The sequence below is a fragment of the Dermacentor andersoni genome, chromosome 4 (assembly GCF_023375885.2).
Source record: "Dermacentor andersoni chromosome 4, qqDerAnde1_hic_scaffold, whole genome shotgun sequence".
In the NCBI taxonomy this organism is placed as follows: Eukaryota; Metazoa; Arthropoda; class Arachnida; order Ixodida; family Ixodidae; genus Dermacentor; species Dermacentor andersoni.
Window position 1 is genome coordinate 176,365,193 of NC_092817.1, and position 243,793 is coordinate 176,608,985.

A 243,793-nucleotide genomic window follows, 5' to 3' on the forward strand; every position below is an offset into this window, starting at 1 on the left:
GAATGCGAACTTTTCTCTTTTTTGATTGTTACGTTTTCCTGTTTTTGGCTGTTTTAAGTCTGCTGAACGAGAAATTTTTCCTCTAGCCTGCCATTCGCAGTCTGCGCTGGTGGGAATCAAAACTGCTGCGCATTGTGAGAAGGCACGGCCGCGGCAAGGCAGCCCCCCCCAAAAAGACTTGCCAATCGCACGCTTCACAAGCTTCGAATGCGCCAAACTGTAAGATATGCTGCTCTTCTTGGAGCAGGGGGCATATTCCCAGCACACATGGTCAGATAAAAACAGCTTAAAAACCTTTGAAATAATTTCTGGTGCTTCACCTCACAAAACCATGATCTAATCATGAGGTAAGCCGTGATGGGTAACTCCGGAATAATTTTTACAATACACGGCCTGCGGCCGTTTTGCGCTTCGTTCCCAAAGAAGGGTGGGCGGGCGAGCTTGGATTCGATCTCGAGACCTCGTGCTCTGAAGTGCAACACCATAGCCGCTAGGGCGCCGCGTGGGGTGAGGTCATCAACCCAAGTTTGTTGTTAATAAGAAGCTCAGTAGTTCTAGTTTCTTCGCGCAGGAATGAAATACACCGAGAATTTGTCCAGCACAAAGCTGTGTGTTACAGTAGTTAGGCCAGTAAAAATTTGTCTTCTACTAAACTAAAAAGCCAAGCCAACAAAGGTTGACCAGGTGGTGCTTCTCAAGTTGGTAAGGAACACTTCAGGTCACGCGAATGTTGAAGACAGGTGCGCTCAAGAGGGTGTCGGCTGCATATTGTCAACGAAGCAAGTCTGTAGGTCTCGCTTGATATCAGTTATCGCGTCGCTACGTGCAGCGGAACTCAAGCTACCTCAAGCGGATGAACAAGGCGACTTTGTTCTTACACCCACTGTCGTCTACAACGAGAAGGCTGACGCTACCGTTGCAAACAATTTCCAAGTCACCAAGGTCAAGGTTCTAAAGGTCAAGGCTGCTGCTACCAAATTTGGGGAATAGGCCGAACTTGAAAAGCCAGCGTCTTCAGGGCGATCGACGAGGGGCTTAAACCTATTAGTCTTCTTTTCGGCAAAGACTCACAAAGCAGAGGGTCCCGTCCGACACATCGTTTCGGAAGACGGCACTTGGCAGCGCCTTGTGGGAAGGGTCCTACTGCGTTCCCTATCTGTTCTGGTGTGGAAAATCCGTGGGCGAACAGGAAGCCACAAGAAGCATCCCACTAACTTGAGCACTAGTGTCCGTCACAAGTGAGCTGTATTTCAGCCGACGTTGAAGACTTACATTATTTATTGCCACTGGACCAGGTCTGCGCTGAGGGCCTGACCCAACCCCCAGTTGGTTCAGGCCCTCGAGCACCGCTGCATGGTCGACATTGTCGGAAGCCTTCTTCAGGTCGAGGCCCAGGAGGCACCGGAACCGGCGAGCGTCCGCCGGACTTTCGGGTTGCATCACCTGCCTTTTTAACTGAAGGAGTACATCTTGGGCAGAGAGCTGTGGCCTGAAACCAAATATGGATTAGGGGAACTCGTCCCCGTCCTCTACGTGTTCATTGAGACGGTCCAGGACCACGTGTTCCATCAGTTTGCAGACACATGAATTGAGTGAAATCGGCCTGAGGTTGTTCGCATTGAATTGTTTGCCTGGTTTCGGTATAAACACGATCGTGGACGTTTTCCACTCTTACGATATGGCGACCGTCTTCCAGCATTCGTTCATGAACGCGGTGAGCTGCTCCATTGCGGCCTTGTCCAGGTTGGGCAGGATCTTGTTGGTCACGCGGTACGGACCTGGTGCCGAGTTCGTCCGCAGCTTGAAGGCGGCGGCCAATACCTCAGCGAACGTGAGGTCTGCGTCTAGTGCGCGTTCGGCCGGCCGCGGTAGGCCGCAGGTGGCGGTGTCTTGACTTGCGGGCCGAAGTACTTGTCCCGCATCTCGGCCAGGAACGCCCCCGGGTCCTGAGCATGCCTGTGGATTAACTTGGCCATGTTTCTTCTGCCTTCGGCCGTGGTGGTGTCCGGGTCAAGGAGGTGGCGTAGGAGGTGCCACGTACGGGCAGCACCGAAGCGTCCCCTAATACGATCACGTATTTGGTACATAGCTGCCGGGTGACCTCGGTCGCATGATCGGAGATCGCTGCGTTGAGTCGAGTGTTTCTTTCCTTGAGGGCTTGGTTACATTTCCCCTGCTGTTGCCAATGCCGGAGCACGCTCGATCTTGCCTGCCACATGTGGAGCAGCCTGCTGTCGACGTTAGAGGTTTCCGGGGTGTCCTCCTGGTCAAGATGTTCCGTATGCTCTTCCACGTCGCCCAGGAGTTGGATCGTCCAGGATGACATATTGGTGATGGATCCCTCACTGGCTCGCGTTCTTCTGGACCCGCGGAATTTGTCCCAGATTGTAACCGATAAGCGATGCTTCTGGCGACGCTTGCCGCGTGCACAGATTTCCCTGTGAAGGATGCGGTTATCACTTCCCAGAGTTTCGCGTTGTTCGTCAAGGCGTAGTCTTGCGAGTGCACGACGAACGTCAGGTCCGGGTTGGTGTTCACCTGACCTCGGCTGCCGATTCTGGTGCGGGCGGTGGTATCGTTGATTAGAATGAGGCCCAACTCTTGCACGGCTTTTGCTAGATGTCTGCCCTTGCGGGTGTGACTCAGGTATCCCCACAGAGTATGACCCGCCTTAAAGTCCTCAACGATGAGTAGGTGGCAGTCGTGGCTGCCTTTGAGGGCTGAGCGAAAAAGCGCATCGAGCTTCGGGTCATCTTCCGGAACGACGTATACGTTGAGGACGAATAGGCTGGGATCTGACGTGCGCGTCGGGATGATCTCCTCAAAAACTTGGGGGATGCCCGAGGGGGGAGAAGTTTCGATGTCGTGGATCGCCGTCACCTGTTCTCGGTGAACGAGCGTAGTGACTTTCTTGGAGTAGTTACGGCAGTGGAAAGGCCGGTAAAAGGAAAGGCCGGCTTTCATTTTGACTTCTCAGGTGATATCAGGTTTGTAGGATTCTCGCTGTGCCGTGTTGTTAAGAAACTGGTGAAGGTTGGCCTTCTTTTTGAATCCGCGGCAGTTTCACTGCCAACCGTGATAGGTGTTATTGGTTGTTACAGTCATGTTGATTCTTGGGGAGTCTGTGGACGGCCTGGTCCAGGCGGGAAGGGCAGAGGACCACGGTTACGCTGATGGGTGCCGCCTGAGGGACGACCGCGGGGTGAGGGAGAGTCGGCTACGGCTTGACGGGAGCTAATTTTGGGATGCATTGTGCGACCTCTGGGGCTAGCGTGTTGTGGTTCTGTTCGAGTGCCGTCATGCGGTTCTGTAACTGCTGGAAGCGTTCAAAAATTGCAGGGAGGATAGCGTCCATAGCCGCCTTGACCGGGCGTTCAACGTGTTGCTCTACGCGTTTCACAAGGTTTTCGTCCTCAATTGGGGCTGAAGTAGGAGTCCTGTGAATGAGGCTTCCTTTGCGTTTGTGCGATGGACACTGGGTGTCCATATCGGACTCTTCACTTTCTGTAGTTGTTGTTATGCTAATAAGCGCGAATGTCGGGGAGGGAACTGATAGGGCGCTGGTTGCCGTCTGTGGCGTCGGTGCCTGTCCATTGGTTGTGGGAAGCGACCGCTCTCGTAGACGCGGATCTTTGTATCCTGTTGTGTGATCTTTGCCTGCATGTTTTCGATGGTTTGCTGTAGACTCTAGCTGTGTGAAGTGCATCTATTTCGGGATGCATCTCGCTCCCCCTCCCTGCCACTATGCTGGTACAGTTTCTTTGGGGCGTCACCTGTGAGTTGGCTCCTTGTTGGTTTCGTTGCTGCTGCTGCTGCTGTTGGCCCCGGCCTCCACGGTTGCATTGGCCCCCCGGCTGCTGCCTCGGGGTGCTCCCCGATTTGGACCGGCCGCAGCGGCTCCGGCTTCGACCCCGAATCACTGACCGACAACTTTTGGCCGTGGCGCCGCCGCCGCCAGTCGACCCCCCGTCCGCGAAGGAGACTGACGACGAGCGCTTCTCCCTCGACCGGCTGCGGTGGCCGTCGCCCCGTGGCGGCGGCGATTGCAGCTGCTCCTCCTGCTCTCGCACCCGCCGCTCGCGACGCTGGTCGGCCCTGGCGGATGATGAAAGGAGTCGCAAACTTGTTCCGGCACTCCCGGCTTCCCGTGACATGGCTCTTGCCGCACAACAGGCAAAGTGGCGTGCACTCGTGCCCGTCAGTCGTTTTGGGTGTTCCGCATTCTCTACACTTCTTGGTCGTGCCTCGATTCGGACAGAAGTCTTCGCGATGCCCAGTCGGGTAGCAAATCAAGCAGGCTTGCCCTCTGCGCCGGAGTAAATTGCATCGGTGCCATGCCCCACCGTACATGACGTAATGGGGAACTTCCTGTCTCCTGAGGACTAGCAGGACGGTTTCGGACTCGCCTACACTGCGGAACCCCACTATGTGGGGATTCATACCGCTCTTGGATGGATTCTCCTGAATGTGCTGTTGGGTGTGGTGCAGAAGAGTTTGGTGGATAATGCCTTTCCCTTGATCTTTAGTTAGGAAGTAGGCTTTAATCAGATAATGTTGACTTCCGAACTTTAGCGTTGACAGCGTCGCGTAACTGTCGGCTCGGTCCCCATCCTCGGTACCCACGACAACGAAGTTGCCGACGGCGTCCAAACGTACCATGTCCTTGCCACAAGCTTGCTTTGACAGTGCGGTTGAAACACACAGTGCCTCCATGACGCTCGATGGGCGTTGTACGGACACATAAAAACCACCGCTGATTCGCAACACCACTTTGAAGTACTGCGGAGGGATAGGGGGCTCCCTCGCGTGCTTGAGGTGTCGCGCCGGGTTAGGCCTAACAACGACTCCGGCCGTGCTCGCCTTCTCGGGGGGCGAACTTATCGCTGACTTACACTGTGTACGTTTGACACGCTGCAGCGTGCGCCATCCCTTATCTACGAGGCCTTCGGGGGTGATGGACGTCCGCTCCACGACGACTTCCATGCTGGCGTGGCATCGCGGGCCTGTCCGGCCCCGACCACTTAAAGCAGGAGCTATGCCTATGGACGGCTTTCAGGCGAAAAAGCGGTCTAAATTCGACGTACTGAGGTGGGAGTAGAGTCATGCAGTTCATGCTGCTTGACTTGTTCAAAGTGAGGATAAAATCGGTTCCTTCCTAGGACCAAGCGGACCAGGCCAGAAAACACAAGATAGTGGAGGCCCTTCTGCATGCGTGCGCACAGAAGCGCCTTCGTCGTCTTCTTCCAAGTATGACTGAAGTTACTAATAACACACTAGGTTTCATTGACCTACAACTCTTTTTATCTGACCATGTGAGCTGGCTGCATGCCACCGCTCCAAGAAAAACCTCCTACCTTACATCTCGGCGCGTTCGAATCTTCTGAAGCGCGCTATTGCCGAATCTTGCTTAGGGATTGCCTTATTGTGGTCGTGCCTTCACACAATGCGCAGCGGTTTTGACTCCCAGGTGATCAAACTGCGAATAGCTGACTACCTATAGAATTTCGTACAATAATTATTAGACCAAACTCGCGCTGCAATCGTTCAGGCAGCAGGGGAATGATAGGATGCAGAAGTATTTGTCTGATCTTCGTGCTTATGGATTGAGGTGTTCTTGAGGATTTGTTGATAACGCTTTATATTCCTTTGTTGTATTAACTTTCAAAACAATATATGCTTTCCTAAGTGCAGAAGACGCCGCAAAGACGCGCAATCGCTAGTAATTGCTACGATTCAACTTGTCTAGGAGGCCAAATCGAAACGCATCAAAATCTCGAGGCACTATATTGACCGAGATAAATTCAAAAAGGCGTTTCATGTAGCTTGTTGGTGTACGCGTATATGGCGTCATGCTTTCAATATTGGGTCTCTGTGCTACAGGTCCTGTGTTTCAGTCCTGGCGTCGGGCAAATTTATTACAGTTTATATATTCATTTATTACGCATTAATTTGTTGCAAATGATGAGTTCACAAAGTCACGAAGCCGCCTGAAGCTAGAAGGACAAAGTTTAGGCAAATCTCGTGTACTTCGCATAACTCCCACGTTGTCTGAACCGGCACCACTGCAGTTCTTGCAGACACCAGCGCCAAAGTTTTCTCTAGCGATCATAAAGGGGATAGGGCCCCATGTCGCTGAAAATCCAGTGTCGGCGCCCGCGTGGGCCGTCGTTTCGGGAATTAACAATGCCAGAACATGACAAAGAGTAACAATCCAAAAGATAACACTTCACATTGAAAAACTGCGGTCATTCCTTATTTGGACCAAGTGTCTCATTGTACGAAAAAGCACATAACGCATGCATGATAGCTTGTTTTACTTACGGCTCTGCTGCGCTTTCAATGCGCCAGTGGCGTGTTCTCATGATGCCGCAACCATCACATAGCGTGAAGCCCTGTATCAAGCTGCCAAGGCAGAGGTTCATCATCATCATCACCATCATCATCATCATCTTCATCAAAAGTTGCCGCCGCGATGTCTGCTCTTCTCTAGAAAGGGGCGGCTAGAACGATAGATCACTACCCATGCTAACGCACCCGCTGACGTCAATTCACGCTATGAGAAAAAGCAACTTCACGCCGAAAGCGGGAGCGCCTAAGCGGCGAAGTGAATTTTCAATGCGGCGATAGAGGGAGTGCGCGGGGCGTGTTCGGAACAGACGGCTTGCCTGGCTCCGGGCGCCGTATTTAGAATTGCTAGTAAGTAGAGCGGGGCGTGGCACTTGCGGAGGCGCCGGACGTTTGCGCGTATGCGCGCGTAAGAGCGGATGCGAGAGAGAAAATGTGGGGGATTTCGCTCCTTGACACAGCGCCTTAGCAACCGCGGCTGAACGCGAGAGGCTGAGAGGGCGCCGGCGAGACTCGAAGACCTCGCCACCGCTATAAGAATACGCCGAGCCCCCTATGCCTTGTACGCTAACCTAACCTAACGATACCCTAACCTGACGTTTATCCAACCTAACGAGGCCGGGACAGGATGACAATGCTCGCGGCGTAACCGTTGTGAGAACACGCCGCGGCACGCCGGCTTTTACGCTAACCTAGCGTAACGCAACGTTAAGGTAACCCAACCTAAGGTAATGTTAACCTAACTTAACGTAACATAACGTGGCCGAGACGCAAAGACAATAATCCGCATGGCATAAACGCTGTGACGCTGCGGCACCATAACGTTTTTGACGCTAACCCAACGTAACACAAGCTAACGCAAAGCTAACCTAAACGTAAGCTAACCTAACCTGACGTGGACGAGACGCAAAGCCAGTAATCCTGGCTTTTCGTTTAGCCGTGGTTGCTAAGGTGTTGTGCGTTTATTTCATTCAAAGGAAACCGCTCAAAAATCCTCCTGAAAACCTAGGGAGAGCAGGCCCGGCCTCTACTACGACCCCTATTGCTCCCCCGGGGAAATCATTGTGTTATTTTTTTATTTTTTGAAGGTAGGTGAAGTTATAATCCGGCGTGACTGACTCAGCACCAGCGCCGCATGCGCGAGAGAGTTTCCCCGTCGTACCTTTAGACAGAGCGATCACGAAATGGGGTGTCAGTGCGCGCTGGTTCACCTGTTTCACCGCGCCGGCAGCCAGCTTCCGAGCGCAAAAAAACTCAATCCCCCTCCGCCATGTCAGCACGCCTAGGGACAAACGCACGCTACACGAACAAAGAAACTTTTCCACCGTAGTGCCAAGGCAGGGTCACGTATTCAAGGGTGCGTTCGCTGAGGTCACCGAACGCACTCGTCGCCGAGTGTTCTCTGCAGCGAGTGTCACTAAGCATTCCCGTGGGACAGCCTGCGAATCACGCTAACAACGAAGTGCACTCACTAAAATTTCTACTAAATTTGCCCGCGCGACAATCGTATGAGTCTTGCTTCAGACATCGCAGAGCTTTCGTGCATGGACGTCTCAGGGAGCTATAATAGCTGGTATTTGGCGACCATCGCACTCCAAAGCTCGATTTCGCGAGAGAACGCGCCTGTTGCATCGGCGCCAACCAGACATCAACAACCGATCAGCAACAAGCCGCGAAAACAGCGGTAAGAGCGAAAGAGAAATATTCTCTACGGATGACCTCAAGGGATGCGCCTGCGGTTTTTATATAGCAGACAGTGATCGCCAAGGGAATGAGGGCGAGTACCAGGAGAACGATGGTCGGCCACCACAGCCAATTAAGAGACCCGCATCTGCAAAGCAATAGGTTAAGTTCTGTAGATTTGAGATAGCATCTCTTGTTGCTCTAAATTAAAGGCAACCAAAATATGATTATTATATGGCACTCATAAATACGAAGGGTCAGGTAATATATGGGAAAGCATCCACACCCGACTTCTTAGGAAACCGTAAACACACACATGCCACAAAAGAATAATAACGGACAGAGGATACGTAATCGTTTTTCAACACTCCTGAAAAAACCAGGCAACTACTTGAAACGAGAAATACACGAAGAACTAACCTTGGTTGATATAAAAGAAGGCGTTTAGCCTGCTTTGAGAGGTGGGTATTTGTAAACATGTCTTACTCTATGTTATGTGTGCGCTCCCCTCACCATAGGACCTTACTCGCACGCGGAAGCCAACCTGCACTTTGAGTGCCACTTTCTCAAGAACGAATTGGGAACCCCGTGTAGGGTCTGCGAGGGCCTCTGATGGCAGACGCTGCGACCAGAAGCGCAGTGTCTCATACGACAACGTTTCCATCTTCCACCGGAGGCGCTGCATCTCAGCGAATGCACCTTAAAACGCTGTCACGAAGAAACGATCTCCTTACCACCTGTGCCACCACACGCTAGTACCCTACCATAGTGATTTATCTACCACTGTATTGGATAGGAAGTGTCTTCGGGATTCGCTTTTTTTTACAGGTACTGCTCCAGGAGGGCACACGTAACGGCTAACAGAGGCCTCTGCAGAGCACATGGCATTACAGGTGTTCCAGTTGCCGCTTTGGTGCCCTGGAGGCGCTGTCAATAATACGAAATAATGACACGTTGTTACAAGTGTAAGGAAGTTTATTGAGCGAGTCCAACAAACGGGCGGTAGCTCGGAACAGTGAGCGCGGAGAGCAAGATGGTGGTGTTCGAACGCCGGTCTCGTGCCCTCCGCTCTTGATGATGATCGGTATGCCATTCTCTTCCTTTCTTCATTACAATTGCCCCCTCGAGAAAGGTGGAGCCATCCTGGCGATCTAACAGGTGGGTACAAGAGGGTCGAAGTACGGCTTGAGGCGGTCTACGTGAACAACATCACGTCCACGTCGACGACGGTCGCCTTGCAGCGTAAGAGGCTCAATGACATAGTTTACGGGGGAAGTACGCTCGACGATGCGGTAGGGACCATGATAATTTGGGAGCAGTTTGGACGACAAGCCAGGGGCGCAGGGTGGTACAAGCAGCCACACAAGTGCTCCAGGAGCGAATGTTGCGGCCGGAGAGTGATCATCGTCGCGGGCGTTTTTCTGGCGTTGTTGGTCGGCTGTAGTAAAGCGCTTGGCTAGTTGTCTGCAATCTTCAGCGTAACGGGCCGCTGCTGACACGGGCGTGCACTCTGAGGTATCTGGTGCGTATGGCAGCAACGTGTCGATAGTGTGCGTCGGCTGGCGACCGTACAAAAGGAAGAAGGGGGAAAACCCGGTTGTGACTTGCGTAGCGGTGTTATACGCGTATGTCGAAAATGGGAGAACCAGGTCTCAGTTTGATTGATCAGATGCAACATGTGTCGCAAGCATGTCGCCCAGAGTCCGATTAAACCGCTCAGTGAGACCGTTCGTCTGAGGGTGGTAGGCAGTACACGTCCGATGTACAATGTTGCACTGGTGGAGAAGTGCTTGAATTGCATCGGAGAGAAATACGCGGCCACGGTCACTGAGGAGTTCGCGAGGAGGACCATGCCGAAGCACAAAACGCCTGAGGATGAAAGAGGCGACGTCCTGTGCTGTCGCCGTGGGAAGAGCAGCGGTTTCGGCGTATCGTGTAAGGTGGTCGACAGCAATGATAGCCCATCGGTTTCCGGCCGTGGTCAAAGGTAAAGGTCCATAAAGGTCAATTCCAACGCGGTCGAATGGGCGTTCTGGGCATGGAAGGGGCTGCAATGAACCTGCGGCAGGATGCGGTGGTTTTTTTCGTCGCTGACACTCGTGGCAGCCGCGAATGAACTTGCGGACAAAGCGAAACATTCCGCGCCAGTAGTACCTTTTCCGTAAGCGTTCATAGGTCTTGAAGACACCACCGTGAGCACACTGCGGGTCGGAGTGAAAGGAAGCGCAGATTGTAGAGCGAAGCGTTCGAGGGATAACTAGGAGCCACTTCCTACCATCTGGCGAGTAGTTGCGCCGGTACAAGAGGCCATCACGGATGCTGAAGTGCGAAGCTTGGCGTCGCAGAGTTCGAGTGGTCGAAAGAGTGGGTGCCCCGGATAAAACGTCAAGAAGCGAAGCGATCCAGGGATCGTGGCGCTGTGCAGAGGAGACGGTGGCGACGTCAAGAGCTGACAATGGAAGTGCTATAGTGGATATGGACGCAGTTTCGGTGGATAGTGGTGACCGCGACAGTGCATCAGCATCGGCATGCTTGCGTCCGGAACGATATATAATGCGGATGTCAAACTCTTGAAGTCGAAGAAACCAGCGGGCAAGGCGACCTGACGGATCCTTCAACGAAGACAACCAACATAATGCATGATGGTCCGTAACTACATCAAACGTGCGGCCATATAAGTAAGGGCGGAACTTGACAAGCGCCCAGACTATTGCCAAGCATTCTTTCTCGGTGACGCTATAGTTTGATTCAGCCTTGGTGAGCGTTCTGCTGGCGTATGCGACGACATACTCTGCGAACCCAGGCTTTCGTTGCGCGAGAACAGCACCGAGGCCGACACCGCTGGCGTCTGTGTGCACCTCAGTTTCGGCCGTAGGATCGTAGTGGCGCAGTATAGGTGGTGACGTCAGGAGACGGCGAAGGGTGGAGAAGGCTTGGTCACACTCAGAAGACCATGACGAGATATTGGAGGCGCTGCTTAGTAGTTGGGTCAAAGGCGCAATTATAGAGGCGAAGTTGCGCACAAACCGACGAAAGTAGGAACATAACCCTATGAAGCTTCGTAACTGCTTTAGAGTCGTCGGTTTGGGGAAGTCAGTCACGGCACGTAATTTAGCTGGGTCCGGAAGCACACCATCCTTTGATACAACGTGACCAAGAATTGTAAGTTTTCGCGCAGCAAAACGGCACTTCTTGAGATTTAGTTGCAGCTGAGCGGTTTTCAGACACGTCAGGACATGGTTGAGGCGTTCGAGATGGGTTGCGAAATCTGGCGCAAAGACAACAATGTCGTCGAGATAGCAGAGACACATGTGCCACTTCAAACCCCGCAGAACCGAGTCCATCATGCGTTCGAAGGTGGCAGGCGCATGGCAGAGGCCGAAGGGCATGACATTGAATTCATATAGACCGTCAGGCGTGACGAAGGCTGTCTTTGAACGGTCGGCCTCTGCTAAAGGTACCTGCCAATACCCGGAACGCAAATCTAACGACGAAAAAAACTCGGCACCTTGTAGGCAATCAAGGGCATCGTCAATTCTGGGTAAAGGGTACACGTCTTTTCGAGTGACCTTGTTTAGGCGCCGGTAATCCACGCAGAAGCGAATCGATCCATCCTTTTTTTTAACGAGAACCACAGGGGATGCCCACGGGCTTTGTGAAGGGCGAATAAAGTCGCGTTTAAGCATATCGTCAACCTGGTCGGTAATAACTTGACGTTCCGCGGTGGAGACGCGGTAAGGGCGTTGTCGCACTGGCGAGTTGGAGCCGGTGTCGATGTTGTGAACAATGGCAGAAGTTCGGCCAAGGGCACGTTGGGCAACATCGAAGGAGTCGCGGAACTGGTAGAGCAGCTGGAGAAGAGCAGAGCGTTCAAATGGGGACAGTCCGTCTGCGATGGACGAATCGAATAGGTCAGGAGCTGGAACATCAGAAGGGGTAAGAGCACTGATGACGTCGAGGTCGCGTCGAGCTGAATCTTGCTGCACGGAAAAAATTTGGCCGATATCAATGGGTTGCACGCATCCAAGGGATTCACCTTTAAGCAGTCTGATGGGATATGGAAGAGGATTTGTGAGGCAGAGAGCGTTTGTTCCATTCGAAATAGAGAGGGTCGAATAAGGCAAAAGAAGTGGCTTCCGATTTAGAAGAAGGCGTGATGATTCAAAGAATGCAGCTTCATCACATATGCTGTTGCAGAATACGGGGAGCAAAACAGCTGCTGTCGGCGGAATTTCTGTGTCTTCTGTGACGACTATTTTGTGTGCGGCTTGATGAGCGGGGTAGTAGGACTCGTCACACAAGGGGAAGAGCTCAAGTTCAGATCTGGCACAATCAATAACGGCGTGATTATACGATAGAAAGTCCCAGCCAAGTATAATGTCGTGCGAGCAAGAGGAAAGGACGATAAGCTCGACAATGTAGTGCTCTTTAGCTATAATAAGTCGAGCAGTGCAGGCAGCTATAGGCCGAACAGGGTCTCCATTCGCTGTACGTAAGGGCATCATCTCAAGAGGCGTGGTCACCTTCCGAAGCTTGCGGCAAAGTGTGGCGTCTATAGCAGAAACGGCAGCACCGGTATCGACAAGAGCAAATGCACGGATGCCTTCTACGAAAACTTCGACAATATTCGACGGCAAAGTTCGAGGACTTGAGCATTTCGACAGCGCAGTTCTTGCCTCACGAACTGCGGAGGCTAGTTTCCCTCATTTTCAGGGGCTGGTCGACGACGCATGGGCGACAAGGAGCGGCGACGGGGTGAAGGTGAGCGACGAGACGTGGGTTGCGGATAGTCACGTGAAGGCGTGCTTGTTTGGGGACCCGGATCTTCATAACGAGAGCGGGGACGATCTATGTAGTTCGGTGAACGGGCGTCTGAATATCCTGGCGCGCGACGGCGGCAGAATCGGGCGATATGACCAGGGCCACCGCATGCAAAACAGATCGGCCGATTGTCGCGCGTTCGCCAGGGATTTGCAGGGATGGGAGCAGACCATGTCACGGACGGCTGAATCGGGGCTGCAGCATACGACACGCCATGGGGTGGTGAGGGCTGTTGAAGCTGCTGCCGCTTTACTACCTCAGCGTAACTAAGAGGCGCGGCGACAGGTTGCTGCTGAATGGGCACCGGCATGGCCTCGGAAATCTGCTCTTGAATGACGTGTCGAAGCACGGGAGCCAACGGGAATGGTCGCTGCAGTTGCTGCTGTTGTGGGAGCTCCTGACGCTGAGCAAACGGCAGGAGAGACAACTGACGGGCCACCTCCTCACGCACAAATTCTTTCATTTGTGCGATAAGGTATGACTGGTCAGGCATGATGTCCAGTGCAGCGAGCGGTTGATTGTACGTCTGAGATGAACGTCGGGTGAGAGCCCGCTGCCTTCTCAACTCGTCATAGCTGTGGTAAAGAGTTACAACTTCAGACTCAGTGCCAGGAGACTTCGCGAGAAGCATCTGAAAGACATCGTCGTCGACGCCCTTCATGATGTGCTGTATTTTGGCACTTTCGCTCATTGAGGCATCGGCGCGCCTGCAAAGATCGAGTACGTCCTCAATATAGGCGGTAAATGTTTCATTCGGTTCCTGTGCCCGTGTGCGCAGCCGTTGCTCGGCGCGTAACTTCCGCACGGCAGGGCGACCGAAAACGGCAGATATTGCCTCCTTGAAAGCAGACCAGTTTTCAAATTCCGATTCGTGGTTCGTATACCACAGCTTCGCCACGCCAGCCAAGTAAAAGTTCGCGGTACTCAACTTAGCAGCGTCATCCCACTTGTTGGGTCCACTAACTTTTTCGTAGGACGACAGCCAGTCCTCGACATCCTGGTCTTCCGTACCCGAAAATACCGGGGGGTCTCGCTGGCGAACGGGGCCGGGACAAACGGCGGCCGGGAGAGGTGGCGGCTGTTGGGCTGCGTCAGCTTGCATGGTCGAGTGCAACGTGCGGGATCGGAGTTCCAGGGTGCCGACAATGTGCGTACCCAGCACGATCCACCAAATGTAAGGAAGTTTATTGAGCGAGTCCAACAAACGGGCGGTAGCTCGGAACAGTGAGCGCGGAGAGCAACATGGTGGTGTTCGAACGCCGGTCTCGTGCCCTCCGCTCTTGATGATGATCGGTATGCCATTCTCTTCCTTTCTTCATTACACAACTAGTAAATAAGATCCAGTAAAGAAATACAATCACGCGGAAGTGCCAACTTCTGGCTTAGTGCTAGCCAAAATTACAAAACGCCCACAAAGAATTTACCGGCTCACGTACAACTACGATCAAACGGCACGGTAAACATCCCCAGGCGACCTAAATAAGGTTATCCGGAGCCACCCACTACGACATACCTGACAGCTTTAGTCGCTTCTGGAAGTTAACAACGTTAATCACCACAAGCCAAATCAATACATGTGGGCCTGCATTCGAAGCTAAGCGACTGCATCCGTAAGTCATAGTGAGCCTTGCAAAAGCTTCGAGAATGTACAAACTTCTGGTGGAGCTCGAAACAGCATGAATAAAGTCGCTTTTACGTCACAGGCCAGCTGCGGATGCGTACACTTTCGCCGCAAGACGAAACTGCATGGAACAAAGAGAGCAAATCCGAAAAAAATTCAACTTAAACGCGCTAAAAGCACGTACAGCATGAACTTTTCGAAGCGGCAGGCGTGAATTAGGCTCAAAAGAAGAGGTTGTGAGGAACCGTGGCATCTCAGGAAGCCGTGCGTTTTTTTTTTTTTTTTTGCCACATTCTTGAAGTCAACCCGCCCGATCCTATGTATCCATGTATCGATCCTATGTATCGGTTGCGACAACCGACGGCGCAGCAGCACGGCCTCACAATTAAGTTCTCGTCCCTAACAGACTCGATTTGTTCCGCTAACGCACTCGATCGGCCCGTTTGCACGTACTTTTGTCGCGCAGGGCCAATAATGGCGGTCGGACCGTGCAGGAAAAAAAAATATATAAAAAAGCGCCGCGCCGGCTTCTACTTGACAGATTGGCCAATGGGGGAGCGGAGGAGGCTGGGCCGACAGGAGCCGTGGAGGAGGGCCCGTCGGGATAGCGGAGTGGCGGAATGATGTAAAAATGGCGCTATTTTTGAAAAATGGAGGGGTTTTAGAGCCCACGCCAAAGCAACGCCATCTAGAGGAAGGTCCAGGTGGGTCGACCTCCTGTAGCAGTTGCGACGGGTGCTGTGTGCGGAATAGGACGTACCGGGTTTGTTTCGTCAAAACATTGGCCCTGCGCGTCGTGCGCTGTATGGGCGAGTGAAAGCGTGCGCCGACAATGGCGGCTCAATCTCGCGCGCGCAAGGAAGGAAAGCGGGGAAGCGGCGACCGACATTTCCGACGCGCGGATCCGTCCATGCCAGAAGAAAAGAAGCTCAGGAACTTGATGCGCGGTGTCAAGCAAGAGTTGTTCGGTGCCCTAGTACGCAACCCACCATAGGCCGTTGCAGAGTTTCTCGCAGAAGCCATACCAATGGAAAAGGCACTGCAGTAGCGAACAATACAGTACAACTGCGACGTGTCAACCCTTTCGCGTGACTCTTTCGCTATACCCCTCGACAATACCGACGCCTTGTGGGAGCTCATCAGGCGTGTTGTTCCAGAAGAGCTCCAAAAGCTTCACGTGGCTCCAGCATCGGTACAGTGACTCGCTCTGGCTGAGGTCGTCCGGGAGGAAATCAGGCAGACAGTCCAAGTTCCAGAGTGAAGCGAGACACCACAGCACAATGTACGGCAGCCAAAACCTCGCATGTCGTTTGCGTAAGCTGCACGAAGTTCGTGGTCCCCGATTTTTGGCGATGTGAGCGACGTCCCGGACTTTCATGGTGTGAGCGCCGTTCAACAAACAACTGGCGACTTCAGGCCTCGCCGCACGCCATTCATGGCTAAAATACGACCACCTCGCAAAAGTGACGCATGGTGCACTGCAGACCGGAGGCCCTTGTGTTTTAATTAAGGTGAAGACGATCACCTCTATCAAGCGTGTCCTTACCGCCGAGCTGGCCTCCGTGAATTTTTACTGGATGCGCCAGTCCTGCGGAATGGTGAACGCCCCCTGGAGATTGAAGCATACCTCGCGGACGCCTAGACCTCGTTTGCCCCACGATTCTGTGAACCCCGGTCACCATCACCCGTCCGAAACAGGTCTTCCAGCCCCCTCTTCAGGCCGAGAGCAACAAGGCGTCACTCACCCAGCCCTGCCTCGCTGCAAAGCTGAGTACAGCGACCGGCGGAGGTAAGGTCGCTGACGTTGCGAACGCTGAAGATCCTCCACTACGACGACCGCGATATGACGTAATTGAGATGCTGAGAAAGCAGTGTAGTTCGGCGTCAGTGTCCTGCGATGTCAGCACTTGACGCCATGCTACCTCTGGCTGATAATTGTCCGACCAGCGAACACCTGGAAGAGTTCGTACAAAGAGCCGAAGAGGCACGCCAGCTTGCTCGGCATTGTATCCGGAGCCAACAGCATACCGACACCCTACGATACAACCAGGGTCAACGCGACGTCCATTAGGATACCGGCGCCTGCGTGTGGGTCTGGACGCCCATCCATCGCCGTGGCCTCTCGGAAAAGTTGATCCGTCGGTATTTTGGTCCCTACAAGGATACGCGCCGCCTCAGCGAATTGACCTACGAAGTCGTCCCCTGCAGTTCTGACCCCGGTTCGCTCCGTCATCGTCCTCGCGCTGAAGTTGTTCCTGTAGTGCGTATGAAACCATACTATGCGCGTACGTGAACGCCGAGATGCACCTGGAGAGCTCCATTTCTTGTCGCCGCAAGAACGATTTGACGCGACCGAGACGGTCGCGTTTCGCGTGGGGGGGCGATTGACGCCAAGATGTGGGGCTCCCGCACCTCAGGGCGGCGCGCGCAAAAGTCGGCGCCATGAACGACGATGAAGAACGTAAGCTGCGCGCTCTCTTTCTGGCCCGCCATTATTGAGAAGCGTCTATTTTGCAAGACTCTGTCTTCAATGTACGTTACAATGTGCACGTATTGTAGGGGCTAATGTAATTAAGCGTAGTAAAGCTCAACCATGGTGGGACTATTGCAAAAATAGCTAGCGCTTAACTGTATACTAATACCATATGTTGTCTTTTACTTTGAGTGATTATTATGGGTCCCTAAATTTCACACTACGATTTAACATGACGGCAGAAAACGTGCATTGATCCGTAAGCATGATAGGAAACAAATTAATATTTAGGTCGATTTTCGTCCGATTCTTGTTGCTTCAAGAATATACTATGTGCTTTGTTCGACCAGCAGTTATAGGTAACACACCCGTTTTTTTTTTTTTTGTGTACAATGAACGAAGTTTAGTAATGTTGCCACGAAGCTTGTTTGTTAGTTTGTTGATGTCATGGGGATAAGAAAATAGATTGTCGTCGTTCGCATGTTATAGGAAATTACTGGAAGTTAGTCGTATATGCAGTTTAAACATGTAAATAAAACACATAGGGCCAATAATTTAACATTCAGAAAGACCGAACTTAACGGTTTTAGTATCAGACATTACAAGAAATATGAGTACCCTTTCTTTCCTGTTGTGAAGATAAATGTCATGTAACCGCGCAAACAAACTAGAAAGAAGCAAACACACAGGACAGGCGCGGTTTCCTTCTTTGTCCTTTGTTGTTTGCGCGGTTACATGATGCATTCCAATATCCACCACCAACTAGCCCGCCTATCCCTGTTAAAGATAACCGTGCAATAATTCTGAAGAATGAACAGTAATTCCGAAAAGATTATGTCTATGCGTAAAAATGTCACGGTTAATTAAGAGAAATGAATTTTTTGCATTTAATAAAAATTGACAACACTAATTTCTCACCGCCAACATTATTCCTATTTCTATTAGTCAGAGCCATGCGGGTGGTGTTGAACGTCACCGCTTTCATCCCTTTTGCCACTCGAGGTTTAGCCGGGAACGTCAGTTCTCCTTGCACCCGGTCGCAAAATACTCAATTGCTGCGGGAGGATAACACCGCCCTCCACCTCCTTTCCTTTATCCACGAGGGCAATTCGCGCGACGGAAGACGGCGTGTTTGCTCTGCACTTTCCTTACTCGCGCGCGCCATATTGAGCCGTCGTCCTCGGCTCCCCCCGCGTGCTTACACTCGCAGATAGAGCATACGGCGCGCGGCGACCATGTTGTCGCCCATGGGCTTTACACGGAACATGACGCCGAAGGGAAAAAATGTACATCGCAATAATATATAAAGCTGCAAACATTCACAAACGCTATCGACATAACAAGCGGTAATTGCCGATCATGTCCTGGGAACATAGCAGCTTCCAAACAGGATGGCTTCACGGATGCATAGATTATTGGATGGATGGGTCAATGGATGGAAGGATGGATGGATGGAAGGATGGTTGCTATCAGCGTCCTCTTTGAAGCGCGGCGGTGTATTGCGCCACGAATCTCTTGGTAATATATTGTCCAACGTGGAAATTTTAATTAAAAAAAATATAAAAAAAATATGCGGATCGCACGCACTGTGGAAGTCGATGCAAATCAAGGAAATTGAAATTTCTGTGCTGTTTGCTCTGTTTGCCGAAAATTAGCGTTGATGTTGACTGCGGTTGTTTAATTCCTCAAAAGTATAGTGCAACACGAGAGTAGTGAGTTCATGTTATACGTTACCTTGCTTGCACCACTGCTGTTAGTCCGCGTAGTACACAGATCACAGAGGAACGGGTGCTTGCTTGAGGTATTTAGCGCCGTACTTCACCTCTGGAGGGTCGAGTACTTCATTGTCTCACATTGCACATCGCAACGTGGCAGAAGTATTAAACTATAATTTATTTATCGGGCTGTCCATGCCAAAACAACAGTTGATTTATGAGGCACGCCGTAATGGCGGACATCGTATTATTTGACACCGTGGTGTACTTTAAGACTTCGAAAAATGTAAGTGGACCACTCTTTTTTAATTTGGCCGCTGCCTAAACGCGGCTACCGCAGTTGACATTAAATTCATGATATCGAGAAATGCCATAGTCGCAAAGGTACCGCGTGCGGCCTACAAGTGTCCATTTGACACGTGACCGCTTCCGTAGCGTCGCGTAGACCCTAGGGTGCATTATGATGTGGCTCTGTTTCTGCACGTGCTGGGTAAATTTTTCGCTTAACAAATTTGCATGGTGTTTATTTTTCAGAAATGGCAGACACGTAGCGTACAGTACTTTGAAATTCAATTTACCCGTTCGCCCGCAACCTCTGTTGCGTCTATAGCAGTAGCGTTCCCTTGCCTTCTCACGTCATCTTACCGATCTCCCCGCCATCTTTATATTAGGGATGCGAGCTTGGATGACAAGATTGTTATTCACTCGTTTGATGAGTGGGTCCCTTCCCGCCACTGTGTGCCTCCTCACCACTTCCTCTTTAACATTCTATTTAGCTTCCCTCGTGATTTGCACGTTAGTAGAAAGCTAAGGGCTGCAATTTCTGCATTGCTTTTGCGAGAGTCACGCAAAATTACAGCTGTCAAGTGGATAGTGTGGCGACACCAAGGGAGCTCCAGTGAGCATTGTGCAGCTTCGACGTGGTGCGAAAGTCCAAACGAGTTTTTCCTGCTACTATCCATCTCTAGCACGCTCCGGGCACGTGTACATACGCACTGAACTACCCCCTGACACGGTGTCACAGACCAGAGGAGCAACAGCAGCCGCAGCAGTGGGAAAGTCGAAGGAATAGGCATCCGAAGCTTCGCTTTAAGTTACCCACGAAGAATTCCTATCACCAAAATTTCGGAAATCTATTTAAAACATTTTTGTACGCTTGTGTTGCTTGTCGTTTGCCTAGTTTTCTTGCAGTAATCGTCCAATCGCCTCTTACTAACCTTACTAAACATCGTCATCATCAAAAATACTTAGTGATCTCTGCAGGATCTTGTGTTGAAGTCCGTCATTGTCTTCTTGGAGGCTCTTGACTAGGTTTAGCATAGGTGGGGCCCTTAGTCCTGGGCTCCAATGGCCTCTGCTGCCCTGCGTGCTGGCTGCATGATACCAATTTGGCCCTCGCAGCGGTGGCTTGCCAGCAGTGTCTCCCATTGTACTGGACTTGGATTTCATTTTGGGTACGGCTGGTATAAGTTGGCATTCCCATTTAGTCTGATACAAGGTGGGCTTTTGACCCCACCTCGGGCATTTAGCTGGGTATGTGGTGGGGCAAATTTTACTCAGTAGGTCTAATTTGGGGAACATTCCTCTCTGGAGCTGCCTCCGATCAGTGGCCTTCGCCCTCGTGAGTGACCGATCTGGGGGAGGATATCGTATCCGGGTTCCACTGTGGCGTGCCAATAAAGTGATGTATTCATGTGGAACAGCCGGTAGACTTTCGGTGGCGGGTTCTTCGTGTGCTCCGACTGCAAACGCTCGAGCGACCTTGTCCGCCTCTTCATCCACCGCTTTTCCTGCAGGATACGGCACCCACATTATTTTCTGCTGGATCGGCGGTGGTTGTGTTGTGTGGTGTGTTACGCCGCCCGCCGTCGCGGTGGTATATTCTGCCGTTCCGGAGATGCCAGCAAGCGTCTTCAGAATCACCTAGAATTGTTACACTTTTGGCAGTTCTAAAGTCCTCCGCCGCTGCTAGAGCGACAGCTAGCTCCTCAGCTTCAGTCACGGGGCTTTGCCTTATTGAGGCGCTTGTGATTTCGCGATACATTGCGTTGATGACCGTGGCCACTCAGCATCCTCGTTTATAATCTTGGGTGGCTGCGCTCTACGTACACTACGCCGTTTTTGGCGCAGTACAAGCGTTGGATGTATCCTGCACGTATTGCCCACCTGCCTTCGTGCAAGTTCGCTTCCAAGTTCTTCGGTATCAGTTTCACTCTGAGCTGCCTACAGATTTCACCTGGTAATTTAGGTGTTCTTGATATTATCATATGTTCGGTATAGCCAAGGAGTTCGGGGAGTGCTCGGCCCGTTGGTGTTTGTAGGAGTCTTTCTTTTGGTGCCAGAAGCTGAGCTTCCTGATGTTCTTGGAATGTATTGTGCACCCCCAGGCAAGGAGCTTCTGTGGAGGCGTACTGACTGGGAGTTTCAGTGCCGTCTTGTACGCTTTACGAATGATTACTTCTGCTTCTTCTCTTTATCGAGATTCAGCCATTGATATGGTAGACTATACACTGATTATGACTGTGCGTTTTACTAGTTTCAAAGTTTCCTATTCCCACTGTCCTGTTCAACGAGTGGCGATTATTTTATTTATTCTGGTAGCTTGTTGCGTTCTATTTTTGAGGAGCGTCTGGGTGTGGTTGCTCTGTTTGTTAGATTAGATCCCAAAACAATGACTCGTATCATGGTCTTCTCTGTTATCTCCTGGCCCACGAGGTACACGTTGAGGCGGAGACTTCTGTCCCTGGGTACCATCCTGTTTAGTGTGTGTCTGCTGACTTTGAGTAACTCGAATTTCTCCGTTGAGCATAGCAGTAATTCTCCTTGTATAGTATACTGTTCGACGCAGTTGGCGGCTTCATGTAGTTTTGCTTCCTTTTCTCCCAGGGCGCTCTTGGTGATACAAATCGGAATGTGATCCGAGTAAATTGCATGTCTTATGTCCGGGATGCTTTCTGATTTTCTGGCAAGTCCGATCATGGCTATGTTAAAGAGCAACAGTGGGATTATTGATCTATGTGGTGTGCCTTTGTTGAAGACTTGGAGCCTATTTGTGCGGACAATCCTTTATGCCTACTGTAGCTCGTCTGTCTGAGAGGAATGCTTTTACATAGCCATGCATGCGTTTACCGCAGTTCAGGTTTAGTCCAGTGAGGATGGCTTAACGGCTGACATTGTCAAGCCCCCTTGATGTCTTGGGTGATAACAATGTGTTCCCCTCTTGTTGTGACGTTATTGAGGACTTCTTCCATAAGATGGAGGAGCACGCCCTGTTTTGTCCGGAAAGCAAACATAGTGTGCGGGTTCAAATCTCTCTTTTCCATGTTGTTTTGGAGTCTCTATGAGTTGACGTAAGCGATATCCGCCTAAGGTTCTCAAGCTGGAGCTTCTTGCGAGGTTTGGGATGAGTATTACTTAAGCGTGCTTCCATTCTGCTGGTACGGTCTCTGCTTCCCATTGGTCATTTATGAATTTTGTGAATTATTGAATGGTCTTTTTGCAAGGTAGCGAATCGCTGCGTTTCCTACGCGCTCATCTCCCGGAGCAGTATATTCGGTGCTCTTCCGTATGGCTGAGTAGACCGCTTCCTTTATTATGGGGCTGTCGAATGCGTAGTTTTCAGCGCATTTATACTGGCCGTAATAGCTAGGCGGTTGGTCGTTCCGAAGCATTCCTTTCGTGCTTATCAAGCAGCTCAGCTCCCGCACCTTCAAGAGTGTGAATAAATATCATAAGCGCCTTAATGGTTTCTCCGTTGGACTTTAAGGGATCAAAGAATGCTCGCAGAATATTCCAACTGCGTGCCACACCTAATGTGCCAGCCAAGAAGTCGCTCAGTTGCTGCCCATTGAGGCAAGCTGGCACAATGGCGTAGGTTTCAGCTTTGGCTGTATTTCAGCGATCTTACGCTTGAACTTCCTGTTATGCTGCTGGAACTTCCAGCGTTTCTCTAGACCACGTCTGGCATCCCACACGCGTATAAGATGCTCGTCTACCTTCGGTATGTCTGCTTTTCGTTCTATCTGTTTTCTGCAATAGTTTCGATCTCCGTTAGGATTTGACACCATTTTTGAGCGTGGTTATGTTGCCAAGTTGTTCCTCGCTAACTCCTCGAAACGTCATCCTGTTCGTTATCTTCGCTTGTCCAATTTATCTTCTCGCGACTCCTGGAGCTACTTTCGTATGCAGTATACAATGGTCACTTCCTAGTGTCCCTTCTAAATTTAGCCAAGACATGTCCTCTCCTCCTTTGATAAATGCTGTGTCAAAGCTCATGTACTTATTTACATTGTTTCGGATTCGCGCAGAGGTGGCTGGGTCTGTGAGCAATTGGAAGTCCAGGTCCCCTGCTGCCTTTATAATCATTTTCCCCCTTGTATCTGTGTGCGAATAGCCCGAGCTTGTGTCGCGGGCGTTGAATTCTCTTCTGATGATCAAACGTTTGCTACTGGATAGCTTGCATGCTCCGTGGAAGTGTTCTAAAAATTTTGGCCTTTTTTTTGTTTTGGGGGTAGTAGAGATTGACCACAACGATTCCGCTCTTAGCCTTACGTTTTGTTTTCCTTCGTTACAATTTCTACTATAACGTGATCTACATTTGTGTTCGGAATAACATCGTGGCCAATTGCTGTTGCAGTCGTGTTGACTAGAATAGCCACATTTCCCTCTGTTGGGCCCTTGTAAACCTCGTATCCTTGAAGGATGGGTCTTCGTCCGGTCTCCTGGAGGGGAACTACGGTAGGCGGCGTTATGTGTGCGTTTATGTATTGTTTGACAATTCCTTGCTTCCTGCCATATATACGGTAGTTCCACCGCCATATGTCGAATTGTTCGTGTTCTGCCTAGCGTGTACTTCCCAAGTTAGTAGAGGGAGAATTCGCCTGAGGTGTCTGAGGTGTTCGAGTCAATTGACTGGGCCGCTGGTCCTAGTATGTGCTAGATTTTCTCTACCTTGTCCCTTACATTGCTGGCTGTCATATGTTTTCCTGATTGAGCTTTTGACTCTAGTTATTGCCTAGGTAATCTGCTTCACCATTTGTTGCACCTTTTGTTGTAGAGTGGTCATGGTAAAGTACCCGCCATTTTCTACCCCTGGCAAGTTTGCTTAAGGTGTAGTCCCTTCGTCCTTTGTCTTTTTAAGGCCACGGATTAGGGCGCGGAGTTCGGCCATGAGGCGCTCTTGCTGTCCCTGCTTAATTCTGAGGAGCTCTAATTATCTTATGTGCTTGATTGTTTCTCCTGAAATTTGTGTTTGTCGTTTATATGCGCAGCAATGGTGGCGCTAACTGTGCTTGCCAGCTTACTTTGACACTGCTGTCGCCGCCTTGGAAGGGTGTGTGCTTTCTGTTTTTATTCCATTGGCTCTTTCTTGGTTGCTCTTGAGATTTGTCTTGGCGTAGTCCTCACGCTGGGTGTAGTTCCGGAAACGACTGGGAGCTGGAGCTTGAGCGGCTTATGGACGTGTCCCGGTCAGAGCGGCACCATCGTCACCAACCAAGTCCGAACTTCAATTGTATAGGCCCACCCGACGGTGGGCTAGGTGCACCACAGCATTAGATAAAGTTCCCATAGCCCTTTATACGAGGGACGGACAACAAATCCACAGAGTGGATACCATCAGGGTCCTCGGACTCTTGCTGGAATCTCGTGGGGGTAGATCACAGAATATAGCCCGCCTTACCTCCAAGACGGAGAATATGCTTTAGCTTATCCTCAGGATCTCGAACCGCAGAGGGGGTTTAAGCGAGAGCAATCTCCTCAGACTCTGCCACGCGTTTCTGATGAGCCACGTTAACAATGTAGCCTCCGCGTTACGCTGGTCTAAACGGGATGAGGCAAAAATCGACGCCCTCATGCGCAAAAGCATCAAGCGCGTGCTGGGTTTACCACTCTCTACCAGCACCGCGCGTCTCATGCAACTAGGCATGCACAACACCCTATCAGAGGTGATCGAGGCTCAACGTGTGGCCCAAATAATACGACTCTTATTATCGCGAGCGGGGAGACACATCCTCGAATCCGTTGGAAGCGGTCACCAGGAAATCACGGAGCGCAACGTGACCCTATCACCCGTGGTCCGAGATTCGTTCAAGGTAGATCCCATGCTACGTAACGTCCACCCTCCATACAATGTAGGGCGCCGGGTAGCCAGGGCTCGTTCCCTGTTAAAAGCGGCCGCGGCCACTCCGAATCTGGCATATTTTGTTGACGGCGCCCAGTACGAGCGCTCTGATTACTATGCCGTAGTTTCGGTTGACAGTAGCCGAGCCGCAACAGTAGCCGAGCAGGTTGCTATAGCTATAGCACTGAAGGACCATCTACGTCCTAATATCTTTACAGACTCCAGGTCTACAGCCCGAGCTTTCGCCTCCGGCTCGATCTCAACGGAGGCGGCGGCCATCCTCGACAGCGAGTGCGCTGTTGGTTTTCATAATATCAAATGGTTCCCGGCCCATATGGGAATCAGTGTGCACTCTGAGGTTGCTAACGCCAATGAGTTGGCCCATTACTGTGCGCAAAGTCTTACACACCGCGGTGGTTCAGGTGGACTCACGGGCGGCGACTTAGGACTGCACAGGGATTCACTTCTCACCTTCCATGAAATCTTGGCACATTATCAATTCGCTCGACGAGCCTCTCCACTACCACACCCTAAACTTAATAGACCACAATCGTCGGTATTTCGCATGCTACAAACGGGGTCGTTTCCCTCCAGGGGCCGATTCAGTCACTTTGCGCCTAATGTAAAACCCCACTGTCCAGACTGTGGGGAGGCGTACTGCTCCTTATCCCATATGCTCTGGCAATGCCCGGCGTTACGCAACTCATCGCTAACCACTCTAACCGACTGGGAGGCAGCCCTTAAAAGCTGCGACCTCTTAGAGCAACTACGGGCTGTTCAGAGGGCCTGCGACAGGGCGAAGGACCACGATCTTCCTACCCCGACGTGGGTGCGGCCCGCGACGGCAACGGGGACTCTCTGAAAATGGAGGTACCCTAACGGTGTTCCTCAGGACCATTAGTAAATTTCTTTGTCTGTCTGCTTATCCTCTGCTTTGTGATAGTTGTTGGTCTCGCTGCATGCTGCTGTTGCGGCATCTTGCGGGGTTGTTCTTGCCCTGGTCTCAGCGGGCTGGGCGTTGGCGGAGAGTTTTCTGCTGATAGGGGCGTTCTCGTGTGCCTGTGACGTGTTCACAGAGGCCGCCTTTCGGCGTGTAGGTATGGTTGTCCTGGGGGCCGATGGGGAGGCAATGTGCGCAGATTTGGACATCCAGTGTGGGACTGACATTGGACCGGTGTTCCTGCTGCCTGAAAACTGTTCACACTTGCCGGGTAGGTATGTATGTCTGACAAGCTACTTCGCCGCCATATTACAGTACGTACCTTGGCACGAGTCGTCCGTCGAAGGTTATCACTGCTGTTTTCGACTCTCCCACCATGCGTGCGTGCGAAATAGTGACACCTTGCGTGTGCACCCTTAGATGTCCGAGGAGTTCGTCTGAGGTCGTAATTATTTCGATGCCTTGGATAACGCCCCACAACCGGACCACTCGAGCCGGTCACCAGGACGTTAGCTGCTGTAGCAAGAATTGTCCACCTTTGCATCTTCTGGCTTCTTGTCAGAGCCAGTTTCCAATTGGCTTAGTCTGTTTCGTCTGCGGGCCGACCGGTCAGGTCAGTTCGCGTTTGAATGTCGTCACCGTTCTCGGAGCTGGGATCGTTTGACGCGGTTGTGGCTGGCAATTCTTCCTCCATATCGTATGCATCTTGAGTAGCAACAATCGGTCGCTGTTTCAGAGCCCATAGTGTTGCGGTACCAGCTTACGAGTGTTTTCCATGGTTATCGTGTTTTCCATGGTTATCGTGCCTTAGCGGCGCATAGGCTTTACAATCCGGTCACCGACTCGCATATTTCATGGGCGGCTGCGGAGACAAAAAAACGTCCTAAAGGTGGGAAGTTGCTCTCAGCATTGTGCAGTGCTTGAAATCTCGTTGATGCATTAAGGTCCGAGGGCGCCGAGGATGCTATCCGGTCCAAACGGGTCCCGATTGCGAGAGTCGAGGCGGCGCACGTCCGCTCAGCTCCATATTGTTCTTCATCCTAATCTTACTAATAAAGCCCATGCTGAAGGAACACCACCTGGCGGCTTTCACAAAATCAGCTTCAGTCACGGACCCTCCCTGAACACATTACCCCTCTGTAGTACGCCGCAGTTGAGCTATTCTATATGTCTCGAATTCAAGGCGCCTTACAGCCGTTCTTAGCGTTAGTTGCTTCGATATGCTAACATTCTTATGTGCGCGCACACGTTAGCCACGTGCGCATGCACCTGACAGAAAGTTGACCAAAAAGCCTCATTCTTGCAGGCCCTCCGCCTAGGGCAAGTGCGTTATAGAACTAATTCAATTTCTAAAAGGAAACTGCGCTGTAAAATTTGTAAAGTACGACTTTACAAATTACAGAACCGGTAGACATGATAGCATCACGTTGTATTTCATATATGCGGGAAAACGTAATTCTGTTATGCGGAAACTCAAACATAAGCGCCTTTCTGGCTGCCGCGGTGGCGTTACTCTTTTTTGTGTAAGCACAGAGCGAAAAATGCCGCCATAGTTAAGGCTAGCAGCTTCGCTGTAAAGTTGAAATCTTGATGGGGTGTTATATTCAGCGCTCACAATGGATGAACGAGGGGGTCATTTGGTAATGGTTAGTGTTTCTAATTTTAGGCGAAAGTTATTACTTGGTCAATCGCGATATTATTGGTTCGTCTCGCACATTGCAGAAAGGAAAAATGAGTGCTTAGAGGTGTATACATTGAAAGACTATGCTGCCGATGTATGCACATGCTTACGTCGAATTTCACGTTACGTTTAATGAACATCATAAGACGGGTCACTTTTGAAAGCATTAGAGATCTTATAAGGTAAATCCGCACATTTCTATTTTTTGTAGATAAACGTAACAGTCTTATGTTGAAGAGATTTCAAATTTTAAATGTGAATCTCAAGGACAGACACCAGGCTATGATTGCAAGGATGTCGAACCGAAAAATATAGCAATTGGGCCGGTGTTGAACGCGATTCAATTTTGTTCCGGTTGATTGCGGAGAAATTAGACTTTGTAACGGTTAAGAAATCAATTCGCAAAGATTAAGCGGTTTGTGAACTAGTTCGGCCCAGCCCACTTTATTCTCCCACATGACGACACCTTACGGTGCTATCAACTTGTTCGAATGGATATCTAAGGTGTGAATGAAATAAAAGCAATCTAAGGTGTGCTGAAAGCATTTTCCCGCACACGTCTGTACTAAACCTGAGTTGATGGTGTTCGACATGCGATTAATCATGGAATATTAGTGCGCTGGTCTTAGACGCCCGTTCCTCCGCTGAGCGTCGCTGTGCCTAGGCGCCACACCTCGTAACTGAGCAAATAAGCAACAGCAAAAGATGAAAGCAAAGACGGAGCGTAGCGGCACATGAAAGAAGAGAGCGCGAGGTGGAAAGTGAAAGATGCGGCTACAATGAAATATTCAAATTGAGGAAAAATCGCCAACTGTTGTCCTTCTTTTTAACTAGTACAACAGGGGATGTCCATGGGCTGCAAGAAGGTTCGATGATGTCTCGTGAAAGCATCTTGTCAACTTCGTGTTGGACGATATGTCGCTGAGTAGGCGAGACGCGGTAGGGTCGCCAATGGATCGGGCTCGCATTACCGGTGTTCATTCTATGTTTTACGACTGATGTTTGTCCTAGAGGGCGTTCTCCAAGGTCGAATACGTCCCAGTATGAGGCAAGGAGGCAACGTAGTTCTTGGGCACGCTGGGGAGGAAGGTCAGATCATTTTTGTTAGGGCATTCAAATTTGCAGGGACACGAGATGAAGCAAGCGTTGAACACGAGGAGCTGTCACAAGTTAAAGCCGTAATGTGGTAGTCTCTAGCTGGCATTATTTGTTCCAGAGATATTCCGCGCGGGAGTACTTGTGTACACAGTCGAAAGTTCACAAGCGGAAAGCAGGATGTGTTGTCCGAAATGGTAACGATGGTGTGAGGGAAAGGGACGTTATGTGAGAGCAGGACATCCGGCTTAGGAGATACGGTGCAGTCACCGTATGGGACAGGTGGAACGCGGGAGACACCTATGTAGCTCACGGCACAGTGAAGGAGGCGAATATGCTCTGTGGAACATAGCTGCATCGGAGCACTATCGGGAGGGTAAATAGCAGCAGGTAGAGCGAGTTGCACAACATCAGCAGAACAGTCAATCAAAGCATAATGTGTAGACCGAAAGTCAAAGCCCAGAATGAGGTCGTGGGGGCAGTTCTCTAGTACATAAAATAAAACAGAAGTATGATGTCCGACAACACTCACTCGAGCCGGACGCCTGCCAATAACGGTTGGTGTTCCACCGTCGGCGACTTGGACCACAGGCGAAGGGGCAGGAGTGAGGACATTCTTGAGACGATTCCGAAGCTGAGCGTTCATCACAGATATATGCGCGCCAGTGTCAATCAGAGCCGTAACAGGCACACCATCCACGTTCACGTTAATGAGATTCCGATGTGTGGGCAAGGTCAAAAGAGGATGTTTGCATCGGGTGGGTTTGGCAGCATCACCTCCAGGTGCTGCACCCGTTAGTTTTCCGGAAGAGTGCGCCGGAAGGAACTAGGGGACGGTGATTGGCGAGATGGGGGCGACAGGGAGAAGCGGCGACGTGGCATAGGAGAGCGGCTAGAGCGGGTGGGACGAGAAGTGTCGCCAGAATTTGCTGGCTGCGTTGGCGGGGCGAACCGGGGAGCAGCATGAGGGCCTTGGGATGGGTGGTAGGACCAGGTGGTCGAATTTCAGAAAGACCAGCAGTGACGTGAAATATGGCCGATACGGCCTCAAGTGAAGCATATAGGCCTGTCGTCTGGAGTACGCCATTCGGAAGGGTTGCGATACCGTGTTGGGGCATTCAGGCTGCGGGTGCGTATGACAGTGCTGGTAGGAGTGTAGTCAGGCCGATTCACTGAGCAGACGTTGGTCAAGCCAACGTTATCCAATTCTTGGCGCACGACAGACTGGATCAATGAGACGGTCGCCTGGCAATTGTCTGGGACATGGGTTGGGGTCGCGGCAGGAGATGCCGCTTCTATTTCACGTCGGATGACATGCAGGATGTCATCAGAGCAATTGGGTGTGGGCGGATTGCGGAGGTCTCCGCAGGTGGACGTACCAGCCGTGTTGGGATGGCGGGGAAAAGGCTGGGTAATGCGGCGACTCTTGGCTTCTTCAAACGCAAAATACGCTGGTACGAGCACCAGCGTTTACGCTAGAATCCTGAATGAGCCAAGCAAGAAAGCCGACGCGTCTGACCGATGTATCAAATTTCGACGATCGACGTGTGTGCTCACCGCTATTTCTCTACTGAGTGTTACTTCCTTTGCTAGGCACATGTTCACCCAAGAAACAGTTCAGTAACGTATGTTGGGTCACTATGGTTTTTCACCGTCACAACAAAGTGCCATCTGGTGGAGGTGTTCTAGCGTTCATTTAATGGACCCTCCCTTCAAGCCCACACCCAGAGGACAACACCAACATCGCTCTAAGCTATCGAGCTCGCCGCATGCCACTAAGCCTGCCACCAAAGAGCGGACATTACGTGAGGCGACCACGAAGATTGTGACCAAGCCGACTACCACACTGAGGGACCGAGTATCTTAAATTCAGGAGTTTTACATATGAAAACCATGACCTGCTTAAGAGACGCGGCATAGTGGGGTACCCCGGCAAAATTTTGACAACCTGGGGTTCTTTAGCGTTCCCACAGAGCAAGTTTTATAGGGCTTCTTGCATTTCGCGTTATCCCAATGTGGCCACCGCGGCCGGGATTCGATCCCACAATCTCCTGATTAGCAGTGGAACGTGATATCTTCTAAGCCACCATGGCGGGCGGACCGAGCATCCCATGCAACAGCTGCACCTGCAACAATTCAGGGAACCACCTACCTTCCACGCTGCTTTCTGCGCCAACGCAAAGCCTCGCTCGACACTATCGAAACGGTCTCAGTTTGCCGTACAGCAACTCTCGGGAGAAGCTGCGCCATGTTTACATCTCCCTGTAGGGTGGCGCGAGGACTTGCTTTCAGAAGCGTGACACAACTCTGACGACGTGGGATCTGTTTCGAAGGAATCTCTTGAAGAGCTTCAAGAGTATCACCCGAAGAGAAAGGCTGACGTTCTACTGGAAGCATGACTTCAGCTGCCTCAGCAGGACATTGGCGCCAGTACGGAACAGATGACAGCACATCCGCGGCGCCGACCTGAAATTTCCCAAGAAAGTTAGCCTAGTCTTGCGTGGTATGAAGCAAGAAGTTTTCGACGAAATGATGCATATTGCACCAAAACCATCGAATACTTTCTTTTTGCGACCAGCAACATCGAGAAGCCAGTCTAAACGTAGAATACGGAGTACAAGCACCGCACGCTCACGATAAACTGCGCCGAAGTTCAAGCAATAGGCACTGAAGATCGTCACAGTGGTCGCGGGGGAGAAACTTCAGAAGCTGTTCCCTCCATCACAGCCTCAAGTGACTTCGACTGCTGGCACCATCCGTGTGGAGATTAAACAGTCACAGGAAGTCCTTCAACTGCCGCAGCCTCACAGCTTTATGGGCTAGGCCACGGCCGCCTACCGTCGCCACACCCTCCGCACCCGCGTGAGGCGCCATCGTATTTTCATCACCTGCTGCCGTCGCAGCGAGCCCGCTCACCTGTTGCTGCGCGCAAAGCCACAAGGAAGTAATATGTACCGCGCAATTCAGACCACTGCCCGCCATACTGACTGCAGAGAAAGCGGCCACGTGTGCCGGCTTTGCAAATGCCACAAAAAGGGGTGACGAGTCTTTGCCGTCACTGCGCTGCGTCAACAACAAGGCCTACCAGACCCCGTTTCCCGTCACCAGGACTCTAACTGTTACCGCAGCGCCGATCATACACTACTTCAACCCGCGGCGGGTCAGTTCTCCCATATGAAGAAAACTAAAAGCAGCATCTAATATGGCGTTGGGGTTTCTTCTCATCGATATGCCGAAAATAATTCGCTGCCGGTGCTTCAAGATGCGACTCGACGACATAGAAACGACAGGTCGCCGTCCAGGCGAATCCTCAAAACCAGGACTACGCCGCCAATAAAAGGCCAGCGTTCCAGACGTAACAACGGTGGGATTATTACACGCAGCTGTGACCCAACACCTGAACTGAAGAAGAGGAAGACGACTGCGGAAGAGCCGGGCTTCTCATCGGCTCCTGCTATTATGCCAATTAACGCAGTGTTAATTTCCAGTTACCGCGATATAATTGGTACCAAAGTGTGCGCGAAGGTGCGGGGCATCGACCAGTACCAGTTTTGACCAAGCGGTACGTGATTCTCTTGATTTACGAGGACTTTTTCTGTTGCGGTGCGGACTTTTCGCCAAGCCTAACGTAGGCCCCCCACGAGTACAGCCACCGGCGGCGACGGGCCCGGCCGCTAGGGCTAACCCGGCGACGAGTGCGACCAAGATGGCGTCCGAAATGGAAGTGGCCACGTCAATGGGAGACAGCATGGCGTCAGCACCGAGCATCGGCAGGCTCGGCGGGCGCACGTGCATTGAAGTTCACGGAGAGGACATTACACCAGATGAAGCCGAAGGCTGGTCGGCCTCCGGCAAGCGCATCAAGCAGATCATGGCCGGCAAGGAAAACGGTGAGTCCGCCGCCATTACTCGCCAGTCTAGACCCAAGACTAGGGCCAGCTTTGCTAAGAGAGTTGCAGCCTCAGTAACGAAAGTGGCGAGGAGGCCGACAGACATGCCGAAAGAAGACACCAAGATAGTCATGAGGCCACGTGGAGGTCTCAACGTAGCGAGAACTTAGGTTTCAATAATTATGTCGGCCGTGATGACGGCGGCTCGAGTAACGAAGGAAGAAGGCAAAGCAGACACCATCTGCACGAACGCGCAGCAAAACATCATCGTGGTCAGCACCCCGGACGATAGGCGTGCCACGCTATACTCTAAGGTCAAAGCCCTTAACATAGGAGGCAGGACATACGAAGTCAGCGCTTACCGAACGGCGCCGGACGGCACGGTCAAGGGAATCATCTGAGGCATAGCCGTAGACGACTCACCGGAGGAGATAGCCGAAAACATCGTGAACGCGTGCAACCCCCTAGCGGTGGAGGCGCACAGAATCGGCAATACAACCACGGTGATAGTACTCTTTGCAGGACAGAAAGTACCTAACTACGTCAAGTATGGCTCGATATTTGTCAGGTGCGGGCTTTACAGCAAGCACTTTGACGTGTGCAGGCAATGCGGCAAGGTCGGCCATAGAAGAGACGTATGCCCGAATCCCAACACCAGAGTGTGCTTCGGCTGCGGAATCGTGAACCCCAGCGAGGATCACAAACACGAATGCAAGCCCAAGTGCAAGCTCTGCGGGGGACTGCATCCTACGGGCGGGAGGGAATGCAAAAACAAGTACAAGATGCCATACGTGGTCGAAAAACGGCAATGGGAACGCAAGATGGAAGCCATGCAGCAACAACCGGATTCGGAAAGCTTTTCGCCGCTGCGAGCGCCGTCTGCCGGGAGACCCCGCGGGGAATCGAGGCAGCGCGACAGCAGCCGCAAGAGGGACAACAGCAAGGGAGGCAGGAGCGCCAGCCGCCACACACCGTCGCAGTCGAGGGAGAGAGTCGCCTGGGCTGACGCAGTCAAGGCAAACATGGCAGAGAAGAGACAACCACCAGGGCAAAACGCCGCGAAGAAGATCCAAGAAGAGAAGGGGGTGGTAAAAGCCGTGAGAGACGAGAACGAGATGCTAAAGCGGAGAATCGCCGAACAGGACGCGAACAGCAGCAGCTACTGCCGAAGCCCGCACAAGAGAGGAAACAAGAAGAGATAACCGAGGACGAACCAGAGGTCGAGGCGGACCCGAGAGCCACGAAAGAGGCGGGACCGGCTCCCAAGAGGAGAGCCATAGAGGGCGCCAAGGAACGAAAGATAATGGAGAGAATCGAAAAACAGGACGACAGACTCGACCGTCTTGAGGCGACGAGCAAGGTAACTAACGAACGCCTCACTACGCTCGCGCAAACAGTTCAGCAGATGACAACGCACATACAGAGCACGATTCGGAACATGATGGTGCAGATGCAAGCACAGCTGCAGACGCAGATACAAGCACAAATACAAGGTATGGAAGCACAGATCATCGCCAAACTGCAGCAATCATGGACGGGGCAGTACGTACAGCAGCATCCACACCGCCAGTGAGAGACCTCTTGGTCTGGCATTGGAACTGCAACGGCTTTACCGGCAAGAGAGAGAGAGAGAGAGAGAAACAACTTCATTGAGCCGAGCTCGACATCTTCTTAGACGCCGTCGATGGAAGTGGTTCCCTCTTCACGGGACCCATATGCTTCCCTAGCCGCCTGGCCCCTGGAGATCAGGACGAGCTGGTCTTCCAGGGCGGTGCTGGTTAGCAAGGTCTCCCATCGCTCGGTAAGGGTGGATGAGGGGTGGGGTAAGGTAGCGGGGCAGTTAAGAGGTGGGGGGATCGCCTTGATGAAATCGCATACTCCAATGACGTGTTGGAGCGTGCCTAACTGAGTTTTACAGAAGTTACAATCCTTGTCGTACCTTTCCGGGTACATCTTGTTTTGAAGGTAAGGGTGCGGGAATGATCCTGCCTGTATTTGCCTGTAGATCGCTTGCTGTTCTCTGCTAAGCGATTTGTGAGGATCGGGGTAACGGCGCCTCTCCGTCTTATAATGGTTCGTAATGTCTCTGTAACTAAATATGGACTGTGGCTCACCTTCCTCAACCCGGTGTTCCATCTCTCGGGCGAACTGGTGGGCAAGTTCGTTGCCCTCCAGCCCAGAGTGAGCCGGTGTCCATATTAACTCAACTTTCCCTTCAGGTACGTCGCGTTTACGTTGGGGAATATCTAGTGCCGCAAGAGACACCCACCCCTTCCTGTAGTTGTTATACGCCTTTTGCGAGTCGGTGACAATTCTTCCCACCTTGGGCTGCGCGAGTGCTAGCGCTATCGCGGCCTCTTCTGCCACCTCTGGAAAAGACGTCTTGATGGAGGCGCAGGTTACGAGCACATCCCGCGTCGTAACTGCCAGCGTTGCTTTTGATGAAAACTTGGGTAACGAAGCGTCTGTGAAGAGAGTGACTCCCTCTTCCTCTTCTACTATTTGACCCAAAGTCTCCGTCAAGGCCGCTATACGAGCCGCTCTACGGCCGTCGTTACGACCCGACCTCATGTTTCTAGGCAGCGGCTTACTGTGGATTTTATGCGCCCACAACCTGGGTAACGGCCCCGTTTCCTTCCGCTCTGCCTCTTGCCAGCCCAACTTGGCAAGAACGCGACGTCCCGCCGGCGTCTGACTGAGCCGAACTCTTTGATTAGACAGATGAGCTTCTATTAACTCTTCGACGGCGTTGTGCTTGGCCATGCCGAGAAGCTTGTCGGTCGAAGAATGCTTCGGAATGCCCAGCGCCATCTTGGTTGCCTTTCGTATAATGACGTTCAAGTGGTCCCTGTCTTTTTTCAGTAATTTGAGGTACGGCGCCGCGTAAACGATGCGCGACGTCAAGAAGGCCTGGACGAGCGTCAGTACATCGTCCTCCTTCAATCCCCTTTGTCTGTTTGTGACTCTTCTGATCATATTCGAAATTTGTTCCGTTGAAACTTTGATTTTGTTGATCGACGCCCCCGCCTTGCCATTGTTCTGGAAGGTGACACCCAGGATACGTGCTTGCGTGGTTGGTGTTATGGTCGTCCCGTCGATGGTGATGCGTACGTTCTCTTGGTCTCCTTTCTTTCTTCTTGGCTTGATGACGAGTAACTCGGACTTCTGTGGCGAGCAACTGAGGCCGCACGATTTAGCGAACTCGTGCACGGTCTTTGCCACTGTCTGAAGGGTCTCCTCCATCCAACTCTCCGACCCTGCCCTCGACGTCCACACAGTGATATCGTCTGCATAGAGAGCGTGATCTATGCCCTCTATGTCTTGAAGCAAAGTCGGGAGAGGGAGGAGTGCCAGGTTGAAGAGAAGCGGCGAAAGAACCGATCCTTGCGGGGTGCCTCTGTCTCCCAGGGCTATCGGTGTCGACTTCTCCTCTCCAATTTTGATGGTTGCCGTTCTATTGCTTAAGAAATCTTGTACATATTTGAATGTTCGCTTTCCGCATCCCGTTTGGTGTAGGTTACGGAGAATACTTTCGTGTGTGACGTTATCGAAGGCCCCCTTGAGATCGAGTGCCAGGATAGCTCTTGGCGTAGGGGTCTTCGCTTGCTTGATAACCAGCTCGTGTATTTGCACCAAGACGTCTTGTGTGCTCAGGTGCCTCCGGAATCCGTACATGGTCGGTGGCATCTGATCAGTGATATCCAAATGTCTCTGTAGTCTCTTGAACACCATACGCTCGACCACCTTCCCTACACATGACGTGAGGGAGACGGGGCGTAGATTGTCGACGTGGGGTGGTTTCCCCGGCTTGGGAATGAAATGCACCTCGGCTTCTTTCCATTCTTTTGGTAACGAACCCTTCTCCCAGGACGCGTTGACGAGGTTTAGTAGTTCAGCTCGGCTTTTGTCGCGCATATTTTTTAGCATCTTGTATGTAACGCCGTCAATTCCCGGTGCGCTGCCTTGATTACTTTCATCGATCGCCGCGACCAGCTCCAGTTCGGTGAAGGCTTCGTCCATCTCGACGTTGCTATCGCCTTCATACTCGTGAGTCGGGTTACCGCTCTTCTCGGTCTTGAGGTATTTACTTGTGAGTTCACGAATGAGCTTCTCCCCGTCCCCGTCGTAACTGTTGATCGTTCTTGTGAGGTCTCGAGCGCACGCGCTCTTGCTTTTTAACGGATCTATGAGGTGTCGCAACAGCTTCCAAGTCTTCTTCGTAGACAGTGTGCCTTGCAGGTCATCACACATCTTCATCCAGTTTTCCCTGCATAGTTGTTCCGCATACTCGGTCACTTGCTTGTTGAGCGCGTGTATACGTCTGCGAAGCTTCTTGTTATGTCTTTGCCTCTTCCACCTTCGAGTAAGACCGTGCCTGGCCGCCCACATGTGACTAAGCCTGCTGTCTACGAAGGGAATTTGCGTGGTCGTAGTAATCTTCTGCGTAAATTTCTTTACAAGTTCGCGTTGCTTTTTGGCCCACGCCTCATACGTCTTGGTGTCTTGGTTTTCGTCCTCGCCTTCACTGTCTGCGCTTCTACGTAACCGGTCCCAGTCTGTAATGTTGGCTTGACCCAGTTTCGCCTTGATGTCAGTCCCCCCGAGGGTTACACAAATTATATCGTGATCCGAGCCAAGATTTTCCCCCGTGTTACGCCAAGTTACGTCGAGGTTCCCTCGAACTAGCGTCAGATCAGGTGTGGTGTCTCTGACCGTGCTAGTGCCTGTCCTGGTTGGTACGCCCGGTTCGTTAACCACCTCCATGTCGTGATCCTCTATAGCTTTAACCAATTGGTTTCCTCTTTTGGACGAATATTTATAACCCCACATCGTGTGGGCGGCGTTGAAATCTCCTAGCACTAAAATCGGTCTTGTTTTTGCTGCAGCAACAGTTGCAGCAACTGACGAGGAAACCAGACGTCATAATGATTCAAGAAGCACACAGCGAAGAGACGCCGAGACTACCTGGCTACCGGTCGCACGACAGCCCGCCGAACAAAAGGGACACCTCCAAGGGCAAGGGCAGAGGGGTCTGCACCTTCGTTAGGAAAGGGATCACCTTCATGGAACACGAAATGATCGGCAGAAGCGCCATCGAACACTGCACGGTGGAAGTAATCACGGGCAAGAGGAGGAAGGAGAGCACTTTCCTGGTGAACGTCTACAGCAATCCGTCCCACGGACAACAGAAATTCAAGGCACTCTTGCACAAAGCGATTTCATGCGCGGGAAGCAATACGCTCGTAGTGTGCGGATATTTTAACGCTCCGAGCCAAGACTGGGGCTACCACAGAACGACGGTCAAGGGGGGAGAGCTCATGCAAGACGCCACCGACGTGGGACTGAACCTAATCACGGATCCGGCCTTTCCCACCAGGATCGGCACATCGGTTACGAGAGACACCACTCCGGAGCTTACCTTCGTCAAAACCGATGGAGGATCGAGAGAAGCAAAATGGAGAAACACGGGCCAAGAGCTGGGCAGCGATCACTACATCGTGGTGGTCGTCGTACTGCTCGAAGGCCGAGGCAACAGCGGCATAAGGAAGCATCGCATTACGGGTTGGGACGCCTTTCGAAAGGCGTTACCCGCGGTGCAACTGGACATTACGGACATTGAGCAATGGGCGGCCAACGTCGTTGAGACGATGGAAGGAGCCACCAAAGAGCTGGAGACGGACGAACGGATAGACAAGATGGACAGTCGGCTGGCCCACCTGATAGAAGCCAAGCAGTCCATAAAGGCGAGGTGGCAGAAGCGACGAACCAACCGAAATCTAAGGAAGAAGATCGCTGAGCTCAACAGGCAGATCGAGGTCCACTGCAGGGTGCTATGCACCCAACAGTGGAACGAGGCCTGCAACGAAGCCGACGGACAGATGCACAAGGGCAAGACGTGGAACATGCTGCGGCACCTCCTCGACGAAACCACGACCAAGGGCCACCAACACAACAACCTGGCCAGAATCCTACACAAGGCAATCTGTGAACACGGGGAGGACGAGGTCAAGGGGCGCTTGGACGCCAAGTACCTACCGACCACCCCCACGGAAAGACACCCGGATTACCAAGGCAACGAGAACGAGACGCTAGATCGAGACATCCAGACATGGGAAGTCATAGTTGCCCTGCAGGATCTCAATGGCAGGTCCGCCGCTGGTCCCGATCGAGTGACCAACAGAGCGCTCGAGAACCTCAACGAAGCGGCCATCGAAATGCTCACGAACTTCTACAACAAGTGCTGGCAAGAAGGAAGGCTGCCCAAGCAATGGAAAGCAGCCAAGACGATCCTCAACCCCAAGCCTGGCAAGCCGCCCAACATAGAGAACCTCAGGCCGATCTCGCTCCCTTCGTGCGTGGGAAAGGTCCTCGAGCACGTTCTCATGAACAGGTGGCAGCGTTACCTGGAAGAATCGGAGCTTTACCCAAATTCCATCATCGGGTTTCGGAAGAAGCTTGGGACGCAAGACGCCATGATCTTACTGAAGAACGGGATCATCGACGATACGACCGGTACCAAGGACAACAGAGCTATACTCGGGCTGGACTTGCAGAGCGCCTTCGATAAAGTGAGGCACTCGGCTATCCTGGCTCAAGTATCCAGACTAAACATGGGCAGAAGGACATACCAGTACATCAAAGACTTCCTGACGGAACGGACCACCGAAATCTGCGCGGGAGACCTGCAGCTCGGAGAGAAGAAGCTGGGAAGCGTCGGAACTCCGCAGGGCTGGGTGATCTCCCCGCTTCTCTTCAACCTCGTGATGATCGGGGTGGCCAACCGGCTAGAAAGAATAGCGGGAGTCCGACACACCATCTACGCCGACGACGTTACGCTATGGGTACCGGGAGGAAGCGACGGACACATCGAGTCAACGCTGCAAGAAGCGGTCACCGCCATCGAGGAGCAGCTGCGCGGGTCTGGACTCGTTTGCTCTCCAGCCAAGTCAGAACTGCTGGTGATTCCACCGACAGGAGCGGGCAGGAAAAGAAAGAATATGGAAGTCAAGTACGAACGGCCCAAGATAACGGTCAAGACAGCGGGAGGACAAGTAATACCGTAGGTCGAGAAGATTCGAGTGCTCGGGCTGCTCATAAAGCGAAACCGAGTCAACGGTGAAACGGTAAACTTGCTCGCGGCAAAAGCGGCCGCGGCAATGAGACTCATCAAGAGGGTGTCCAACAGAAGAGCGGGGATGAAGGAGGAGAGCCTGACTAGGCTTGTTCCATCCTTCGCAGTTAGCCACATAACGTACGTGGCCGCTTTCCACAACTGGAGGCCGAGCGAACGTAACAAGATAGACGCCACCATACGCAAGGCGTATAAGGCGGCACTCGGCCTGCTCGGGAGCACGAGCACCGAAAAATTCATGGCGCTGGGAGTCCACAACATGCTGGACGAAATAGCTGAAGCACAGAGAACGGCGCAACTCGAGCGTCTCTCTAAAACGAGAACCGAAAGAAAGATACTGCGGGACCTTGGCCTCGAGCCGAGGGAAGGCGAGCAGCAGAAAGACGTACCTATACCGGATAGCATCAACAGAAAGCTCAGGGTCTGCCCGATTTCGAGGAACGTTAACCCCGAGCACAACAAGGAGCGGAGGTTGGCGAGGGCCAGGGCTCTCGTGGACCTCCACGCCAGAGAAGAAGGCGCCATCTACGTGGACGCGGCGGAGTACCGAGGGAGCAGCGACGCATACGCGGTGGTGGCTGTCGGGGCATCGACGGGTGCAACGAAGACCGCGGCGAGCGTCCGGACTGGAGCGGCGCACCGCGCGGAGGAGGTGGCCATCGCCTTGGCCGTCTCCGATCCCGGATGCACTACAGTGTTGTGTGACTCTAGAACGGCAGTGAAGAACTACGCCAAGGGTAGGGTATGTAGTGAGGCTGCGCGCATACTGCGCAAGGCCGAAGACATCGGACGTAAAAGCGCTGTGGTGATCAAGTGGTTTCCGGCCCACATGGGCAGTGACGTGTCGGAATGCGGGAACGTGAACCACAACGAGACGGCCAACTCGGCTGCGCGAGGACTAACCAACCGCGCAGCTGCAAGCACGGCCGACTCGGAGTGTTGGTCGCGGTGCAGTGCCAAGGACAAGATGACCACCTTAAACGAAATAGTGAAGTGGTACAGACTTAACAGACAGACTATGCCGCCACCTCACCCGGGGCTTACCCGGAAGGAGGCAGTGTTATACAGGCAGTTACAGACGGGGTCCATGCTCACCCCTGTGGTAGCTAAGCACGTGTGTCCGAGCGTGTACGCGAGCGACGTGTGTAGACTGTGCGCTAAGGAGAGAACCACCGCGGCTCACATCCTTTGGGACTGTAGTATAAATCCACGAGAAGCCAGCGAGAAAACTACGATCCCGCCGCAGCTAGAGGCTGCAACGAGGAGTTATGACCAAGATACACACCTCAAGGCCGTCCAGCAGGTCTCGGCAGCTCTAGATAGGCAGAGACCTCGCCAAACCGAGGAGAAGGGGGGCAGCACCCCGAGGAAGGGGGCAGCGGCCCTCTCGGATCCGCGGAAGTAGCGAGGAACCAAGACCTCGAGGAGCACAATGCACGAGACTGACGTAGTGGCCGCGTCGCGGTAAAAGCTTGTCCTCCCTGCGTGGAGCGAGCCTAACCGACTCTGCAGGCATTTTCACTAAAGTTGTTCTCTCTCTCTCTCACGCCTGAACCAAACTGCAATGCAAGGCAAAGATCCACTGATTTCGACGAACGTGTCCGCGGACCCCCAGTCTCAGCTTTTCTAGGCACATGAACCGACTATTCCTTGATTAGTTATTCATTCGCTGCCGAGATGGAGAACGTCAAGACTGCTTGCGACACCCCTGAATCCGGACACATGGAGGAAACCTAGTACTGCCGACGGAATTCTGCACGAAAAGAGTTAGATTTCATAACTAGACTTCGACTGCGACGTTTGCTATCATACGACGATTCTTTCGCGGAGTTCACCAACCAACACACCGACGTCATCGACTCAAGATTAAAGTTGATAACACTGACCTCAGACAAAGCAATACCTTCTCATAGCGATACTGCATTGAATGTGCTCGAAGAGCAAGTAGGCATCCCGTCTCACTACAGCGGCATCATTTTTGTCGGCAACGAAACCTACGCGGACGTAGAAGGCCGCTTAGAAGCTGCCCATTATCTACTACTCTACCGCAAAATATGCATTACAAACGGCACCGCTCTGCATGAAACGGCGATTCCAAGTCAGTTTGACTGGAAAACGACAAAGAAGCCGAAGTGGACCCATGGGCATCCTCCACTCATTTGATTCGGTAGCGCATCGATGGCAGTGTTCTCCTTTCCGCATATCACATGTTATTAATAAGAATGAGTTATATGTCCCATTACGCAAAAATATTGCGGTGTAGTCAGCATCGCTCAAATATAGTACTAAAAATGGCTGATGGCGCAAAGGTTAGAAACACATCTGAAAATGCTAGGATTGACGTCATACTTCTATAGAGAAGTTCATGTAGACAAGGTAAATAATTGGCATAAGCAAGAAAATTTTTTTAAATTTTGGTCCAGGTGCGAATAGAACCCGGGCCTCCGGGGTGCCAGAAAAGCACGCTTCGCGAACCGAACGGCGGCCGTTTTTTTCTTTAATGCATGTAATTATGAATGGGATAATACAAAAATTAGTTGCATTGCATATACACACAATTGAAAAGAACTGCACACATGCTACGCAGTCCAAATAAAGTTCAAAATTGGGCGAACAAACAGAAGCGTCCGAATGCGAAATCCACTGAGGAACGGGATCAAAGGTTTCAACAACGGTACGCAATTCAGCAGTTTCTTCTTGAAAGATAGACTTAGTCGAGAGAGCTATCTCTGCATGCCTGCCGCTCATGCAGTTTCTCCATAATGAATAGTGCCCTAACACCACAAACAAATTATAAGGTGTATTACTGATTGTATTTTTGAAAGGAAGGAACCGGATACCGCAAGATTCGAGAGGTAGTTGGGCTCAGCTCTTAGATGACCGTTCCTGCGTCGAGCGTCCCTCGTAAACGAGTGGACGAACACCCCGAAGGTGAAGGAGCGAACGCGCATTGAAGACGGCGATAGCGAAGAGAGCTAGAGGGGGACACCGAAGGAGGAGGGTGCAGTGAAAGCAAGGGCACCGCAAGAGTGCGAGAAGAAAAGTGCAGTGCCGCTGAAGAGTGCCTCTGCAGCGACGATGGCTACGAGATGGCGCCAGAGTAGTGCGCGTTGTCTGCTGACCGATGACCCCACCGATACCATATGTGGAAACAAAGCGCTGAATTAGCAGAGATGTGCCTGCGGAAGCTGTTGTTAACTGCGCCCACCCGTCACTCATGCGCTGCCTCTCGCAATCTCCCGATTAGCGGGGCAGTCGCGCAACACCTTGCTTAGTTTGCAACCTATCGTCCTCGACAGCCAATATATCGCGAACTGAACATTCGTATAGATTTCCGCTCTAATTTCACTAAAAAGTACCGTCATAATCAGTGAATGTTTCTTTAGTTATTTGTAAAATGTCGCATAAGTAAGATGCGTCACGAAAATGAATAAAGCAATGTTCTATTGTCTCGGTTTCATTGCAAAATCTAGAATTTGCATTCCAAGGCACATATAATCATTATTGATTATGTAAAGGTTCAGGTGGCAGTGTGTAAATGTGCAGCTTAAAGGAATATATTTTCGGTCCTGGCGTCATATATTTTCTAAGGACACAGCAAATAGAATCTTGAAGAAATACAGAAAGATCCGGCTTTCAATACATGGGCTCATCGAAAAGGGTATGCACAAGTGCCATATTTAAGGGGCGTTTGCTCAAAATTAAACAAATATTGTAGTGTGAATCTGGCTTTTAAAGATGAAATAGTCTCGACAAGTTCTTCTAGAGAGTCCCATAACCACAATTCTTGAGCGACGTGTCTCGTGAAAGAAAGAAAACGGAGACGTCAAGCAATGCTTGTTCTATTAACCGAAAGAAGGAATAGATGACGGAAGTTTTTCAGGTGAAATACTCATATGACCAATTGTCGCACGAACAAATGCACAAGATTGAGACATTTTCTTCCCTTTCTCAAGGGAAGAAAAAGGTTGTACATTCTCATGGCTTTCCATGATGAACGCCAAACAAAACATGCAGATATTGTATTAAATGACTGAATATACAAACGAGAGCAGTGGAACAAATTCTGAACGTAAAGAAACTTAGAACCATGAAATATATTGCATGTCTCAGCTTTTCTAAATATGGAGAAGTCACGTGCGTGCCAAGTTCCCACCTTTCCATGCATAGCGGTTATCGCGAACGTGCAGTGAAGTCCACTGTTAGAAAATATTTTGAGAGGCACACCAAGATATTGCAGCTGTAGCTCATTACAATGAATATTCGAGAACACCACGGCTTCTCCACGGTTGTGGTTCTCTAAAGGTGTGAATAGTGCGGTGTCACTGCGCCCGTCACGTCGGAGCCATTGACTCAAGGTGTGGCCTAGTGCCTGCGTCATTGGGCATGTGACGGCGCAGTCAGTTGGGAGGGGGTAGCACCATATTATTAAAATATAAAAAGAGTGTATAAATTAGGACACATTAATGTCCAGTTGAACGCCGCCAAGCGGTCCTTCATGTTGCGAACTCCTCGTGGGCAAGCGAACGCGTTACGACACTTGGCGCGTTTCGATTTGCCCTTACGGAGGCGCAGTTAGAACGCTGGCAAATGCTTGCGTGGAGAACGAACGCGCGAAAAGAAACATTGCACGAAAGGCAGTATTATGATTTCCCATTTCTACCCATAAGGAGCCTTGAGTCGATCTTTTTTATTCTTTTTATTTATAGATGCTGCGATCATTTACAAGATCTTAGCAGGGTGTGACAATACAAGTACATTCGTACAAATATGCAGTTCAAGCAATCATGCGCACGCTTGAATTAAACCTGGCAAAAGGACAGAATGCATGAAAAACGGAGCAAATACGCTATGTATGGTTGAGTCATGAGTGCAGTTGCCCCTGAAATCGGGATAAAGAATTTAGTGCAACGAATTTATGAGGAAGTTTATTCCAATCAACTATTGTTCTTGTGAAATAAGAGTATTTGAAGCAGTTGTTATGCGGTGTTAACGGGGTTACTGGTAGGGAGTGTTTATGACGAGTAGCATAACCAGTTAAATGTGTTAGGATGTGCGAGGTATCATTATGGTAGTGGCCATTCATTAGCTGACAAAAGAATTTTAATCGGGAAACACGATTTTTTTATGTAGTTGGAGAGAAGCCACTACGTTTAAGGAGATCCGTTATAGAAGTTCGACCGTAAGAATAGTAGATATATCGCACAGCTTTCTTTTGAATTCTTTCTAATTTAACATTTGTTTTTCTCTAGGGGTCCGAAATTATTATTGCATATTGTAAAGTAGGACGAACTATTGTATTATATGCCAGGAGGCTGAGAGCTGGTGTGGAGAATTTTAGCGGCCGTCTGAGTGTGAAGAACTTGCGAAGACAATTAGCCATTACAATGTCAATATGTCTTGACGAGGAAAGAGGTGAGATATGTGCATACCGACATATTTACAGTGAGTTACTTCGGAGATATAACTGTTCTGGGCAAAATAGACGAACAGAAGGGGCCTTTTCCTTAGTGTTATTCTCACAAAGGCGGTTTTTTCATGTGTAATAGCCATTTTCCATTGATGGCACAATGCAACTATTTTGCCACAGTAACTATTTAGCCGGATTTGATTTGGGGTGAGTCAATTTTGTCATGTAGTATACAGTCATCCACGTAAAGTTTAATTTTGGCAGATAGCTTATTGCCAGTGTCATTTATATAAAGCAAGAATCAAAGAGGACCCAGCACGGATCCCTGGGGAACGCCAAAAACAACAGGTAATGTGGTGGAGGAAGTGTGGTTTATCTTAACGAATTGGAAACGGTTGGTTAGGTACGCATGTACCCATTTTAATAGCTTATCGTTTCTAAGTTTAAAACTTAATTTGTAAAGTAATTTGCTGTGGGCCACTTTGTCGAATGCTTTACTGAAATCCATTATACGTCAGTTTGTTTTCTAATGTTTATTGTGTTGGCAAAATCGTAAATTGTTTTTACTAAGTGAGTGTTTGTAGAAAAGCCCTGCTGAAATCCAATACGCATTGCTCATCAAAGAAAACGATTACATGCTTACAGATTATGTATTCGAAAATTTTGCATGTTCTTGAAGTCAGAGAAATTGGTCGATAGTTCTTAATACAATTTTTGTTTCCCGATATATGTAAGGGTTTCATTATTGCTGTTTTCTAGTCATCCGGAAGCATGCCATCCTGAAGCAATTTACTAGACAAGTTTTTTAAGTACTTCGCACACCACTCCGCGTAGCGTTTTAAGAAGGCATTTGGTATGCCATTTGGACAGGGGGAATTTTTTTATTAATTTTTAACCGTAAGCGACATATACCATTCTCAGAAATAACAATATTGGGAATGGAAGGCAAATCCGTGTAAAAAGAAGGGAGACAACCATCATCCGTTGTGAATAAACTACAGAAATGATTGTTAAAAGCAGAACATACAACCCGCTCTTCGTGTACACTCTCACCGTCTATTATAAACATTTCGAAAAGGGAAGAAGAATGAGTCATCGTCCTGCAGAATCTCCCTGGACACGTTTTCATAAAACTAGGAAGCTGTATGCTAAAGTAATTTTCTTTGTCATTTATGATCATTTGTTTTAATTTATTTGACGCTTCCTCAGTGACCCCTACAGAATTTGAACAAGTTTTCTTTTTTGCGGAATTTTTAAGCCGATTAAACTTGCGTTGCTGGCACAATGTCTCCAGGAAAATCCAAGGATTCCGACGAGTAGCCTTCCTCGCAATCTTTGGAAGACACTGATGCATACAGTTGAATATAATCCCTTTAAATGAACGCCACTTAGCATTCACGCTAGCAATGTTATTTTTAATGCCGGCCAGACGAATCGTCTATCGGTGTAGCTCGAGGAATTATTTTTTTTAGTGTCTGAATAAACATAGAAAAGGTCGCTCATATGCGTATGAACACGTCATATGCTAAGCAACAAGTCTGACTTTGGTCCACCTTCTAACCGCTAATTTGGTCCCCCGTATTTCAGATATGAAAGTATTTCAAAGCAGGACTTTAAATTTTGTGGACACATTAGAAGCAACACACATTAGCATAGAGGAAAAGCTGCACTATGCTACTCAGATGGCGGGTGTGTACATGCCATTATGCCTCAATTGTCTATGCTGGCTGTTAAATTTTTCTCTTGATGGTTTACACCAGTATTACATGCCATGTTTATGAATGCATGATCTGCCATTGTCTCCTGCCGATTACAGTGCTCTGGCTGTGTTTTTGATGAAAGACAAAGACTCATTCTGACACTGTATAGTACATCAAATTTCCGATATCATCTGTTTTCTAAAAAAAAAACATATGTTCAAGCATGGAAACAAAATGTTAAGAGCCAAGAAGCTCAAACTTTACCTTTCATCCGTTGAAAACTGTGTGCCAGATGCAGGAAAAACGAGTTCCTTTAGGGTCTTGTTCCTTGAGAGTGCACGGCACAGTTCAGAAACTGCAGTGGAGGGCAAAATACCTGCCCAAACTCGAAGTAGCTCAACGTAGTGTTCTCCTTCAATGCTTGCGCCAGACGTCTCATACTGGATTCGACGTGCGAAAAGAAAAGCACGAGTTTGCACAGGGATTGATTCTTTCTCAGCAACCGAGACAATGCGCCTTCGGAGCGTGCATTATTTTTCTCGGGCAGCAATATGCAGTTTCTTCAACGTTGCACTGCCCTCAAGAATTTCAAACAATGGTTCAGGTGAGCAGCCTTCAAGCCGTACGTCTAGCCTTGCCAAACTTACATTTTTTGCCAGAACTTCAGCCAGTGGTGAAATTCACCTCTCCGTCAAGGCTGAAATAGTAAGCTCTTTTAGCACAGCCGAGTTAGTTATGAGTTGCATGGCGCATTCCTGGGTCGCTGAAAGCACTTGAACGTCTGCGAACGATTGCAGCGTTAGCGAGTGGCAGTTTGTAAGAGAAGGCAAGGCAGAGAGAACAATATCTGACGCTCCCAAGAACAATAATTGAAGTGTTGTAATACAGCTCGCATTACGCTTGAGCAGAACTTCCAGATCAGATTCCAGCATGGTTTGGCTGCCTAGCAAGGTAAGCCGCAGATATTCGAGGGAGCCAATGGTACCGGTGCATTCTAGCACGTGAAACTTGCCTGATACTTGTGCCTTAGCACGAGGGCACTGCGTGACTTCGAGGCGGTGAAGCGTTCGCGAAGACTTGAGCCCCGGTGAAGGTTGGAAGCGAATTGTGAACGGCCCTTGGTCGGTTGCGCCGCTATCGTCGGACGTGACGCACACGCTGATCTCTTGGATGCAGGCATGTTGTTCGATGAGCCAAGTTAGAATCAACGCCGGTGGTGCCGGCGTTGATTCACAAAAAGCTAGCGTCTCTGACCTGAGACTTCTAAGGCTGTTGAACGTAATAATATAAGTTTTAAGGTCTGCAACATCCAGTTTCGCAACACAGGTGCTGCACCACAGTTAAACTGCCAGAAATACCAACATAGAACTGTCAAGTTTATGTAACGTTCAAACTTGTAATACCTCTATTTCTTCAGTATTATGGATGGGCTTTGCTACTATGCTGATAGTCTTCGTAGTATGCTTACATGCATTTTATTATTAGTCTGTGAATAGCGAGCCATTCTTGCTATTCTGATAAGTAAATTGCCTGTATGAGCGCACCTCCTGCTTATTGGACTAGTTGTGCTGCGCATCACAGTCCTATCCCCCATGGGCGCCTCAGTACAGTCCAGCGGCCAGAGGTATCGTATCTTCGCGCAAACGATGATTACCTTTCGCTGTTTGTAATCTCAGTGCCTTTATTCTGGACCACGGCTACGCCTGCGAACCATCTTCTTCGCACGGCACAATAGATTGGCAGCGTTTTTCAAGAGCAAATGATTGGCACTTTTCAAGATTTCATTTTGCCTTTGACAGTCACATTCGTATCCGGTTGAGACGTCGTTTTTTCACTGGTCCAAAAAGCAAGTGCGACTGTCGCAAGACATTACAGACAGCGAAATCACATAACGGTAATATGGATATACCGGTTCCCGAAGGAAAAATTTTTACTTAATCCGGTACCCATCGAGTTTGGTCAAGGTGTTAGGACTAAGTATCATACGAATGTAGGTTCCTTGGAATCATTCATCAGTATCATGCGTTTCCTTAGAGCAAGTAGTGCTTTGATGCCACCCTCATTACACTTACCAGATTAAGTATGGAATATATTTTTCAGTATTGACGCGCAAGTGCAACTTGAACGCAAATATACACGCCGCGGTGGCCTGGTGGACATGGCGTTGTGCTAGTAAGCACGAGGTAGCCGGATAAAATCCCGGATTGAGTGGCCGTATTTTTATGGGGGTACATACTAGGGGCACGTTAAGGAATTCCAGATGATCAAAATAATCTGTAGTCCACTACTCAGGTGTACCTCATGATGAGATCGTTGTTTTGGCACGTCTAAGCTGAGAACATTTTTTCAACACATATACTATATAGTTTGACAATTGAGACATTTCTCTCGTTGCGTATTTGTACAGTGGATCGCACGTCTCCTCTCCACTGCTACATATATGCTTCTGGATTTTCCAAATCACACCTAAGATGCTGGAGCTTGGCGGAATATAGAATGGCTACTAAATGCACGGTAATCGTTATGTCTTTGGCTGATCTAATGTTGCAGCCCGGAAAACAGCAAATTGCGATATATCAAAGCTCTGCTTTAATTTTAGTATTGATTGTACTACTATCAGCGCTGTTATTATTATTATTATTATTATTATTATTATTATTATTATTGTGTTATCATGCTCATCACCACCATCATCATTTGCTTATTTTTGTTCCCACTGCAGAACGAAGGCCAATCCCAGCGATATGCAATTATTCCTGTATTGAGCTAGTTTTTTACAACTTGCGTCTGCAGATTTGCGAACTTTATCCTCTTACCTTATCTTATGCCATCATCGACCTCTTTCTTTCTTCATTGATTTAAGACAATATTGATATAGTCTTAAGGGACACGGCCAAAGGCAAACATTTAGCCAAACATTTGCCTTAATAGGCCATGCCACACGTACAATGGCGGCTGTATGGCAAAAATTGAAGGCATTGAAAAAGCACAGAATAAATGAAACGAGTAGCCAGTTTTAATCAGGTCAATACACAGTTCCGCAAAAAAATCTTCAGCTTGTAGAGCAAGCTAAGCACTTGAAACACAGGACAAATACGTATGGATTACGTTTTATACTTGTAGTTTCACATATTATTACTCTTATGTTAGTAACATATTTTTTACCGTCTTTTAAGAACTTTGCTTGGAAATTCGAGTATTAAAGTATCCGGAATACTAAAGGGTAGTCGTTTAGAAGGTAAGAGAGTTGCATTGCCACTTTTTGGTCGGCGTATTTTATTCGGCAACCTGGCTGAGCTATGAGACATTTTCTGAAGATATAGCTTGTCATGTTACCGAGGTGTATGCTATGAAAGGAACATTTGTCTGCCTGCAATTGTCACACAATGGTGCGAAATAATTTAGAGGTGTGTAACTTTGACGCTGTTACTATTTTTCATTTGTTTTAAAATGCTTTACTGATCTCAGTGTGTCCTAACCGTCCTATTGCACGCAGTGCACGGTTTTGAAGTGTTTGAAAGGATCTTCAAAAGTTAAGCGAAAGAAATCCGTTAACCCAGTTTGTATAAACACATTATAAATATTGAGCGTCACATTTATTGCTAGCAGGCGCGCACATAACATTCTTTTTTTTTTTGTAGGAGGGCAACCCTAGGTAACTTTTCTATGTAAATGAGGGGTGCGGATACCTTTACTAGCACCAGCGCGAATAATGCCCGCCGCTCTCCATGAAGTCGCGTGAACTGGCAAAAGAGAAATGAAATAAGATGCATCTTACAGCTACGCCTCTCAGGTGCACCTCTCCTTTTCCTGACAAACTAGGAAACACATAAAATATACTCGCGCAGGAACGATGTGCTGGAGAAACACTGGCACGAACAAGATAACAAGCGAAAGTGTAAAATAAAGATTTCAAGTCGTGTTTTTGAATTAGCTCTGGAAGACTTATAAAGGAATATATATATGCGAAACTCTCACAGCTCTTTTGGACCCTTCGTCTACTGGTCTACCAAGTGCCAAACCGACTCGTATTGTTATTTGCGAAGTACCCGCCGTGGTTGCTCAGTGGCTATGGTGTTGGGCTGCTGAGCACGAGGTCGCGGGATCGAATCCCGCCCACGGCGGCCACATTTCGATGGGGGCGAAATGCGAAAACACCCGTGTACTTAGATTTAGGTGCACGTTAAAGATCCCCAGGTGGTCCAAATTGCCGGAGTCCCCCACTACGGCGTGCCTCATAATGAGAAAGTGGTTTTGGCACGTAAAACCCCATAATTAAAAAAAAAAAATTGCGAAGTAGTGTAACGGTGCGTGGCCGCCAGTCCCGTAGAACTGCGTAGAGCGCTGGACGCTGCGATTCTAGAGGTACTGCGCCTACAGCGGAAGGTTAGAAAAATGCACACATAAGCGCAGCAGAGAAGTGGCTACGTCACGCGGCGTGGCTGATAACTGTAAATGCGTCATTCGAAATACACAAATCATTCTCCATTACGGGCGGCGTTTTCTCTATTTCCTTTTTAAATAAAAATATGTTGGTTGATATATATTTTCACAAAAAAACGATTAAATTTGCTAACTTTCGCATTTCCTGCATGTCTGGCTGTTACCTCTACTTCGGCTCTCTCCCTTAGTATATCGCTTTATTTCTCAACTCCTTGCGACTCATGTTCCCATTTGCCGATTTTGCACGAAAAGTGCCGTACAATTAGGGAAAAACCAGGCGAGGTAACGGGTGACATTTGCATTGCTAATGGGTCTAATGGTTGTTGCATGGTATTATGAGGGACGCTGTATCGCAGGATATTATTTCCACCTTATCTAAGCCGTATCGCCGGTATATGGCTGCCACGAGGTGCATGCGTCGCGGCGAGCCACCACTCAAGGAAATAATGAAGCAAAAGGAAAGTTAAACGCAAATGGCGTTTTCTCCGGCCGCAATTTGTTTCACGAGCATGCAGAACTGACTACAAACTGAATGACTATATGACTACGAACTGACTACGACTAGGACTACGACTATGACTACAAACGAATATGACTACGAACTGAATCCCTTTGCTGGTCTCTGGGTCAATCTAAATAAAGAACGCTGCTAAAGTAAACAAAGAAGGCTGGGCAATAGAGTTTCCTACAAAAATTACTAGAGGGAACTCTGGCGCTGCAGTGGTTGTCCTACTATGGGAATGAGGGGAAGTTCATGGATTTGTCTGATCTTCGTGCTTGTGGATCCAGACGTCCTTGTGGCTTTGTATATTACGCTATATAAATCTTATTGTCGTATATATTTTTTTTGTTCGGGGGGGGGGGGGGGATGCCCCACCTGGATACGTGCCTGAAATGTCGCAGCTGGTTTAGCGCACCTACAGCACGATCAATACTGCTCCTGAGAACCACCACATGCGGTGACCAAGAAAGACTCTCATGGAATGTTATTCCTACAAATTTCGCGGTTGGTGCTTGTTCCATGTTGACTTTTTGAAATTGAAGTTGTATATTAGGATGGCCTATTGTTCCTTTCCGTGTAAGTACTAGATACTTAGTTTGATTTATGTTTATTTGGAGTTTTTTGCATTCAGCCGCAAACTTACTGCCGTTTACTAGACGTTAGTTTCCCTAACAAGACTTTGTATTTCTCTTCCTCAGAGGAACACATTAGTATCGTTCGCGTATACTACTATATCGGAAGAGTGTTGAATATTTACAATGGCATTAATGCACACTAAAATTAACACAGATCCTATGATGCATCCTTGCTGCACTCCGTACTTATTATGCTGCATTTCCGAGCCATCTCCGTTCATTATTGTGTAATCTGTTCTAGAGGTGTTGGCTACGTGCTAGTAGATACGCTAGCACCAGCGATTGCAGTTGAATCTGCAGCGAGACTTGCTTTAAAAAATCACGACAGAAACAATCATCGACGATTATATGAGCCGATGGGAAGCGTTCCTCCCGTGCATGTAGCGGAAAGATTTAACGATCTCACCTCCTCAGAAGGAAACGCTTGCACAAGCAACGCCACATATGCGTGGGGTGCAACACTCTCACGACGTACTATCGGAAACAGAGGAGGTAGTAGCCGCTACACGCCACACCAAGTTCGTCTCGGACAAAGTGCTTTCAAAGTACGCGTCTGGACGCCTCGAGTGGCAGTCTTCTAATCGGCAGCGCTTGATCTCGGTGGCCTTTTCAGTGGTCGTTGGGTTGGCGTGCCGCTGTTCTGCGGCCGTGCGTTGCTTCTGTTCGTGCTCGCGCTAAATTGCCACGCGTATATCGTCGATCCGTCGCTTCGCTTTCTGATTTGCCTTTAGGAGCGCATCGCATACCTCTGTAGACGCTACAGTCTTTGGAATCTTCGTTGCAACCAACTGTACTCATAGCTATGGTGTTTTGAGTGCCATTCGCTTTTGTGGGCAACTGTTCGGCCAATAAAGATTTGGTTTTTCATTCGCGCTTCCTGCTTATGGGTTTTTCTCTATCGTAACAAATTGGTAATATAAGCATCATAATTAGTTACTTAATAACTTTCAAAATTTATGGATGCAATAAATGACGGGTTGCTTCAGGCACCATCGACTGCCCATCAATCTAGATTCGTGGAAAGACCGCGGCCGAGCATAACGAGGCTGCACCGAAGGCTGACTGGTCACGCGACGTTGTGCTCGTAGTGGTGCAGCTATGACGATTGCTTTTCATGTCGACACCAGGAATGTTCTCTGGGGGAATAGTTACGGGGTCGTCAAAGCAAGTCCGCAAGCTTGCGACCTGCGGGCCTCTGGTACCAAGGTTGATCGGTATTCAGAAGGGTCGTTTGCTGGTCGAGTTAGAGATGCACAGCTGTAAGAAAATTGCGTAATCGCATAGAGGTAATTGTTGGAAATCGCACAGTGGAAAATTTTTGCAAGGCTGGTTGAACTAGTCAAGCTTTCGCGATTTCCTGAGGACCACTTGCCCTTCGTGTCGAGAAAGGGTTCTACAAAAGCTAAAGGCGGAAGCGAGGCATTGGGAGCGAGACAGAATCCAAAGATGGAGCCGATTGCCATTGCCAGCATTCCATGTGTTCATGGTGTGTCCCTTCGTATAAAAAAGTTGGGTGCAAGGTGCGGGTGTAACTTGGTCTTTTCGGCTAACAAGCTTGGCAAGCAAGGCGCGGCTCATGATGGGCAAATCATTCATGGGTACATCATGAAGCACCGTGAAATATTTGTCTAGCGCTGCGCACGCGATGTATACATCAAGTCCCTTTATCGCGCAGGAAATGCAAACTTGTCTCTGGCTTAACAGATTATTGGACCGCAAAGCTTGTTTGTGATTAGAGCCGTGTCCAATTTAGATCTTGAAGAGCAATAAGATAACGTGCACAGAAGAATTGTTGGATCGTTAGGGGAGAAATTCGCACAGAACTTTTACGAGAGTAACAAATATGAGGAGTGGGGCCACTTTCCTAGTGTATGCATGCTTGTGCTGAAAAAAATCAATTGCCGAGTTGAGAGCTTTCTTGTTCATTCACATGCATATAAAATTTAATCTCCGCTGAATCTCCGTGGGCCGCAGAAGGTTCCTAAAAATGATATCAATGTAAGGAATCAGGGTGTCTAGAGAGTGCAAAATGTTGGGCCTTTAGCGTGCATCGGACTTCTGGACAACTGGCAGACGTGGGTTAGTAAAGTTTAATGAAAGAAATGTCTTGGGAGCTCGGTTTAGCGGAGGCAAGTAATACACGTTTTTACAGGTTGAGAGTGAAAGGTGGACTGGCTTTATTGCACAGTAAAACAGCTGCCACCTCAAATCTCAAGGAAGAGCAGGCCTCGCTGGCCTGCCCACGTGCAGACCATGTGAGGTAACTGAATTTCACAGAAGCGGGGGGCAAATCACAATGACAGACGGTCGCTACAAAGGCTCTCCCTCTAAAATGCAGGAGGCTTAGGTCTGAATGGCGGGATGAATAAAGCTTTAATGTTCAAGGTAGGCAGGTTTCACGCGGTCGCACGACACTGTCTCTTCCAGGCGTGAGAGTCGGTGTCCTGGCTTTGTAAATCTCGCAGAGGTGATAGGTAGCTGTGACGCCCACGAGGAGTCGCATATGCGGTCAGCGAATGCACCTAGCCGATTGAGACTCGTCTCATCTGAATCCGCGAGCACCATTTGTGCAGAGTGAGGGAGGCGCTGCAAGAACAGCTCGCGCAAAAATGGGGGCGGGCTCTCGTTTGAGGACCGGCCACCCAGCAGCTGACGCCACTGGTGCAGGTGTTATGATGGTCATGTTCGCCATGTTGCTATGAGAGGAGCTGTTGAAGACTACTCTGCTGCGATGACTGGAGGCGCTGCAGGACGGAGCGTTTTAGGTCATCGTATGCTGTGGCCGAAGGCATACCCGCTAGCGAGTTGTCTAAACACTTCTTGGGCGCTGGTTTTAGCAGAGCAAGTAAGTAATACACGTTTTGACAGGTTTGGAATGAAGAGTAGACTGGCTTTATTCCACAATAAAACAGGTCATTGGTGGAGCCTCTGTCGGGCAGCCACCTCAAAAGTAAAGAAATACGTCGTATAGGATCGAAGCGCTTTTTTTTTCCCGTCCGTCACATCAGCACTGCACCTGTAACTCCTTTGTGCATTGTAGTCTTACGTATAGGTTTTTTTTTGTTTGTCTTGTTAACGTTCTTGGTGGCAACGATGAGAGCTAGAACACCAGACTTCTAATCTTAATATCGTAAGTTCGAATTCTCGTTGGGTCCACTACATTTTCAAGCTTGAGGTGGCTTGTGACAGCGGAAAGAAAAGAAGAAAATAAAGTTAAATGAAAAGGATGGGCCGGAAGTTTTCCTTGTGGTCGCCTCAGGTGGCGGCTCGAAGTCAATGGGCTCTGGCGGCATCTCCTGCTGGCCGGAGGGCCCAGAACCGTCTTCCAGCTTGGAAATTTTGAGGGCAGCCTCACAGCGGCCGCGACGCCGACGGCGAGCCCCGGTGGCCCCCGCTGCCGGCGCGGCGTCGGGAAGGAGCGAGCTCGAAGCTTCCTGTATTTTGGTAAGATCCGCCGTTATGGATGCGTCCCGAACGGTAGCGATTTCAGTACCGTTGATGCCGGCGCATTCCCAGAGCACGTGTCACAGCGTTACTCTGTCCGCACGCCTTACACGCATCAGTCGGGTATAAGCCTGCGTAACAGTGGTGCAAGATGGCCGGGCTAGGGTAAGTGCGTGTTTGCAGTAAGCGTAAGGTTACGACTTCGTACCTATTTTATATAACGAGCGATGCCGGGAATTTGCGTCTTGCGAGTCTGTAGTGCTGTGTGAACGGCAAACAAAGAAATATTGCCGAGAGTCAGGAGGGCCTGGGTGCAGCAGAATTAGGAAGGCCAACCAAGCTTTAAAGATACATTCCCTCACCAGAATAGCAATTAGCCTCTCTTGTGCAGCATTCGGCCGCTGCCTCCCTCATGACTCCTGCTGTTAAGCTATGACCCTCTGTCCCCAACGGCTGCGGAGCACCTGACCAAGGCCGCGATCAGGCCTGCGACGTGCAGATGGATGGATGTATGGATACAACTTTCTTGTATGTCCGGCAAGGTTTAACGCGACCCGCGCTCAGGTCTCCCACGGAGGAACGTCAAGGCCCTGCCTCAACGCCGCTTCACGGGCTTGCTGGACTGCCCACATCTGAATTCCGAGGTCTGAGCTGCGCAGAGCGGTGGCCCACCTCGACGACAGGGTCTCCGGAGTAACTGCCATCCCTTCTATAACTACATTGCACTCCCACAGCATGTGTTTGAGTGTTGCTGGTCCTTCCTGGCACAATTTGCACGTGTCGTCCTGATGCTTATCTGGGAAGATACGTTTGAGACGGAATAGATTAGGGAACGTGTTTGTCTGTAGTTGTCGCCAGGCGACGGCCTGCCTCCTGTTCAATTTGGGACTCGGCGGTGGGTATATCCTTCTGGCGTTCAAATATGCACTGGTGATGTTGTATCTGGTGAGCCTGTCCCGTTCTGTTCGAGAAGCGTTCGCTATCGTGCGAGAGGCGTTGCCCTGTTCGGCGCGGCGGGTCATATCTCGCGCCGTCCGGTGCGCCGTCTCGTTTAGGTTCGGGAGCGCGTCGCCTTCCGTGGTGACGTGCGCGGGGAACCATATGATCCTCGAGCTCGCGGTTTTGGATCTGCCCGCTTTGGCCAGAATGGACAGGGCTTCCTTGGAAATTCGACCTTTGGCATAATTCTTTATTGCCGTTTGCGAGTCACTGAGTACAACTTCGTATTCCTGTTCTGTGAGGGCCAGCGCAATCGCTACTTCCTCCGCTATTTCCGAGTGTTTGGTGTATACACTGCATGCGGTTCTGATTTTTGACTCTGCGTCTATGACTACGGCGGCGTATGTTTGGCCGTTCGCATATTCGGCTGCGTCGACAAAGCGCGCGTTGCTCTCCCTGCCGAATGAACGGAGCAGAGCCTCGGCTCTTGCCTTTCTTCTACCTCGGTTGTAATCGGGGTGCACGTTTCTTGGGATGGTTGCCATCGTAATGGTCTCTCTGATTTTGTTGGGGATTTGCATTTTCTGGCCGTGCTGGTTGTGGTACGTTATGCCGAGCGTATTCATAATGTGTCTACCCGTCGTGGTGGTCGACAGGCGTTCGAGCTGCGAGATGCGTTGTGCTTCGGCTATTTCTTCTATGGTGTTGTATATGCCCAGCTTAGTCAGGAGCTCGGTACTTGTCGATTCCGGTAGGCCCAGGGCTATCTTGTACGTTTTCCTTATGAGCGTGTTAATCTTGTTCTTTGCCGCGACGTACCAGTTGTGGTAGGCGGCTACATAGGCGATGTGGCTGATAACGAATGAGTGGATCAGTCGAATGACGTGGTCTTCCTTCATGCCCGCGTGTCTATTGGTTATTCTCTTTATGAGTCTCGTGGCGCTGATGACTTTGCCGTTGATCTTCCTCACGGTTTCACCGTTAGCTCCGTTGGCCTCAATGACCATTCCGAGGATTTTAATCTTGTTTACTTTGGGGATTGCGTTTCCGTCTTGGGTGTACAGGCCGATTTCCTCGTACTCCCGGGGTCCTGTGTAGCTCTTTGGTGGCATGCCTCTGCGCGTGGGCTGGTAAAGGAGTAGTTCGGACTTGCTCGGGGAGCATTTGAGGCCCGTTCCTTCGAGGTACTCTTCCACTTTGTGAATGGCCGTTTGTAGTGCGTGCTCAATTTGCCCATCACTGCCGTGGTCTGCCCATATCGTTATATCATCTGCGTATATAGCGTGGTGGATTCCTTCGATTTCACGTAGTTTGCTGGGGAGACCCAGCATGACTAAGTTGAAAAGGAGCGGAGATATAACTGAGCCCTGGGGGGTACCTGCACTTCCCTGGGTTCGTTCTTCGGACTCGAGGTCGCCAACCGTGAGGGTGGCTTTGCGATCGTTCAGAAAGTCCCTCACGTAGTTGTAGGACCTTTCCCCCAGGTTCAGATTAGACACTTGTTTAAGGATGGACTCGTGAGCGACGTTGTCGAATGCTTTCTCCAGGTCTAGTCCTAGGATGGCTCTGGTGTTTCTTGTCTTGTCGTCAAGGATCTGGTTCTTTAGTTGTAACATGACGTCCTGCGTGGACAGGCGGGATCGGAAGCCTATCATGGTGTGGGGGTAGGCGACCGGACAGGCGACCTCTAGAAACTGAACCTGGCAATCTTTAGCACGTGAACCTACTCGAGCGAAGTTAGCGCAGCAAGGCTCAGCTAATTAATAGGCATTGGCTCGGGTAGATATTCATGCGGGCAGTAATACGGGTTATTATTGATTTCACTGTGGATTACTATACTTCCTAATGCAAAACCTTACCGCACCTCTGTAGTGTTTTTTTTTTTTTTCGCGATATCTTGGCTGGCGCGGTCAATCTGTTTTTTGCGTCATGTCGCGAACTGAGCGAATTGTGGCGCGACCACCTCGGTAATCGCGCCCCTGCAGAGGCGCGATTCACAGCAGCCCTGCAGACAGGCTTCCAATCATGTAGTGCTTTGTTTTTTTCATGTATGGTATCGGTGGAGGCACTCGCCGAATGTCTCATCGGTGGCGTCATCGGTCAACAGACGCGCGATACTCTGGCGCCTTATTGTAGCCGTTGTCGTCGGAGAGCCCCTTTACGTGGCACTGCGCTGTTCTTCTTATGTTTTCGATATACCCTCTCCTTCACTTCCCGCCTCATAGTGCGGCTGCCTCCTCCTGCACTATTCTGCTCGCGCACTCTTCAATAAAGCCACCTTTCCTCTCCACCTGCTCTCCGCGTTTGCCCCTTCATCCTTCGCTGTGCTTGATCGCTCGGCTACACCGATGAGGCGTAGGGTCGTCGACGCTCCACGCAGGAACGGGTGCCTAGGAGCTCTGCTCTAAAATGTATTTGCTATTTACAGGCTAGCTTGGGCACACCCAAAGTAGCCTAGTAGCACAGCGTGTTCTTATTTCTTCCACTTATTATCGTCGCATTCATGCGGCTTCCTGCTCGTAGCACAGGGACGTAACTGCACTTGGCGATAGCGCCGACGCGGCTCCGGCTAGAAAGTGGTCAAATGGTTCGGCTTGAAGCAGACAACGCGGATGACGTGAGATGAAAGGGACAATATGGCAACACGGAGTAGGAGTGACGTCGTTGACTTGCAGGAGGACGCGCAAGGGACTCGGGTTAGGGAAAGCAGCTTTTCTAATAGGCCCACATGCCATGAAAGAATTCTTAGAAGAACGCTATCGCACACACTGAAGTCGATGTCTCAATGGCGGTCGTCAAAAACTGACTTTTACTCTGCATGCGCCACAGAGGTGAAGGCGGGAAACCTGGCGCGCCCTTGCCGGCGTGGTAAGAGAACCACCAGCGTACTTAGACGAGAAATTGGCAAGGGTTGGAAAGAGCGTCTGACGAGGCTACGTTGGCCCTTGCGCACATAGGAGACAGAAAGGGTAGTAGCGAGCGGTGTAATGGCGCGAATAATTGTACCCGAACGTCAATAAATTGAGGGCAACGTCCAAGTAACGATGGCTGGAACAAACCTTAATGGAAAGCATGTCGGCAATCGTCCGACTAAGGCGCTCAATATTGACACGTGTGCATATTTATCTTTCTTGGTTGACCACGTTTCACCGCCTAACAAATGCTATCGCTCAGCACAGGATGCACCTACATTTATTGGAAATGTCTAGAAAGTTATCGATGCTTGAATCCGCTACCTGCTGTCGCCGAACCTTATCTAATGTCATTGCATGTATGCGAGACGCGAATGGTGTAGGACTTTGTGGAAAGCTTGGGGGTTCCAGCGATTATTCTGGAACATTCGACGACTGATCTATATAAGCCGACGCGCTTGACCCGCTGATCAGATATTGACTATCGCCGACTGTGTTCGCCATTGTCACCGTTCTTTAAGTGTAGCCTGTTTTCGTGGGCACAGGTTCGTCCAATAAAAGGTAGTTTCGTCTTTCACAGTATTACTACTGTGTTCTTTATACGTCACTACTACGTGAAATATGGTGGAGGTGCTTTATGTTCATGTACCGAACGCCCCCGACAAGCCGTGATGCAAGCCCGGACCGCACAGACAACACGAACGTGGTCCCGGAACATCGACCAAGCCGCCGACTATAGCAGCTGCCCCCCGAACACGGACTTTTACCAGAGACGACCAAGAAGATCGTGGCCAACACAGCCCCAAAAGCAGCCGCAGCGTCCTCGATAGTACTGCAGCAGCCCAGGTAGCCACCGGCGTTCTGCTGTTCCACATTCGAGGAGCCGGAAAGCTGTCTGGAGACGTATGAGAGGGTCGCAAGGATTAACAGCTGGAACAGTGACGACAAGCTTCGACATGTCTATTTCAGATTGGAAGATGCCGCCAACACGTGGTTCTATAATTGAGAAGCCACCTTAAGGTAGTGGCACCTGTCCAAAGCGGCTTCCTGCAAACGTTTAGAAGCGTCGTGCGTAAAGAGCGAGCCGAAACTCTACTAGAAACCAGAGTTCAACTTCCCAATGAGACCATAGCGATCTTCACGGATAAGATGGCCCGTCCTTTCCGGAACGCCGACACGGAAATGTCGGAGGAGAAAAAAGTCCGCTTCCTGATGCGGGGCCTTAAGCAAGAACTTTTCGCCGGACTGATTCGGAACCCACACAAGACCGTAGCTGACTTTTCCACAGAGGCATCGAAGATTGAGGAAGATTGAGAAAACTCTGGAAATGCGCACTCGGCAGTATAGCCGACAAGTGCTCACGCCGCAGTGCGCCATCCAATGACTGGGTTCTGACGACCTTCAAGAGACCATCAATGCAATTGTGCGCGAAGAACGGCGCAAGGTCTTCCCTTTGCCGCTACCACAAGTTGACTCGTTTGCCGACATCGTGAAAGACGAGGTTCAGCGATCGCTTTGAGTTCTTCAGGTGCAACTACAATTACCGCAGACCCACCCGGAAGCGATGACCTACGCCTCTCTCCCATCGTCAAGATCCCCCTCCGCGACCGCGCCAGGGCCCTGTGATGCCGCAATTCCGTCGTCCACAACCGCTGTCGCCAGCACGCCTACATGTCGCCCAGCGCAGCTACGCGGGGAAGACGGAAATTTGGCGCGCCCCCGAGGAGTGCCCGCTCTGTTTTCACTGCGGAGAAGCTGGACATATCTACCGCCGATGCCCATACCGTGAAATGGGACTACGAGGGTTCCCCGCCGACGGTTCGCGCCCGCAGCAAGGTGAACGCCTCTGCGGTATTGCCGACTACCTCGTCGCTACTCAATTGAGCTCTCGAAAACCGCCCCGTTCGCCATCACCAGGCCGCTACCTGTTGCAGCAGCGCCGTCCATACACTGGGCCAGCCGGAGGCCACTCTGAGAGCCCATATTCGGAAAACTAAAAGCAGCAACTGATGCAGGTGCGGTTACTGTTCGTGGAACTGAGGAAGATCCTCCGCCGCCGAAGAGGACGCCGAAGAGACTATCTCGACGACATAACAACGACACGCCGCCGACCCGACGAAGTCTAGAAGCAAAGAAGACGCCTACTAAAGACGACCTGACGACGCCACGTACCAGCCACAGGTCAACGCGACGCAACCGTGATCCGACGCCAAGACCCAACTGTAACGCAAGGGAAAGAACCACCGACCACGACATGCTTTACGACGGCCACGCAGTCACCGCCTTAGTGGACACAGGAGCCGATTACTCCGTCATGAGTGGACACATCGCCGCCTAGTTAAAGCAAGTTAGGTCTGCATGGGAAAGCCCTCGAATTCGGACCGCTGGAGGAACCTCATTACGCCGGCTAGAATCAGCACGGCAGGAATTATCCTTCATGAGAGGACTTAGCCTGCCACCCTCGTTATCCTCTAACAGTGTAGACTAGATGTCGTGTTCGGCATGGACTTCCTAAACCAACACGGCGCAGTCATCGACCTGAAGTCGAAATAGATAACGCTGTCGGAAGATAAAGCGGTACTGCCGGAGAGCTCTCGTAGTGGCCACGCCAGTGCTCGAAGATCAAGTGAGCATCCCACCGTGCTCCAACATTGCTATTTCCATCAGCACCGAAACACCCGCTGACGTAGAAAAGGCGTCATTGAGGGTAACCAATGGCTACTACTCCACCGTGAAATATGTGTCGAGTGAGGGATCGCTGGACTGCACGGAGGAAAAACGAAGCTGTTACTGACAAACTTCAGGCGGGAGTTCAAGCGCGTCAACAACGGCACGACATTCGCGTGCATCGAGGAAATTGTGGAAACCAGCAATGCGTTCGTCCTCTCGCATTCTGTCGCATCTACCCTGACGACCATAGTTTCCCAACGAGACTTCGACATAAATCCAAGCCTCCCCATGAGTAAGCAACAACAGCTCAGAAATCTTCTTCGACGACACAAAATAGTGTTTTTCGACGTCATTGAGGATTCGGCAAATACCAGACGCGAAGCATCGCATAATAACTGAAGAGTGCGCTTGACCACTCCGCCAGAGCTCTTACCCAGTTTCGACGCGAGAACGTGACGCTTTTCGGCAACAAGTAGACGAAATGCTGTGCGACGACATCATGCAGCCGTCGAAGAGCCAGCGGTCCTCTCCTGAAGCCTTGGTGAAGAAAAAGGACGGAACCCTACATTTCTGCGCCGATCATCGCCGAATCAACAAGATCACGAAGAAGGACGTATACCCCTACCACGGACAGAGGACGCATTGGATCGGCTCTGCAACGCTAAATACTTCGCATCGATGGACTTCAAGTCTGGCTACTGGCAAATAGAAGTCGAGAGAGATCGCGATAAGACCGCCTTCATCATGCTAGACGGCTTCTACGAGTTCAAGATCATGCCATGCAGATCGTGCTCGGCACGTGCAAAGTTCCACCGCGGCATAGACATGGTATTAGCAGGACTGAAGTCGCACACGTGTCTTGTTTACTTGGATGGCGTCAGTGTCAGCGCCGGAAATTACGAGATCACCTTAGCCGGCATGCGACAGTATGAGAGGCCATCATATCATCAGGGCTCACTCTGAAGCCGCAAAAGTGCCGCTTCACTTACAATGAGCTTCTGTTCCTAGGCAACGTCACCAGATATCTGGAGTCCGCCCCGACCTGCAGAAGACAGCTGCCAATGCAATGTTCCCATAGCCCATCGACAAGAAGGCATTGCGTAGATTCCTTAGCATGTGTCGACTATAGGCACTTCGTCAAGGACTTTTCACGCATTGCGGAGCCACTAACACATATAACCAAATGCGATATCAAGTTCAAGTGGGAAACCCAGCAGACCGATGCATTTCAAGAACTCAAACGACGCATGCAGTCACCTCCCGTACTTGCACATATCGACGAGGACGCCGATACCGAAATACACACTGACGCCAGTCGCCTAGGCATTGGTGCCGTCCTAGTCCAGAGAAAAGAAGGACTTGAACGAGTGATATCTTATGCTAACCGGTAGCTGTCAAAAAGCGGAAAGTAATTATTCTACGACTGAAAAGGAGTGCCTCGCCATCATTTGGGCTACAGCAAGATTCCACCCATACCTATATGGCAGGTCATTCAAAGTCGTCAGCGACCATCACGCGTTGTGTTGGCTAGCTAACTTAAAGGACCCTTCAGGACGGCAGGCGCGGTGGAGCCTCAGACTGCAAGAATATGACGTCACGGTAATCTACAAGTCCGGACTAAAAGACTATGACACCGACTGCCCATCACGAGCCCCCATCTATCCGCCGCCGAAAAACGACGAGGATGACGAAGCCTTCCTTGGAATAATAGGCGCGGAAGACTTCACTAAACAGCAACGAGCAGACCCGGAGCTAAAAGGCCTCGTCGAGTATTTGGAAGTTAAAGCGCGGATTGTCTTCGTTCACGCTACAAAACAACCTGCTCGTGAAGATCTTCTCACCAGTCCGTGCCGACTACCTTCTTGTTGTTACGTTAGCGCTGCGTCCAGAAGTATTGCACGCCCTACATAAGGATCCAACCACTGGGCACCTCGGATTCTCCCAGATGCTGTCGAGGATACAGGAAAGGTATTAATGACCGCGTCTGACCGCTGACGTCACCATTACGTCAAGACATGCCAAGACACCGCCGACAAGGCCAGCAGGATTACTACAACCGATCGAACCTCCTTGCCGATCGTTTCCGCAGATCGGGATAGATGTGTTGGAATCGTTCCCGTAATTAACATCCGGAAATAAGTGAATCGTCGTGGCGACGGGCTATCTCACCCGCTTCGCTGAAACTAAAACTCTACCGAAAGGCAGCGCAGCCGATGTGGTGAAATTTTTCGTCGAGAACATCCTGCTGCGACATGGTGCCCCAGAAGTCCTCATCACCGACAGAGGAACGGCCTTTACAGCAGAGCTCACCCAAGTCATTCTGCAATACAGCCAGACAAGCCACCGGAGGACAACTGCCTACCACCCGCAGACGAATGCTCTCACGGAGCGCCTGAACAAGACACTCGCCAACATGCTAGCAAGGTACGTCGACGTGTAGCACAAGACGTGGTACGCGGTCCCGCCGTATGTAACCTTTGCTCATAACACGCTGGTGCAAGAAACACAGATGAAAAGGTTCAAGCTGCTTTACGGAAGAAACCCGACCACGACGCTCGACGCCATGCTGCCGCACGTCACCAACGAAGAGAATCTTGACGTCGCTACCTATCTCCAGCGAGCCGAAGAATCCCGACAGCTCGCCCAACTACAGTTCAAGAACCAGCAGCGTACCGCCAGCCGACGCTGCAGCCTCCGACGACGCTACGTCCAGTACCAGCGTGGAGACCGTTTTTGGGTTTGGACGCCTATACGTTGACGAGGACTCAGTCAGAAAATCTTGCGACGCTTTTTCGGACCATACAAGATCACCCAACGTGTTGGGGAACTGGACTATGAGGTGGTGCCAGACGACATTTCGCATACACAGCGGCGCCGCGGTCGATTTTAAGTTGTCCACGTGGTGCGTCTGAAGCCCTTCTAAGCACGCTGACGAACTTCCTTAGTTTGTTCTTTCTTTGCTGCGGGTGTTCTTGTTTATTACTGTTGTTTGTTTGCAGCATCGTGTCGATGCTTTTTAGGAAGGGGGTATTCACACGTGTACATGTTTATCTTTATCGGGTGACCCCGTTTCACCGCCTAACAAATGTTATCGCTCAGCGCAGGACGCGCCTACATGTATCGGAAATTTCTAGAATGTTATCGATGCTTCTATCCGCTGTCTCTTGTCGCCGAACTTTGTGTTATCTGATTGCATGTATGCGCGATGCGAATGGTGTAGAACTTTGTGGAAGGCACGCGGGTCCCAGCGATTACTCTGGAGGAGCATTCGACGACTGATGTGTAAATGCCGACGCTCTTGAACCGCTGATGAGATTTTCACGATTGCAGACCGTGTTCGCCGTTGTCGCCGTTCTTTAAGTGTAGCCTGTTTTTGTGGGCACAGGTTCGCCCAATAAAAGTTAGTTTCGTCTTTCAGAGTAACGCTACTGTGACCTTTATACGTCACTACCACGTGGCAATATGCCTGTTCTTTTATGTACACGGTTTTAAGTTTGTGCTTAGTGTACAAGGACTAAGAAAATTTTCGGTAGCCCTAGATAAAAACTATGGAGCCCAGTCTGTGAAAAGTTCTCGACTAGATCCGTGAAGTAAATTAACGTGTTACAGCAGGGTGTTAGTGACGTCTGTAGCGCAACTGAACTGGATAGCTCGTGTAATGGCGCAACGGGTATAATAATTGGTAGCAGCACCAATCCACTTATTTACTGTACCTCAGGTGGAAAAAGGGCCGCGGAGGCCGAGGCCATCTCAATTAAATGGTTCGGCAGGTATTATCAACTGGCTTGAGGAATGCAGCAGGAATCAAAGCTGGTTTTTACGACGTTGGCTTGCCTTTCAGGCAGCGACATAACGTCATGCGGACCGGTAGAGCACAGGTCAGAAAAAACACCTTCGGACCGGATGTCAGCCGAATGGGCATTGCACTCCAGCGCTTCAGTCCCTATAATGACGAAATAGGGCTTCTTCGCTTGGCAAGTCGACTGCCGTTCTGCGACCTCCGGGAACTTCCAAGCACCGTATTTATTTTGCTTCTTGTTTCCGACATGCACAAAGTTGCTGGTGAATAAAGAAAGTCAACGACTTTTACACGCTTGCCTCAGTTTCCGTTTGGCTGAAATTAGAGAAAGCTTTTGGGTACTGAAAGCAATGCAGGTCGTAAACAAAGGAATTCGTGAATGCACAGTCTGCCGGGAATATTCCCACAACAATATTCGGAGGCCTTCCTGCCTCTGACAGCAGACAGTGTTCCGCTGTCTCCTCCTTTTGAAGTCGGTGGTCTCAATCTGGCCGGATTGCTTCACGAAGACAACAGTGAACCAAATAAGCGGTATTATTTACTCATCTTCACGTGTTGAGTCATGAGAGGGATTCATCTGGAGCTCAATTGTCGTCGGTCACGACAAATTGCTACTAACATTTAAACGACTTGTGACACGATGCAGAATGCGTAAGATTGTATATTTTTACTACTCCAATACATTCAAAAAGGCATAAAGGGAGATTCAGCATTTAATGAGTTAATAAAATCATACAAAGTACAATCGTGTTTCGGAAGTCGCATGATTATTTGGAAATATATCGCAATACATGTGGGAAGGATTTTTGGAACGACTCCTTAAATACGTAGCTTACATTGAGGAAAACATTGGGAAATCATTTATTTGCCTACGAAGAACTTTCGACCACGCTCATTCAAGTATAAGCAGTGATAAAATCACGACCGATACCATATGTCCGTAGAGAAAGCGCTGAACCAACTTCGCTTGCGCCAAGTCATTTCCTTATAGGTCAAACAAAGGTTGACTATGCTTCCTCCAGACTTATCAAACACAGCAGGAAAAGAGACAGCGTCGTCGCTCGAGACACTTCGACGAAGATATAAATACAGAGAACCTACGTTAAACAATCTATACAACGGGTGGCGACGACAGTACCAACAAGGGCTTCGTTCAGCTCACGGTAACAAACCAGGAACTCAGAATCAGAGAGGGTTGGCGACGTTGCACTGATAAAGGAATTAAACTTGCCAAGAGAAAGGCGGAACATGTGAGAACTGACAGAAGTATTTCCGGGCAGCGACGCGCAAAGTTCCCTCATTTAAAGTGCGCACTTCAAGTGGCCCCACGTCGTGAAGACCAGTACAGATGCTGTACCACCTAGAAGTAAATGGACAAGCTCCGATACTTAAGAAACAAAAAATCATCTTGAAGAGAAGAACAAACACGCAAATGGTTCTGCCGGGAACTGTTGAACATGCTAAGCAAAAGGACAGGAATTACAAGTTAGCCTGGACACGAGCACGTGCCCGCATTATTTTTACTTGTTTTAGAAAGCGTGAAATAAACAAGTACTGTACTTCGCCTCGGCTTCCTGGTTTTCAACAATATACCTTAATTACAGCAGTAAAAAAATATTTATCCAGATGCGTGTGCTTTATTGCATACATTTAAGATAGCTGTCATATATCTATATTTTAGCTTAGCTTTTCCGGAACATGAGACGGAAAGCTCTATTTGAATGAGTAGAGACAAAAATATTTCAAGCTGACAAGTCATTTTTTTTAATTTTCTGCCAGTCACTTGCTCAACTGAAATCCAGCCAGAGCATTTCTGGGCACCTTGCTGTGGGGCTTCTGCAAGGATTATTCCATTCAGAATAATCCTGGTGGACCTATAAAATTGTGTGCAACTGACTATATTGGGCAGCAATAAGCTTCGTCGAATTGCTTATCGAAAGCGGATTTCACCATAGAATGGCACATTAGTGGTTCAACAAGGAGTTTTTTTCCAGGGGTCTTGTGTTACTTAGTGACTTAGTTGCTCACTTGAGAAATGGTTTACTAGTCTGTCGTACATAATAAAAGGACTTAATTTTAGCAGATTTGTACATTTGGACAAAGATATTCAAATATACATTTACTTACTTGTCCATACCTTTTGGTCGGCCATTTTGTTTAGCCCTACACTATATAGTTGTGCTCAGTGATACCATGTACATATTGTCAGGTACGACTTTGTACCGCTGTAGGCAAAAGGACATTGGGGGTGAACCGGAGGCTGAAGTGTTTTGACGATCGGTAGATGGTGTTACCCTTACTACTGAGCTACAACCTTATAACTGTATATATTGCAAATATATATATTTTCTCCATGTAACAATATGTCCTCGAATTATGGATCTGTGTTGCAGACGGCGAAAATATCCAAATGCGCCAAACGAAGCAGCTCAATCGACATGCAAATGGTCATCTCTGTTCACGCGCACTTTCATTAAATGTATATACCTAATTGTAACCACGCAAAGCAGAACTACGTTCGTAGATTACTACGCTAAACAAAATGGATCGTTGAAGACCTAATCACGTGTCTCAGAATCAAGTCTATATTCAAGATAAATTCATTCAACTCAATAGTTAGACACATATGACTCAGAACATACCATTGTCGACAATAACCTTGGACCGAAGTGCGAAGAACTACAAGGTAAACATACACCAGACAAATATGACAAGAAGAATATTCCCTTAAAAAATAAGAGTACAAGAAACAATTTGCCTCATGTCCTCCGCGATATCTTTTTATTCAGATCTTGAAGCACCTTAGCTTCCTTCTGAGATCGGAGCTAGCCGTCACCAAGAAGATACATCAGCCGCTGACAAAAAAAAAAAAAAGAAAACGCACTATTTCATAAAGAAACCTACCCCTCCGAAAGTTCGCGCCACAACGGTTGAGTTTAACACAAATAAACAAACTTGTTTAGCCTCTCTGTCATCATCAATGACCACTGCCCAACTAATATTAGCCTTGGAGGGGCCCACGCATCGCATACGCGCACTTGCCAACAATGGCCGCCTGAAGTAGTCCTGCACCTGAAGCTTCTCGGCTTTGATTGGAAAGCAATTGTCATGCTTACTCAAATATGCGAAGACCAGCTTCGCGTCGCCATCAACGCAGGCGGCTCACGTAGCGGCTGCCGCTGATTAACTCTTCTGATAGGGATTCGACGGCACGTCAGCAACCTCGACAATCTGCAACGCTCATCCACATATTTCTTTTTTTACAGCGCATTTCTGTCTACACAGGTGAAAAACAGTCATAAAAACTTCCTGTTACCAAGCGGAACCGTACTTAAAATCGGCCTTAAGTGTACATTCGTAATTGTGCAAGTTTCGGATGTGTTAGGGCCAACCACAGGTACAACTAAAATAAAATCATGCACAAAAATGCTTTAGAACGAAGGTAATAGTCTAGTGCCGGTGCTTTGTTCCCATGATGGCTGCGATAATATCTCTGGAAACTTATTTAAGAGCGCTAGGAATTAGGAATGCTGGTATAGTTGGAGATTGCTCAACGCCGCACCAGTTCTGCTATACAGGAACCTGATAATTCTATCATTTTAAGCCCTCTAAACGAAAAGAGACAAAAAAATTAGGAAGCAGACAATATTTACTAAGGGAAAATTATATTCTTCATTCTTCATGTACCAATACGCAATTCAGTTTGTGCTAGTATATTGGTATTAATATCCACTTTGCGATTAAGTAGACTGCGTGTAGGATGCGTTTAGTAGAATACCTCCTGCAAAGAAAAAAGGAAGATAGATCAATATTTATTTCAACATAATCATCATCATGATTTTTATTTTCACCACTGCATACAAGGTGAAAAAGAGAGTCGCAAGAACAACGTTTACACGCTGTTTATACAGAGTTTGGCCCTATATCACAATGCAACCGTAGCAGCTTTGCAATAATTACTTAATATACGAAAAACACAAACCTTTCTATAAATGAGTACGTAGGTACACAGTTATACCCTCATACCATAGCTAATGATGAGCATTTCACGAACAATATCTTCTTCTCTTTCCAAGCTGACCATTTTATATGTCGCTATACGCTGACGTAAAAAATACACCAAAACCAAATAGCCGCATGTGAATGTTAAGTAGTTACAAGCAGTGCAGCTACGGTTGGAAGTAGGTCTTTATTGAGGAAGTACAACAGTATGCAATTTCGTTGTTGTCTTTCTTCACCTTGTTTAGCAAGAACGCCTATGTGCCACTTTGAAGTGCTTATCATACTGCGTCAGCATTGTCGAAACAGCAATATTTTTTGTACCTGCTTTGTCCTTTTTGGGCCTTGTCACGAATCCTGACCAGCAAGATATTTACAATTTCGTTAAATGTTGAGGATTATTTACATCGTAGCGGCAACGGGCGCCTGCATATCGAAAACACGGACAAAGAAAATCTGACACTTTGACCGAGGAACCGTACATTTGCACTAACAGGAGCAGCCTTCTTTTGCAGTAAGTACTTTCGGCGTCACTCATGTGTAGAAAGCGAGAACGGCGGCCGCCGGGCTGCTCCGGAGGCAGTTAGCGACGTCTAACGGTAGCTGCTGGGCTCGGGCGGCCGACGCATTTATTCTCGGGCCCAGCCGCTACCGTTTCACTTCGCTGGCTGGCTGCGGAGCACCCGGCAGCCGCCGTTCCCGCGCTCTGCACAAGGGTGACGCCGACTGTGCTCTTTAGACACATTAGACACTCTAGTAGTATACCGGAGTTTTATATGACTCAAACCTCCACAGTACAGGAGAGACATAAGTATTTCAGCCTTAAGCTGAGGTAAACATTCAGCACGCGAGGTGATGCACAGAGAAGGAATTTTACATATAATTCACTGCTCAAGCACATTACATCTCAAATATTCAAAGAAGACACCGAAACTTTTAACGGTACCAACACTTTCTATCGCTTGTATAACTAAAATAACATGTATACGCAATAAAATTTTACCTTAGCACTGCACACGGCTGCTTACTGCAAAGGGTGTACGTCCACCTATTTTTGTAGGTTATGTAGCGCCAAAGATATAATCTGTGTGATTTATGTTCAGACGCACCAGTAGCGACAGGTGTGGTGTCATCCGCATACGTGATTGTCACTCTATAGTTCATAGACATCAGACATCATAACTAACCCTAATGCTGTGCCCTGTAGGACACTAGTACGCGCTTCTAATGATGATATGTCATTGCAACCCTTAGAAACCTTATTCTCAGAGAGAGATAAGATAGATCACTGGATAGCAACGGGCTGGCCAGAATTCCCGAGCCCGCCTCGCGCGCTGGGCGCGGGGCTCGGGCCGGGTGAGCAATTGTTGACTTACACCCGGGCGGGCTCGTGCCTAGCGGCGTCCAACTCGGGCCGCCCCCCGATTATAGACCCAGGCATGCTATCTGCGACTCCACAATACTGAAGAAGATAAGAAGTGCAGCCCTATATAAACTTTAGTTGGGTGTTGTGGGTGTGTTGTGGGAGAGTCGAGGCGGGCAGGCCACGACACAGCAGCTCTATGCTGTAGACATTAGTTTACATTAGCGGCATTTTTCGGCCATGGAGAAAACGGTTCCAGTTATAAACTGCGCCAACTTTTTAATGCGATCAGCATTCGTTACCAAATTGGGGTGCTTTTATCTATCTCTCTATCTGCCTATCTATCGGTCTATTTATCTATTTTACGCCAGGTGACCGAATGGTTGTCTGCTAAATTGAGCAACTGCGTATGTGCTCGAGGTTATGCTAGTTCCATCGTTGTCATACAGTGGCGATCATGTAGTTAAAGTAATTTTGTTCTCATAACGCTGTCCTACCAATGTCATAATTTCAGAAACTTCATGAAATTGTCGTCCAGCCTTCATGGTCACCGCCTTAGCAATTACATCAACGTCATTCCACCGTAAACATGCTATTGTCATTCAATCGTGGTTATGTCGCGCTTGTTGTGCCACTGACGTCATTGTGTCGTTGATATACAGTCATCGTCATGCATTTACTGACATACCGTGGTCCTCATTGTTCCTTCGTCGTCATTCCTGCTTCATCCTCTCATTCTTGTCATACTGCCATCGTCCCACTGTTTTCGTCTTACAGTCGTCACGCATTCATTCTTATGCCATCATCGTCGTACGCTTGTCTTCCTGCCATGGTCGCTCGGCCATGCCGTCGCGCTGTTGTCGCACTATCGGCATCATTGAAAAAATTAGATGCAATTGTGGACAGCCATATCGTTGTCAAACCCGCTTCTTCGCTCCATCATCATAATTTCTCCTTCATTCTGTTATAATTGTGCTATCCTAAATTGTTTGTAATTATGCAGTTACCTTCATGGCTTTGTAATTCTGTCGTGTTTATTCATCGTAATCACTTCAGCACCATTCCTTCGTCGACACTGAATGTGCGGGCGGCATACGGTCCTCGTCCTAGCGTCGTGAGAACCATGTTGATCGATGATCATACGTAACAAATCGGGTCAATCATGGACACAGTGTATGTAGCATATTGCCCAAGCACTTGAAATCCCAGGAGGACCACTGCCGATTCTAAATAAAGGTGTCCAACTCAATACCGTCTGTCGCTACGTGGTCGCTACATTGCGTGAACGCTGACTGCATTAACTTCGATTGTCATCTCAAGATGATTTCTGGGGTGATCCTTTTATTTTCACGACACTAAAAAGCGTGTTGAGCATTGTTCTAAGGTTATTAATATGTCGGATTGCTGGAGGTGCTCGTGTTCAAAAGTCACATGTACGACCCAGCGTTCGATGAAGGTAGCGCTGTAAGGTCGACAGCGGCCCCGCCTATTAACAAGGCGAAGCGCATTGGCGAGAGTTTCTTGCTATCACAGAGTCGAATAAAAATGACAAAGGGTTAGAAATCAATTTGCATAGCGATCGCGCTAATGAGATTGAAAACTATTTGATTGTTGCGAGACAGGCCGCAAATACAAATTCTCTGGAAGCTCTTCAGGCACCTAAGGTATCCGTCATAAAGCAAGCACAAGACGAATAAATGAGACGACTTTCGATACAGCTGGGTATATCTTTCAAGAGAAGACGTGCCTAGAGGCGCAGTCGTCTGCAATATTTTCTTGCTGCGCAAGAATATAAAGATTTTGTTTATAGCCATCACTGATGTGCAGCCTTGCGTTGCCTGTGCGCGATCATTTCAATGGCTAGACAGAAGCTAATTTGTGGATAAGCGTTTAGCGTACTTAAATAAAATGGTAACGAAAAAATTTTGCAATGTTCATTACCAAATTTTGTTGTGTGTTAGCGCCTGGTGCCAATCCCTAGAGGTTTCCGTTATTTTTCGTTGTTACCGGTTCAAACGAGTTGAATATTCTGCCGTAGTTCTTAGCAAAATTAGTCCAACTAACTAAATTCCGACCTTCAACTGTGTATTGTTCCTAGCTAAATGCTTTCAGCCTACGATTATGCAGTAAAATGTCTGAACATTAATGAGAGGGATGTGAAAAATAAAACAGCATATGGAAAAGCTTACTGTATCTGTTAATTTTTATTTTAAATGCAATTTTTACATTTTTGGTGGCTCAACTCACGTGTTCGTAGGCTTTTATATGTTTTCTAGCACGAGGTGAGTTTCCTGCGAATTTATGTGAACGAACAAGCGATCATATCTCAATCTGACGAAAAACTACCTAACCTTAGTTCTAATGCCATGTACTGAAACACAACTACGCATAGTATAAACTTTTATATGTCGCGAAATGATGATCCTAAGTTGTCTATTCAAACACTGACAAAGTTATAGCGTAGCCAAAAACGCAATAAAAATAATATCCTCGATAGCAAGTCATGATTGCACTTGAGCTTTAGCCACGCGGATCATCAATTTCTATTTATTGACATATGCTTCTGTGTGCGTGCATTATGATGTTTCTGGAAGCCAATATGTCGATGTGTCTAAATTTGCGTTCGCGCCGAATGTATTGGCATGAGTTTTATCACTGCGCATCCCAATTGTTATATAAAATTCAAAAGTGAGATGAGATGGCTGGCGGTCGGTAAGGAGGTGTTCACCTATGCCTTTGCTATAGTATATTGCTGCGCTAGTCTCCGATAATTCTAACAGTCTTTCCAAGATCGTCTGGCAGTTAATCGAAATGAAATCGTTATATCTCTCACAATTAAAGCAGCCAGCAAGATCAGACGCCGGGGAAAATGCTGCTTTGATGCACCTTGAAGACCTAGCAGGGCTCGTTGATCACATGCCAGTCTCTCGACAATAACCGGAAACTCGAGCTAGCTTCGAATAGGCTCAAGGTATAATCCGTCGAAAAGAACCGGACCGGGTACCATTCAGGTTTAAAATCAGCACGCCCGGTTCGGGCGGGCCCATGCATTGTACTTTGGGGCTCGAGCTCGGGACGGGGCCTGACAAACCGGCCCGTGCAGCGATCTAAGATTAGCAAGCATGCGTGGAATCCTCAAGGCACCTTATTTTGCTGGTATATAAAGCACTATTTCATGGTTTATAAGGTGAATACTAGGTGCATACAAAGATTCGCAGTTTGAAAAACGAATCAAATGGACTTTTCTAATTGGTTTGTATTCATTATCAAAGTTCGCAATTCAAAATTATCAAATGTTTGTTTTTCTTAAATATGTAAGGAATACCATTTAATAGCTTCTCAGAGTAGAATAAATCGTAGCAGTGAAGACTCTTCTGAATGACTATTCGAGGAGCAGCGGTAGCTACTCAAGGGCAGCAGTTCCTGTGTGAAGATATAGAGCAGATAATTTCTTCAAAACACTCAATATATACAGGGTTCTTTTACTGCCATAACGAATATATGGACGCTCCGTGCGCATTTCTGCAAACGCAGAAGCCGTCACCCCGAGGATTCGTATAAAATCCAAAGGCGATAAAACCGTCGCACCGCGCCGGGTGCTCCTTGAGCAAGTGAAAGCCTTCGAGAGTGTGGCAGCGATCGCGGTTCAATCTTGAGCACGCAACCGGCGGAAGCGGAGGACGCGCGCAAGGTTCCGAGGTGTGCGCGTTCTACTTCGGGCGGCCGGGGCTGCCGCGGCCGTATTTTTACAATTGCTCGTAGGTACAACGGGGCGTGACGTTTCTCCAGGCGCTCGACGTTTCTACGCAGGCACAAGTAAGAGCGGGTTGGAGAGAGAGAAAATGTGAGTGCCTTTGTTTCATGAATATCTGACTCTGCCTAGGCACTACGGTGGAGAAGTGTTTATGCGCGTGTTGTGTGCATTTGTCCCTAGGCGTGCCGACGTTGCGGAGTAGGGTCGATTTTCGTTACGCTCGGACGCTCTCTGCCGGCATGGTGAAACAGTTGAATCAGTGATCACTGACGCCCCGTTTGGTTGTCGCTGTGTCTAAAGGTACATCGGACAGACTTTCTTGCGCGTGCGGAGCTTGTGCTGGACCAGTCATGCCGGATTATAACTTTGTCCCGCCTTACGGCACTCTACCTTCAAAAAAATTAAGGAAGAAAGCATCACTTATTTTACCAGGGGAGCAAGAGGTGCCGTAGTAGAGGCCTGGCCTGCTCTCCTCGACTTTTAAGTAGCATTTTTGTGTGGTTACCTTCGAGTGAAATAAACGCACAGCGCCTTATCAACCACGGTTGAACGTGACGGCCTGGTCTCACGCCGTGAGGATTATTGCAATTGCGCCTCGTCCACGTTAGGTTATATTAGCTTATGTTTAGGTTAGGTTTGCGTTATCTTAGGTTACATTAGGTTAGCGTAAAAGGCGTTAGGGGAGCGCGGCGTATTCCCACAGCGGTTACACCGTGCGGATTGTTGTCTTTGCGTCTAGGCCATGTCAGGCTAGGTTAACGATAAGTTAGGTTGCGTAAAACACGTTAGGAGGGCGCGGCGTATTCTTATAGCGGTTGCAGGGGCGTCGAGCATCACCAGCGCTCTTTCAGCCGCTCGCTTTCAACCACGGTTGCTAAGGCGGCTCTGCCTCCCAGATATTTATTATATGTGGCCCGCCGTCTTGTACCGTGCCTACTGCTCTCATGGAAACATCTGCGATATTATCACTTGTTTGACCATGCCGGCAGCCAGTGTCGGAGCGTAAACAAACTGGACCGCACTCCGCAATGCCAGCACGTCTAGGGACAGACGCATAGAATTCGCGCAAAGAAAGTCCACCGTAGTGCCTAGGCAGAGTCATATATTCAAGGAGAAAAAGCCCCCACATTTTCTTGCTCTTACCCACTCTTGCTCGCGCATGCGGGCAAACGTCCGACGCCTCCGCAAGTGCCACTCCCCACTGTACTTTCTAGCATTTGTAATTTGTTAAACACTTTTTATAACTTTTTTATAGTGCTCACCCTGTTCTCCGTTCCTTTCATTACGCCTTCCACATTCCTTTTTCTTTCGTTCTCAGCTGCGCTACAAGCCTAAAGAAGTCATGACATACCAACTCAGCCAAACTGCAACCCTTTTTGGGCATCTGTAATGTCGCGGCAGCGCACGCCCTGCCGGACCACTGTACTAGAGTGCACTAGATTCGAGAGCGGGTCCAACGAGGGATCCGCGCTGAGGCCTTTTTTACTGAAAATCCAGATAGCGCCATCATCGCCTTCTTCTGGACGCCACTGCCCCGCTCGCGGCAGAGGCCGCGGAGGCGCCAGTCGGCAGCGTGGCGCCGCGGTCGAGCGCAGCGTTGTAGTTGCGTTCGAGGATGACCGTGCCTGGATTAGCCGGAGCCACGCAGGCAGATGGATCGCGTTTGCAGTTCGTTTTTCTTTCTAAACCGTGTGTGCGTGTTTCGCTGCGTCAAGAGATAACGACATGCAGAGCTGTTATTCCGCAGAAATGAGGATCATGTGCAGTAATGGGATGAGGTACACGAATAAATGAACTATGTGGCATAATGAGGGGTCAAATAAAAATTGGTAGGCCTTTGTTTTCTTCCTTTCTCAAGGCGACATACAGAATGTTACCAAAATTTCCCCGATGCCCTAATAACGGCAGCAATTTGACATTTAGGGAGCATGTGGGTCACATCATTCATTATGTCCAGCAAATCTTTTTTGTAGTTTAATTAATTGTAGTTAATTATTTATGGAATAGCCGCTGCCTTTGCCATTTTTATGCGTCATGCGCCTGAGATGTAGTTGGTTTCCAGATCCCCTGGGTGAACAAAGCAAAACAGATTGTTTATATTTGCTTGGATTATGAAGCATGTTATCGGTTGTCTGTGTCGTCGAGCTCACGCAGGTTTGCATTGTCACATGCCTCCAATCTGAATGACGGTTGAACTGAGAGCGGGAGCGTTCTCTTTCATGACCGGCCTTCATCTGTTGCGAATGAGACCGTTCTCTTTTGCGTGGGCTGCTTGGGTATGGGCTGTTCGCAGTCATACTCCGGAAAATACGGCAAGAGATTGTGGGTACCGCATCAGATCGAAGCACAGGCTTTCCACGCTGTGTAGATACTTCCTGGCCTTCGATGATATGCACATAATGTATCAGTATGTACTTTGCATCAAAGTGCAGCTCGCAAATGGAGTCGGTGGCTTCCAAAGGGCCGATCGGTGGGGTGAAGATTGCGCTCCCACAACCGGCATCTTTCTTCATCTTTAGGGACGCTGGAGAGCGAGAGCTTGGCCAGACCTTTCGACCTACTGTATGCGGTTTCGCAAGCCACTATGCAACAGTAGTTCTTCGCCGAGATGTACTGGGTGTGGTCATGCTCTCACCTTTGTTTGTTCGTTTATTGATTTCTTTCTTTCTGTACATCAACAGAAATCGAAGCAAAAGCAAAAGGCTATACACCCTGACAGAGGTTTATGCTCCGAGATACAGTTCAGCACGCAGTCATAATAAAAGTAGAGAAACAGCAACAATATACAATAACTAACATAAGATAATCATTCAACAATCTAAATTGTCTCTATAGATATATAAAAAAACAACAAAAATACAGAAATATCAGAGAGTAAAAAAAAAACAAGCAGATCGACATACATATATTGTGACAAGCAGCAACAAAAGAAACAATGTGTGCTCAGAAATAAAACACACAGTGCACATTGACTAAGATAAAAAAAGTCAATAAACATGGAAGTTGTAATCAACACCTAAATAGTACTTAAACATATTAAATGCAGTTTTCTAGAAGAATTTGTTTATACCTATTTTTGGAAATGTGTTTATTTAGGTCTAAAATGTTGCCAAGTTTATTAAGCAGACTGGGTATTTGGTGCAGAATATGCTGCCGACCATAGGCAGTCCTAATTTCTGGTGGTCTTATCATTTGTGGACAGAGGCAGTATTGAACACATCTAGAAGAACTGTACGTGGGATATAGCTTATTATTTTGGATATGCAAAAAAAGCTTCAGATAGTACATTTGGTTAGCTTGCAATATGAAATGTTTTGTAAATAGCGGACGCGTGCTGCGGCCTTGCGGCTGACGATAATATCCCTAAAATATTCGTAGCACCTTTTTTGTAATTGGAATAGTGCGGTATAATTCTGTGCTGTCGTTCTGCCCCAGATCAACACGCAGAAACCAAGCCTGGAATAGAATAGCGTATAATATAGCGCTTTCTTGAGCCAAATTGGTAATAATCGACTTAATCTGTACACACATCCAACACTTTTATTTAATTCTAATGCTAATTTATTTACGTGTTCATTGCAAGACAGGTGTTCCTGAAACCATACGCCCAGAAATTTTTTAACCTTAACTTGCTGAAGCGTCTGGCCCTCAAAGGAAATATTGAAGCTTATATTCCGTGGCTTAATGATAGGTGCAAACAATATGTATTTAGTTTTACCAGGGTTTAGCCGTAACTTCTTGATTTTATGCCAACAAGACAGCTTACTTAGATATGTATTTACACTTCCTTCAAGGTTAGAAATTGAAGCACCAGTAAAAAAATGTTAGTGTCATCGGCGTACATAATTATTTTCGGAGAATCCGGAATGCGACACAGGTCATTTACATAAATTATAAATAACTGTTCACCGAGTATAGATCCTTGTGGGACATATTTGTTGACCTTAGCATGCGAGGATGTCTCGTGATTAATACCTACATATTGGTAACGGTCTGTCAAGTAATTTTGTAGTAACCTATTGGCAATACCAAGGACGCCATAATTATAAAGTTTTTGTAGAAGAACGCGATGACACACGGCATCGAATGATTTACGGAAATCTACAAACACTCCCAGCGTGTAAAGCTTTCCCTCGAAATTATTTAGTATCTCACTTTTAATACCGAGTAAAGCAAGCTAGAATATGAACCTGGCAACGTCTAACGCTAGAACGTTATCTAGTGAGGCGAGTCTAGCAGTGCTATTGGAGGAAGTAGAGGGCAGTAAATGGGATGTAATAGGGCTCAGAGAAGTTAGGAGGCCAAAAGAAGCATATACAGTGCTAAAAAGCTGGCACGTCCTGTGCTACCGGGGCTTAGCAGAGAGACGAGAACTAGGAGTCGGATTCCTGATTAATAAGAACATAGCTGGTAACATACAGGAATTCTATAGCATTAACGAGAGGGTGGCATGTCTTGTTGTGAAACTTAATAAGAGGTATAAAATGAAGGTTGTACAGGTCTACGCCCCTACATCTAGTCATGATGACCAGGAAGTCGAAAGCTTCTATGAAGACGTGGAATCGGCGATGGGTAAAGTCAAAACAAAATACAGTATACTGATGGGATATTTCAATGCCAGCGTAGGCAAGAAGCAGGCCGGAGACAAGTCAGTGGGGGAATATGGCATAGGCTCTAGGAATAGCAGAGGAGAGTTATTAGTAGAGTTTGCAGAACAGAATAATATGCGGATAATGAATACCTTTTTCCGCAAGCGGGTTAGACGAAAGTGGACGTGGAGGAGCCCGAATGGTGAGACTAGAAATGAAATCGACTTCATACTCTGCGCGAACCCTGGCATCATACAAGATGTAGACGTGCTCGGCAAGGTGCGCTGCAGTGACCATAGGATGGAAAGAACTCGAATTAGCCTAGACTTGAGGAGGGAACGGAAGAAACTGGTACATAAGAAACCAATCAATGAGTTAGCGGTAAGAGGGAAACTAGAGGAATTCCGGATCATGCTACGGAACAGGAGTTCGTTTTTAACCCAGGAAGAGGACCATAGTGTTGAAGCAATGAACGACAATCTTATGGGCATCATTAAGGAGTGCGCAATAGAAGTCGGTGGTAACGCCGTTAAACAGGAAACCAGTAAGCTATCGCAGGAGACGAAAGATCTGATCAAGAAACACCAATGTATGAAAGCCTCTAACCCTACAGCTAGAATAGAACTGGCAGAACTTTCTAAGTTAATCAACAAACGTAAGACAGCGGACATAAGGAACTATAATATGGATAGAACTAAACAGGCTCTCAGGAACGGAGGAAGCCTAAAAGCAGTAAAGAAGAAACTACGAATAGGCAAGAATCAGATGTGTGCGTTAAGAGACAAAGCCGGCAATATCGTTACTAATATGGATGAGATAGTTCAAGCGGCTGATGAGTTTTATAGATATTTATACAGTACCAGTAACACCCACGATGATAAGGCGAGAGAGAATAGTCTAGAGGAGCTTGAAATCCCACAAGTAACACCGGAAGAGGTAAAGAACGCCTTGGGAGCTATGCAAAGGGGGAAGGCAGCTGGGGATGATCAGGTAACAGCAGATTTGTTGAAGGATGGTGGGAACACTGTCCTAGAAAGATTGGCCGCCCTATATACACAATGCCTCATGACCTCGAACGTACCGGAATCTTGGAAGAACGCTAACATAATCCTAATCCATAAGAAAGGGGACGCCAAAGACTTGAAAAATTATAGACCGATCAGCTTACTGTCCGTTGCCTACAAAGTATCTGCTAAGGTAATCGCAAATAGAACCAGGAATACCTTAGACTTCTGTCAACCAAAGGACCAGGCAGGATTCCGTAAAGGCTACTCAACAATAGACCATATTCACACTATCAATCAGGTGATAGAGAAATGTGCGGAATATAACCAACCCTTATATATAGCCTTCATTGATAACGAAAAAGCATTTGATTCAGTCGAAACCTGAGCAGTCATGAAGGCACTACGGAATCAGGGTGTAGATGAGCCATATGTAAAAATACTGGAAGCTATCTATAGCGGTTCCACAGCCACCGTAATCCTCCACAAAGAAAGCAACAAAATCCCAATAAAGAAAGTCGTCAGACAGGGAGATACGATACCTCCAATGCTATTCACAGCATGTTTACAGGAGGTATTCAGAGACCTGGAGTGGGAAGAATTGGGGATAAAATTTGATGGAGAATACCTTAGCAACTTGCGATTCGCTGATGATATTGCCTTGATTAGTAACTCAGGAGATCAATTGCAATGCATGCTCACTGACCTGGAGAGGCAAAGCAGAAGGGTGGGTCTGAAAATAAATATACAGAAAACTAAAGTAATGTTTACCAGTCTCGGAAGAGAACAGCAGTTTACGATAGGTAGCGAGGCACTGGAAGTGGTAAGGGAATACATCTACTTAGGGCAGGTAGTGACCACGGATCCGGATCGTGAGACTGAAATAACCAGAAGAATAAGAATGGGCTGGGGTGCGTTTGGCAGGCATTTTCAAATCATGAACAGCAGGTTGCCACTATCCCTCAAGAGGAAAGCGTATAACAGCTGTGTCTTACCAGTACTCACCTACGGGGCAGAAACCTGGAGGCTTACGAAAAGGGTTCTGCTGAAATTGAGGACGACGCAACGAGCTATGGAAAGAAGAATGATAGGTGTAACGTTAAGTGGATAATAAGAAAAGAGGTGAGGGATAGGTGAGGGAACAAACGCGGGTAACTGACATCTTAGTTGAAATCAAGAAAAAGAAATGGGCATGGACCGGACATGTAATCAGGAGGGAAGATAACCGATGGTCATTAAGGGTTACAGACTGGATTCCAAGGGAAGGGAAGCGTAGTAGGGGGCGGCAGAAAGTTAGGTGGGCGGATGACATTAAGACATTTGCAGGGACAACATGGCCACAATTAGTACATGACCGGGGTAGTTGGAGAAGTATGGGAGAGGCCTTTGCCCTGCAGTGGGCGTAACTAGGCTGATGATGATGATGATTAAGCAAGCTCGGTGGATTTGCCTTTTTGAAAGCCAAACTGGGCCTCACTTTTGATATCATACTTATTAATAAATTTTGTGATCCGATATTAATAGCACTTTCAAACACTTTCGACAGTATCGGAAGTACCGATATTGGTCGATAATTTGCAATTTCTTTGTCGTTACCACATTTGAAGACCGGACACACACGAGCTATTTACAGTTGATCAGGAAAAACCACAGTAGAGAAAGTTAAGGTAATAATGTATGAGAGCGCGGGCGATATCACATCAGCAACGTATTTTATTAGCATATTTTTGATGTCATCATGTCCTGCCGCACAGTTGTTTTTAATCTTGGTTATTATTTCTTCAGCCTCCCGACATGAAATAGAATGCAAAACTACAGAGTTAGGTAAACCACAGTCATTTATCAATAATCTTGGATCATCGCCATCACATACATCATCGTAACCACAACTAACAACGAAGTAATCGTTTGTTTCAGTTGCAACCTCTCTCTAGCCAAGGCCGCTAGAGTTAGCTAGAATGCTAGGGACGTGGTTTTGTTTTATTCGACCGGAAATATTTCTAACCTCGTTCCAATTTCTCCTGGGATCATTACTTATTCTGCAAAATAAATTCTCGTAATATCTGAACTTTGCACACCTTAGTTCACCATTTAGCTGGTTTCTGTACTTTTTAAACTCAATAAATAAATCTATGTCGCCTGTCTTTACAAATTCATGTTACATGCTCTTCTTCTTTTTTTGTTATTTAAAGTCAGATATTAGTTATCCAGACTTTTCTAATTTTCTGCCGTTTTACGTACCTTACAGACACCGGGAAAGCATCCATATAACATTTTATCAGTTTAGACATGAATACGTTGTATGTCATGTTAGGATCCTTTTCCCGGAACACGTCATTCCACTCGGTTTGAATAACATGATGCCGGAATATTTCTAGTGTTTTAGCGTTGATCTGGCGTGACCGCACTTTTTCATTAGCTTCGCGACTATCATTGGAAGCAGGAAGGGTAAAAAAAACATAGGCTTAGGTCGCTTACATCTACAACCAACACTGCAGCAAAGCAATGCGACGGGTGTATGTTCGTCAAACAGATATAAACCAAAGTCGCAGTCTGTGCAGTGAGACGGGTTGCCTTAGAAATTACGTTTTTGCAAGCAAACGATTTCGCTAGTACTGTCAACTGGCGTGACGATGCATCCTGAGATAGCATATCGATATCCACGTCGCCCATTACCACTAATGGGAAGCCAGTGTGACACAAATACTCCAGCACGTGTTCCATGAACTTGGCAAATCCAGATTTAGTCACAGAAGGTGGTCGATAAGCGACCAGAGCAAATGCTTTTTCTAGGCGTACCATAAGGCACTCTACAACACTCTGCCGAGTCATCTGACAAACCATAGACATACGCGCGGGCCGTCTGCGCGAGTGTACATCGTGCAGACGGCGTCATTTGACGAAAGCGGCGAACCTCCATTCCTGGCAGAGGAGAAATTTTATTGTATTCTTTGTTTTGCACATACTAGGTGCAACATTAAATTAGAGGGAAAATGACGAAAAAAAGTAACCACGACGGTCTACCGAGCAGACGACCGCTCGGACACAGCGCTGTGTCCGCGTATTGCCTTTGTCTCTCGTCTCTTTTCGTGCGCTAAAAACCTCAAAGTTGTTTATTTAGGTAGTATGCCTATGTTTACAAGTTCATAGGGCCGATAAAACTTCGTATAACACGCTCGTCCACTAAGTCGCTGTGGCAATCGATGCTTTGGCTTTCAAGCGAAACTGTGACTTTATTTAGAGAATACAAGTTTTTTAATAAAATCATTACAAGCGCAGTAAAGGTGGCCTTTCAAAGACGAGATGTCAAGTAAAGTGTACATAATTTGGCGCTAATAACGTGAGCTTCAGATGTTTAATTAAAACATTACCAATTAACGTTTTAATAGCGCCTTAGGGGAAGTTGTTTTAATGACGTCTTCGAAGGCAGTCACATTTTCATGCACCTCATGTTTTTTTTTTTTTTCAATCTGGAAAATCGCACAGAATTCGAGATATTCATCATCTAGTTTCTATAGTACATCCAGGCAATATCGGCACCGAGCGCAGGGGGAGCGTATAAAAGGAGGCCCCGCTTTCATATCAGCCCGAAACACCCCGTGACGACAAGGGCGAGGAAGTTAGAAACCTAGCGTTTCGTCCAGTGGCGACAGCGTCTGATACGGCTCGCTTCACCTTCCAAGCATTTACGGTTTTTTGCCGAGGCAAGGTTTTCCGGTGGCGTGCTATCAATCAAACTTGACCCCACACTTACATACGGGGCGTTCGCGTCTGACACGCAACAGGCCTTGCTCAATCTGGACGTCGCCTCGACTTAGCTACGGAATTTTATAATGAATATCTCAAATGAGGCGCAATTTTCAAGATTGTTAAAAGGTAAGCGTGCATTAAAATCCCACTGCCTCCAAGTTTGACACTTTACAGGTGCCGCCGAGGCAATCATGAAACCTTTATTAATGAAAGATTGTTCATTAGTCTCCTGAAGCTCATTTTATTAGCTGCAAAGTGTGTCCGCCTTGCCAACGAACACGTCTGCAAAATTGCGCTTTCTCTGCGCTTATTACATCTTATCAAAAATGTGTGTTTCTAAAAGATACTTTATTTTTTTAAACTCGTTATATTAATATCATTTTCTACATTTCAATTTTAACCACAATTAATCACCCCGGTGCTTCCTTTGACTTCATTGTTTGTTGGCTTGATGTGGTAATGCTGAGCCAAATAGAGCCCCTAGGTACCCCTTCTCCTCTCGTTTATCAATCAATCAATCAAAGGAAATTTTGTTTCTCCCCGAGAAATATGGGGGTGGCGGAAAAAAAAAAACCTGCTAACCGCAACTTGACAAGGCTCCGGCATTGTCAAGCTGCCGAAACGCAAGGTATATATATATATATATATATATATATATATATATATATATATATATATATATATATATATATATATATATATATATAATAAATTTACGCTGTCATACGTCGTCTTAGGGCCATCTCAAACGTACCCATATGCCCGTGAATATGCGGTTTTGTTGGGTTTAATGGCGCATAAGTAACTGAGGCTATCATGCGCCAAAGATAAGGTAAAATTTCTTTTAAAAAGTAGGGTCAATTCAGCGACAGTCGTTGTCTAGACAAGGACTCCGAGGATCCCAACAAATTAAAGACCTGAGCCTTCTTCTCAAATCTCAGAAGATGGATAAGGTGTATCTTAATATTGTCATGGGGATGTTCGGAGTATTGACAGACTGTATTTAGGGTATACATAGAAGCAAAGTCAATGTGGTTAAGATGGATAACCAGCAACAACAGGTAGCAGCCAGCGGCTCGCGATCTTCTTTCTTTTTGTTCTTTTATCCTTCCGTAACAGGACCCCCAGGGTGCTGAAGCGCCGTCTCGGCGCATGTTAGGTGAACAACTACGAGGGAAGTACGGCTTCAGCCGCGAAATGTGTACGATGTCAGCAGGCATCGAACTTGAGGATGGATGAAACTGTAACAGCGAGATCTCGTAATTGGCGGGGTTAACTTGGCGTAGGACGTCATAAGGTACACAACGACGATGTACACAATACGTGTTCGATGTTTTTCTCGCACCCACAGGAGTCGCATATCGGATTCTCCGCCATTCCCAAACGATAGGAGTATGTGTCCGTGAACGTCACTCCCAGCCACAAGCGGCATAGGCCTCGCTAGGATCTACAACGCCTCTCTCTGCGGGCAACTTTACACCGACCGGACTTAATACCGTTTTCCGAGTCAAAGATACTCGAACCATGGCCACAGCAGTCACTGGCACGTAAACCGATTCGTGCACTAGTACAATACTTGAAGTACACCAGCTTAAGACACCGTTTATAGCGTCCCTCCCCCACGCACTCAATGGTTACTCTCTACCTTTTTCCTCCTTATGTTCCCCTTTCACCCACCCCCAGTGTAGGGTAGCAAACCGGGTGCGCCTCTCGTTGACTTACCTGCCTTTGCTCTCCTGCTTTCTCTCTCTTTCTGACGACCAGGCATATCGCTTATTATCGCTTATACGTGCAGTCACCTGACAGCTGCCGTGCCCTGACGTCATCCACTGGGCTACGTTCACTCGCCCTCAAAATATTGCGAGGTGCGCGAGCGCATGGCGAAACAACCCTCCTCCCCTTCTAGCGACGCCCCCCTGGTGTCGAGACCGATGCCTGCGCGCATGCGCGTCCCTCCGTGACTGCAAGTGGGCATGTTTCCGCGCTTCCTCCTTCCGTGCCGGCGATATCCGAATGTAGCCGCTAGATGCCGCTCTTGCGATTGGCACTGTGGCGGCTTCGACGGGCAAAACTATATGAAGCGTGTTTGGAAGCCTGAGCCTGCGCGCGCCGCTTCGGCTGCTTTTTGTCGAGTCACAAGCGCTGACGCAGAGTGCCCGGTGGCGAACGCAACAAGTAATTTTTTTTCCGCGCTGCACCCTTTCGTGGTCAATCTTCGTTGTTGATTTTCTTAACGAACTGGGCGTTCTCCCGCAGAAGAGCATAGCAGAAAACGTGCTCTAAGTAGGAGACAGGCAAGATGAAAATGAACTCTTGATTTCCGCTGTATCCGCGAAGTTTTGCCCGTGGAAGCCGCCACCGCGCCAATCGCAAGATGGGCACCTCGTGACTACGTTCAGATATCGCCAGAGCGCAAGGAGGAAGCGCGGATACATGCAAGCCTGCAGTCACGGCGTGACGCGCATGCGCGCCGGCGTCGGTCTCGACACCAGAGGTGCGCCCACCATATATCAGTTTTGTCCGCTTTAGATGTATTGTTAGACGTAATGCACATAACCACGATATCATTTTTCATTGCCGAGAAACAGAGTTGAAGCATGATGGTTTTCTTTTCTGAAAATTTGCGATATTTGCCAATTTTTCGTAAACAAATCATGACTTAAATCATAAATGTGATACCAACTTCCAATAGATTTTAGTCTTTTTTTCTTAAAGTGCAACGAACCTCGTCGGATTTTTTGCAGTGGTTGGTGCAGAAAAATGAATTCTCCTTTTACATGTATTTAGATAACAGCACCCGAGATGAAGCTTCCTCTTAAGGGCTACTTTCCCTACTATCGTGTACGCGTGTACAATAATATCCCGAAGATAGTACAATGCCGAGCGGAGCCACGGCGGAGGGGGCGCAGGCGTAAAGAAGGTAGGGCCGATACCGAAGGTAGTGGAATGCCTGGTCGATCCACGGTGAAGGTGCAGTTCGCCATTAAGCGACCCACATACACAGCTTCTTCTTCAAAGAATGTAACTTCTTCAAAGAGTGGAAGGAAACTGCGTTTTCTTCTTTTTTTGCGTTGATTGCGCTTTTAGAAAGAGAAAATGCTATGGAAGAAATGGCATTCGTTCTTATCTCGTAGATTGAAATATCGGTTTAAATATACTCCATATCACATTCATCAGCCAGAGTAGGTGTAAGCGGGGGAATGCTCGCTCGCTCGCACACACGCACACGCACACGTATGTTCGCGCACACTCACACAAGCGCACAGATACAGAGATACGTGACATGTTCGCCCGCATTCACATTTACATGCGCCCACGCATGCACACAGACCCAGAAATGCACGCATGTTCCCACACACTCACACAAACGCAGACACACACACAGAGATACGACACATGCTCACCCGCATTCACATTTACACGCGCCCAGACGTGCGCACACGCACAAAAATGTACGCACGCACTCACACGAAACTGCACGCACACACAAACACGCGTATGCTCCGCATACAAGCACTTGTGCGCACGTATATTCGAGTGGCAAGGCACTGGCATGTTGTCGAATTGTTCACACTTCCTCGGTCCTGCACAAAAGAATCCTAATGCTCTATTTGAAGTTGGATCGCGCAACAACTCGACTGCACGCAAAGAATAACACACACAGCACAGCACTCTGCTGAGTGTATTTCTGTGTCCCGTCGAATTGTTGTGCAGTTCAACTTGAATCTTCAATAGCAATACACCCAGTCTTCAGCCTCACCAATGCTCTAGATATAAGGCCACAATGGCGCACATCTTTGAAATATGCCAACACAAATTAGCTCTCCATAAAATCACCACAAGCGTTAAATTTTGCAGCACACGTGTATGCGCGTGCCATATTCTTTACAACTAAACTAACATGAATCAAAGGGGCAAGCATTAACCAGCTTCACTGCTGCCGTTACCATCACTATCATGACACCAATGGAAAGAAAGTGCCACGTTTCAGTAAAGGGAGTGTGGGAGGGAAAGGCGTGACAGCGAGGCTTAAATTAAAAATAGTAGTTACAAGACATGTTAAATGCCAAAATATGCTGCATGTCGCTCATCCTACTTTGGAATTGTGGCAAGCTTTTACAGGTTTTAGCAAATCACGTTTTGTGTAATCATTGCTCTAAAGCTGTACAAAAGGTCTACTCGCTCTGCAATTTTTATTTTTATCATGACGGGTTAAAGACCCACTTTTTATTGGGCGTCTGCTCCACACTTCTCCCGATATGTAATCTTGCCTTGGTGATTCATGACATCTTCACGCACACCGAGTTCTGCAGAGCATTGGATCTGCATTGTTCTACTGCTTAAGAATTACAGCCCCATTATGAGACTGATATATGTGATTTATCCATCCACAATAACGATGCTCCCCCCCCCAAAAAAAAAACAAATACAATGAACCTCTGGCACGTGCATCAACAGTGAACAGAGCAAACGCCCTGAAATATTTTCTTCATGCGAGGCAGCACACTAAGATTTTTAATGCATTTTCATTTCGCCACAAATGCATAGGCAGAATCGGCTTGGCGCAACATCCGCATATCGTGCTGCAACGAATTGTGCAACGCCTCGTTGTTTCATAGTGCGGCCGATAGATGACGCATGACCAAAATTCAGCATTATGCATACTAAGTAACTTCACCAATGAAGAACGCCAAGTTCTTTATGAGATTAGCATTCATAGGATACTTCACATAATTTGTGTTATCCATTTATCTATATTTACTTAATTAACCTCTTTCTCAAGAAAGTGAGCCATTTGAAAGGCACCCAACACACAAGCAGAACAATTGGCAAAAAGTCAGCAACCAGCGATAAAGTCAGTATCATAGGCAGCCGCATGTGAGATGTCGGTAACACAAAATTGAAGTCGGCTACACAGAAGTGACAAATTTGGCAATATGACGTGTCTAGACATTGCTTCAATGCTAATAAAGGTAACGCTGACATTGAAGGCGCCTTAATTCCTACCAACGCTCCGTCGACACACCCAAGTACGTTCGTAATGTTCCCGCGAAGTAGGAAGCGTTCTTCTATATATGCGCGTGAAGCCGAAGTCTTCCGGAAAGCCAGCCACCACTTACGCACTGCCGCATCGATAAGCGCGTCAGACACATCTCTGACACAGCGGCTGACAGTAGTTTGATGACGTCCAATGTAACGCTCGGCACCGACGCTTTTCTGAAAACTCCCAGTCCCGTAGAAACGGAAGGCGCAGAGGACTTACTCTTCGACGGTGAGCGAATGAAGCCCGCCACGCAGACGCGTCTTCGCCTAGCTCGTCACACAGCCAGCGCACTGATGCCTTCGACAGGGCAAAATGACGCTGAAACTCCACGTCAGTCATGTACGTGAACGGGTCCAGGTGGTCATACTGCCGATTGCTGCCGTTGGATGCAATGACACAGGCTGCTGCTGCCGCCGCCATGTTCCCGAGTTGAACTCGGAGGAGGTTTCGCGATGTACGAGTTTAGCACGAGTTCTCCTGTCAATCAAAACCAGATGTTACTCCCCGCGCGAGGCATGTAACTCTTGTGTGCGCATCCACCGCAGTTGGGCCACGCCAAACTTATTTTTTGGCAACAGCGACGCGGTGCCGAGCTGAGAGGCATCAACAATCTTCACCAACGACATAAAACATACACAACGCACTGTCATCGGTGATGTACTGAGCAACACTATCAAAAACAAAGCGCTGACTGTCACTGGCTTATGCATATATCTTCCGGGCGGAGATGGCCCCACAACACGGTTTCATTGCCTGCATTGTGGCGACCTAGCGCACAGTAAATAATTATCGGGACTTCACTGTAGCTGCTTGCAAGGCGTCGATGCGCCTAGGTAGACGACAATGCTGAGGAGTGCGTATCGCAGCAGTCGTTTGAGATGGCTGCTCTGGCATCAGTGATGTGTCGAAGCCACAGCGTCGCAAACACGATCAGCGTCCGAGAATTGCACGCTATTCTACACCCTGTGCAATGGCATTTCTTCATCACAAGCACTGCCCACTCAACATTTCCAACACCTTCCTCCGTTCGAAGTCTCATTTCATAACTGCACACAAGAGCCTTCACCTGCTAAAATACGATTGCTGCGGTGTCGTTACGATATCCACCTGCGATCGCTGCTGGCTCCAGCAGAGGTAATCCGCAAGCACCTTGGAGTGCCCAACACACTCAAGTACTGCGTAGATTCGCTTAGAGGCGCCTTCACTGGGCAAGCAATGACAAGCGATGAATTGTGTCGCTGGGAAGCGCGCACTTCTTCGCAGTGTATCGCATCGGCTTCGCGCACAAAGATAAACTGGTAGATTTTCACTGTACTGCGTCACTACGGACCGCAAAATAACGTACAGCCATTTTGCAGCGACAGCCGTTGTTGGCGTATCTATGACTAGTGCGTCGCTTTTAGTTGGTAAAGCGCGGCCCTTAATAACCTAGTGAAGCGCCTGCGATAAAGAGCCGTACCACGGCGCTGCGATTTTTTTTTTTATAGCTTTTGCGCATTCCACGCTATCTTCGTTCACTGGCTGCCGTCGAGCAAATTCGGGTAAAACACGTGTCAACGAGAAACTCGGTGTATCCTGCATAGCACCCCTGGTTGTACACCGGATGCGTCACCTGGTTGTACACCAGATGCGGCACCCGAGTTCACATTTCGTGGTACTCCGTTGGAGGCCGGCTTTTCGGAAGACTGCAAGAATTGCAGCGAGTCAGGTAAGGTGGCTGCCGAACCTGTGAGAAAAAAATTGGAGGACGCTTAAGCTTCGCCTTCAAGAGTGGAACGCGATAGCTTTATCGCACCCCGTTCTCACCGCCTACTCAAACGATCTACGCCACCCAAACGTCGCGATCGGCACAGATAACTGGGCCGCGGCGCGCCATGAAGGCGGACGCGATCATGGAACGAGTGGCGCGCCGCGTGTCGAGGCAGTGCCGTACATTGCGAGGAGGGGGTCTTCTGTGTTTGCCGCAAGATGGCTCTGCGTGTGCGCAGAGCGCAGAAGAAATGTAGCGGAAACGTACTTCGCTACTCGTGAAACTGCGACTTCTGTAAGTTACATGGTCATAATTACCGATATACACCGCAGTATAACTTTCTACGGCGCGTTTCTAAGGTAACACCGCATTCACTAGAGGCGATTTTGTCGCGCTTTCAAGGAACGAACTCGTAGCAATATATAAAATTTTCAAGGTTGAAATGGCTGAGGCTCTGCACCGCGTCATAACCAAGTGTTACGAACAAAATCCCGGCTATGGCGGCCGCATTTCGATGGGGGCGAAATGCGAAAACACCCGTGTGCTTAGATTTAGGTGCACGTTAAAGAACCCCAGGTGGTCGAAATTTCCGGAGTCTTCCACTTCGGCGTGCCTCATAATCAGAAAGTGGTTTTGGCACGTAAAACCCCACAATCTAATCTAATCTAATCTGTTACGAACAAAAATGGACGCCTCCTTCTTTCCGACAGACACACGTAGTACTGATACCTAAATCAACAGACCACATTAAACTTCAATCCGTAGAGGCCTACCGGCCAATAAGCTTAGCAAATATTGATTATAAAGTATTTATGAAGGTGCTCGCCCATCGCCTTCAAAGTGTAGTCAAATCCCTAGTAGGTACACATCAGACATGCGGTATAAAAGGCAGGACTATATTCACAAATATACATATAGCGCGAAGCATACTTGAATGTTGCGATACGATGGGAGATCATGTAGCTATGCTACAACTATGTTTGGCCAAAGCTTTTGACAGGGTGTCCCACGAAATCCTGTTTATGCTTCTTGATTATGTTAATGTCGGATCAGTCATTTTGGACGGGGTAAAAATGATGTATGATGGTTGTACCACAAACTTAATTATTAACAACAAACTGAGCAGGCGGATTGCAGTAATGTCTAGCATAAAGCAAGGCTGTCCGACCTCGGCCTTGCTCTTTGCACTTTATTTAGAACCTTTCTGTTTAAAGTTACTACATAGCCATAATATTCGCGGGTACACATTCCTTGGTAGAGAAATAAAAGTTTTAGCTTATGCTGACGACATAGCACTGTTCTGTCGCGATAAACAGAGCATTGCAGAAGCTGTGAGAGAAGCCCAAGCTTTTTGCAATGCTTCCGGTAGTGCCATAAGTTGGTCAAAATGTTTAGGGCTTTGGCACGGGCCAGATGCACCAGAAGTCTTTTGCAAAATGCAGTGGAGTGTATTACCCGGCACTTATCTTGGGGTTCCGCTCAGTGCCTACCGTGAGCCAATCGAATACTGGACGAGCGAGAGAGACGGAATGAAAGAGCAAACTAACAAATGGGGAGGCCACAACTTTTCGATGTTTGCTAGAGCCAAAGTATGTAATATCTTTTTAGTAACCAAAGTGTTCTACGTCCTGCAGGTGCTATGCATGAGCCGATCTTCAATTAAAAAAATACACAGAGTGTTCGCAGAGTTTATTTGGGGTTCGGTGTGGGAACGCACGAGCAGAAGTAATTTGTTTCACACAATGCGCAATGGGGGACTTGGTTTAACGCATTTGTTTTTCAAGCAACTTGTATCGAGATTTGTTTTCTTCCGCGACCAAAGCGATGGGTTTCTGCGGACGGTAATCCAAGTGAGATTGCGCGATGCTTTGCCCGATTTTGTTGTATCGTCGCACGCAATCAAACCGATGGCACTAAAGGGCTATCTGCGTGAAGTTTCCATGGCGATACGTCTTCTAAACGCTCGTTTTTTGAAAGACTACTTGTTTGCAGTCTCACGAAAACAATTGTATAAGGACCTTGTTGAAGTGTTTGTACCTACACCAGTGTATCGTTCTATGTATTACTTAGGGCCTGAACGAGATGTTTTCAAGCGAGTCAATAATATGCCTGTACGAGCTAACACAAAATCATTCTTTTTCAAACTGCATACCGGCACACTGCCTGTTAAGCCATGGCTAAGAAGCAAGGGCTTGTTTGTCCCATGGTCAGACAACTGCCTTATATGTAACAAGGAAGAAACTGTCGAACATATTTTTCTTGACTGCCACGATGCCCGCTTTCTTTGGGACATCCTGCAAAGAACATTAAAAAAGGAGCTTCCTATCACTGCGTTCGGAATAAGGTTTTTGCCATGTGCTGAACCTGACGGTGTGCCGGTGGACATGTTGATGCTATTGTGTATGCAAAGTGTGTGGCGAACTCGTATGGCTGTACGCAATGCTGATGTTGATGCAAGGTAAGCAATGTATTATTTTACTGAGAACGTTAATTATACAAGCGAAGTGTTGAAACTGCTGAGTGATCCGCCAAATTGGCTTTCAGTGTTGGACAGTTTGGCTTCGATGAAGCCATTTTAATATGACACGTCAGTCTTAGTAACGACTAGACGTTTTAACATTCGGTTTTATTTGACAATATTTGTATGTACTTGCCAAGCCGGTAATAAAGAAAAAAAAAAACTCGTGGCTGAGTGGTAGCGTCTCCGTCTCACACTCCCGAGACCCTGGTTCGATTCCCACCAGCCCATCTTGCAAGGTATTTTTTTTTATTTATGAAGTGCCTTCTGGGATTTATCGCTCACCCAATGTCGCTGACGCCGACGACACCGGCTTTTCTGCGACACGAGCTCCTGAACACTGTCGCGCCGTCTCACGTCAAGGTAACAAAGAGAGATGGTCTATTTGGTGCCTAGCAGAATCGAGTCAATCGTAGGTTCAAATGTCCCAGTAGCATTGCATAGGCCAAAGGACATGTATTTTAACTGATAAAAACCGTCAGGTGTGATGAAGGCCGTCTTCTTGCGGTCCATTTCATCAACTGAAATCTTCCAGTAGCGTGATCGAAGATTAATGGACGAGAAGTATTTAGCTCCGTGCAAGCAGTCTAAGGCGTCATCAATGCGTGGTAGTGGGTAGACATCTCTTCGCGGGATCTTGTTTAAATGGCAATAATCGACGCAAAAGCGCCAGGTACCATCTTATTTTTCACAAGCATGACAGGCAAAGCTAATGGGCTGGCTAATGGTTCGATTATCCCATTGCGGAGCATTTTTTCCGCTTCTGAGTGGGTCACTCTACGTTCAGCATGTGATACACGACAGGGACGCCGAATAATCGGATTCGTGTCTCCAGTGTTTATACGGTGGTCAAACACAGATGCTTGTCTTAAACGCCTGTCGCCAAAATCAAAGATGTCGCTGTACGATTCCAGCAGCAGACGCATGTCCGTGTCCTGTGCAGAGGTGAGGTCAGGTGTAATCATCTTCGCGAAGCCATCCGTTAAAGAACAAGAGCTCTGAGCTGCAATTGGCGCTAAGAAACAACTCTAGACATACAAACTCTCAATGTCAAATTCCGAAGAACTAGAAACGCCGGCCAAGAACATGGCGGCCGGAAGCACTTGAGGGCACAGGCTGAAATTAAGAAGCGGAAGAACGACGCCGTAATTAGTAACTGTGACCAGCCTATGAGGAAGAGCAACGTTCCGGTTCAAAGGCACGTCGACGATGGGGTGAAGCACATATTCACCGTCGGAAACCGCGGGCTGCGCGGTCAAAGCGACGTAAGTGACTGCCTCGGTCACTTCAGACGCACATCTTCAAGCTAGCACAAGTGCGGTGGGGCAGTGCTCAGAGCATCGGCGAGTTGAGGTGGTTCCAACTGAAGAACGCCGATTTCGTAGTGGATGAGAGCAGAATGATTGGATAAAAAGTCCAATCCAAGGATAACGTCGTTAGGGGAGTTGTCTATCACAGCAAAAAGAGCAGAAGTAGGGCAGCCGGCTATGCTTAAAGGCGCAGTACACATTCCAAGAGCAACCAGCACGCCGCTGTCTGCCACACAATGCACTAGTGCTGCTTCTGAGGAGAGGACCTTCTTTAAACGTCTACGCAGGCTAGCAGCACTCATCCCAAGTACGCGGGCTCCACTGTCGACGATTGCTTGGACAGGTTCGCCATCTATTTTAACATAAATGACACTTCTCTTTATGGGCACAGACAGAGGATTTGCGTCAGAAGTCGGCAATGCAGCACCACCTCCGAGGGCTGCATTTCTTAGATTTGCGAAAGGGTGCGGCTGAAAGTCACAGGGGACGAAAAGCGACGCGGCTGCGGCGAACTGGAGGATATTGCGGTGTACGAGACTGGTGTCCGCGCAGCGGTGGTGAGCGACTGTCACACGCGTTCCTAGCAGAGCTGTCGGCGCTGTTAGACTCGCGGTGGGCGAAAGCTTGCGGCTCTTTCCATCAAAACCGACCGCGGAAACGACGTTGGTCCCCCGTGCTCGCCATCATTCATGGTGAGCACGGTTATGCGACGTCCACTGCTCAGCTTCGTTTCCGGCAGTGGTACCGAGCAGCTCTCACAAATTCGTTACGGTGATGCTGGGAGTATATATAGGCAGACTGTATTTACAATATATATACAAACGGAGTCAATGTGGTTATGATAGCTGACAAGCAACAATGCGCAGCAGGCTGCGTCTCGCGATTGTCTTCTTCCTTTCTCTTCTGTTATCCATCAGTAACAATCTGACGCGGAGCGTTGGCTCAGAAGTTAAGGTTTTTCACGGATACCTGCTTTTATTTAGAAGCTAGTAAAAAGTGCATATTGGCCTAAAATCAATGCTGGGTAAAAAGAGTAATGTTCATTGTAAAATGAAGTAAAGCATTTTTTTTTCTCAGCGTTTCCAGTTTCACGCATGATAATAAATGTGGTTTATGGTAAGTTCATTTCCGCATTTTTCACAAACTGGCTTGTTTGCTTTGTACTAAGGAAGTTGTATGTAACGCGCGTTTGTCCAATGCGAAAGCGAAATAAAATGACTTCGATGAAGCGTTCTCGGGGTGAAAATTACTTCCATTCTTTCATGACAGGTTTTACTAGGTGAAGTTTATTGCTGGATTAATTTTTGCGCGTAGTCTGCGATTTATTTCTCAGCTCAGGGTGCACTAATTGCATGCAATCTTTATAAGGAATTCTCGCTTTGATGATTTTTGGCATGTCGAGCTTTCACTGCACATTCGTCTGCTTTCTCAGTTCCACAGATTACTGCGAGGCTCGGCGCCCATCAAAACTTTATGTTGTGTCCTTGTCTTGTGACTCTTGTTATGTGAAGTAGGATGGCGCCGATTAATGATGTAATTGCATTTCCAGGGTGAAGTTATGTTAGTACGCTTAGTGAGTCTCTGTTAATGATGCTGTTCTCAGTGTTCTCATTTATTATTTTTTCTACAGCCGAAGATACTGCACTCCGTAGAAAAAATGAATGCACACTGAGGTAGGCTTAGTGCATTTTCCCTAATGGTATTGTATCGCGGTACTTCTAACGTAGCCTGCTGATTTGGAGCCATCAGTATAAAACCCCATGTAGTTCGCGTATTTTTCGTTTAGTGCTAAATTTTATCGTAATATACCTTCCTGTGGTTTTTTTTCAGCAAAAATGTTAATGTGAAGATGCACACTGAAGGCTAGCAATACCATAGTGGAAGTGGATCCGGTTTCCGGGATCTCTGTGGCAATGTGTGCGTTATGTGTATTTTTTTGTATCTCTCTTGAAAGCTTCGGGATTGTTGGTTTCGTGACGGGCACCTTGTAACTATAGGTAACGACATGTTTACGCAGTGAACGAATTTTTAGGATGTATGAGCATGTGAGCATGGTTCTTCTGTCTGAAATTGGCGGTTAATTGGTTTCTGCATACCTACTGTTTATAGGCGCAGTCCTGTATGCACCAGTTGAAAGACTTAAAACATAAATTGCGTACAGAGTCCAGGCGGTTCAAGGATGACTTCCTTGCCGAGCCATAGACTACGCACCCATAGTACAGGCAGCAGCGTATAAAAGAACGATAAAATTGTAGAAGGCATACCTTTTCAGAAGCACAGGGTTTGTGTGAAAGGACTTTATGAATTTTCAGAGATCGAGATGCTTTCTTTTACAGGCCGTTTATGTGTGGAGGTAAGGTAAGTTTCTTGTCAAAAGTTATACCTAGCAATTTGTGCTTGTTCTGGGTGGGTAATTCGGTTTTGTTCTGGTGTCGGGTGGGGTCAGTCTGTACGCTTTGTTTGGGTGAGAAAGAAGCCAGCGGAAACCATTTCTGTCTGCGCATGTTGCTAGTTTATTTATTGTTAGCTTTAATTCTCTTTCACATGTTGATATGTTGGATAACGCGCAGGCTGCCTGAAGATCGTCGACATAGACTGAGTACATAATGGATTTAGGGGTTATTTTGCTAATTCAATTCATTTTTAGAACCAAGAGCGTTACGCTTAAAATGCACCCTTGTGGTTCTCCATTTTCCTGAACGAAACTCTTCTAGGCGTATATGGAACGAACGGTTAGACAAGAAGTTTTTATGCAGTTAAACATCCAGGCGTGCATGTTAAGCTTGACCAAGTCTTTAAGAAGCCCGAACCTCTAGGTTCTGTGTTATGCCTTCTCTATATCGATAATGACAGCAAGACAGGGTTGTTTTCGCATAAAAGCTTCTTGGACCGTATATTCATGATGAACATTATGATGGTCATTAGTGGAGGATGCCTTTTTATAACCACATTGATAAATATCAGGAAGCTCACGGGCTTCAAGCACAAAAGTTATCTAATATTCAAGACACTTTCAAAGGACTTTGCAAGACAGCTTGTGAGGGCTATAGGCCTATAGTTGCTGGGGGAGGTTGGCGGTTTTCCCGGTTTCAAAAATTGAACAATAATGGCTTTCTTCCAGGCTTCTGGTATTTTCCCCGATACCAAAACTTTGTGAAAAAATCTTAAAAGGCTTTTGCGGCAGGTTCACAGAGATGGCCTAGCATTTGATACTGTATTTTATCGGGGCCAGGTGCAGTCTGTCTACCAGCGGACAGTGCTCTGGATTTCTTGAAGTGCAATTAAGCTATTGTAAGGTTCATTTCTAGTGCCATTTATTGGTGGTCTCAGCTGTATTTTTCAATTTTAGAATTGATTCTTCATAGTGCGACGAACTGGAGGCTACTAAGAAATGTTCACGCAATATGTCGCCCGGTTCTTCTATACTTGTCTGTATACCGGGGGCTATGAGGAGGGGAAGTCGGAATGCGGGGCAGCTGTTATTTTGCTTTCGTACCGTCTTCCACATTTGTTTTGATGTTGTTGAGCTGTTTATAGAGGACACGTGGCTATTCTAGATGATTTCCCGGCACTGCGGCGGATATATCGGGATTTCGCTTTCTTTTTTTCAATTTACAAAATTTTCAGCTGCTGGGCACCTGCGAAAAGTTCCCAAGGCTTTCGAGTGTTCTTTTTTTCGTTTCTCTACAGTCTTGTGTATACCAACTTTGGTATATTGCGTTACTTCTCCAGAGGAGTGAATCAATGACCAAGTTACAGCGTCAATAATACATTTTGTGAAAGCTTCATTAAGTTAATTTATGCTGATATTATTTGAGACTTTTTTCGAAGTTGGCCTTTTCTTGAAAGAGTGCCTAGTGGGCTAAATTGAGCTTCCACCCTCGTGATTTTCCTGGGATTACTTCCGGCGACTATGTTAACCTAATCAGCACAGGTAGGTGGTTGTTTCGATATGGGTTGTCCAGGATAGCGTATTTTAGGTCTGTAAAAATAAAGTGTGAACTAATAGAAAAATCAATACATCTTATTTATCTTCAGCTAGGTGAACAATAGGTTGGTTTCCCGGTGCTTAGCAGACACAGGTTATTACTCTGTTTAAGATCCTCAATACCTTGGCCTCTTAATCGGTTTTGTTTGTCACTGCTCGAAACTGGAGAGTGCCTTAAAACCTCCGACTATAAAATATGACTCTGGTAAGTGTTCTATAAGATTTTCCAATCCATGTAGTTACTATAAGATGTGGCTACAGGTATACGCAGCATAGTGTAATTGTTTTAAATTTGCGCAGGATGGCTGCCACAGCTTCTAATTTAGTTTTAAGGTCAAATTCTTTAGCAGCGACCCCACTTTTAACTATTGTAGCAACACCACCTGATAGTTTGCTAGAGTGCTCTCGGTCGCGGCGGAAGACTTGCTATTTTTTTAGAATGTTTTCATGTTTATAACCTAAGTTTGTTTCTTGTAAACAAAGGGCCACAGGTGAGAGTGTGTCTAGTATGTTCCTTAAGTCATTTAGATTATGTAAAATTCCCCTGAAATTCCTGTGTATGAAAGCCATTTTGTACTATATGATTGGAGTCAGAGATATAGGTTCTGCTTTCAGGCCCCTGATCCGAGGCCTCTCTTCTTTGTGGCGATCCAACAAGCCCCATCCTTCATCCGACGTCGACGGCACAGGGCTGCCTTGACTTGTGTCTATCGTTTCCTCAGATACACTGGACGTCCGTGCTGGACACATGGGTGCCTTCAAGTTGGGCCTCCCCGATTGGGGAGAGGCCTTGGGGCGTGCTGACCTGGCGTCCGCACAGCCTGCTTTCGAGGGAATGGTGCAACGCTAGCTGCATCCACTGAGGGCACGGTAGGCTTTGGCCCAGCCACACTGTGTGTGACCTGAGAAGGCTCTGAAGGCCGATGTGTTGCCGCACCCTGTTGCAGTGCAACAGAATAGATTTTGTTTTGCACCAACGACAGGCGCTTCCACCCTTTCCTGAAATTTATATTCGTAAATTTTCTTCTGTCCATGTTGTGCAGGCAAGCGAGTAAGCAGGATGACTGCCCTCGCAGTTTATACAGTTGGAGATACTTTAACGTCTGCGGTGTAGACATTGCTTCTGTTCCTCGCTCTGGTCATGGGCTCCGGTCACTTTTTGTCAGGTGAGCCATCACGCTGTTCACAGCAGAACAACGATGAGCTGCCTCGGGAGATAGCTTCTTCCTTTCTTCGGTCACAGCAGGACTTCATAAGCATTTACGATGCGCTCTTTTATATAGGGAACGGCGACTGCGAATTATGTACAAGCGCGTTACGCTTCCAGGGGAGCAGATGGTGTTATACTCAGTGACGCAAGGGCTGTCGAAATGGTGGTAAAAATTTACCAATATTGTAAATAGTCGTTCAATATATTGGACTCATATATGACTTTCATTTGCCGTAGAAATTACTATGAAGCGACGTGATGTGTATATGTCTTTGCTGTGAATTTTAAGTATGTCATGTAGGACACAGATGCAGGCAAATGCAACTGTATTTCGGGTCAGTACAGCGATATTGAGTTTCTGGGTCTAATAAAGCTGCAAAAAGCGGTTTTTTGCGCAGAAATAGTCCTCTCTAAAAAAGTGTTTATTATGGATTGAAAAAAAAAACAACATTGAATAAATAGGCCACTTTCCTTCCCTCTATAACGAAGTCTATGGGATAGCGATGTTACAACCGCGCGCTCCTCCTTATCATTCTGATGGTCCCTAACGTCTTCTTCTTAATGTTGTCCTCTTTGAAAGTGGGCGACAATAAATAGTTCCCTGACCACTTTGATATAGTTACTTCTATTAAACCCCTTGCAGTCTAGATTTTTGACTATTTCTATACCGTAGCCTTGCACATGAATGCAACAATGTCTACTCCACCTCTTCGCAGTTTTTTTTATACGGACACTCTAATCGCGTTATCCAGACTGCAGACATGCTAGTGCTCCCATCAGCCTTAAAAAATTATGGGGTTTCACGTGGCACATCCATTTTCTGATTATGAGGCACGCCGTAGTATAGGACTCCAGAAATTTCCACCAGCTGGGGCTCTTTTACGTACACCTAAATCTAAGTACGCGGGTGTTCTCGCATTTCGCCCCCATTGAACTGCGGCCACACTGGCCGCAGTTCGATGTCGATGGGAGCGACGAGCGATGGGGGAATTCGATCCCGTGATCCTCTGCTCAGTAGCCTAACAACATAGCCACTTAGCAACCTCGGAGGGTCCATCAGCTTAAACATCAGCGCTTATGAATGATGGACATTCCCAGCCATTCTGTCTGGTTGAACATCTTAGTATTCCAACACAATCCGCTGTGTTCCATCCAGACTTTTTCTGCAGCAAACAGATGCTGGTGTGCTGAATATGTTCCTAAGCTTGTCGTTAGGCAGCCAGCTTGTCCATCAAATAGCAAGCCACCGTGTCACCGTGGAAAAGTTCCCTCCTGATTTCTTTCTTGCCCTAGTATATTCTCGGGGTCTTTTTGGAGCGAAGCTCTAGATGGCTAGTTTCCAGCAGATTGATGTCCGTACACCAATGACCTGTGGGCCGATCCCGAACATCATGCAATACCAGGCCGGCAAGCGTCAGAGGTGAAGCAGGCTTCAAGCGCTCCACCAACTTGCGAAAACAAGTGTAATATCTTGGGCACAAATACAACCCGCATCAAATATTAAGCTACAGATACAACACTTTGACCAGCGTTGGCCATGCCTATGTTCACACCGCCCTCTTTTTGTAGGAGTTCCAAGCGCTGCGGATCTCCTCTCCTTTCCTTCCGCTCTCCAGTGGAGGCGGTCCCATGTAAACGTCACACGCACCTAACTTTCTCCGGCTTCCCATGGCGACGGTGCCATCGTCCTCGTGAATGTATCTAAATATCACAGTAAACGAGTCCATACCTATGTTCAAAACTCTGCGTCACCTCTGTGTTGTATGATAAACAGTTTCGCTAGTCATTGACCTTCACAGAATGGAATGGCTCTTAATTTTTTCCCCTTTGCATCCAATTTACCGTCTCTATTTCTCTCACTTTTTTTACAGCAAAGCTGTACATGGCTAGGGTTCCATGTATTTTGTTCTTCGCGGACAAAAACTATCATCACCCATGGTTCATACCCCCGTAAGGAGGAGGAGGAATGAACGTTTATTGTGAGAAAGAGCGAGAAAGTGTTCTTTCTTTTTCCTAGGTGGGCGGCTCTCTTAGTCCAGAAAGCCGGTGGGTAATGCCGCAGCCCGGGTCCAGTCCACCAGACTTCGCTGATCTTCCAGGCTCTGTGCCTTTAACATTGCCTCCCACGTTTATTCGATCGCTTGTAGCTATTCTGAGGCATCATCTTGACTGTATTTCTCGCGATGTGGGCACACCAACACCATGTGTTGGACGGTGTCTGGTATATCACAATATCGGCATATGTATGAGAATATGGGGGGGGGGGGGTGCCTCCGGTGCATGATGATTCCATGGACATACGTATTCGTTTAGTCTACGGAGGACGCTGGCCTCTTCCTTGCTTAATTTTGGATGCGGTAGAGGATGTTGTCTTCCTTCCAGTCGTTAATGTTGCAATATTACGGCGTTGTTGGTGGGTATGTCCTGCTCCCTCGTCACTTTCTGGAGACCGTGCGGCAGGAAATCCCGGCTCGTATGCTCTCGGGTGACAGCATGTGGTGCTTCGTTTGCGGCCAGGTGTTCGTCGCCTGGGGTCCATGCGAAGTATGTTTCGGGTAGTCCTTGGCATCTTGTTATTTATTTTATAATCTTCACTCCTGCGGCAGAAATTCTGCCTTTTCGTAGGTTTCTACATGCCGTTTGCGGGCAGCTCAATATGGTTGCTGTGTCTTTCTATGCGGCGATGCCGAGTACGATGGCCACTTCCTCCACCGTTTCTGGATTTCTGGCCGGTATAGTGGCAGCGACAAGCTCTTTCCCTTGGTTGTTGGTCACGGTAATTGCGTATGCTTTCCTACATGGGTATTTTGCCGCATCCGTATATCTCGTGTTGGGGCTCTTTGAGTATTTCTTCTGAAAGCTCTAACTCTTCTTTGTCTTCTGTTTTTGTGGTATGTTGCATGCATGTTGCCAGGTATTGTGCGACTGCGATAGTGTCACGAAAAAGTGGCGCCAATGGGGCTTTCTTGTCTGAGTGTGCTGTGAATTTTGCCCTGTATGCGAGTTTGCGAAGTACTGCTGTGTCTGACTCAGGTTAAGGGGTTCCAGCTGGCTGGCTCTGTGCACTTCACTAATTAATTCCCAGTTGTTATGGAGGTCAAGTTTGAGGAGTGTCGTGGTGGAGGTGGTAGTGGGAAGTCCTAGTGCGCTCTCGATTGCTTTTCTGATGACCATGTTGAGTTTTTCAATTTCAGCTTTCTTGGGGAATAGATACGGGGTACCATATGTGATCCGTCTTCAAAGGAGTGCTTGGATTAAATGGACGGTTTCTTGCTCTGTAAGTCTTCTTTGGGTGGTTATACACCGAGTGAGATGGGTTACTTGTGTTAGGCTCTCCTGAAGCTTCGGAAGTGTAGCTGTAACAGAGCCATCTTTATGTATTGTGAGGCCAAGGACGCTGAGGGAGCCAGCTTGAGGGATATGAATTCCATTGAGTCTGACGTTCGGATCTGGGGCGACGTAGGCTGGTGGTCTTCCTGGGGTCCTTGCCTTGAGTATAAGCAGCTCTGATTTTTCGGGGGCGGTCTGGAAACCGCATCTTGAGAGATACTGTTCTACCTAATCGATTCCCTCTTGGAGAGTAGTTTGCTGTTGGCCGGTTGTGGGCGCTTTTGCCCATAACGTTATATCGTCGGCGTATATTGCACGGCTTAAACCTTAGATGTCATCGAGTTGCTGTGTGAGCTTAATCATGGCGAGTTAGAACAGAAAAGGTGAAATGACTGAACCTTGTGGAGTTCTTTAGTTGGGCATTTCGAACTTGTCACTTCGGATGTTGCCGATACCCACCGTAGCCGTGCAATCGTTGAGAAAATCGTGTACGTATTAATAGGTTCGGATTCCGCAGTTTGTGTCATGGAGATTGTGGATGATTGCTTAATCCTTCACGTTATCACATCACGCCCGTAAGCAAGCAATAAATGAAATGCTCATGATTCTCTAGTTGAACATTGGCACTTGCATCCGTATTCATTGACCGATTTGGCAGAGCCTTGTGGTTCAAATCGCAGTTTCGTTGTTACCAGTGTATTTGTGAAGGCGCTATGAATCGCCCAAAACCCAATTTTCGGTGTAAGGCATTTCGCCATTTTCTGGAACATGATCGCCGGCGTCTGTGTGGTGGTGACCTTAGCCTAGGCTTGCTCCACGGCTGCCGGGATTGAGCGTGATCCCGGCGCGAAAGCATACGACATGACGTCAGAGAGGGAGAGGGCCACGTCTCCGACGACGTCGAGTCCTTGCCACGGTCAGACGTGCGTCGTGGTGCAAGTGGAAGAGGTTTCCCCTGAGGAGTTCCACAATGGTATCGGCGGGTGGCAAGTGAGCCAGCGCATAACTGCCCCGGTGAGCGAGGGCTCCGCCACTCGCCAGTCAGGCCTAAACCGAGAGACCACTTCAACAGAAAAGTGATCGCATCGACAACAAGGGCAGCTAGGATGCCAGACGTGCTGCCAAGAGAAGACACGAAAGTGATTGTGAGACCACGGGGAGGCCTAAACATCGCAAGAACGCAGACAGGGATTGTTGAGTCGGCCATCATGGCAGCGGCGAGGGTTTCGAGGGAAGATGGTGCGGCGGATACCTTCTACCCCAACCTACGCCAGAATATCATTGTGGTGCGTACACCCGATAAGAGGCGTGCTTTGTCCCATGGCAAGATTAAAGTCATCCGCATCGCGGACAAGATACACGAAGTAGGCGCGTACCAAACCACACCATATGGTATGGTCTAGGGGATCATTTCAGGCATTCCCATCGAAGATAGTCCAGCGGTCATTGACCGCAGCGTTAACTCAAGAAATCTATTAGCCAGAGCGGCGTAAAGAATTGGTAATTTGCCTACGGTAATAATAGTTTTTGAAGGCCAAAAGGTTCCAAATTATGTATGTTACGGCAATGTGTTAAAAAGGTCCAGTCTCTACCGCAAGCATTTTGATGTCTGCAAACAGTGCGGCAAAGTAGGCCACACAAGAGATGTTTGTCCTAACTCGAACTTGAAAGTGTGCTTCGACTGTGGGGCCCAAAACGCTGTCGATGGCCACGAGTGTAACCCTAAATGCAAGCTCTGTAGGGGACAACACCTAACGGCCGATATAAAATGCACAACAAATACAAAGCTCCCTACTCAGTAACCAAAAGGCAGTGGGAGCGCAAGAATGCGGAGCAGCGCGTACAGCAACATCTTGCGCGCAGAGAGTTTCCACCATTGCTGACGTCAGATGAGCGAGCGGAACAGCTGGTCACCATGAGTCACGCTCGCGCTCGGAGAACTGCGAAAGCCGGAACAGAAGCATGAGCCGCCGCCGCCAATATCAATCCAAAGACAGAGTCGGCTGGGCAGACCCAGTAAAGTCGGGGGTAGACAAGAGAGAGCAGCAGCAACAGCAGCAGCGGCAGCAGAAGCAGTCACCGACATTGCAAAGTGGCAGAATGAAATTTAAAGACAAAAGTCAGGCAATGAAGGCGCTTGGAGAAGGAAATGAGGCGTTGCGGAAGAACTTTGAACTAAAGGGGACAGTCAATAAGGTCAGTAAAAAATTGGCAGAGATGAAGAGGATGCTGGCCATCTAGTTACAGCAGCAGCAAGCACAGCAGTTATCGCCACCACCACAGCAGATGCAATGACCGAGGATGAACCAGAAGTAGCGGTAAACCCGAGTACAGAGAACGCGGCCGCGGCGGGTCCGGCGCCCAAGAGAATGGCAATTGAAAATCTCAAAGAGCGTAGAGTCAGCGATAGGGTAGACAACCTTGCAAATAGGCTCAACCGCTTTGAAGAGTGTATTCGCGCGACGTTCACCAAGACAATCACTGACCGCGTAGTAGCAATTGAACAGACGTACCACCAATTGGCTACGACAGCACAGAACTTGGCGACGCAAATGGATAACTTTTAGCAAACATGGGTAGGGCATGAACCACCTCAACCACAACAACAGTGGAAGGCCTCCTTGTCTGGCATTGGAATAGCAACGGTTTTGCTGAGAAAAAGGCTGTACTTCAGCAACACTTAGAAGAAGTATCAAGAAAGCCAGATATCATCATGTTGCAAGAGCCCTCATTGCAGAGGTCAAGCTCTCAGGTTACCGGTCGCAAGCGTGCCCGCCAAGCCTCCGGGCGGCGGCCGGCAGTAACGGCAAGGAAGTTTACCCCTGGTGGGAAAAGAAATCACGTACGTCGCGTACGAGTTGTTGAACAAAAGCACAATTGAGCACACCATGGTAGAGGTGGTTACCGGGAAAAAGCAGAAGGAAAGCACTTTTCTGATAAGCGTGTACACTAGCCCGTCACAAGAAAAGCAGAAATTCAAAGCACTGTAACACAAAGAGTGCAACATCGCGGGGCCCGACAGCAGGCTGGTAATCTGCGGGGACCTTAAGGCGCCGAATCAAGCCTGCGGTTACCCCAAAACATTGGCAAAGAGCAGGGAATTGATGAAAGATGCTGCCGACCTGCGACTAAATCTAGTCACCAACCCAGCATACCCTACAAGAATCGGGAACTCGATCACCCGAGACGCATCGCACGATCTCACTTTCGTCTGGGGTAACGGCGGCGTTACGGCGGACTTTTAATGGCGATACACGGAGCACGAGTTGGGCAGCGATCATTACATTGTGGAAGTCGCTTTCCCGCTCGGTGGCACCGAAGAAGTCGGCTGAAATTTTCTGAAACATACTTTCGAATTGGAGCGCGTTTCGAGGGTTGTTACCCGAGGAGAAGAAGGTAATTACAGACATTGAGGAGTGGTCGACCGAGATTGTAAACAAGGTAGAAGATGCCACCAAGGAAAACGAGACGGACGAGTGAGTCCACAGGGTCGACGGCCGCCTGGCCCACCTCATCGTGGCCAAGCAGTCCATCCTGTCGATGTGGAAGATGCAGCGGAGAAACAGAAAGATACGCAAGCAGGTCGCCGAACTTAACCGCGAGATCGAATCCCAAAGCAGAGCGCTATGCACTCAGCAATTGAATTATGTTTGGAACCGCGTGAACGGCCAGGTGCACGCTGTCAAGTTACTTGGACATCTTTTGGATACGACCACGACCAAGTCTCACGAGCACCACAACCTTGCCAAGATCGTCCACAGGACGCTAACCGAGCACGGGGGAGACGAAGTGGAGAAACGCCTCGATGACAAGTACTACCAAGGCGAAGCAAACGAGTGGCTAGATCGAGACATTGAAGTATGCGAAGTAAGGGTTGCCCTGCGCATTCTCAACAGCATGTGCGCCGCTGGTCCCGACCGCGTTAGGAACAGAGCGCTGAAAAATCTTAGCGAAGGAGCCATTGGGAACTTCACGGCATGCTTCAACATTTGCTGGTGAGCCGGGTCGCTACCCCGGCAGTGGAAAACAGCCAAGACCATCTTGATTCCCAAGCCGGGCAAGCCACCAAACATTGAGAACCTCCAGCTGATCTCGCTTGCGTCCCGTGTGGGCAAAGCGTTGGAGCATATACTCCTATACAGGTGGCAGAGTTACCTGCAAGATTCGAGGCTTTACGCAAACAGCTTTATCGGGTTCCGAAACAAGCTGGGAACTCAGGACGCCATGTTCCAACTGGAAAATGAAGCCCTCGATGACACTACCACCACGAAAGACAAGCGAGCCATCTTGGGTTTGGACCAGCAGAGCGCTTTGGATAAAGAGGGACACACTGCGACCATGGCCCAGGTCTGACGGCTGAACATGGGCAAGAGAACATATGCGTGCATCAAGGATTTTGTGACGGAGTGGACCACCGAGATCATCGCCGGTGACCTGCGGCTCCAAAAGAAGCTCGGCAGTGTCGGGACCCCCCAGGGCTCGGTCATCTTGCCATTACTTTTCAACCTTGTAATGATAGGCACGGCCGAGCGGCTCTCGCGAGTCGCGGGGGCCCGACACACCATCTATATCGACGACATAACGTTCTGGGTCCCAGAGGGAAATTACGGACACATCGAGAGTACATTGCAAGAGGCGGTTGACGCTGTCGAGGAGCAGCTGGACGGGTGTAGGCTTGTTTGGTCCCCAAGCAAGTCTGAGCTGTTGGTGATTCCACCGAAATGAGCAGCTAGGAAGACGAAAGGCAACCAACCTGCGAGGGAGCAAGAGACAAAAAAGACCAATACGAGCGGCGGTCACACGATCCCAGATGTCGAGAAAATCCGAGTGCTGGGGACGCTGATTGAGCACAAACAAGTGAACGGTAAGACGGTCAACCATCTCGCGGCCAATGTCAGCACGGCCATTCACTTCATCAAGAGGGTGTCACGCAGAACAGCAGGCATGAAGGAAGAAAGCCTCACCGGGCTAGTGGAATACTTCGCTATAAGCCACATTGCATACGTTGCTGCTTTCCACAACTGGAGGTAGTGCAGGCTAAATAAGATCAATGCACTCATACGCAAGGCGTACAAGGCAGCACTCAGACTTCTTGACTGCACAAGCACCGACAAGTTCCTGGCCCTGGTAGTGCAAAGCGCCCTGGAAGAAGTCGCCGAGGCGCAGAGGACTACCCAGGTCGCGAGGCCATCGGGAACAAGAACCGGTAGACAAGTGCTACGTGACCTATGCCTGGGGCCAAAGGAAAGGGGACCGGAAGATATAGGAGCTCCTGCACCAGACGCAATTAGCAGACGGTTACAGATATGTTCGGTGCCAAGCAACATGAACCCTGCATTCCACAAAGAGCGGTGGGTAGCGAGGGCCAAGGCGCTCATCGATCTCCATGCCAAAGACAGCACTGCCGTGTTTGTGGGCGCGGCAGGGTATCCTGATCACAGAAAGGCGTTCGCTGCAGCAGTCGTTGGGGCATCGACCGGTGAAACGAGAACTGCGGCGAGTGTGCAGACTCGGGGCGCGCGTAGAACCGAGGAGGTGGGCATTGCCCTGGCCATCGCCCACTCCGAGTGCACCACTGTGCTCCGTGATTCCAGGAGGGCAGTGAGAAATTACGCCAGAGCAAGGGTGTGTGGTGAAGCCGCGCCTGTGTTGCGTGCGGTCAATCTCACGAGTGAAAATAGGTGCGTCGTGATGAAGTGGTTTCCGGCGCACATGGGCACCGATGTGTCGGATAGCGGCAACGAAAACCACAACGAGACGGCGAAGGCGGCGGCGCGAGGACTAGCCAACCATGCCGCTGCTACTGCGGACGACCCATCGTGGTGGTGGGAAACCAAGGAGACATTGACCTTCTACAACGAAATTGTGAAGTGGCACAGACTAGAGGACGCGTAAGGACCGGTGTTGGACCGTAAGGACCGCGTCCGTAAGGACGCGGTGTTATATCGACAACTTCATACGGTGGGGTTATTTACCCCGGTGCTGATGACCCACGTGTACCCGAGTGTATGTGACTGACCTCTGTTGTGTGTGCCGAAAGGAAAGAGCCACTGCAGCTCTCCTCCTTTGGGACTGTTGCAAGAATCCTCACGAATCTATAACGATGACAACCATCCTACCATGGATTGAGGCGGCAACGAGGTGCAACGATCATGAGGTCCAAGCCCAGGCCCTCCAGCAGATCTCGGCGGCCCTCAAAAGGTAACGACTGAGCGAAACTGGAGGGAGGCTGCCACCTCAAAAAAGGGACAGGTGCGGTCGACCAAAGGGCCACAGGCGGGGCAGAGGCGCCACACGCCGGGAAGACGTCGTGGCCGCGTGACGATGACGCCTCTCTTAGAAGGGAAGGCTAATTGCGTTGCAGGCATTCCTAATAAACTTACTACGTCCCTCTCTCGCTCATAGCCCAGTAAGCAAGCTGCTACAAGTCCCCAGCAAAGTGAAGCGAACAGTGCTTAAAATATTTTTCATCACGCATACAAAATACAGATCAGCAATCAGAATGAAAAATTCAGTGTGCGTACCTTTCGTCACGATGACCAGCCATGGAGACCAAAATTGAGTTCTTTCCTTTGTCGAAAATTATGTGTCACGTCCGTGTCGTGGGAAAAACAGCTTCGCTGGGCAGCCACCTTTGCAGTGGGGAATGGCTCACAATTTCTTTTCTTCAGGACTCCATGCTTCTATTTGTACTGAAAGCTTCACTCCACTTGGTTGATAACTTTCTTAATCTTTTCTCTTATTACGTGTCCGTGGCTCTGGCGCAGATATTTCGCCAGAGCAGTCACCCTTTCTATTTCATGTATTCTGTCTGTCTTTCTTTATAATTGCCTTGACAATGTGTTTATTTTACTTCCAAAGAGGACGAACCCACGTCACTCGGCGCTGCCTCATTTGTATAGTTACCGTGAGCCACCATTGCTAATCAGCCAATCCATGTTTTGTCAAGTTCCAAGTCAGATATGATCTGTTATTTAGGCGCGAAAATCACATTTGCCAACTCTAGCGGCGCTGATGCCTATAATTCTTTCCTATTACTCGCACCGCCTTACCGTTATTGTAGCTCTAATATGCTCTAAATAGTTTCACGACAAACACACGTTTCGGATTGCAATACTTTGTCAAATATGAACACTACAAAAAAGTTACGCAAATTGTATGGTCCTTTATAATACCTCAAATGGAGCTGGGAAACCGGACTGTTCTGGGTAATGTAAACTACCTATTATCAGAGCAGCTGCTGAAGTTGTCACTTTTAAAAACCAGCATTCAGGTCATATGAATACTCACCATATGAACTTGTCTTACGCTGAAGTTCTTCGAGAATCTAGGTGCGTATTGGTGGCCAGTCAACACAAGATCGTCGAAGGCTGCCACGACCGGCTCGGAACCGTAGTCGGGAAAAAATATGTAGGTGTCCAGTGTCTTCCTTATTGATATCCTTATGGTCACGCCAGAGTGATTGGGCCTTCCCATGTCTTGCACGGCGCCCACAGCCATGACTGTAACTCTGTAAAATAAGAATGACAGAAAGAAGGCCAGCCCTTTTGAGCAGGGAGAAAGTAAGAAATGCAGGGATATATGATAAAAAAGCACATTTACAATAAACTAGTTTATTTCATGCGACGGAAAAACATATCAAAAGACAGTTCTTACAGCACAAGAAGACACATTGTACAAACGTCGAGGCTTATACGGCTGCCTTACACGCTATTTGCATGTGCCTCCATGAGCTAATTGCATTTAAGGCTTGCATTTCTGTATCTACACCTCTATGAAAAATCGCTAAGGATAGCGCAGTCCGATATTAGCACGCCTGTGCAGTTCAGTATTATTTATTAGCCGATGCGATCGAAGCCCGGAAATGAAGTTCCCGCAAAAAGCTTCGGATCTCACCATGTCTACTGAACGTGAGATAATTAATGCAGCGGAGTTCCAAGAAAACGAAGGCCATTAGGAAAACTCGAGGACTGATCTCGTGGGCAGCGAAAGCCCAGGCATGTATCCGAAAACGCAGCATGTATCACGCATGTAAGCCTGTCGTTCCCACAAGGCCGTGTTCACAAGGCTATAATCCACCACATTGTAGTGCCCTCTGGCAAACAACGCCTTCTTTGCCTACTTCCGGCGTTTAAAATCTATCTATCTATCTATCTATCTATCTATCTATCTATCTATCTATCTATCTATCGATCTATCTATCTATCTATCTATCTATCTATCTATCTATCTATCTATCTATCTATCTATCTATCTATCTATCTATCTATCTATCTATCTATCTATCTATCTATCTATCTGTCTATCTACCTATCCATCTATCTATCTATCTATCTATCTATCTATCTATCTATCTATCTATCTATCTATCTATCTATCTATCTATCTATCTATCTATCTATCTATCTATCTGCCTGTCTATCTATCTATCTATCTATCTATCTATCTATCTATCTATCTATCTATCTATCTATCTATCTATCTATCTATCTATCTATCTATCCTCTTTCGCCGGCCCAGTGGCCCAAGTTGTGCGCCGGCTTGGTCCACAAGGTATGTGCTTCTGGTCGCGATGCAGTCGTGGTCGCTTAACTGTCGTCATTTCAGCTTCGTTATCTCACTTTCGCCAAGCTGTCGTCGTCCCGCCTTCTACTCTCACCCAGGGTTCCAATCGTTTAACAGCTTGGGCTATTGGATGGTGACGTGCTCTCTGCTTCGTCATCCGAATGCCATCATGACCCCGTCGTAATCACGCCATCTTCGTGACACAGCCGTTGTCATGCCCCGTCTTCACGCTGCTGTTTTATTATTGTCATCACTTCAGTAACGTCATCAAAATTTCACCGTGTCTTCACCGTCATACCGCCTTCGACGCTCGATAAAGGTCAATGTTTGCTCGTCATTGTATTGCACTCGTATGCTGTCGCCATTCCATTGCGATTATACTGGACTTGTCCTGCCGCCATCTCCAGGAAATCGCTACCATGGTTCCATTGTGAGAACATTGTCGTAATGCCGTCGCTGATGTACCACGCTCGTCAATCTAGCTTTGACCTACAACTCTCGTTATGCTGTCGTCGTCTCGACATCATCGCCATAAAGGTGTCGAGAGGCTGTAACCAAAACGCTATTGTCAATATACCCTCGTCGTCTTGCCATTGGCGTCATGCCGTTGTCATGCCATCGTCACTGCACCGTCGTCATGGAGCCGTCGTCATGTATTCGTTGCCATACCGTCAACGGAACGCAGTATTGGTCTTCGTCGTTTTAATTTCCACGTTCGACTTTAGACATGCTGTCGTCGTGATACCTTTGTCGTCGTGCCATCGTTGTCACGCTGTCATTTCATCGTCGTCATCATTTCAGTATCATCATCCAATTATCAACATGCCGTCATCATCATGCCACCTCTGTCGATGCCTCAACGTCATTCCTTGCTCGTCATTATGTCACAATCATGCTGTCGCCATTCAATCGCGATAATGCCACCGTTTTCATTCCATCGTCATCTTTAGTCGTCGTCACACAGACGCTATGACGCATCCATTGTCATGCCTTCGTCATCATGCCGTCTTGGTTGTGTCATCGTCGTCACTCCCGCTTCTTCTGGTTGTCATACAGTAAACATCACGTCATCGTTGTGATAGAGTCATCATCGTATAATTGTCCTCATGCCCTCATAGTCAAGTTTTCAGGGTTATACTGTTGTCGTATTTCCAAAATCGGCATCTCAATGTCATTTTATGCCTTTGTTGTTCCGTCGATATCATTCCTTCATCGTCATCTCATCGTCACAGTGTCAGCGTCCTTTAGGCGTCTTCAATCCCCCATGTTCATGTGCGACCTCGGCAAGTTACTGCCGAAACATAGTGGGACAATATCCAACTATGTGTCATATAGTCGAAGCAATAGATATCTCAGGATCACCACTACACGTGCCAAAGAAACGTGGCTTCAGGAATGTTGTCTGTCGCTACATTCCTCGACTACTATTCGCCTCACCGTCGACAGTCGTCGTGAGATGTGTTCTTTCATAATATATTTTAAGCCGCAGCTCTTTGGCGCCCGTTCCTGGGATGAGCGACGCTGTCCCTAGGCGTCCTTCGCGGTCACCGAGCAAAAGAAAACAGCGAATGATGAGAGAGCGAACACAGAGCGCATCCTGGGAGGAAAAACGACGATAACAAAGTGAGCGCAAGGAAGAAAGCGGAGACAGTGGGCATGGCGAAAGCGTGAGAAGAAAAGTGTAGTGCCACCCAAGACGTGTTGAGTGGTGACGATCTCTTCAATATGACGCCTGAGTAACGCGCCACGTCTGTTCAGCGATGACGCCAGCAGTAAGGCATGCGGCGAGTGCGTCTACTGATATATATAGATACAAAGCACTGCATAAGCAAAGGTATGTCTTCAGCGGCTGCTGGGAATCGCGCCCATGCGTCACCCATAATTTGCCTCTCGCGATCTTCCTACAAGCGAGGAAGTCGCTCAATAGTTCGCTTCGTTACAAAATTGCTGCACGATGGATATTGGCCGTGCCACTCAATATAGCGCAAAAAGAAAATACGAATAGAGCTGCGCTAAAATATCGCATTAGGGAGTATCATAGTCGTCGTTGAATTTGTTGCGGCAGCCTTGCCTTTTATCAGGGAAGGGGTTGCAGATTTTGCATAATTCTCCCACGTAGCTTTCATACGTTTTTACGGCCCCCGAGAAGTCTGAAAAGCTATGCCAAGCCGTGGCCATGGTGGCTCGTTTAACATTCTCTGAATGTTGGGAGTCGTATGGCAGGAAACTGTTGCATGAGCGCGTCTCGTGCTACTCGAAGTGTTTCTCTTCGAAGGTAAGGCCCATCGTGCCATAGTGACGATTGTTCTACAAGCCGTTTTAAATAAGTCGTGCCATCGCGTATAGAATAAAGTCCATTTACCAGATCACAGCGCTCAGCAGTGCTGACTACCCCAAAGGCCTGTTGTAGCTGTGGCTGAAGCGCTCCATAAGAATGCGAGACGCTGGAATAGCAGGCTTCAACAGGAAGTAGATGCTAGATAGACAACAAAGAAGGTTGCCATTGTGCCGTATGTAGAGTCGCGCGGAATATGAGCTGCGACATGGTGTCCGTAGTTCACGAGGTCCAAAGCAGCATACCCACGCCAACATACAAAAATTAATATTCTGATTACTGGTATTAATGGAATCAACTTTAGGTATGTCGGCGCCGCTGTGTAATCTTGGGGCGCTTTCAGCCTCGGGCACCATGCTGCCGCCCATACAGCATGCGACAGTACAAGCCTAACCGACAAAATAAAGAACATTGCCGGGAGAAAAGGCGTCACGGTACTGTTGTAAACATCAAACAAGGCGTGTTCAATGTATGCACTAGTTAGCGATGGCAGGGAAAATAGACAATGCACAAAAAACCGCAAGGAGTAAACTGCCTGACATTAGCCGCAATGGTTGCTTAGCTGTTATGATTATCGAATTTTGGCCGCTGCGGCTGCATTTCGATGTGGGCTAAATGCAAAAACGCCGCTATCTAGTGCGTTGGGAGCACGTTAAAGATATCCTTGTGGTCAAAATTAATCCAGAATCCCACACTATGACGTGCCTCAAAATCAAATTGTGGTTTTGCCATGTAAAACCCCAGCATTCAATGCACTACCAGAAAAAAGTGGCCACCTTTGATATGCCTTTACTCATGTGGCTGATGATGCATGTACCAAACAAGCTGATGTCTGCATGACGAGACACGAGCACAAGCAGAATCTCTGGAAAGCAGCTCCCGCCGGGCATCTTGCTTTTCATCATTACTATTGCGCAGGAAAATACGCGACATCAAGGTTTTAGAAAAGTGTAAAGAGGAATTGTCGCGCAAATTTAAATGTTATGACGATTGAGGAAGCCGCGCCATCATGACCATCTGTTGACCATCAGAACTACTAACAAAAAAAGGAGACAGGCTAAGTAGTAAGAACGGTCTATGCCCCTGAGTCAAGGAAGACAAGGAAAACAGCACCATTGGTTGCAAAATGGTATAAAAAATGTCAAAAAAGAATTTTGACATTCACTTGATAACCTAGCGACGTCCAGCAACAATGTAGCTCCTTGTGAATTTCTGAGTGCTTTCTACAGGAAATCGTTCTTGCTATGTGAAGCAAACAACTCAGGCAAACACTATTTTACAAAAAACAAAAGTGTTTCAACTGGCATGCGCTGCGGAACATTCCAATCCTACAGTTTGCTGCTCGCTCTCTACAGTTGACTAAGGAGTTTCAGCCGCATGAATGCCTTTTGAACTTCTTTGCTTTGGTGGAGCTATTCCATTTCTGGTGCTTCCTTTCTGTTCATGGTTTAAACTGCCACATTGGACGGAACTAGTATTACTTTTTATGTGCTCTCTTCTGTGATTAGCCAAGAACCACCCAAAAAGCGCGTTCCACGAGATCAAGGTCGCTTTGCCTTCCGGGTCTTGGTGCCTGTAGATTGTTACTCGACCATTAGATTACCTAACCATTGAATTAAGGAAATGATAATTTAATAGAAATGAAAGCGGGTGAGAAAAAACAACTCGCCGCAGGTGGGGAACGATCCCAGATCTTCGCATAACGCGTGAGATGCTGTAAACGATTGAGATACCTCGGCGTCGTTTACTCGTCCACTTTCTTGGGTATTTGCGTTTTACTACCACAAATAATCCTGAGATTGTTAGGAAGCGCCACCTCTCACAAACCTTGGCGGCGGATGTGGAACATCCTTTCTACCACAGGCGTCACAAGTACGTGATTTTGTTTAATGAAGGTAACTGACCAATAAGCACACACGTGCTACCTGAAAACACCTATGTTGCCAGATTCGAGACCCTCGAAAGAAACGAGAAGAAAGGGGGTTAACCGAGGGGCCCAATTTTTAATAATGATATCATGAGAAGCCAACAAAGACGCCAAGCTCAACGTAATGCGAAGATGAGGGATCGTTTCCCACCTAAGGCAAGTTGTTTTTACACCCAATTTTATTCCCATTAACCTATCAAGTCTATCATTCAATTGGTACGTAAGTACAATAATTTCTCCTGTGTTGTCCTTGGGGACTTTGTTCGTTGGCTTCTGATGATGTGATTAATAAAAATTGCACCCCTCAGTTAACCCCCTTTCTTCTAATTCCTTACATAACGAGGGTCTCGAATCCGAGAACATTGATGGCTTTAGGTAGCATGTGTGAGCTTATTGGCCATTTGCCTTCATTCAGAAAGATCACGTACTCGTGATGCCTGTGGCAGAAATGCTATTCCACATCCTCCGCCAAGGTTTGTGAGTGGTGGCGTTGGGCAACACTCCAAGAGTTAGTTGTTGCAGTAAAACATAAATACCCAAGAAAGTGGACGGGAAAACGGCGCCGCGATAGCTCAATTGGTTAGAGCATCGCGTGCATTACGCAAAGACGTGGGATCGATCTCCACCTGCGACAAATTGTTTTTTCATCCACTTTCATTGCCATTAATTTATAATTTCTTTAATTCAATAAGTAAGCACAAGTAATTTCCCCTGTGTTGTCCTTGGCGCCTTTGTTGGCTTCTCATGGTATGATTAATAAAAATGGGACCCCCTCAGTTAACCCCCTTTCTTCTCATTTACATAACGAGGGTGTAGGATCCGACAACATTGATGCCTTCAGGTGGCATGTGTGGGCTTATTGGCCAGTTGCCTTAATTCAAAAAGGTCACCTACTCGTGATGCCTGCGGCAGATAGGATGTTCCCAAATCCGCCGCTAAGGTTTGTGAGTGGTGACGCTGGGTAACACTCCAACGGTTAGTTGTGATAGAAAAAACTTATATACCCAAGAAAGTGGACGGGGAAACGGCGGCGGAGTAGGTCAGTTGTTTAGAGCGTCACAGGCGTAACGCGTTGGCGTGGGATCGTTCGCTACCTGCGGCAAGCTGTTTTTCCATGCACTTTCATTGTCACATATTAAAGATTTTATTAATATAATTAGTAGGTGGAATTTCACCTATGGTGCCCTTGCCGTCCTTGTTGGCATCTCATGACTTGTTATAATTTATAACAAGTCATGAGAATTTGTGCCAGCGTTCTTTTACCTTAATCCATCTTAGGTCACCTAAGTCCACTTTAATCTGTCTTAATCTACCTTAATCTATTTTCGGAGTGGGCCAGGTTATTTTTTTGGGTGTGGGCCACGGCGTCCGGCCGACGCCGTGGCTGTTCAACGTGGTATTTTGCAGTGCGAACCACAGCAGGTCCAGAGCCAGGGATGTGGCGTCATCACTTGGTCACGTACGAGTTTTCTCGCCATCCGAAGTTAACGCTGGAGGCCGCATCGTTCGCTTCATTGGGCGCATAAGGCTGTCGCCGTAATACCAGAAAAAGGGCAACGGCGTAGTGTCGACACCGTCGCTTGCACTAACTTTTTTCGAATTCGAAAGCCCGATATGCCCCATGATGAAAAAATCCGGTGTTTGGCGTCCGGGCTTTACCACCCGATAGTACCAAATACCACGTGACCAAGTGATGACGTCACGTTTCCGGCACTGCGCATTCTGCGGCTCGGACTGCCAATTCCCACGGTGCAGTGAATAAACGTGGATTAAGGTGGCTTAAAGTCGTAGAAGTTAGGGCAAGGTGGAATAAGTTGGATTACAGTGCATTAAGGGTGGTGCGAATCACAGCAAGGAGAGTGAAGGTGTATTAAAGTGGATTAAAGTAGGTTATGGTGGATTAGAGTGGCATAAGGTTGATTGAATTCATACAGGCAAGAGCAAGGTGGATTGAAGCGGATTAAGGGTGGTGCAAAATAGAGCAAAGAGGATGAAGCAGGATTAAAGTGGATTAAATATGTTTTGGTGGAATAAGTTGAATTAAGGAGGATTAAGGTTGGTACAAATAATAGCAAGGTTGATTAAGGTGCACCTTTTACTTAAGGTAATAACTTAAACAAGCAAGCGCTCATGCTTGCATTTTCAAATTGCGCAAGTAAACTTAAATGTTTGTCGACATTGTACTCCACGGCAGCTTGCTAGCCGAGCCAGTCGCTACGCTGGTCCACGACCCCTCCCCCCCCCCCCCCCCCGCCGCGCTTATTTCGCCCCCTTCTTTCTATCGCCGCTCGCGCACTTGCAAAGCTGCGCACGACGAGTTTATTGTGGCCTACAAGTCGGACTTCCTTTAAAGGGGCTGTGAGCAACTTTTTATGGAAGTGGACACAGGCATTTGAAGTGAAAATAGGCTATTTCCGAAACTCTTTTCCGCAAGAAGTACTTGAATGCGTTCAGCAGAAGCGAATTTACTCGCAATCAAACACAGCCTCCGCTGTGCTCCCGTTCCTACTTCAATGCGTTGCACTGCGAAGTCTACGGCGCAGTGAGGCGTGCCAACAATTCTCTGCCTCCTAAACGTCACGCTGGCGCACAGTTCAAATTTGATTTTGGAGATGCCACGACTTCCGCCTTTTGTGCCTACGACGCGATGACTATTAGCTCACCGATACGCACTGCTCCTAACCAGTGGACTCGGGGAAGCACCCTGCGGCTGCGGCTGTATGTACGCCATGTAGCCGACTGCAGCGCGATGTCAGCTATCGGCCGATAGCAACAGTCAAAGGTAATGAGGGATAAAAGCATCAAGAAGGAAGTGAGGACAGCGCTTTTTGTCAAAAAGAGGACGTTTGAGAGCAAGGTGACTTCGTCACCTGCTTGCGAGCACCACTCACTGCGTACGACACCAACACTTGCCTGAGATGTTCGCAGTGGCGCATGCTACCCGCGGACTATGTTATTTCACCAAGCTCGAGGGGTTGTTCAGGGCCACTTTAAGACAAAACCTATTATGCCCCATGAAACGGAATATCCGGCGTCCATCGTTAACTATGGATGGCAAGAAAACTAACGTGACCAAGTGATGAATTCACGTTCCCGGCGCTGGACTAGCTGCGGCTCGCACTGCGAAAGCCCACGATGAACAGCCACGTCGTCGGCCGTAATCAGCCAACGCGCTGCACCGAAAGAAGACAGCACACCTGCCCACGCGTTTCAGTGAGATCGCAGCTGCAACAGGGCGCTCACTTCGTGCTCATGCGACGGTGAGGTGTAAATGCCTCACGACTCGTGGGCTGCTGATAAAGGTATGACAATTGCGGTCTTCCGTAGTTTCGGTTGTCGAAGTTAAATTGTCCGGCATTCATTATGATGCAGAAAGTAGCAGTGTTAGGTATTTGGATGTCAAAGAACTGTTCTTCTTGGATATTTGGCTTCAAGTATTGCATTAGGGTCAATCATCTTGACGATGTGCCTAGCGTGCTGTATTCGCCCCGTAACAGTCTCTGGTGAAGATGCACGCCACAATGACCAAAAATATTGCTAGCTGTATTTGGGAAGGGTTCATGTTGTCTATGCCGACCAACGCGATTATACTTTCGTGATTTCGCGTATTCGAAACTCTGCTTATCTAAATGTTTTCCTGTTTTTACAGTTTTGTGTGAACGGGGGTTAACTGTATTGGCTTGAAGTTTTGTTATATGGAATATTATGGCTGTTCATCGCTAATGTAAACCAAGCCGCAGCAGCAGAAGAAGAGACCTAGCTTTCTGCAACAGTTCAAAGTGTCGCATGTCACTGACAGGGCATTACGGGATGGTTAGCTTTCACGAAATCTGATTCGCCTCTAGTTCACAGCGGCGCGCGTAAATATTCCAAAGTACTTCTTTCATTAATCCCTATAAGTTAGAAATAATGTACGCGGGAAGTTTGCATGTGCGCTGTGAGTAAATTGATCACTCAAGTGCAGGAAACCTATGCGAGGGGCGCATTCTTGCGAAGTTGGAAGCAAGGCTGTAGAAAACTACGCTTTGAGGCTAAAAAATAGGCAAGTAAATTTTGCAACGAGAGAGTACAAGTTACTTGAGAACATGGCTCAGAAGCTAGTGATGAGACAGGAAAATGTAAATTCAGGGTATTTTAGCGCCAGTTCTTATTGCTAAGCCCCATTGGCGCCAACAATCCGTCTATTATAGCGTAAATGACGATATTCACAAAACACCGGTGGTCGCAAATTAAAATATTTATGCACACATAAGCACTCACTCGCTCGTGCCGCTGTATACCCCGGTGTAGTGTGCTATTGTACCGACTTCCATCAAAACAAAGTGGTTCAAAAGCGGATCCTGTAAACATAGCACAAAGATTTCTTGTAAAGATGTGAATGGGGACAACACATTTAGAGAACGGGCTTAATAAAACCTTAATTAACTTTGAGCACTACGCCGGACCAACTGTTTCAATATTATGCGACAATAAAGGCTGCACTGCAGCATGCACTGAATTCACAAATAGGAACTTGAATCATCCATTGTGCTGCCTTTTAGGGCAAGTTGCCTACTAGAAAAAATAGTTGTTTAGGAAAAGCACAAGACTATTCTTAGTCATCTTATCCAGAACATCTTTGTAGGCAAATTGAAGTGTTATATATAACATTTAAATTTCTCAATATAACATCTTTAAAAATTCTTAACAGATGTGGTTGTGAGGCCGGCATTTACAACCCAAATTCCGCTCGCCCTCAAATGATTTTTGGCACTAACATATGAGTTACATGATCTGAGCAACGAACAGAAACTAACGAGATGCGAGGAGAGCTGAAAGAAAAATGCACAAAAAAAGATGTTTTTAGTTGTCAATCCTGGCAATAAAAATCAAGCCATATCAAAAATTTTTGGAGCTTCGTTGCCCAGCCAGGTATGTGTGAAGTAAGTATGAAAGCGTCTTTGAAAACTTTTTATAAGAAAAGTAGCTATGCTTATTCGCTTACGAAATAGATGCAGAAAATTGGTTTAGCGAAAATTTAAAGAATGTTATTTATTTATTTATTTATTTATTTATTTATTCAAAAGAACCATACAGGCCCTATGGCAGGGCATTAAGTAAGGGGGGCATATTGAACAGTAAAGGTATAAAAAGTACAAATTTCCAACAGGATCAGTGCTATAAAAAGATTACCGTATTACACAATATTGAAGGCACTAGGAATACAAAGCAATGTGTGAAGGCACACGAACACTTGTTACTGTTAACAGAGCAAAGGAATACCGTTTATGAAAATGATATACAACATAGCAAAAATGCACGATAACATACACTAGATTGGTCACTCGTGAACGGTATTAAATGGGAAAAGCATCAGTAACTGAGAGCGGAACATGTTGGCATTAGATATGGAGGCTACCTTATCAGGGAGGGCATTCCAGAGACGAATGGCACGTGGTAGTGCAGATGACTTGAATGCATTTGTTTTACCGTATATGCGCATGAAACTGAACTGGTTATGTAATCTGCGTGAAAAAGAGTGGGGTATTTGTAGTTGTAACCGGGTTCATTTATTAGTGTAAATATATTTGTATAATAAGCACAGAAGAGCGATGTTGCGCCGGATATCTAATGGCGGAAACAGTAGGTCTAGTTTAATGTTTGTAATGCTTGAGTTTATACTGTAGTTACGGGATATGAACCGGGCTGCTCTGTTTTGTATCATTTCTGTCATATTTATTAGGTAATCGTGATGAAGGGACCAAATTGGGGAGGCGAATTCTAACTGTGGCAAAATGAATGTTTGGAAAGCGAGTTTTCGAATGTTTGGCGGGGCATTTCGCAAGTTGCGTCGTAGATAGCGAAGAGAACGGGATGCCTTGGCGCATGTAGAAGTGATGTGTGGGGCCCATGAAAGATTCTCTGTAAGAACAACACCAAGGTACTTATATGATGAAGTGTGGGAAAGCATAGTGTTATTAAGATGATACGAATATTTAGAATTTACCCATTTTCGTCTCGAGCACATCACCTCGCACTTTGTAAAGTTTAGTGTCATGGCCCATTTGTTACACCAGTTAGCGATAAGGTTAAGATCTGCTTGAAGTTTCAAGTGATCGTCAATCGTGTGAATAGGACGGTAGATTATGCAGTCATCGGCAAAAAGGCGCATGCAGGAAGTAATCTGGGTGAGTAAGTCGTTAATGTAGATTAAGAAGAGTAAGGGGCCGAGGACGCTGCCTTGTGGCACACCAGAGCTAACAGAAGAAGGCGGGGAAGAGAAATTGTTAACAACAGTAAACTGTTTTCGAAAAGAAAGAAAATTACGAATCCAGGTTAATGTTAAAGAGTCAAGTCGTAGGGCAGATAATTTAGAAATTAGGCGACAGTGGGGCACGCGGTCAAAAGCTTTAGAAAAGTCAAGAAAGCGACAGTCAGTTTGAAGGTTGCAGTCCATGTTAAAGTGCAAGTCAGTCGTTAGTACAGACAATTGCGTGTCACAAGGAAATCCCTTCCTAAAACCATGCTGATTAGAAAAAAAGAAATTATGAGCTTCTAGGTGGCTGTACACGTGGGAAGTGATTATGTGCTCGAGCATTTTGCAACATATGCAGGTTAAAGATATGGGCCGATAGTTGTCAGGTGTATGAACATCTCCAGATTTGTGAATTGGTATTGTTATTCAGCTGCACCAATTCCAATAAATGCTGCACCGATTCCAGCTGCTGCACCAATTCTAATAAATATTCAGGAGAGGTAAAATTAATCAAATTCGTAGTTTATATACTTCTGGTTCTTGCCTTCTGCATGACTTAGGTAATGGTGCGGCTCATTATTTCTACAGCTTTTTTGAGCGACCGGTACTGTAGCGGGATTCCCTCACATTGAAGTGACCAGTAAAGCTGAAGACAAGTTTTTGTTGTGTAAAGGCCCTGTTCTATTCTGACTAGTTTCCACTTATCAAGTGTGTATTTCTTGACATTGTTGAAGTGACTGACAGCCTCAGATAGAGCAAACTCGAGAATCACAAGGTCCAAGTCGTACCCTTGAAACGCTCGTTAAGGGCAAGACATCGTTCAGCGCAGTCCCAAGATTTAAATTTGCTTCCTTCCATTGTACATTTTCACTCCGGAATACTGCACCCTCCTTGCACATCAATAACCAAACAGCAACGTATTTCTTGAACCACTGCTATCCCCTCGTTTCTCGTGCATGGTAACTATCGCGGATTGATTCCTGACAAACCTTCCTTTCCTTCGCCTTCGCACTCCCATCTTGGTGAAATTCTAGCTACTTCTGCAAATGAGCAAGCTACCGTGCATATACACGACACAAAAAGAAAATCTCGTAGTTATTTTAGCACATAAAAAGCCAAGACAGCGTAAAGAACATGTTTTAAGCGTAGGGTGTCGCCAATGAGAGAGCTTTTGCCGATCAAATCTGTGATAGGCATAAACTGTTATCAAAGATTTTTTGGCATACCCCTTCTTCGAACACTAAATTACCGAAAAAAAGAAAGAACAGACAAAAGGCCAAAAATAAACCTCTTAAAGAAAGGAGGTTGCGTCTTCAACTTGAAGCAGCAGAAGCTTGATGTGGGCGAGTTGGTTGAGCATACTTGATGAAAAAAAGAGAGCGCTACGAAGACGAGGACGAAAGAACAACAAGTACGACAGACAAGGCGCTTGTCTGTCGCCTTGTCTGTCGTACTTGTTCTTTCGTCCTCGTCTTCGTAGCGCTCCCTTTTTTTTCATGAAGTCTTCAACTTGGCGTGCAGCCTTAAAATGACAAGAAAAAAATGTGGAGGAACTACATCCTTTAGAGTGCTACAGGAGAACTGCTTCCCTTGCGTATTTCTTTGGCCTCAAAACAATCTTGTCTCATAGTCTGAATATCATGCGTGACCAACTATCGGACTCTTCATGTTACGCTTCAGAGGAGCAAATACGGAGAATAAGTGGTACCCTTTCGTTTCGCTACGCATGATTGCTTATTTTTTTGCGGTGTGTCTGTCCTCAGTAATGAGTATGCAATGTCTACTCAACATGGTTCATTGCTGAGCAGGAGATTGAGCGGCCACTGATTGCAACAGAAATGCTACATGCGCACGCCCCAGTAAACCGAGAGACATCCTGTAACGTAAACCACGTTGTTTATTTTTCTTATGTATCGTGTAAACTCGTGAGCGCAAATGTAAGGAGCCCAAGGCGCGTGGCCAACGCTATGCCTAACTGCATCAACGCGAAATCTTACGACGCGGCGCTTGCTGGCGGAAATGACACCAAGGAAGCGGTCTGCCTGCGCGTCCAATTTCGAATAGAAATTGTTTGCTTGAAATCAGGCGTGCAATCTGGACTAGATGGCAGCGAAAAGTCTCACCCTAGCCGCCAGTTGTACTATTGTTTCCGAGACGACGCAGACCGACTGAACTGTACGCCTTATTTAAAAAGTACGCTTCTCTTATGTGAGTGTGTTAGTTCAGTACGACGAGTTATGACAAGTTTTTATGAGTATCTTAGGTTAGGAAGAGTTGTGTGCATAAAAGCACGAACACAAGAGAAAATTAAATAGACGGAAAGAACGCAGTTACCTTGGTTCATCTTTCTATACGCGCAGCTCTTCCTAACATAGTCATGCACCAACCTGCCCACCAAGAAGCTTTAAAATTTTCTGAGTACATGACGATTAACAATACAGATCATTACCGCACGCTGCTATAAAGTTTCATTCTCGGTTGGCCGCTGGCGAGTAGATTAGGTTGCGTGAGTTAGCGAAGCCTAAGCATGCAAGTTGTTCACTTGGCGATTCTCGGAGAAATTAAAGCCGTGTTAGGAGAATATATTCTTGATTCCTTGTCTAACTCAGTTTGCTGAATAAAGGGCACCGATTGCAATACCGTGCTCGAATAAGCAACATTCAACGTTGGACGCCATTTCAATAAGATTACATCGCGGCAAACAGCAAGGGATTATGTGCGAATCTTCAAGAGGCACGAGAGAAGGCCGCAGGCTAAGCGGTAGTGGAAGAACTGTGATGCGTGACGGACGAGCTTGCAAACACTGCGGCAAACAAGCAGTGAAGCAGCGGCATAGATGCGGGGTGGCACAGGGAGCGGTAGCCCGGTGAACGCTTCGTTGAGGAGCAGCGTACCTCCTTGGGTAAAGTCGAAGGACACTTCACCACATGTGACGGGACGCGCGTATCTAACGCCCCTGCAGCGCCACTGTTGGTTCATTGTTGGTTCCTTGCTCGAATGAATACGCGAACGTCAAGAAAAAATACGATGGCAGGGGTAAAGGGCAAGTGTCACACAAAACACACACACAAACACGCACGCACACACACAGACTTAGGGACACACACAAAAATAAAACAAACAAATGCGCGCATTTGGCGTGCCAAAGTATTGATGTGATTATGAGCTTCAGAAAAGTGGCTAGCCAGGCTTGTTGGTACAAACGCGTACTGAGCAAACAGCTTAAATGACGGGACGCAGAATAAGAAAGGGCGGTACTGCGGAATAATATATTTAAATGTTGGGTTTTACATGCCAAAACCACTTTCTGATCATGAGGCACGCCGCAGTGGAGGACTCCCGAAATTTGGACCACCTGAGGTTTTTTAACGAGCACCTAAATTTAGGCACAAGTGTCGTTTCGCCCCCAACGAAATGCGGCCGCCGTAGCCGGGATTCGATCGCGCGACTCGTGCTCAGCATCGCACACCATAGCCACTGCGCAACCACGGCGGGAATGGATTAATTGGGACCACCCCGGTTTCCTTTACGTGCACCCGATAAAGGACACGGGGCGTTACTGAATTTCCTAGCTATCGAAACTCGGCCGCCGTGACCTGGATTCGATCCCATTCCCTTGACCTTAGAAGCGCAACGCCAAGTACATCCCGTCGGGTACACGCGCACATGCTCACCGACACTACTCGCCGCAGTCGTTTAGTGATTGTGGTGTCGGGCTGCTAAGTACTCCAGATGGCAGAATCGAATCCCGGCCACGGCAGTCGCATTTTTTGGGGGGGCAAAACGCGAGAACAAACGTGAACTTAGATTTAGGGGCGTGTTGAAGAACGCCGGGTGGTCCAAGTTTTTTTTGGAATCTCCCACTACAGCGTGCCTCACAATCAGAGCGTGGTTTTGGTATGCAAAATCCCGTAATTTAAAAATAAAACACACGCAATTCCAAGGCCAATGTGAGTGAACAGTTATATCTTTTTTTACTGTTCATGTATTAATTAATTTCGAGCCTTACTTCAGAAAGCATTCGTTCGATCGTATGAGTAGGCAGGTATCCTACGCGAAGTTATGTAAGACATCGGAGAAACTTAGCATACAATCAAAGAGTGCAGATTTGCAGGCTAGTTGGTTAGTTGCATCAATATAAGTCATAGCGCAGGATGGCACGCTCAAGAAAGTTTAGGTTTAGGCGAACGTCCTGTCGTCTTTCTTGTCCGTGCCACTCCAGAGCTATGTCTTCAATTGATGCGACCTAGCATAGCCGTTGATCCGGAGCTCTGCACGCCAGATGTGGAGCGTATATTTTCCTAAATCAGTTTTCTTACCACTCAGTGCGCGGAACACAATTACGATAGGCGTCTGAGGCCATTCTGTAGAAACTGCGGTGCTCGTATTGCCGTTCTATCAAAGCCTTGTCTTCTGAGGTTCATTGTGTCGCAAATGTTGAAATTTTACAAGATTTAAACCAGCAATAGAGGTGACTGCCCAGCACTGTTTACGCGCACCAGCAAAGAAGAACGTTTCATGGCTACACCCTATTCAACATACAAGGCATAATTCCTGCAAGAAAAATTTAAACCGAGCGGCTTCATTTTTCGCTACAAGAAATGTGGAACCACAAGACAACGAAAACAAGGAAAACACCGGGGAAATTTGCGGGATTTTAATAAAACACAATAAATACTATGACCACAGCAATGTGAGTGGGCGAAAAGATGCCCTGTCGCCAGTGACAGCTCAAGCCACACCTCCCACATTGTTTGGGCTTTACCGGTTTAGCTAAGGTTGCGGCCATCTTTCCGTCAAAGTAAGCAGACTGAGATTTATTTGCCCTTCCCGTTCATTCGTAACAAATACCTCGACTATGGCAGCATCAATGGCTTCAGGCAGCACGCGAGGTTTAACTGGCCAGTTGGCTACTCCTACAGCTCGTGCACCACGGCACGCCTATTGTTTAAAATAATCTGCCGCATGATCGACCACGATCACGAATGGCGTTGGCTAACACGGCCAGGGCCAGATCTATGCTGCATATACATAAATAAACAAGATCGTGGATGGAGTCGCCACTGAGCTACGGCCGCCACCATAGCCTAATTGGTAGAGTATCGCGCAGGTAGTGGGGAAGGTGCGAGTCTCGCTCCAACGTGCGGGAAGTAGCGTTTTGTGCTCTTGCATTTCGCTGTTCCTTAATATTGTACATTTCAATTGAGACAAAATGTCTAAATTCCTGATATTCTTTCTTTGTGCCTTCAATCACAGTTGGACCAGAGACTGCGCCTCAGTGCAAGTTATCTGTCGCCTGATATTTTCCGTTGGCCCTGGCATTCAGGCCAGTGACCTGCATGACAAATTGCTATAAACGGCATAAGCATCACCTTCACTGCCAATATCGACAAAGAGATTCTAGCTTATGCGTTATGACTCACGAGTCCAGTGCTTGTCGGAAATTTTGTTGTGCCTTCCTCATCTCCAACGTGTTTCGACAGGTGCACCATGCAGCCATCCTGCATGATCTCCCAGTGGCTAGCACCTGCGCAAAAGAATTCTTAATCGAGAATGGACAGGTGTAAATCGAGGTATACACAGTGAGTCCTAGCTGATATTGTCCACGCTACTAATGAGAAAAAAAATGTGGCGCAATAAAGGAACATGAGCCTCATGGCGTTCGGTCGTTTTTCGTCTCTCGCCACGAAGGCAACTTTAGTTTACTACTTGTGTGGTGATACAGAAAGTACTTATTTACCTTGTTTGTAATCTTTAAATTATGCGCACATCTTCAGATGGCATGATTGTCATTACCTCTTAACATAACATATTTAGTCGTCTACATTGTGATATGTTCTGCATAAATGGTTTTTCCGCTCTTATAGATTACTAAATGCAAACAGTGCAACGTGATTCTGCGCCAACGTGCTGCGACAGAAGCGGCACTTAAGTAAATTGAAGGAACCAAGTCCGCCTATTGTGTGAATCGTCAAACACCTAGTCACTGCATTAGGCTGCAACTATTACGAGTATCACGCAGCTCTCAATCTGCGGAAGCCAAGACCGACATCTGGCCACTTAGGGTCGGTTGCTGTGTGATGAGAGAAATTGTTTATTTCAGTTGTGAAGTGGTGTGAAGTCATGTCTGCAGCATTTAGATCGTGTTATCTGCAAATTAAAAAAAATAGCTACTGCGCCTACGCCCTTTGCTGCCCGGGCGCCTCTCTTTACAACCAAAAAAGTGTAATTTCCCATGTGATCTACTGGAATGTCTGGCTGGCAACAATTACGTCATCATATCAGACTCAGTGGAAACCATGACAGCTGACATGCATACGACACGGACGAACAAATGTAACCTGCCCGAATTTTTTGTATTCAACGCGATTTTTAGGTTTTTCCTGTATAATGGATAAATAAAGTCGAATTATTACACAAGCCTACAATAGACGGCGCCCCACTAGGGCCTCTGCGTCAGCAGGTGCTTTTTGGTTTACGATACCATGGACCCGAGCAACTGGGGTTTGTATCCTTTGCGTCTAACCGTCTGTGGTCGAGCTGTGTCCAGCAGAACGGATACGGCATATTGAGCCTGTGCTGAGTACTTAAACCTTTCAAAAGCCTCTTGGTGATGGCGGCACAGTCCTTTGGCATTTGGGCACGTAAAACTACAGCTCAATTTAGTGCAACAAACCTGTACATGCTGAAAGGTACAAGTAAGCTCGCACGATATTCCTTCGTCGTCTTTTTGTCTCAGTGGGAGAACCTTCCGGCGCTGAGAGAAATATGAAAGAACGTGAAAAAGGGTGTTCCAGCGAACCACAAAGGACGCGCGCACAAGGAAAACGCGTTAGACACGGACTGCTGCGTCCGTCCGAGTCTAACGCTGTTTCCTTGTGTGCGCGTCCTTTGTGTTTCGCTGGTACCCCCTCTTTGAAGTTCATCATGTGCCAAGTGATTGAAGAGCTTGCGCTATGCACCACATTTTAAAAGTTGCTTTTAAGTGCTATCTTGGAGCTTTAGCGTAGAGCTACCCAGCGACTCAACAGCCACGTTCGAGCGCAACAATAAAGGTAATGATGCCTGCAACGGAAAGCCAGCTCATCGGCTATAGTCACGCACCGCACAACGGCGCTTTCACAATACGACTTCAGTGAAATGCACCTGTCTCGATCATACTCGTTAACAGCAGACCGCCACAGCAGCTGCACTTCCGTCACGGGCGCCAACTACGAAGGGGCCCAGGACTGAATTGTTGACCTCATGCTGGGCTCGGTGCGGCACTACGTGGCGGGTTCATTTCCCCGCCGCGGTACTGGCACTAGAATATGTGATGGAGGCAGAAACGCTTGTGCGCCTTGCTTTGTTTCGCATGCTTTGCGCACAGAAAAACGTCACCAGGTGGCCAAAATAAATTTTGACTCCCTCAGTTGACGTGCACCATGCTCAGATGGTAGTTTTAGATGTAGAAGCGGCAGAAGCAAGGCAAGTGACCGTGATCGCAGCTTTCCCCTGCTGAAAGGATCATCAGCATTTTTTGCCGTGGAAAGAAGAAGAAGATCGGAACAAGAGTTAAGAGTTTCGGCTGACGTCCCTGCGTGTTCCACGTCGGGGACGTCCACCTCTTATACCATGGCTCCTAAAGCATCGAGGACTCCCTCGAAGGCCCACGTCTTCGATGTTGTGGTCCCTACGGAGAATGGTCCCGAGACCGTCGTCGACGCGATGGCCTCAATGGTTGTCCTCTGTGGGGACTACTGCGCTCAGCACATGGGAGGCCTCAACTTCCAAGTCACCGTCAAGAGCAGGCTTGGATGACTCTAATCGTCGATGCTGGCTGCCTAGTCATCGGTGGTGAGCGTTGTCCTGTCGTTCCCGTCAGCCTGCAGGTCACCAACGTAACCTGCCTGTTTTTGCCGTCCTTCGCTCCGAACGAAGTCCTCAAGCAGGCACTGTCACCATACGCCAAGGTTCTATCTGTCAACGCTGGTCTTATGAGCGGACGACGTGGCGTGCTCACGGGCACACGCTTCATTCGTAAGGAAGTGAGTACTACAACCGCGGTCCGCAATTATCGGCGAGTCTCTGGTCATCGTGAGACGTTTGACTACCATGGCTTGCAACGCGTGTGTCGTCGGCGCGGCTCTAGCGACCACTACTAGGCCAGAGGAGTTGTTCTTCCTTAGAGAAGAAGAGTTGCTTCGACGGTGGTCATGCTGTTTCCTGTCTGTGGCTCATGGACGCGTATGGCTTAATTTTCGACCAGCCTGGTTCTTGTAGCCAGGCCATCAGAAGTATTTATTTAATGCACATAGAATAAAGGTGCCCGTGGTTTCTGTGTGTGTGTGTGTGCTCTCGTATACATGACCATTTTTGTATACACACATCTCGTGCAAAATTGTGTAAAGTGTTCTGTCACATCATCATTGTACGTAACCATTGTGCACACTGTATATATGCAACATCTTTTTTACATGTGACATTAAGTTTATGTGCAACTGTGCTTTTCCGTGGGTATATGTGTTATGCTTTGGTGAGTGTGGACTTGGACATTACTTTGAAAACGTGCCGTGTTTCGTGTTTTATATGTTATCGTCCTGGCGGAATTGTGATGGGATTGCAACTCAGTGTTCATATCGTTTCTTCTCGAAACAAACTTATTCTAAACACAAAAGGGAAACGATGTTGGCGCGTGTTCGACTTCGCTATACGTATGTGCAAGGGTCAACCAAGGGTCGAAAAGAAGCCGAAGAACACGAATTGCGAAGGCAGCAAGGCCACGATGCAAAACGGCAACGTCAAGCGGAGGACAAAACTCGCACAGGACGGCTTTCTAAACGTTTACTTCAAACTGAGGCTTGTTATGTCTTACCTCAGGAAGAAGAATAAAACATAGATTTAGGAGGGAACGGCACTCCGTGTCTTTTCGTGACTTCAATGGCGCAGTCGGCGAATAGCCAAGTTTTAGACAAACCAGCGTTATGCAGAGGACTTGAGGAAAAATATTTCTATTCCGTCTACAGGACTTCAGTGCGGAACCGCAATCCCACGGATTCAAGAAGTGCACTTTGTCGTGACCGTATATACTTAGGCTGACGCTACCAACCCGCTCAGACATACCACTTCTTTGCCGTATTCACAAGTGGAAGAATGTATCACTACTTGCACCCACCACCGCAGCGACCGGCCACAGTGGCCACGCATACGTGCCAGGCCGCCACGGAGACTCACGATTTGAGCAACGCTGTTGACGTTACCCATGATATCTCTGAGCTGTCACAACAGCTGAAAGCTATGGCCAGCTGTTTACTTGCGACATTAGTCTTCTAACTAATACAACTTCTTCCGAGACAAGAGCTCTCGAATTCAATGGTTTCCAAGAAAACCATATGTTCCGGATACGAACCGTTGATTCCTTAGGCGAACATTATGCTTGGAACGAAAACGTCTGCAGATTGGTTGCTGAAAGAAACTACGGTATGCCTCCAAAGCCTGGCAAGGGTACTCCTGAAAGCACAAAACCATGTGGCCCAGTCGGCCAGCTGAGCTTCGCAGTGACGAAATCCCGCGAATGACGTGATGACGCGTGGCGAAATGCGTGTGTTCGCCAACAAATGCGAAAAATAAATTTTTGTACTGTTCGTTATCGACATAGAAATTGTGCTAATTATTTAACTACTTTCATTCTCAGAGAAAAAAAGCTGCGTAGTCGTGTCTATGGTAAAGTTGACATTAAGGGGCTTCAACCCCATGGCGGTTGCATGATTACCGACTTCCGTGAGATCGAAGTCGTCGTAATAGGCTAGAATCGACAGTGATTCCATGAGGCTGGTCATCATGAATAAAATAATCCGGACTGCGGGGTTTCAGTTTATTGTAGTAAGTGTGGGGGTTTGCTCGATTTAGAGCACATGCTGTGGCGCTGCTTGGCGTTGGCCGGTGATGGTTCTCGAGGTGAACAGTGTTGGCAGCGGATGCTGCACAGTGAAGTGCTGGCGGACCAACTCAGGGCTGTCCAGAGGGCCCGTGTGACGGCAGAGGGACTTGGCCTCTCTGTACCGACATGGGAGCGGCCCACATCAGTCCCAGACTGATCCCTCAGGACCTAAATAAAGTTCTTCATACCATACCATGTGAGGCTGGTGAGCGGGAAAAAAAAGCTAAAGCTTGCAGCAGGCCTCAGCAATATAAAAATACTTTTTGACTTGCATCATCAACAGGTGTGTTATAATTTCAACGTCAATAAAAATTTTTCAGTGTATGAACACAGGCCGGTAAAAAAGCTGCTATTTGGAGAAAGGTGAAATCGCTTGAAATCTTAGCAGAGTGTTAAATTTGTCAACTTAGTGACAAAGACCTATATCGTTGACAGGGCGGCCAACTTTTGGGACGAGTAAATTGACAGTGGAAGGAGTTCGGTTAAAACCCAGAGCAGCGAAATAAGGTGAGAATGCCGATAGAAATTGAACAGAGACGCAGTCAGCCCTGTGGCCGACGCCAGCGTTAGGCAACTGTCGGGCGATTGCCTATATAGGCGAGATACGTGGCTACCAGTCATAGCAGGGTGAGTCGGGGCTAAAATTTCGCACTCTAACTCTGGCACATTACATAAAATAATTCCATGGTGCCATTCTTCGACGACTGTATGGATAACAGTCTTCGCGCATTCACTATTGCGAACAATTTGCTTAGTGTGTCGCCTATCACATTCTCCAAGCGGCCAACATTCCTTAATGATGCCCTTGAAGGTCGCACAACTGTTGAACACAAATAAGTGGTAGGAGTTATTAGCGATGTCTTTCCGTATGTGGACAGCCTTTTTGGCCTTCCATATCTGCTATTGAAGAGTGCGGATATAGTATATAGGGTATAGGTATAGCATGACAAGGTACAGCATGAAAGACAATTAGGAGAACTGACAAATCCGGCATGTATATAGTCAAGCTCTTCGCACACGCGTAACACTACGGGGAACTATTTTGACAACTACAAGTAATCGGTACATCCTAGCCAAACGTATACCCGGCCTAGTGGCCAGTAGATGTGACGTAGTATGACGTACTAGCAGTGGACAGCCACGGAGCACGGAGCAACAGCGCGCTAGCCTTGCTTGGTTACGTAAAGCTAACGCCGCTTGGAAGGGCGCTGCCTAGTGCGTGTTGCAGCTTCCTATTTTCTGTTTCGTGTGCTCTGACAGCCGAAGTTCCTCATGCAACAGTTCCGCAGGTAATAATATTTGCCCACATCAAAAGTTGATATGTCTTGTGCGGAGAGTTTGCTTCAATTTGTCAATTGCGATAAGGCTGCTGAAACAAATGTTCAAAGATTAATGCATATATTTTTCCTAATTAGTGTATATTTGCCGCGTATCACCTTCACATCGTGGTCGCCACAACTGACAACATGTCCTTGAAGGCTGTGGCCTTTCATTTGAAAACGACCATTTTTATAGCGAAGCACTCTATGGCAAGGATCCAGGGATTTCTTCGTGGCGTAATATCGACCGCAAACTATCATCAATGGCTCATACGCGCAATGCAATGGCTCATACGTGCTTAACGCAGAGGCTACAAGCACTCAGGAAACTGAAGCGAACAGTGCATACATTTCTTTGAATTACGCATACAACAAACCGGGCAACATACATTTCAAGAAAGAACAATCTCAATACAAGCATCCAAACCACATAATTGGTGATAAGGCGCTCCTGCACCTACGTGCAATGCGCAGCACCTAGCCAACCCCACATCCGTTTCCCTGTAAATATTTACAACGACGTTACACCCGACGTTACAAGCTGCCGTCGCCACGGCAGCTTGTTTAACGTCGGGTGTGACGACCCTAGGCTTTCGTCCAAAATATAACTGACCTATCAGCTCATTGCAATGTTGTTGCAGCACTGCTATGGTTTGTAGCGGGCTGTCAGAATCACCATTACTCCTATTACTAGCATTATTCTAAGGTAGCATTAATGCTATTACTCTAAAGCCATAAACCATCGCACACCCATCAGCAGTTGTAGTTGTGGTTTTCAACAGGTTCAATGGACGTATGTTTTCGCAGAACCGCGATGGTGATTCAAATTTTTTGATAATAGTTTTCTCCGCAGAAACACACTGTATAAGATTTCGTAATCTAGGAATTAACGAAAATCAGTGTGAAATAATATTTTATAGCAATTTCTCACTCTTATAAACCAAGTATTTCCATATTTGCACGAGCTCCCTGGAAGAGTACTTACCTTTCCACAACAACGTTGTATGAGTCACCGCCTCTTCTTCCACAATGGCCTGAAGAAAAAAGGAACAAAATAATATAAGGGTGCAGTCGTTTAGATAACATATAATGTGATCAGTGTACGATCGATATGAACAAAACACTGACGGCGCAAAAAATGGCTGGCTGTGTTGCAAACGCCATTGCTTATGGAACATTCTTTTTTATAGGAGAGCGTGTGAAGATTAAAAAAATAAAATGTAAATGGACTGACAATAGAAAAACAGTAATGATGCAGAATAACTACTAAGGCTTTTGTTTAATGTACAAATGACTTTTCGTAAGGGTATTGCGTGGCTAATCATATTTGTGTAAAATTTTCACACAGTGATAAATTTCCCGCCGTATAGCTGCGTCTTCATAACACTTTCAGACTGTGAAAATGCTGTCACGTCGTAGCCACGGTGAAGAAAGAAACACTGCCAAAACTTAAACGTAATTATGTATCTCCTTATTTGGCGGACTTGTGAGACATCGGTAACGAAGAACTATACTGTAAAGAAATGTTCCGTGCGCGAAGCGTCGTCTATTTATACATAACTCACCGTGACGTCCTGTGTAATAATCTTGCTGGCGAACATTGGAGAATGTGAAACTACGACTAGAATTGCGAAGTGCCCACATTCTTAACTCAAAAGCCCTGGTTTACTTTAGAATTCCCGAAACATTCACCAACTTTCACCTTTTGTATGCAAGTCCTCCATCTGCTATCTAAGCCTGCGTGCGGTTCAGGTAATTATAGTGCGAGCGAGGAGGAAAGAAGGCTTCATCATCATCAGCCTAGTTACGCCCGCTGCAGGGCAAAGGCCTCTCCCATACTTCTCCAACTACCCCGGTCATGTACTAATTGTGGCCATGTTGTCCCTGCAAACGTCTTAATGTCATCCGCCCACCTAACTTTCTGCCGCCCCCTACTACGCTTCCCTTCCCTTGGAATCCAGTCCGTAACCCTTAATGACCATCGGTTATCTTCCCTCCTCATTACACGTCCAGCCCATGCCCATTTATTTTTCTTGATTTCAACTAAGATGTCATTTACCCGCGTTTGTTCCCTCACCCAATCTGCTTCTTTCTTATCCCTTAACGTTACACCTATCATTCTTCTTTCCATGGCTCGTTGTGTCGTACTCAATTTCAGCAGAACCCTTTTCGTAAGCCTCCAGGTTTCTGCCCCGTAGGTGAGTACTGGTAAGACACAGCTGTTATACACTTTCCTCTTGAGGGATAGTGGGAACCTGCTGTTCATGATTTGAGAATGCCTGCCAAACCCACCCCAGCCCATTCTTATTCTTCTGGTTATTTCAGTCTCATGATCCGGATCCGTGGTCACTACCTGTCCTAAGTAGATGTATTCCCTTACCACTTCTAGTGCCTCGCTACCTATCGTAAACTGCTGTTCTCTAACGAGACTGTTAAACATTACTTTAGGCTTACTTTCCTACAAAAAAAAAAAACACGACAGAAAGAAGGAACGCAAACTGACTTTTGTTTTCATGCTTCCGCCTGGGGGAGGGTGTCATCCGTGCTGGAATTCTGTCGGTTTGGATGCCTACTGGGCTCGGCACACCAGCTGTCAGTGGTTACACATGTCCGAGCAGGACTAGACGGCCACCCACTGTTCTATTGTGGGATGTACGATGGTGGGTGGTGTAGTTGCATGGGGAGAATCCCATGTGTTATGATAGGGCGATGCTTATCCCTCATAGTGTGGGTATTTATCGTTGAAATTTCGCGAAAATATGCCGAATTTGGTGTGACCTTTATAGGGACACTAAAGCGAAACAGTAAATCAGTTTAGACTAAGAAAGCATTGTTTGAGAACTCTGCAGGCAGTCATTTCAAAATAATAGTTTGATTATTAGATGAGAAAATGAAGGTCGAAGTATCAGTATTTGAATTTCGCGCCGAAGCCCCGACGCCGGTACGCCAGTGTGACGTCAGGGATTCCGAAGTATGGTTTCGAACTTGGGCTGGGTTGACTGAGTAAAGGCAACCGGAACTTGCCATGTTTAATATTTGGTTCCTTTAGAACACAATGTAGCCAATATGTGCCGCTATTTACTTAAAGAGGCCCTAGAAAGTGCGTCAAAATCTATGACGTTACAGCGACCAGGTGGGAGACCTTGAAGGAGGCATCGCCATCAGTCTTTTGTTCTTGCGCTTTTTCTCGATTAGCAAACGTCTTATCGTGGTAAGAGTGGTGTTTTCGTCATCGTAGAAATGTAGTTTACTGATGTAGAACAAATAATTTTTCCCTTTAATGTCCCTTGAACATAGGAAAGCTGAATGAGGGTGCCATACAAAATGCGCCTGCTACTTTCACACTCATTACTTACACCGGCTTTAAGGCAGTAATAAAAAGCTAATCATAAAATGTTTGTTAATTGGTTACAGTAATTCGTTAATTGTAACGTTAATGTGCTGATGTTGCTTTATTATTAACGTTAGTTTTCGTTAATTTGTTTTGTTAAAAAGGGAATAATGAGTGTTTGCCACTAAGTGGCCAGTCTCCGTGCATGTCCACCCTTTTGACTATTCGGGCTGATGTAATGGAGTTAGGCTATCCGCAACAAGTGCTTTTCAAAATTGTGCAAAATTTAGAATGATCACCCATTATGTGACAGAGTATAGTACCGATAGCAGGAACGCGGGCAAAAGAAGACGCCCTCACGGTAATACTTACGTCTAGTAGTGCTGCTTGGCCCCTCGAGTACCTTAGGACATTCCACCATTTCTGGTTAACATCCTGCCTTCCCTTTTTATTTTCTGCTCCGCCCCCCACCAAAAACGCCACTCTGCAATTCTCGTTCATTTACTTTGAGCCTCGAAACAGACGCAATAAAAATGAGTTACTACATTCACGATAGCTTTAACAACTGTTAACGTGGCTACGCTGTGAAAATACCTTGAGTGTTATTATTTCCTCTTTCATGAAGCCTTTTTTTATTATGTTCGCATGACCTCTCGCCGCTTCTCTGAAAGTCTAACACATATTAAGAAAAATGAATCTCTTCTCGAAGCTAAGAGAGAGCTTCGGTCCCCCAGCATAGCAGCCTGGTGCTCTGACCATCCGGCAATAATAGGACACATGCTTCCATCGCACCAACGGCAAACAACAATTTGACCTAATCGCCGGGGGTCCCGCAATGCGTAGCACCGGTGTAGTCGAGCGCATGCCCGCGCATGTTTGCTTGCAACGCCACGGGAACGAAATAGACGAATCGATATAAAAATTGAATAAGTTGTTCACCAGACTTCGCACCACACAGATCCGAGGATGTGCGTCGGATGTGTGCAAGCGTTTGTGGAGTATTACATTGATATCTTGTGGGCTTATGCAAAGAATGCACTAACCTGGAAAGATTCGCCATAGTAACTGTCCGTTATCGCACGGAGTGCGAAGGTATAGAATGTACCAGGTCCATAAACATGGTTGTTTTTGTCGCTGCTCCATTTGTTCTCGCCATCTGTCGCTCCGAGTGGCTTAAGCTGGGAAAATTTCATCAAGCAAAATGCCCTTCCATTACCGATCGCAATCTCGTATCTGAAAGAAAAGAAGCACACATTTGTGGCACATAGTAAAGATGAATTTTAGAAATGGTACGTATGTTAGACATAAGTATCACTTTATTAGTAGGCTTAAGTAGATACTAATGGGTTGGAACGCGCCTCCGAATAAACTGCCTGTTTCTGACAAAAACATTCTAGAAAATCACGTTTACATTTCATGACGGCTTGGTTGCAAAAAAGAGGCATATCTACACCATTATGCAAAAAAGAGGTGAGGCGTGCAGACAGGACACAAGAGTAGAGAAGTGGACAACACGAACGCAACTTCTCCGCTATTGCGTCGTGTCTGCACGTCTCACCTCTTGTTTGCATAATGAATCCCTACCAACTAGCGCAGCTTTCTGTCATATCTACACCACATTTCTTTATTGTTGAATGCGCCCCATTCTCTTCAAAAACGACGTAAATGAATTGGGAAGTGGGTCCTGTGAAGTGGGTTTAAAGGTGTGTGGAACAGCTGCTGGATTAGAAACAGTGGCGCGCTGAGGAATGGAAATGTAGTTCAATCAGGTCGAGTGTTTACGCGTTTGCGCTGGCCGCTTGCTGACGAACAAAACAAGCTCTCCCATTATTGCGCGTGCCAGGTTGAAGAATAGAATGCACATGATTTCGTTTTTCTTCTTGGTTTAAGACATGCTATCATCGGCGACCACTCGCTTTGTTAGCCCTTATTCTAAAAAAGCAACCAGGGGCCCTATAGCGTAAAACTATTCCAATATGTTTTTATCAAATTTGCGTAACCGCCGACGCAAGCATCGGGCGGTCAGCCGCAGGGTTGTCTGAACAGACCAATCAAACGCTCTCCTCTTTCATGGGAGGTCACTTTTATTTGCTGTAAAAACGAATAACATTGCCTGCACTGAGCGGGTTGTCTTATCTAATTGGCTGGCAAGAGGTAATGAGCACGCTCAAGGGGAGAAGGATTCGATGGGGCTGAGCCACTGCACTCGACAAACGGATGAATAGGATGGTGCCGGCGCCTGTGATTGGTCCACATTCTCTTACTTAGCTTGCGGTGGCTTGTCAGGAATCGCGCCTGCATTCAATGGCAGCTTAATAATGACGCTAAAACAGATGCTCAGCAAAGATGAGTTGGAAGAATGAGGTCGCAAATGTGCCGAAAGTTTTCGAAAACGTTATACGGCCACGCAAAAAGTTTTTTTATACGCAAACATATCCATGCTCTCCGGCAGGTGTGAGTAAGCAGTGCCTGAGCGATCGGCGGCAGCCATCTTTTATTTCCTTCGGAACGGGACAGCTTGCGGGTTTCAGAAGAAAATTCACTTTTGTTCTTCATATTCATGCATCTTTAACGCGTACACGTCACTTTGACGCGGTGAGTCCTCGCGCCTCTGCGGCGTCGCGTCACATGCAGGTGAAGAGGCTGCAGCTCGAAAACTTTTGACCAGTAGCAGAGGACGAATGGCGAAAAGGCGTCGAATCGGAAATAGCTATTTTTCTTTTGTTCTGTCCAAACATGCATAATCAGCGTGTACACGTCATATCAGATATGGAGCTATCGCAGTTTTGTGACCTTGCGTGACAGACAGGTGAAGTGGTGGTGGTCCAAAAAAGGCTTCTGACCAATCGCGGAGGGCTGATTGCACAATTATAATAGAAAAGTTTAGAATAGGGGCGCTATAACGTAAAACTATTCCAAACTTTTCTTTTCCGATTCTGCAATTAGGACACCGCGGTTGGTCAAAAACTTTTTTGGACCACCCCCACTTCACCTGCCTGTCACGCGACGTTACGAGAACCGCGATTGCTCCCCATCTGATATGACGTGTACACATTGATTATGCATAATTTGACCGAACAAAACAAAAATAGGTATTTCTGATTCAACCCCTTTTTGCATTTGCCCTCGGCTATTGGGCAAATGTTTTCGGGCTGCAGCCACTTCGCCTGACTCAGACGCGACGTCACAAAACCGCCAAAACTTATCGTGTCAAAGTGACGCGTACGCGTTAAAGATGCATTAATAAGCCGAACAAAACTGAATTTTCTTCTGAATAGCCGCAGGCTGCCCGTTCCGAAAGCAATAAAAGATGGCTGCCGCCGATCGCTCTGGCACTGGCTACTTGCCCCTGCCGGAGAGCATGGGTTTATTTGCGTGTAATAAAACTTTTTGCGCGGCGTGTAACGTTTTCGGTAACTTTCGGCACACTTACGCCCTCGTTCTGCCAACTCTTCTTTGGTAAGGATCCGTTTTAGCGTTATTCTTATGCTTCCATTGCATGCGGCCGCGATTGTGGACGAGCAACCGCAAGCTAAGTAAGAGAAAGCGGAATAATCGAAGATTCCCGCAGCACACTTTTCATCCGTTTATCAATATTCGGTGCACTTGCTCGGCCCCTTCGAATCCCTCTCCACTTGCATGCTCTTCGCCTCTTGTGAGCCAATTAGATAAGACAAGCCGCTCAGTGCAAGCGATGCTATTCGTTTTTCAAGCAAACAAAAGTGAGCTCCTATGGACGAGGGGAGCATTTGATTGGTTTGTTCAGACAACCCTGCGGATGACCGCCTGGTGCTTACGTCGGCGGCCACCCGAATTTGACGTCAGGAGATTGGAATAAAAACACATTGGAATAGTTTTACGTTAAACGGCTCTTGTTTTACGTTATAGCGCCCCAGGGCGACTGCAGTTTGCATGGCAACATGAAGTACTTTTCCAACAAAAGTTACGGGTCTTGGGTTCAACTCCTGGCTTTCTGTCGGCACTCCAATCACATCGACGTTGAAAACATCAGTATACTATCCTGCTTAATACGTCTGCTCCGACTCATTCGAAAAGGTGTGCGTGTTGGTCGCGCGAAAGACACTCGATCGGGCTAGTTTCTAAATAGTGGTGATGGCATTAACGAAGAACATTCATCCCAAGCCTTTCGAAATATTCAGCTATTATGTATTCTAGAGTCTTGGCCTACTGCCAGAAGTGTAGTTAAGCTCCTATAACAGTGAGCTAAACAAACTTGCATTGAATATATTTTTCGATTTCTGACGGTTAATGGCTTGTCAAGATCAAGGACGATGAAAGCAAAATGTTACAGATCGCTTATTCAGGGGCTATGCACGACTGGCTCGTATCGGAGCGCAACAAGATCAATGACCTAATCAGAAGAGTCTTCAAGCTTTCCTTCGGCCTTCCCATCCGAACGCACACAAAAGACCTCCTCAATTTGGGAATTCACAACACGTTCTAAGAAATTGTTGACGCCCAAGAATTTTCCCAGTTTGTCAGACTCTCCGGTACCCCAGCGGGCCGAGCCATACTAGGCAAGCGGGGACGTAACCCCACGGTCGTCAGTCTCGACGCTGTGAAGCTGCCCAGCGACGTAAGGTCCAAGATTTACATACACCGGATGGCGCGAAATATGCATCCCACCTACAACGAAGGACGAAGACGAGCCAGGGGTAAAGCTCTGCTCGCCAGTGCCCCCTTGAACAAGAACCGAACATGCTTCGTAGACGCTCCTTCGTACGTCCAAGAAGAGGCCTTCCCCTCAGTGGTCATCGACTGTGATTCTAAAATGCTTAACTGCGCTATCGTCCGCACTTCTGTTTCCTACGTTGCAGAGCAGGTTGCTATTGCTCTTGCATTGACGGACTGTGTACATGACACGATTTATTCGGATTCCAAGACCGCTGTCAGGGCCTTTCATATGGGAATGGTGGCTCCCCACGCCCTACGTATCATTTAAAGTGCCAAAGACATGAAACATCCCTTTTTGGCGTGGTTCCCTGCGCACCTTGCAACCATTGAGGGTGCCTCGATCAACCCCAACGGGGAGGCGCACTCGGCTGCACGAGGTTTGACTGACCGTGCGCTGGGCAACGCGTCCTCTCCTGGGCGACCCGAGCCTCTCTGCTCGTACAACGAAATCTGCAAATATAATAATCTGTCAAGAAGACTCCTACCTTCGCCGCACTCCTCGCTGTGTAGGGCCCTGGCAGTCACTCTCACACTTCTGCAAACAAGCACTTATCCGAGCCCCGCGGCGCTGCACACAATGTACCCCGAACGGTTCCCAAGCCCGGACTGCCCTCTCTGTGGTGGTTATGCGGACTTCGAACATGTCCTGTGGGGCTGCGCCTCTGCCGGTCCCCCTTTCACTCAAGAGGAAATGATGAAGCTAATTAGGGCCCAGGATCAGACCTCTCAAATCCTGGCAGTCCAGAGGGCTCGCGAGAGGGCCGTCAGCTTTCACCTGATGGTCCCTGAGTGGGCCTAGCCAGGTGACGTGGAGTTTGCTTACGTCTATAGTGAACCAAATAAAGTTGTTTCACTCACTCACTCACTCCAGGCACCGATTAGATTACCAGCGCTATGCTTAGAAAACAACGATAAAGTCATGAAGCTATGGCAAGGGAATTTAATGAAAAGTATGGGCTTAAGGGAGAGATCCCCGAAGAGTGAAAAACTGCAAAAATTATTACGTTTAGAAAACCCGGAAAGAAGCCATCCGTGCAGGCGCTCAGGCATATTTCACTGATGTCTTGCATGGGAAAGCTCTTCCAACGGGTGATAAACACTAGGCTTAAAAATTTCATTGAAGACTGGGGCTTGTTCCCGGCCACCATGTTGGGCTTCCGCAACGGCCTTTCGGCGCAAGACGTGTTCCTCCTGCTACAGAAAGTACTCAAAGGCGTACCCAAGGGTGGCGAGCACCTACTGCTAGCTCTTAACCTGAAGGGCGCCTTTGGAAACATACCACATAAAGCGATATTATCCGAGCTTCATATTGTTACGTGGAAAGACGCAGACGTAAAGCTATTGCAAGTATATTTAGAAGAAAATACGCCCTATTTGTCCTAGAGGCAAGAGCCCGCGCTAGCCTCTAATCGTCGTCGTCGTCTTCACACTGCTCGCCTCTTCGTCATCGCAAATACTGTTCCGTAGAACCGCCCCCAGCGGCAAAAGCGCCGTCCCGGAGTGACTAAAGGCCAGACTCGGAAGCAGTGTAGTAGGCCTTGAGCCTACTGACGTGCACGACATCGCTAGATGCCAGAGTAAAGGACGAGGTTGAACCCACAGGAGCGATTTTGCACGCCACAGGCGTCACCTGGCGCAGCACGTGGTAGGGCCCTGTGTATCGCGAAAGGAGCTTCCCTGAAAGTCCGACGTGACGAGAGGGCGACCACAGGAGCACGAGCGCAGCAGGCGAAAACTGTACGTCATGGTGGCGGGTGTCGAACTGACGCTGTTGAGTGGTTTGAGAGGCCGTCAGTCGAGTACGGGCAAGCTGGCGTGCGTGGTCGGCCAGGGCGATGGCGTCGCGCGCATACTCGCTTGTTGAGATCGCAGTAGGAGGAAGTGCGATGTCAAGGGGCAAGGTCGGTTCGCGACCGTACAGTAGATAAAAATGGAGAAAATCCAGCGGTGTCGTGCCGGGAAGAATTATACGCAAATGTGACTTAAGGAAGAACAATGTCCCAGTCGTGGTGTTCCTTGGAAACGTACTTCGACAGCATATCGGTAAGAGCACGGTTTAACCGCTCAGTCAGGCCATTGCTTTCAGGACGGCATGAGGTAGTCAGCTTGTGTTGAATGGATCAGGAACGCACAATGTCGGCGATAACATTCGAGAGGTAGCTACGACCACGGTCACTAAGCAGCTTTCGCGGGGCGCCATGCAGCAAGATAACGTCATGCAAGAGAAAGTCAGCTACGTCAGAGACGCAAGTGGTAGCGAGAGCGCGCGTGATAGCGCATGGGGTGCGGTAATCAGTTGCGACGGCTACCCATTTGTTCCCAGAGGATGACGTGGGAAAGGGGCCGAGGAGGTCTAATCCTACACGAAAGAACGGTTCCACAGGGACGGGTGATAGGCTGGAGATGACCGGCAGGTATCACGTGAGGTATTTTCCGACGCTGGCAGGGATCACAGGGAGCAACATATCGTCTGACGGAGCCAGCGAGACCAGGTCAGTAGAAGCGGCGGCGGACGCCGTCGTACGTGCGGGTTACCCCAAGATGTCCTGCAGTGGGGGCGTCATGCATCTCAAAGAGCGCAGTCTGTGGTAGATGTTTTGGCACGACAAGAAGATCAGATCCGTCAGGCAGGAAGTTCCTTCGGTAGAGAATGCCGCCCTGGAAGACATATCGGCGAACGAATGGGTCGGTAGGTGTAGAGCACAGACGCTCGATGAATGCTCGCAGCGATAGGTCTCGGTACTGCTCATCGGCGATGTTAGCGAAGGCAGACACAGAGAAAATGCCGTTGGCGGTACTACTGTCAGCGTGGTCAGGCTAGTCTAACCGGTAGCCAGACAGGCAGTCAGCGTCATTGGGTAGTCGGCAAATTTGTAGGTGACAGAATACGAATATTCTTGAAGGCCCAGCGACCAAGTCTTCCTGTGGTATCTTTCAGTGAGCATAACCAGTAAAGCGCGTGATGGTCTGTGACAAAGGAAAATGGTCGGCCATATAAGTATGCGCGGAACTGCGCAACCACTCAAACTAGGGCCAGACACTCACGCTCAGTGATGGAATAGTTCCGCTCCGAGGGTGAGAGGAGCCTGCAGGCGTAAGAGATAACACGGTCGTTGCCGCGCGGTGTTGTGCCAGTACTGCGCCAATTCCGCGACCGCTGGTGTCAGTACGGACTTCGGTAGGCACAGAAGGATAGAAATGGGCCAGAACGGGAGGCATTGTGAGGAGGTCGATTAGATGCGAGGGTGCAGAGTCCTCGTTCTCGCCCCACTGGAAAGGGACGTCTTTCTTCAAAAGCTTGGTTAGTGGTCATGCTATGGCCTCGAAATTTTTCACGAAACGGCGTAAATACGAAGAAATGCCGATGAACCTGCGCACATCCTTGACACACTTCGGAACAGGGAAGTGCGTAAGAGCATGAATCTTGCCTGGATCCGTTTGCACTCCGTTAGCGTCAACGAGATATCCAAGGACGATAATCTGGCGATGGTTGAATTGGCACTTCGATGGGTTGCGTTGCAGACAGGCTCGACGAAAAACGTCCAGGACTGTTGAGAGGCACTCGAGGTGTGTAGCGAACGTTGGGGAGAATACTACAACGTAGTCGAAGTAGCACAGGGACGTGGACCATTTGAAACCGTGATGAAGGGGGTCCATCATGCGTTGAAAAGTTGCAGGAGCGTTACATAGACAGAACCGCATTACTTTGAATTATTAAAGACCGTCGGGTGTTAAAAAAGCAGTCTTCTCGTGGTCGAGATTGTCCACGGCAATCTACCTGTAGCCGAAGAGAAGGTCAATAGATGAGAAATAGAGAGCACCGTGGAGGCAGTCAAGGGCGTCATCAATCCGAAGTAGGGATTCACGTCCTTTTTGGTAACCCTGATAAGGTGCCGATAATTCACGCAAAAGCGCAAAAGCCATTCTTCTTTTTTTACCAGTACAACAGGTGACACCCATGGACTACATGACGGTTCAATAATGTTCTTGGGAAGCATTTTGCGAACTTCTCCTTGAATTACTTGACGCTCAGCCGGCGACACGCGATATGGGCGGTGATGAATAAGAGGGGCTTCGCCGGTATTAATGCGATGTTTAGCAGCTGTAGTTTTGGCGAAAGGACGAACGTTAAAGTAAAAAATATCGTGGTAGGAAAATAGGGTGCGGTAGAGCTCACGAGCGTGCTCGCACAGCATGTCGGGCGCAATCATTTTCTGTGTGTCGGCGATGGTATAAGTTGACGACTGCGATTGTAGAGGATTTTCGGCTGCACTGTCGTCTACTGCAGAAGATGCTACTCAGTGATCCTCGAATGAGCAAAGCTGGGCCAGAGACATCCCGCGCGGCAGCACCTGTGTCGTCAAGCCAAAATTGACCTCTGGCAGGCAGACGCAATTCGTCGTAATAGATGAAACTGTATAAGGTACTATGATCCCGTGCGAGAGGACCTGGGATCGACACCCCGCACCTCCACCAGAGATGTTACGTAGGAAGACGCAGAATAAAAGCTATATACAAGTATATTTACAAGAAAATACGCCGCGCTTGGCAAAGAGGCTACAGCCCGCGCTATCCGCTAATCGTAGTCGTCGTCTTCACACTGCTCACGACTTCGTCATCGCAAATACTGTTCGGTAGCAATATAATCGGCTCTGGAGGAAATTTCTTTATTAAATTCGAGCATTCCTCACAGGAAGGGAGGCTACAATAGGAATACCGCATGTCAAATCCAATTCGTTTCCAATGCCAAACAAAGGTACGCCTCAGGGAGCGATCATCTTTCCTCTACTACTTAGCATCGCTATGTGTCGACTTGCACGGACCCTAGGCGGTGTCCCGCTACTGGGTTATACTATCTACGCGGACGACATCACCATTTGGGCCTCGCGCGGGTTCCTAGCAAAGAAGGAGCGAGCCCTCCAAGAGGCGCGGCCACTGCAGTTGAAGATTTTGCCAGGGTCAGCAGCCCCAGCTGTGCTCCCCAAAAAATCGGAGATAATTCGCATCCACGGGAAACGATATAGAAGTAATGGGAACATATAAATTGAAATCGAAAATCAGCAAATCAAAGAAGTCGCTGTTGCTCGAATCTTGGGATTCTGGGTTCAGAGCAACGGCAGGGCCGGCCCCACTATCAATTTCCTTAAGTCGGCAACAAAACAAGTGGCAAGGATGATTCAAATAATCACCTTGCACAACCGAGGCATGAAAGAAAGCTACACTTTCCTATTAGTATAGCATCGTAATCAGCAAACTAAGATACAGACTCCCTTTTCACATGTAATAAAACTGAGATACGTCAATATGACAAGGTAGCCATCCTTGTTTATTCTCACTTCTTCCTCTCCTCCTCTCACCTTTCCTCTTCTTCTCCCTTACACTCCCCATCTTTTAAGCCTCACCCCTGCTGAGGTGATATGGAGAGACGTTGCTTACAGCTGCAACCTCTCATTCTCCACTGTTCATATACCCAACAATCCTGAGTACGCCTTTCTGCGCACATATTTTCGCCACCTAGAACGGACCAAGAAGTTTTACGTCGGTTCCTGGTATTCCTTTTCGCACCAGCACAAAGTCGTTTAACTTCATATAAGTATATGTCCCCGATGCCTCTTCGCGTACTAGCGTTTCATCGCTTCGCGATACCGGCTGCGCTCCTCAGTGGTTTTGATTCGTTCAGTAGCTGAAGTTTGTCGGAAATTCAAAGCTCCTGGTCGGCGGTCAGTTTCGGCACTTCAGCATATGTGGCAAAATGGGGGCTACATCCCAGGCTTGTGGTATGTGTCCGGTTATGGTGTGCAACGACTGCTTCTAGGCAGCACTTTCATCCTCCTCGGAAATTTGGGTACATGGACATAAACTGCTTTATATCACGGATAACTCTCTCTGCCAATACACTTGCTTGGGGGTGAGCAGTGCCGAGGCACGGCCCCGCGACTATCTGCCCACTGCTGAAACTTCTTCCTATGAATGCGCACGCGTTGTCAGAGACTACGACTTTCAAATTCGAAAACATCGCTCGGTAACACTATTTGTATCTTCTTTTCGAGGGCGTGCAGCTTCCATTCTTGTGCACTGGTCAATTGTAACTAGAAATGACTGTGTTTAGCGCGCACCTACGCTCTTCTTTTTCAACTCAGCAAAGTCCACATGCACTACTTCAAGAGGTGCGTCTGAGTGACGCGGTAATACGAGCTCGTCGGGCCGGGGCCAGTACATTGGCTTATTGACCTCGCAGAAGTGATATGACCGAACATATTTGTCCGTGTCTCTCTTCATATTTTTCCATGTGCATCTTCGTAGAAGTTTATTATAGATTCGCCAGAAACCATCACGACCACTAGAGTCGGGAGTGTCATGCTACATGTGGAGCACGTTTGGAACGAGAGTCTCCGGCACCACGAAGCTTCCATTGGCAAACTGTAGACTTTCGGATCTTCCCCATAGTTTCGTCATGTTTAGCACTTCATGTATAATTTCGACCACCAGTCTAGATAACGCATCTGCATCCGTCAAGCCGCTGCCTACCCGGTGGATAATCTCAAAATTATACTGCTGCAGTTCGTTTATCCAGCGCGCCAGCTTTGCTTTTGGCTCCGACTGACTGAGGAGATAGGTCAGAGCCTGATGGTCCGTTTACAGTTTGAACTTTCTGTCGTCTACGCACGATCTAAAGTATCGCACTGCCATGAGGACAGAGAGGGCGTCCTTCGCCGTGGTAGAGTAGTTGAGCTGCGTAATGTTAAACCTGCAGGAACAGTACCCTACGACACGAAGTGGTCGATTTAGTGAACTGCAGGCCCTCTGATACAGCACTGCCCCTGTACCACAATTTGACGCGTCTGTGTTCATTTCAAACGGCAGGCTGAAGTCAGATAGAGTTAGTACTGGGTGAGACGAGATGCGGCGCACTAGTTCTTCATAGGCTACTTCACAATCACCCAACCATATAAAAGGAACATCCGTTTTTGTCAACTCGGTCAGGCACTTTGTCATCTTTGCAAAGTCCTTGCTGAAAGCCCTGAAGTGGCCTGCTAGTCCAAGGAAGACTCCCAGCGAATCAAGATCGTGCGGCTTCTTAAGTGCGGAAATCCGATGTACAGACTCTTGCTTGGTACTTTGGTAGCACCGTTGAACACACTACCGAGAAAAAGGACGATGGGCTGAAATAAATTACTCTTTTCTTCGTTTATCTTCAGATCGGCATTGCTGAGTGCTTGTAAGACCTTCGCCAGGTGTTCCGTGTGCTCCTGCTCAGACCTAGAATACACAATGATGTCATCAATGTAAACATTGCAAAAAATTACCATGTATGGCTTTAGCACATTGTGCATCATCTTCTGGAAACATGCGGGTGAGTTCTTTCAGCCAAAAGGTAGCCTGTTATCTTCGTATATGTCGAATGGTGTCATGAAGGCGGAAAACCTTTTAGTCTCCTCTTACAGTGCCAGTTGCCAGAAGCTTTTGCACAAGTCCAAGCGAGAAAATATCTTACAGCCCCTGGTTTCATTGATGATTTCGTCGATAAGTGGCATTGGAAAGGGAACTAAGTCAGTCTGTTGACTTGCCTGTAATCAGTACAGAGAAGAAATGTGCCATCTCCTTTAGGAGCAATAGCGATCGGAGAAACGAAGGCAGAGGTTGATGGGCGGATTACACCTGCGTCGAGCATCTTCTGTATTTCTTCCTGCAACCAATGTTTCTTCTCTCGCGACGTATTAAAAGTCTTGCGTTTAAGTACAGTCTAGTCGCGAAGTTCAAATGGTACTCCAAACTTTGACGTAGCCTTCGGATAGCCCCCGACGCATATTAGCTCTGAATGCAGCTTGATAACGCCCATCGCTGTAATGGGTTCCGTTGATGTTCAGCAAGTGAAACCGAAGACATTTGATGGCCATCTCGAGTAGTGACTTCTCGATCCCAGTAGAGGTTAAGTCGTAGCTGTTGCATGACTGGGCGAGACAAGAGCAGCGGAAATTTTACTCCATTGAGTACGACAGCCATAGTTAAGGTGCTCTCTTCCTTTATACGTGATCAACACTTCCGCCCACTCATTATACGTCTGTTCTTTGCCGTCGTAACTATAAACTATCAGAGAATAATGTTCCACGATGCTAAGGTCCGGAATTTCGCTCTTGTTTACAACTGTTATCCAAGCTCCACTATCTGCTAAAGCCTTGACGTCCCTCCCATTTGCTAGCACAGAAATCTACACAAGCTTGGCACAATCGGTAGGAAAGGTGGTCTCTTTAAGAGAGAGGGGGTCACCCCCGATATCAACTTGGTCCCATTTTTACACCCCAGTGTTTTATATTCATTGGATGAAGTACTGTAGCCGTTAGAAGCACTCACTTGATGCTACAAAGTGCATAAATATTTCATATTTGTAAGCAAGTCACCAACAGTATGTGGAGTTCGTCATTGTACCTCTTACTGCATGCTCTTCGCCAATCCTAATATAATCAGAGGTACGAGCGACGAGTCCGATAACGTGGAGTCAGCATTATGTAGCAGCCTTCTCTACTCAAAAAGTATTCAACCAGAGCGCCCGAATTATTATTGAAGCCTATAGCGCTGTCCCAGCTCTGGGGCTTATTCTCGGAGAAAGACATTAAAAAACTCTCGCCACTGAGCCCACGACCGGTGCACTCTTTGGGTGAGTCATGCCAGCTTTTTGCTATGCCTCCTAGGTACAGGCGCATATTCATTACCTTGTCAAGGTCATGTCGCCAACCATTTTGGTCGCACGCGTGCTCCTAGAATCTCAGCCAAGCTTGCGCGTTTGCAGGTGACGAACCGTCGTAAACATCCGGTTTTACCGGTTCCAACGACGGGCTCCAAGAATGCTGGAGGAAGTTTTTCGTCACGAGCTTTAGTATTTGTTGCTGGTTTTCACTGTTTCTCTGCTCCAGTTCCATTACATGATGAAAAATGTCTTGCGCTCTCTCATATATTCGGCCTTGTTCACTCATGCTGGTCGTACACGGTTACGTTGCACCACCACTCACCCTCAACAGCGAACCGTCCTCCGTGGAAAAGGCTTGCCACGCTCGTGTGTCTGTCGCCGTCCACGCAGATTTCTATAACGTCCAAGCAAATAGTCCTCAGTGAAACGAAGCGGATGAGGTGCACAACACAGGTTCGAGTCCTGTCGACTGCGCCAAATTCGTAATAAAACTGAGATTCGTGAATTAGAGGAGGTAGCCATCCTTGTTTATTCTCACTTCTTCTTCCTCCCCTCCCCACACTTTTCTTCTTCTTCTCCTTTACATCACACACTAAACAAAATGGAGGAGGAGCTGGTTGATTCTATTGTCAGAGGCGCCTACAAAGGCTCCTTGCGCTTACCGGGAGGCACCCTGACAGACAAGTTCCTTGGTCTTGGTATATAAAAACATCCGCCGAGCTCAAGGCGGCAACTTTAATTTCACAAAGCCAGACACAAAGCCAGACAAGATCGGGCAGAGACATAATGGTCCGGACAACCCCGAAAACTTTGACGAGTAGATATTCCCGGGGCAGTTCGAAGTAAGGTCTCAGTCGCTCCTGACCTGAGAAATATGCACAAAGACAGAAACTAAAAGAGAAGAGAAAAGAGGGCGAAATGGTTAGGCAAACTAGTCAGAAACAATAAAAATAATTGCGCCTCTCAGTACCACTGCAAGCGTGCGGTAGTCAAGATCATGGGCAATGACAAGTCTAACCTAATCTCAAGCGCCTCACTCATCACGTACTGTACTACGAAGGCAAAATGCTTCCCCATCGTCTTGGCAATCCAGGACCGGCAACGGACGGGGCAGTCGTACAACACCATCATCTCAGACCTTCCGGAGGCATGCCGCATCTTTATGAACGGCCGTCTCCCTTTCAAGGTTACCAACCTCCTTGGAAAGGAACTCAGAAATGTGTACAGAGTAGTCAGGGTCCCGGGACACACAGGACTGGAGGGGAGTGAGATGGCTGCGCTTTAGCTCGAGAGACGATGAACGGAGCGGAGCAACCATTGCCCTCCCCTTCACAACCCGCCACTTCCAAGGAAAGCCGTCGCAAGGAGCAGGATAACGATCCGGCACGTATGACAACGCGCGATATTCTTGCTCACCAGTACGGCACGCGGGAAAGATACGGCGCCTCCCACATATCTTGGCAAGGGAAAGACGCAATAGATCTCCGCAGGTTTCAAACGGGGGTCTAACCAAATTTATTAGGTTTGAGCAAAATTTTCCCACCGACGTATGCGCGTGCTTGTCAGTGTTGTAGCGACTCGTCACCGTTTAAATGCCCACTTAGTTAGGTATAATCTAAGGAACATACTGGAACAATGTGAGGCTCAACTCACCAGCTCAGAGCCGAAGGTGCAATAGGCTCTTCTGGGTCCCATTTGGCTAGCAGCAGAAGCCAGTGGCGTCCTGGACTTGGGGCGCCACGCACCAAGCTCGTAATCCCATATCCCCATTTCCCCAGTTCTATAAAGTTATTCTCTCTCTCTCTCCCTCTCACGAATCGCGGGAGGTATTTCCTCTCACGAGTGGTAGATGACCTCCTTCATGCCTGCTCAATTGAAGGTAAGCTCACCACCACTAATCATCCACAGACGATTGGACTAATTGAGTGGCTGAGAGAGAGAGAGAGAGAGAGAAAAAAACTTTATTTGGTTCCTTCAAGGATTTAGCGTCTCGAGGTCTCGGTCGTCTTGGGCGCCGGCGACTTGGAGCCTCTTCCGGCAAGGGTGGGCCCCTATTCCAGGGCTCCACTGAGCCTAGCTACCTAGCTGAACCGAACGCTCACTCAGATGCTGGCCATGTATGTTTCACCCGATAACATGGCTGGAACCACATGTTGCCATTTGTTACGTTCGTGTAGGATTCGTCACGGCGTGACAGCGTAGAATATTCCCCTTGTTATTTACTGTTTGGCCAACGTGCTGCACTTCCACTGGGTACCCTCCTTCCATCGGCTCCTAACACAGTTTTATTGCGAAAGCAATACTGCTCGCACTTTCGGCCCATTGGTGGTCGTGGCGCCTCCTTACACAGCTGCGCGTCACGTGACCTTGTGATGTCACGCCAGACCGAGAGACGGGGCCCCAGCTCGCGGCATCGATGGTGGAGGCGAAGCCTTGCGCGCCGCTGCTGCGGTGCTACCCAGAGAGGGCGCTCGCTGTTGTGACGTCATGCTAGGAGGATAAATGGGGCTGCAGCTCGGCTCCTCGCAGTGGTAGGCGCGTTGCCTTGCGCTATGTCGGATGATGTATAGCCATAAGTTTTCCAAGGGCAACCATGTCCACACCATCAGCCGAACCAAGGCGCAGCCATCGCAATCTTCCAGGCTTAACCAAGCTAAGCCTTCAGCAGTTTTTTACGATTGATATCGCGATCGTTACGCAAACAAAACGTCAATGGCAGACGAAGCTTAAGGGCACAGGGTAGGTACTATTCTTCCCATGCATTTTAGGCTGACCCTTTTTTCTCATGAACTGCTGGCGTTAGAACATTAACCTTGGTGGCATTGTAATCAGCAAACTTAGGTAGCGTTATTGAACTAGGATTATTTTTTTTAGGCTTAGTTTTTGTTTCCTTTTTTTTTACTGGACCCACCAAATTATTACAGCCAAGATCTGCAGTACATAGCCTGTAAGTAAAAACCCCCTACAATAATATTTATCATCCTAGTTCAGTAGACTGTATGTAATGTATGCTCAATATCTGGAAAATATCTCCCTAGCGCTTGTAGTTTCTGAAAAAAAGGGCCAAATGCAGCAAAATTTGGTGTTTTGAGATAATTGACTTTGAAGTGGAAGAAAAAGCTTTATTGCAATATAGGACTATACAAACAAATCCTGACGCATTTTTTCAATGGCCACCAGCCTGGTAGTCCCCTCCATCACCAACACTTTTCTGTGGTAGCTGCCTTGTTTTCCGGACCTCCTTAGTGACCAGTCGTGTAGCCCTCTCTGCAAAGTACAGTCGCCGCTGGTCAGCTTCGCGCAACCACTGGTCTGTGAACCGTCCTGGAGAAACTCCGAATGACCTCAAAATATTGGCTCGAGCAATGCTGCCGTCATTAAAAGTTAGCACAGCATCCATTGTCGCTATTTTCAGTGTCTTGACACCGCGAAAGACATTCTTCGGAGCGCGCTCCCATACAACGTTGTTCAACGCCTCATTCGCGTTTTGAGTTTTTTCATGGAGACATCTCCGGAGAAGCTCAGGCTTTGAGAGCTGCTGAAACACCGGCTTCACTCCCTCAAGGACCGGTGCCGGGAGAGAATCCTTGTGGATGTAAGGTTCGCCATTCATCTCGCTCTTGTTGAATAGGCACCTCGTGTCGGGAGCCTTTGGACACAGGCCATGCGAAGGATGGGCATCAGTGGACGCCATATGAAAATAGGTTGCCCATACGGTCTTCCGCATGTCGTCCAAGCTCCCAACATTGTCTCCTAATGGCCAAGCCATAATATGTCTGAAGTTTGTTGATCACTGTGTCAGTCAAGCGTCCCCGCCAGAAATAACTTTTCCGTCGGGCAGCTTGTTTCCTTTGTTTTCTTCTTTGAGTCTTTGAAACCGGGTCCCCATCCTTTTTTGGACGTGGCCAATATACTCTAGCTTTGAAACGTCAACATGATCTCCATATGGCTTTGCTGCTTGCACAGCAACGAAGCCTTTGCTGTCCCTATCTCCTAATAGCGTATCGAACCCCGTGTAGTTGTTTGCTCCTTTGAAATATATGCAAAGCTCCTTCGGTCTCCTTTCCTCCGCTTGAACCTTCATAGATCCGTTGGTAATGGAGCTTGTCTAGGTCGGCACGAGAGGTGGCTTTCGACACACACATTGCGATATGTTTCGTTATTACATCCACATCAATGACCTTGCCAGAGTCAACAGTGGTTGCAGACACTATGCCATTATTTGAGGCGTGCCCTCGCTTCTGCAAGCTTCCGTCAAGAGCAATAGCGATATCAATATCTCCGTCACTGTGGTCCGTTGCTTTAGCTGGGCATTCCATTGATCTTTCAGCGGCGGCGGTAACATGATTCAGTAGTTCATCATTGTACCACAAAAATTTTGTGGGTGGTTTTAGTAAGTTGAGCATCGCACACAACCTAGTCCCGGCAGCTGCTCCTTTTCCTACGCATCACAATGCATAAACAATCCTCACATTGATTCTGTAAAGGCCTGATGTTGTCCGTCTCGATGTGTCGAACCGGTGCGCTGAAACGCACTTTACACAGTGCAGCGAAAACGCGCAAGCAACTCCTTTTCGTGGACTGTCTTCAACAAGCTGCTTGTCGCCACCGCACGCTTTACACGCACAGCTTTCGGCAACGGCACACGAGAGAAGGTCAATGTCACTCAGGCCGTAACCGCGGTCACTATCACTTGCCTTTAGGTTCTGCAAGTGTTCCGCCGAGTGCGAAAGCTTCGATGCAGACGCAAACGTGGTGGCCGGGGCGCCCACTCCTGGATTGTGTTGCGGAGAATTGGCGTCATTGGAGATCCACTTATGCCGGTTTCCGTGGAAGAGACGCTTTTTAAAGCACTTCTTTGGCTTCGTCATTGCAGTACCGCTAAATAAACCGCACCAAAGTATAAACAAATTCCATTGTCCGCGAAAACATGCCGAAGCACGAGCAAAACGCCGCGCGTTGTGAGTAATCCAGCTGCGTGTTATGATTTGTTTGGCTAAGTGAAATATGCTAGCTAGGTTTTAATTGTTCCCAGAAGAGTGACAGCCATTCCGCTAAACGTCACAAAAATTAGGCGTTGAATTTTTTTTTTCAGTTTAGGAGAGGCACAGATACCGAGCATGTGTCAAAGGGGGCGTGGTTGGAGGCTGCCTATATTTCGAAAAATGTCGATTTTTGAGGTATATATTTCACGAGTGCGCAAATGAAACATTGGGCCATGTTAAGGAAAGACTGGATATTTTAAATTACACAAAAACAAAAAATCGATGTTTTTCGGAAATTTTGCCTACCCTGTTCTCTTAAGCGACAGGGTTAATCACTACGAGCCCGTGACAGACTCAACTCTTACAAACTTTCATAATAAAAAAAAATGCGAGCACGTGCGAACAAGCTAGTCAGCGCACACGTTTCGTCGTTACAGAGCTGAGACGTGAAGATGACATCGCCATACTAGCAGGCATCCGTTCACGTTTACATAAGCAGAAGTCTAACAAGTATCCCAAGTGTTTTGTTATTACGACAACATGCACGACACTGTTAGGCAAAAACAATACAAGCCGGAAATACACGTATGGTCATATTCAGAAATGCGACCAGCTATTACGAACAGCAAATTCTCAGATCGGAAGAAACGCGCCAACAAAAGTTCTGTTATTCCGAACCTATGTAGTTTTACGAAAACTTTGGCAATCGTGGTTACGCAAACAAAACGCCAACAACACATTTACCGAAATTGAAACGACACGGTTGTCACTACGAGCGCGTTAAACAAACAGTGAATTGAGAAAAAGTTTGGTTGTTATGTACTAGAAAATACCACCACGTGCGAACGAGCAATTAAGTCAGCGCAGACGTTTCGTTCCTGAAAGATAGCTGAAGAGTAAACTCCTCTTGATGTCTACCACGATACTAGTTCCGATTACTTGTAAGTAAGCAGAACTAAAGCAAGTCGCCCAAAACATTCATTATTAGAAGAAACATACAAGGCACTGTTTGGCAAGAGCAATATAGCAGCCCTAAAGACAGGCGTGTTAAAATTCAGCAGCGCGGCTGGCCATATATGCAATAAGTGCGCCAATCGCGATACAAATTTATGCGTACGAATTTCAGCTATTCCAACCTTACGATTGCTCTCGCATTCGCGGTTACATAACGAAAAATGAAACAAAGCTGAATCAAGGCGATTGCGGACAGTGCGGGTCTGGAATAGTTGTTTGATTCATATAATTTTGTTATTATTCACCACAGTCCAGGAAAGACACAAGCGATAACTCTCGCGACCCATCCAATGGGCTGCATGGAAGTTAGCGGTTCTAAAAGTAATCATTTAGAAATTTCTTTTTGGTGGACCCAAGCGCTGCGCAGAAACAATATAGGCCAGATTAAGCTCGAAAATTTGCAGAAAAGCAGTACGATGGAACTAAACGCAGCACAACTCATGGTCAATCGCCCATTGATGTTACCGTCACCGCAAAGCATGGGGATGTGCAATTCCCGTCATTCGAATGGGCCCAGACACGACGACACATTAGTCGAAAAGATTGCAGGGCTGCTAATAGAAAAACACAGACTTCATGAACTGTAACTTACATCTTGATAGACGTAAGGCGTACAGGTGCCGCGGAGATCGAGCTCCTAAGCGAACGACGAAAGCGTTCACCTGGAACTGACAAACGTTCAAGCTGGAACTCATGAGCACATGACACGACCACCACGTCCAGTGAAAACGCGTAGACTGAACGCTGGGCGCACCAACCTTAAGGCATTCCGAGCCTACAGATAAGGGCGAAGAGATCCAATAAAACTGCGGCCTTAGGTCATGTGACCGACTAGGCGCAAATGAGCACAAAGCGTGCAAATAAGAGAGATTGGCCTTTTGACTGGCTAAAGGCAGTTACTGCTCCGTTCTACAGCAGTACTTGCATCCGTTGCAGAAGTAGCAGTGCTCGGTTTTCTCGACATCTTCGGTAAGAGTGGGAGTGTGGGACACGATTGTTTTGCTTACGCCTTGCGGTAGTTCGCAATGCGCGGTAATGCCCAGCAGTTCCGGTGCTCTACCTACCTATTTGTGACGTTTCCTCCCGATATGCTCGCTCAGTTTCGGCCGTTCATAGCTGCTTCTCCATTTATCCTCTGCACTGGAAGTTTGACACAGAGCGCAGCAGCTTCAGAAAGACACTTAACATTCGGTGATATGATCACGTACTACGTGCTGGATTGTGTGTCTTGCTCCCACATATGTCCGGTATGGAAATCCTGTTGCAAACATCCTTCGGACATCCCTAGGGTGAAAGTTCTGGAATTTGTTTAGATTCCAGAAGTTCAAACGTTTGTATGTCCGACGGATGTTTTAAACAGGACATCCAAAAATTAATGTACTCATGTTATGCACTGGACGTCTAAACCAGGATTTGGACGTTTGGATCTAATTGCGAGTTCCAGAGTGTAGTCGTGGTTCAATGAGCTGCGCTCTAACGACCGGCAGAAAAGCCCGATCACATGTTTGCTGACTTCAGTGCATAGAAATTCCGCGGCAGCCACATACGGAGGAAGGTGAGCAGAATCGCTCTGCGGCGTTCCGATGGAAGCTCGGAAGCTTCGGATGCCACCATATTGACACGTGTACTTATCTTTATCGGGCGACCACGTTTCGCCACCTAAGAAATGTAATCGCACAGCGCGGGACGCGCCTGCATGTATCCGAAGTTTCTGGAAAGTTATCGATACTTCTACCCGGCTATCTGTTGTCGCCGAACGTTGTGTTATCTGATTTCATCGTGTAACGCGAATGGTGTAGAACTTTGTGGAAGGTACGCGGGTCCGAACGATTAGTCTGGAACATTGGACGACTGCTCTATAAAAGCCGACGCGCTTGACTCGCTCATCAGATTTCCGACGATCGCAGACCGTGTTCGCCGCTATCGTTGTGCTATACGTGTAGCCTGGTTTTGTGGGCACAGGTTCGCCCAATAAAAGCTAGTTTTGTATTCCACCGTATTGCTGCTTTCTTCCAGAATTTCCTCGATGTATGCGATCGTCGTGCCCTTGTTGATGTGCTTGAACTCCTGGCTGAAGTTTGTCAGCAACACTTTCGTGTGTCCTCCGTGCAGTCGAGCGATCCCTCTTGCGACGCAAATTTCACGGTCTAGCAGTAGACGTTGGTCGCCTTCGATGACGCCTTTTACGTCAGCGGGTGTTTCGGTGCCGACCGAAATAAAAATGCTGGAGCGAGGCGGGATGCTCACTTGATGTTCGAGCACACTCAAGGCGTGGTGACTACGAGGGCTCTCCGGCGGTATCGCATTATCTTCCGACAGCGTTATTGACTTCGACTTCAGGTCGATGACTGCGCCGTGTTGGTTGAGGAAGTCCATGCCGAGAATGACGTCTCGTGAACACTGTTGGAGGATAACGAAGGTCACAGGGTAAGTCCGGTCGTGGATGGTAATTCTTGCCGTGCACATTCCTGTCGGCGTAATCAGGTGTCCTCCAGCGGTCCGAATTTGAGGGCCTTCCCATGCAGTCTTAACCTTCTTCAACTGGACGGCGATGTGTCCACTCATGACTGAGTAATCGGCGCCTGTGTCGACTAAGGCGGTGACTGCGTGGCCATCTAGAAGCACGTCGAGGTCGGTGGTTCTTTGTCTTGCGTTGCAGTTGGGTCTTGGCGTCGGATCACGGCTGCGTCGTGTTGAACTCAAGCTGGTACGTCGCGTCGTCAAGTCGTCTTTCGTCGGTGTAGTCTTGGCTTCCTGACTTCCTCGGGACGGCGGCGTGTCGTTATTATGTCGTCGAGATGGTTTCTTCGGCGTCTTCGTCGGCGGCGAGGATCTTCGTCAGTTCGACGAACAGCAACCGCACCTCCATCGGTTGCTGCTTTTAGTTTTCCGGATATGGGCTCGCTGACCGGCCCCGGGCTGGGCCAGTGTATGGTCGGCGCTGCGGCGAGAGGTAGCGGCCTGGTGATGGCGAACGCGACGGTCGTCGAGAGCTCCACTGAGTAGCGGCGAGGTAGTCTGCGATATCGCGAGGGCGTTCACCTTGCTGCGGGCGCGGAGCGTTGACGGCGAAACCTCGCAGTCCCATCTCCTGGTATGGGCATCGGCGATAAACATGGCCGGCTTCTCCGCAGTGATAGCAGAGCGGGCGGTGGTCGGGGGCTCGCCAAATGTCCGTCTTCCTCGTGTAGGTGCGCTGGGCGATGGGTGGGCGTGCTGTCGGCGGCGGCGGCGGACGACGGAATTGCGTCGTTGCAGGGCCCTAGCGCGGTCGCGGAGGGGTGCCTTGACGGCGTGCGACGGCGGCGTATGTCATCGCGTCTGGCTGGGGCTGCGGTAATTGTGGTTGCAGCTCGGGAACTCCATGCGATCGGTGTACCTCTTCTTTCACGATGTCGGCGATCGAAGCCACTTGGGGCTGCGACGAAGGCAGGACCTCGCGCAGTTCTTCACGCACAATGGCCCTGATTGTCTCCTGAAGGTCGCCGGAATCCAGTCCTTGGATGGCGTACTGCGGCGTGAGCCCCTGGCGGTTATATTGCCGGGTGCGCATCTCCAGAGTTTTCTCGATCGTCGATGCTTCTGCAGAAAACTCAGCTACAGTCTTCGGCGGGTTACGAATAAGTCCTGCGAAAAGTTCTTGTTTGACGCCCCGCATCAGGAAGCGGACTTTTTTCTCCTCTGACATTTCCGGGTCGGCGTGCCGGAAAAGGCGGGCCATCTCCTCCGTGAAGATCGCGGTCGTCTCGTTTGGCAGCTGCACTCTGGTTTCTAGTAGTGCTTGGGCTCGCTCTTTTCGCACGACACTTGTAAATGTTTGCAAGAAGCCGCTTCGGAACAGGTCCCACGTTGTTAAGGTGGCTTCTCGATTCTCGAACCAGGTCCTTGCGGCGTCTTCCAGTGCGAAATAGACATGCCGTAGCTTGTCGTCGCTGTCCCAACCGTTAAACGTAGCGACCCTCTCATACGTCTCGAGCCAGGTTTCCGAGTCCTCGAATGTTGATCCGCGGAACGTCGGAGGTTCCCTGGGCTGCTGCAGCACGATGGGGGACGCTGGGGCTGCCATTGGGGTTGCCTTGTCCACGATCTTCTTGGTCTTCTCAGGTAGAAGTCCGTGCTCCGGGGGCAGCTGTTGAAGACGGCGGCTTGCTCGATACTCCGGGACTACGTTGGTGTTCTCTTTGCGGTCCGGACTTGGATCACGGCTTGTCGGGGGCGTCCGGTACATGAAAGAAAAGCACCTCCACCAGCGCGACGACATCATCCAGCCGTCGAAAAGCCCGTGGGCGTCTCCAGTCGTTTTAGTGAAAAAAAAGGACGGAACCCTGCGTTTCTGCGTCGATTATCGTCGTCTGAGCAAGATCACGAAGAAGGACGTATACCCCCTCCCACGGATAGACGACGCACTGGATCGGCTCTGCAACGCTAAATACTTCTCGTCAATGGACCTCAAGTCTGGCTATTGGCAAATAGAAGTCGACGAAAGAGATCGCGAAAAGACGGCCTTCGTCACCACAGACGGCCTCTACGAGTTCAAGGTTATGCCATTCGGACTGTGCTCGGCTCCTGCAACGTTCCAGCGCGTGATGGACACAGTTTTAGCAGGATTGAAGTGGCAGACCTGTCTCGTTTACTTGGATGACGTCGTCGTCTTCGCCGGAAATTTCGACGATCACCTGAGGCGGCTTGCGACAGTACTAGAGGCCATCAAGTCATCAGGGCTCACTCTGAAGCCGGAAAAGTGTCGATTCGCTTACGATGAGCTTTTGTTCCTAGGCCACGTCATCAGCAAATCAGGAGTACGCCCCGACCCACAGAAGACAGCTGCCGTCGCAAAGTTCCCGCAGCCAACCGACAAGAAGGCAGTGCGCAGATTCCTTGGCATGTGTGCCTACTATAGGCGCTTTGTCAAGGACTTTTCACGCCTCGCGGTGCCGCTAACACATCTAACCAAATGTGATGTCGAGTTCAAGTGGGAAACGCCGCAGGCGAAGGCATTTCAAGAACTCAAACGACGCATGCAGTCGCCGCCGGTACTTGCACACTTCGACGAGGACGCCGATACCGAAATCCACACTGACGCCAGTAGCCTAGGCCTCGGTGCCGTCCTAGTCCAGAGGAAAGAAGGACTTGAACGGGTGATATCGTATGCTAGCCGGTCGCTGTCAAAAGCGGAAAGCAATTATTCTACGACTGAAAAGGAAGGCCTCGCCATCATTTGGGCTACAGCTAAATTCCGCCCTTACCTCTATGGCAGGCCATTCAAAGTCGTCAGCGACCACCACGGGTTGTGTTGGCTAGCTAACTTAAAGGACCCTTCAGGACGGCTGGCGCGGTGGAGCCTCAGACTACAAGAGTACGACATCACTGTAACATACAAGTCCCGAAGAAAACACTCAGGTTCCGATTGCCTATCACGCGCCCGCATTGACCCACCGCCGCAAGATGACGAGGATGACGACGCCTTCCTTGGCATAATAAGCGCGGAAGACTTCGCCGAACAACAACGAGGGGACCCGGAGCTAAAAGGCCTAGTCGAGTATTCGGAAGGGCACACCGATGTTGTCCCTAGGGCATTTAAGCGTGGATTATCTTCGTTCGCGCTTCAAAACAACCTACTCGTGAAGAAGAACTTCTCACCAGTCCGCGCCAGCTACCTTCTTGTTGTACCGTCAGCGCTGCGTCCAGAGATACTGCACGCCCTACACGACGATCCAACCGCTGGGCACCTCGGATTCTCCCGGACGCTGTCGAGAATACACGAAAGGTATTACTGGCCGCGTCTGACCGCCAACGTCGCCCGTTACGTCAAGACATGCCGAGACTGTCAACGACGCAAGACACCACCGACAAGGCCAGCAGGATTACTACAGCCGATCGAACCTCCTCGCCGACCATTCCAGCAGATTGGGATGGATTTGTTGGGGCCGTTTCCGATGTCAACATCCGGGAATAAGTGGATCGTCGTGGCGACGGACTATCTCACCCGCTTTGCTGAAATTAAAGCTCTACCAAAAGGCAGCGCAGCCGAAGTGGCGAAATTTTTCGTCGAGAACATCCTGCTGCGACATGGTGCTCCAGAAGTCCTCATCACCGACAGGGGAACGGCTTTTACAGCAGAGCTCACCCAGGCCATTCTGCAGTACAGCCAGACAAGCCACAGGAGGACAACTGCCTACCATCCGCAGACGAATGGTCTCACAGAGCGCCTCAACAAGACCCTCGCCGACATGCTAGCAATGTACGTCGACGTCGAGCACAAGACGTGGGACGCGGTCCTGCCGTATGTAACCTTCGCTTACAACACGGCGGTGCAAGAAACAACAGAGATCACGCCGTTTAAGCTGGTTTACGGCAGGAACCCGACGACGACGCTCGACGCCATGCTGCCCCACGTCACTGACGAAGAGAATGTTGACGTCGCTAGCTATCTCCAGCGTGCCGAAGAAGCCCGACTGCTCGCCCGCCTGCGGATCAAGAACGAACAGAGGACCGACAGCCGACACTACAACCTCCGACGACACTTTGTCGAGTACCAGCCCGGTGACCGTGTTTGGGTTTGGACCCCTATACGCCGACGAGGACTGAGCGAGAAGCTTTTGCGTCGCTATTTCGGACCGTACAAGATCATCCGACGTATTGGCACACTGGACTATGAGGTCGTGCCAGACGGGATTTCGCTGTCACAGCGGCGCCGCTCACGACCTGAAATTGTCCACGTTGTGCGACTCAAGCCGTACCACCAGCGTTGACGAACTTTCGGACTTCGCGTAACTGACCTTTGGACTTGATTTCTTTTCGTTGTTTGGTTACTTATGTTTAATAAGGGTCCTTTTGTGTTTCGCTCTCTTATATTTGTAGCATCGGGACGATGCTTTTTAAGAGGGGGGTATTGACACGTGTACTTATCTTTATCGGGCGACCACGTTTTGCCACCTAAGAAATGTAATCGCACAGCGCGGGACGCGCCTGCATGTATCCGAAGTTTCTGGAAAGTTATCGATACTTCTACCCGGCTATCTGTTGTCGCCGAACGTTGTGTTATCTGATTTCATCGTGTAACGCGAATGGTGTAGAACTTTGTGGAAGGTACGCGGGTCCGAACGATTAGTCTGGAACATTCGACGACTGCTCTATAAAAGCCGACGCGCTTGACTCGCTCATCAGATTTCCGACGATCGCAGACCGTGTTCGCCGCTATCGTTGTGCTATACGTGTAGCCTGGTTTTGTGGGCACAGGTTCGCCCAATAAAAGCTAGTTTTGTATTCCACCGTATTGCTGCTTTCTTCACCGTCACTACCACGTGACAATATACATCTCCAAAGCCTGCTTCCACTGGTCCCATGGGACAGGATGACCAGTTCAAGGCAGGAGAGGTGGTGGATGTTGTAATCCTGGAGCGTACATTGTAGTGATCTAGCAGGCGAAATCACCTGGAAATTTGCCGTTGTATTAGTTTAATTCTCGCCACCACTATGTTGTATTTAGAACATAGAAAAGCGATGCAATCGATGCATGTACCTCATCTTTCTTTGTTTTCCCCACACGACTCCTTCCTTCTTCTTCCATGAACGAGAAAGTGAAGGCAGTATTTTGTCAAATAATGTATTCTGTTCGTTGCAACACAGATCGACAATATGTATGTTAATACTAGAAGATAAACTTGGTTGAGTTGGTGGTGATCCATGTTTCGGAAATTTACCGCACAGCACAGTTTATGTTGCAAGAAGTTACAAAATACACACGTTATATGTAGATATTCCTTTGTGTATAGGTTGCCCTTGTCATGCGGGAAGGTTTATGTGGGCCAAACCAGCCACTGCCTGAACATTAGAATAAATGAGCACTAGTCATATTAAAAGGTACGGGAGCTTTGCACTTGTCTTTGAAATTGAACAGAGTGCGGGTTACGACCATTAGCGAAAAAAACCGTTTGTTTGTTTGTGTTAGCATAAAGATCAACCCACAAGGAAGATTATGGGAGCTTTTCATATTGATAGGAAAGGGGAAAGGTGCGTCGGTAGACCGTTTGTCACTGTTAGTAAAAAATAGGTGAGATATTTGGAAGAAAGTGTTTAACGATTGATTGTTGTTAAGTTTGATAGAGACGTTTGTTACTGGGTTTTGGTTTTTTATATTTTGACGCAGTGCTTTTATCCGCGTAATGACGCACTGATGTTTTTGACGTGCGTTTCCACTACTCACCAGGGTATTTCCTAATTTGCATGTACTGTAGCTCAGTTGTTGACATGTGGTTCAGTGTTGGCAGGTGTGTATAAATGTGATTTTCGTCAATATGAACGTTAGTTGTGAGTCAGCGCCAGTGTCGTGTTCTTTCTTTTCTTCGTACTTCTCTGTTTTGCGCTGTTAATTTTCAAACATGCATGTGTTTACAGTAACTGCAGTAACTCTGCTTGTGAGTATAGTCCATCGATTTTCTCAGACGCTTGATACCTGAGCTAATATATCTGCTGTTTTTAGATATTTTATATTTCTTTTGATAAAGTGCTTCTTCAAGAGTTAGTATTCAAACCTGAAAGTATCCTGCTTTTGCCAGATATGATTGAGCGGATTAATTTATACACAGCGATCAGTCTTTTGAGGCCCGAGGTTGTCCTCAATTCTGAGTGCTACTTCAAGACTACCGCAAGGTTGTGTGATCGGCTTATTATTGTTTGTAATTGTGTTAACAATTTAGTTCAGGTCATACCTAAAACATTTTTATTGTAATATCTGCCGGCGACTGTGTTGTTCTGAAAGAAATGTGTTCATTGTATGAGCGTCTTTTACTTCAGGAAGCATCGATACTACATTATGAATTGTGTGAGAAAAAGGATCATTCAACATGGAGCATCGAACCCAGACACGGGGTTCGTGTAATTGGTGTATGATACGAAATACATCAAAACACCAGAAAAACTTCACGGGCAGGACAGCGAACTGTTGCCTAAGCACCGGTGCTGTACCGTGTCCTATACGTGGCTTTCTTGCAATCTCCTAATTTATTGCGTAACAAGTTTAATTTGCCAGAAATGGTTTTCATGAAACGACCAACGTGCAAAATGCCCACGTTTCCACAGGTACGTGTTAGTGGCTCAAAGCTCTGCATCGGTGGCTTCAAAACAGTCGTCATTTTATGAAAGTGGTCCGTTGTACAAGCGGCAGCATAAGACTCGACATATCGCCCTATGTTCCACCACTAGAACCCTCCGCACAGTCGATCATTATTTCTCAAGCGTAAAAAATGACCAGTGTCGATTGGCATCTCGAAGTGATGCCAGTATGTGTGAACGGAGGGCCCATGGAACCAGTCGAAGCCATGCAGAGGTGCTTTATCATGTTTATTTATCTGCCCATAGCAGGCATGTTTTTTTTTTAATTTTCCGACTGCCGCTAAGATGTATTTTTGCTGTTTCAGCAAAGGTAGTAGAGAGAGGATAAATATTTATAATTACCTTCCTTTAGCGAAACCTACAAGTACCTATATGACCACCTTCAAATGAATAGGCTACCTTTAAATTCAGTTTCAAGTGAATTAACAAAACATTATTTGACGATGTTAAGGAGACTGAATAACAACTAAAAACTTAACTGATTACATCGGCTTCTGAACAAATTTACTGTGACTGCAACCTCGGCTCTCAATTAAAACTGTTCTGTCGTTTTTTTCTTGTTTGTTTCTCAAGTAAGGGGGCCTAAACACGTACTGGGTGGGATTTTTTGTGCATGATAGTATGCAGAGTAATGTTGTAGCATTGTCGTGGCCACGTCAGCGCTTTCACTGCGCATGTCGATGCATTCTATGTTGTTATTAAGCAGCCGGCTGAATTTTATATGCGCACGTTTCTTGTTCACCACCGCTATTCGGCGCGCACCGGGTACATTCTCCGTATTATTTGGTACATGCGCGTGTGACAAAGTATGCAATTATGTTCTGAACCTATAAAGGGTGAATTGGCCAGCAACTATTATAGTAAATTGAACCTAGATGTAAAAATTGACATTTCTATGTTTCACATATTCGATTAGCTGCCTCTCGAGGAGTGGAAAACGTTAAATTGCATGCTCAAAAGAGAACCTTACCGGCTCACTGCGAAATGTGAAATCTTTATGGAGGGTACACGGCTAATAAAAATTGAGAATTAAGTAAGATGCCTGTCGAGTTAACAATACATTAGCGTTATACAAACATAATCTCATGACACATTTTGGTGAGTTGAGTCCATTGTCTGTATTTTTGTGAAGAATAACATTGAAATAGCAACTCACGGCAGTCCCGCGTCGCGAGTGTAGCCGAAGACGCGAACGGTTAGGCCTTCGTACGCATCGAATGTTCCTGTAAACGTGTTGGCGAAGTCGCGTCCAAGCTAGAAGAACATAGTACAAGCAAATGATTTACCGTACTTAGCATGTGAAACACACAAAAAAACTATTTTCGCCAGTAACATAATTATCGCATCAGACATGATGTTTGATGGGATAGCAATACACAAAAGTACACGAACAGGACAATGTGCAGAATTGTAGGTAGGATTCTTAGCACCAAATAAATTGCTGCGATGGCGATGAAAAGCAAACAATGGTGCGTAAAGTTCAAAATACACATTCTATTGTTATTAAACTCACAACTATCTTTTATGAAACTACACAGCCGATGGAAGAAGTTTACAAGAAAGTCATGCGGAGCGAGCAGCAAGTCATTGCCAGTATGCAAATGGGCTTTCAAAGAATTGCATTTAGTGGAACATGAAGGCAATATCAATGCCTATAAGTAACGGGTCTTCGGAACTACCTAAGTCTGTCCACAACTGTCGAAGTCATTGCCGGTTCTCAATACCCGCTGATGATTTTTACCATCTCGTCTATTTGCGTTCTGTATTATATCTATAAATATCTGGCCTATTTAGCAGGTGACGTAGGCAGGGTAAGCCCTATTGATCCCATTGATTCTGGCTGATCGTCAAGAACTTTGTCAAATGAGATGCGCGCTGTCGTCTTGAGCTCAATCTGGCAATTTTGCATGCAATCTCTGCCTTCTGACTTAAAAAAGTGCACTCATTCACGCAAAAAAAAAAAATAAGCGGAGAAACGCCTCGCGACAGAAAAAAAAAAAAATGTGGCAGTACCTATCTCTCAATGAAATTCGACGTTAATACGATAAGCATCAATGCACTGTAGGACACATATTGATGTGTGAAGCATGTATGTAGCGCAGCTCCTCTATCGCATTTCCCTCTGAACATGCAGCGCCACATGGCGGTGACACCGTGCAGTTTTTTCATAGAGCGTGTATCACTTTGTATTCAGACAAAGTTTTCTGAATACGCACAATGCGGGTTTGATTCCAGCCAGAATCAGGGATACCTTTTTGTTATTCCGGGAGTACCTCCTAGGCACGTGCTCCGATATTAACAGAGCGGCTACCAATGAATGCCTGCAGCTCTGTTTGGTCCAGGTACCGCAGTAGAGAATAAGCACGTTGTTGACCTTCATCGATCGGGCTGCGTCATATGCCACGTTCAACTTGGGTTTAGCTTCATTGAGCATCTTTTGCCCAATATGTTTATTACCACGGCGCAGTACAGCACAGGAACAGATATTCCGGACTGCACCAGATACACAAGTTGGTGACAAAGAGGTTCGTGGGAGAATAGATCGCTAGTGACACCAGGTAGTTATATTAAATTAAATTATGGAGTTTTACATGCCAGAACTACGACTTGATTAGGAGACGCGCACATCATAATTGGATTTCTCCACTCTTTCTGCGCATGCATGAGGAGCAGTGTTCGTGAGCGAAATATGTCGGGACTTTCGTTCCTTGAGATTTCTCTTCGACTAGGTACTACGGAGAAGAAAGTTGTTAGCTGCGTTCGTCCCTAGCCGAGCTGGCAACGCAATCGACAGAATGCGTGGCGTGTCCAAGGTGAGTTTGTTGCCATTTTGTTGTGACGGTAGCATATTAAATTTTTATAGTCGCAGGGGGATACGTTTGGACGTGAGGCGCTTTCTCGGATGACTTTAATGGCAAAGCATTAGGTCGCACCGATACATTGTTCTTTAGTGTCGTTGAGCATATACCACACACTTCAGGGGAATCGCGGGAACGGAAACAGTTTATGAATTCAACTACCGTGCCGATGCATTAGTTCTTAATGTAACTGAGCATACAACACACTTGGAGGTTCGTGGGAATGGAACATTTTGTACTCTGTATGTGAAAGTGCTAAAACTTGCGTCGTCATGCAATCTGAGCCATAGATCGTAGTGAGAGCTGTACAGCCACACTGGCAAAACAATGTGCCCTGTGGATGAATACGGAACAAATGTATGCTAAATAAAAATGGTCGTCATGCAATTTCATAGCAGTAGATCCTTGTGAAAGCTGTGCATGTAGTAACAATGATATTGGCTACGTGGTACGTTCAATCAGCCAGCTCTTCCAGATTCAGAAAAAACCTAATGCCGGAGGAAAATTTCTAAAACTGCAAGACGGCAACCTGATTTGATAAATCATAGTTTGGATGTCTCCAGTAGAAGCATCTGCATCAACTGAAACTAAGTTGCAGTAAAAGTTGGACTTCAGAAAGTAAGTGCGTCAAAATTACACCAACGATAAACGCAATTCCACTATATGGATGACATGCCTTGTATGAAAACATTGTTTTCACCTTTTGCTCTCCGGTTCGCCACATAAGCTAGGCGGATTAAGACGAAGTCTCACTGTTTAGAGCAATGCGTTTGTCACTGGCTGACCACAAAGCAATCAATGTCAATGTCGTATGATGAGCATTAAAAAGTTCTGATCCACTCCTACTTTGTGACTGATGAGCCGGCTATGCTTACATAGGTGCGGATCCACCTCCAGAGGGTCATCACTCAATTGCATATTTTTTTACAGGAGCGTAGACACCTGAATAAATAGAGTTTTTCGACTGACTGCACATGGGTTACCAGGCTTTTTATCAATCTTTTCAATCACTCACACAGGCGTACGTTATCCTCTTGATTTAGTAAAGAGGGGTAAACATCGACAAAATGAAGCAGCTCAAATAGCTTGAACGTGTATGCGTTTTCTATCCGCAGTGACGGACAAGTTGGCTCGAGCGTTGCACAATGCCGTTTGCCTAAAGTGAGCTTCGCCGTAAGGCACCAATGTCGCGCAATCAAGCATGCGCAGTGTATTGCGGCGAAAGCAGCCACTGTCAGAGGATAGAGTGTACATATACGTGCGTACCTGCCGTCACGTCTCCTGTCGCAGTACAAGCACGGCGTCGCCGACCAAGTGTGCTGGCAGCCCTTCAAAGCTATTTCGCACGTGGATGTAGCGATCTGAGCCCTTGTTTTGCCCACAAAGAGCTCCCCTTATATGAGCTAGTCATCATAACAGCCGGTATTAGTAATACGCGCTCCTTCATTAATTACCATTGCGCATAAGCACCTCAGCATCGCTACGAATCTGCACCACGTAGCCAATATCCGTGTTACTGTGCAGCTTTCGCAAGGGTCTACTGCCATGAAATTGCATGACGACCATTTTTCTTTAGCACACATTTGTTCCGCATTCATCAGCAGGATGTAGTGTTTTGCCAGTGTGGCTGTACAGCTTTGACAACGATTTACGGCTCACATTGCATGGCGACGCAAGTTTGAGTACTTTCACATACAGAGTACAAAATGTTCCATTCCCACGAATCTCCAAGTGTGTTGTATGCTCAGTTATATTAAGAACTAATTCATCGGCACGGCAGTTGAATTCATAAACTGTTTCCGCTACCGCGATTCCCCTGAAGTGTGTGTTATGCTCAACGACACTAATGAACAATGCCTCAGCACGACGTAATGCTTTGCCATTAAAGACATCCGAGAACACGCCTCACGTCCAAACGTATCCCACTGCGACTATCAGAATTTAATGTGAAACCGCCGCCAAAAAACAAAAAAAGCCGACGAACTCACATCGGCACGGCAGTCGAATTCATAAACTGTTTCCGTTCCCGCGAATCTCCTGAAGTGTGCGGTATGCCGAGCTTGCCAAACGACCCTAATGAACAATGCATCAGCACGATGTAATGCTTTGCCACTAAAGTCATCCGAGAAGACACCTCACTTCCAGACGTATCCCCCCGCGACTATAAAAATTTAATATGCTACCGTCGCAACAAAATAGCAACAAACTCACCTTGGACACGGCTTCTTCGCCTTGCCGGCCACGCATTCTGTCTCGAGCGTGTTGCCAGGTCGGCTAGGGACGAACGGAGCTAACAACTTTCTTCCCCGTAGTACCTAGGCAAAGAGAAATCTCAAGGACCAAAAGTTCCCATATTTCTCTCTCGCAACCAGTGCTCCTCGCGCATGCGCAGAAAGAGCGGAGAAATCCATTTATGTGTGCTCGGGATTATGACGAAATCTGTAGTGGGAGTCTCCGGAAATTTGGACCACCTCGGGTTCTTTAACGTGCACCTAAATCTAAGTACAAGGGTGTTTTCGCACTTCGATCCCATCGAAATGGGGCCGCCATTGCCGGGATTCGACCCCATGACCTCGTGCTTATCAGCCCAACACCACACCACCAAGCAACTACGGCGGCTGACACCAGCTGGTGTGCTTATTGATTACCTACCGGGTTTACAGAGCACAGAAGCCCAACACTCTAAGCCTACGACCAAGCACGACCCAGGGACGCGAGTTGGTGGGAAAATGGCTAGAGCATCAGCCCGATTGTAATATCGGCAGGAAGGTAGCACTTTAAAATCTGTAAAGTTGCCTCAAAACGCTTATCGTATTAAAAAGTGGCAGCTTCGCCCTGAAGATGATAGATTGATTGCCAAAGCAAAGTAGTAGACAGCTATACGAAATTAGGATAGTAGTTTTATGGGAAGCATAAATGTGTAAATCTTCGCTTACTATCCTAATCAACAAGCATTGTGTCACGTACGCACATGCAAGTACTGAAACGCCTCAATCACTCACCACAGAAACTGTGCTCTCAAAACTACAGTGGAAGGAAGTGCGGAAGCAGCAGCGAGCGCATTCCCCTCCGTGCTGCCTCTGGCTTCAGCGCAAGCTAAGCTGCGAAAACAATGCACAACCACGCAGATATCTTACAAGATAGGGCCCACGTGGCCGAGCCATACCCAGCTGCTCCCGGTATAAAATTATCGCGCCTTCTACCTCCCCCCTGAGTCTTGCGCGCGACGAAAGACACGTGCTTCTTCCTTGCTTTCCTCTCCTCGCGCGTGAGAACGAGCTGCCATCGTCGACTCGAGCCTTTTTCGCATGACAAATTTTTCATTCCACTGGAAGTGCGATTTCTGTCGCATGTGACGGCAGATCACAATAGCAGTGCCGATCTTCCTTATATTACTTCAACTAACCGGTTGGTTGCACGTCACAGCGATCGCTGTGACTTTTCGTCGGAATTGCGCCAAGAGCTATTTCGCAGTTTGTTTTAAGAAATGGCGTCTTGCTTAACAAACGCAATGCAACGAAGACGTACATTAACGGATCCGTTACGTAGCACTGAAACGGGAAGGGAGAATAAAATACTTGTGCGCAGATGTGATTGTGCCATTTCTAGGTGTGCGTTGAAACACAACATAGCAAATGAAGTGTATTTTCACGTTTGATTCGTATGCTGTAGAGAGAGAGAGAGAGAGAGAAAGACAAAAACGGAAGGAGATACACGGAAATCCGCCAGTGTAAATAACGGCTCGCTACCCTGTGCTGTGGAAAGGGGTAATGGAATAAAAGGAGAAAAAAGTTTTTAAAAAACGAGAAAAATTCATACAGTAACACCATGCTACGCGCAACAGCCAACGGTGGTCGTGCAATTCACAGGCCCTTAAAAACTTCAGCAAAGCTCTTAAGGCCTCGAGTGCCGAAACCCGTCTGGATCAGTGTCCTAGAACTTTCTCTTCTGTGAAGGGGGGATTGTCCAGTTTTTCTAGCCCCGTCACGAGCACTTTTCTTGGCATATTGTAAAGCGGACAGTCACAGAGGAGGTGCGCGATCGTCTCCTCGCAGCCGCAGGTGTCGAAGCAGGGCAGTAGGCCATAACGATGTGGAAGGAATAGAAATTCGTGAATGCCACGGCAAGCCATAGGTGGCACAGAAGTGTTGCTTCCGCTCGTGGTAACCCTGGCGGAAGACGGAGTTGGAAACGTGGGTCCAATTTGGGAAGACGTGCGTACGTGAATTCATTGGTGTTCCACAGAGTTTGCGTAAGCTCGCGTGCAAGGGAGCGAAGACTTGTGGCTGCATCTTTTCTTGACAGTTGTATGGGTATAATATGGGCACCATCGTGGGCCGACCGGGCAGCGTCGTCCGCACTGTGATTTCCGGCAATTCTGCAGTGACCCCGTATTCACTGGTAGATGACGTTGTACCCCTTGTTGATTGCGTGATGGTTTAGCAGTCGGATGTCTGCGACGAATTGCACATTAGGTCCTTGGTTTAAATGGGACAACAGACACTGCAGAGGTGCCTTTGAATCACAAAAAACAGACCATGAATGTGGTGATTTGCGACCATTAAACTCCAGAGCAGAACGAATAGCTGCGAGTTCTGAAGCCGTCGATGATGTAACGCGACACATCTTGAATTTGATGGTGACAGATTGAGCGGGAATCGCCACTGCTCCAGCTGAACTTTTAGAGGTGACAGAACTGTCCGTGTAAACGTGGGTGTGTTTGTTGTGCTTGTCATGTAGGAATGAATGCACGGTTTGTTTGAGGGCGAAATATGACATCTCCGTTTTATTTTTGATGTCTGCAATAACAAGAAGGGCCTGGAGTGGATGCAGGCACCACATCGCTAGAGATGGTCGTGCTGCAGGTGTAATGTGTGGCGGTAAAGTTCCATGGTTGGCGGCAATAATTCCACAAAACGCTGAACGAGCTCGAGCGGCAGAAAGGGAGGCGAGATGATGTGATGGAAGTCGGCCATAGTGGCTGACGTGCATCCTTAAAGACAACATGAATATACGTATTGATGGGGTGGTCATGCGCGATAAATATTGTTCTTGCCGTAGATGCACACATGGGAAGGCCAAGACAAATTCGCAGAACTTGAGCTTTCACAGACTGGAGGGTTCGGAGGTTGGCCTATCCGGTCCCACCAGTACAGGTAAGCTGTAGCGTAGGAGACCCAGAAACAGTGCGTTCTACAGTTGGAGCATCCCACTCACAGACGCACCTCATGACTTTCCTGCAAGAAATCTGAGCACGTGTGTTATCATGACTAGCTTCATTTTTAGGTAGGAGAGATGAAGACTCCAGGAGAGGTCTCGATCTATTATCACTTCTAGAAAGCGCTGCGTGTTCTTGTAGGCAATAGGCTGTCCATTAATTAACACCACGTACGTACAACTCTAACAGCGTACGGTCTCATTACTTTGCGCGTGAAAGCGACCATGGAGCACTTCTCAGGGGAGCATTCCAGACCTCGTACTCGAAGATAACTTGATGTTAGTGCGGCCGCTTTATGGAGTCTGGCGCGCACCTGTGGACGCGTCGCTCCTGATGACCAAATGCATATATCGCCTGCATATATCGACACATGGACGGATTGTGGAAGGGTATGAACCAGGTCTAGGAACGTCCAGGAACATCGCCGCTGACAGTCTCCTTAGGCTTTGTTGTGCTGAACAGACGAGACAAGATCTATGACGTTGTCTACAGAAGATCATCCGCGTCGCAAGCCTGCCATAGCATCATGGTATATCTTGTAGTGTCCTAGATACCATTCTAGGCACACCAGCACCATCCTCTTCATCACCTTTGCTATACAGCTTGCCAGAGCAGTGGGACGGTAAGACACCACGTCTAGGGGTGACTTACCTGGTTTGAGCAGAGGCACAAGGCGGCATCACTTCCATGCAGCAGGAAACACTCCTTCATGCAATGAATTGTTGTACACATCAACAAAAGCATACCGGGCTGTTTGACCGAGGCTGCCAAGAGCTGCGTATGTCACCCCGTCAGGCCCAGGTGATGAGGAACGACCGCACGCTGCCAACGCCGCTTGCAACTCCTCGATGGAAAACAGATTGCCCATACGAGAATCCCGCGAGATTGGGACATGAAGGGGGTCATGTACGGGGAACGAGGACGGTGGACGAGCAACCTTGAAAAAGAAACTCTCCGCTACGTAGATCTCTCGGCGACCATGACAAAGACCCAGGCATTTAAAGGTGTGTCGTTGTTGTGGTGATGTTCGAATACCGCGCACTGTTCTCCATATATGTGATAGGGGTTTATGTGGATCGAGGGAATCACAAAAAGTATTCTATTTGATAGACTGCAGGGAGTTGATCCGACGCTGGATCTTCTGTATGCGTCTCGCCTCCATTAGGCCATAGATGGACTTGGTGCGCTTGTACCTTCGTTCCGCGTGACGGCGAATTGCTCGAAGCCACTCCAATTCTGCTTTGAGTTCAGAAAATTTATGAATAGGCCTAAAAACTCGTTTGGCTTATCGAGCAGCGTCGTTAATGAGCTCCTCGATGTTGCCAGGTGGACAGTGCTGGATTTTTTGGCAATTCTTCTCCATGAGCAAGTGTATTTAGACCAGTCTATGCGTTGAATAACTGGTGGAGTGTGACTTGCGTATGCCTTAAATTTGAACATATGGTGGAACGTGGTCACTACCATGTGTTTCGTTGTCCGGAAATCATTTTAAGCTGGCACTGAGGCATCCTGAAAAAAAAAAGTTAAGTCCAGGCAGCTGCTGTATGACAATCCCTGCTGAAAGGTGGGACTGCCATGATTTAGGCAGCAGAGTTCATGGTCCGACGTGAAGGATAGTACACGTCTTCCTCGACGATCCATCTTCAAGCTTCCCCATAGCGGCTGGTGTGCATTGAAATCGCCGGTGAGAATCCATGGTCAAGGTGTCGCTGTTAAAATTGTATTTAGTCTTGCGTTGTCAAATCGATTCGAAGGTGAAATCTAGGCACCTACGAGTGTGAGTGAACCGTTCTTGCATTTTATAGTCAAACATACGTACTGATTGTCGTCATCTGGTGCCACTGGGTATAAAACATAGGTGAAATTGCATCTGACGTAAACGATGGCTTTCCTGTGGTCGCAACAGGTGGCAGACATGAAAGCTTCATGTCCTGATGGGTGAATGGAACGCTCAATGTTTGGCTCACAAATGACAATGATTGGAAATTTTTGCTTAAAAACAAACGGACGAAATCCCTAAATGCGGGATTTAAGACCTCTCGCATTCCACTGGAAGATGTACGGTTCCAGGAGTTGTGTTAAATATCATATTCCGGAAAAAATCAGAAGCCGAAGTTAGAAAGGAGCGTGTACCCAAGCACGTGCCTGCATTTTTTTAGTTTTTTTGCAAGCATCCAATAAACTCATCTTCACATGTGCAGTCGTCAGAGAGGTTCATCTCGAGCTTGTCAACAGTCTTACTCACGACAAATTTCTGCTAGCAATTAAACGATTTGTGCCACGACGAGGAATTTGTGAGATTGCGTATTCCGACAACGCAAGACATTTAGAAAGACCTCAAAGGAGATCCAGCGATTTTATGAATTAATGGAATCACAGGAAGTACAATCGTATTTCAGAAGTCACAGGATTGTTTCGAAATATACCACCGAACAAGCTCCCTAGTGAGGACGATTTTGGGAACGACTCATTATATTTGCGATGTCTACATTGAAAAAAACAAACACTGGGAAACAATTTCTTTAAGTATGAAGAACTTTCGACCACGCTCTATCAAGCTGAAGGGAGGATAAATTCACAACCGATTACATTTGTGTATGCATAAGCCTCTGAACCAATGGCGCCTAGGCAGGGTAATTTCCTCATAGGCCAAAGATTGACTATGCTTCCTCGAGAGTTGTCGAGCACAGCATCAAAAGAGACACCGTCGTCACACAAAATCACTTCCGCGAAGATGGAAACACAGAGAACATGTGTTAATATCTTGAACCGCTGGCGACGAGAGTACCTCCAAGAACGAAGTTCAGCTCATATTAATGAAACTAGACACTCAGAACCAGTGAAGCTTGGAGACATAGTACTGATAAAAGAATTAAACTCGCCAAGACAATTGTGGAAGGTGGGACAAGTGGCACAATTATTTCCGGGCTGCGACGGCAAAGATCGCTCATGCAAAGTACTCCCTTCTAGTTGCAACAAGTTGTGGAGACCGGTACGGATGCTGTACCACCTAGAATCTGCTTTACAAGCTCCGTCTTGAAAAGAAACAAGCACACGCAAATTGTTCGCCCTGAAGCTGTTAAATATTATGCTCCGAAAAAGAAGAGAATTAGAAGTTAGAAACGAGCGTGGACCCGAGCACGCGCCTTCATTTTTCTAGTTGTTTGCAAGCGTCGAATAAACAAGACGTTCTCTACTTCGACTGCGCTTCCTGGTTTTCAACAACTTGTTTAAGGAACGAGTGCTACTGAACGAGTGCTGAATGCTGCTTCTCAAGACCGGACAGTACCGGATTCAGGGTATTCAGTATATGAAGTGCACCTCGAGCCACCGGAGTGTGTATTGCAGTCAGTAGTACTCGTAGCGTGTTCATAAGGGCCCGTATCATGGTGAGGACTTGTTTGTCGGCGTCTGGGCTGCTGTCAGAAGGTGAAGCACAAGTCGGCGAGCGTGCTGCATCTTGTTTCTCCACTGGTTAGTCTAGACGTGGAAACGGTGGCCACTCCTCGCATGTGGCAATGATATTGGAAACTATCTGCTTAGGAACCTCGTTGCGAGTATTGCTAGTTGTCTGTGGAAGTTTGTGGACTGTCAGTGGACACGGTGTATCCTTAGCAATAGCAGTGGGTTTCCTACGTCTCCGGCGATGTCAACGCCGACGTCGCACCCTATCGGCAGCCTTCCTGTCTCACGAACGATCCCTGACCATTTGCCTCAAGATCTTAAGCTCATTTTTCACATGTGGGCAATTCTTTGAAGATGCATCGTGAGAGCTTTGACAATTGGCGCACTTTTCGTTTTCTGCACGACAGGCGTTGGAGCGGTACGACCCAGAGCATCGTGAACACACGGCAGCATTTGTGCAAACCGCACGAATGTCCTTATCCTTTGACGCTTCCGGCACTGAAGCGGCTTTGGCAGAAAGGCCGTACTACGTGTCGGAAGTGCCCGACCTTGACTTGTGACGCAGGCTGTCTCCTTTAAAAGTTAGCTTCACACACTGCGAATTCCCCAGGCGACAGGCTTGCAATATTGCGATTCTCTCTGTCGCTGGCTTGATGAGTATATGCAGTTCAGCATAGCCTATGGAATTATCTACGTCATAGACCACACCGGCAGTAGAGTCATCATCGTTTTCTTTATAGCAGCGTACGTTGACGCTATCCAGCACCTTAACGTTACTCAGAAAGTCTAGCGCTGCGGTGTTTGACATATATAGCGAGAATGTTCTTACGGGCGTTGATCCTTACATCTTTGATCTGACCGGAACAAGGGCCTAGAGCGACACAGATGTAGTTTGGTGGTTAAGCCGGTTTAGATTTTCGCTTGCAGACACAGGCACAAATAAAATTGTGTGGACCGATGAGTTTGGCGTCGGGACCACAGTTGTCTTACTTGTGGAAGGAGATGTCCTGACGAGTCTTCTCTTTGCTTTGTGATTTGCTACGGGAAAGAAGTCACTGTCATCCGAGGTCTCAGTACTGGTCGCCGAATAGATCAGATCACTGTCGGTGTCACTCGGGTGACATAGACCGCTTGCTCGGTGCGGCCGCTGATGACGTGGAAGGACCCGGCTCCACTCCAGGTAACTCCACGTTCGTCGCCGTATTTAAGGGAGAGGCGTCTCCCACAATGTAGCTTGAAATTCGCAGAGACAAGAAAGCAGCGTTCCACACAAAAACTTCGTCGTCGTACGCTGCAGATGTAGTACTTACTACACACCTTTGCGAGTTGCCAATACTGCGATGTGCTTTATCCTCAGGAGACGATAGGCCTTATGGGGTCGTCATAATTTTCTTTACTGCTGAGTAGCATACAAGATGGCGCGTACGGAGTAGCTTAAATAATTGCAACCTCGGCAAGGGCGTATAAGACAGCAACGCACCCGCAGTGTCAAAGTTGCTGTGAACGCGCGAGCCCTTAGTTGCACACCTTTCTTGTGCGTTTTCCTGTCGCGCATAAGTTTCCCGATGCGTCTTGACAGATTGTCTTACTTCACCTGTTTATTAAATTTGAAATGCCCAACGTGGATGTTGTCGTAATGAATTTCATGCGATAGTACATTTAACTTCGTGGCTTGAGCAAACAGCGTCGTCAATTTGTTTTTGAATATTTCATGCAGGTTAAGTTGAATCTCTTTTCCGAGGGAGAATTCTTTTTTTTTTGCGTGTGTTTTCTGCAATTTGTATTCTTCGTATCGTTTGTATCCCTACTGCATCCGTATTAGCCATTATACGAACGGTAATTAACTGTACAGTTGTATAACATCACTGACTTCCCATAGTGTCACTCTGGCAACTCTTTCTTCGGCAACGTCAATTCAAACTCGTGCAACAATCTGAAAAGCATGCAAACCGCCTGTTCTTCTGTAGATGAAACGGTAGAAGACGGGACATTAAAATAAAGCAAACTAAAACTGGGCAGTCAAATCAGCCAGTTACGTCACTTCCTCTGAACGATTGCATCCCATCAGTATAAATAGTTCTTGCACGTCCGCAGCTAATCAAGCGTGCAGAAATATCGCTTCTACGAAGTGTGTGATACCCTTAATTTGTGCGTAAACCAATACAATCATATTACCTCACATTACCACCTCTCGAAGTAGTAGAGTATTACATAATAGCTCTGCGGCAACCCGTCAAGTGGAGAGAAATAATTATTAAATAGAAAATGAGGCATCCACCCAAACCTAGCGAATCGCCACAAAGGAAAGTTTCCCAAAACAGAATCCTCACTGTTGAAGAAAAATTCATCTTTGTCCGGGACACGGACCAGGGACCACTGCTTTCCCGGAGCAGCCGCTGTACCACCTGAGTTAACAAAGCGGCTAACAGATGGCACGGGGAAGTCCCGGACCAGGAAGATTTTTTTTTTCAATTGCGAGACCTTTCCTTCGTAGAACCCGTAGGGGTTTCCTTTGTAACAATTAGCTGCATTTGTGAGGACGTCTCATTTTCCCTTTAATAAGTAGTGAATTAGCATGCTACTTGCAAGAACGCTTCACCTTCCGATTTTTAAAGAAATTCCTTCATTTGAAGAATAAACAACCTTCAGTTTATTAAATAAAGTGCCACGAGTACATTTTCTTTTTTACACTCACACACTCATTCACTGCAATTTTCAACTACATACATGCAAGAAAAAAAAGCTAGGCTGTCGTGAACGAAATTCTTCCCAGGTTTATTCGCCTGCCAATGTGGCTATGCCATCTGCTGCTGACACAATGCGAGGAGTTGAAGTGCGAGTAGTGGCAGTCGGATTAGGATGGTAGCCACAGGCAAAACAAAAAGCTCTTGAACTCAGATTTACTTGAGCTCTTGAACTTCCGAAGGCTATTGCCATAGGGGGGCATGCATATCCAAAATCTAGCGAAGAATACTAACATCAAGCGAAAGGGGAGGGCACAATTGTAAAGCAAACAGCTTTCCGATACTTGAATGTGGACAACATTCATTGCGTAATATGTTTCATTCAACAACGCTGCACAGACAGTAATGATAAGTAATACTAGGTACTTGATAAGGTAGCTGGTTATGCAGATGTAAATATTTAAACAAATTTGAATGCTCATACTATATCATGCACAATGCTTTTTCAAGAGTTTTGAATTCTGGCAGATATGAGTGTGTGGTAAGTAGCAAAAAAGACATCTTAGAGTGCATTGTGCAATACGTACGCTTATGAAAGAATGAAGAGAGTACCTATCATCAATTCTTTGTAGAGAGAGCTGCCTTTGCATTAGATACTGCCTTGCCCGATGTAAAAGGAAAGAATAACATGGTATCCGTCGTGGAGGCTAAGAACGAAGTCGCGGGATGTAATGCCGGCCGGTGCGGTCACAATCCAATAGGGGCAAAGTGCAAAACCACCTATGTACCGTGCATTCAGTGCAGATGAAACAACCCCAGGTTGTCAAAATGATTCCATAGTCTTTAACTATGGCATGCCTGGTAATCAGATCGTGGTTCCGGCACGTAAAGCTACAAAACTAAGCCTAATTGTTCACTGAAGTATAAGACGAGCTGCGTTGATTTGTTAATATCCCAAACGATTTGTCATGGTAATTGACTGAGAATTTCTATTAGAGATGCATATTCCAGCTCCAAATTAAGTAAAAGTTTGCAAGCAACTTATTTACTCTCACTGTTAAGAGGAACACAAAGCACGGCGAAGCGAACCCAATGTAAGGCCAGCAGGCTGGGAGGTATGGTAAGATAAACAAGTCAGAGGAACGCCCCAATATTTATAAACCCCCGTGGCTGCTCAGTGGCTATGGTGTTGGGCTGCTGAGCACGAGGTCGCGGGATCAAATCCCGGCCACGGCGGCCGCATTTCGATGGGGGCAAAATGCGAAAACACCCGTGTGCTTAGATTTAGGTGCACGTTAAAGAACCCCAGGTGGTCGAAATTTCCGGAGTCCTCCATTATACGGCGTGCCTCATAATCAGAAAGTGGTTTTGGCACGTAAAACCCCATGAATTCATTAAATTTTTAATATTTATAAAAGAAACAGTACTGGTACACTAGCCTGGAGGAATTTTCCTGGCAGCAAAGGAGTTGTATGCTTGCTCGCTTATAAGTATTCATACTTATTAGCGATGAATTGCACCATGAAGTTAGTTTGTCGACGTGGCGCTGTAAATATCATCAGATGGCAACTTAGCTTAACTGTAAATCACGGAAGAATCTTAAATGTGAAGTGCGTTACATGACATGCAGTTGCACCATAAAGTTTGTACATATCATACAATGGGGGGGGGGATCAATTATGTGACACATAGTATATAAAAAACCATTGCAGAAATCACCCAAATAGACAAAGAAAGCATTATTACCCTAGGAACTCCCTAACACACTATAACATGAGAGAATGCTCTGCTGCTGCTTATAATGTACTAAAGGTGGATTCAAGGAAAAGTTGTTTTGAAGGAGATCACCAAGGAATCCATGGCCATTGCTTTCATTTCAACGATGAAAGGTTTCTTCTGTAGCTTTACGAATGCTTTAACGCGTTCAACTCGTAGCGTGTAGACGCCTATAAAAGGATGTGTTGCAGAATGTAAGTCAGGTAAAAGATTTAATTTTACAACACGAATTACAGTTCACGTTTGGTAGTCATACACAGATAATTTGGGGCTTCCTTCATGGACAGACGTGTGCTTTATGGCTGGTGTTTGCTGCTGCGTTTGGCGTAAAAATACGGATAGGAGCAGGAACCCCTTAGCCACCCTGGTTGCTTAGTGGCTATGTGTGGGGTTGCTAAGCGCGAGGTCACAGGTAAAATCCCGGCCATAGCGACCAAATTTCTGTGGTGGCGAAACGAGTTTGCCTAGACTTAATAAATGTTAAAGAGCTTGCTGCGGTCCAAATTTGCGGAGTCCTCCACTACGGCGTGACTCATAATCAAATCGTGGTTTTGTCCTTTAAAACCTCAGAATTTATTTAAAGGAACCCCTTATGCGCAATCACGAGCAATATAGACATGTAATTTCATCAGAAGGTCACGCTGAGCACGCGTAGCGCGGGGATCTCGTTGCGCTTGCAGGACGACTTCGCTGCAGCCGCATACTGCATATATGTTGAGGATAGCTATATGGGCTTCTTGATAGCTTATGTTATAATTTGTTGCAGAGCTGCCAGAAAGACACGGACATAGATGGCACATTAGAAAACACACAACGCTAAGCAACCAGTTGCGAACAACTTTTTCAATAAGCCGTGTCTATGCTCTCAACTTCAGGAACCGCTGTGCCGCAGTAAAAAACAAATTTAAGCTTCAAAACGTCTTTACATAACTAAAAACGCCTATTATTTGCTCCTAATAAAGACAGTTCAATAACATTACAACACGTTTCGGTATTGCTTTAAACTAATTATGCGGCGTGTGTCTGAAAACCTGAGAGCAAGCAACCCTGGGCGTCGCACCAATCAGGTTGTTGAAATCGCAATCGTGTGCAACGAGCCCTATAAAAATCGCATTGCGATGCGGGCGCGTGAACCGATTCTTTTCACTCTAGTGGCTGCATTTGCAATAGGCATCACACTCGCACGCTGTCGCTCGCACATACAGGATACGGCATGCGGCGACGAAGTAATCGGCCTTAGAACAGAACATCACGGCGATGGCGACGCTCACGGTAGAAGTGCGCCTGGAGAGTCCACATAATTGCTAGCGCAACATAACGTGTTTTTGTATATATTGTCGTATTTTGCATTCAAAGAGCACACACTACCAGGATGTTTAAAACAAAGTGACCAACAGAGTTAGAGAATGAATGTTTCTGGCATTAACGTCGAACTGATATCCTATTGTTCGCTTCTTGCAAAAACAGAGCCGATTAAGTTTTTATTGTTTCAGCGTTCATGTTGAAGATCATTTTTATGGTTTGCCCATAAAACTGCCTTAAAATATGCCTGCGAATGTATTACTGAGAATAGCGAATAAATTAAATTCCTCGATAGCTGCGAAGTATGGGTACAGATGTTCCTTGGGCTTTTATAATGGTATTCATCTTCAGATGTTATGGGATGAGAGGGCAGCCTTTATATGCTGAAGACGAGCGTCTACACATGATCAAAAGTGGCATCTGCACTTAGCGATATTATTTTTTTCAGCAGCGTAGACCATACTGCTGATTATGTTACCTTTAACATAATCCAGCTCCCCTAAACCAGCTCCGATATTTTTTTAACCGTTTCAAGTAAACACGGGCTTGCAGTTCAGAATGCCGCCACAATCAATGATGCCAAACGCTGCAGCGCTAAGTGCTTCGGGCGCGCCACAATATAAAAGAACCAACCCCGTGTTCCGCTCCGGGCTTTTCCGGTATCCTCAACGCTCGTCGTGAAATCATCAAGGTGCATCTGGTGACGTCATTGCGAGTAGACGGTGTCGATTGATTAAACAAAAGCCTACGATTTACTGCTAGTCTGCTAGCCGGTAAGCGCTCTCCCTGATCTTCCTTGTCGTGGTACTGACTTGTGCGCGCTTGCGAATTGGTAGCTACGGCCCGCAATGCAAGTGCCAAATGGCTAGCCTTCCAATACAGTCGTGCTTAGCGGTTTGATTAGCATCGCGTACAGAATTCGACTGTGTTTTGCGATGGCTAGGATTGAGACATCTATTCGCGGCGCTTGGCTGCAAGAGCGCTGAGTGGAAAAAGAAATGAAACGACGCGACAGAGACAGCCTCATGGTGATGTCCAGCTCAATGGCACACTTGAGCGGATGTCAGCTATTTCAATGAGTTAACCTAGTAACAGTGTAATGATCGCATATTTGCTCACTTGTGTAACTCCTATTTGCGTTCCGAACTCCTGTAGTGCGCCATAGTACGCCGCCTCGAGGACACCAGGCCTCTGACATGTGCTGCGGAAGACTGGGTGCCGTGTAATGCAGTCATCGTTTCCTTTAGCAACAACTTCTGTCACCTCCCTGCAGCAAGCGTTCTCCTCTGCATTTGTACTCGTCACGCTATGACCTCATGCGCACCTGCGTTGATGATGCCATTAGCTCGGAACTGGCCTACGACCAGTGGGCGAAAACAGCAGAAAGTAGCAACCCATATCGTCTCCACGATGTGGGCAAGGTGGCGACAGCGGCTGTTCATCTCCAGTGGAGGTGCTGGGGCACGACGTGTCACCGTGCTTATCCATTATATTGGCGAGTCTTTCTAGACGTGCGCGCTACTCGGAGTCTATAGCAGCACGCTTCGCACGAGCACGCTCTGGCTGGGCAGCAACAGCGGGTAGCCGACAAGTGCGGAGTCGCGGCAAACCGGAAGCGGACAGCGTTTTGAAAAGCACGTCGGCGACGACGTTTGTCACGAGACATTTGGAGGAGCACTCGGTGGAGGCATAGAGGAAAGAAAACTGAGGAGGGGCCCTGACGTCACTATTTGTGAAGATAAGTGAAGCCGGAAGTTGGCGTTGCTCCGCAATCATATCGGGCCAGCTCTCCTCCCTTATGGGTGAGCAGCGCAACCCGGACGAAGGATGAGAGCAAGTACACAATACGAGCGCCGAGTAACAACTGTTGTTAGTCTGCGGTCGTATTGTGCACTTCCTGTCGTCCTTCGTCCGGGTTGCGCTGCATACCCATAGGAACATGTTCAATCGCCAACTCGCCCAGCTTGCCGTGATAATTCTCGTCTCTTGTTTGCATTTCTCGCGAAACCACGCCACGCTGCGCGCAACAGGGCTGCTCGGACGCGCGCGCTCCGCAGAAATACTAAACAAAAGAATGTTATCGCTATGTCTCGTTGCATTATCGTTGCCGAAGTCATGTTGAAAGAAGTTCATCGTGAACTTCACAAATTAGGCCGTGAGGTCTAATCGGCCGCTTATGCCAGCTTTTATGAAAATTAACGCGCTTTATCAGCTCAGTCAACTGTTCTCGTTAACTGCAGGTACAAGCCGCTTCCCACTTCTTGCCTTTTCTTAAAGACGATCACCTTTAATCGCTCCTTTCTACTTGGTTATCTCTGCTTGGGCTTCATAGGGCTCTCAGACGGACTTTCGAGCTAGACTCCTGCCGACACGAAAAAAATGTACGCATTCTCTTTCCACTGCAACAACGCACTGAAGACTCGTACGACACGCTGACCGATTTGCGATCCATTTGGAGTTTATGAGCACAAATACATATACTCGCTGTGGCTTGAGTAATCGTCGTGGTTTATTGAAGAAACTGGCCGCCCATCACTACGACAGCGCGCAGGCGATGAGGCAGAATGTCATTTCTGACTCCGCGTTTACGTTCATTGACTGCGGCCTGAGGTGACTTCTTCCCACGGTAAGTGAACTATCACCGAAGCAAAGTTTTGCGATAGACTGCGCACGGTGCAGAACAGTACGCGCGTAGAACAGGCCTACGTGCGACCACGGAGCAGCCGTTTGGGAGATAGAAGAAGAAGACGACGCTGTTAGATCTGTTGTCACCTCAGCTCTGTAATTTTTCCATAAGTTTTCCTTTTCATTGAGTGAGATATTTATATCCTTGGAAGACGGCCGCATCTTTAAGGCGATACTGTCCCTATCGAAAGGGTACGGCTTCTCGGGCGCCGGCATCTTTAAAGGGACAGCGCCATCCGAAGAAAGCCAGCGTGGCGGAGGCGGCCATGGCCTCGCAAGGCGAGGGGCTGCGAGTCATCAGGGACGATCAGCAGTCCAGTGCGTCATCATCGCTCAGTGGGGACGACTCAACTATCGTCGACCCTGACGAGTAAGTGGCTGATATGGCGGAAGTGTACAGCGACGGCTTCAAGGTGGTGAGTAATCGGAAGCAAAAAACGGTCGGAATCCCAGTGGTAGTTTCACCAACAGAGAAAGGTGTTGATTTGAGAGAGCGGAACCTTATCAGGCTCTTCGAAGCCATTAAAGTACTGCTTGCATCGGCGCCGATTCGCAGTCGCTACACAACGCAAGGTGCTCTTCATCAAGATATCGCAATGGAAGAGAAAATTGACATTCTTCTCCGATGCTCTCGGATTGATGGCATAAGAGCCCGGTTGCCCCACTCCTACATGACTAACACATGTGTTATTAGGGGAGTACCAGTGTGGTATTCGGAAAGCGACCTTCTTGACTACTTGAAACCGCAAGGCGCAAACCGAGCGCCCAGAAAAAAATTGACCTCGGCTTTACCAAGCATGCAGTAAAAGAATTCGTTGAAACTCCTCCCCGATGCTTGAAGTGCCAACGCTTTGAGCATGTAGCCAAAGTTTGCATCAAAGATAAACGTTGCAAACGATGTGGTGACGCCCACGATTACAAAGCCTGCAAGGCAGAGTTTGCTTGCGCTAATTGTGAGGGTGACCATCCAGCGAGTTTCGGTGGCTGCCCCTTCCGTGTAAGCGCCTTACACCGTCGAGTGACCTTGATTAGTGGTCCCAAACCACAACCTACTGAGAAGCCGATACCTGCAAATGACAAGTTCCCTGCGTTAGAGTCCGAAGTTGAGTTCCCTGCGTTAGAGTCGGAAGTTCGGGGCGTGGTAACAAGCAACGTCAATGAGCGACCTGACCCTAGCAAGACGACAAAGTCCTCTGTGGGGGAGTCGGTTGTTCTATCTGCTTCAGCCAAAAGTATCCAAGTTCCTCAGCGACCAGAGCACAAGCAGACTCGAAGACATGGAGGACATTCCCTTGCCTCAAAAGAGACGAAGAAACCAGCTGCAGCGGCCAAGAGTGGGTACCAGTCCGCGTCTTTTGTTGAAGTTGTGAGGCAGTGCGTCCAGCAAAATAAGGAGCTCAAAAATCGGGATCTGTCCGACCTTCTGCGAGTTTTGTTTGTAGTCCTCCGTTCATAAATTCAAGCAATGCAGACTGGCACCTTGAAGAACTTTCTACAACTCGTTCTTTCCTTTGAGTCCATGAGTACCGCCTTCGCAGCGAACTTTACTTTATATTATGCCTAGTTTTCTTCAACCTCGTGCAACTAAAGATCACCGAAAAGTGCCGTTTATTATGCAATGAAACTGCGCTGAGACTATACGTCGATTAGCACAAATGAAATTATTTTTGAAAGAAACTTGTGTTCCAGTATTGGCCCTCTCGGAGGATGGCCTACCAAGGGGGAGATCTTTGACTGGATGTGTCGCACACAAGAATTGCAGCATAAAGTCATTTCCCGCAGGAAGTGCCGCCCTTTACATACGAAGAAAGATTCCTCATGTGGCTGTGAACGTCACCGATCTTTGCACCCATAGTATTGAGGTAGCGGCGGTGAGGATACGGCTCGGCTTCCGAACTCTTTCTGTTGCATCCGTATACGTGTCTCCGCGGAAGACGGTAATGGATTTGTTTCTCCAGCATGTTTGTGACCGTTGCCCAGCGCCCCGAATTATCTGCGGTGACTTCAACACCGCCCATCACAATGTCTGGGGTGACAGGAACACAGAGTCCCTCGGCCGCAAACTTGTAGAAGTTATCGACAGTTTGGACCTGTGCGTGGCCAATCACGGATGTCCCACTTTCTTCCGGCCTCTAGCCTCAGCCACATCTATAGGCCTAACCTTCCGTTCACCTGACGTCCGTGTGAAGTGGTCAACTGTACCTGACCGCATGGGAAGTGATCACTATCCAGTTTTAGTGTTTACTGCCGACTTGAATGTGTGCGGCGCTAAAATGAGCCACGTAGTTATATCAGACAAATACACGGAGCAACTTGCAAGTGTTTCTGGAGATGTGATAGACAGAATGATTAATGGTAAGATGGCTGCTACCAAAGTGGTCAAGTTGCCTAATCATTTTCCGATTCCGGATTTAAAATTCAGGAACCTTTCCGCAGCGCGCAGAAGGACGGAGCGACAACTGATGCGGAAGAAGGACGACATATCCTTGAAGACGACCTTCAACCGCCTTAACCCTGCCATTCGACGCCGTACGAACAAACTCTGTAGGTCGCAGTGGGCGTCCTTCTGCGCTATCTTGATTGTTTTTTCACCGATGGCGAGAATTTGGCGAGTCGTTGGTAGCCTTGCTGGTGTTTCTCGTCCTAGGAAGTCTTTCGAAGCGCTTGCACTGCTCAAACAGAAAACTCTCGCGTGCTTGGCAGAGGAATTTGCAGATGCATTTGTACGTGCAAGCTAAGGAATTCATCCATGTGCTCTGCCTGATACATCTACGTCTCTTATGGACCCTCCGTTCACACTTCGAGAGCTACGGACAGCACTCAGCAGCCTGCGGCGTCGAAGTGCACCAGGTCCTGACGGCATTACCTACTACATGATGCAGAATCTACCTTTAGAACACCGGAAGATGCTCCTAAGCTATCTCAATTGAGTATGCGAGACTGGCGACGTTCCTCCTTCATGGAAGGTGGCTTGTGTTGTCCCAGCGCTGAAGCCCAGCAACGAAATGACAGACTTGGCCTCGTATCGTCATGTATCACTGATGTCGTGTGTGTGGCTAAGCTCATGGAGAAGCTGGCAAGTAAGCGTTTATCATGGTGGCTCGAAGATAGAAGGGCTCTGACAACATGCATGACTGGATTCCGCACAGGTTTAAGCGCGCAAGACAGCGTCTCGAACTTGATGAGCCACATCGAACATCAAAGAGCTTTCGGCCTCTCAACACCAGCTATTTTTCTAGATGTATCAAAGGCTTATGATAGTGTCCTTCAGAGCTCAGTAATAACTAGCTTGCAGGCCATAGGCGTACAGGGCTATCTTCTGCGAGGAGTTCACTCACTTATCAGCGATCGTAAAATTCATGTGCGGTTAGGAAGTACCATAAGCAGTGAAAGGGCGGTATCGCGAGGTGTACCTCAGGGATGTGTTCTTTCCCCGACGCTGTTTAATGTTGTAATGGCTGGACTTCCCGCTGAAGTGCAAAAACATTGCAGGCATATCCATATGTCGATATATGCGGACGACATTTGCATTTAGTTAAGCGGATATCAAAACAAGCGTTAACTCTGATAGCTCGACAGGCATTACTTTCAGTTCAAAATTACCTTCAAGTTGTTGGGTGACTCTCTCGGTGGAAAAACCTTCCTTCATCATGTTTCCAGGTAGATGAAGACGGTATGCGCGACGGAAGATAGAACTTGATCAACCTTGCCTTCGTCAATTGAAGCACAAGCGCTTTTGGGGCGTAATTATTGACTACCGTCTACCGTGGCGACGAGCTGTGTACTCTATTCTGACATCAGTATTTCCGCGTCTCAATGTGATCCGGAGAGTTGCAAGTGAGCAATGGGGAAATAACCCTTCTTCAATGATGAGGCTGCACGATGCACTAGTTACGAGTAGAATAATGTACCAGCTCCCTTTAATTTCCCCCTCACTATAACAGCTGGAACGACTTGAGGCTTTGCACAGAACGGGCCTAAGGAGGGCTCTTGGCGTGCCGCAGACTGCTCCTAACAATGCAGTCTCTAACACGAGTCTCTATCGAGACCTCTTAGCCTAGTCGCTTCACAAAGGCTGTTGATACAAATTGGCCGCCTCAAACAGACGATAGCCGGGCGAGCCCTTTTGCAGTGCCTTCGAAAGAGATCTGAGTCCCGCGCGTACTTGGCCCTTAATACTCTTGGTTACCTGGGTTTTAACGCTAGAGGTCGAACTAAGAGGTTGAAACCACCTTGGTACTTGGCGAGCCTCGATTGTTCTTTGACAATTCTTCACGTTCGTGCTAAGCGGAGTTCTCCTTTGGCCGTAACGCGTTCGCTCGTACTGGAATGTCTTGAAACTGAATATGCACGTCATCTTAAAATTTTACTGATGGCTCTGTGGACAAGGTCAGAGGATCTAGTGCATCTGCTTTTCACATTCCCTCTATGAAGTATGATTGGTCGGTTCGCTTCACTGCAGTCGTGTCCTCCACAACGGCCGAAAGCGTTGCCATTGAGGCAGCTCTAAAGAAGCTACGATTTTGTACGCCTCAACCTGTTGTCATTCTCACAGACTGGAAATCCGCCCTTCAAAGCTTAGAGCACAGGTTTCCAACTGATGCCTTATGTCTAACCTCCCTACGCTCGGTGCACAATCTCCATATCAAAGGCTTCTCCATACGATTCCAATGGGTGCCCTCGCACATAGTTATCGTAGGCAACGAGAAGGCGGACAGCCTCGCCCACAGAGCGCTGTCTGGGAATCCTTTGAGAAAAGTGCCTCAAGAGGACTAGAGACTCTTCAGAGAAACGGTGTCATGCCACTTCGGTTCTTTGTGGAGCAGACCTCACAAGCCATGTGTAACCAAAGGTCTCAGAAGAAACCAAGCCACTTTACTACTCCGCATTCGCACGGGCTCTGCTCGTACCCCTGCGTGGATGTATAAGACTGGACTGGCGTTGTCTCTATTGTGTTCAACGTGTGGTGCGTGCGGTGACATAGAACATTACCTTATGTGCTGTACTCTGTATAACGCGGAAAGAAGTGTGTTATTCGGGTCCCTCAAGAAGACAGGAATTCCCCACAGTTCTCTTCAAGACATTGTTTTACCGCGCCGCAAGCAGTTAGATAGGAAAGAGGTTTCTCGCCTTCTTTTAAATTACCTGCAGGACACGAATTTCGCCTACACATTGTGACCTTAGGAGTGGCTATGTGTAGTTGTTAGGTCTGTGTCTGATTTATATGATTTATGTATTTTAAGTGTCGCTACGGTGGAGCATTTACCGGCAGCTATTGCAAGGCTAATCCCACCAGTAGCCTACAACCACTCAACTCAACTCAACTCAGCCGTTTGATGTGTTCGCAGGCGTAAGTTCTGTGGAGGCTTGGTTACTCTTGCAGCGCATCCACTGGCGTTCACTTCCATGTCCTTCTGGAGCGCACAGAATAGATAGGCCTGCGGTAGGGAGGATTCGTTCCTTAAGTAAAAAAGCAGCCGCTTCTTTCTGACCTTCCTGGATGAAGCGTCGACTGGCCGGCCCACGGTGCCGAGGGTAGAAAAATGCTAACACTCTATCAGCACGTGTATTGTGATACACCTGTGCAGGTGTACATAAACCTCGAACGCTCTCTGCTAAAAAGATTTCTTGCTGTCGCGAGTACTGCGAGAAACGAACAAGCAACATGGGTTTTAACATGCACAAAAGTAAGTAGTTACTGGATATGAAATTCTAAAACCAGGGCTATACATTCCTGCATAACGTACGTTCCGCGTGCCGCAAATGCACCATGCGCTGTCAAAAGCAGGAATCAGTGATCTGCAAGGCGTTCACTGCAGAGATTGTGAAACGCATCGGATTCGGCCTACAATGGCACGTTAGCATGATTCCGCCGAAGAGGGCAGAATTTCCTGCGGATATTCGTTCGTCCGTTGCCATGGCCGTGGTGCGGTACATTGCATACAGCATGCGCGTTCATTTCACGAGCCTTAGTTCCTCCTTTCCCACCTGGCCACAGCAGCATCCGGGAAAACACGGTCGAGACGTCACAGCGCAACAAAACACGGAGGCTAACGCAAAGCCACGGCACCTGTGCCATGGTACGAAACCTGCGGAGCAACACCTGGTGGGGGGGTGCGCGCACAGAAACATAACAAACCCGCCATGGTCGCTACAGCAAAAGGAATAAAAAAAACGGTAAAAGAAAGTAGAACCTTCAGGTCATTTTCTCCACACTTTTCTCTTAGGGCGCGAACGAGATAGGGCACGAGACGTTCATTTGAGGGATCTCCAGCCGTTTATGCGCAGGGAAGTGGTTATAGGGGGGGGGGGGGGGGGGGAAGGAGCAAAGGCTGGCGCTATCTTGTGCAACCCTTCAGGAAGCACGGCTCAGCGCCAGCGGGGTCGCCGTCATGGGAGTAAAGGAGATAGAAGGTCAGGCGCGACTAAGAGTGGGCGCGAGAGAGAACATCTGGGAGATTTTGCTCCTTGAATATATGACCCTGCCTAGGCACTACGGAGGAGGTTTCTTCTATGGTTTCCTAGCGCGTGTTGTAGGTATTTGTCCCTAGGCGTGCCGGCATTGCGTAGTGGGGTTGACTTTGTTTACGCTCGGACGCTGGCTGCCGGCGCTGTAAAATAGGTGAATCGCCTATTAGTCAAATAGTCAATCGTGGCGGATCATAGCTTTCTCAGGCCTTAGGCGATGTACCTTGTAAATAACATCACAGATGTATCTATGTTAGCAGTAGCGACCGTAGTAGGGCACGGGCCGCATGTATTGAAAAAAGTCGCGGGCGTGGTAGTGCTGAACTTAGCATCACAAGTTGGCGGTTGGATGTAATTATAATTGTACAATAGTTTTTTTTTTTTCAATTGTATCAACATGTCAATATTTCGCATTATTGGCGGTGCCTCCAGAACACCAAAGCGGCAACTGGAACAACAAAGCTTGAACCCGAACTGGTTCGTGGTTTTGAGCTTGCCGAGGCCAGCGCGTGCCCGGGGTGTAGATCGGCTGTCGGCTATCGCGGACAGCCATTTTTTTTATGCGAACACACCCTGGCACGCTTCGGCCTCCGCGGCGCCAACCCACGGGCTACCGTACTTCCAGCTTTGATCCCCCCGCTACCACTTGGTGCCCTGAATATCCTGCTCCGCCTGCTTTATCATAAACGCAGATGCTCACCTGAGGCCTCCGTTTGCAGGCTACAAGTGACACCCTGGAGCAGTGCTTGTAAAAACCCGATCTATCGTCGCGACGAAAAAAGCGACCCGCGACTTATACAACACCAGTTATAAAATTGGCCCTTCAGACACAGCGATCACCAAATGGGGCGTCCGCGCCCACTGTCTCACCGCGCGGGCAGCCAGCGGCTGTGCGTAAACTCGACCGCACTCTGCAATACCTTCATATCTGGGGACAAACGAATACAACACGCGCTAAGAGACCTCCTCTGTAGTGCATAGGCAGAGACATATATTCAAGGAGACAAAGCCCGCAGATTTTCTCTCTCGCACGCGCTCTTACTCGCGCCTGTGCACAAACGGCTGGCGAACCCTCTAATGAACGTCTCGTGTGTGGGGCCTCTCCTCAGTTTTAACGGAGAGACGCGAAGCAAAGAGGGAAACGAATGAGGGTCGCGTTTCGATCATCAATCGGATAAGGACGTAGCATCACGTTGTTCTGGCAGTATCGGTAAGCCAATCTCCTCTCGCTCACCAGGGCCTTGCGCGCGGTGCCTTTGGATAGGAATAAGCCCACATTGTTGCCGGACGCTTCATGTTTGTTTTGCACGTGCTAACAATCAGTGGCTCCCATTCATCCCATTCCTCTAATTTTTTTATGACTACAGCCTTCACAATTGTCACGCAATGCTCCTGCCAAGGATGATTAAATGCGTGCGACTCCGCTATTACCGGCGAGAATCGGAGTGGCACCCTGTCGCGAGTGACGTCACAGCCAGGATGCCGCTCGCTGCGGCTTCCTCGGGTGCCGTGTGCGCTCGTTCCTCCTGTGCATGTCTGAAGTACTGGTGGCTCGAGCCGTACTTATTGAAGGATATATCGGCTTCTTTCCGCTGTCATGCCTGAATCGCATTTTATTGAAAATCGCAGAGCCGAGAGAATTTGCGCCTTGCATATCGCAAGCTATGTAGCACAGATTTTGCAATGCATGTTCGCGCCGTGTCTTCCCATAAGTTTTGCTTAAATAGAACGTTTGCAAATTCAACTTGCGAAGTTATGTACGATGTTCTGTTAAACACTTAAAATTGCCCTAGTACTTAGCCATGAGATATATTACATTTTACGTAGAAGAAACCTTGTTATATATTGTCATTACTTTAAGTCCGTGTTAGGACAATGCCCAGCGAAGCTTTCATCATGATTCCTAATTACATTGGTGAGTCTTTATTGTCAAATATCGCCAATTTATCAATGCCTAAAAGGAATTGTTAGGCGCGTTTTGTATGGAAAATATTTCCTACTATACTTTCACCATTCTCTGAAACAGGCACAGAGAAAATGCTCATTGCTGTTAACACGATGGCGTGTAATGTATAGTATGTATATACTTCACGAATACCATAACAACCGCCTAAACGTTTCGTAGTTAAGATCGAGAACCAATCAATAGGCGCTATGCTTATCCTACTAGCCTGGGCTTCATAGCGGCCTTCAGTAGCCTTTATCGACAATATGGCCTACTCCTCACGCAAACAAACCAAGCGACTGTCGTTATGGCGAGGAATGTATAGTTCTGGAAACCAATCCGTTCACTTCAACTTCGGATTGAAACAATGAGGCAGTTTCTTGGAGCGCCAATTGCAGTGCCTAAAGTATTCTTCAGGCGACACAGCGCAGCTTAGGCTGCCTTGATAATGAAGATTCAAACACCTTCCTCACCACCATTCGATCCGAGGGTGTTTGATTATGCAAACTGAGAACTACGTAAAGGAAAATATCGCATACCTATTAAAAAAGGACACCACAAGCTTCACATGAATTCACTTGATTTGTGACCTCCACCAGGGAGTAATTATATACTCAACGCTACTAATGAATGCGGCATCGGCTTCTTTCTGGCTGTAGCAGCACGCTCAAGAAGGCACATTTCACTCAAAGATTTGGGCCGAGCAGCATGTGTCGGTTAGCGAAAAAGATCCGTTATGTCTTCTCCTCAAGTAAAAATTACCAATAAGTTCTTCAAGTGAAATGAACGTGTAGGACGAAAATGGGAACAAATAATGGTACAGTTCGTTCCGTATGCTGAAAGCAGCCGCAAGCCTCAATTTTCTTTACTTCAAGTTACCACCACCTAAAATTAGCGATGAAGAACAGCCTAATCTTCAGAAGCAGTTGAATAAGCACGTTGTTCTGCTAGAACCAAAAGTGTAGTCTTAAGTTCTCGTGTTACTGCAGAGCGTTACTGTGAAGAAATGCAAAAATTTTGTTTGTACCATGAACTACTCGCCGTGAGCAAACATGTTTTTGCGGATTAAAATCAAGGCAAATGTTATCGAAGTCATATAGCCAGCGTTTGTGAGATGCTTGTTGCCTCACGGTAGTTATGATATTATAAGTTGATTGCAATGTGTGTTTTTCGCGCTTATGCTTTTATTCTTTACTTGAGCTACCAACACAAAGTGTTAATCCGCGAATTAAGAGCTAGGAATGGGCTGGTCTGAACTTTCTCGGCTGGCACTTTAGCCTTACCTTGTATAAATATAACGTCGTCTAGGAAATAACCTATTTAAATAAATTTTCGCAAACGAAGACGTGGTAAAAATATATTTGAGGCGGCCGTCATAGGTTTGCAAGCATATGGAACTTCAACGAAAAACGTAATCGCTTTAGAAGGCACCAGGACGCCGCACGAACTGCAGCAGACGACAGGCGTTAGTCCGTGCCCTGACGTCACGCGCACAGCGTTCGCACCGCCCATGTAGGTTGTTCTTGGGGCTAATTACGGCTACGGCACCATTTCTGAAAATTGTCGCGGCTACGTGTTAGTTTCCAAGCTCGTGCGCAACTGCAACACTGCAACTAAATTCCGACCACTGGGTGTTTTAGGGGCCCTTCAAGAGCGGTGCTGTATGAAGTACGCTTTTTTTTTTTGTTCCTAATCACGTAATCCTTTATTTAAACCTTCCTGATTCTCAAATTATGGCTGATTTGCTCATTTTTTTAGGAAAAAGCTTAGTGTAAATCTACCTGTGAACGACAAAGGTGACGGAAAATGTTTTCATATCGTAAACGTAAATTTCAGCGGTTAAATTCTCACAGCTTTTCGTTCGTAAGTGCTGTTTTTTATTGACTGATAGCCTTTGCTAGTAATACGTCCCACATCGCTATTGGCTGGCATGAACGCATTTAGCGTAAGGATTTTTTGTGAATGCGGGTCCAGATTTCTCATGCTAAAAGCACATGCTACCTTGGCTGTTCGAAAAAAGTTTTGAATTTTTCTTAAGCCCAAATAAATATGGTTATATTGATATTGTTATTTTTGTTTAATTTCAGCACTAACCAACTGGTGCTTTTGCGCAATGGGGGTTTGCGGTATCACCCGGCTGTCAAGCCCTTGAAGGGATCCTGGAACAATTTTCTAAATGGTCCTATATTGGCCAAATTATTAAATTAAGTGGTCTCAGGAATTTCACGCCGCCAGAACTGATCGAATCATTCAACTATGATTCAAGTTATTGCTCCTATGCCCGGCTTTCTCTCGTTTTGTCTACAGCAACACGCTGCAAGCTAAACAGTGTAGAAGTCGTGCAGAAAAGCCGCACCCGAATGATGATTGTCGCCTCCGCGATGCATTTATGGGTGGATGAATGATATGAGCGTCCCCTCTGAAAAAGGCAGGTGGGTGGCGCCATCAAGCTATTGTTATTATTTAGCCGAATGCCCTTGCTATGGTTAAAACACATACACACCAAGAATTACTAGCATCAAGCTTTCTGAACCACCATTGGGGATTTTGTTGTTGTACACCTCCGGTTATTTGTGGTCTCCCTAGTTTTCTGCCACCAAACTTCCAATAGTCCTTACTAATCACTACTGTGGACATCATTAGTCGGGTTATACGTGGCGGTGCAGGTAGAAACTGGTTGAGTCGCGAATGTAGACTCCATAAGTACTGTGCGGCCGCTGGCGGAGTGCCTTGCTGGGTGCCGAAAAACTGGCGTGGAACGCGGCTTGCTGACCCATGGAGCTTCTGGATGCGCTGACTTCGATGTCATCCTTGACTGTTGCTCTAAGCACCAGTAGCATTAGAGGTAGTATTTCCGCCCAGTGCTGTATGTTGAGCGTGGGATCAATGATGCCTTCCGTTGTCGGTGGAGACGATTCACCATGTCGTTGCTTTGTGGGTGGCAAGCCATTGTGTTATGAAGGCACGTGCCCGAGCAGCCTCGCCAGGGCAGAAAAAAGCGAGCTTTGTAATTGTCGGCCTCGGTCAGTAGTTATGCGCAAAGGGCAACGCCTACGTAGCAACAAATGCTTCCGCCTCTGTTTCGACCATGATGTCTAGTAGAGGCGTCGCCTCAGGCCACCTTGATTACCGGTCGACAAGCGGGAAGAGGAGCGCAAAACCTTGGCAGAGGCCCCACCAAGTATAAATAGACGTGATCGAAATGGCTCTTTGGTGGTCAAAACGGCCGCACCACTAGACGCGTGTGGTGGGTCGCTCTAACGGCTGGACAGGCTTGGCGGTTACTTTCCCCGCTTCGAACATCTTTGTATATCTCCGGTCAGGCAAAGCGGTCTGTCATAGGCCTCTGTGTCGCTCCGATGCCGGGATAGCTTAGCCCGTGCAGGGAAGCGAGTACTGGCTGCCGAAACAGATGGCACACGAACGGGCAACGTGGTATCTGCGATGGGTCGCACGTGACAAACTTTGTTGTGTAGAAAAGCGGCACCTCAGAAATATGAAGCGACAAGCCTTCTTCTCTCAACTGGTGCAGCTCGGGGTTCTTTTGCTGCGAGATGGCTAGAGCTTCGAAATCCAGAGCGTCATCAGGTACAGTGCCGATCTTCGACAGTGCGTAAGCTGCCTAATTTTCGGATATCGCGGATGTCCGTAGAAAATTCGTAGATAGAGGAAAGTGGCCGAAGCTCGCGATCTGAGTGTCAAGAACTGTGTTTCTTTGAAATGGAGGTTAAAGGCTTCTTGTCGGTGAGAATCTAAAAGCTACAGCTTTCAAGAGAAAAGGGAAATGCTTGACAGCGCAATGGGTGGCCAACATTTCCCTTCTTGAGGTGCTGTAGCGAGGTTCTGTAGGTTTGAGGCGCTATGAGAAACCCAGTGGACCCCAGTTTGTGCCATCGTGCTGTTGCAGTGCTGCACGCAGTTACGTGATCGATGCGTCTACCATAAGGTGAATGGGCGCGCCGGGCAAAGGATGAACCAGAAATACTGAAGTCTCTAAGCACGTTTTGGTTTCATGGAAGGAGTTCTGTGCTCCGAGGACCATGGTAGGCAGGCGTTATTTTTTTTTTCGTGACGCTGTTGGTGGGTAAGCGGCTGAAGAAATTGCGCATAGCATGGTAAAAAGCGCTGTGAAAATGTATGAGCCCAGAAACTCGCGCAAGTTTCGTAAGGATGTTAAGGAGTGGAAGTCCTCGATTGCCCGCTCGTGATTACTGTCGCTTAATGCCTTCGAGTGAAATGAGATGCCTAAGGAAATCCAGGGCTTCGACTCCTAAAATGCCTTTCGAGCTTTAGGAACAGGCCATGTTCATTGAGCCGCTTAAATAGACGGTGAAGGTGCTCTTTGTTCTCTTCTTCAGTGCGTCTTGCAATGATAATGTCGTCGAGGTTGAAGAAAATGAACAGGAGTCCGCTCGTCACTTCGTTCATAAACCTTTGAAAAGTTTGCGCTCCATTCTTGAAACAATAAGCCATAAGGGCAAACTCAAAACGGCCAAATGGAGTAGTGATTGCTATATTCGGATTGTCGCTGGATTCGACATGAATTTGGTCGTACACACTGATCATTCGATTTTGCTGTATATTTGTTTTATATGTTTAAATATGTTTATGTACGTATATGTTTATATGCTGCATATGTGCAATTCATGTATGTGTTGTATATACAGCGCCAGGGTCATATATGTGGGGAAGGGGATATTGATGCGCAGTAGTCAAGGCATTTTAAGCTCGGTAATAACCACAAGGCCACCAATCGCGTTGTCCTGCTTTAGAACCAGATAGAGAGGTGAAGACCAATTGCTGAAGGAAGTATGAGTAACGCCGAGCTGAAGCATGCGCTCGAACTCATGGCGGGCAACTTAGAATGTCTGTCCGGCGGACCTGCATGGCTGGGCGACGACATGTGGGCCGGTAGTGATGCATATGACGCGTCACCTTGTGCTTCACAGGTAGCACATCATTTCGGGGCTTCCTGAGTTGCGGGTACTCAGCAAGTATCTTGTTGCGACCGGCGAAAACTGGGGTGGTAAGGTTGGACAGCCGGCCAAGTACGATGTCACGTAATCATTTAGGCACCAAGGGCGAACACTAAGTTTATGGCTAAGTTTAAATGGCTCTGGAAGTCCGCTCCTAGTATTGCAAAGTTCGCATCAGTGATCACATACAACCACCTGTCCAAGTGCCGAAACACGACGTCTAGTGTTATTGACCAGAGCCCACACGATTCGATGGCAGTGTTCTTCACTGTGTAGAGCGTGGGTGTGGACTCTGCGCTTTGGTGACCTGCGGTCGTGGCGGGAACGATAGACAGCTCGGCTTCCGCGTCCACGACGAGGTGAGGGCTGGTGAAGCCGTCGAATACTAAGGCCGAGTGCCGATGCTGCATGCCTCTGTTAGCAACTGGCCGTTGCGTTTCCCGTCCACAAACAGCGCTGGGTGCAGCGACCTGCTTGTTCGCGAAAGTGACGATGATACCAGCGCAACTGCCGCGGCGAGTGTCTAGGTTCACTGCGAGACAGTGAAGGTGAATGGCTGCGCCGCAGTTGGTCCCCAGTGTTGCCAAACGTCTTCGGCTTCTCCAGTGCACTAGTAAGGCTGCTTTGGTTGACTGCTTTCTCCAGGTGCGAGAGTCGGTCTCCTTTCTCTGAGACTCTCGCAGCAGTGATAGGTAACTCTGCCGTAGACGAGCAGTCACATGTGTGGTCAGCGAGTGTAGCTAGACGATTGAGACTCGTTTCATCAGAACCCGCCGCTACCATGCACAGGTGCAGACTGCGGAAAGCGTTGCAAGAATAGCTCGTGCAAAATTGGAAGGTGGCTCCGCTTTGTGAAGTGTTCACCCAATGATTGACGCAAGTGGTGCAGGAGTTCTGACAGTCTTTGGTCGCCCAGTTCTTCGGAAAGGATCTGTTGGAGCCTACTCGGTCGCGATGGCTTCAAGCGCTGGAGGACCGTAGGTCTCAGGTCATCGCGAGCTGTGACCGAAAGCGTATCAGCTAGCAAGTCGTCTATGGCAACGGCGATGTCGGATGGTTGCGCTGCGACAATGTGCAGGATATTTGCTTTCAGTGAATTGATGTGCTGGAGTTGAAAACAACCATCTACCCGTATAAACCAAACTCTGGGATTTTTCAGCCAGAAGCTTGGCACCTGAAGCGATGCGGCGATGACAGGAGACGTAATCGTGACGTTGTCTCTTTCAGAAGGAGTAGGAGCAGCGTTGTCCATGGCTAGTGTTCGAAAACAAAACGTACATATCCTGGTTCACCACCAGGTTAGAGCTCGGTTTTGTGGAGGGAAGCAATACATGTTTTATAGCTTGAAAATGGAGAGTCGACTGGCTTTATTCAAAAGTAAAAGCAGGCTTGCCGAGTGGCAGTGGTGGCGCCCCAATCGGGCAGCCGCTCTTCTGTTCCAAGAAAGAGCAGGGGCGATGTCGCCCACGGCGAGTCAACCTGGTTTTCCGGGGCAAGGGGCAATCACCCCCACGGCGAGGACAACGAAGTGACGGGCGGTCGCTACACACTCCTTGGTGTAACAGGTGCTGGGGTATTGTATATATACCGGGACAAGGACCGTTCGTGCAGGGCCCTTCCGACGTAAAGACTAAAAATGCAGATGAACTTCAGCATGTGATAGGACAACTTTTAACAGTTTATGCAGTGTACTGTGACTGATTCGAGCACAGCAAGTGTGCCAGAGACTTTTTTAGTGTACAAAGAAAGCGCTAACGGGCCACAAGTACGACAATCGACATTGGCACGCCACACGAAGGATACTGCGAGGTATGTTAAGCAGTCCCGGGCAATTTGGATCATTTCTGCGCACAAGAAAGATGATTTCTCTCGGCACAGCGTACAGAATTTCAATCTATAACATCGGTGAGCGTCAATGCAGCGCGCAAACGAAGTGGCAGGCGAAGACGGGAAAATAATATATGTAATTTTACCGGATGGATAGATGTATATCATGTGCGTCCCCTTTGAAAGAGCTTGGTGAGTTGCGCCACCAAGCTCTTGCTATTATAATGCCTAATGTTATACCTAGGTTAAAGAAGAAAAAGAAACACGATGAAGTCCCACAACCAAATTTTCTGACCCTCTTTTGTGAACTTAGCTATTGTACGTCTCCGTTTTTCTCGTTTCCATACTTTTTCTCCACCAATCTTCCAATCGCATCTTACTAATCTCTATTGCGAACATGTTTACTTTTCCCCTGCTCCTGTTGAACCCGATGGCTTGAAGGAGGCCAGTGGTGCCTAAATCGACCACTGGGCAGATGTCTTCACATTCTAATAAAACGTGCTCCATCGTATCTCGGGCTCTACCGAAGGAAGCACATGCTTCTTCCTTCTATTATCCGCTTTATAGGTGCGTTTTCCAAGGCATCATGATCTCAATTCAAAAATTAATGAGCAACCCTTTGAGTTATCATAAATTGTTTCTTTCCTGATTTCGTGTTTTTCTCTTATGTAGTTACTCAGGACATGTTTCTTTCCAATTGCCGCCACCCAGGAGAAAATTTCAGCCTCTCTGACTTTGCGTTTGACGTTCTTTGTTGCTGTGTTACTCATCCTACAGACCACATACCTGCTGGTAAGCTTCCTAGTTCTTTTCCTTCACTGTGAATCAATGTTTCCCCTGTACAAATACCTCAGCACTCTCCCATCCCATATACTTTTTTTCCATATTCCTCAGTCATGCTTCATAATTAATTTTACTCTGAGCTTCCCTCACTTAGTAAAGCAATAAACGGGGCTAGTTGGTGGCCGTTCATGATTATATTGCGCTTAGTGTTACAAAGACGAACGATAGCGACAGCGCGCTCTACGTACGTCCACGTGCTGTCCCTATCGTTCGCCTGCGTAACGCTGAGCGCAATATAATCATGAATTTCCCTCACTAAAATCTAGTCCAGCCCATATCAGCCACCACAACTTCATTTGTAGTCTTCCCTTGAGAGGCGTCCCACTGACCTTGGGTTCACATGGAGTCCTGGTTGTAACCCTGATTTCAAACAAACAACCGCATTTCCAAAAGTAAGTCCTGGAATCACTACACCTTTCCACATACCCTGAACCACCTCGGATGCATGGATGGATGGATGTTATGAAACGTCCCCTTTGGAACGGGGCGGGGGGATGCGCTACCAAGCTCTTGCTATTGTACTGCCTAATGTGCTACGCAAGTTAAAATAGAAAAAAGAAACGAAAGAAAACCCTATGAATACCCACAACCACACATTCTGGCCCCCTTTTGAGAACATTGCTTTTGCTCGTCTCCGTTCTTTTTTCGTTTCCCTACTTTCCTTCCACCAATCTTCCAATCGCCTCTTACTAATCTCTATTGTGCACATGTTTACTTTTCCCCTATCTCGGTCCCTTATGTTCGGCGAGAGCAGGCGAAAAGTAGACATGTCCGCAATACAGATTAGTGAGAGGTGATAGGAAGATTGGTGGAGGAAAAGTAGTGAAACGAAAAAAAAACGGAGACCTGCAAAAGCTAAGTTCACAATAAGGGGTCCGAAAATTTAATTGTCGGACATCATCGTGTTTTTTATTTTATTATTGTTTATTCTTTAACCTAGGTGGGGCTTCAATTAGTAAAAGCAAGGCGCAGAAGACCAGGACCAGACCAGGACCGGCGTCGGCGCCGGTCCTGTCGTTTGGGTTCTTCTTCAGTCCTGGTCTTCTGCGCCTTGCCGTTACTAATTCAAGCATGAACCAACTAGCCTATGCAAGAGGTTTACTAGGTAGGACATTAGGCAGTAGAACTGGCAGAGCTTGGGGGCGCAACTCACCACCCTCTTCCAAAGGGGACGCTCATAAGATACATCTATCAACCGGTAAAATTACAGATATTATTTTCCCGTCTTCGGCTGCCACTGCGTCTGCGCGCTGCACTGACGCCGGTCGATGTTATAGTTTAACATTCTGTACACTGTGCCGAGCGAAATCGTACTTTTTGTGTGCAGAACTTTTCGAAATCGGCTGGGACCGCTTAACATAGTTCGCGCTATCCTTCGTGTGGCGCGCCCACGTCGACTGTAGTACTTATGGCCGTTAGCGCTTTCCTTGTCCTGGTGGCCGGCTCTGCATGCTACCATGCTTTCGTTAATTGTATGGATGGTGACGGAGTAGTGTGACACCATGCATGTACATACCCACATATGGGCAGTGAATCTAGCCATAGTATACCTGCTGCATTTAATGCAGGTTGTATATTTATTACCCAAATTGAATAATATTAGCTGATTCGGGTTACTGCTATGGTAGCGCTCGGCTTGCAGAAATTAATGGTAAAGTTGTTGAAACGTCAGAATGGCAGAGGTATTCAAAGCAAATCTATGTATATATATATATATATATATATATTCTGAACCATGGCACATTTTACATTTACAGTTATTTTTGCCATTCTGACGTTTGGAAAACTTTACCATTAATTTCTGCAAGCACAGTCTGACTATAGCAGTAACCTAAATCATGTAATATTATTGAATTGGGGTAATAAAATTATGGGGTTTTACGTGCCAAAACCACTTTCTGATTATGAGGCAGGCCGTAGTGGAGGACTCCGGAAATTTCGACCACCGGGGATTCTTTAACGTGCACCCACATATTATACGCCTATTAGATGCTTAGACGACTATCTACTTTTCTTAATTATGTAGCTCACAGTTAAGGTGTAAATATTATTACAATATTATAGGGAGGTATTTGCCTTGAAGCGGGCGAGTATTGGCCTGGCTCTCTGGTTCCAGTGTAAATAGCCTATTTCGTCTGTGTCTGTCTACACGTAACATTCCGGTGGAGGTTATCGATCCCCGTCCTCACCACGGAACTCCGAAGTGGTCGGTACATCAAGCTTGTCACCATGCGTCCCGGTGACCAGACCTCCCCTGTAACGGCTTCGGCTAGTCCCAACGCTCCAATCGTCACGCTGGCCCAACATCGCGACCCTGGTGTGTTCTGTGGCCTGGAGGGACAGGACGTTGACGACTGGATCAAGCTCTATAAACACGCCACTGCTATTAACAAGTGGGACCCAACGCTTATGCTCGCCAATGTCATCTTTTATCTCGGCGGCACCCCACGCGTGTGGCACCAGACGCATGACGACGAGATAACCATTTGCGACAGTTTCAAAGAAGAGCACAGGAAACTGTTCTGCGACTCTTGGCCGCAAGATTGCCGCCAGAAATGCTCTTGGGTCTCGTGTGGAGAGATGTACAGAGCCGTACGTTTCATACGTCCTCTACGTCATGGCTCTTTGCCGCAAAGCTGACGATACTATGTCTGAAGCAGATAAAGTGTCAGATGTTCGAAAAGGCATCGCCGACGACGCTTCCAATTTGCTTGACTTCGGCAACGTCTTGACAATCGACACGAGCATTAAAGAATAGCTTTGCCTTGAACAAGCTAGGAGCCGCCGTATCACACACCACATCACGCGGCTACCCAACACTGCTGCTACGTCGACATGCGAGGGTCGACCGCGTAAGCTACCACCTGTGACGACGTAACCCGTATTGTTCGCTGCGAACTCGAGGACGCCATTTCACCAGCTTTCTCAGCGACGCCTCACGATCCACCAGCAACCAAGATTGCGATGATTCAGGCCGTCGTCAGACAGGAATAGGAGAACATGGGTCTGAACTGCGTGTGTTCAACGTCTCAACCCAGCGTTCCCCAGTTCTCTATCTGCCCTCCTCGTCCACGGCAGTCCTTCTTTGCCACATCTCGCCGCAACCCGTGCGAATGGCGTACCCCTGATGACAGACCGATCTCCTTCCACTGCTGTCGCATCAGCTACGTCACTCGTCACTACCGCAACCGATGGCCACCACCTCCTCGGGCATACGCCGCCACTTATTCCCGCACCTTTGGACCTTCTGTTCCCTATGCCACCCGCCATAAACCCACGGCCGCTGATGCCCCTCTTCCGAACCTTGGCTACAACAGCTCGCCCACACCTCGACGCCATCAGTCTCGTTAGCCCCAACCCCGCGGATTCTCTTCGCCGCCTATCGCCTCCCGGATCCAGCCGGAAAACTAGGCACTGCAGCTTCTGGAGGTGAAGCTCCTTTGTCGACCCTGCCCTCAAATACCTGCTCACGTTACCTACAAACCAACACCTTCTTGACGTTGACGTTGACGGCTATCCTGTCACTGTACTCATCGATACAGGCGCACATCTTAGTATTATGAGTGCTGCCTTCCGATGACGACTGGAAAACTTCCTCCCACAGCGTCGGCACGCGTCGTCCGCGGTGCGGATGGGTGGTACTGTGCCTATCGTAGGCATGTGTACGGCGCGTGTCAGCATCGCCGGCCGCCACACTCCTGGCCTCTTCACCGTGATTCCTCATTGCCCCCACGACGTGATTCTCGGCGTCGACTTTCCCTCGTCGCATTCTGCACTCATTACCTGCTCTGCCAGTACCCTTCGCCTTGATTTGCCGCTTCTCGCAGAACTTTCTGACGCACGCAAGTGTCGCTTACGCCCCACGGGCTTTCTTCGCCTGCCGACAAAGTCAATAGCCTTTATTGCACTGATGTCTTCCCCACCAGTTCCTGATGGCGATTACCTTGCCACTCTTGTGCCCGACATTCCACTACATTATGACGTCACCGTGTCTCACACTATACTTACTATTACTGCGAACTGCCTTCGCATACCTATCTTTAACTTTGGATTGGCAAAGCGAATTCTACCGCAAAATATTTGCCTTGCCAACACTGATTGTCTGGGCGAACATCATGTGGAAGCGTTACCAACCGATGGTTCTTCCGAGCTTCGCAGGCCCCTCGCGCCAGCTTCGGGTGCCGATCCCAACATAAAGAAAATGGTCGCGATGGACCAATCCTCTGCGGCGGCTGAAGACCTTTACCAAGTATTATTGTCCCACCGAGACATTTTGGACTTCGCCGATCGCCCTTTAGGCCAGACGCTCGCGGTCAAGCACCGGAATCTTACTGGCGATGCTACGCGTATCCAGTTTCTGCACCTGAACGCCGAGAAATTCAAAGTGAAGTGAGCAGAATGCTAGATAAAACATCATTCAGCCCTCCTCGAGTCCCTGGCCGTCGCCTGTGGTGTTGCTTAAGAAGAAGGACTTTTGTGTAGACTACCGTCATCTGAACAACATTAATAAGAAGAATGCCTACCCACTCCCACGTATAGACGATGCCCTTGACTGCCTCAATGGTTCCAGCTGTTTCTCTTCTGTTGATCATCGTTCTGGATACTGGCCGATCGCTGTTGATGAGATGGACAGAAAAAAAACCGCGTTCATCACCCCTGATGGCCCATACCAAATTAAAGTAATGCCGTTTAGATTATGAAACGCCCCTGCCACCTTTGAGCGTATGATGGAATCATTGCTCCAAGGTTTCAAATGGTCCACATGCCTCTGCTACTCCGAAGACGTCATCGTCTTCTCGCCAACGTTGGACACTCACCTTGAGCGTCTAACAACTATGCTTGGTGTATTTCAAAAGGCGATAGCTGCATGTTAACTCGTCCAAATGTCATTTTGGCCACCGTCAAATTACTCTTCTGGGCCATCTCGTTAACGCTTCTGAAGTGCAGCCTGATCCCGACAAAACTGCCGCTCTCTATAGACTTTCCGGTTCCTAGGACAGCCGCAGACATCCGAAGTTTTGTTTCACTATGATCATACTTTCGTCGTCGTTTTGTTATATATTTTGCTAGAATTGCTAGACCCCTCGCTACTATCTTCAAGAAAGCCGTACAATTCTTGTGGGGCACTTCAGAAGCCGCCGCCTTCTCTCGTCTCGTCACTCTTCTAACCTCACCACCCATTCTCGCCCACTTCGACCCTGACGCTCCTACAGAATTGCGTGCAGATTCCATCGTTCATGGCGTAGGTGCCACCTTAGCCCAGCGTCCGCGTGGCCAGGTCGGGTTATTGCTTATGCGAGCCGCCTCCTTGCATCATAGGAGCGCAACTATTCCATTACGGAACGAGAATGCCTTGCTGTTGTCTGGGCGGTTGCGAAGTTGCGTCCTTACCTTTAAGGTCACCCTTTATCCGTAGTCACTGACCATCGTGCTCTCTGTTGGCGCTCGTCGCTAAAAAATCCTACAGGACGGCTTGGTCGATGGGCTTTGAGGCTACAAGAATTTTCGTATTCCGTGGTTTACAAGTCTGGCCGCATGCACCAAGGCGCTGACAGCTTGTCGCGTTACCCTGTTGACGACCCTGACTCCTCCAATAGTACCAGTGCTGCTTGTGTATTCTCTGTGTCGCAGCTGCTTCATTTCGCCGACGAGCAACGTCGTGACGCCTACATCAGAGCACTCATCGACCGTTTTCAACACTCTGCGGCCGATGCCACTCGACGCCTCTTCGTCCTCCGCAACGCTACTCTGTACCGTCGTAACCTTCATCCGGACGGCTCTGAGTTCCTACGTGTCATTCCTAAACACCTCCGCTCAACCCTTCTAGAAGAGCTTCACGACGCACCAATGGCAGGATACCTCGGCGTATATCCAACCTATGACCGTGTACGTCGCCATTTTTTCTGGCCCAGCCTTGCTTGTTTTGTATGTCGTTACGTCGCCGCTTGCGAACTTTGCCAACGACGCTAGAAGGCTTCCCAGCTCCCCTCCGGTTACCTTCAGCTGCTCGACATCCCTGCCCAGCCCGTCAATCGCGTCGGCTTAGACCTTCTCGGCCCATTTCTGGAATCTACATCTGGAAAGAAGTGGGTTGCACTCGCGGCTGACAACGCGACCCGCTACGCCGTAACGCGCGCTCTTCCGACCAGTTGCGCAACTGATGTTGCGGACTTCCTCCTGCATGATATAATTTTGATTCACGGTGCCGCGCGTTAATTGCTAACAGGCCGTGGCCATACGCTCTTACCCAAAGTCATTGACGACATCATGCGTGCCTGCTCAATACAACAGAAATTAACCACCTCCTACCACCCACAAACGAACGGCCTCACTGAGCGTTTGAACCACACCCTTACAGACATGCTATCCAAATACGTTTCAGACGACCACCGTGACTGGGACTAGGCTCAACCTTACGTTACATTTGCGTATAACTGTTCCCGTCTCGAAACTGCTGGCTTTTCGCCTTTTTACCTCTTGTATGGCCGTGAACCGACGCTACCACTGGACACTGTGCTTCCGTCCACCACAGCTTCAACTAGCGCTTACGCCCGGGATGCTATAGCCATGCTGACCATGCTCGCCAAATTGCGCGCACTCGTCTACAAATCTCTCAAGGCAAACAAAAGCAACGCTACGACCCCCGTCACCGTGATGTCTATTTTGTGCCCGGCACCTTCGTGTTGCTTTCGTCACCATCGCGTAAAGTTGGGCTTTGTGAAAAGCTGCTTTCCTGCTACACAGGCCCATATCGCGTGCTTCGCCAAGTAACGGATGTCACCTACGAAATCGCTCTAGCCACACCCACTACGTCCTCCGCTGTGACAACCAGTCACCCGTCTCAAACCCTACAATTCTCCACGCGCCTTGGATATTTAACAGCACCGGGAGGGTGCTTTTGCCGCCGGGGGGTAGCATTACGATGTCATCGAGCGATGCTCAAGATACGAGCCGCTGCGAGAACGACGACGCAGTGGGGAAGTGGGTTTGTGCCCTTGGCGCGGGCGAGTGTCGGCCTGGCGATGTGGCTCCAGTGTAAATAGCCGGTATATAGCCTCTTTTGTCTGTTCTTCCACACGTAACAATATATATATATATATATATATGTATGTATATATATATATATATATATATATATATATATATATATATATATATGCAACCACACACTGGGCACGCACGCACATTATATAGGCAAGTCCGCATGCTCTCTGTATGGTGTCTGTAGACAATGTACATAATAGGTGTACAGGAAGGACGAGTTTAAAGCGAGGTGACTGGGTTGACTGGTGGGTGACTGAGAGGTCAAGGTCATTTTCGTAAGGATGATGCAAAAGCATCAAACCGTCTATTCAGCTTGGAAGCCGTTTTGTATAGCAGGGAAACGACACCTAAATTCTAATCGGCTGCGATGCCACGTCACATGCGCGTCTTGACGTAACAAAGTCGGCGAATCGAAGCATCCGCTGCCTATTGAGGCAGCGGATGCTCACTTTGCAAGCTATCGCCAACATTCCTACCATGCGTCCGTAATCGCTATACAGAAATTAATGTATAAGAGAGTAAATTCGGAAGAAGCAATGATGGTGGTATTCGGTTTCGAAACTAAGACATAAAACTAAGCTGAGTGTCTTACCTACTGGCCTAACCCACAACTCCTAGATAGGAGGCCTCTCTACTCTGCTTGGTGATACCATGCTACTCAGCCCAAAATTTCTATTGGCAAACCCGATGTGAAGAAAACGATGGCTTCAATATCACGCGGCTTACTCTGGCGTGTCCCCGTTAATTTCTATGGCAGTGGGGCAATATCGCATGACGTCACGCATCGGAATTCACCGGCTGTGTGTTATCTAGGAGGCGTTGTCCAAGCGTCTGAACGCGGTCGCTTGGCCGCAAGGTGTTGGTAACCCAAAGGACCGCTGAGTGGCGTTAAAATGCACATTAATGTTTTCGCATTCACGACTCAAAGGAATGGCTTCAGTGTGCTGGGATTTCAAGATATAAATAATTTCACATGAGCTGTCCGCGCGCATTTGTTTGGACATGGGTAGGTCAACATTAGAGAAATAATGGGCAATAAATCGTTGCCTATCTTTTTGTGATCTCAATCCTGTTTCGTTATGATCTAAAGAACAACCATTTTAGTTATGTGTAAACTCACATGCTTGGCATGAATAGCTGCTGCTTTGCCTACTTATGAACTGAATGACGCCATGTTAGGCACAAAGCAATTAGAAGTAGCTTGGCGTTCTGCATATAATGTTGTAGCGCGAAAAGCTCCATCTTTTGATAGAAGCTGTTGGAGCAACTTTATTTATTTATTTATTTATTTATTTATTTATTTATTTATTTATTTATTTATTTTTATAGCGAATGCATTATATGTCCGAATAAGCGAAAAGACGGCGTTGTAGTCGCCAGCGTGGGGGAATGTTGGAACAAAAAATGGCCGACGGCAAAGCATACAACAACATAAAGAATTCTCGACTTGACGTGAAATTTCTCGGAGGTTTCTGTAAACAAAGTAAATAAATTCCTTTCAAAAGAATACCACGTAAATTCCGGTCTGGGTGGCCATGGCGGCTCCACGGTTATATTTGACTAAATGTGTGCCTGGTGGGTTCGCCATTGCGCACGTAATATCGCAACCACCTGGCCGACCAAGCGTGTGGCCTTGTGCGCGCGTCGTTGGATAGCTGAGCCGATACGTAGCAAGTGGCACAATGCCAAGGGTGTATAAGAAAGCGTACAAAGTAAAAAGCATTAGTGTCCAATTGAATGCCGCTGTACGGTCCTTCGCGTTAAGAACTCCTCGAGGGCAATCTAGTGCGTTGCCATGCTTGGCGCGCGGTTCGTTTATCCCATCCGAGGCGTGGTTGAAACGCAGAAGCGTGTTTGCGTTGACAAGAAATGCGCAAGAAAAAAATCATTTCACCAAAAGGGACTATAATGCTTTCACATTCCCTCACTTAAGCGGTCTTAAGTGTCTTCGCCGAATTTTATATTTATGTGCTTAGTTGTTTCAGGGTCGTAAACAATATTGCAGAGGGGAATGCTACCAGATAAATAGATTAAGCATAAAACCATGTCTTTCCTGCTTACACCATATTAGCTGCTACAGAAATGCCGGAATAAATTATTAAGGCAATAAGGAATGTTATGTCGAATAAAATTCCAAACTTTGCACAGTAATTTATGCAATGAACATATCAACCTCTAAAACATTGCCGTTATGGCACTCACAAACAACCCACTATCTTCAATTTCAGATATTTGGAAGGGAACTGGTAGTAAAAGTCAGCCCTTAGACATTTATTGCGCAGCATGCTCGTTTAGGACAAAATTTTTATCTATTTCCTGGGCCCTGTTTAGGCTAATTTACTGATCCCCATTCGAACGGTACAATATGATTCAATCATTTTTACACTCTATAATAATAGCTGAGCCGCGAGACTCACATTAGTCAGAAAATACCCCCCCATGCGCTCTTTTGGATCTCATCGCCAAATAACTTGAGCTAAGTTCCTTTCGTAAATTTCGCCGGCTTCCCGAGCGGCGGAAACTACTCATAGATACGTATTCGTAATTTTAGTATATGCATGAGCTTAAAGATCCCCTCACCACACCACACAATAAATTGTGGTTATACGTGGGAAGTTGCTATGTACCCTCAAGGGAGCGTGCTACCGCAATAATTTTTGTTGAAATAGGTGCATTAATAGCCGAGATAGAAGTATTTAAGTGCCGCCAAACCATTATTTGTGAGGCTGAGTGTCACAGCTAGACACTCTATCGACTCGCCCCGTCTAACCTCCGCAAGCAAGATTCCTTCCCTGCGTTCTCCCGCACCGGACCTCGAGGATCTCGTGACGCACACGTCACGGACGGTGTCTTCTTTCTACTTGCAGCAAATCTGTATGCAGCTGCCCTGCGGCGGTGGACGATGTCCGTCCTTCTACGCGTCTCATCGACGCAAAAAAATGTTCCTCTCCAGTTTCTCGCGACTGCTCTGCGCCTCTCAATCTAAAGTAGGGTACCTTGGGAAAAATTATACTGAAATTTTCCGCTACGAGGACTGTATTATTACTCCGAGTTTTATTTACTTGTCACAATTAGTTTACAGTGAGTTTGTAAACTGTACAGAGTTCCCGTGTGCTATCAATACATGGTCGTTTACGGAGAGAGTATGGTTGCAGAAAATGGCTGTGAGCCTTGTTTTATCGAAACTATTCCGAAACAAATTATATGCCTTTTAAATGCTTAGAAGGCTATAGCATTACTCCCACTTTCATCTGCTTTTCTTAACTACGTAGTTCATAGTTAAGCCGTAAATATTGTGGAGTTGCAGCCTGCTGTCGATACATGGGCTTCTACGGGAGCGAAACGGACACCTCCATGTTTGTCCACTAGAATGAAACTGTAGTCCTTCCAAGTTTCATTCAGCTAATTAACTTGGAAGCGCGCACAATCGCAAAATATAAACAAATGTGTTTCGTTTCGGGAACTCCTATGACTGCGGCTCGGTCAACGCATAGCATCGGTTGCGTTGAGGCTCGGTTTAACGGCCACCTGGGTCCTATACACACGGTTGCAGTGGGCGCTGTGTGTTCTGGTTACGTCATAGTCGCCGAGGCGACCTCACATTAATTGTTAAATCAATTAATTTATTATTGATAAATAATAATAATAATAATAATAATAATAATATAATAATATTAATAATAATAATAATAATAATAATAATAATAATAATAATAATAATAATAATAATAATATAATATTATTAATTATTAATAATAATAATAATAATAACACAGCCTATATACTGCGTAGCTTGAGGTAAAAGACACCACAGCTCCACTGCTCGTTCCACGTCATCGAGTGGAAGAGCTGATAATTTTTTTTTCTCGGTACATTGCTGCGCGGCGCTCTTCCGATGGCGGTCGGGTGCGCCAGCTGTTTCGTTTTTCTTGTTTCGCGCAGCGAGAATCCTGACTTGCTGTATGAGTGAGTGGTGCACGAAAACTGAGGGAAACACGAGCGGACGACAGATCATCATCGCGCGCTGGAAGACGGCAGAAAGTGAAATAGTTTCGTTCTCTGCACGTGCGACTACACGACGTGGGAACATGCACACGAAACGGAAGCACATATCTGTTGCAGCGGCAAAATGTAAAACAAGAACACGAAGGCATTGACCTTGTACGTTTTATTTTATCTATAAGCTTTATTTATTCTATTGAAACGACAGTTTTACCCGCCATGTTTGTTTAGTGGCTATGGCGCTGGGCTGCTGAGCACGAGGTTGCGGGATCGAATCCTGGCCACGGCGGCCGCATTTCGATGGGGACGAAGTGCGAAAACACCCATGTACTTATATTTAGCTGCGCGTTAAATTACCCCAGGAGGTCCAAATTTCCAGAGTCCCCCACTAGGGCACTGTCACGTAATCAGAAAATGGTTTTGGCACGCAAAACCCCATTATTTAATATTAAGCGACAGCTTTAGCAAATAAATGTTGTTGCGTTGAATACTTTTCGAAGTCACCTATCATTGAGAGTGACGTCACATCACGGCGATGTGCGTAGCGCATTCGCGAGATTCACGTCACTCTGCTGCTGAGACCACGGCGCCCGTGAGGAGAACGACAAACGGCGTTTGGTTGGAAATGTGAGTTGCTTTCTCGGCGCGTGACGAGTTAATACTTACCAGGCACGATGGTTAGCACGCGTTTATGCACGGCGCTCGTTAGCTAAAAAACGGCCAGACCTGGTGAGCGGTTCTTCAAGGTCGAAGAGATGCGATTGGCTTGCTGTATCTATTGTAAGAATTCAAGTTTGTGAAACATCGCAGCAATAATAACAATTTGTAGTTATAACTACTTGAAATAACCTGCATATAATTTAGCTCCCACTTGGCAAATTAGAAATAAGCTACACTTTCTTGCACTCCGAAATTTGCCAGTTTCCACTGTAATGTCGGTTTACGCTGATGGCATGATGAGTAAATATATCGGTACAATCTCACATTCTCATGGAGTAGGTGCGAATATGTGCCACTGCATGTAGTGTGCATAACATTGTGTGCGTAATACAAATACTGCACACAGTTATGCGTATTATCATGTATAGTATCCAAAGGTTGCCAGATTTTACAGCTTCCTTTCATTTTTCAGGCACAATAATCAAGCGCGACGTTGTACTCACCGGATAGATTATGTGGATGCCATTATTGTTCATTATTTTGTGGCGCAATTCATAATGATGAGGTTTCAAAGGTGTGTGCGGTGACATGTCCATTTCTGTGGCCTGTCGTTTGGTTGCAGGGACGTATTCGTAGATCGTCTGCAAGCGGGTACGCTGCTTTACTGCGCAGACGGTGGAAGCCTTCTAGAAGCTTCGTGTATTGTGTGGGCGGCCACTCCCGGCCTGAAGTTACGACTGATTCTAGGCCCATCAATATGCGTTTGACAATACAATGCACGAAACGTTAGCGACGCAATGTCCGAAAGGAAATACTTATCATAAAAGGAAGCCGTAAATATGTCGAAACGCGACTGTTGTTTCTGTGGCTGTGCTTCATTTCGTGGAGCTATGGGATTTTCGAAGAAAAAAAAAAGGACCAGACCTCTCAGGACCAGGACCAGACCTGGACCAGACCTCTATAATCCTGGCAGTCCAGAGGGCTGGCGAGAGGGCCGTCAGGTTTTACCTGGTGGTCCTCGAGTGGGCCTAGCCAGGTGACGTTAAGTTTCATCGCGTCTATGGTGGACCAAACAAAGTTGTTTCACTCACTCCCTCTCCAATTTCTCGCGAATGCTCTGTACCTCTCGATCTAATGAAGATGCCTTGAGAAAAATTATAGTGAAATCTGCCTTTAGGACGACTGTATCATTACACCGAGTTTCATCTACTTGTCACAATTATAGTTCACTGAGGTTGTAAACTATACAGATTTCCCGTCTGCTGTCAATACACGGTCTTTTGCGGAGAGTATCGTTACACAAAACCCCTGTGAGCCTTGTTTTATCGAAACGATCCGGAAACAAATTATACGCCGATTAGATGCTTAGACGGCTATAACATATTACTCCCAGTTTCATCTACATTTTAAATTAGCTAGTTCACAGTTAAGCTGTAAATATTATTACAATATTATAGGGAAATGCTTGACATGGCGTGGGCGAGTGTCGGCCTGGCTGTCTGGTTCCAGTGTAAATAGCCTGCAAATAGCCTATTTCGTCTGTGTCTTTCTACACGTAACATTCTGGTGGAGGCTATCGATCCCCGACCTCACCACGGAACTCCAAAGTGGCCGGTACATCGAGCTTGTCACCATGTGTCCCGGTGACCAGACCTCCCCTGTAACGGCTTCGACTTGTCCAACTGCTCCAATCGCCACGCTTGCCCCACATCACGACCATGGTGTGTTCTGTGGCCTGGAGGGACAGGGCGTTGACGACTGGATCAAGCGCTATGAACACGCCAGTGCCAATAACAGGTGGGACCCAACGATTATGCTCGCCAATGTCATCTTCTATCTCGGCGGCACCCCACGCGTGTGGCACCAGACGCATGATAACGAGATATCCAGTTGGGACAGTTTCAAAGAAGAGCTACGGGTACTGTTCGGCGACCCCCTTGGCCGCAAAGTTGCCGCAAGAAAGGCTCTTGCGCCTAGCGTTCAGAGATGTACACAGCCGTACGTTTCATACGTCCTCGACGTCTTGGCTCTTTGCCTCAAAGCTGACGGTGCTATGTCTGAAACAGATAAAGTGTCAGATGTTCTAAAAGGCATCGCCGAAGACGTTTTCAATTTGCTTGATTTCGGCAAAGTCTCAAATTTCGACACGACAAATAAAGAATGCCGTTGCTTTGAACAAGCTAAAAGCCGCCGTATCACACACCACATCACGCGGCTACGCAACACTGCTGCTACGTCGACATGCGAGGGTCGACCGCGTCAGACTACCACCTATGACGACGAAACCCGTATTGTTCGCTGCGAACTCGAGGCCCATATTTCGCCAGCTTTCTCAGCGACGCCTCCCGATCCACCAGCAACTAAGATTGCGGTGATTCAGCCCGTCCTCAGACAGGAATATGAGAACATGGGTCTGAACTCCGTCTGTTCAACGTCTCAACCCAGCGTTCCCCAGTTCTCTAGCTGCCCTCCTCGTCCCCGGCAGTCCTTCTTTGCCACATCTCGCCGCAACCCGTGCGAATGGCGTACCCCTGATGACAGACCGATCTGCTTCCACTGCTGTCGCATCGGCCACGTCGCTCGTCACTACCGCAACCGATGGCCACCACCTCCTCGTGCACTTATTCCCGCGCCTTTGGACCTTCTGTTCCCTATGCCACCCGCCATAAACCCACCGCCGCTGATGCCCCTGCTTCGAACCTTCGCTACAACCACTTGCCCTCACCTCAACGCCATCAGTCTCGTTCGCCCCAACCCCACAGTTTCTCTTCGCCGCCAATTGCCTCCCCGAGCCAGCCGATAAACTAGGCACTGCTGCTTCTGGACGTGAAGCTGCGTGGTCGCCCTGCCCTAAATCCTCTGCTGAAGTTACCTACAAACCAACACCTTCTTGTCGTTGACGTTGGCGGCTATCCTGTCACTGCACTCATCGATACAGGCGCACATCTTACTATTATGAGTGCTGCCTTCCGACGACGATTGGAAACGCTCCTCCACCAACGTCAGCAGGCGTCGTCCGCGGTGTGGATGGGCGGTACTGTGCCTATCGTAGGCATGTGTACGGCACGTTACAGCATCGCCGGCCGCCACACTCCTGGCCTCTTCACCGTGATTGCTCATTGCCCCCACGACCTGATTCTCCGCCTCGACTTTCCCTCGTCGCATTCTGCACTTATTACCTGCTCTGCCAGTACCCTTCGCCTTGATTTGCCGCCTCTCGCAGAACCTTCTGACGCACCCAAGTACCGCTTACGCTCCACGGGCTTTCTTCGCCTGCCGACAAAGTCAATAGCCTTTATTGAACTGATGTCTTCCCCACCAGTTCCTGATGGCGATTACCTTGCCACTCTTGTGCCCGACATTCCACTACATTATGACGTCACTGTCGGTCACACTATACTTACTATTACTGCGAACTGCCTTCGCATATCTATCTTTAACTTTGGATTGGCAAAGCGAATTCTACCGCAAAATATTTGCCCTGCCAACACTGATTGTCTGGGCGAACAATATGTGGCAGCGTTACCAACCGATGGTTCTTCCGAGCTTCGCAGGCACCTCGCGCCAGCTTCGGGTGCCGATCCCAACATAAAGAAAACCGTTGCTATGGACCTGTCCTCTGCGCCAGCTGAAGACCTTTGCCAAGTATTATTGTCCTAGCGAGACATTTTGGACTTCGCCGATCGCCCTTTAGGCCGGGCGCTCGCGGTCAAGCACCGGAATCTTACTGGCGATGCTACGCGTATCCAGATTCTGCACCTGAACGCCGAGAAATTCAAAGTGAAGTGAGCAGAATGCTAGATAAAAACATCATTGAGCCCTCTTCAAGTCCCTGGCCGTCGCCTGTGGTGTTGCTTAAGAAGAAGGACTTCTGTGTAGACTACCGTCATCTGAACAACATTAATAAGAAGGATGCCTACCCACTCCCACGTATAGACGATGCCCTTGGCTGCCTCAATGGTTCCGGCTGTTTCTCTTCTGTTGATCATCGTTCTGGATACTGGCCGATTGCTGTTGACGAGATGGACAGAAACAAAACCGCGTTCATCACCCCTGATGGCCCATACCAAATAAAAGTGATGCCGTTTAGATTATGAAACGCCCCTGCCACCTTTGAGCCTATGATGAATCATTGCTCCAAGGTTTCAAATGTTCCACATGCCTCTGCTACTCCGACGACGTCATCGTCTTCTCGCCAACGTTGGACACTCACCTTGAGCGTCTAACAAGTATGCTTGGTGTATTTCGAAAGGCGATAGCTGCATGTTAACTCGTCCAAATGTCATTTTGGCCACCGTCAAATTACTCTTCTGGGCCATCTCGTTGACGCTTCTGAAGTGCAGCCTGATCGCGACAAAACTGCCGCTCTCCGAGACTTTCCGGTTCCCAGGACATCCGCAGACATCCGAAGTTTTGTATCACTATGATCATACTTTATGTTACATATTTTGCGACAATTGCTAGACCCCTCACTACTATCTTGAAGAAAGCCGTACAATTCTTGTGGGGCACTTCAGAAGCCGCCGCCTTCTCTCGGCTCGTCCCTCTTCTAACCTCACCACTCATTCTCGCCCACTTCGACCCTGATGCTCCTACAGAATTGCGTACAGATGCCACCGGTCATGGCATAGGTGCCGCCTTAGCCCAGCGTCAGCGTGGTCAGGATGGCGTTATTGCTTATGCGAGCCGCCTCCTAGCACCATGGGAGCGCAACTATTCCATTACGGAACGAGAATGCCTTGCTGTTGTCTGGGTGCTTGCGAAGTTGCGTCCTTACCTATAAGGTCGCCCTTTATCCGTAGTCACTGACCATCATGCTCTCTGTTGGCGCTCGTCGCTAAAGGATCCTACAAGACGGCTTGGTCGATGGGCTTTGAGGCTACAGGAATTATCATATTCCGCGGTCTACAACTCTGGCCGCCTGCACCAAGACGACCGTTTTCAACACTCTGCGGTCGATGCCACTCGATCCCTCTTCGTCCTCCGCGACGGTACTCTGTGCCGTCGTAACCTTCATCTGCACGGCTCTGAGTTCCTACTTGTAATACCTAAACACCTCCACTCAACCGTTCTAGAAGAGCTTCACGGCGCATCAATGGCAGGATTCCTCGGCGTATATCGAACGTATGACAGTGTACGTCACCTTTTTTTCTGGCCCAGCCTGGCCCTTTCGTACGTCGTTACGTCGCCGCTTCTGAACTTTGCCAACGACGTTAGAAGGCTTCCCAGCTCCCCTCCGGTTACCTTCAGCCGCTCGACATCCCTGCCCAGCCTTTCCATCGTGTCGGCTTAGACCTTCTCGGCCCATTTCTGGAATCTACATCAGGAAAGAAGTGGGTTGCACTCGCGGCTGACAACGCGACCCGCTACGCCGTAACGCGCGCTCTTCCGACCAGTTGCGCAACTGATGTTGCGGACTTCCTTCTACATGATATTGTCACGTGGTCATGACGTCAAAGAACACAGTAGCAATACTGTGGAACACAAAACTAACTTTTATTGGGCGAACCTGTGCCCACAAAAGAGGCTACACTTATAGCACAATGATAGCGGCGAACACGGTCGGCGATCGTCGAAATATGATCAGCGGGTCAAGCGCGTCGGCTTTTATAGAGCAGTCATCGAATGTTCCAGACTAAATGATGGGACGCGCATGCCTTCTACAAAGATCTACACCATTCGTGTCAAGCGATGAAATCAGATAATACATGGTTCGGCGACAACAGACAGCGGATAGAAGCATCGATAACTTTCCAGAAACTTCGGGCACATGCAAGCGCGTCCCGCGCTGTGCGATAACATTTGTTAGGCGGCAAAACGTGTCGCCCGATAAAGACAATTACACCTGTCAATATCATTTTCCAGCAATAACAGCACGAACCGAAGAAACCTGTTCTATACCTCGTCACGTCCAGGACAGGTTTCACGTTGCCCCGATACCACGCAACATGGACCCTAACCTGCACTCCGGCAGGAGGAGAGCAAGGGCCCAGTACATGGAGAAAGCGTTCAGATTCAATACCACGGCCCGTTTTACGGACGCTGCCATGTATGGCGCGAACAACAAGGGCGCAGTTGCAGTGGCATGCGACTAGCGAGGCCACGTTACCTCCGCTGCATCGAGCCGCCCCTGCACGATTACGGAAGTCGAGGAGCTGGCCATCGCGTTAGCCATCCGCGAGGGCCTACACGCAAACCAACCACTGACGATCCTACCGGATTCCCAGCAGGCCTGCCGCAACTTCCTACAGGGAGGAATTGGAAGACCTGCTGCACAAGTCCTAGCCGGAATACTCAAGGAGGACCCTGAGAACTTCACCACCCAAACCATCATCTGGATACCGGGCCACACTGGCATCACGGGCAACCTGCAGGCCGACAGAGCAGCTCGAGGATTCGTAGATAACCGAGCACTCAACACGCCGCCTGCAGAAGACCTGGACCCTGTCGACCTCGAGTATTCAGCCATCGTGAACTACCACAGAGGGCGTCGCTTGCGATATCCACCACCCCATCGAAATCTAAACACAGAAGATGCCGCTGCCTGGCGTAGGCTCCAGACAGGCACTTACACGAACTTACACATATTACATAGGATACACCCCACAGCCTACAGGGACGAATGCCCATGGTGTGGGGCCACACCAATCCTATACCACATTACGTGGGAGTGCGCACTACACAACATAGAACACCCAGACACGAACACCACGAGGGAGCAATGGGAGGCACTGCTGTCCAGCTCGGCCCTCGACGACCAGCTCAAGCTGATTAAGAGAGCTGAGAAGATGGCAAGAGCCAGCGGAGCCCTGGACTAAGGGCCCCGACCATCAGCTGTTTTTTTATTATTATTTTAATAAAGTTTATCTATCTATCTATATATTCGTGCATGGTGCTGCGCGTCAATTGCGAACAGACCATGGCCTTACGTTTTTGGTCAAAGTCATTGAAGACATCATGCGGGTCGGCTCCATACAGCATAAATTTACCCCCTCCTACCACCCTCAAACGAACTGCCTCACTGAGCGTCTGAACCGCACCCTTACAGACATGCTATCGAAATCCGTCTCAGAGGACCACCGTGACTGGGACCTTGCTTTACCTTACATTACCTTTGCGCACAACTCTTCCCTTCTCGAAACTGCTGGCTTTTCCCCGATTTACCTATTGTATAGCCGAGAACTGACGCTACTACTGGACACTGTTTTCGTCCACCACAGCTTCAGCTAGCGCTTGCGCCCTTGATGCAATCGGCCGTGCTGACCATGCTCGTCAACTTGCGCGCGTTCGTCTAAAAGTGTCTCAAGACAAACAGAAGGAACGCTACTACCTCCGTCACCGTGATGTTCATTTTGGGCCCGGCACCCTCGTGTTGTTTCGGTACCCGTCGCGTAATGTTAGCCTTTGCGAGAAACTGCTTTCGTGTTATAGAGGACCATATCGCGTGCTCCACCAAGTGACCGATGTCACCTATGAAATTGTTCAAGCCACGCCCACTACGTCTTACGCTGTGACAACCAGTGACATTGTCCACGTCGCCCGAATGAAGCCCTACAACTCTCCACGCGCCTTGGATATTTAACAGCAGCGTGACGGCGCTTTTGCCATCGCGGGGTAGTATTACGATATTATCGGGAGATACTCAAGAGACGAGCCACCGCGAGAACGATGATGAAGTTGGTATGTGCCTTGGCGCGGGCGAGCGTCAGCCTGGCTGTCTGGTTGCAGTGTAAATAGCCTGGAGATAGCCTCTTTCGTTTGTGTCTTTCTACACGTAACAATATTGTGGAATTACAGCCTACTGTCGATACATGGACTTCTACGGGAGGGATACGGAAACCTCCATGTTTGTCCGCTTGAATGAGACTCCAGTCCTTCCATGATTCATCGAGCTAATTAACTTGGAAGGGCGGTCAATCGCAAATTATAAACACATTTGTTTTCGTTCGGGCATGCCTATGACTGCGGCTCGGTCAAAGCATATCATCGGTCGCGTCGGGGCTCCCTATAACGGCCACCTGCGACATATACACACAATTGTAGTGGGCGTCGTCTGTTCTGGTTACGGCATAGTCGCCGTGGCCACCTTACTTAGGCTAATAATTAATTAATTATTTAATTAAATAATAATTTACAACTAAGCAATGCATAAATATAACTACCCTAATTCTTGGTTAGAAGTACTACTACCACTACTACTACTACTACTAATAATAATAATAATAATAACGGAGCCTATATGCATGCGTAGATTGAGGCAAAACACACCAGAGCACCACTGCTCGTTCCACATCATGGAGGGGAAGTGCTGATAGTTTTTTTTTGTCGGTTCTTTGCTGCGCAGCGCACTTCCGATGACGGACTGGTGCGCCAGCTGTTGCGTTTTTCTTGTTTCGCGCAGCGAGAACACCTGACTTGCGGTATAAGCGAGTGGTGCACGAAAACTGAGGGAAACACGAGCGGACGACAGAGCATCATCGCGTGCTAGAAGACGGCAGAAAGTGAAATAGTTTCGTTCTCTGCACGTGCGACTACACGACGTGCGAACATGCACACGAAACGGAAGTACATATCTCTTGCAGCGGCAAAATGTAAAACAAGAACAGGAAGATATTGACCTTGTACGTTTTATTATATCTATAAGCTTTATTTCTTCTATTGAAGCGGTAGTTTTACCGCCATGTTTGTTTAGTGGCTATGGTGTTGGGTTGCTGAGCACGAGGTCGCGGGATCGAATCCTGGCAACGGCCGCAGTTCTTCGATGAGAGCGAAATGTGAAAACAAACTTGTACTTAAATATTAGCTGCACGTTAAATGACCCCAGGAGGTCGAAATTTTCGGAGTCGCCCACTACGGCGTTGCCTTGTAATCAGAAAGTGGTTCTGGCACGTCAAACCACATTATTTAATTTTAGGCGACCGCTTTCGCAAATAATTGATGTTGCCTTGAATACTTCTCGAAGTCACCTATCATTGAGAGTGACGTCACATCACGGCGATGTGCGTAGCGCATTCGCGAGATTCACGTCACTCTGCTGCTGGGACCACGGCGCCCGCGCGGAGAACGACAAACGGCGTTTGGTTGGGAATGTGAGTTCCTTTCTCGGCGCGTGACGAGTTAATACTTAGCAGTGTTACGTTTCGCCTACGACGCGCGGTATAGCCGGCGCGGATGCAACGGACGCCGGGGCTTCGTTCAAAGCGGCGGACATTTTGGCCCGTTCAGCGCCGTCGATACGCCTCCCCGCCAAGCGCGTCCAGGCATGTTTCAATGCCACGTGTCTTCAAGTGTGCGTGTGTGTGTGTGTGCATGTTGGTGCCCACGCTTGTCAAAGCGCGGCAGCCGGGGAGAGGAGCTCCCCAAGTGTGAAGCGAGGAGGTCTGACCGGCGCCGGCCCGGCGGATGCGTCACTACACTCGTCTCAACGTGTCTCTCAGCCTGTCCGTGCCCCGCATCACGTGCGCCTCTATCGAGGCGTTCCTTCTTCCCCTCGACTCCGAGAATATAAAAGCAGCTGCTTCCGGACGCCGAGAGAGGCTTCGATTTCTTCCGTCGAGTAACGTGCTCTCCCTTCTCTCCACTTCGGTCGACCTGACCGGCCGCTCTTTTGCGATGCTAGAATAAACAAGTTGTTCTGTTAGCAGTCGACTCATGCTTTGCCAGGACCTTCGGATGCTTCCAGTTGTGCCCCAGGCCGCCAGGCCAACGCTACCCTTGGGGTTTGCGACCCATCTGCAACAACTCGTGCCAGCGGTGCGATTGCAACAACCGGTGTCAGTGCTGAGATTGCAACAACTGTCTGCCAGCGGTGAGATCGCGACAACGGAGGCCAGCAGCGAAGATATGCGGTTGACTGTATGCTGAGCAGCACAACGACCATCCGGGAGCAGTGCAACGAGCCCTGTGTGATGACTGGTTGCCTGCAGCGGAACGACTGCGCTGAATTCTTGGCTGCGAGGTTTGGTGAGTGCGAGACTTTCTTCTTCTGAGTTTTGCCAGGCTTTTGTTAGTGTCAGAAACAGAGCTGGTAATTGTGGTTGTCGTTGCTGCCGGGTTAGTTTGCGGCAAGACAATAGAGGCAGTAGAGAAAGCAGCATTCAGAGCAGCCATGGACTTAAAGTCGTTGCGCAAACCGAAATTGCTGGAGCTTGCAAGAGAGTTGGGTCTGGATGTCTCAGACAAACTCAGAAAACCAGAACCGCTAAGGGCTATTCTTAAGTTAGAAGCTGAGGATGACGAGCTGTCGGAATGCCTTGAGACCATTGAGGAGAGGGAGCGCGAACGTAAAGAACAAAAAGAGAAAGAAAAAGAGGAGCGCGACCGTCAACACGCTTTGGAAATGAAGCGTCTCGAGGAAGAGATGGAACGCGCTCGTAATGGAAGTCAGGCACACGGTGCAGGAGAACGAGTATTGTTCAACATGACTGACCTGATGCGGCCGTTTAGGCTTGGAGAGGACATTGGTTTGTCAATGGTTAACTTAGAGCGAACGTGCGAGAAGCGGGGGTGCTCACGGGAAACGTGGCCACAGCGCTTGCTCACTTTGTTACCCGGCGAGGCGGCCGACGTAGTCGCTCGCTTGAATAGAGAAGAGGCAGAGGATTTCGACAAAGTGAAATCGAGTCTGCTAAAGACGTACAGGCTGTCAGCGGAGGCGTTCCGTCGGAAGTTTCGGGAAAATGAGAAAGGCAGAAGTGAGTCATATACAGAGTTTGCCTACAGGCTAATGTCAAACATGCAGGAGTGGCTCAAAGACGAGAAAGCGTTTGGTGACCACGAGAAAGTTCTGCAGTGTTTCGGGCTGGAACAGTTCTATAGTCGGTTACCTGAGAACGTGCGGTACTGGGTCTTGGATAGGCCAGACGTTAGTACGGTGGCTAGAGCCGCTAAGCTAGCCGAGGAGTTTGTGACGCGTCGGGCTCGCGGAGCTAAGGACGGTCAAAAGGGTGAATTTGGCTCCAAGTTTGAGAGGCCGAAGTTCACACCCATGAGAGCAAGGGGCGACACACGTAGTGCGGATGCGAGTGAAAGCAGTCCGATCGAACGTAAGGAGACGGCGGCAACCGAAGCCGAACGCAGAAAGCGGTTCGAGACGAGGCAAGCGCGCGTTTGTTATACGTGCCAGAAGCCAGGTCACTTTTCGGCGCAGTGCCCAGAAACAAAAACAAAAGTCGTGTTATTGTCATTATGCAGCTCTGACGAGAACATGAAGCTTCTCGAGCCTTACATGCGAGACCTCCTCGTGAACGGGAAAGAGTGCCGAGTGCTTCGCGATTCCGCAGCTACAATGGATGTAGTTCACCCCTCATACGTAGAACCCGATTTGTTCACGGGTGATTGCGCATGGATCAAGCAAGCCGTGGAAGCTCATAGCGTGTGTCTGCCCGTAGCAAAAGTGCTTATTGAAGGACCTTTCGGAGCACTTCAGACGGAAGCCGCAGTGTCATCTATGCTGCCCCCCCAGTACCCGTACCTATTTTCGAACAGGTCCGATCACCTCCTGCGCGAGAAGGGGCTTTTGTTTGGTGAGGCTAGCGTTCAGGCCTTAACCAGATCGAAGGTTCGGGAGCTCGCTGCAAAGGCGGTAGTTGCGGGGCCGACGTTGTCGAAGAATGAAAAAGCGTCAGAGGCGCAGCAAGCTCATATTCAGAGCACGTCCGAACTGAATAAAATTGAGCCTGTTGCGTTGAAGGCACCAGATACTGGAGAGGAAATGCCCGACACGGGAAAGTTAGAAGAGCTATCTGCAGATTTGCTCATCGCGCCTACGTCAGACGGACTTACTAGGTTGCTAAAAGTCAGCCGGGCGGCTTTGATAGCTGAGCAAAAGAAGGATGGCAGCCTAGAAAACATACGCTGCATTGTCAAGGAAGGTATCGCCAAGAAAAATGCTCGCTTTGTGGAAAGAGGTAGGGTCCTGTACCGGAAGTATCTAGACCGCAGGGGAGTGGAGTTCGATCAGCTGATCGTGCCTCAGTGCTACCGTCAGGATCTGTTGCGCTTGTCGCATGGGGGTTCGTGGTCCGGACACCTAGGAGTTAAGAAAACTAAGGACCGTCTCTTGCAAGAGTACTATTGGCCAGGGTGTTTTCGGGACGCAGACCAGTTTGTGAGGACATGTGACACCTGTCAGCGGGTGGGCAAACCAGGGGACAAATCGAGGGCGCCGTTGAATTTGGTACCCATCATTACGGAGCCTTTTAGACGGCTCGTTATTGATACAGTGGGACCTCTTGCGGTAACAACCACGGGGTACAGACACATTTTGACTGTGATCTGCCCAGCGACAAAGTTCCCTGAAGCAGTGCCGCTTAAAGAACTCAGCTCAGTTGAGATAGTCAATGCACTACTGTCCATATTTGCGCGAGTTGGTTTTCCTGCGGAAATCCAGTCAGATCAGGGCACAGTGTTTACTAGCGCTTTGACGACAGCCTTTCTCGAAAGGTGCGGGGTAAAGCTGTTACACAGCTCAGTGTACCACCCCCAGTCGAATTCCATTGAGAAGCTCCACTCCGTCATGAAGCGCGTGTTGAGAGCATTGTGTTTTGAACAACAAACTGACTGGGAGCTGTGTCTGCCTGGGGTGATGTTTGCATTAAGGACCCCGCCGCATACGGCTACGGGGTTTTCGCCAGCTGAGCTAGTGTATGGTCGCTCGCTGCGATCTCGGCTTCGCATGCTTCGAGACGGATCACTGCCCTCTCCAATGGCTGCAGACCATCTCTTCCATAAATGGGCGCCTCCTGCGCTGGAGCCTCGCTTTGCGACAATATTCCTTTGAGGTGCGTTACAAAAAGGGGAGTCTCAACGGTAACGCCGATGGCTTAAGCCGAAGCCCCTAACGTAGGAATCAGCCTCAGAGTTGTTTGTTAATGATGTTTTCTTCCTGAGGCAGGATTTTTAACATATTGCTTCTGTTTAGTGTTTTAAGTGATGACGTGCTTTCTACTGCAATTTTCCAATTTGCGGACGCGTTCTGAGTGCTGCTAGACTGCTGTAAGGAACTAGGCAGTAGTATAAAAGGGGAAAGAGCCTGGCAGGGCTTAGTGAGGGTTGTGTCGTGCTTGCTGACTGAGCGGTTGAGTTTCGGCGTAGTTCTAACGCTTGCTGGGAACGAGAGAAAAATGGCAACTCTCCCGAAGTCACTTTGCAGTGTCCTGTGTGAACCTGAACGTGAGAACGAGGCCTTCTCTGTGCGCTGCGCTCAAGAAACGCCGAGTGACAACCGACTTCGGTTATAAGCATCATCGAGCGACATCCCTCTGGACAGCGGATGCAGTCCACTGACCATCGGGATCTCCTTCCCCCGGCGGGCCGGTCTGTTACGTTTCGCCTACGACGCGCGGTATAGCCGGCGCGGATGCAAGGGACGCCGGGGCTTCGTTCAAAGCGGCGGACATTTTGGCCCGTTCAGCGCCTCCGATACGCCTCCCCGCCAAGCGCGCCCAGGCATGTTTCAATGCCACGTGTCTTCAAGTGTGCGTGTGTGTGTGTGTGCATGTTGGTGCCCACGCTTGTCAAAGCGCGGCAGCCGGGCAGAGGAGCTCCCCAAGTGTGAAGCGAGGAGGTCTGATCGGCGCCGGCCCGGCGGATACGTCACTACACACGTCTCAACGTGTCTCTCAGCCTGTGCGTGCCCCGCATCACGTGCGCCTCTGTCGAGGCGTTCCATCTTCCCCTCGACTCCGAGAATATAAAAGCAGCTGCTCCCGGACGCCGAGAGAGGCTCCGATTTCTTCCGTCGAGTAACGTGCTCTCCCGTCTCTCCACTTCGGTCGACCTGACCGGCCACTCTTTTGCGATGCTAGAATAAACAAGTTGTTCTGTCAGCAGTCGACTCATGCTTTGCCAGGACCTTCGGATGCTTCCAGTTGTGCCCCAGGCCGCCAGGCCAACGCTACCCTTGGGGCTTGCGACCCAGATGCAACAACTCGTGTCAGCGGTGCATATGCAACACCAGGCACGATGGTTAGCACACGTTTATGCACGGCGCTCGTCAGCTAAAAAACGGCCAGACCTGGTGAGGGTCTCTTTAAGACGGTTTCCTCTTGGTTTTCTCTTTAGGATCGAATAGATGCGATTAGCTTGCTGTCCCTATTGTAATAATTCAAGCATGTGGAACATTGCAGCAATATTAACAATTTGTAGTGATGATTTACTTGGAATAATCTGCATATAATTTAGCTCCCACTTGGCAAATTGTAAATAAGTTACACTTTCTTGCACTCCCAAATTTGTCAGTTTCCACAGTAATGTCGGTTTAGGCTGATGGCATAATAAGTAAATACATCGGTAAAATCTCACAATCTCATGCAGTTGGCGTGAATATGGGGTGCTGCATGTAGTGTGCATAAAATTAGGTGCGTAATACAAAAACTGCACACAGTTATGCGTATTATCATGTATAGTATCCAAAGGTTGCCAGATTTAACCGCTTCCTTTCATATTTCAAGCACAATAATCAAGCGCGACGTTGTACTCACCGGATAGATTGTGTGGATGCCATTAAGGTTCATTATTTTGTGGCGCAATTCATAATGATGAGGTTTCAAAGGTGTGTGCGGTGACATGTCCATTTCTGTGGCCTGTCGTTTGGTTGCAGGGACGTATTCGTAGATCGTCTGCAAGCGGGTACGCTGCTTTACTGCGCAGACGGTGGAAGCCTTCTAGAAGCTTCGTGTATTGTGTGCGCGGCCACGCCCGGCCTGAAGTTACGACTGATTCTAGTCCCATCAATATGCGTTTGACAATACAATGCAGGAAACGTTAGCGACGCAATGCCCGAAAGGAATTAGTTATCATAACAGAAAGCCGTAAATATGTCAAAACGCGACTGTTGTTTCTGCGGCTGTGCTTCATTTCGTGGAGCGATGGGATTTTGGAAGAAAAAAAAAGCAGGCCATTATGGCATTGAAGCACACGTAAACATAGCAACAAACATTGGATAAGTAAACATTGCATATAGTATTTTTCCAGCAAGGTAATCTAATACTGTGCAGTAATTTCCTTAATTTAAGCCACACTATTTCTTCCTGAAAGTGTTTGCAGGGATGGAAGAACATAGTTATCGATTTCATTAATGAGGGAAAGATGGAGGCTGGTTCCAAGTAGCAGCTGCAAAGGAAGGCTTGAAAACTTCAGCAAGAGCGGGTATTTCATAATTTTATAATTTCATAATTTATTTATTAGTAAAAATACGAAATTTACATGTGCGCAGTATACATAAGGAGGCACCATAGTCGAAGACTGTATCGAGACCTCCTTTTAACGACTATTATTATGGTATACAATGTTGAAAGCAACAGTAGTAAACATGAAAGCTAAGGGTAATATCAAAACATGTTTATAGCACGTGAGTAATTAGATCACTAGTTAACAGCATGACAATATAAAAAAGAAGGAAATTGGAAAAAGAGGGCAATATCAGTAAGTATTTGCTATGAATGCTTTTAGTTCTCATTTATATTTGTATTTTTTTTTCATTTTTGATTGTAGGTGGTAGAGTATTCTAAAGCGACATCGAGGAAAGTTCGCAGTCTGTTTAACATAGTTCGCACTTTAGGTAGACAGAAATTACTATTGAATGCAAATATAGTGTGACTATGAGCTATCAGGTCAAAAGGTGAGAAGCAGATCGATGGTAGTTCCTTAGTCGTGTTTCTGTACAATAAAATCCCTAGACAATAGTTGGCGAGTTCTCAAAAGGTTAGGATGTTGTTTTCATGTAGTAGTGATTTTGGCGTTGCAAAGCGTGAACTGCGTGTAATATTTCTTATGAATTGGTTCTGGATAACCTATAGGGATGCCATGTGAGTATTATAAGTGTTACCCCAACATATTATGTCGTAGTTAATATGAGAGTGAATGAATGGGTGGTATAGCGAGATTAATGTGGTATGTGTAAACTTGCCCTCTAAAGAGGTGATAAACGCTCGGACAAAAAATAAAAGGCAGGCTGACGTCACGTGGACAACATAATTGAGCATATTAAAATTTATTAAGAACATCGGCTGCAGGCTTGCGTTGCATAAAAAGGTCGTTATTTTCGGTTTCAAAAAAGGTAATTTCTTGGTTTCCTCGCTCAACCCCAACGAGAAGGCGCACTCAGCTGCACGAGGTCTGACTGACCTTGCGCCGGGGAACGCGTCCTCTCCTGGGCGACCCGAGTCTCTCTGCTCGTGCATTGAGATCTGCAAACATAATTATCTATCAAGAAGACTCCTGCCTTTACCGCATTCCTCGCTGTGCAGGGCCCAGACAGTCACTCTCAGACTTCTTCGTAGAAGCACTTACTGTAGCCCCGCGGCGCCGCCCACAATAAACACCGAACGGTTCCCAAGCCCGGATTGTTCTCTGTGTGGTGGTTATGCGGACTTCGAGCATGTCCTGTCGGGCTGCGCGTCTGTCGGTCCCCCTTTAACCTAAGTGGAAATGATGATGCTCATCAGGGCCCAGGACCAGATCTCTCAAATCCTGGCAGTCCAGAGGGCTCGCGAGAGAGCCGTCACGTTTCACCTGGTGGTCGCCGAGTGGGCCTAGCCAGGTGACGTTGAGTTTCATTACGTCTATGGAGGACCAAATAAAGTTTCACTCACGCACTGTCCAGTTTCTCGCGAATGCTCTGTACCTCTCAATCTAATGAAGATACCTTGAGAAAAATTATACTCAAATCTGCCGCTACGAGGACTGTATCATTACTCCGAGTTTCATCTACTTGTCACAATTATAGTTCGCACTGAGGTTGTAAACTATACAGATTTCCCGTCTACTGTCAATACCCAGTCTTTTGCGGGGAGTATAGTTACAGAAAACCCCTGTGACCCTTGTTTTATCGAAACTATCCGAAAACAAATTATACGCCTATTAGATGCTTACACGGCTATATCATTACTCCCAGTTTCATCTACTTTTCTTAATTACGTAGCTCACAGAGGAGGCGTAAATATTATATTATATGATTCAGCCCGTCGTCAGACAGGAATATGAGAACATGGGTCTGAACTCCGTGTGTTCAACGTCTCAACCCAGCGTTCCTTAGTCCTCTAGCTGCCCTCCTCCTCCCCGGCAGTCCTTCTTTGCCACATCTCGCCGCAACCCGTGTGAATGGCGTACCCCTGATGACAGACCGACCTGCGTCCACTGCTGTCGCATCGGCCACGTCGCTCGTCACTACCGCAACCGATGGCCACCACCTCCTCGGGCATACGCCGCCACTTATACCCGCACCTTTGGACCTTCTGTTCCCTATGCCACCCGCCATACACCCCGTGCCGCTGATGCCCCTGCTCCGAACCTTCGCTACAACCGCTCGCCCTTACCTCGACGCCATCAGTCTCGTTCGCAGCTTCTCTTTGCGCGCAGCTTCTCTTTACCGCCTACCGCCTACCGCCTATCGCCTAATAAACTAGGCACTGCAGCTTCTGGACGTGAAGCTGCGTTGTCGACCCTGCCCTCCAATCCTCTGCTGACGTTATCTACAAACCAACACCTTCTTGACGTTGACGTTGACGGCTATCCTGTCACTGCACTCACCGATACAGGCGCACATCATAATATTATGAGTGCTGCGTTCCGACGACGATTGGAAAAGCTCCTCCCCCAGCGTCGGCACGCGTCGTCCGCGGTGCGGATGGGCGGTACTGTGCCTATCGTAGGCATGTGTACGGCACGTGTCAGCATCGCCGGCCGCCACACTCCTGGCCTCTTCACCGTGATTGCACATTGCCCCCACGGCCTGATTCTTGGCCTCGCCTTTCCCTCCTTGCCTTCTGCACTTATTGACTGCTCTGCCAGTACCCTTCTCTTTGATTTGCCGCTTCTCGCAGAAGCTTCTGACGCACCCAAGTACCGCTTATGCCCCACGGGCTTTCTTCGCTTGCCGACAGAGTCAATAGCCTTTATTGAAGTGATGTCTTCTCCAGCAGTTCCTGATGGCGAGTACCTCGCCACTCCTGTGCCCGACATTCCACTACATTATGACGTTGTGATGTGTGGTGCGCGACATGGTGCGGTGATCGGGACGGTAAGGAGCAGACGACTCCGAGTGCACGCGCGTCGAGGTGGAAGAAGGAAAACAACGACGCTGAAGAGCGTCCGGCACGAGAACTTCCGTTGCATGAAAGACAACAAAAAGAAGAAAAGCAACCAATTAAAAAGACCACGGGGCGTCGGGCAGCCAATCCGAGAATGCCTAATCGGCCGGACAGAAGAAAAAGCGTGGTGCGCTGGCAGAAGAGAGGACACGCAAGGAGACGCAGAGGAGACGCAGTGGAGAGGCCAGGAGAGTCCCAGGAAGCGACGGCAGGAGGAGGTCAACCACCGGAGCGGGCGTTGAAGACGGGCCGTCGGGTTCCGGACCCGAGCCCACCAGGACTTCACCCGACCGGGGCCTCCTGCCAACCTGTTCCTGTGCGTCGCCCGTCTACCCGAGCGTGCCGTCAGCTCCTCAACGCCGGTGAGCTTCTGCGCCAGTGGGCAGGACGAGAACAGACGGGCTACGGGCCCGAGTTCTACGGCAGCTGCCCGGCCAGAACGCCGCCCCGTCTGTCGTGCCGCCTGAAGCCCGAGGCCGGCGTTCGAGCTTCTGCGCCCGTGGGCGAGACGAGAACAGTCGGGCTTCGGGCCCGAGTTCTACGCCAGCTGCCCGGCCAGAACGCCGACGCCGTCTACTCGCGCCACCAAGCCGCGTGCCTTTCCTCGCCTAGCCAGAGCGGGCGCACTCCGGTCGCCCGGTCGGTCAGCTTACACCGCGACCTATGGTGAGACCGGCACCACTCCTTTCGCCAGCTTGTCGCCGCGTCGCCGCGTCGAGACTGTTACGCGTCCCCGCCTTGGTGGCAAGCCCGGACTCGCACACTCGTTAACCTCATGCAAGCCCCATGTGTGTTCCTTGCCCCAATGTCTGCTTGAGTGTTTATTTTAGGCATGTTTTCTATTTTCTTCTATTTATCTTAAGCCTTCTTTAGTTTGATTAAAAGTCTTTGTGTGTGTGTACAAACCAACGGCTTTGTCCTCAATTGGGTTCTCGGAGGCTCCGCCTAAGAGAACCGTTAAAAAGTTTGAGTACACGAACCTTTGTCCCCATATTAGGGTCATCACAGACGTCCCCGTGTCTCACACTATACTTACTATGACTGTGAACTGCCTTCGCATACGTATCTTTAACTTTTAATTGGCAAAGCGAATTCTACCGCAAAGTATTTGCCTTGCCAACATTGATTGTCTGGGCGACCATTATGTGGCAGCGTTGCCAATCGATGGTTCTTCCGAGCTTCGCAGGCCCCTCGCGCCGGCTTCGGGTGCCGATCCCAACATAAAGAAAATGGTTGCGATGGACCTGTCCTCTGCGCAGGCTGAAGACCTTTACCAAGTATTATCGTCCTGCCGAGACATTTTGGACTTCGTCGATCGCCCTTTAGGCCGGACGCTCGCGGTCAAGCACCGGAATCTTGCTGGCGATGCTACGCCTATTCACCGATGACCGTATCCAGTTTCTGCACCTGAACGCCGAGTAATTCAAAGTGAAGTGAGCAGAATGCTAGATAAAAACACCATTGAGCCCTTTTCGAGTCCCTGGCCGGCATCTGTGGTGTTGCTTAAGAAGAAGGACTTCTTTGTAGACTACCGTCACCTGAACAACATTAAGGAGGATGCCTACCCGCTCCCACGTATAGACGAGGCCCTTGACTGCCTCAATGGTTCCAGCTGTTTCTCTTCTGTTGATCTTCGTTCGGGATACTGGCAGATTGTTGTTGACGAGACGGACACAGAAAAAACCGCGTTCATCACCTCTGATCATCATCATCATCAGCCTGGTTATGCCCACTGCAGGGCAAAGGCCTCTCCCATACTTCTCCAACTACCCCGGTCATGTACTAATTGTGGCCATGTTGTCCCTGCAAACTTCTTAATCTCCTCCGCCCACCTAACTTTCTCCCGCCCTCTGCTACACTTTCCTTCCCTTGGAATCCATTCCGTAACTCTGAATGACCATCGGTTATCTTCCCTCCTCATTACATGTCCTGCCCATGCCCATTTGTTTTTCTTGATTTCGACTAAGATATCATTAACTAGCGTATGTTCCCTCACCCAATCTGCTCTTTTCTGATCCCTTAACGTTACACCTATCATTCTTCTTTCCATAGCTCGTTGCGTTGTCCTCAATTTAAGTAGAACCCTTTTCGTAAGCCTCCAGGTTTCTGCCGCGTACGTGAGTACTGGTAAGACACAGCTGTTATAAACTTTTCTTTTGAGGGGATAATGGCAACCTGCTGTTCATGATCTGAGAATGCCTGCCAAACGCACCGCAGCCCATTCTTATTCTTCTGATTGTTTCAGTCTCATGATCCGCATCCGCAGTCACTACCTGTCCTAAGTAGATGTATTCTCTTACCACTTCCAGTGCCTCACTACCTATTGTAAGCTGCTGTTGCCTTCCGAGAGTGTTAAACATTACTTTAGTTTCTGCAGATTAATTTTTAGACCCACCCTTCGGCTTTGCCTCTCCAGTTCAGTGAGCATGCATTGCAATTGGTCCCCTGAGTAACTAAGCAAGGCAATATCAGCAGCGAATCGCAAGTTACTAAGGTATTCTCCATTAACTCTTATCCCCAATTCTTCCCTATTCAGGTCTCTGACTACTTCCTGTAAACACGCTGTGAATAGCATCGGAGAGATCGTATCTCCCTGCCTGAAACCTTTCTTTATTGGGATTTTGTTGCTTTATTTATGAAGGACTACGGTGGCTGTGGAGCCACTATAGATATCTGTCAGTATTTTTACATACGGCTCATCTACACCCTGATTACGCAATGCCTCCATGACTGCTGAGGTTTCGACTGAACCGAACGCTTTCTCGTAATCAATGAACGCTATATATAAAGGTTGGTTATATCCCGCACATTTTTCTATCACCTGATTGATAGTGTGAATATGGTCTATTGTTAAATAGCCTTTACGGAATCCTGCCTGGTCCTTTGGTTGACGGAGGTCTAAGGTGTTCCTGATTCTATTTGCAGTTACCTTAGTAAATACTTTGTAGGCAACGGACAGTAAACTGATTGGTCTATAATTTTTGAAGTCTTTGGCGTCCCCTTTCTTATGGATTAGGATTATGTTAGCGTTTTTCCAAGATTCCGGTACGCTTGAAGTCCTGAGGCATTGCGTATACAGGGTGTGCAGTTTCTCTAGAACAATCAGCCCACCATCCTTCAGCAAATCTGCTGCTACCTGATCCTCCCCAGCTGCCTTCCCCCTTTGCATAGCTCCTAAAGCTTTCTTTACTTCTTCCGGTGTTACCTGTTGGATTTCGAAATCCTCTAGACTATTCTCTCTTCCATTATTGTCGTGGGTGCCACTGGTACTGTATAAATCTCTATGGAACTCCTCAGCCACTTGAACTATCTCATCCATATTAGTAATGATATTGCCGGCTTTGTCTCTTCACGCATACATCTGATTCTTGCCAATTCCTAGTTTCTTCTTCACTGCCTTTCGGCTTCCTCCGTTCCTGAGAGCGTGTTCAATTCTATCCATATTATACTTCCTTATGTCAGCTGTCTTATGCTTGTTGATTAACTTCGAAAGTTCTGCTAGTTCTATTCTAGCTGTAGGGTTAGAGGCTTTCATACATTGCCGTTTCTTGGTCAGATCTTTCATCTCCTGCGAAAGCTTACTCCTGCGAAAGCTTACCACCGACTGCTATTGCACACTCCCTAATGATGCCCACAAGATTGTCGTTCATTGCTACAACACTAAGGTCCTCTTCCTAAGTCAAAGCCGAATACCTGTTCTGTAGCTTGATCTGGAATTCCTCTATTTTCCCTCTTACCGCTAACTCATTGGTCGACTTCTTATGTACCAGTTGCTTCCGTTCCCTCCTCAGGTCTAGGCTAATTCGAGTTCTTGCCATCCTATGGTCACTGCAGCGCACCTTGCTGAGCACGTCCACATGTTGTATGATGCCAGGGCTAGCGCAGAGTATGAAGTCTATTCATTTCTAGTCTCGCCATTCGGGCTGCTCCACGTCCAGTTTCGGCTATCTCACTTGCAGAAGAAGGTATTCATTGTCCGCATATTATTCTGTTTCGCAAACTCTACTAATAACTCTCCTCTGCTATTCCTAGTGCCTATGCCGTATTCCCCCACTGCCTTGTCTCCAGCCTGCTTCTTGCCTACCTTGGCATTGAATTCGCCCATCAGTATACTGTATTTTGTTTTGATTTTACCCATCGCCGATTCCACGTCTTCATATTAGCTTTCGCCTTCCTGGTTATCATGACTGGATATAGGGGTGTAGACCTGTATAACCTTCATTTTGTACCTCTTATTAAGTTTCACAGCAAGACCTGCCACCCTCTCGTTAATGCTATAGTATTCCTGTGTGTTACCAGCTATGTTCTTATTAATCAGGAATCCGACTCCTAGTTCTCGCCTCTCCGCTAAAGCCCGGTAGCACAGGACGTGCCCACTTTTTAGCACTGTATATGCTTCTTTTGGCCTTCTAACTTCACTGAACTCTATTATAACCCAATTACTGCTCTCTGATTCCTCCAATAGCACTGCTAGACTCGCCTCACTAGATAACGTTCTAGCGTTAAATGTTGCCAGGTTCATGTTCCAATGGCGGCCTGTCCGGCCATGTATGGGGCATCACCCCTGATGGCCCATACTAAATTAAATTAATGCCGTTTAGATTATGAAACGCCCCTGCCACCTTTGAGCGCATGATGGAATCATTGCTCCAAGGTTTCAAATGGTCCACATGCCTCTGCTACTCCAACGACGTCATAGTCTTTTCGCCAACGTTGGACACTCACCTTGAGCGTCTAAAAACTATGCTTGATGTATTTCGAAAGGCGATAGCTGCAAGTTAACTCGTCCAAATGTCTTTTTGGCCACCGTCAAATTACTCTTCTGGGCCATCTCGTTGACGCTTCTGAAGTGCAGCCTGATCCCGACAAAACTGGCGCTCTCAGAGACTTTCCAGTTCCCAATACAGCCGCAGACATCCGGAGTTTTGTATCACTATGATCATACTTTACTCGTTTTGTTACAGATTTTGCGACAATTGCTAGACCCCTCACTACTATTTTGAAGAAAGCCGTACAATTCTTGTGGGGCACTTGAGAAGCCGCCGCCTTCTCTCGTCTCGTCTCTCTTCTAACCTCACCACCCATTCTCGCCCACTTCGACCCTCATGCTCCTACAGAATTGCGTACAGACGCCACCGGTAATGGCGTAGGTGCCGCCTTAGCCCAGCGTCAGCGTGGCCAGGATCGCATTATTGCTTATGCGAGCCGCCTCCTAGCACCATCGGAGCGCAACTATTCCATTACGGAACGAGAATGCCTTGCTGTTGTCTGGGTGGTTGCGAAGTTGCGTCCTTACCTATAAGGTCACCCTTTATCCGTATTCACTGACCATCATGCTCTCTGTTGGCGCTCGTCGCAAAAGATCATACAGGATGGCTTGGTCGATGGGCTTTGAGGCTACAATAATTGTGATATTCCGCGCTCTACAAGTCTGGCCGAGTGCACCAAGACGACCCTTTTCAACAGTCTGCGGTCGATGCCACTCGATGCCTCATCGTCCTTCGCGACGGTACTCTGTACCGTCGTAACCTTCATCCGGACGGCTCTGAGTTCCTACTTGTCATTCCTAAACACCTCCGCTGAACTGCTTTAGAAGAGCTTCACGACGCGCAGGATACCTCGGCGTACATCGAACCTATGATCGTGTACGTCGCCGTTTTTTCTGGCCCAACCTTGCCCGTTCCGTACGTCGTTACGTCGCCGCTTGTGAACTTTGCCAAAGACGCTAGAAGGCTTCCCAGGTCCCCTCCGGTTACCTTCAGCCGCTCGACATCCCTGCCCAGCCCGTCAATCGTGTCGGCTTAGACCTTCTCGGCCCATTTCTGGAATCTACATCAGGAAAGAAGTGGGTTGCAGTCGTGGCTGACTACGCGACCCGCTACGCCTTAACCCGCGCTCTTCCGACCAGTTGCGCAACTGATGTTGCGGACTTCCTCCAGCATGATATAATTTTGATTCACGGTGCCCCGCGGCAATTGCTAACAGACCGTCGCCATACTTTCTTACCCAAAGTCATTGACGATATCATGCGTGCCTGCTCAATACAACAGAAATTTACCACCTCCTACCACCCTCGAACGAACGGCCTCACTGAGCGTTTGAACCGCACCTTTACAGACATGCTATCCAAATACGTTTGAGACCACCACCGTGACTGGGACCAGGCTCAACCTTACATTACATTTGCGTATAACTCTTCCCGTCTCGAAACTGCTGGCTTTTCGCCTTTTTACCTCTTGTATGGCCGTGAACCCAGGCTACCACTAGACACTGTGCTTCCGTCCGCCACAGCTTCAACTAGCGCTTATGCCCGGGATGCTAACACCCATGCTGACCATGCTCGCCATTTTGAGCGCACTCGTCTACAAGTCTCTCAAGGCAAACAAAAGCAACGCTACGACCCCTGTCAGCGTAATGTCTATTTTGTGCCCGGCACATTCGTGTTGCTTTGGTCACCATCGCGTAAGGTTGGGCTTTGTAAAAGCTGCTTTCCTGCTTCACAGGGCCATATCGCGTGTTTCGCCAAGTAACGGATGTCACCTACGAAATCGCTCTAGCCACGCCCACTACGTCCTCCGCTGTGACAACCAGTCACCCGTCTCAACCCCTCCAATTCTCCACGCGCCTTGGATATTTAACAGCACCGGGACGGCGCTTTTGCCGCCGGCGGGTAGTATTACGTCATCGAGCGATGCTCAAGGGACGAGCCGCCGCGAGAACGACGACGAAGTGGGGAAGTGGGTTTTTGCCCTTAGAGCGGGCGAGTGTCGGCCTGGTGGTCTGGCTCCAGTGTAAACAGCCGGTATATAGCCCCTTTCATGTGTTTTTCCACACGTAACAATATATATATATATATATATATATATATATATATATATATATATATATATATATATATATATATATACGAACGCACACTGGGCACGCACACACATTATATAGGCAAGTCCGCATGCTCTCTGTATGGTGTCTGTAGACAATCTACATAATAGGTGTACTGGAAGGACGAGTCTACAGTGAGGTGACTGGGTTGACTGGTGAGTGACTGAAACGTCAAGGCCACTTTCGTAAATGCTGATGAAAGCATCAAATGGTCCATTGAGCGACGAAGCCGTTTTGTATACCAGGGAAACGACACCTAAATTCCCATCGCCTGCGATGCCACGTCACATGCGTGTCTTGACGTAGCAAAGTGGGCGAATCGGAGCATCCGCTGCCTATTGAGGCAACGGATGCTCACTTTTCAAGCTATCGCCTACGTTCCTACCGTGCGTCCGTAATCGCTATACAGAAAGTAATGTATAAGAGAGTAAATTCGAAAGGAGGAATCTTGGTGGTATTCTGTTTCAAAACTAAGACATAAAACTAAGCTGAGTGTCTTACCTACTGGCCTAACCCACACCTCCTGATAGGAGGCCTCTCTACTCTGCTTTATGATACCATGCTACTCAGCCCAAAATTTCATTTGCCAAGCCCGATGTGAAGAAAACGATGGCGTCAAAATCACGCGGCTTACTCTGGCGGGTCCTAGTTAACTTCGATGGCAGTATGGCAATATAGCATGACGTCACGGATCGGAATTCACCGGTCGTGTGTTATCTAGGAGGCGTTGTGCAAGCGTCTGAACGCGCTCACTTGGCCGCAAGGTGTCGGTAAACCGAAGGACCGCTGAGTGGCGTTAAAATGGACAATAATCTTTTCGCACTCACAACTCATAGGAATGGCTTCAGTGTGCTGGGATTTCTTCATTTCTAGATATAAATAATTTGACATGAGCTGTCCGCGCGCATTTGTTTGTACATGGGTAGGTCAACTTCAGAGAAATAATGGGCAATAAATACGTTGGCGATCTTTTTGGTGATCTCAATCCTGCTTCGTTATGATCTAAAGAACAACAATTTTTGATATGTGTAAACTCACATGCTTGGCATGAATAGCTGCTGCTTTGCCTACTTAGGAACTGAATGACGCCATGTTAGGCACAGTGCAATTAGAATTAGCTTGGCGTTCTGCTTGTAATGTTGTAGCGCGAAAAGCTCCATCTTTTGAGAGAAGCTGCTGGAGCAACTTTATTTATATATTTATTTATTTATTTATTTATTTATTTTTTTATTTATTTATATTTAATGCGAATGCATTATATGTCCCAATAAGCCAAAAGATGGCGTTGTAGTCGGCAGCGTGGGGGAATGTTGGAACAAAAAATGGCCGGCGGCAAACATAAAACCACATGAAGAATTCTCGACTTGACGCCAAATTTCTCTCGGAGGTTTCTGTAAACAAAGTAAATAAATTCCTTTCAAAAGAATACCACGTAAATTCCGGCCTGGGTGGCCACGGCGGCTCCACGGTTATGGTTGACTAAATGTGTGCCTTGTGGCTTCGCCATTGCGCACGTAATGTCGCAGCCACCTGGCCGACCAAGCGTGCGGCCTTGTGCGCGCGTCGTTGGACTGCTGAGCCGATGGGTAGCAAGTGGCACAATGGCAAGGGTGTATAAAATAGCGTATAAAGTAAAAAGCATTAGTGTCCAATTGAATGCCGCTGTAGGGTCCTTCGCGTTAAGAGCTCCTCGAGGGCAATCTAGTGCGTTGCCATGCTTGGCGCGCGGTTCGTTTATCCCATCCGAGGCGTGGTTGAAACGCAGAAGAGTGTTTGCGTTGACAAGAAATGCGCAAGAAAAAAATCATTTCACCAAAAGGGACTATAATGCTTTCACATTCCCTCACTTAAGCGGTCTTAAGTGTATTCGCCAAATTTTATATTTATGTGCTTGCTTGTCTCAGAGTCTTAAACAATATTGCAGAGGGGAATGGTACCAGATTAAAGGATGAAGCATAAAACAATGTCGTTCCTGCCTACACCGTATTAGCTGTTACAAGAATGCCGAAATATATTATTAATGCAATAAGGAATATTGTGTCGAATCAAATTCAAAACATTGCACAGTAATTTATGCAATAAACATATCAACCTCTAAAACATTGCCGTTATGGCACTCATAAACAACCCACTATCTTCAATTTGAGATATTTGGAAGGGAACTGTTAGTAAAAGTCAGCCCTTAGGCATTTATTGCGCAGCAAGCTCGTTCTGGACAAAAAATTAAAAATATTTCCTGGGCCCTGTTTAGGCTAATTTACTGATCCCCATTCGAACGGTACAATAAGATTCAATCATTTTCATACGCTCTAATAATAGCTGAACCACGAGACTCACATTAGTCAGAAAATACCCTCACATGCGCTCTTTTGGATCTCATCGCCAAATAATCTCAGCTAAGTTCCTTTCGTAAATTTCGTCGGCTTCCCGAACGGCGGAAACTACTCATAGATACGTATTCGTAAGCTTAGCATATCCATGAACTTAAAGATCCCCGCACCACGCCACACAATAAATTGTGGCTATACGTATGAAGTTGCCAAGTACGCTCAAGGGAGCGTGCTACCGCAATAATTTTTTTTTTGAAATTGGTCCAATAATAGCCGAGATAGAAGTATTTCAGTGTCGCAAGCCCATGATTTGAGAGGCTGAGTGTTACAGCTAGACACTGTATCCACTCGCCCCATCCAACCTCCGCAAGCAAGATTCCTTCCCTGCGTTCTCCCGAGGATCTCGTGATGCACACGTCACGGACGCTGTCTTCTTTCTACTTGCAGCAAATCTGTATGCAGCTGCCCTGCGGCGGTGGACGATGTCCGTCCCTCTAAGCGTCTCATCGACGCGAAAAAATTTTCCTCTCCAGTTTCTCGCGAATGCTCTGCGCCTCTCAATCGAATGTAGGTACCTTGGGAAAAATTATACTGAAATTTTCCGCTACGAGGACTGTATTATGAATCGGAGTTTCACTTACTTGTCATAGTTAGCTTACATTGAGGTTGTAAACCATAGAGAGTTCCCGTGTGCTGTCCATACATGGTCGTTTACGGAGAGAGTATGGTTACAGAAAATGGCTGTGAGCCTTATTTTATCGAAACTATTCCGAAACAAATTATATGCCTATTAGATGCTTAAACGGCTATAGCATTACTCCCATTTTCATCCACTTTTCTTAATTACGTAGTTCACAGTTAAGCCGGATATAGTGTGGAATTCCAGCCTAATGTCGATACATGGGCTTCTACGGGAGCGAAACGGACACCTCCATGTTTGTCCACTAGAATGAAACTGTAGTCCTTCCAAGTTTCATTCAGCTAATTAACTTGGAAGGGCGCACAATCGCAAAATATAAACAAATGTGTTTTGTTTCGGGAACTCCTATGACTGCGGCTCGGTCAACGCATAGCATCGGTCGCGTCGAGGCTCGGTTTAACAGCCACCTGCGTCCTATACACACGGTTGCAGTGGGCGCTTTGTGTTCTTTATTAAAACTTCTTTCTGGGCGAGTTGGTGCATACTTGACATTGGTGCGCTTGTGTCCTGTCCCTTATACTTTGTGGTTGCATGTGTTTGCGCTGTAAACAGTTTTCATGTCAAGCTTTGTGTTCTGGGGTGCTATTCAGGAGCGCCGAGTTTCTCGTTCACCCGAGTTTTACCCGAGTTTGCTCGACGGCAGTCATTGAACGGAGATAGCGCAGAACACCGCAAAAGCTATAGGCAAAAAAAAAAAAAATCGCAGGACGCTTAAGCTTCGCCTTGAAGAGTGGAACGCGACAGCGTTCCCGTCGACCCGCCAAGGGGTGTAAGACAATGCGCTACGGCGCAGCGATCACTTACCAGGCGTCTTGCATCGAAGTTTTCACCCACCAATCACGCGGTGAGCGTCGAGCAACGCAGCGTTCTAAGCGGCAATGAAACGTGCGCCTGAGCAAGCGGAACGAACCAAAGAACTCGGTGTCTCGGAGGGGGAAACGATGTACGCCAGCCAAACGTTGTGATGGGCACGGGCAGAGAGATAGACAGATAGTGATCTAAAGAAAGGAAGGACGCTTGATTCTACAACCCGTGAGGCAGCACGGCGAAGCGTCGTCAGGGGAGAGGAAGCCCGGGCCGCGACGCGCCTCGCACCGGTCCCCGTGGCGCGCCACTGGTCGGGGCAGCGCCGCAAATTGAGAGGAGGGGCCTTCTGTGTTTGCCGCAAGATGGCTCTGCGTGTGCGGAAAGCGCAGAAGAAATGTAGCGGAAACGCACTTCGATACTCGCGTAACTGCGACTTCTGTAAGTTACATGTTCATAATTAGCGATATACACCGCAGTATAACTTTCTACGGCTCCTTTCTAAGGCAATACCGCATTCACTAGAGGCGCTTTTGTACCGCTTTGGAGCATCGAACTCGTGGCTGAGTGGTAGCGTCTCCGTCTCGCACTCCGGAGACCCTGGTTCGATTCCCACCCAGCTCATTTTGCAATTTTTTTTTATTCATGAAGTGCCTGCCGGGATTTATCGCTCACGGCCAACGCCGCGGACGCCGACACCGCACCGACGCCGACGACACCGGCTTTTCTGCGACACGAGCTCCTTAACGCTGTCGCGTTAATATGTAGACAAAATCTGCGTATGACAACATGAGCGCTTCCTAAGCGGCACGCTACTTTCACGTTTCAAGCACAGACGGCTGCACAACGAAACGCGCCAGCGCCGCGCGATTATCGCATCTTAGCAATATCGTGACTGTCCCGCTGTCTGTCTGCACACTTGCCGTGAACCGCTTGCCACTCCTTTCCCGGGCGCATCAAGGGCGTGCCTCCTCTTTCGGGCACTATTTTTCTATCCTCCATTGAACGCGAACAGGGTGCATGCGGCGCATTCTTGCACCTACACTTTCTCTCAAACGAATACGTTAAAATACAACAAATCAAATAACAAACATTTTTATTACTTTAAGAGTCTGTTTTTCGTTTTGAATGCTAGAAATTTAGGATGACAAACGAAGATGGAGCAAATTATTACATTTCGCACTTCTTGCCGAGAGTGGCGACAGTGAGGCGAAAGCTTAGAAGCGGATACATTGAAGCGGGTTGCACGGACGAGGCAGTTCATATGGTGAGAAGTCGCCTTGGGGCGGTACAGTGCTATTCTCAATAATCTCAGTGATCACCACTCTTTCTCTATTAGGGGAATAGAAACGCAGCGCCGCGGTACGGCTGTTCATCGCAAGGCGCTTTAAGGCCCCCGCTTTAGCAACTAAAAACGACACAATAGTCATAAATACGGGAGCAATCGCTGTCGCTGCAAAATGGCGGTCCGTGGTGCCCGTAGTGCCGCAGTTCAGTGAAAATGTACCAGTTTATCTTTGTGCTCGAAGTCTCGGCGATGCATTGCGAAGAAGTGCCTGCTTCCCAGCGACACTATTCATCGCTTGT

General features: G+C 48.1%; 1 protein-coding gene and 2 pseudogenes across 2 annotated transcripts; 2 read left to right on the forward strand and 1 right to left on the reverse strand.

Moving 5' to 3' along the window:
* The first annotated feature begins 32,201 nt into the window (after nt 1-32,201).
* LOC126531939 (uncharacterized) lies at nt 32,202-33,958 on the forward strand (annotated as a pseudogene).
* A 4,080-nt stretch (nt 33,959-38,038) lies between these two features.
* Nucleotides 38,039-40,922, forward strand: LOC140217180 (uncharacterized; annotated as a pseudogene).
* Nucleotides 40,923-69,602: 28,680 nt separating this feature from the next.
* LOC126530661 (uncharacterized) lies at nt 69,603-228,153 on the reverse strand. Of its 2 annotated transcripts, none has more exons than XM_050177928.3 (8): nt 227,882-228,153; nt 166,862-166,959; nt 138,255-138,444; nt 134,866-134,914; nt 128,066-128,169; nt 120,668-120,747; nt 110,871-111,090; nt 69,603-69,752 (listed from the first exon to the last, which is right to left on the reverse strand). In XM_050177928.3, exons 1-8 carry the CDS (start codon nt 227,972-227,974, stop codon nt 69,738-69,740), a joined length of 849 nt encoding a protein of 282 aa, XP_050033885.2. In that variant the 5' UTR covers nt 227,975-228,153; the 3' UTR covers nt 69,603-69,737. The 2 variants fall into 2 exon arrangements, with proteins under 2 accessions (XP_050033885.2, XP_072144078.1); XM_072287977.1 differs by lacking the exon at nt 227,882-228,153 and adding an exon at nt 213,902-214,098.
* Between the last annotated feature and the right edge of the window lie 15,640 nt (nt 228,154-243,793).

Coding starts and splice junctions, on each gene's coding strand:
- LOC126530661 (XM_050177928.3), bottom strand. CDS start 227,974: ATGGACATGTCACCGCACACACCTTTGAAACCTCATCATTATGAATTG. Junction 128,170..134,865: donor TACAACGTTGTTGTGGAAAG/GTAAGTACTCTT, acceptor TCTTTTGCGCAG/GTGCTAGCCACTGGGAGATC. Junction 111,091..120,667: donor GTATACAGCGGCACGAGCGA/GTGAGTGCTTAT, acceptor CTTATTTTACAG/AGTTACAGTCATGGCTGTGG.